Genomic DNA, 288,358 nt, shown 5'->3' with positions numbered 1-288,358 from the left:
ACAACATAACAAAACTTATGAGATGCAGCTAAAGCAGTGTTTAGGGGGAACTTTATTGCTGTAAATATCCCAAATCAATAACCTAAACTTCCACTTTAAAACACTTTAGAAAGAAAGGAAAACCAAATCTAAAGTAAGCAGACAAAGAAAATAGTAAATATTAGAGTGAAAATGAATAAAGTAGAGAATGGAATAAAATTAACGAAATAGAATCAACAAAACCAAAAGTTAGTTTTTTGAAAAGATCAACAAAATTGACAAAAGCTTTAGCCAGAATGACCAAGAAAAAAAAAAAGAGAAGACTTAAATTACTTACATCAGGAATGAAAAGGGAGCATTACTGCCAACCTCACAATAATTAAAAAGAATTATAGTGGAAAACTATGAACATCTGCATATTAACAATTAAATAATTTAGATGAAAGGAAGAAATTTCCTAAAAGATACAAACTACTGAAACTAACTGAAGAAGAAATAGAAAATCTGTATAGATCCAAAACAAGTGTTTGAATGAATCCCCTGAAAGATATGTTGATGTCCTAACTCCTAGTAACTCAGAATGTGACCTTATTTGGAAATGGGGTCATTATAGATGTAATTAATTAAATTAAGGTAAGGTCATACTGAAATAGGGTGAGCTTTACTCCAATATGACTGGTGTTTTAAGCTACCCAATTTGTGGTACTTTGTTATGGTAGCTCTAGGAACTAATGTAATAAATAAAGAGATTGAGTCAATAATCAAAAAACTTCCCACAAAGAAAAGCCCAGGCCCACATGGCTTCACTGGTGTATTCTACCAAATGTTTAAAGAATAATTAAAACCAGTCCTTCCAAAACTTCTCTAAAAAATAGAAGAGGAGAGAATTCTTCATGTCTCATTCTATGAGGCCAGTCAAAACATCACAATAAATCTACAGACCAGTATCTTTTATGATCATAGATAAAAAATCCTCAGTAAAATACTAGAAAATTGAATTCTTCAACTAAAAAGAATTATACACCATGATCAAGTGGGCTTTGTCCCAGAAGTGCAAGGTTAGTTTAACATTTGATGATCAATGAATGCATTGCACCAAATTGATAGAATAAAGGGCAAAAACCACATTATAATCTCAATAGACACAGAGGAGCATTTGAAAAAGTCCAACACCTTTTCATGATAAAAACACTGAACACACTAGAAATGGAAGAGAGCTTCCTCAACTTAATAAGGAACATCTATGAAAAACCCACAACTAGCATCATACTTAATGGTGAGAGACTGAATGCTTTCTCCCTAGGATAAGGAATAATACAAGGATTCACTATTGCTACTTCTATTCAACATTGTACTGGAGATTCTAGCCAGGACAATTGACAATAAAAAGCTATAAAAGACATCCAGATTGGAAAGGAAGGAATAAAATGATTTCTATTTGCAGACGACATTATCTAATACATAAAAAAGTCTAAGAAAACCAGTAAAAATTAACTAGAACTAGTAAATGAGTTACACAAGGCATAAAATATATATAAAAATCAATTGCATTTCCATAGACTAGCAGTGAAAAATTTAAAAATGAAATTAAGAAAACAAATCCATTTTTAATGGCATTGGAGGGAAAACGGTACTTAGGACTAAATTTAACAAAAATGCAAAACTCATACTCTAAAAACTACAAAACATTTTTGAAATAAATTAAAGAAATAAATGGAAATAGATATCCTACGCTCATAGATGGATAGATTAAATATTGTTAAGATGACAGTACTTTCAAACACAATTTGATCTAAAGAGTCAACACAATCCTTATCAAAATACCAGCTGACTTTTTCTTGTTACAGAAATTGACACGATGATTATAAAATTGCTGTGGAAATACAAGGAACCCAGGATAGAAACAATCTCAAAACCAGAAAAACAAATTTGGAGTACTCACGCTGTCTTACTTCAAAACTTATTACAAAGCTACAGTAATCAAGACAATATGGTACTGGAAAAAAGATAGACATGTGGATCAATGGAACATTAGGAGTTCCAAAATTCTTAGATTTACGGTCAATTGATTTTGACAGGGATGTCAAGAAAATTCAATGGAGGAAAATAATCTCTCAAATGCTGGAATAACTGGATATATACTTGCAAAAGAACAAAGGCAGATCTCTTCCTTATACAATGCACAAAAATTAACTCAAGATGAATCACAGACTAAATGTAAAGGCTAAACTGTAAAACACTTTAAAAGAAAGTACAGGAGTAAATCTTCACGGTCTTGGGTTAGGCAAAGCCTTCTTAAATATGACACCAACAGTACACACAGCAAAAGAAAAAGAAGATAAATTGGATTTCATCAAAATTAAAAACTTTGGTGCTTCAAAATATACCATGAAGAAAGTGAAAAGAAAACCTGCAGAATAGGAGAAAATAATTGAAAATCATATATCTGATATATGAGAGCTGTATATAGAATATGTAAAGAGCTCTTACAATTCAAAAATAAAAAGATGAGAAACTAAATTTAAAAATGGGTAAAGGATCTAAATAGACATTTACCCAAAGAAGGTATATAAATGACTAATAAATCCATGAAAAAATGCCCAACATCATTACTTGTTAGAAAAGTGCAAATCAAAACCACATGAAATACAACTTTTCACTCACTAGAATGGTAATAATAAAAAAGACAGATAGTAAATGTTGTGTTGAAAAGAATGTAGAAAAATTTGAACACTTGTACTCTTTTGATAGGAATGTAAAATAGTACAGCTGTTTTTAAAAACAGTGACTGTTCCTAAAAAAGTTAAAATAAGAGTTATATGTCCTAGCTATTCCACTCTTAAGTATATACCCAAGAGAAATGAACACTATGTTCATACAAAATCTTGTACATGAATGTTCAGAGTAGCATTGTTCATACTAGCCAAAGTGTTGAAATAACTCAGTGTGCATCAACTAATGAATGGATAAACAAAATGTGATATATCCATACAATCGAATATTATTGGGTAATAAAAAGTAACGAAGTACTGATACATGCTTCCACTTGGATGAACCTTGAAACATTATGGTAAATGAAAGAAACTAGTTAGAAAAGACCACATATTGTATGATTCCATATAAGAATGTTCATAATAGGTAAATCTATAGAGATGGAAAGTAGATTAATGGTTGTCTAGGAAAAGGAGACTGAGGAAGAAATGAGGAATGACTGATAAAGGTTTCTTTTTGAAGCGATACAAATATTCAAAAATTGACTACTGTGATGGTTGCACATGTCTTCGAATATGCTAGAAAACATTGAATGGTACATGTTAAATGGTTGAATTGTATGGTATGTGAATCATATCTCAATCAAGCTGTTACATATATTTTAAAAAAGATTAGAATATAGAAGGGACTGACCTAGGCTCCAAGAAGAAAAGGAGAAGATCTAAAAGGAGGATATAGAAAAATACAGGCTACTGGGTGAACCTAATTCATAGTGAAGAGGGCTCCTGATGCCCAAAGAAGCTACTGGTATCAGTAGAAAGAAGTGGGGGATAAAAGGGAAGAAAACTGTCCAAGAACCTACTATAAGCTCAGCACTGTGATAACTGCTTCAAGTGTATTAACTCACGGGGTCATCTTAGCATCTTATGAGATGGGCATTGTTATCCATAGTTTACAAATAAGGACAGTGAGTCTCAGAGAGGTCAGTTGGCTCATCCAGAATTATACAGCCACCAATAAATAAGAACTAGAATTCAAGACAAGCTGGGTCACTCCAAACCCTAGTTCTTTTTCCTGTACCTGTGTGCCCCGGAAGCCCCGCGGGGACCAGACTCCAGTGACTGCTGTCAGACCTGCTCTTGGCCCCTCCTTATTAAGGGGGTAAATCTCTAGGAAAGAGGGGAAGCAGTGAGAGGGTGGGATTTCATCAGGTGACTGAGGTGTGGAGGGGAGGAAATCAACAATGAGGCTCAAATACCACCCGGAGTCCCCAAGTCGGCTTTCATTTCCTGCACCTCTTTTCTGGGCTCAGTCTCATAACCAAAGGAGAGTGCTTAAAGATGGGCACAGTGGATACTAATTAGAAAGCAGAGTATCTGTGGGAGTTACATGCAGAACATGTCTAAAGTCAGTTTGACAAAGAGTTAAATGTCACAATTTGGAATTTACTACAGGAGAAACTGAGATTAAGATCAAAAGAACTTCAAGAGCTAGAAGAGCTCATTAGTGTCTAAGAGCCTTGTTTTTCCTACTGTGACATCACCAAGCTGCTTACTTTGTATGGCTAGAGTTTATACAACTACTGCAAAGAAAGACATGGCAGAATGTAAATGTTTGTTAAATCTCTTCATTATGGGTCTTTTGACCTGTTTTCTTGTGTAGATTCAGTGTTTATCACATTGCCCAGAAACTAACACAATGCCTGGTGCCTAATATAGTGACTGGATCTTGGTAGAAGCTTAATAAATATTTACAGATTGAATGTGTTGGAAAAAAATTTGTATTCACCTGTTAAAGTCTTTCTCTCACTGCCTTTGAAATTCCACTTAGCCTTTTTATGTTCAAAATGATTTTGTAAGGCCTCAAATTGAAATCATTCATCTTTTATTTTGCTGATTAAAATTCATTTCTTTAGAAAGTCCCAACAACAAGAACAGAAAGATGCAGAGTTGTGAAATGAGTACGAAAACTGTAATTGGATGGCTGCCTCTGGAAACTGAAGTTAGTAGACAGATTGTTTTGGCTTCCTAATGTTCAAACTTTCTTAGGAGCTGTTTTTATTACTTTTAAGCATTTCCATCAGCGTGGCAGTGACTTTCAAAAAGTATACCTCCTCCAGTACTTTTCACCAGCCAGTTCTGTCAGCAAATCCAACTTGCAGAGTTTTCTGGCATTTCAGCCAGCCGGGAAGGACAGTTGCCTACCCTAGTGGTTAACATTAATGGCACTATGCAAGGCCCAGAGACATACAAAGATTAAAAAAGGGGGTGATTTCTATCCTCAGTGTGGCATGACCTGGAATGGGGAGACCCTCATTTTTATATTTATTTTCTACTCTATCCAGTTGAATTTATATTCATCTAAAATTTTAACTGAGAATTGTGACAAAGGTCAATTACAAAGCTATTTTCCTATCTAATTCAATTAACGTCATGAAGATTTGTAACAGACTGAACTCAACTTCCTGTCCTTTGGGATGGTGAAGTGTTTTCAAATTAAAGGAGGGGTCAGGGGTTTTTCCCAAGGGGACACAGTGTCTCCGGACAGCTCCCTCAGATGGGTTGATCTACTCAGGGGCCCCTTGACTGATGGTAACCCGTCCTTCTTCTGCAAAGAGGGGCTTTGTCAGTACATGGAGGGGCATGCTTTGGGACATTTCCTGCTGCCTAGATTGGCCAAGTAACAAAGTTCTAGCTAGCACCCTTCTCCCAGCTGACATTTTTGTTTTGTTGGCAGAAGGATGTGGACTGATTGTACTGGAGAATCTGGGAGAGAGTGGCCTCGGTGCGTGAGCCAGGACTTTTATTCCCAGTGCTCAAAAAATCAGATTTGTTTCCTGATCACAAATATTTGATTTCTGCTTATACTAATTAATGAAGTTCTCAAAATCTCTGAATAGGATAGGCTTAGGGGCAAAGTTTTTGAAAGAAAGGAGTAGAGGACTTGTCTTGAAGGTATAGACTGCGTAGATTTTAAGGTTTGTTTGCAGATGGTTATTCGAATGTTTATCTAGGATGACTTGGAGAGAGTCTGTGGTGAAGGGGCTTAAGCCTCAGTCCCCACCAGCCCACTCTGTGATGTAACCCTCGTTATAACATTGCACAAGGGTCAGTCGACACAAAACCAGTCTCAGAAGAGAGAGGAGAATTCTAATTGTAAGGTTTCCTTTTATGCGCTGCTCAAGACCTCCATTCCCTCTTTCTTCACTTTAATCCCCGTCATCATATTCACATGGGGATTCCTTCGACTTCTGCCATCTAAGCCGCCTCCACATCCAGCCACCTCCATTTTCATTCGTTACCATTAAAGTTGTGCTCATTTTTTTTTTTGTCAAAAGCAAACCTTCTGCCTATGCCCTCTCCTTCATCTCCTCTGACACCTCTTTTTACTTTTTCCTTGACCTAGAGCCCCTGGTGCTCCATGTGATCTATGAATGTGTTTTAGGTTCTTTGTAAACCCCTTAAAATTATATGCAGAGCTTCCTTGATATGCGTTTTTGTTTTAATTAATTTTAACTTACTTAATTTGTATACAAGTGATATCTGCACATAGTTAAATAATGAAATAATGCTAGCAAACTCAAGTGCTTCACTAAGATGTTTTTTCTCACCTAACTTAACTTTTTGAGTTCCTGCAGTTCCACTCTGACATTTGATCAATAGTTGAAATATAGAATTTTAATTGAAAATCATTTGAAGGCCTAGTTCAATTATTTTTCAGCAAGCAGTTTTGTTGTTGAGAATTTCAACTCTATTTTGAATTTTGTTCTGTGTTACCCATCTTTCCTTTCTGGACATTTAAGTATTTTTATTTTTAGAGTACTTGAATTTCACAGTGTTTAGCGTGGATTTTTTCATTCATTTTTTTCTGGACCTGCACTGAACCTGCTTACTTTGAAAATCCATGTCCTTCCGTTCTAGAAGTTTCTTTGTTTTTTGTATTATCTATTTGATAACTTCTTCCTCTTGATTTCTCTCTGCTTCCTGTCTCAAATTCCTATTAGTTAGATGTTGGGTTTGTCCGTACTTTTAATTTTTTACACTTTAAAATTTTCATTATCCTTATTTTTCTTCTTTATGAAAGATTATATTTACCTTATATTCCAATCCTTCTATTTAATTTAAAATGTTGTCTACTACATTTTTTAAATTTCTGGATTTTTTATTTTGTAATTATTTATTAAAAAAAATCTCTGACACACAAGAGGTACAGAGAAAAACATAATGAATACGACATGCCACCTGATTTTAAAAAAATCACTACAAATATAGTCGTAGCCCCTTGTGAATAATTTCCCTATTACAGTGCCTCCTTTTCCTTTCCAGAGGTATCTGTATTGGTGTTTATCACTGCTATGTAGATTTTTATGGTTTTACTACAATTTTCCCTTACATATTGTTTTATATTCTTAAACGTTTTATATAAATGGCATCATACTGTAAGAATTGTCACATAACTTGCTTTTTTTTGCTCAAAATTGTGTTTGTGAGGCTAAGTCACAGTGATATATGGAACTCATTTATTCATTTTCATAGTTCCCATTGTATGACTATACTACATTTTACTAATCCACATTCCTCTTAATGGATATTTTGTTTGTTTCCAGTTTTTCTTTTCTGTTATTTCAAACAATTCTACCATGAACATTCTTGCACAAGGCTCCTTGTGTACATGTTTAAGAGTTTTTCTGGGATTCATACCTAAGAGTAGAATTGCTAGTCATAAGATATGCTTAGCTGCAACTTGGCAAGATACTGCTTTCAAAGACAGTTTACATATTTACTCTCCCTCTTCCAGAGCTTCTGTTACTTCACATCCTTGTCAACACTTAATATTGTCAGAATTTAAAAATTTCCCCAATTTAATGATTGTCACATTGTATTACAGAGTGGTTTTAATTCTCATTTCTCTCACTACTAATGATATTAGCTGTTTATATAGTCCTCTTTTTATAATTTGCTAATTTATCATCTTTGCTTTCTCTTCTGCTGGGTTGAATATATTTTTCATATTATTTGGTATGATTATTCCTTTTATATAGCACCCTGGTTTTGCTTTATGGATGCAATGTCTTCTGTTATCACTCTCTACTTTTGAAGTGCTCTTCTAGTTGGAATACTGACTTTGTTTTTTCCAGGTCTTTATATTTTTCTTATGGTGCATTTCAAATACTTGGTAATCTGTGATTTTTCACATTTAAGAGTGAGGCCTACCACACTGATTTGTAGCTCTGTACACTTGAGTGATGTTAGCTGACTGCAAGGTTCTTCATTGTCCAGTTTTCCCTTGTACAGGGGACTTTTATTTAGGGCCATTCAGGTTTTCCAGAGAAGAGTCACCCATTATGTGCCTTGGGTATTCTGGGATATACTGGGAACAGGGTGATTATCCTGGTATATACTAGGAGCAGGGTAGAGAGAACAGTTCCTCCACTCAGTGTGTAGAGTTATGCTTAGTTCTTAATGGTACAGTCTCCAGAGTTTGCCTGGACTTGCAAGCCTATCACTATTATTTGTGGGGCCATGGGAAAGTGAATTAACTCTATGTGTCTCAGTCTCCTCAACTGTAAAATGGGAAGGACTACCTGGAAAGTTGTTATGAGAAGTAACAGATATTCAGGAGAAGTTGTAAAACGTAAGCATTGAGGACCATTGGGGGGAAAAATCTCAGGTTTTCAGAAAAATCCCCCAAGAGCTAAAGACCAAATCCTCACACTTTATAGAAGGCACCTGCCTCAGTCCCTCCGCAGGACCACAATCATGAAAATGTAACTATGGTACACACACACACACACACACACACACTCCTGGCAAACTGGAAAGTGAGTGCTCAAACATACCCCAGAAAATTCCATAGTTTGTGTCTATACTTAAAATCACCCCTGTACCAAGCTCTCATGAGCACAAATTTCTCTCCTCTGGGTTGGCAAGGAGTCATTGATCAGATTGCCTCAGTATCAGATTAAGTTCTCAGGGCATTATCTCTAACGTCTCTTGAGTCCTGAGCAGGGCTCTTCTAGAAATAATGACAAGTGGGGGCTGTCCACCTATAGTAAATGGACCAAAAATTTCTTTCCAGAAAAAGTCTATTTACTGAAATTAACTCCTTCACTTTCCTATCCTTAACCTTTGAGCGGTTGGAAATTAGATCAAAATGGAGTAACTCTTCACAGTAAGCTTAGATTACAAAGAGCCCAGAGGTGGAAGAATTATTGCTGTTTTAAACAAAGAACCTTAATTTAGCAAGAGACCTTGAATAGATGCTGAAATTTAGGCAGCTCCATTTTAACTTGTACTGGTTTGCCAGGTGAAAGGATTTTATTATCTGAAAAGTAAAAGCTAGCTTGGAGTGCCTCAAATGTATAATCTTCAAACCTATGGCTTTGAAAATGTGCCTTCCAAACAAGCAATAAAGATACGTATGGCAAAAAAAAAAAATATGAGATGTGACTAATTTGCATTTGGAGATTTTGATGGTTTGTTTATTTATTTATTTATTTGCCAGAAGACAGGGTGACACCATTCGGTTCGTGTCTAAACGGAATAACGAAAAATGCATCAAAATGTTTTAACGCAATTCTTCTTCTCCTTATTCTTCCACCCAGCTGTACATTAAGCTCAGACAGAAATTTAACTTAGGGTAAGACGCCACACCCCAAGTAAGTGGAAAGAGGCTTGTGCCAGAGGTTGGATTAAATTTTTTAAAAAAGGTTAAAATCTTGTATAATATCAAAACTCCAGGTTCTAGAAAGACGGGGGGTTGAACACTTTTTTTTTTTTTCTGTCAAAACGTATTCTAGATTGGTGGATTTCTGGAGTGAGTGGGTGGGTGGGTAGAAGCATGTATCTAAATTTCAAAAGCTAATAGTAAAAAAATACAGCAAAAGAGAACTGGAATATTAGTGTTTACTAATATCAACTGAAGAATGTATTTGTGTGTGTGTATGTGTCTGTGTGTGTTTTATTCTGAGTGGCAATTACAGTTACTATGATATAAAAAATTGAGCTTTATGGGCATGACATATTTAATTCCATGTCAGATTTTGGATTTCTGCACTGAAACTAGTTAATGGAAATGTTTTGCAAAACAGGATTTCAAAGAAAATATATTACAATTAAAATGTTAGAGTTGAAATAAACTAGTATCTTTTATGATACGGTCCTAGAAGTATTCAATCTGGAAATTGTATGAATCTATAGAAAGGTTTCCACTTATACATTCTGGGTATGGTGTAAAAGAATGACATCTGATGTACTTTCCAGCTTTTTAAAAATGTAACTATTCTATTTTCATATACTGAATCACAATTCATAAGCATTCTATTTTGAAAAGTTCTGATTATATTTTCAGACAATTTAATTGTCTTTATTTTTTATTTATTTATATTTTTTAACATCTTTATTGGAGTATAACTGCTTTACAATGCTGTGTTAGTTGCTGCTGTATAACAAAGTGAATCAGCTATACATATACATATATCCCCATATCTCCTCCCTCTTGCGTCTCCCTCCCACCCTCTCTATCCCACCCCTTTAGGTGGTCACAGAACACCGAGCTAATCTCCCTGTGCTATGCGGCTGCTTTCCACTAGTTATCTGTTTTACATTTGGTAGTGTATATATATGTCAATGCTACTCTCTCACTTTGTCCCAGTTTACCCTTCCCCCTCCCCATGTCCTCAAGGCCATTCTCTACGTCTGTGCATTTATTCCTGTCCTGTCCCTAGGTTCTTTAGAACCATTTTTTTTTAGATTCCATATACATGTGTTAGCATATGGTATTTGTTTTTCTCTTTCTGACTTACTTCACTCTGTATGACAGACTCTAGGTCCATCCACCTCACTAAGAATAACTCAATTTCATTTCTTTTTATGGCTGAGTAATATTCCATTGTATATATGTGCCACATCTTCTTTATCCATTCATCTGTCGATGGACACTTAGGTTGCTTCCATGTCCTGGCTATTGTAAATAGTGCTGCAATGAACATTGTGGTACATGACATTTTGAATTATGGTTTTCTCAGGGTATATGCCCAGTAGTGGGATTGCTGAGTCGTATGGTAGTTCTATTTGTGTTTTTTTAAGGAACCTCCATACTGTTCTTCATAGTGGCTGTATCAATTTACATTCCCACCAACAGTGCAAGAGGGTTCCCTTTCCTCCACACCCTCTCCAGCATTTATTGTTTATAGAGTTTTTGATGATGGCCATTCTGACTGGTGTGAGGTGACACCTCATTGTAGTTTTGATTTGCATTTCTCTAATGATTAGTGAGGTTGAGCATCCTTTCATGTGTTTGTTGGCAATCTGTATATCTTCTTTGGAGAAATGTCTATTTAGGTCTTCTGCCCATTTTTGGATTGGGTTGTTTGTTTTTTAGATATTGAGCTGCATGAGCTGCTTGTAGATTTTGGAGATTAATCCTTTGTCAGTTGCTTCATTTGCAAATATTTTCTCTCATTCTGAGGGTTGTCTTTTCGTCTTGTTTATGGTTTCCTTTGCTGTGCAAAAGTTTTTAAGTTTCATTAGGTCCCATTTGTTTATTTTTGTTTTTATTTCCAATTCTCTAGGAGGTGGGTCAAAAAGGATATTGCTGTGATTTATGTCATAGAGTGTTCTGCCTGTGTTTTCCTCTAAGAGTTTTATAGTGTCTGGCCTTACATTTAGGTCTTTAATCCACTTTGACTTAATTTTTGTGTATGGAGTTAAGGAGTGTTCTAATTTCATTCTTTTACATGTAGCTGTCCAGTTTTCCCAGCACCACTTATTGAAGAGGCTGTCTTTTCTTCATTGTATATTCTTGCCACCTTTATCAAAGATAAGGTGACCATATGAGCATGGGTTTATCTCTGGGCTTTCTATACTGTTCCATTGATCTATATTTCTGTTTTTGTGCCAGTACCATACTGTCTTGATTACTGTAGCTTTGTAGTACAGTCTGAAGTCTAGGAGCCTGATTCCTCCAACTCCGCTTTTCTTTCTCAAGATTGCTTTGGCTATTCGGGATCTTTTGTGTTTCCATACAAATTGTGAAATTTTTTGTTCTAGATCTGTGAAAAATGCCATTGGTAGCTTAATAGGGATTGCACTGAATCTGTAGATTGTTTTGGGTAGTATAGTCATTTTGACAATGTTGATTCTTCCAATCCAAGAGCATGGTATATCTCTCCATCTGTTTGTATCATCTTAAATTTCTTTCATCAGTGTCTTATAGTTTTTTGCCTCCTTAGAGAGGTTTATTCCAAGGTGTTTTATTCTTTTTGTTTCAATGGTATATGGGAGTGTTTCCTTAATTTCTCTTTCAGATTTTTCATCATTAGTGTATAGGAATGCAAGAGACTTCTGTGCATTAATTTTGTATCCTGCTACTTTACCAAATTCATTGATTAGCTCTAGTAGTTTTCTGGCAGCATCTTTAGGATTCTCTATATATAGTATCATGTCATCTGCAAAGAGTGAGAGCTTTACTTCTTCTTGTCCGATTTGGATTCTTCTTATTTCTTTTTCTTCTCTGATTGCTGTGACTAAAACTTCCAAAACTATGTTGAATAATAGTGGTGAGAGTGGACAACCTTGCCTTGTTCGTGATCTTAGAGCAAATGGTTTCAGTTTTTAACCATTGAGAATGATGTTGGCTGTGGGTTTGTCATATATGGCCCTTATTATGTTGAGGTAAGTTCCCTCTATGCCTACCTTCTGGAGAGTTTTTATCATAAATGGGTGTTGAATTTTGTCAAAAGCTTTTTCTGCATGTATTGAGATAATCATATGGTTTTTCTCCTTCAATTTGTTAATATGGTGTATCACATTGATTGATTTGCATATATTGTAGAATCCTTGCATTCCTGGGGTAAACCCCACTTGATCGTGGTGTATGATCCTTTGAATGTGCTGTTGGATTGTCTTTGCTAGTATTCTGTTGAGGATATTTGCACCTATGTTCATCAGTGATATTGGCCTGTAGTTTTCTTTCTTTGTGACATCTTTGTCTGGTTTTGGTGTCAGGGTGATGGTGGCCTCATAGAATGCGTTGAGGAGTGTTCCTCCCTCTGCTCTATTTTGGAAGAGTTTGAGAAGGATAGGTGTTAGCTCTTCTCTAAATGTTTGATAGAATTCGCCTGTGAAGTGAGACTAGCCAAGACCAGATGGTCTTGGGCTTTTGTTTGTTGGAAGATTTTTAATCACAGTCTCAATTTCAGTGCTTGTGATTGTCTTTTCATATTTTCTATTTCTTACTGGTTCAGTCTCGGAAGGTTGTGCTTTTCTAAGAATTTGTCCATTTCTTCCAGGGTGTCCATTTTATTGGCATAGAGTGGCTTGTAGTAACCTCTCATGGTCCTTTGTATTTCTGCAGTGCCAGTTTTTACTTCTCCTTTTTCATTTCTAATTGTATTGACTTGAGTCTTCTCCCTTTTTTTCTTGATGAGTCTGGCTAATGGTTTATCAATTTTGTTTATCTTCTCAAAGAACCAGCTTTTAGTTTTATTGATCTTTGCTATCATTTCCTTCATTTCTTTTTCATTTATTTCAGATCTGATCTTTATGATTTCTTTCCTTCTGCTAACGTTGGGATATTTTTATTCTTCTTTCTCTAATTGCTTTAGGTGTAAAGTTAGGTTGTTTATTTGAGATGTTTCTTGTTTCTTAAGATAGGCTTGTATAGCTATAAACTTCCCTCGTAGAACTGCTTTTGCTGCATCCCATAGGTTTTGGGTCGTCGTGTTTTCATTGTCATTTGTTTCTAGGTATTTTTTGATTTCCTCTTGATTTCTTCACTGATCTCTTGGTTATTTAGTAGTATATTGTTTATCCTCCATTTGTCTGTATTTTTTACAGATTTTTCTCTGTAATTGATATCTAGTCTCATAGAGTTGTGGTCAGAAAAGACACTTGATGCTATATCAATTTTCTTAAATTTACCAAGGCTTGATTTGTGACCCAAGATGTGATCTATCCTGAAGAATGTTCCATGAGCCCTTGAGAAGAAAGTGTATTCTGTTGTTTTTGGATGGAATGTATATAAATATCAATTAAGTCCATCTTGTTTAATGTATCATTTATAGCTTGTGTTTCCTTATTTATTTTCATTTTGGATGATCTGTCCATTGGTGAAAGTGGGGTGTTAAATTCCCCTAGTATGATTGTGTTACTGTCAATTTCCTCTTTTATGGCTGTTAGCATTTGCCTTATGTATTGAGGTGCTCCTGTGTTGGGTGCATAAATATTTACAATTCTTATGTCTTCCTCTTGGATTTATCCCTTGATCATTATGTCATGTCCTTCTTTGTCTCTTGAATAGTCTTTATTTTAAAGTCTATTTTGTCTGATATGAGAATTGCTACTCCAGCTTTCTTTTTATTTCCTTTTGCATGGAATATCTTTTTCTGTCCCCCACTTTAAATCCGTATGTGTCCCTACGTCTTAAGTGTGTCTCTTGTAGACAGCACATATACAGGTCTTGCTTTTGTATCTATTCAGCCAGTCTATGTCTTTTGGTTGGAGCATTTAATCCATTTACATTTAAGGTAGTTATCGATATGTGTGTTCCTGTTACCATTTTCTTAATTGTTTTGGGTTTGTTATTGTAGGTCTTTTCCTTCTCTTGTGCTTCCTGCCTAGAGAAGCTCCTTTAGCACTTGTTGTAAAGCTGGTTTGGTGTTGCTGAATTCTCTTAGCTTGTCTGTAAAGGTTTTAATTTCTCTGTCGTATCTGAATGAAATCCTTGCTGGGTAGAGTAATCTTGGTTGTTGTTGTTTCCTTTTCATCACTTCAAATATGACCTGCCACTCCCTTCTGGCTTGCAGAGTTTCTGCTGAAAGATCAGCTGTTAACCTAATGGGGATTCCCTTGTATTTTATTTGTTGCTTTTCCCTTGCTGCTTTTAATATGTTTTCTTTGTATTTAATTTTTGATAGTTTGATTAATATGTGTCTTTGAATGTTTATCCTTGGATTTATCCTGTATGGGACTCTCTGCGCTTCCTGGGCTTGATTGACTATTTCCTTTCCCATATTAGGGAAGTTTTCAAGTATAATCTCTTCAAATATTTTCTCAGTCCCTTTCTTTTTCTCTTCTTCTTCTGGGACTCCTGTAATTCGAATGTTGATGCATTTAATATTGTCCTAGAGGTCTCTGAGACTGCCCTCAAGTTTTTTCTTTTCTTTTTTTTATTCTGCTCTGCAGTAGTTATTTCCACTATTTTATCTTCCAGGTCACTTATCCATTCTTCTGCCTCAGTGATTCTCCTATTGTTTCCTTCTAGAGAATTTTTAATTTAATTTATTGTGTTGTGCATCAGTGTTTGTTTGCTCTTTAGTTCTTCTAGGTCCTTGTTAATTGATTCTTGTATTTTCTCCATTCTATTTCCAAGATTTTGTATCATCTTTACTATCATTACTCTGAATTCATTTTCAGGTAGACTGCCTATTTCCTCTTCATTTGGTCTGGTGGGTTTCTACCTTGCTCCTTCATCTGCTGTGTGTTTCTGTGTCTTCTCATTTTGCTTCACTTACTGCGTTTGGGGTCTCTTTTTCTCAAGCTGCAGGTTTGTGGTTCTTGTTGATTTCGGTGTCTGCCCTCAGTGGGTAAATTTATTTCTACAGGTTGTGTAGATTTCCTGGTGGAGGGGTCTGGTGCGTGTGTTCTGGTGGATGAGGCTGGATCTTGTCTTTCTGGTGGGCAGGACTGTGTCTGGTGGTGTGTTTTGGGTTGTCTGTGGCCTTATTATGATTTTAGGCAGCCTCTCTGCTAATGGGTCGGGTTGTGTTCCTGTCTTGCTAGTTGTTTGGTATAGGGTGTCCAGCACTGTAGCTTGCTGGTCATTGAGTGGAGCTGGGCCTTAGCATTGAGATGGAGATCTCTGGGAGAGGTTTCACTGTTTGATATTACATGGGGCCTGGAGGTCTCTGGTGGTCCAATGTCCTGAACTCAGCTCTCCCACCTTAGAGGCACTGGCCTGACACCCGGCTGGAGCGACAAGCCCCTGTCAGCCACACGGCTCAGAAGAAAAGGGAGAAAAAAAGAAAGAAAGAAAAAAGTAAACTAAAATAAAATAAAGTTATTAAAATAAAAAATAAAAAAATTATTAAAAATTAAAAGATTTAAAAGTAATAAAAAAAGAAAAAGAAAGAAGGAAAGAAGAGAGCCACCGAACCAAAAAGCAAATCCACCAATGATAACAAGTGCTAAAAACTATCCAAAAAAAAAAGAAAAAGGACAGACAGATCCCTAGGACAAATGGTAAAAGCAAAGCTATATAGACAAAATCACCCAAAGAAGCATATACATACACACTCAGAAAAAAAAAAAATCTATATATATAATAAAAAGGAAGAGAGCAAAGAAATCAATAAACAAATCTACCCATGATAATAAACTCTGAATTCTAAACTAAGATAAACATAAGACCAGAAATAAATTAGATGCAGAAAGCCAACCCAAGTCTACATTTGCTCCCAAAGTCCACTGCCTCAGTTTTGGGATGATTCATTTTGTATTCAGTTATTCCAGAGATGCAGGGTACATCAAGTTGATTGTGGAGATTTAATCCGCTGCTTCTGAGGCTGCTGGGAGAAATTTCCCTTTCTCTTCTTTGTTCGCACAGCTCCTGGGTTCAGCTTCGGATTTGGACCCGCCTCTGCATGTAGGTCGCCTGAGGGCATCTGTTCTTCGCTCACACAGGACGGGGTTAAAGGAGCCGCTGCTTCGGGGGCTCTGGCTCACTCAGGCCGGGGGGGAGGGAGGGGTACGGAGGAGGCGGGGCGAGCCTGCGGCGGCAGAGGCCCGTGTGACGTTGCAGCAGCCTGAGACGCGCCGTGCGTTCTCCCGGGAAAGTTGTTCCTGGGTCACGGGCCCCTGGCCGTGGCGCGCTGCACAGGCTCCCGGGAGGGGCGGTGTGGAGAGTGACCTGTGCTCGCACACAGGCTTCTTGGTGGCGGCAGCAGCAGCCTTAGCGTCTCCTGCCCGTCTCTGGGGTCCGCGCTGATCGCCGCGGCTCGCGCCCATCTCTGGAGCTCGTTTAGGCGGCGCTCTGAATCCCCTCTCCTCGCGCACCAGGAAACAAAGAGGTAAGAAATAGTCTCTTGCCTGTTCGGCAGCTCCAGACCTTTTCCCGGGCTCCCTCCTGGCTAGCTGTGGTGCACTAGCCCCTTCAGGCTGTGTTCACGCCGCCAACCCCAGTCCTCACCCTGCGATCCGACCGCAGCCCGAGCCTCAGCTCCCAGCCCCGCCCGCCCCGGCGGGTGAGCAGACAAGCCTCTCGGGCTGGTGAGCGCTGCTCGGCGCCGAGCCTCCGTGCGGGAATCTCTCCGCTTTGCCCTCCGCACCCCTGTGGCTGCGCTCTCCTCCATGGCTCCGAAGCTCCCCCCTCCGCCACCCGCAGTCTCCGCCCGCGAAGGGGCTCCTAGTGTGTGGAAACCTTTCCTCCTTCACGGCTCCCTCCCACTGGTGCAGGTCCCGTCCCTATTCTTTTGTCTCTGTTTTTTCTTTTTTCTTTTGCCCTACCCAGGTACGTGGGGAGTTTCTTGCTTTCTGGGGAGTCTGAGGTCTTCTGCCAGCGTTCAGTAGGTGTTCTGTAGGTGTTGTTCCACATGTAGATGTATTTCTGATGTATTTTTGGTGAGGAAGGTGATCTCCATGTCTTACTCTTCCGCCATCTTGAAGGTCTCCCTTAACTGTCTTTAGAAAGTTTGATTTTGAAAGCACTGCTTAACCATCAGTGTCTACAAACTTGGGATTCTACACTAGGATTATCTTTAATTGAAATAAAGATATCAATACCACGTGTGAACTTTTATTTATATGTTAATGTAAATTTTAATAATATATGATGCCTATCACCCAGTACTCTATGGTAAACTTTATCATAGCACTTATGCCTCTATATGACAGGTATCTGCTTACTTACCTGCTCCTGTGGGAATATAGGCTCTTTGAGGTCGGCACTGAATGTATTTTCTCAGTCAGGATGTTTGCATCATGCCTGACATGAAACAGAGATTCAATAAACATTTGTTTGATAGAGTGAAAGCCAGAATGGACTCCCCCATTTTATGTTAAAGAACTTGAAGCCAGCAGGTTAGAACACAATCAGGGCTAGAATTTCTGGATTTCTGTTCTAGATCTCTTGCCATCACTGTTTCATGTTGTTTTATGTTTCAACAGTATTACAGTGTAAGGGAAAAATCCTATCTTGGATAACAACAAAAAGCTTTTTCCCCCTCCCTCTCCCCCTCAGATGTTGGTAACTATTACAGAAAGCAAAGGACTTTGTCAGAGCCTTTGCAGGCATACAGATGGGGTGTTTCCAACATGTCTCTGCTCACCTTTCCTCCATGACTACTATTTTCTCCCCCATAGCAGTAAAAAGGATTTATCGCTTGTCTCATAAAGATCTGAGGGAAGGTTAGAGGTTGCAGAGAGACTGAGAAAAATGCCCATTACTGAGACCTGCTGGATGACCAGTTAGTGGCTGTGTTCAAAGAAAAATTTGTGTTATTGAAAATAGAACTGAACAAACCAAAGCCTTGTTTCAAAGCTTTGTGATCAGGGGTAAGAAAACTTGTATTCATTAGAGATGAACAGATTGAATTATATACACCTTGAACTCTAAAAGCAGCTGTGGCACAGTGGGACTCACACAGGGTCGGGGGTTGTCACCTCCCACGAAAGCGAGACAACACGCTTGCCCTCCTTAGGATGAGGAACTGACAAGCCTCAGTGTCCTTCCATTCTGGGATCTCATTCTGAGTCCTCATTTGGATAATGCAAGCATTCAGGAAAGGGATGAAAAACTTTTTATAATTCCTCATATTTTAAAGTCCAACAAGAACTCCAGGCAGTCCTCAGTAACATCCTTTGTTAATGTAGAAATGAAAGAGCTTTCCTGGTAAGTGGACCAGAGCCAAGGTTAGATGAGAATTCCACTTGACACAAGAGTTGTTCTGAAAAGGTTTTATGAGCTGTATGGGTCAAAGAAATGTATTTTCTCCCATACATAACTGACCAAAGCACTTTATTCTCCCTCATGTTAGTGGAAAGAAAGGAGGATGGAGAAAACACAAAGAGAACGCTGTACTGATCTCAGAACCACTCATGAACATTACTTCCTCAGATGACAGTTTAAAAGATGCTTCATGTCTTGTTGCATAGTATAGAGCTTTTTTTTTAAAAAAAAAAAAGGGGGAAAAATTTCCCTTAATTGTGCTTTATGGGTGAGATTACTTTTTTTCTTCTAACATTTTATATGGCTTAAAAAAATTTTTTTTGGCACTGCTGGGGTAAACAGTCCTCCTCTCTCCAGTCATAAGCCTGTTTCTTTCCGAGCTTCTGAAACTGGGAAAAGAAGTAGAAGATGCTTCTCCACACTGGAGAGGTGGTGCAAGGTGTGGAGGACACTAGACTATGGAGTGAAGCAAACCTGGGTTGAAAAACTGTTGCTGACTCATATGGGTCTGGGAAAGATACTCAGTCTTGAAGAGCTGCAGTGCTCAGCATCTGTGTCTCCTCTTTCTGGGAACTGTACCCAGTGTAAATTTCACTGGGGAACCACTCAAGGGAAACCATTCTTATGCTTTGATCTGGGTGAAATTGACTTTACTTGTGCTCTAGAAGTGGGCCTTGAGTACCCAAGGCAAATGGATCTATTCCATCCCTTAAATAACTAATCAGAACTAATATAATATAATGGAGATGTTTGCTGTTCTTCTTGGGAAAAGATATTTCTTTACTTTTGCAGCAGCTACAAGAAAAGTCTCTCTGTTGCTTTGTGTATTAGATTGCTAGGGCTGCCATAACACAATACCACAGCCCAGGTGGCTTAAGTAACAGGAATTTATTTTCTCACAGTTCTGGAGGCTAGAAGTTCCAGATCATGTGTCAGCAGGTTTGGTTTCTCCTGAGGCCTCTTACCTTGGCTTGCAGATGGCCGCCTTCTTGCTATGTCCCCACGTGGTCTTTCCTCTTTGCACACTAACCCCTGGCATCTCTTGTGTGTCCAACTTTCCTCTTCTTTTAAGGACAACAGTCAGTTTGGATAAGGGCTCACCATAAACAGCTTTATTTTAACCTAATTACCTCTTTAAAGGACCTATCTCACACTCTGAGGTACTGGGAGTTAGGGCTTTGAAATATGAATTTTGGAGAGACACCATTCACCCCATAACACTTTGATTAGTGCCTATGAAGATGTAAAGTCTGGTATTAATTCATCCATTTCATTACTGTGAGGAGAGCCAAGCTGAGGATGAAACTCACCCCACAGCTGATACAGTAGAATGATGGGAGGAAATCAGATCTGTGAATTACATTAACTGCTGGATTAAACCTTGGGAGAAGCCCAGGACTTCTTCTGGACTTTTGAGTTTGGGAGACTAATCTTTCTGAAAGAAGAAACTTTTTGGTGACTGTCCTTTAATTTTTGGCACTTAAAGATCATCACTTTAAAAGAGCAAATTATCATTTGGCTTGAAAAGGTCAACATTTAAGATAGAACTCTTCATTCACGTTAAGCTTCACTTATAGTTGGAGCTGGAGTTTAGCTACACATTTGAGAAATGTCAGGGAAAGTTCTTCTGCTCCGAATGTCACCACCATGTATTTGCTTCAAGCCTGAAATTTCATCATTAGACTCATTCCTTTGGGCTAAAGTCTAATCCCTCTTTTGTATCTTTCATTAGAATGTTCTTGGTATCAGATGATTAGGCCAAGAAGGCAAATTTTGTGGGTTTTCCAGATCTCATAATATAGGTTTTAGGAAAATTTTGAGAAAATATTTTTAAACTTAAAAAATTTATTCTTGGTTACGCACATATTCTGAGTGTATTTGTAGATACAGTGAATGACAAATTAGAAGGTTAGAGAGGGATTGAGGCAAATGTCAGCCAGAAACAACATTATTAAGTAATATTTCTAATCTCATATACAATGTTGCATATGTAAATCATGCATAAAATATTAACCCAATGCATTCAACCAAGTATAAATTGAGGCATGGCGGAAGCAGGTGGGCTCAGCTGGATACTGTTGTAACACTGGGGTTAGACGAGGGCAAACTGACTGCTGAGCATCCCCAAACCTGGAAGGACAGGAAAGGACTCATGCTCAGGGAGTCAAGTAGCACAAGCTCAGCCCTGGAACAGCTCCTTAGTCATCATAGAACCAGTCTAGTAGCTTTCCCTTCCTCTCAGTACCCTGTGGACTCCCGTCTGGGTCCTGGGGAATGAGAAAACTGAGAGTAAATACCCAGAGAAGTATTTCTAGTAACTACTCCATGCAAGATATTGGCAAACAGGGCAGTGCTACCTCTGTCCTCTCCTGCTTCCACACAAACACCATGCAGCTTGGTACTGTGGGGCTGCCACGCATTAGCAGTGGTGCCTGGTGGAAATATGGGAAATGCCTGGAAGAAGTAATGGTGCCCAGTGGATGTGGAGGATCCACACGCAGATGAAGATATGGGCAGAAGGAAAAACAGTCTGTGGATGGGATGGTCTGGGAGTCCATGTAAGACATTTCCTTGAGCCTTTTAGTAATGCTTGAGGGTTCTTCATAGAAAGCTGTGGACCTGCAAATGGGAGGAATGGTCAGCATAATATGCCTAAATAATGGAATTTATGTGACTCTTTTTCAATAGGAAGCTAGGAGGATTCTTTGAAAATAAGTGTATGAACACATGTATTTATGGCTAACCTTATAGACTTATTCATTCATTTATTCGTCATTAATTCAGTACTTACTAAGTGCCAGAAAATTGTGCTAGGAAAAAAACTTAGTATTTTCATAATGGAAGGTGTTGAAAGTAAATCTCTATCAGATCTTCTTGGCTGGTGAAAACAGGATATAGGCATATTTTTCCTTGGGGAATTTGTGGAGTTATCTTTTTAGACAGTAACTTTTGGAAGAGTACAGAGTAATGTCTAAGATTACAGACTCTGGAGTCAGATTACCTACTTTGAAGCAAGCTCTGCCTTTTATTTGCTGTGTGGCCACAGGTAAGTCACTCAATGTCTCTGAGCCCCAATGTCCTCATCTTTAAAATGGGGATAATGATACCATCAAACTCATAGTTATTGAGATTATTCTAAGAAGTTAAATTAGATCATCTGTAGCAAACGTGTATGTTTACTGCCTAAAGTTCTTGAGGCTCCTAATTTCATGCTTGCAGGTCACCTTCCATTGGTCTCTCTCTGCACCTCTTTGCCAGAGGCTTTCTCTGAAGCTGTGGAAGCATGCAGCTCTGAGGTGCTAGGGGAATTCATGCCCAAGGAGCATCTCACAAATAATGACTGAAGGGAATTGGTGTGTAAATATCTCAGCTCCCTCACCCTTCAGGCAGGATAAATGCGAGGCATGTGTTTTTTAATGCTTTTCCTGCAGGATTAAACTTCCATCTCTGCTATGGTAACTGGCTTGATAATGCACACTTTATTGTCTGCTTTCCTTTCCATTCTCATTGCTCTACCCCCTTTCCAGTTTTTCCTACACCTTGCAAATGAACCACATACATTTGAGTCTTTGTTTTAGAGTCTGCTTCTGGGGAACCCAAATTAATAATAACTCATGTAAAGGGCTTAGTACATGGCAAACTCTCAAAAATAAAACAAAGCCAGCAAAAATTATTACTATTGGATAACCTCTTACTTCTATTTCATCTCAAAAGTTCCTAATTGTTGAATATCATGAAGCAATTCACTCTTCTTTTAAACTCTTTATTTTTCTTTTTAGTCTCTTAATTTCATGGTCTACCTAAGAAAAAGAAAATTAAACTTGAGATAAAATGATAGCAACTGAGAAAGTTTACTCCTCAAGCCACAGTTTTTGTAACATAATTTTCTCCCCATGGATCTCGATATTTTGGTGAATAACCAATGAACTCCATCCTATTTATATTTCTGTATAAATTTAGCTGTTTACAGGATGTTTGCCTGATTAATGAACAGAGAAGGATGAACAACGGAAATATACCAATAATGTGATAATGATACCCAAAGTACATTTGTGTTATGACATAAGTATTAAAGGTCAGGCTGTTCTAGGAATTCTAAATTTGTCTTAGAGGATATTTTAGTCTTTCATTAATAGAAAGGTGAACTTCAAACAAAATGACATTAGGCCTTTGTTTTGACTGATAGCGTTGATATGAATTCATATGCACAAAGTTTTTTCTTTGTCATTGACTAGTGATTTCCAAATGGATAAGCACTATCATTTGGATAGATTTTATTTGTGTTTCTTCCTTGAAAGAAATGTAAAGAAAGAAGTATCATGCACGAGTATTTGAAATATAAGGTATGTGACTTATGTCAATTTTATTTAACAGAGTGGCTAAGATCATGGACTCCTGGCATGCCTGGGATCGATTTCTGGTTCCATGGCTAACAAAATATTTGATCTTGGTCAAGTTGTCCAACGTCTCTAGTAAGACTCATTTTCTATATCTATAAAGTGAGAGTAAAATAATGCCAATCTCATGAGGCTATTGTGAAGGTCAAATGGGATGATGTGTGTAAAGCAAGTGGCACAGCACTTAGCACATAGTAAGTGCTCAATGTGTTAGCTATTGCTACTGTTTTTAAAGGAACTCATTTTCTTCTACCATTTCACCTTTGAGATGGAGAAAAACATAATATTATGAAAAGTTTACAAACCTTCTAAACTTTTGTGTATGTGGGCTATGGTCTGAATATTTATGGCCCCCACCAGTAAAAAAAAAAACAAAAAACTCATATATTGAAAACCTAATGCACGAGATGGAGGTGGGGCCTTTGGGAGGTGATTAGGTCATGAGGTTAGAGTGCCCATGAATGGGATCAGTGTTCTTATAAAAGAGACCCCAGAGAGCTGGCTTGTCCCTTCCACCATGTAAGGATACAGCAAGAAGTCTTCAGCCCAGAAGAAGGCCCTTACCTGACCATGCTGGCACCCTGATCTCAGAATTTCAGCTTCCGGAACTGTGAACAATTAATTTTTGTCATTTATAAGCTACCCAATCTGTGATATTTTGTTATAGCAGCCTGAATGGACCAAGGCAGTATGAAATCATTTGTTAGTGTCTGTCTTCAAATTTAAGTCGTCATATTTTTGTGGAAATGTTGATTCAAGACCTACAACATTATATTTTCTCATAGAAGAGTTTTTTTGTAATTAGAAGCCACATTTAGAACCTAGCTCCTCCAATTAGAGGCTTCTATTATACCTTTTCTAGTGTTGCAGTGTCTTATACACTCACATTCATTTCATAAGAAACTTAAAGATGTCGTAGCCATTAGCCTTGTTCAAAGTCAAAAAGGCAAATGAATATCTCTAGCAAGAATATAGGTATAATTTGGCAGTCTACACTTATTTTTCTGTTGAAATATTTTACTCAAGATTTCTCCCCAAATCCACGCTTCTCACACAATTAACATGGGGATTTTGATCTTTCTTTCTTCCTTTCTTCCTCCTTTTCTCCCTCCCTCCTGCTTTACCTGCTTCCCTGTCTCCCTCTCTCTTGATATGTAATCTCTGTCTTCCTACGTTTTCCCAATTGTCTCACTCATACTAGAGAACCAAAAAGACTTCAGAGAAACATTATCCAAGAACGTGTATTGGGAAATATATATTCAATGTCTTTCATGGGTCACGGAAACTGTGCTATTTTAGGAGTGCTCCAGCTAAACAGGAGATCATTTGGTAAGGGACATCAAAGACTCACAAAGTTATTTAGACTGTTAAATAGAAGAGAGTAATTATGTAAAAATTTACATCTCTCACATTGAGGAAGGGGAGTCTAATTATAGAAAGTGATTTAAAGGCAGACAAATTTAATATCTTCTTTATCCTCTGCAGAAAGATCAATGATGAGTTATTGTTCAGGGACTGATTTGGTTTTGTAAGAATGACAAATTAGAAAAAGGAATGACTTTCTTTCAGAATATCTGGAAAACCTGGGGCATTCAAACCAGTAGGGTCTGGTGACCTGTTTCCTGGATTTTTCCAAGAACTTTGAAACAAGCAAATATTTCTGAGAAATTGTGGAAAGGGCTTGACATCATTCCAGACAACAAAGGGAAAATGATGAGCCTATATTTAAGATTAAAAAAAAAAAAATTAATAGTGAATGGTGTACTATCAACTCCTGAAAGTTTTTGAAAGAATATATCAAATAATAAATAAGCCATCACCTCAGAGGTATAGATGATTAGAAATCAAAAAACATAACTTTGGCATTCATAAATCTTTCCAAAGTTATTTATGCAGCACTAATGGGCCATGCAGACAAGGGTGAATCACAGGATACAATTTACCTCAATTTCCCCATAGCTCAGAACTCATCAACTAGTTAAGAGATTCTGAGATATTGACTGTACTTGTGAAGTAGCGGCACGGCAGATTTTCATGGTGCATGCTTACTTACTGCTTATGTGCAATTTTTTTTTTCCTCCATATTTGGAATATGAACTCCTAAAGTTTGATTAAGTCATATCAACTAAATCAGAATCTCTGTGGGTGGGGCTCAGCTATCTGTATTCTGTAAGCTGCCCACAAGGTTCTGGTGCCCAGTGAGCATTGAGAGCTACTGTCTGAGATGGAAAATACTGCTGCTCTACACCCCACAGAGGGTTCAGGAGTACAGGCTTTGTCAACCAACTGAGTGTTTCCTGATTGTCTCACTTGTCTTCCTGCCTTTCCATCTTTCTATCGTGGCATTCCCATGCCTAGGTCACCTATCTCTTTTTGAGGTGTCCATGCCGCATTTATCTTTCAAGCCTTAGCTCAGTTTCCATCCCTCTTCCAAAGCTTACTGCCCCAGCCCTTACTTGACAGCCTCCTCCCACCTCTGGACATCCACAGCCTCACTATTCAAAGTGTGATCCATGAACGAGTAACACGGGCATCACATGAGAACTTGTAAGAAATGTGGACGTTCAGGCTCCACCCCAGACCCACTGAAACAGCAACTGCATTTTAACAAGATCCCTGGGGATCAGTGTGTACATGAAGGTCTCCGAAGTGTTGGTGCACAGTAGTTACACTGTTTAGCACTTCCCTTGGGTTGTCTTGTATGGTTCACACCCTGATTTGTCTGTCAGTCTCATCTTATCGAATAGAGGATAGGTTCCTTGATGGAAAGGACCACCTCTTACAGTTTATTGCATCACTCTATAACATTTCGTACATGACCATGCAATGACTAATAATAATAACACTAATTGAATGCAGATTAGGTGTCAATTCTTTATATAAACGATTCCTTTAATCCCCACAGCACTCCTGAGATGTAGGGTTGAATACTCACTCATTCTAGATGAGAAAACAGGTGCAGAGTATTTAACTAAGTCACAGCACACCACACAGATGGCAAGTGGCAGAGCTGGAATCTACAGCCACGGCTCTTAACCACCATGTGAACTATAATATGCATTCAGTGAATTGTGGTTTAATAATTCAAAGCTTAGAAAAAGATGGCATTAATTTTAAAGCCCTATGGCTTTTACTTACAAACATGGACCTAATACACAGAGGTTCAGTGCTCCATTTAGAATATTGGGCAGGTTTATGAAAGTCGTTATGGGCAACAGCTGTTCTCCCATGTTTCTTAACCTTCATAGTAGCATATTATCATAATCTTCATCTAGTTTCTCTTCAGTCTAAACAGTTCCTAGAATTAATCTCCTCTGTGTTGTTTAGTGTGGTGAGACTAGACCTGACTTCTATTATTGTTCATCTCTTAGTTGGTTTTGGCTAAGAGAGAGCTAGTCTGATTTTGATACAGGAGCTGGGAGTAAAGGTGGAGTACATCTCTATTCTTATTTCTGTTGTCTTTCTTGTTGGGACCACAGCAGCAGTAGATAAGAGCATGGACTTTTGTAGCAGACAGGCTTAGGTTTGAATCCTGGCTCTGCACTAGGGTGAGTTATTTCACCTATGTACCTCAGTTTCCCCATTTATGAAATGGTGTCAGTAATACCTACCTCATAGGGTTGTGAAAATAATAATAAAAAATCTATTTAAATTCCTAGGACACAGCAACCATTTAGTAACTATGAGCTTCCATCATGAGTGCAAGCCACCTGCCTTGTTATCTTTTTTTATTAAAAAAAATGTTTTCAAACTTGCCGTAAGTAAACTCCCAGTAGAAGGCAGGTCACCAAGCTGTCAGCCATCTGGAAGGTACTGCTTAATCCCTAGTACCTTGCATAGGGTAATGCACTTAGTAGGTGGGTCGGAAATCTTGGTTGGAAGTTTTATGGTCATGATTAGAGATAAAAATAGATCATAAAAACATATTTCCCACTTTTGCATCTCTCTTAGTCATAAGTTAGTGCTAAGAAAAGTTTGACAAACGGTGGAGGCAGGGCCCTATGGGAAGCTCCAGGCAGGCAGGGCTCTCTGTTTGTCTGGTTCCCTCTTAGATGACCAGCCTCTACACAGTGTGGCATCAGCAGGGGATGGATAGATACCTGTTGATTGACTGGTTTTGCAGGCAATGAGCTGGACATGACTGCTAGCCTAAAGTTAATTGTGAACAAGCACTGTGGCATCAGCATAAACTGAAAACCAGATTTGGAAATTAGTGCTCTTAGACTCCCACCACTTTCCTAGGCATGATTGGATTTGGGGCACATCTCTGAGTTTTAGTAGCTAGGGCTCTTGACAACAAACACATAAAATGTATAGCTGGATCCCTCATCTGTTCTGCAAAGTTAATAATGCTTAGCTTACCTCAAAGGGATATTGTGTAGGACTGCTGATTAATGTCAGTAATGAGCTTTAGAGCTACTAAGGAGTACTAAATTGATGTTAATTTTTTTGTTAAGAATAGTTTGATTCAGATGCATTCTGACTCTTAGTGTTTAGACATCTAATATCCTCAGAATTTCAATTCTAGTTTTTTTCTAGGTCGATCAAGTTAGGCCTTTAAGGAAATGGTAGTCTTTAGCAATGGACACATCTCTGAGGTTCTCGCATTACATATTCTACATGGAGAAGGGGCAGGGGTACTGGTTTGGGAGCCCAGAAACCTGTCTTTGGTTTCAGTTCTTCCATCTATCATGGGCAACACTCAGCCTCATAGAGCTTCAGTTTCCTTATCTGTAATACAAGAGAAGTGGACAAGCTCTTTTAGTCGCTTGTAGCTTTGAAGTCCATGACCAAACTCATCTTAGCTTTCCTCTGGGCTTCCTCTGGGCTTCTCTAGTTCAGGAGAGTTTAAAATTCTTATCCATAGGAAAAAGGAAACTACTGTGCAATATTTTCAGAATCTAATATTGTGCACTGTAACTATTAAATATTCAATATATAAAAGTATGTGTGGGTTTATTAGGCCTGGTAATTACCACCACCCGAGTTTCATTTTCTATGCAATTCTAATATTCCTTTGCTGTTTTGGTTAATGACATAGTAATATGGTTCATTGGTGCTCCCAATGAACAGCAACAAACAAAACCATTTTCATGCGCTGAGAGGGTGTGGAGAGATTAACGAGAAAATGTAAGATGCCTATAATGATTGGAGCACAAGGATAAGCCTTGTATCGGCAGAATACTCCTTTAATCCCATGCGGTATTACCATTTTGTTTGATACTTGGTACTGTTCATAATTAACACGTTTGAGGGAGGAAATCCTCAAATATTATTGTTCATCTAAATACCAGTACATTTTGTGCCAAGCTGAGTGGAAAGAAATATGGGTTTTGTTTCATTTACTATGTGCTTGGTCCTTTGCGGAAGGAGTAAGCACATACTAAAAATTATGGGTTTGTAAATATTTTCCATTTGTTTCCAAGAACTCCAATAAGTGGTACAATACTTCAGGTCTCAAGGAAAATTATCCACTTGAATAACATGTCCTTTGCCCCCAAATTCCATTTGCTAATTCAGTTGAGGTCAATAATTGTGGTAAAAATGTTGGTACTTATTTACTAAAACTGATCACATTTAACAGAAGAGCAGGTTGGGTTTTAGGAATGCAAAATATAATCTTAAACTTCTGAAGAATGTTATGAAGAAATGTGATAAGCCTTTTAATTTATTTAAAATTTATCCCCATGTACTTCTAAAATGGATTTGAGGTGACTAAGTTATTAAGAAATTTGAGCTGCAGTTGAAATTCATTGTTATTGCTATGCTGGAGGTGATGTGGTTAATGAAGGCTTAATGGTCTAAGACTCTCATTATTTGGTAAGGATTCGTAAGTTCTTTTATTGCTCCTTCATTTTTACATACTTTTCATCAACACTGATGGTTCAGAAAATGAATGCAAGTGTTTTTGAGACCTGCAGTTTTGAGAAAGCAGATTCTAAAGCATTAGTATTGAATTTGTACACAATGAAGTATGTGCTTGGGTGAATATGGCCATGCTAGGTTATTTAAATTTTAAAAATTCAGCAAATATTTCCTAGAATGTTTTTTTCCCAGGATCTTTTCTTCCCATCTTGTCATTTAAATGGTTAGGATAGTACAGAATGATAGAAGAATTATTGTATTTCATTAATTCAAACATACACTTCTTTTTTTACATTTCAACATCTTTGAATACAGGATGCATCTTATAGTTGATAGTGTCTTACAATTGCTGTCAATCAAAAGATATAGTTTTTACTACTTGCATATAAGCAAACTTGGTTATAGTGCCTATTGGGGTGAAAAAACAATGGCAGTCCCTGGAAGCTGCCATCAACAAACTGTATGTAGACCATTTGACAAAGGACCTGAGTTTTATTTGTCTGAAAACTTTCAGTTGATAACTTGGTAACATGAAGAAAGTGACAATAACAAAACTTTCAGAATAGATGTCAGAGGATTAGCAGAAAATCCAGAGATAGTAGTGAACTCTTTGAGAGTGTCACATCACCAAAACTCTATGCTGAAAATTTATTCAAAAGATTGAACTCTGAATGAGAACATCTTTTAGAAATATCTTAACCAATTTATCTTGCTCACATTTTATTTCACTTATATACATATATGTGCATAAGAATGACATATGATAAATTCTTAGACTTAGAAGTATAAATATCCTAAGTAATGAGAAAACACTGGTTAGAGTTTAATTAGTTTTTCTTTCTTAAAAGTATACACATGGAAGCAACCTAAGTGTCCATCGACAGATGAATGGATAAAGAAGATGTGGCACATATATACAATGGAATATTACTCAACCATAAAAAGAAACGAAATGGAGTTATTTGTAGTGAGGTGGATGGACCTAGAGACTGTCATACAGAGTGAAGTAAGTCAGAAAGAGAAAAACAAATACTGTGTGCTAACACATATATATGTAATCTAAAATAAAAAAGAAGGTTCTGAAGAACCTAGGGGCAGGACAGGAATAAAGATGCAGATGTAGAGAATGGACTTGAGGACATGGGGAGGGGGAAGGGTAAGCTGGGATGAAGTGAGAGAGTGGCATGGACATATATACACTACCAAACGTAAAATAGATGGCTAGTGGGAAGCAGCCACATAGCAGAGGGAGAGCAGCTTGGTGCTCTGTGACCACCTAGAGGGGTGGGATAGGGAGGGTGGGAGGGAGACGCAAGAGGGAGGGGATATGGGGATATATATATATATATATGTATAGCTGATTCACTTTGTTATACAGCAGAAACTAACACACCATTGTAAAGCAATTATACTCCAATAAAGATGTTAAAAATAAATAAATAAATGCTGTGTAAATAGTTGCCAACACAGCAAAAAAAAAAAAAAAGTATACAAAATATAATTTATGGTGTAGTATTTTAAAAGAAATATGTTACTTTTTAATTGATTTAATCTCTATAATCAAAATAATTGGGGCCACTGATGATGGATAATTAGTCCTATATCCCAAAAGATAAAAATATACCTAGGACATCCTAAATTCAGGACATCCTACATTATTGTTTCAAAGAGCCTGGTATGCTTTCAAAACACCCCACTGTTTCAGGAGCTGCCCCTTTGATTATGGGAAAAAGTGAGAACTTGGACAGCACAGATGTTTCCAATCTGGAGAATGAGGAAGCCCTGTGCCTGTATTTTATTCTGGTTCTTAAGGATCTTGGGAATCGGTTTTCCCCCTTCCCCCTTGTGATCAACATACACACAGCAGTAACATTTTATAAATTTATTTTATGCTAACCCTTGCCCTAACCTCAGTACACATAAAAAATATCTGTAGAATTTTCTTCTTGGCTTCCTCAGGGAATTTTGTGTAAAATGTTATCAAGACTGATCTTAATGTTAGATCTTATAATAATGAAGCATCCACCCTTCTGACTTACCCTACCCCATTGTTGTGATGGGCAGATAAAAAAAAGTCTTATTCCTGTAGGAAATACATATCCTGTAAGTTAGAAAAAATCAAAGAAAGAAGCCACATGGAGCTATAAGAAGGAATGAACCCAACTATGGCCTGTTTTTAAACTGAAGACTTCAGTGTTCAGGTTTTGTATAAATTTTGACAGATACTATGATCTGTGCTAGGATGCTAGGAATAGCTCTCCCAAAGTAAAATTTTTAAATTAAAAAAAAAAAAACTATCTAAAATTCTCTCACATTCAATATTATCACAACGAAACATCCCAGCTTAACAATACCAACAACTAAAATATTTCCAATCCTTGGCCCGTGGCCTACCTTTTTCTGGTAGCATTCTGCATATTACAATTCTAGGGCAGTAAAAGAAATGGAACAGTTCCTGAAAGTGGTTATAATGGGATTTGGCCTCTTCTCAGGGCAATCTATTGCAATTATATTCAAGTCTAATATTCAGAGCATAAGGCTTTAAAATACATACCAGACTTCAGAGATTGGAGGCAGAAGTGGGGCTGCAGAACGAAAACGTATACTATAGTTTCATGGTAAGAAAACAACATTGGGAAGACAAATCTTTGTTCTCCTTCTCCTTCCTCTCTTTCATTAAAAAATTTATTTAAAAAAAAATTTATTTATTTGAGCAGTTATTATTTACCAGGTAGAGTCCTGGATACTTGGGATACGTCAGTGAACAAAACAAAAATCTTCTCTCGTGGAGCTTCTACCCTGTTGGAGGAAGAGGGAATAAACAATAAATATATGTCATATTGTGTATTAGAATGAGATAAGTGGAAAGGAAAAAATAGAGCAGGAAAAGGCTACTGAGGGCGTGGAGGGGAGCTGGTGGGAGAGAGAGTGTGATGTAATTTTAAGCAGGGGAGTCAGGTGAAATTTGAGCAAAGACTTGAAGGAATGAGGGAGTTGGACAGGCAAATATGAACAGAAGAGCATTCCAGGCAGAGAGAAGAGCCAGCAGAATGTTCCTGAGGCTGAAGCATGCCTGAAGTAATAGGAAAACTGCGACGAGGCAAGACCTGCATGGAAGATGCAGGGCAGAATAGCAAGTGATGAGTCCAAGAGTGAAGAGGGTCAGACCAGCCAGGACCATGTAGCGCTCAGTGAGGTCTCCTTTGACTGGTGCCCCAGGCATGTGCCTTCTTTCTGACACCAAATATCCCAGGGTCATCTCAGACTTTGGACCTGACATTTCTGAACTTGGAGTGCTCTTCCCCCACATCACGGTGTGGTTCGCCCTTGTCTTCATACAAGTCTCAACTCTAATGCCACCTCCTCAGAGGCCTTTTCTCATCGCCCTAGCGTACTCCCACTTTACTGCACTTTAGATTATGAAATTATCATTATCAACAATAAGAAAATCCATGTATTGAGCAAAAAACCCAGGGACTTCCATTTAAAGAAATCCACTCCCTCTAACAAGGGACTTATTTATATTCTTTCCCACCAGGTGGAAACTCCAAGATGCACAGATGCTCCCTTTCAGTGATAGAGTTACAGTGGCCAAGAACTTTGACGTTGAGTGATTTTACTAAGGAAGGTAGGTCTGAGCTGACAGAGGCTACAGAGAACAGCCCGTCTTACCCTTAGTTGAAACCATTGCAAGTTCTGTTTTCTCGTAGGTAATATTTCTTCTCTGATTTTCTAAAGCAGAACTCCTGTTTCCTCTGCTGGCTATCCCAGTGGTAGGTTTGGGGATAAACACGTGGCCCAAGTTATACTAACTAGAGCTGTTGTTGGAGCTTTTATGCTAGAGCTGTCAGGGAAGGTGCTTCCTTTCTGGTGGAGCTGCCAAGTGTGTGTTGAGATTTTAGTGGCATAGTGCTTGCCATGTGGAAAAGCTTCTCTAAGAGGTAGTGAGAGAGACTGAGACCTGGTGACATCATGAGACCTCAGTCCTGCTGTGCCAAGCCTCTTGTGCATTTGGACGTTTTTGGTTATAGGAGTCATGATGACACTGGTTTGAGTTGGGTTGCTCTCCCTCACAATAGGAAGAGTCAACGCAAGTATCATTCTAGTTTCTACTCTCTTTTTCAAAAATAGTAGTGATTCTCATTGCTCCCTAACCACTCTGGGATTCAGAGGCAATATAGGTAGGCTCTTGGTTAACAGGCCTTCCATAGTTATTAGATGAGGCCTTTTCATACACCTCACACTGTACACCATTGCTGGCTGGAATGCTATTTGTTTCAGTTTCTCATCCAGCAAGTGGAAACTCTTATTTTCTTCTTCAACTTATGTACCCTTAGTTCCAGTTTAATTATTGGAAAGATCCCCAAAGACCTTGGAAAATTAAATTAGTCCTCTATGCAAAATTTCAAGCTCAACTAAGAAGGTCCTAGAAATCCAATTCCTTCACAGTCTCTTCTTTTCCCTAAAATATTTTTCTACTCAAGAGGGAAATTTTCTCCACATCTCAGGGCTGTTAATGTTAATGGGCCTTTAGAAGAAGTCAAGAGGAAAAACGAGTTTCTAGGAGGATATTTCTCTTTGCTTGTTTCCTGCTTTGCCCTCTGTTTCCCAGCATCCCATGTCATCAAGGCCACAAGGTCTATTACTCAAGAGTGTACAGAAACAAGCCCATTGTCAAAATGGCAGTATGAAGACATCTTTCCTTGCTGATAAAAATCAGGCATATCTGAAAAGCAACACTTTCCCACTTCTTGGTATATACCCAAAACAATTGAAAACAAGATCTGAAAGGGATATTTGCACATTCATGGTCATTGCAGCATTATTCACAGTAGCCAAGAGGTGGAAGTAACCCAACTGCTTATCAACAGATAAATGGATAAAGCAATGTGATATGTACATATAGTGGAATATCATTCTGCCCTAAAAAAAGAAGGCAATCCTATCGTATACTACAACCTGGATGAACCTTGAGGACATTAGGCTAGGTGAAATAAGCCAGTCATAAAAAGACAAATGCTGTATGATTCTACTTACATGAAGTCTCTAAAGTAGTCAAACTCATAGAGACAGAAAGTAGAATGGTGGTTGCCAGGAGCTGGGAGAGGGGAAGATGGGGGGTTGTTGGTTAATTGGCACAGAGTTTCAGTTTTGCCAGATTAAAAGTTCTAGAGATCCGATGCATAACAATATGCATATGGTTATCACTAATTTACTGTACACTTAAAAATGGTTAAGGTGGTAAATTTTATGTTGTGGGTTTCATAACACAGTACAGAAAGTTTTTAAAAAAAGAAAAGATAAAATAAAACAAACCAAGACTACCCTGGAGCACTCACGTCATTGTCTTCATGAAGCACCTGTGCCTGGGAACTCAGTGTCCCTGAGACTACGAAATCCTCTCTCAGGTGTGGAATACAGAAGCTCGAAGGTCACTCAATTACCTTTCTTTCTTGAACCTCATCCTCTCAATTTTTGCTTTGCTTGTTTTGTTGGAACACAACCGTACACATTTGTTTATATTGTCTCTGGCTGCTTTCACACTAATGGTGGAGTTGAGCAGTTGTGACAAAGATCAAATGACATGCAGAGCTGAAAATATTTACTATCTGGCTCTTTAAGAAAAATATTTGCTGACTGTTATGGGCTGAGTTGTGTTCCCCTATAATCTGTATGTCGAAGTACTAACACTCAGTACCTCAGACTATGATTTTAAAGAGGTAAATAAGCTAAAAGAGGTCATTAGGGTGGGCCCTAATGCCATATGGCTGGTGTCCTTTTTAGAAGAGGAAATTTGGACACAGATTCAGGAGGGAAGACCACGTGAAGATACAGGGAGAAGATGGCTACTGACAAGCCAAGGGGAGAGGCCTCAGAGGAAACCGACTGTGCTGACACCTTTATCTTGGACTTCTGGCCTCCAGAACTGTGAGAAAATGAATTTATGGTGTTTAAGCCCCCTAGTCTGTGTACTTTGTTATGACATCCCTAGCAAACCAATACACTGGCACACAGAAAGACCTTTGTTTTCCAATGTTTTTCCATGCCTGCTTTGTGGTTAATATTTCCTCACTCATTTTCTGATAACAGAATTGTTTCCTGTTTGTTTTGTCTTACAAGGAGACGTAGTTACATCTGACCTTAACAGAGTAGAACAAGGTAAAGTCTGAGTGTATTGTGGCTATTTGATATCTTAAGATGATGATACCTAAACAGTTTAATACTTTTAAACATGTAATTGAACCTAGTAGTAGGTTGAATGGTGGCCTCCAAAAAGATAGGTTTAAGTTCTAATTCACAGAACAAGTAAATATGAGCTTATTTGGAAAAAGGGCCTTTGCAAATGTAATTAATTTAAGGATTTTGAGATGAGATCATCCTGGGTTATCTGTGTGGATCCTAAATCCAATGACAATTGCTCTCTTAAGAGACACTCAGAGGAGACAGTCAGAAGAAGAGGCAATGTGACCATACGATCAGTGATTTGGAGTCATGTGGCCACAAGCCAAGAACACCTGGAGCCATCACAATTTGGAAAAGCTGAGACATGTATTCTTCTTAAGGGCCTTTGGAGAGAGTACAACCCTCCTGACACCTTGATCTTAGATTTCTGGGCTCCTAGATTGTAAGAGAATAAGTATCTGTTGCTTTAAGCCATTTGTTATGGCAGCCATAGGAAACTAATTTAAGCCTTAATGACAGTCAAGGTGTGCCTCTAAATGTTGTCAATCGCAGTGCATTCTACATTTATTATGATCTGGGTTAAATAGGGAGACAATGTTATAGTTAGGGGATTGGTTTGGTCTTGAATTGATCTCTCCTTTGTCTGAATTTTTTTTGCATGGATGATAAGGTCTTACATTATCAATATGCATTGCAATTTCCAAAGGGCTTTCCTATTTATTCATTTTCTTCCAGTTTTATTGAGATATAACTGGCATACAGCACTGTATAACTTGAAGGTATACAGCATAATGATTTGTCTTATATGCATCATGAAGTGATTATCACAATAAGTTTAGTGACCATTGATCATCTCATAATAGATACAAAATTAAAGAAATAGAAAAAATTTTTTCCTTGTGATGAGAACTCTTAGGATTTACCCTTTTAACAACTTTCCTATATAACATACAGCAGTTTTAATTATACTTATCATGTTGTACATGACACTTCTAGCACTTATTTCTCCCAAAGGGCTTTCAATTATATGATTTCTCACTGAGAATGATGCACACAGTCTCTAGGAGATAGAAAAGGGGAAGCATGATTATTACAATCCACTGATGGAAGGACTGACGTTGGGGTTAATACTTATCCAAATGATTCAGATCCAGGCTTACTGATTACCAATGGATGTCCTTTCAACTCCATGCAGTGCCTGTAAACCAGCATTAATGATGACAGCAACTGACCAAGGACCTGATCTCTGGACTGCAGTGCTATCTACTCATGTTCCCTTGATTAATCTCAAATATAGTGCTATACTTCCCATTCATTTAGGTGGGATTTTTTTCCTTATGGAAAAGCAAACATAAATGAAAATACTTTTATAATGCAACATTTCAGACCCACAGGCCATTAAGTGGAATGCTTTGTCTCTGTGAGACTAAGTGAACTGATTCATCTCTATGGCTTGGACCTCAAAAGTTGAAGGAAGTGCTACTGTTTCACCTCTAGCTTTCCTTCATTGTTGCCATAAGCCTGGCAAGGAAACTTTATATAAAACGTTTAGATTCATTTTTATTTGAAACACAGTAATAAACATTTTTGATATTTCTTTTGTGCACATATTTTCTCATGTAGCTTTCGGAATAATTCTACAGGTAAGCACTGATATTCCTTTGAATGAAAAAAATGAAAGCTTAGAAAGGTTAAGTCACTTTTTCAGGGTCACAAAGCTGCAGGTGTTGGAGCCAGGATCCAAAGCCCAGTTCATTTGATTCCAGAGCCCGTGGTAATAAGCTTCCTGCATGTGGCAGGACCTAAGTGCCATCGACCCATCCCAAGTGGTCACGGCCATCATCAGACCTGTATGGACTTGGCTCTAACACCAGGAGATGAAGCCAGAAAATTGGCACCTCCCCTCGGCCTACCATATAACACAAAGAAAAGCAGATGTGTTTTGGGAGCTCTGGGCTGCTGGGCTGCTGGATCCCTGATACAACACTGACTGTCATATTTTCCTATCTGATTTCACTGCTTTTCACAAGGCTATTATTTAGTGTGCAGCAATAAGGGAGCATAAACACAGCTATGACTTTTTGAAGGTAAATATCAGCTAGAGTAAGCATTCAGTCTCCCTTAAGGCTTTTAAATCTACTGAAATGTCAGGTGCAAGGAGATTCTGGGCAAAGGACAGATGAACAAATCTCTGGATTTTATAAACATCCCCTGAATAATCAGTGCCTTAAATGAGCTAATCAAGTCCTGCTTGGCTAGCCTCTCCCTGAATCTTTTGCGCAACTCTAAAATCATCTGCTTGGAGGACAAAGTGTGAGGAGTTAACTTAGCTTTCAATTCAGTAGTTATTTGAGCTTCAAGCACAGATCACTGGCCCACTGCTCCTTCACCACACCTGGAACACCACGTGGAACAGAGGATTGACTGGGTCTTGCTCAGTCTGAGGGATGAAGCATTTGAAGGAAGAACACATCTGTAATTCAATGAATTTAACCTTCCTGGGGGCTCTTGGTAGAGAAAACTTTTCATATCTGGGGTTCCAGGAAAAACATTGTTTTGGTTTATATTGACATTCAATATAAATATAAATCCTCCAAACGAATGTACAGTATTAGCTTGAATGTACAGTAGTACTGAGAGAATTCTTAGAATTCCACCCATATCTTTCCATCCATAGCACCTCTGGATTTCCAAGCAAAATTATTTACACAAGGGTCTCCTTATATTTCCCTATCAGAATCTTAAGACTTTCTACATGAACATTTTACATACTTTTTGGATATTATTAAACGATGCATTTTCCCATGTCTACTAGGATCTCCTGTGTAAATATTTTAGATGGGCCAAGAATTACTGGTAACTTTTATAGGCCATTTGAGTGAAGAGATTATACTTACTCCTTAAAATATTTTTTCCCATCATTTGTATGTCTCTAGATTTGGAGGCAACTATTCCCAGAGCTAATTCCCAAAATTACAGAGCTGTGACAAAGCAGCAACAACAACAGAAACAGTAACAGTAACAATGAAACAAGAGCAACACAACAAAAAACAATAACAATAACTTATAGTATAAATCTTGGCACTGGGGAGGGGCAAGTATAATAAGGATAGGTATAATTCAACAGACTCACTTAAATAACTTTCTTATTCTTTATGTTAAAACTATTGTCAGGCTTTTCTCCCTAAAATAATGATCAAATCTGTGAAGGAAAAATTTCTGTTGAGTATTTTTAATTAGCTATTATTGCTCTTCAAGAATCTATGGAAACACAAAGAAATCCTTAAGTAACCACACTTTTAAAAGACTTGTAATTAATTTATTATCTCTCAGAAGTTAACTCTTCTTTAACAGGAACTGAAAAGGCCATGTTGAGAGCTCATAAAACTCTGAGAAAGCCTATTAATTATAGGAGACTTAGGTAATTTATAGTAGTTTTGAGAAATTCTAAGCAGCAAAAAAAAATTTCTCTCAAATTCATGTTCCCCTCACTCTGACCTCTGGAAAAATCTTAAGATTTATTATTCTGTGCTTGGGTGGTTGATATATTCTGCAGATAACAATTCAGATAAGGCATTCAGGATTCAGGAACTCTGTAGTTTTATGACTCTGTTTATGTAGGGGTAAGGCAGTGATTCTTTGGAGTGTTCAAAATCCTTGCTGGTAAGTCCTTTAGACTCTGGTTGTAGGTATTTCAAAGTCAGTGAAACCCCTAGCACTTGCAGTGACTTCTAGAGTACATTGTTTCCAGCAGACTTGATGCCAATATGTCTATCTTAGTCTTCACTTTTGATTGTGGTCATGGATTAAAATCATTCTTGGCATTTCTGCTTTCTTTAAACATCAGGCTGGAGGCCTATGTAGACTCTTTTTGCCTGAGAGAGTTAATGATACCCTGCCAGACTGAGTGATTATCCTAACTGGTGTTATGTGCCTGACCCCGTGGCTGCCCACTCTCATGGCCTTTCCCTGAGTTGTTAGGCAGGAAAGGTGAGGAACATTGTCTCCAGAAGACCATGGTCAAAAGTACAAATGCCATCTGGAAGCACAGAGAAAATTTCAGGAATCTGTTTTTTCCCATGAACCCTACTGAGATGATCACCTTGTTTATGGCTTGGGGAGGCACAGAGGTGCACCACAGTGATAGGAGTCAGTGATGGGGCAGGAAAGCAAGAGACAAGCAGCCTTTGGTGACCTCCTGGCCACCTGTGCAGACCGACTCTGAGAAGGGTGTTCCATGGTGGTATTTTCGGTAGAGAGACAACTGGAACATAGGCTCAAGGTCAGCCGTGATTTAGGGATGGCGGGTGTGATGGTACAATGTCCCAGAGGAAAGATGAAGGTAGAACAAGAAAGTCACTACATGTACTACACCATTTTGCCTGAAACACAATTACAAATTGGATTACTGGATTATAAAGCCTCTGGACCTCTAGCCAGCTCTGATTTTTTTTTTTTTCCTCTTTTTTTTTTTCTTTTTTTTTTTTCATTTTTTCAGCATGTATGAGACCAAGCGTCCCTGGCTGCTACAGGAGTACAGCAGACAGGTATAGTTAAGAAACAACTTTATTTTGAGCAGGGGGAACGACAACACAGCACTTAGCAGCTATATTGTAGTCTCCAGCTCTGATTTTAAGCATGTTTTCCAAGCTTTGTTTGAGGACATTTGTGTATTAAGCCAACAGCTCACAGCAGCTCTGTTATTTGTAAAAGTCCATTTTAAGTCTCATTGCTCTGTGAAGCAAATCATGTTTTACTGTTGGCATATAAAGAATAAACACTGGAATCTGTGTTGGCTTAACAGACTTCGCTGTTTCTGAAACTCTGGTGTTTCCTCAACTCCACTGACATTGTGAACAAGCTTAGTCTTTGGATACCGGAAAATCATCTCCAGTTATGAATCATATATCTAACAAGAGTTTGGTTGACATGTTAAGCTTGTCTATTAGACATCCAAGAAGAGATGGTTGGTGGTCAGTAGGATGTGTTACTCTGAAGTTTAGAGAAGTAGTGGCTCATATAAATTTCTGGCGTTATCAGCATGTAGATAATATTTAAAACTGTGGGGCAGGATGAGATCATTTAAGGAGAGCATGTAGATGAGGGATAAAGAAGACTGGGGCTGAGTCTAGGGGCCCTTCAACATTTACAGCTGAGCGAAGGAGGAAGATCCAAAAGAGGAGATGGAGAAAGAATGGTCAAATTATAGGAACACATCAAGAGAGTATAGCCTTCCTAAAGCCAAAGGACTAACTTGTTTCAAAAAAGAGGATATCAGATATATAGATGCTGCTGAGAGGTCTAGAAAGATGAGATTCATTGAATCTGACGATCGGGAGTAATTGGGACAAAAGTCTTATTGAACAGGATTAAGGAGAGAATAAAAGGTAAAAAATAAATAGATAAATCAAGTGTAGATAACTGTTTAAGGAGTTCTGATAGAAAAATCAGAGAAATGGAGCAGGATTGAAGGAGAATTGTGAAGGGTTTAAAAAATATATATATATTTAACATGGGAGATATTTCAGCTTGTTTGTATGGATATGGAAGTATCCAGTGGAGAGAGAGAGAGAAACAATGGTAATGCATAAGAGAAGGTAATAATGACAGACAAAAATCTTTGAGTAAACAAGAGGGTGGTGTTCAAGGTAAAGTAAGTGGGTGTCTTAGAGCAGAAGGAGATCATTTCATAACTTTAACAGGAAGGAGAGCCAAGAGTGAGGGTGCAGATGCAGTGGATGGCTAGATTTGGTGGTCAAAGATTGTCATTCTTTTCTGAGATCATCTGTTTCCTCAATGAAATAAGAAGCAAGCAAACAAAACAAAACATAATGGCTTGTATAACTTTCATTGTTTGATAAATGAAGCATGACATTTTCTAGGCAAGTCAAAAAAATTTTAGCACATTATTCTAAGAGAAATTTATTTTGTGGGTCTGTTTACAATTAGAAGCTTAATTGGAAATCTCTTCAATGGCAATTTTACACAAGTTTTAAATGCATTTTTCCCATGACTACTTCATATTCTAAATCTACTTAGAAGCATATGGTATTAGGTTAATTTTTGTTCTGGGAGACATTTATATGGTATGTAAAAAATAATGTAGTCTAGTAGCTTTCTGGTGTTCAATTTATACTGGGAGAGAACTAAGCAATTTCAGAGAAGAAATAAATGGTTATTACGTCCTTTAGCATTCAAAAATAAATTATCTCAATGAGGTTTTTAGAAGGAACTGAATAACAATTTTAGATTAAAGTCTCTGCAAAGTATGGAGAGTTTTGTATATTGTGCTATTAGTAAACACAGGATAGGCATGGGGACAAAGGGCATTTTGTTATTTATTTATGTAAAGTGGTTACTGAGTACCTATAGGATGTCTGGTACCATTCTAGACATTTGGGATACATCAGTGAACAAAATATACAAAGATTCCTGCCCGCATGGGTCTATGTTTTGAAAATTAAAGATCCTAACTTGCTTCATGCCCAGATGGATGACAGCTAAAGGCTTTGGTAGGGAGATGGACTAATTATCCAAGAGAGAAAAAGCCTTTGAAATTCATTTATTTGTCTCTTCATTCATTCAGGAACATTTAGTAAGTGATTGCTAATCAATCAGGCACTGACCCAGACCAAGATGAATGAGTCAAGCCACAAGCCAGTCATCAGAAAGAGAGGCTGATGGGACAATCTGCATAAGTACAGAGGCCAACCATTGGAGGTTAATGTGGACAAATATTGGTGTAAAATTAAGGAATATCCTGCCATTTTGAGTCCTTCAAAAATGCAGGTTTCTGGATGTGATGCTGTCCTTATTGGGACTATTCAAATAGAGGTTGAATTTTGATACATCTGATAAGAGTTTATTGGAAATTCCCCAAAATCAGTTCCAACTTTGAGTCTATTCATTCTTGTGGTCCTGCCTCCAACTAAATGCCCAATGTATGTGTGGACGTGTGACACTCTGGGCTCTGAGTTTGGACTTCAGCCTCATAGTACATCCTGAAGGAAAGGCCCTAGAAATGAAGAGAGGATCCTAGGGTAGTTGTTTGAGCTGACACTATTAAGCTTTCATTCCCACGATGCCCAACTGAACTGGCTATTTCTGGAAGTCACTTTTATAGTAGTGAAAGTGAAGATGAGCAGATATCTGAAGCAGATTTACAGTATTTGTGCTTCTCTGGTCTATGTCAGGGCCACTTTCCTTTTGTCTTCAGAGTGAAAAATGATTTATTAAAAATGTTAAATACATCAGTTTTCAAAGACCTTTACTGGCCCGTGTTGATTTGATATGATCTGATAGGTTGTTCATGGTGATGTGTAGTGGCATTAAAGTGTTTGAAGCCTAAAGGCCAGTAAAAAAAAAAAAACAAAACAACTCTTCTGAGAGTGTGGCCATTCCCTGAGATTTATTTATCTTGTAGGTTGGTGTGGACGCTAAATCTCTCAACTTACCAACATTTTCCCTCACTTCAGAATGGCAGCAGTCACAGAAGTCATACAGGAGAGACCTGTGACTCTCAATCTATGGCCCCTTGGAACATGGAACCTGGGTATCCTAATTTTGACACTTAGAATTGGAGCCACTTCCTGACCAGAGAAAGATGAAGTTACGGGAAAAAATTTTCTCCATTAACATTTTCTATCATAATTTTTCCCCTTTAAATATCTCTGCTTCTTTTACTCAAGGATCTCAAGCTAATAATTTCTATTTATCATAATTGTAGGCCTTCCTTTGATTTATCTATTCAGTGACCATTCATTAAGTGCCTACTATGAGTATATACAGAGTTAGTAACATAAGGAATGGATACATAAATTCCAAATATTCTAGCAATTCTAAGGTAAAAATTCTGAAATAGCTTGGAAATAAAATGGAGAAATATTGAACAAATAAGGGTAACATAAGATGTGATATAATAACATAGGTTAGTTTAAAAGTCCAAAGAGAGTTTAAATAGTAAAGCAATGGTTAATCTCTACAGGGGAACTGGGGATGAATTGGTGGACCATACAGTGTAGTCTTGAAGACTGAGTAGTTGGAAATGCTAGGTTAGGTTAGGACTTTCTGGGTATGAGCAACAAAAACATACATGAAAATGCATGAATTGTTTAGGGAAGAATGAGTTTTCTTTCAATGATGGTACTTGGCAGGGTGAAGTAGGAGAGATGAGGAAGGCGAGCTGAAGCTAGTCGTTCAACAGATATGTATCGAATTCCTCCTATCAGCCACATTCCTATCACAGTTTATGAGGGTCTTGAGTGCCCTGCTGAGCATTTGAAGGATATTCCCATTGCTTTCAAGTTAAAGTCCAAAAACAGTGACCCGATCCTATCTGGGTAATAGAAAATGGACTCAGAAGAACTCTGGTGGATAGATTTGGAGAGAAGCAAGACTATAGGCATAGAGACAAGTTAACTGGAGAATATTGCAATAATCCAGATAAGAGATAAAGAGAGTTGGAAATAACGCAGAGGCTGTGAAAACAGAAAGGTGGGGTTGGTTTGTTTTCCTTACCATAGCTAATTTGCTATTAGGTAGCAACAGCTATATTTCTCATTGCTGACCGTCTTTGATATCTCATAGAAAGCGTTATAAATGTATATCTTAAAAAGATTATACTTAATTCTTGGCTATGTAACATTATAGAAGACATAGAGGCTATTTTTTTAAATTCATTAATTAAACAAATATTTGTTGTGTACCTAAAGGGTGTTGGGAATAGAGTGGTAAACAAGACTGACAAGGTACATGTTCTATCCATGTAGGAAAACATAGATGAAGAATATGTAAACACATAAATATCTACATGCATTGTTTTATCTTGTAATTATGTCATGACATGCTACCTATGTAATAGTCCAAATATGAATTTTTATAGTCATAATGTAATCATCTGAATCTATATGCCTCAACTCTTACCCCAAGGCTCCATGCCTTATTAATATTAAGAGAAGAGTTTAAGGTCTGATTGATGAAGGAGATCATTGAGGACCTATTTTTAAGCAATAGTGGATTGGACATATATATTTATATAAAATGTTAAATTTGCATTTGCAAACAGGCTCTTGGCTAGACAAGTAGAACAAAGCAAAATATTTCTTTTTAAAGTATCTGGTTGAAAGTACAGGAGATGGTCCAAGGAAGTGAAGAGCCAAGATGTGAGAAAGTAAGAAATCCCAGAGAGTTGAGACAAAGAGCTTATTTTTTCTCTTCCTAAAGGTACCTGACAAATCCAATGAAGATGATAGAAAGATTGGGAAACTAAGAATTACTTTTGAAATATTCAAAAGAATGAGGGGCAAAAATTGAAGTCCAGGGCCTGACAAGGAGAAAAATCCCTAACAAATTACCAAAGTTTTGTTGGGACTTTAAAGGGATATATGCTGAGGGAAAGAATGAGCTGGAATAAACCAGTTCTCATAGTGGCTGGAGTATGTTTTACATCATCCTAACCTCTGATTAGATGAAGGTGATTTGGAATTTCTAATAATTTCTAACTCTGGTGGACAATAACATCTAGAGCCTCAAATTATCTCTTCAATTTTTCATACATAACATCAACTATACAAGTAAAAATAACCAATCATATGAACAGAAAATAAAATGGGCTTATATGCAAATAAAAAGTTGTTTCACAGGAAACAATAGGTAGCAGAAAATGACTCACAGGACATTCAGATAATGGACACATACACAAACTTTAAAATAGCTATGTTTAATGTATCAAGGATATAAAAGATAGAGAATCTTGGCAAAGGACAGGAAACTGTATGCAAAAAAGAACAAAATGAAAGTCTTAGAACCAAAAAATATGAAACATAAATTAATAATTCAATGGATGGATTTAATAGCAGATTAATCACAGCTAAAAACTGAATGAGTGAACTAGAAGATAAATCAAAATATAATATGTAGACTACAGTATAGAGAGACAAAGCGATAGAAAATATAGAATACCAAGGAAGAGATATATGGGCTATAGTGAAAACATCTAATATATGCATAACTAATATTGTAAAAAGGAGATGAGAGAGAGAATAGAGCAAAATAAATTTTTGTAGAGATAATAGTTGAGAGCATTAACTGATAAAAAATATCAAGACATATTCAAAAGGCACTCCCCAAAAAGGAAGTAAGAAGAAATCCTCACATAAGCACTTTTCAGTAAAACTGCTTTTAACCAGATTTAAAGAGAAAATCTCAAAAGAAATCAGAGGAAATGAAGATATATTTCTGCTAAAGGGAAAACAAAACAAAACAAAACTTCCATTGCATGAACTAAGAAAACACCAGCAAATTAAACCAATAGTAAAGAAAAGGAAGGAAATAATAATGATGAGATCAGAATTTAATGAATTTTAAAACAATCATATAAGAGAGAAGATCAACAAAGCACTGAGTTAATTCTTTCAAAAGAATAAATTGATTAATATCTGATGAGACTGATAAGTAAAATGAGAGAAGGTACAGAAAACCAACTTTAGGAATTAATTGGGGGGCATCACTTCAGATTCTACAGACATTTAAAAGACTTAAGAGGATATTATATCAAAATTTTAGATGAAATTGATAAATCCTAGAAAACGCCACTTACCAAAGCTGACACAGGCGAAAAGGAAACTCAATTTATTATAGCATTTGTACTTAGAAACTTTCCCACAAAGAAAACTCCAGGTACAAAAACAAATAGCATCGATTTTACATGAACTCTTATAGAGAACAGAAAACAAATACTTCCCAATGTGTTTTGTGAGACCAATATAACTGATACTAGTACGTGACAAAGACATGGTTAAGAGAGGAAAATTATAAACCAATATCTCTCATGAATATAGATTACAAATGTCCCATAATTTAGCCATCCAAATTCCATGATATAAAAAATTAACATTGCAACCAAGTGTTGTTTATTCCAAGAACACAAATTATTTTATCATTCGAACATTAATCAATGTATTTCACTACATTTGCAGAATAAAATAGCTATCTTTGTTCAATAAGTATAGAAAAAGCATTTGAAAAGAATTCAACACCCATTTGTTATGTAAAAAAACACCCTCAGAGAACCAGTAATGAAAGAATATTCCCTATTTTGATAAAGAATATCTACCAAAAAAAAAAAAAAAAAAGCAGACATCATACTTACTGCTGAAATATTGATAACTTTCCTTCTGAGACAGTAATGAGGAATAGATGATCACTATCAACACTTCTATTTAACATTGTCCTGAAGGTCCAAGACAGGGCAATAAGGCAAGAAAATGAAGCAAAAGTCATAAGAAGTGGAAAAAAAGAAGTACGACCATCAGAGTTTGCATACTGAATGATTGTGTAAGTAGAACATCTAAAAGACTCTACAGATAAATTATTAGAGTTAATAAGTGATTTTAACAATTTTTTTGGATATAAGAATAATACAATGTTATATTTATATATACTAGCCACAAAAAGTTAGAAAGTAAAATTTTAAAAACTATGTGCAGTAGAATATAAACATCAATCATAAAAATGTCAATTCTCTCTAAATCTATATAGTCAGTGCAATCAGAATCAAAATCCCAACAGATGGTATGTATGTATGTTTGTAACGTGTGCATATATGTTTATATACCTACATGGAAATTGAAAGAACCAAGAATATAAGATAAACTTGAAGAAGAAGAAAAAATTGATAGACATATTCTACGGAACTTGACTTAATATAAGCTAGAATAACTAAGACTAATCCACATTTAATTTATGACAAATGTGGCACGGCAGAATGGTGGGAAAAAGATGGTCTTTTCAATAAATTGTACTGCGTTAATTGGATATCTTTACGTAAAAAAAGAAAATGTGAACCCTACATCACATACAAAATCAATTCCAGATGCATTTAAATCTAATTATGAATGAAAAAACAATAAAGATTGTAAAGGATAATATAGGAGAATATTTTCATAATTTTTAGAGAGGAAAATATTTCTTAAACAGGATATAAAACCACAAATATAAAGAAAAATTTAATAAATTAGTTTACTATAAAATTAAGATGATTTTTGTTCTTTTAAAAACTGAGAGAGTGAGAAGGTAAACTACAGTGTGGGAAAAGATAATTGCTACACATAAAACTGACAATGGGCTTTTATAGAGAATGTGTAAAGACTTCCTACAAATTCATAAAAAAGAGACAACCTGAGTTTAAAAAGGGGGGCCTGGTGACAGATGCGAAAAGTTACTTAACAAAAGGGGATGTCAAAATGCCAAAACCCATTTGAAAAGGTGCTCAATGTCATTAAAAATCAGGAAAATACAATGGCAACCATGATGAGATACCTTTGTAGAACTACCAGAATAGGTAAAATTAATCAGAATGACTATACCAAGTGTGAAAAAATGGAACACTCACACTTCTTGTAGAACCACACTGGAAAACTGAGCATTGTCTATTGTCACTGAACAAATACAGATGTTATGACAAAGCAAATCTACTCTCAACAGATACTCATGTACATGTGAAGCAGGAGACTTGCCTAAGGATTTTCGTTATAGTATTACTTCATAACATCCCCAAACTGGGAAAGGTCCAAAGGTCCATCAATATTAAAATGAATAACAAAGCTGTGGTATAGTCACACAGTGGTGTACTATACAGTAGTGAAAATTAATACACGGGTACACATAACAATACAGATAAATCTGTCAAAGATAATATTAAGCAAAAGAAGCAATTCACAAAGGAACACATTCTATGTGACTTCATTTGAACTTCAAAAACCAGGCAAGAGAAATCTAAGGAGTTACAAGTCAGGTAAATAGTTACTTTTGGGGCGCAGGAAGGAGTCAGTGTTCTATTTCTTGGTCCATGTGGTGGTTACATGGGTATGTTGACTGTGTAGTAATTTATTGAGCTGTAGACTTATGACTTGTGTATTTTTTCTGAATGTATGTTATAGTTTACTTTTTAAAAATTTAAGGGATTATCAATTTCCCAGGGGAAGATTTATTTTGACGCACCCTGAGAATTGTCAAAATTTAACTACCTAGTTCCCCCAAATTTTTTGTCTCACACTCAGCCTTGGGGATGAGAAGGAGAGGTGTAGAATTTGAATTTTTGCCACCATCTGTAGTTTTTAGATTTAATAATTATCCCAGATTTTTCTTTTCTTTCAGATATTCTTTGCTTATTTTTTCTGATAATACTCTATAAATTATAGACAAATAAAAGCTCATTTTCTCTATTTACACTTATTTCTTTATTGCCAATCACTTCTGAACCAGCCCACTGTGGTAGAACTCATTAAAACAATATCTTATTTATAATATATATGTGTTTATCATTAAAGACAACCAAACAAGCTTTTTTTCTTCCCTGAAAACTGATATTATTTGTTTCCTCATGAAGTCAGAAAACATACTTTCTTTGCTACAGAGCCAATTCCATAATAAAAAAGTAGAAAAAATTATTTAGCCAAACTTTCACAGGACATTTTTCTTACCAGGGCATATGTAGAACAAACTGAATCTTCAGCTATTTTCTTAGATCATCTTAATCCAGTATACGGAGGGATCAGTGGGGTGGGTCTCATGATGGTGGGAGGAGGTGATCCATGATTGTTTAGGTCTTTGATTAGAAACTCAAGTCAGGAGACTTGAAAGGAAAAGATGCCTGAATCCAAGTTTTTCTTTTCATGGCGGTGGCTGACTTTGACTTCTTTCTAGCGATACTGTTTCCTTGGAACTTTTGATTTCCCAAACTGATAGTGATAAATAGACCATAAAAGTATTTGAGGCCAGATTGGTCATGTTCAGCTTTCAGTAGTTTTAATTTTTCCACTTTTGGTAGAGACATAGGTAGAAGAAATATACACTTTCATGTGGTTTAAGAAAAATAACAGCGCTAACATGATAAAAAGAGCAGAGTTACTCAGCCTTAGTATGTGGGACACCCCAAGGAGTGCTGAGCACTGGGATGGACCAGGGAACTCACATCTATGCTTAGGAGCTTCAGCTCATTGTCACGTGTGAGAGTGGGCCCAGCTTTGCCAGCACTTTCCATTTTAAAGAAAAGCTGAAAGCCCTGATATTCACTTGGAATTTATGAATTTTTAAATGTTGGCAACTAATTCAAATTATTAAAAAAAACACTTTGGGGGCAAAATTATCTAAGGATGCCAGTTTGAGACTGATACCATATATAATTTTCATTTCATTAAAACTTTGACATGCTGATTTCAAATGATTATTTTTCCACTCCTTAAAGCTTTCTTTCTGGGACTCCACCATGAAATATTTTGTTAACTTATTCTTGTAAAACAATAAATGCTTTATACTTAAGCACAATAGCATGGCATTTCTTCAAGGAACATGTTATGTTCAGGCATCTTAGTAATCCAGGGTGGCGTCAGTTTTGCCCACGAGTCAGAAGTAGGGGTGTTGGACTCTACTTCCAGAGGCATTGGGTGATAAAGGCTGCTGGGAGAACGTGGATGGGTCATCTGTGGGCTTGGCCAGCGAAAGCTCCCCTGGGGTCAACAGCTTCTTGTTCTGATATTATTTTCCTGGGGGCAGGACATTTCACACAGCCTCCCGCTGCTGCATGGAATCTGGGACACCAGTTTTCTTGAAGGAATGCCTTGTTATGTAAGGGAAACCACAGGGAGGCAGAGACAGGAAGCATTCTTCACAGGAGGTTACTTTGAGGACCCAAAGCTGGTCTCTAGGAAGGGTCATGACAAACCTTGAGTTCATCTATGATGTTTTATCAGGAGCAGGGTTTCAGTGACCTTGGGAAACTCCATTATTTCTGTCTTCTGGAGTCTGTACTCTCAACCACCATGAGTCTCTTGCCCCTTTACCAGACACTTCTCTGGCTCCCCTTTCCTTCCTCTTCCAGTCTCCTCTCAGTCAATGGCATCACTCTCTACCCGATTCCATCAAGAAACCTGTAACCTAGAAGCCCCTGACATCCCATAGCCAACCCTCCTCAAGTCCCAGGGTTTTGACCCCCAGCTAGCTCTTGGATCTCTCTCTTTCATACCCACTGCCACTGCCCTATGCAGGTGATGATTACGTCGTGTTAAAAGGTTTTCCATACCCATGCTGGCCCAACCCAGGCTGCTATAACAAATACCACAGACTGGATCATTTAAGCAACATTTATTTCTCGCAGTTCTGGAGGCTAAGCCAAAGGTCAAGGTGAATACTCGCAGTGGCCTCACACAGTGGAGAGAGAGCTCTGGTGTCTCTTCCTTTTCTTATAAGCCCCCCATGATGGGGGGGGGCACCTTGTGACCTCATCTAAATCTAATTACTTTACAAAGACCCCACCTCCTAATACTATTCCACTGAGGGTTAGAACTGCATCAGAGGACTTTTGGGGGGTCACAGACATCCAGTCCATAACGGTGATGTTTAAAATGCAAATTTGATTATATCATTTGCTTTTCACCTCACTATCCTATATGACCCGTGGACAGGCCCCTCTCCAGCCTCGAGACCCTCTCCTATACTATGCTCTGAACTCATTGACCTTCTCTCATTTTCTCTAAGTTCCATATGTGCTATCCATTGGGCTTTTCCTACAGCTACACTGCTATTTCTCCACCCTTCTGCTAAATAAACTCTTGGTAATCCTTCACAGTTTAACTCAAAAGTTTCTTCCTCAGGGAAGGCTTCCCCACCCCCAGGCCAGGCCTGGTTCCCTTCCACAAATAATGACGTTGTTGTTGATGACGATAGTATTAGTCATGACTAAAATTGATTGACCACCAACCAGGGCTCTCTTCGAAGTACTTCATATTTAATCTCCACAGCCACATTCTGAGGTATAGAGTTCGATTTTACAAATGAGGAAGCCAAGGCAAAGGGAGTTCAGTAACTTAGTCAAGAAACCATGGCAACTTTGTTTACACATTTTTATTACACCATGACGCTTTTCTTTATAAATTTTCTTTTCTTTATGTTCCTTAGGGTTTATAATTACATATTTATTTTTATAAAATAAAAAAAATAAAGTTTATCTTTCCACTGGACCTTGTGGTCAGAAAGGGCAGGGACATTTTGCCACTTTTCTGTGTGTGTGTGTGTTTGCTTAGCCCTAAATTGCAGGTCTATACCCTGCCTGGAGTATAGTGGGTACTCCATAATAGAATGCTTTCAGAATTTTTTTACTCAAATGACTGTGCAAAATATCCTGCAACAGGGACTAGATTCCTGCTGTTTCTTAAGGAATCCTTCACAAAAAGAACAACAACAGAAAAAACAGTACAGAGGTGTAGAGGATATTACCAAGTGTTTCTGAAGAACCATGTTCCTTAATGCTATTATATTAAAAGATTTTAAGGATGACTCAGAGTGGGGAGGAAGTGAGGAGAGCAACAATTAATTATTCCCAAGAAGAGAGGTCTTTGCTCCTAGCCTTGGTGAGGACATCCTGGAAATGAATGCTGATTGGCTAGATTTGGGTCATGTGCCCACCCCTGAACTGATTCCTTTGGCTCAGGGGATGGAAGTGCCCTGATTAGCTATGCATGGTTATGCCCATCCTTATGACAGGGCAGTGTTTTCTGTCACAAGAGTGGAGATGGGCTAATTGCAGAAGCATCAGCAATGACCCAAACCAAGAGCTACCACATAATCTCATAGGCAAGAGTGGCCTTGTAGTAAGGAAGTTGCGTGCATGCTATCTTAATGGAGAATGCTGCCTAAAATCACCTTTTTGTTCATAGTTTGGTTCCTCATGTGGCTCTACCTGCTGCAAGATAATACTTTATTTGTGTTGGTTTATCTAATAGTTATATTCCTTAGTGTAAATTAACAAATTGGTATCCTGGTTTGTACACCAGCCTTGTGACCTGTCCTTAGAGACAGATTTCCGTCTCAGAGTGTGTCTTGGGGTGGGGTTCATGTCCAGAAGGCCAGAGGGCTATACTCAAGGACATCATGACCTTACCTCATTACTTCCATTCACCCTTCAGTACATGGTAAATATGTGTAAAGAATTAAAGGGGAATTAGAAATGTGTCCTAAACAGTCAGGTCCAGATATCATCCACAGCTAGTGTCAGAGTTTTGAAAATTCTCTTCTAGGTGTTTTCCTCTTGCTTTCTCACTCTTGTGTCCTTTCGTGTATATAAAGAGGGTAGGGACCATGTCTGTCTTATATATCGCTGTATCCTAAGTGCTGAGCCCAGTGGCTGCACATAGATAGAAGCTCAGTAAATATTTTTGAATGAATGAATAATTCCTGACATTTTCCATTCTGACTTTCCTTCTACCCTCCCTTCTACTCAGGCAACAGTAATTTAAAAATTTCAGATTTCTTAGATTCTAGATACATATTTCTTCTACATTTTTGTTGATGTTGTTGTGTCTCACTGCTGATGTCTTGGAATGGAAATCAATTGTTTCTTCCGGTTGTGCTGCTGAGCCTTGCACTGTAGCAGCACAGAAATAACCACATTGATCTTTCCATGCCCTTAGCAGAAGCCTTTCATTCCTTCTAAAAGCCAATCAAATGGCTGAATTACCTGGCTTACTTAAAGACTTGTCTTTTATCAGGCTTCCCCTTTGGAAGCAAAGGGTTCATTAAAACTGGATGAAGAGCGCACAGCCTCCTGTCGCTAAACCCTCAGCCCTGGAAAAAACAGAGGTGAAGGTAAAACCAAGCTTTCAAGAGAGCACGTTCTCACTGGCTGAGCTGACAAGATTCAGACACCCTGCTGAAACTTCAAGTATGTTGCTAATTTACACAAATGAGTCGAAAAATACCATTCAACTTTAATAGTGATGTTTCTTTTGCTAAGTAGTTCCTTTCCCAATTTTTAAAAATCTTTTTTTAAAATTCTTGACAAATAAAAAGGGAAATAACAGGAACATTCTTTAAATAGCCCAATTAATCATTTTGAGGATGCACTGACACCTGAAAGCTTTTCTTTATAAATTTTCTTTTCTTTATGCTTGATGGGGGTGGCTGGAAGGCTGGGACCTCTCTCTTCACATGGTCTCTCATCATTCCGTAGATTAGCCCATTTTTATTTACATGGCTTCTACGACCCAAGAAAGAAATCATTTTTTTAAAATGTCCAATCAGGCTCCTTCAGTTTTTGAACAAAATCAACAACAAAGAGAAACCAGTTTCTGTGTGTTCAGTAGTTTCAAAAATGAATTCCAAAGAATAGCAGAGTGCCATAGAGGTTCTTCAAAAGCTTCACAAACATTTGATTTAAATTTTATTTTTACATAGGTTTTATACTCTTTCAAGATAGTAATGTTTACATCACCAAATGTCATATATTTTAAATATAAACTCATGGAGGCTAACAATCAATTATTCGCTTGTACTCATGGGTTCGTATTTTTCTGAGTAGAAATAAATTATAATACTTCTCCTGACCACTTGGTATCCTGAGCCTTCAAGGCAAATAGTGAAATAACCTTTAATATCTACAGCTACTTGTCTGTCTTGAATAAGGATTTCCATTATATCATTTTGCCAAAAGAAAATATATTGATTAATTGTAAGCTTAAACTGCAAGAGTTGTTTCATCGCCATCTAAGAGCCTGGGTTTACAGTTTTGTATTAAAAAAGGAAATTGTGTTTTCATTAAATGACTTTATAAGCAAATGCTATAAATCTGGACCAAAAAAATGAATTTATCCTAACAAGGTATCTCTTTTTTTAAAATACCCAAGTAAGAAGTTTTCAAAAAGAGTTCTATAGCTAAAAGATATTTTGAAGACCACTAGATTATATTATCTCTAAATTTTTCAAGTGCTGAAATTATGCGATTCTGTGATATGTTTAAAAACATGAAATGAGTTAGTGATTGATAGCGAGGCTGGTATTTACTAGTGATTATAGGTTACCCTTTGGCTAGAATATTTGTGGACTGGGTTTCATTTATCTGTTGTTGTGCTACAAGATATACCCAAACTCAGTGGCTTAAAAGAAGTATATTTTATTAGTTTTATGATTACATGGGTTGACTCGGTGGTCCTTCTGCTTGTCTTATCTTGACTTACTCATGCAGCTGCTTCCAGCTGATGAAGCTTCTGCAGCTGGGGTTAGGGTGAAATCTTCTTGCTACTTGGTCTTTGATTCCAGGTTTCTTTATGGCATGACAGTCTCAAGGTGGAGTTCCAAGAGAACAAGACTCAATGCACAAGCTTTTATCAAGCTTCTGCTGTGTTCTACTTGCTGATGTCCCATGGGCCAAAGCAAGTCTCATGGCCAAGTCCAGAGTCAGTGTGGAAGGGGGATACACAAAGGCATGGGTCCAGAGAGGTGTGATACATTGGGTGCCATAACTGTAATAATTTACCACAGTTTCCAGTCAACAGGATTATAAAAGACTCCGCTAAACTTTACACAATTTGAAATCAGGGCTTCTAGACTACAAGGCAGAAGGGAGGTCATTATAATAATGGCTCCAATGAATAACACTTCCCTATGTTCACACTCTTTGCAGTGTGATCTTACCATTCTTCCCTTCTAGAGGTAGACCTTTTTCTCTGCCTTGAATCTTAGCTGGCCTTGTAATAACTTGCTTTGACAAATAGAATGTGGGCCTTGTAATAACTTGCTTTGACAAATAGAATGTGGCTGACAAGCTCTAGAGCATAAGCTTCAAGATGCTTTGAAGCTTCTGCCTTCACTTTCTTGGGTCGTAGAAGCCATGTAAATAAAAATGGGCTAATCTACTGAATGATGAGAGACCATGTGAAGAGAGAGGTCCCAGCTTTCCAGCCACCCCCATCAAGCCTTGGACATGAGGATGAGGACGTCACAGACTCTCTGGCTCTAGTGGACCCACTAGATGGATACAGCCATAGGAGCAAACCCATGTGAGACCACCCAGCCATCCCAAAGACTTGTGAGAAATGGTGTTGGGATGATTTGTTATATAGTGATAGAAAACTGATACAGGGAGTAAATACTAATTCTTATTTAATGCTTATACTAACCCTGTAGAGTAGTTATTAATTTTCCTCTTTTACAAAGAAGAAAACTGAGACAGGTTGAATTTCTTGCTGCAGGTCCTACAACTAAAAAACTGAGCGGACACAGTTCTGCTAACTTGCAAACTCATAGTCTTTCTGTTACACATTAAATCTAATTTTGGAAGATTTAAAATTCCTTTTTTCTTTCTGAGTAAAGATTAATTATTTTAATTCAAGTTTTACTTACTTTCTTTTTGGACAAATCTAGCCTGAAAACTGATCCTTGGCATTATCTCCTTTGGCTGAATGTTTTCTCTTTCCTTGACTGATTTTTTTTTTGGATTAAATTTCTAGAAAATCCCACGGTCTTCATAAATGGGAGGGCAAAGTTGAACTTAGCCCTGAGAAATAAGGGAGCAGTCAGGTGGTTAAATTATTCTTATCAATAAAGAGTTGTGAAATTTTTCCTCAAGAAAACCAGCAAGAAAGTTTCAGTAACCAGGATATTCTTCCCTAGACTATTTCTACTTTACTTTTCTTCTGTGTTTTGGTTTTGATAGAATGCCTGTGTGTCTCTATAAGTTTTCTTTTTCAGTTTTTGGAGTTAATATGGGACAGAGATATGTCATAGGCTAGGCAAATCCAGTGACAGACATGTGTATAACTCTATTTGGAAAATGTTAATTGCTTTCCAATGGTTCGGCTATTGCAACAATGCAAATAGTGTTTTGGAGACTCTGAATAATGTAGAAAGTGTGAATAAGGATGAAGATATGGTGACAGACCATCAACCTTCAGCAAATGAGTGTCCCTGAAAGTGAAAGCAACACTTTTTCCTTCCCCTTTTTAAACATATGTATCTAGTTAACTGACTATTTTAGGACTTTGTACAACTCAGAAGGTGTTTAAAGTGTTCAGAACAAAAGAGTCTCTAAAACCTGTTACCCACTGCCCCCGTTGGAAACAGAAAACAGGCTATAAGTGCAAACCGCTCCTAATGACTGTACTATCATTTTCCATAAATAACAAATTGAAAGACTGTTTAAGCTTGAATAGAACTAATTTAAATGGTGGGTCAATCAAATAGCTCTGATTTATAAAGGGGTTCAAAAGTCCCCAGAGAAAATAGTGTTTAGAACTTCTCTCAGACAGAGTAGTTTACATACTTGACTCCCCAGAGGGCAAATGGAATAAATTGTCATCCAGAGAGGCTGGATACAGTTAACTGCACTGGTTTATGCAAGCATGGGGCTAGATTGGAATTGTTCTGGATAGTAGAGGAGGGTGGAAAAAGCAGGGCTGCCTCCTGTGATTCTCTTTCTCTGCCCTTACCTGAAACATCACTCAATCTCCTTCCCTAAATGCTGAACATATATTTTAAACATTTCAATTAAACTTCCTGTGGCACACATATAACTCAGTCTAACTGTGAGTTGAGGATTGATAAATAAACTCAGGCCCAATTTACATGTGGATCACAGATAAATATTTTGAAGTTAGTGGACATAACCTACAATGTTGATAAAGTGCCAAGAGGCAGAATAAAATAGAAAACAATTAAACATCTAAATATATTGAAAATAACATTCGAATAGTTGAAAATATTAGGGTTTTTAACTAAATGTTTTAGCATCACTCTTGATGCTTGGTATCACACGTGATGCAGCGTGTAATTGTACATCAGTTATTTTTCACTCATTTTCTGGCCTTTGTTTGTATTTCTTAACTCCAGCTTACTTCATTCCTGGCTTTCAGTCTCCAATCCCCCCACAATCACTAGACTGGCAAGTTTTTACTTTATAGTTGCAAAACTATTGATCATTCCCATTTTAAGATCAAGGCCATTGCTACATCTGAACTTCAAATTGTCCGAGGGATTCTGATTGGCATTAATGATAATATCAGAAAATGAAAAAGAAGCGTAGAGTTGAATGTAAAGTAGACTGACACTTTTTCTAAGAGTAAATGGCCCTGAGAAAACAGGCAGAAACCTTAAAGGAAAATAATGAGATATCTTACTACATAAAAATAAAGTAAAGCAAAGACCATAAACAAAATAAGAAGCTAAACAGCAAACTGGGAAAAACGTTTGTAGCATGAACAAGAGTGACTCTCATTAGATGTAAAGAGCTCTTATAAGTTAAAACCAAAAAGGTGAACTTCTCAATAGTAAAATTGCCAAAGTTAAAAGTAGATGGAACATAATCCTGTTTTTCTTAAATAAATATGTATACTTTAATACATAGAACAAAAAGCTCAAATGGGATCTCGGGTGGTTTTCATGTTTGTTTGTTTGTTTGTTTTGCATTTTTGTTGTTTTTTTTTAACATTAAGGCAGCTACTTTATTTTGAACAAGAAAGTGTTGTAAGCAAGTGAGTGTCCCCCTAATATGCCAGCTCGTCCCCAATAGCACTCCTCACCCAGTTTTCCCCTGTGGTTTGGGAGAAAAGCGTCTTCTCTCTGGCCAGTCCTGTCATCCACTGTCACACATCCTCACAAGGCAGGCATGGCCTTGACTGATATTTTTGCCTGAAGTCCAAGAATCAGGTCCAGACGGGGCAGCAAAACAGTTACATTTGGGGAAATGAAATTCACTTGGTTAGAGCTGAAACCCCGTGCTGACCGAGGGCCACTGACCACTGATCCTGAATCAGAGAAAATGAATGTGATTGTATTATGTTTAAAAATATTGCTCCGGGAAAGGTCCGTAAGCTTCACAAAACTGCCAGGAGTCCACAGCAGGAAAAAAGGTCAACAATGCCTTTATCTGGTGTATTCCAGACCGGCCGCGCCACCAGCCGGGTCCTGGAGAGAAGACCACAAGGAGTGGAGCTGCCACTGAGTCTGGGGACACAGGGGTGAGCAAAGCAGTCTTCAGTGGCCACTGAGATGGACACTGTCATCCAGCCTAATCTACGCCCTCTCCAGCTTCTGTGTGGATTCTTCGATGGCATTCCAAATCTTTCATTCCATGAACAGTTTTAAAGTGGTCACCTGGGGCTTCCCTGGTGGCGCAGTGGTTGGGGGTCTGCCTGCCAATGCAGGGGACACGGGTTCGAGCCCTGGTCTGGGAAGATCCCACATGCCACGGAGCAACTAAGCCTGTGCACCACAACTACTGAGCCTGCGCGTCTGGAGCCTGTGCTCCGCAACGAGAGGCTGCGACAGTGAGAGGCCCACGCTCCGCGTGAAGAGTGGCCCCTGCTCGCCGCAAATAGAGAGAGCCCTCGCACAGCAACGAAGACCCAACACAGCCAAAAATAAATAAATAAATAAATAAATAAATAAATAAAGTGGTCACCTGGACCGCAGCAGGTGAAGGTCCTCTCCCCAAGGGTCGCTGTTTTTCCCTTTGACTCGGAGGAAAGAGCTGTGACAGGGGCTTTCTGGGTATCACTGCTGTCAGTGGACGGGCAAGTTCGTTTTGGGGTTTAGCTGTATTTTCTAAACCCTATACAGCGAGGGTATATTCTTTTTGTAACTTACCTTTTATTCCTGAAAAAAAGTTATTTTAAAAAATAAAACAAACAAACAAAAATATATATATAGCTAAAATGACACAGAGGTGAGCAGAAACTGATGCTGTTAATGACAGCTTAACTGCTTTTTCATTGCATACCTATTCAATTGTTGCTCTGAATAGTTCTCATATGAATATTTCTTTTAACATTGGGTATATTTTATTAAATATATACATGAACTGCTTTGGTCTGTAGGGCTATGGCTGAAAGAACTTGGACAGTTTCGACTCCAGTCAAGACTGGAGCCAGCTTCAGGTTTGTGATGGTTTAACTAGCTTTGTGATTGTTTCAAGGCCATGGAGCCTTCTCCTTACATCTGTAAAATCAGAGTCAGGCTAAAAAATGTTTAAGCTCTAGCTAGTTTTTAAAAAGCTTCTTTAATTTATTTTGTAATGAGATTAATTTTCAAAAGAAATCTCATGAAACTTTTAGTAAAAACTGAGGATTTATTTTTGCTGCTGATATTCTGTGTGGTACCTTTGAGGGGGCCTCAGAAAATCCTCAACATTTTGGGGCTGAAAAATTGTTAAAGAATCTTTTGTGCTGCTCCTACTTCCAAATCGGAATTTGCTTTCTTTTTAAAAAAACTGAATTTATTTTATTATATAAATAATACGTTTTGGTTTAGAAAAATTAGAAGAGTCATAAACAAGAGGTGACTGTAACTCTAGCCCCCCAGAAATAATCACTGTTAACAGTAGACTGTATATCATCACACACATTTACAAATATCTTATCAAAGCACTCATGATATTGTAAATCCGCTTCCTGTTATTTAATAATGCATCATAAACACTTTCCATCGAGTAAATATATCTTTCCACAGTAACTTTTAATGGAAATAAGGTCCATGTCATCAGTCACCTTTAAATGAACATTTAAATGGCTTTCCATTTTTCACCATTTCCGTTTTTCACTCATAAATTATACTGCGGTAAACAACTTTATACACATCTTTGTGCATTTGCCTGATTAATGCCTTAGGATACATTCCCCCAAAGTGGAATTTCTACATTAAATGAAACATGCATTTTTGGAGGCATTTATTTGGATGTCCAAGTTGCCCGTCATTGAGGTGATACCTATTTACACCCTCCTTAATCATGATCCTTAGCACTCTTTTAAACCTTTGCCAATCTGAGAGAATAAATAATGGTGTCTCAATATTATTTTAATATGCGCTACTCGGAGCACTAGTGAGGAACAATACATTTTCATACAATTGTCAGTGCTTTGCATTTGTTCTCTTGTGACTTCCCCATTTAGTTACTTCCCAATTCTAGGGGAGAATCCAGACTACTTTTGGCTATGTGATTCAATCTGAAGTTTTCCCCAACTCTCATCTTTTCACCTCATTTAAACCTTTTCTTTCTTGTCTAATCCTTAGAAAAATGACTGGGATTCTAAAACCCACCAAAACAAATTCTTTTATATGCTGATAATTTTTCCAACCTGCATTGACCTCTTCTCTTTCAATCTTTTAATAGAGCACAAAGCAGTAGCATCTCTCAAAATGTGACAGAACAATAAGGTTCTGAGGGTGGGGCGGGCCTATGGCAGAAGAGAGGGAAGGCTCCTGGTGAAAGAAATTGAGGGAAGTGGAATTTGAGGATTTCTTTACTGTAGCTTTTTTTTTTTTTAAATTTAATTTTATTTATTTATTTATGGCTGTGCTGGGTCTTCGTTTCTGTGCGAGGGTTTTCTCTAGTTGCGGCAAGTGGGGACCACTCTTCATCGTGGTGCGCGGGCCTCTCACTGTCGCGGCCTTTCTTGTTGCGGAGCACAGGCTCCAGACGCGCAGGCTCAGTAGTTGTGGCCCACGGGCCTAGTTGCTCCGCGGCATGTGAGATCCTCCCAGACCAGGGCTCGAACCCGTTTCCCCCGCATTGGCAGGCAGATTCTCAACCACTGTGCCACCAGGGAAGTCCTTTACTGTAGCATTTTTGAGAGCTTTTACTACATGAATAATAAGAAGCAGAAAATAATACACACGTTTCCCCAAGCATTTTTATCACACGGTCATTTGTTCACCTCTTTACATTGATTCCCAGGTGAATGGTGGCACAGAATACGGCTGGACCATGCAAACCTTTTATGCACTGTTGGAAAAAGCAGCTCCAAATGCATGTCTTGCTAACGTGTCAGAAACGTCATCATCCTACATGAAATATGAGATGAGGATGATAATTATGATGACTCAAAAACATATCTCCACAAGATTTATGCTTGCTGAGTACAAGGGGTGACCCACGAGATGTCCATTTCCTCATCCTCTGTACCAGAAGGTCTAGACTGAAATACTAGAGCTGAAACGTTCTTTGGAGCGTCTCCTGCACCTCAGTTCCTTACCTGTACAATGAAGGTTGCAGGTAAGTGAAACATCTTGCCTCAGGTCATATAATCCAGAGTGGGAAAAACCCAGAGTTCCTAAGTCTAAATTCTGTAGGTACTGCCTCCTAGTCATTACCTGGGGCTGCTCTGGACCCCGGTTCTAATCCCCAGCCTGCGTGTGAGGCAGCACCTTGCTCTGTGTGTACCCCAAATCAGTGCTTCACTGTACTGCTTGCTCCTCAACATGGATGCATTGATGAGATGTGTTCTTGTCAGCGCACGGGGTTTAGTACTGTCCTTATTTGTTATATTTTTAAGTTTGCACTTCATGGAGATGACAAAGCTGATTACGACTCTTAGAGCCCATAAGAGTAATTATTGCGGGGAGATTAAGATTTCTGTTTACACCATGAAGCACACTCCTAACGAGAGATGCAGAATTTTGCAGCACGTCTGCTTTTGCAAAATGCACATTTGATGAGAAGATATTTCACGGTCTAAAGCCTCATATATTTCTGACTAGCTTTAAACTTAATTAGTCGCTTCTAAATCAATGTCAGCTGCGTTACGGGAGGGGGGCTCTTCTTGGAGAACTTTCCCATTCGGATGAAATATGAGATGTTCACGGACTGTAGAAAAAGGGAACACAAAGACTAAATTTCTTGTCTGGAGGCAAAGTTCCTGGAACATGTGAGTCAGGCAGCGGCAGTTTGTACTTCATTTTGAAAACATTCCCGCTCATGAAGGACAAGAGTGCAAACTGCAATCAACGTCTGCGACTTTGCAGAAAACCCTTCTGATAAAGAGGAAGGTGATAAGCTGACTAGGCCCCCGCTTGCTATGGAACTTTCAGAGGCTTCCTTTGAGCTGCTGTCCAGTGATAAACTACTTCATGTTTTTCGAGTTCCCATAGTGAGGAAAACATTCAAGTGTGTAGTCTACAAAATTAACTGTCTGACTACAGTCCACGAAGATGGGATCTGTAACTCAACTTTACGCCTCCCTAGCCCCATGTCTGGCCTCACCCCTCCCTTCTCACTTTTATCCTTTGCTGCTACCCTATAAGGATCTTCTTGAGTCAGTTTGTTCTCTTTATTTTGTGAACATTACTTCTTCTTGCCTGTCTTTTCTCTTTATCACATTGTTTCCCCTGCCAGGAGTCTACCCTGTGATTTCTCCTTAGAGAATTCTGTTCCTCAGGTACAGACATAGCCCACGCTCATGGAATGAGTTTTGGGGCCAGGTACTTTTTTCAGGTGATGGACGTGTCAATGTGAATGAGATATCATTCTCTCCTTCAAGGTATTCACAATCCAATGAAATCCAAAGGCTTTGCATTTGCTTGAGCCCCTTGTAATCCTTTTGTTTGCTAAATTCCCATAGTATTTATTCTCTAAACCTTTTCATTTCTAGCTACCAATTATTATTGTCCTGGAACACTTCTTCAAACTTTGGTCTTTTGGCTGTTTCCTTTGTGAACTTGAACAAATATATTCCTTAATCTCTAAATATTTATGTAATATTTTTCTATAGATTAAATCTTTTTTCAGATTAATTAAATTTAACAGGAAAAGTTTATTACTATTTCAAACAGAAAACTAGTATTACTTTCCTTAATAAAAAGTAACGATAAAGAATAAAATGAAACCACAACATTATTATTAAATTCTAGTGAGATGCAAAACAATGTTCATCGTAGCCTAATTCATTAAAGCAGAAAATTGAAAACAACCCAAATGTCCATAAAAGTACACTAGATAAATTGTTGTGTATTCACACAATAAGAAACTACACAGCATTAAAAAGAGCAAACTATTGTAACATTCATCAGATGACTGTCAAATGATGAATGAAAGATGCTAGAGTATGTACTAAATGGTTTCATTTCTATGAAAATCAAGAAAAGGAATTGAAGCCCCTAGAGTCTGCCTTGTCAGGAGAGAGCAGAGAGGGAAGAACAATACAAATTTAAAGATTCTTCATCACATCACATTTCCTAGTAAATGTAAGTGCCATAGAGAGGCATCCTAACTGCTTTGTTCAGTGCTGTATCCCCAGTGCTTAGACTGGTACCCAGCACACAAGAAATAGTCATTAAACATTTGAGTAAATGAATAGATTTCCTTTGTGCAGAAGTCTGTGAGGTGATTTCTGCAGAGTCCTCATTCTTGAATCTATGTCAGCTGGGAAAAGATTGTGAATCCTTATGTCACATTTACTGAGTTCTGAACTACAGGACCTTCAAGAACCTTTGGTTTTCTGAGTGTCTGCACCTCTCTACAGCCCTTTGACTGCAGCCTGCACAGGCTCTTGCTCCATCATTAGAAAGTTTTTGTCTCCAAACTTCTCTCCCTGAGTGGGCACTTGGACAGAAGGACAGTCTGGCTTTCACCACCAGCCCCTTCTTCCATGCTGAATATACAAAGCTCTTGTGTTGAGACATCTCCAAGTTTTGCTGAAGTCCTTGCCTTTTTCAAGTGTCTTCTCTCAAGAAAGAGCCACATTGTCGGATGCATTTCCAGGTTGGAAGACACATGGTATTGCTTTGGCTTTGCTGGCTTTATGTATTCTAGGAAGGTAAGACCCTTTCCACAACGAGAAAACACTCATGACTTTTCAGAATGAAAATAGAACCTTAGTATGCACAAGCTTTGTAGTACTCATTTTTCTTTTACATTTTCTAGCATAAGAATCTTGAGTCAAACAGACACATGCTATAATCAAAATGAGGAGGTTTTTAAAAACTTCTTTCACTTCCTACTCTGATCAATGCGGTTATGGAACTGATGGAAACTGTACATTTCCTCATTCTGTACAGTAGCGTCATATATCACATTTTACTTCTTATTAGGAAATAATAACATAATTGCAAAAAGTGACAGTAAGTTCTCTTGCCTATGAAGATAATTTCCAAAATAATAGAAAGAAAAAATTTAAAAACCTATTTATGAGTGTTTCTTGGTTCATAAACCTTCTGGAAGCTCCTCCTCTCTCTCTCTTAAACTAATTTCCAACCTATTTTAAATTTTATATTTCCTCGATACTAAGATGTCATTAATTATAAGCAGTGTCCCCGATTTTATAGCTTTTTGTTGAGGGCAGAGAGATTATTCCTAAGTTAAATGTACACATTGACATTGATTGTAAAATACATTCAGATTTTAGAAATGGGAAAATATAAAAGTATCCTAGAATGGATACAATATGTTGTTGCTCCTGTTAGGGAAATTGCATTTTAATGGGGGAATTCAAGCCCCTGATGGGTATATGAGAATATTTTCATGTGGGGTGGGGAACCTTCTTTTTGCTTTTCCTCATCTGTTCTCTCCCACTTTCATTTCTTCTAAGACTGGTCTGGGGTACATTACTCATTTACTATCTTAGGACATTGACAGATTGTCAAACTCTTTAAACCCCTTGGAGCAAAAGCACTTAAAGAAACGTGACAAAGCCGGATTTAAGTCTCAATCTTTTATTTTCTAATTCTAGCAAAAATATATCCTGTTAAATTCCTCTGTTTTCCCAAAACAAGTCTCGGCGAAAAGCAGTACATGGTGATTGCAATATTTGCAAAGACTGTGTGTCACAAAACATCAGCAGAGAAAAGTTTATGGGAAGATATTATCGAAGCATTCTTTAAACTAATCAGTGTTCATCAAATTACCTACTCTTTGTTTTTATACAGTACAATAAATGAATGATTTGCTAAAAGTAATGTCAGCGCAGAAACAAACTCTAAAATTTAGATACAAATATAAGTACAATAGCTTCTTTGTAAAGGATGTCAGTCAGTGGCATTTGGAGTCAAAAGATAATTAAGTGAGACAATACATTTTAAGCACTTAGTCTGTGATAGAGGTGAGTGCTTGGTGAATGAGTCCAATGAGTATTATTACGTATGAAGTCAGAGTTGTTCTGATGTCAATAACATTCAGAGAAATACTGGAAATGTTCATCCTTTCAGCCATTTGGTCTAGAAGACATAGATTTATTGACATTCCTCTGCTTTAACCAGACAACGTAGCTGGATTAAAAATAATGTTGTCATTTAAAAATGAATCTCCATATTGTGTGTGTGTGTGTGCGTGTGTGTGTGTGTGTGTGTGTGTGTGAATTCAGAGATAAGAGTTAATCATAACTCTGGTAATGGCGTAACACTTTCAGGAGGAATTTGACATTTTTTTCACCAGAAGATCCTTTACAGAGTAAACACAAGAATCAGAAAAAAATATTGGTAAATCCAGCTCTTTTGATTTTTCAAAGTGATTACCTTTCCACTATGGAGCAAATTATATAAGAAAAGCTTTCTTCTGTTGGTTAGATAACGGTGTGATTTTAGAAGGAATGTACTACTTCAGGAAAGGAGGAGTATAACTTACTGAGTTCTCATCAGATCCGTTTGAGGTAGGAAGTTTATTTAATGGAGTTACTGCAAGGAAGTGCTGTGGTGAAGTATGGAGAGAGAGAGGGGGCTTCTGAGTCAGGGCGGGCAGGGACACTGGGTTCCAGAGGTAGGGATGAAGCATCCCAGTGGGGAGAAGGGTACTGGGGGGGGTGGTAGGAGAAAGTTGATGACCACCTTTTTGCCCAAATCCGTCCTGTTTGCACCTCTTTATACATTTTAAATATATATAATGTATATACACACACACACACACACACACACACACATTGTATACATAAAGAGGTAAATATGACAAAGATTACCCTTCTATAATTGTTCTTCAGTACTGCCATTTTGTAACCTTGGAGGTGGCTTATTTTGGGCTTATAGATTTTAAGATCTGCCCTCAACATAATCCCATGCTGGTGTGCTCTGAGCCTGGCCTTCGGAGGCGTTGGCTTTGCTGACTGGATTACTCTATATCTGTTAGAAAACTCCACACTCCTCGTTAACGACAACTTGTTTCTAGCTGTCTGTAGTGTGATAATTCTTTTCAGCTATCTCTCATTTCAGCTTCATGAGAGCACCAACTATCCCTCAACATACACAGTAAAGCTACACTTGTAGTTAGAAAATGAGAAACAGAATCTCCATTTGGGTCACAGAGACCTTAGACTACGGAAATAGATTCCCCCGCACAGTGGCTCATCCTCAGAACTGTTTGATGTAACATTATCGTTCTTATTTAATTTATTTATTTATTTTTATTTTTTGGCTGTGTTGGGTCTTCGTTGCTGCGCGCGGGCTTTCTCTAGTTGTGTTGAGCGGGGGCTACTCTTTGTTGCGGTGCACGGGCTTCTCATTACGGTGTCTTCTCGTTGCAGGGCATGGGCTCTAGGTGCATGGGCTTCCGTAGTTGTGGCACGCAGACTCAGTAGTTGTGGCTGGTGGGCTCTAGAGCGCAGGCTCAGCAGTTGTGGCGCACAGGCTTAGTTGCTCTGAGGCATGTAGGATCTTCCCGGACCAGGGCTTGAACCCGTGTCCCCTGCATTGGCAGGCAGATTCTTAACCACTGTGCCACCAGGGAAGTCCCATCATTCTTATTTTAAAGATAGAGAAAATGTCCAAGTGACCAGCTGGCAAACACCAGCACAGTGGTTGCCAATGGGGGAAGGGAGCAATTTTGCTCCCAAGAGACATTTGGGAATTATGGAGACATAGTTGATTGTCACAGCTTCAGGGGTGGTGTTACTGGCATCTTGTGGGTAGAGGCCAGGGATGCTGCTAAAAATTCTGCAATGTCAAGATAGTCCCCCCACAGCAAAAAATTAACTGTCCCCAAATGTCAATATTGCCAAGGATGAGAAACCCTACACTAGAGCCTTTACTAGGATACAGTTTCTCTTACTTTGGAGCCCAGCCTTCCCACTATATGGTGCAGAAAAGATGGTTCCTCCCAGTATATCTTCTATTTCCAAGGGTCCTGGGAAGTGGAAAAGGTGAGGGAAGAACTTGATATGTTCCAGAAAGAAAAAGGGAGGAAAAAAATAATTATTGATGGTTTCCTCTGCCAGGAAGTGTTCAAAGTACTTTACATGGTTTAATTCATTTAACTTTAAATACAACTCTGTGAAGGAGTTTCCATAATTTATATAACAGGAAAAAAAAAAAGAACGATAAAGTTAAAAAACTTTCTAAGGTCATGGTGCTAGTATAGATCCAGAGCTTGGACTCATGCAGATGTGTTGTTTCACAGAAGAAAGCAGAAAAGCTAAGGAAGCCTATTGGAATACTTTATGTCCACATTCAGGTGCAGAGAGCAGAACTAACCATACCGAGAGATGTCTCATGTACACTTTCCTTCTCCTTACCCCAAGGGTGTCATCTACTCACTCTATTAGCATGTGGGTTGCCAGAACTTTTGAAATGCAAATCACTCAGCATTATTATAGCATTTTGTTGAATCTAAGACATTATTGGTTGTAAGATGCACTATTTCTTTCATGTGCCACTAAGAAAGGAAAAACACAATTTACAGTTGTAAGACACCATCAATTTGAAGAGATATATTCCTATTAACGATACTAATGTGTTTTTAAAATATGCTTCTAACAATTCAGCGCAAATGGATTAAGCGACTCCACATGACACTAGGCTGTGCTGTACAGAATATAGTAGAGTATGAGAAGTATCCTTGTCCTCAGGAAATAAAACAAAAGCCTTTTTAAAGTAATTAAATCTTTCATTCTCATTTCTTAACCCACAGTGCATGTCTAATGAGTACAGTAGGGAGTCAATGACAGTTTTAGGTCTTGTTGACTCAGTAGGACAAGTGTTATCAACTATGGGAAGAGGAAGTCCTTTTCTGTTGGAAGGAACTACATAATTTAAGTTGAAAAGGCACGATTTGTCAAAATCCAGTTTTCTTCACTGTCAAGTTCTAGACCAGTGCCTGACACAGGGTAGGTTCTCAGAAATGTTAGTTGAATGAGTGAAAGAATGTGGTAGAATTTTTCTCCTTTCCTTTCGAAATTAAAAAAAAAAATGTAAGAGTACTTCTAACTTCTTATGTTTACTTTCATTTTCTGTGCTTACGAGGGAGCAAAGCATTGAGTTTAATGCAGGGGCATGGAAAAGGATACTGAAGAGCAAGATGGAAGGAATCTTCTCTGGACATTTTAAAGCAAGTGTTTTGGGTCCCATCAATCTTCTAGACAAAAGTCAGGTGTAGGGATTAGAAGTGAAAGAGCTTGTGCTCAGGTAACGGGATGCCATGGTAGTATTTTGTGTGTCAGGGACAGGCATCACCATCTTCCTGCTTTGTGTTGCCCAACACTGCAGTTGGAAGTTCAGACAAAGTTCTGGTTTGCTGAGAGTGACCAGATTCTCTGAAATAAAGGTTTCTAAAGAGGCATTGTTGTATTATTTGACCTTGTAATTCCCTTTCTTGAGAAAGATTCTTGCGAAGATGATCATTTATTCAGTAGATACTTATTGAATCCTTTTTCTGTGCCAGATACTGCTCTGGGCACTGGGGACAGAGTGGTAAGCAAGACAAGCAAGGGCCTCCTCTCATGGTGCTTATATTCTACAGGGACAAAAAATAAGGCAAAATAAATCAGCAAAAAAGAAAAAAGAAAAAAATATCTGATAATGATCCATGCTATGCAGTAATGTAAATAGTTTGGTTGGAAGGGGCTGCTAAGAGGCTACTTTAGATGGGATATATTAGGGAATCCTTTTGGATGAGATCACATCCGAAATGCCTCAGCTGAAAGCAGAGATCTGAATGAACAGAGGGCACTGGCCTTTTGCACATATGGAAGGAGCATTTCAGGAGGAGGAAACAGCTAATAAAAAGGTTCAAATGTAGGAATAAGAATGGTCAATGTGTGGTGAACAAGGAGAAGAGCGTCGTTAAATGAGTGTGGGGAGGTAGGTAGGGCCCAGATCATGTAGGGCTTTATAAACCAGGGTCAGAAGCCTGAAGTTTATTAAAAATACATTAGAAAACCATTGGTAATTTTTAAACATGGAAAGGACATTATCTGGCTTTCACTTTTAAAGTCTTATTTTTGATGTTGTATGAAGAATGCATTATACAGGGAGCAAGAGAGGCAGTAGAGACACCAAATAGGAAGGTGTTACAGAGTCCAGTGGAGAGGTGATGATGACCTAGACAAGTGTGGGGGGTGATGAAAATAGAGAAAAAATGGATACAGGTTATATTTCAAAGTTGTTTAGACATGACATGCTGATGGATTTGACATGAGGAAACTTAAAGGAATTTAGGACAACACTTAAATATTTAACATGAGCAGCTGTATGATGGCAATTCCAGAAGAAGAGTGGGTTGCAGGGGCAACAGAGAGGGGATTAAGAGTTTTACTCTGGCCCTGTTACATTTGTGATGCCTATTAGACATACATGCATTGAAGAGACAGTTGAATATATGATGCAGGAATTATAGGAAGAAACCAGGCCCGAAGATAAAAAGTTGGAAATCATTGCTATATAAATGTTAAAGATATTAACAAAATATCTCTTTTTTACATATCTACAAAGAAACGTATAATATGTAGATAGAAGAAAGGAAAGTGACAGGGTCAGATCCTTGGAGACAGGTTTTATTTTTTTAAGTTAATTAGTTCTATAGACTAAATGTTTGTGTTGAGCACTCAACATTTGTATATTGAAACCTAATCCCTAATGCGATGGTGTCTGGAGGTGGGGCCTTTGGAAGGTGATTAGGTCATGAGGCCAAGCCCTCATAGATGGGATTAGTGCTTTTGTAAGAGACTCCAGAGAGCTCCATCATCTCTTCCACCATCTGAAGATACAGAGAGAAGAGGGCCATCTATGAACAATGAAGAGGGCTCTAACCAGACATTGAATCTGCTAGCACCTTGATCTTTAACTTCCCAGCCTTCCAAACTGTGAGAAATGTTTGCTGTTTAAGCCACCAATGTATGGTAATTTGTTATAGCAAACTAAACTGACTAAGACAGCAGCCAATTTTTATGTTGATAGTAATGATTCAGTAGTGGGGCAGTCATTGATGATATAAGAGAGAGAAGGAGTAATTACAGAAGGTGAATTTTTGGAAATGTGGAGAAAGATGGTATTCAGAGCATTACTGGAGGTGTGGGCCATTGTTGAGAGCAGTGACATTTTGTTCGATGTAACAGGAGAAATTATGAGAAAAGATGTGAGATGAGTTTTGCTGGTGGGAAGATGAAGGCACTGCTTTTTTTTCCTTTAAATCAATAGAGTATGAGGCAAGGCTATTGGCTGTGAGTGAGATGGTTGGACAGAGTGCAGGTGTTGGAGAAGGGAGTGCAAGATGTGAAATAGTTTGAGTGAGTAAGAAAGTAAATGAATTAAAGCAGTATAATATGATCATTGGGCTGTGTTGGTTGATCTTTTGAGGTTTATGATCATAAATTATAAGGGATAACAGCACTGCTGTGTAATTTTCTCACCAATGATCAGCTACTTGGGTGCATCACAGATATATAGCCTGGTCTAAACAAGATTGGGGCTTTCCTTAGCGTGCCAGTACTGGAAGAAAGGGGCAGGCCAGGACAAGATGGATGGAGCAGTGCAATCTTATCCGTGTGAGGCCTCAGAAGAAATAGCTGATGATTGTATGTGGTAAGACCTTCTGTAATGGCTCCTAATTATCCAAACTTCCTGGTATTTACACCCTTGTGCAATTCCCTTACCTTGTGTGTAGACTGAACCTAGGGACTTTCTCCTCGTAAATAGAGTATAGCTAAGAAGATTGAGTGTCATTTCTGAGATTAGGTTACGGAAGACTGTGATTTCTATCTTAGTAGTACCGTCTCTCTTCTCATTTTCCTGCTCTGATAAGGTAAGCTGCCCTGTTGTGAGATGCCCTATGGAGAGGTCCACATGGCCAGGAACTTAGACTGGCCTCTCACCAACAGCCAGTGAGAAAGTGAGGTCCTCAGTCCAACAGCCTTCAAGGAAGTGAATCCTGCCAACAATTTAGAAGCAGATCCTCCACCAGTCAAGCCTTTAGATGAGACCATGGCAGTGACCAATCTCTTGATTGAAGCCTTTGTGAAAAACCCTAACCTGGAGGTCCCAGCTAAGCCACGTCCAGATTCCTTACCCACAGAAACTATGACATAACAAACCTTTTCTCTTTTAAGCCATTAAATTTTGGAGTGATTTGTTATGCAGCATTAGATAACTGGTACATGACATAATGAATGAGTCAGAGGACTTGAGGGGAGCTAAAGAACAGGTGGAATGGTTATACTAGAGCAGATAAAGACAGGAAATGGTGGTCATGGTACTTGAACTCAAGATTTCAGGGATGGTGCAGATAACAATAATGACAAGGTCAAGGAGGTGACTACAGAGATGGTGGCTAAGGTGAGGTGAAGGAATAGATCTTTGGAAGTTAGAAGACCAGGAAACCTAGAAGTCAAGGTGTTAGATCCGCACGGATGCTGATAACATCAAACTACTGACAGGAACAGAAATGGAAAAGAAGACTGTGTGAAATATGAGCCCCTTGTTTTCCTGAGGGTTCTCTGACCTTATAAGGTAGGTCTATCTCCAAGATACATCATGGCTATGAATATGACGCCATAGCCTCTGCTCTGATAATCAGACACACCTGCTAGAGTTTGCAGTATAAGTTGGGGAAATGAAGAAACATGGGGATGCTGCATCCATTCTAGAAATGATGATGGCAGCAGCTCCTTCTGGTCTCCAGCAACACCATTATCCAGTATCCAGTATCCAGTCTCAGTGAGACTGGGGTGGAAGCTGTGGATTCTCTGTATAGCAGTGGGGACAGAAGTAGGTTCATGGGGCCAGAATTGTGCCTCCGGTGAATCCTCTAGTCTTCCTAGGGGTTCTGTAAACTACCTGTAACTTCACTTTTTGGCATAAGTTAGCCAGAATTTACTCCCTCTCTTTCAGCTAAGAGTCCTGACTGACAATGGTGTGGTAAAATCTGATGGCATGAACATCAAAGAAACTGAGGAATGTGTGATGTGAAGACCATGTAGAGGGACTGAAAGGGGAAGTGGTTTTGTCAAATAACAAAGAGTTATTCATGAATATACCATGAAATGTACCTACGAAGATGTTCATTTTAGTCTTGTTTATAATAGCAAAATAAAGAGTTGCTTAAAAAATATGCTCTGTAGAGAGTTGCTCTAAAAATTTAGCCAAAAATTATGCTCCTTTAAGTTCTTATAGGAAATTACAATGCTGTGTTCTTGAAAAATTAATGACATGGAAGAATGTTTAAGATTTATTGCCAAATAAGAGAAACAAGATTATAGGATAATATATACAGTGTGAGCTCAATTTTATTAATAAAACTGTAGAAGTCTGTATAAAAATACTAGAGGTATATATTACTAACATGTTAAACGTGATTGTCTTTGGAGAATAGGATTATAAATCATATACATTTTCTTCTTTGTGCTTTTAAATATTTTCAAATCTTCCATAAGGAGTGGTTTAAATGTTGTAATTTTAAAAAAAAAGTTAAAACAGAAGTGAAATTTTGATGATAAGTATTTCCTCCAAAAATACATTGGGGAGTTGGAGAGGGCTTTCTTACTTGTAGTCCAGCCATGGTGATAGGATCCCCAGCCCCCAGATTCTCCATCATGAATTCTGCAGCTTTAGTGCTGAATTGTGTCGTGGGGTGCCTCCCTGGGGATGCAGAAGAAACTACCGTGGTCCCTAGTATACCTAGTTTGACTGAAAGTGGAGCTTTGGAATGTTTTCCTTGGGTGACAAGGAAAAGCATAGAGGTAATCTGGAATAGTTGCCTTTCAAAACCAGGTAAGGAAACACTAATTGTGCTGAAAAATTCACTAGGTCTGGGAACCTTTAACTAGTCCTAATTCTAAGCTCTGATTCATAGGGCAGTTTTTAAATTTTAAAAAATGTCTATATTTTCTTCCTGTTTAAAGGTTAGTAAAGATTTATTTTGTTGAAACATGTGGTTTAGTTTCCATAACGTTAGTTTCCAAAAGCATTTTGGAAGTCTTTTTCTTTCCATAGATGGAAAGTTTCATGAAACCCTGTTTATCTTGAAAAAGTCTCTTTCCACTATAATACAGAACACAGAGAAAAGAAACACTCCCTCAAAAACCAGAGCAGCGTTCACTCAAGAAAAATAATCCACTTGTTTAATCTTTACGCAGCATCAATACACTAAGGTTTTTTTAGATGTAGCCAGGTCAAACTTAATATACTCTAAACTGCTTTATAGAAGAAGATAAACTCTATTTTCTCTATGTATTTCAACAATTTTATTTAAAAAACTCTATATTAGATAAGACATATGTGCTGTAAACAATACAAAATAGCTAAAATACATTGCTTTTATAAATTTAACATCATAATCAGTTGCAGCTGTGTAGTACCCAAACACTGGAAGAGTGAACACAGAGAACTACATAAACTTTGAACGTGAATACCACACTTTTTCTTTCAAATTTGGCTAACTTAATACTGCAGAATCCTTATAAGAAGTTGGCTCTCGTTGGCTTTGCCTTTTTTGGACCACTGAGAAACTTTGAGGTCATTGTTAGGATGGGGCCTGGGCTACTTTCTGATCTTCAGATCGGGTGCCCTTGGATTTTCACCAAACCTAATGAATCCCTATTATCAACACCCTGACTTCAGTAGTTTCTTGGGGGAAGAATATTGGCCATAGCCTCCTTAGAGGTTAACGCAGAACTAAAATCACTGCCTTTATTTTTGAGGTTTAAAAAAATTTTAATTTTTTGGTGAATCAGAGAGTGGGTAACTTTCCAGCCATCTGAGACCATATCCAGATAAAGAATTCCATATAGAGTTGCTCAGAAGCAGGTTATCTATGTAGAATTCTTAATTTCCCAGAAGTTTTAGGAATTGTACATGTGGTCTCTGTGTTGTGTACGAATTACCTCTGAGGAAGACGGCTCTACCGTGTTCCACATAAATAATTAATGTATGTCCAGAACTAGCACCTGCACTGCTAGTTTCCATTTAAGAGCTCCTGTTTTAAAACCTGCAAGTTGTACTGAAGACCAGGATCATTTCATGTATGAGAAAATGAAAGAAATTGTGTCTTTCTTCAGATGTGAGAATGTGCTTCTATTATTAATTATTGTGCTTCCTCTGTTTCTTTTTCTCCTTCTGATATTTGTGTTGCTTAGGTGTCTTGGATCTCTCCTTCAGGTCTCTTAAATCTTCCTTAATTATTTCTACCTGTGTCTTTCTTTCATTTGAGTTTTTTACAGACAACTTCTTAAAAGCAATTTTAGGTTTAAAACAAAATTGAGAGGACAGTACACAGATTTCCACTATACTCGCTGCCTTGCCTCCCATGTGAAGAGCCTTCCCCATTACCAGCGTCACTCTTCAGAACATTATATTTTGTAAGCAAGGATGAACCTACACTGATGCATCATAATCACCCAAAGCCCATAGTTTACCTTACGGTTGGTTCACTCTTGGTGTTATACATTCTATGGGTCGGGACCAATGTATAATGGCATATATCCATAATTATAAAGTTATACAGCATATTTGCATTGCCCTAAAAATCCTCTGTGCTATGCTTGTTTATCTCCCCACCCTCCCAGAAAATGTTGATCTTTTATTGTCCCCAGAGTTATACCCCACTTGATTTCTTTTTTAACATCTTTATTGGAGTATAATTGCTTTACAATTGTGTGTTAGTTTCTGCTGTATAACAAAGTGAATCAGCTATATGTATATATATATATCCCCATATACCCTCCCTCTTGCGTCTCCCTCCCACTGTCCCAATCCCACTCCTCTAGGTGGTCACAAAGCACCGAGCTGATCTCCCTATGCTATGTGGCTGCTTCCCACTACCTATCTATTTTACATTTGGTAGTGTATATATGCCAATGCTACTCTCTCACTTCGTCCCACCTTACCCCTTCCCCTCCCCGTGTCCTCAGGTCCATTCTCTATGTCTGCATCTTTATTCCTGTCCTGCCCCTAGGTTCATCAGAACTTTTTTTTTTTAGATTCCATATATGTGTGTTGGCATATGATTTTTTTTTTTCTCTTTCCGACTTACTTCACTCTGTATGACAGCCTCTAGGTCCATCCACCTCACTATAAGTAACTCAATTTTGTTTCTTCTTATGGCCGAGTAATATTCCATGGTATACATGTGTCACATCTTTTTTATCCATTCATCTGTCGATGGACACTTAGGTTGCTTCCATGTCCTGGCTATTGTAAATAGTGCTGTAATGAACATTGTGGTACATGTCTCTTTTTGAATTATGGTTTTCTCAGGGAATGTGCCCAGTAATGGGATTGCTGATTTTTTTTTTTTTTAATATATATTTATTGACTTGGCTGCACTGGGTCTTAGTTGTGGCATGCGGGATCTATTTCCCTGACCAGGGATCGAACCCAGGCTTCCTGAATTGGGAGCACGGAGTCTTAACCACTGGACCACCAGGGAAGTCCCTGGGACTGCTGATTTTTGAGACAAAAAGTTCAAATCTTAACAGTTACCATCTACCTTAATTTATTTACTAATATTTTTTAAAAATTCCAAATTTCAAAATCACTCTTTTTTTGTTTTTTTATTCCAGAAAACCTCTTTTTCTTATCTTGATTTGCCCTGAGCATTCTTATTATGTTGTTATTCAAGTTATTTTCTCTCTCCACCAGCAACTCTGTTTCATTAGGGTCAAATCCAGGCATTCTCTTTGTTCTTCTTCACAGCTGCCAACCCCCCTTATGTGAATTACTCTTACCTGGTAATCCAGGTTCACTTCTAACTAAAAAGACCCCATGTATCATGTATAAGAAAAGAGATGCCTCTAGAGTGGCAGCCAGCTGTCCCTGTAGAGGCACCAAAGAGAGCCTGTTTTCTCTGTTTCCCAGACTCCTCTCCCTTTTCCACTACTGGGAATATAGAAAATTCAGACCAGTTTTTTAACAGATAGAAAGACCTGGTACCCTTATCCTGTGAATGTTCACCTCCTCTGCAGAGTACAGGGATCTTCTGGGGCCAAGTTCTTTAAATACCATGGCATTCAGATCCTTGGAGCCTCTTCAGTTTCTTCCATCAGGTTCCCACCTAGCCCACAGAGGAAAGACTCCTGCAATAGCTCTATTACTGGTACCCGTAGACCCCATCTATTTGTTGGCCCCTGCAGGAGAGGTGGATGGGTTGGAGCTGGAGTTAGGCTAAAGAAGCATGGGAAGTAGTCATCTGCTCTTTCTAGAATCTGTTTTAGGAAAGAAACAAAAACGAAAACAAAAAGCAAACCTCTTTCAGTGAGAGGATTCATTTTAAGATCATGATGTGTATCTTACACAATACGCAGAAAGCTCTATTGGATTGGCATCCTCTGAATTATAATCATTATCTGTTTCCATATTTTATTAATGCAATAACATATTCACAGTGGTAACACTTGAGCCACTATAAGATACTAAAGGAATGAAACATAACTAAAGAAAGTCAAATTACACTTAGCCTAAGCTTTAGTGTTCTCTGACTTTATTCTATTCAGATACTTTGAAATGTAAACTCATGAATGATTTCCATAGTAACATTATAAAAAAACAGATTATTCTATTAATCAGAATAGTTGACAAGACTAGTTGAAAGAGTTTACTGGTTATTTCTACGTTAGGTCAAGTGGAGTTATTCTAAACCTTATATAATAGCATAGAATATATTTTAAAGTATTTTTATGAATAACATTATAAAAGTTTCACATTTTGCAAAATTCAGCATGTTATACTTCAAGCTGATAATAATTGGGTTTATTTTACTTGTCATACAAATTTGTTTTTCCTCTTTTATTCTGTGACTGTTTTCCTATTGAAGAGAGGTTTTATTTTTCAACTTCTTAAGATATTCCTAGTAGAGACAATTTTCGTGCCTGAAGGGCTGAGGTTTGAAACTCTCTCAGCTTTAATTTGTTTCTCTTTAGAGATCAGTGTACAGGAGATGAAATGTGAACAATATGAATCTAGAACAAAACTTTATGGCAGTGGAATATCAGAGAATTTATTGTGCTATGTAATATGCAATTCTTGGCACAAGAGTGTGTACACTGCTGATTTTACATTGTCCTTTTCCTTATTTAATGGCTCCTGAAAAGACAAAGATTCTAGTTTCACAAAGTGTTATCCTCAAGTACAGAGGTTTTTAAATATTGTGTATCTTATTTATTATGAATTTGCTTTGCTTCTATTCTTCAGGCCCTTTCTAAGAAAATATTTTTATATTGAGAAGTTAGAAAAATGGATTCCTGACTTATGTTTCAGCCTGAAAAATAGATGTCTTAGTTATTTTGGTAACTATCATAATAGAAACATACCCCTTATACGCTGGTGACTCCTAATTTTTTTTTCCAATTCTAGACCTTTCTCTTGAACTGGAAATGAAATTCAACAGCCCACCTGGCATCTCTACTAGAATATCTAAGAGGTATGTTAAATGTTGCATGCCCAAGTAGAACTCTTTATTTCCTACCTGTAGGAGTTTAATGATGTTTCCCCTAAAGTTACATCTACCTAGCATCTCAGAAAGTGACCTCTTTTGAAATAAAAGACTTTGAAAATATATTTAAGGTAAAGACTTCAAGATGAGATCACCCTGGATTAGGGTGGGCCCTGCAGCCAGTGACAAATGTCCTTGGAGACAGAAGAGAAGAATACAGAGACACAAGGAAAAAGGCCATGGGAAGATGAGAGAAGGTATCAAAATTATGCTGCCACTAGTCAAGGACCATCAGGAGCCATCAGAAGCTGGAAGAAGCCAAGATGTATTTTCCTAGAGTCTCTGGAGGGAATGTGGCCCTACCAATGCTTCAGTTTCAGACTTCTGGCCCCCAAAACTGTGAAAGAATAAATTTCTGATGTTTTAAAAGACACCTAGTTTCTGACAATTTGTTATGGTTGTCACAGGAAACTAATACACCACCTCTTCCAAAACCTGTTATTCCTCAGCCTTCCAAATTCAAGTCAATGACAACTCCATTCTCAAAATGTTGAAGGCATCCATGACTTGTCTTTTTATCTCACATTTAAAATCCAGTTTATTAGCTAATCCTGTTGGTTTTACCTTCCAACTATAACTGAAATTCAACTACTTCTCACCACCGCCACTACTATAGCCCTGGTCCAGGACACCTTCATCCTTTGCCCATCTCAGCAGCAGCCTGCTAGCTGGTCTTCCTAGTTCCACCTTTGGCCCTCCCTTTTACAGAGTGGATTCTTCATGTAGCAGCCAGGGTTATCCTTTTAAAGCTAAGTCAAGCCACTCCTCTGCTCAAAATTCTTTATGGGTTGGTTGTCTGTCTCACCGAGGGTTAAAGCCGAAGATTCTGCCAACTTCCCCATGATCTGCCACCTCCCAGTGTCACTCAGCTCATTCTCTACCATTCCCCTGACCCCACCTCTGCCCTGATTCCCACACATACAGCTACACTGGCGTCTCTGCTCATCATCTCGGGGCTTTTGTACCAGATATGCTTTCTGCCTGGAATGTTTTGCATGGTTTGCCCACCTCTTCACTCTCCTCCTGTCTTTGCTCAAATGTCACCTGAGGCTTTCTCTGATTCCCCTATAAAAATAGCCCCTTTCACTCTCTGTCTCCTTCACTCAGTCTTTTTCATAGTAGTAATCATGACTTGGCATGTTATTCGTTTATTGTTTGTTGTTATTTGTTTATCCACAGCTGTCCTCACCCCTGCCTTGAGTCCAAACCTCACTAGAGTAAGACCTGTGTTTTATTCAGTAGTTCAGTATTATAACCCCAGTGCCTGGTACACAGCAAGCTCTCAGTAATTATTTATTGAATGAAAGGGCAGCTCAGACTGTACCATGAGACTTGTTTGTTAATACTTACTTTTAATACATCACAAAAAATCAGACATGCTCTCTATACCTCCTTTATAACCTGTTTGAGAATTTATCAGTAACTGAATATTATTTTAAAGGAATTAAAAACTTATTTTAACATAGTGGGTTTACAGATGACTATTTAAATCAATCCACATATGCTGTGTCTAAAAAATAATCAGAACACCCAAAAGAAGAGATAAAAAGACCTTTCCATCTCTCTAGGATTCTCCATTTGTGACTCAACCTCACCACTATTCTCTTATGCAGCTTTCATTTGCTTTTAAAGTTTTTGTTGGCAATTAAGCTGACCCAGTTAAAATGTAGCAGGTCTGATCTTTGCTCTACATCTTTTACTTCAATGACATTAAAAATTTTTACAAGTCTGGGAGCCAGAGGAGATGTCAGCTCCCTTCTTCCCTCCCCCCATCACCCCGTTCCTCCCTGTTTTGCTCTGATGGCTACACCCCCTATTAAAGCTGTTTTTGCAAAGCATACCAGTGACATATGGATGGCTCAACTGAGGACCCTCTGCCTTGATTTCTCAGCACATTTCACACTTGCACTTTCTCCTCTTGGTTGTTCTATGGTTTTCCCCCTACTCAGAGGCTGACCTTCTCCCCCCTCTCCATAGTGTCTGTTCCTCCCGCTCTCTAAGAATGACATCTCTAGTCCCAGCCTCTCTTGACATCTGTTCCCACAGCCCTGTGTGTCTGGTGGGCATTTTCATTTGAGTGCTTTGTCATTAAATGTATCTAAAAATAAACTTTCTCTATTCTCCATCAGTTTTCCTCTCTGTCTTTCTTTTCTTCTGTCAGTGGTGTTCTTAATCTCTCAGCCCTACAGGTTCTAAACCATGGGCTCATTAAAAAATTTTTTTCTTCTTGAATTTGTTTTGTTCACCCAGAGTTTTCCAAGCAGTTTTCTTCCTCAAGCTGCTACTCATTCACCAATTCATTTTCATGCCTATACCCTCCATTAAAACATGCTTATCACCATGAGCTTAAGTGTTGAGGACACTTACATAGGCGATTTGACTCCAGGTTTTCCTCATTTGTCAGATGTATGAATTTTTTTTTTTATAAAACATCTGATTATTTTATTCTTTCTACCGCTAAACAAGGCTGAAAGTCTTTAGGATCTCCCTAGCCCTATAGATAAAATTTAAACATCTTGGCCTTGAATAACACGTTTTGGCCCAGTCTTTTGTCCAATACTGTCCTAATGCCATTTCTTTCCCCAAACTCACTGCTTCAGCCAGTCTGATTTCTCATTGTCCCCTGAACCTGCCATGCGCATTTCCACCTTCATGCTTTCAATCTACTATCCTTTCATTTTCTCTGACTTCATCCTATCTGTTTTTTAAAATCTAGATCAATCCACCTTTGCAAGTCCCATCAGCCTCCATTTATTTCTCTCTCCTCAGAGCTCTTTTCTAGCACTTATTGTCCATGAATTTCAAATGTATTGTAGATATCTTTTTATATTCTTCCCAAGTTTTTTTTTTTTTTTAACATCTTTATTGGAGTATAATTGCTTTAAAATGGTGTGTTAGTTTCTGCTTATAACAAAGTGAATCAGCTATACATATACATATATCCCCATATTCCCTCCCTCTTGCGTCTCCCTCCCACCCTCCCTATCCCACCCCTCTAGGTGGTCACAAAGCACCGAGCTGATCTCCCTGTGCTATGCGGCTGCTTCCCACTAGCTATCTATTTTACATTTGGTAGTGGATATATGTCCATGCCACTCTCTCACTTCGTCTCAGCTTACCCTTCCCCCTCCCCGTGTCCTCAAGTGCATTCTCTACGTCTGGGTCTTTATTCCTGTCCTGCCCCTAGGTTCTTCAGAACCTTTTTTTTTAGATTCCATATATATGTGTTAGCATATGATATTTGTTTTTCTCTTTCTGACTTTCTTCACTCTGTATGACAGACTCTAGGTCCGTCCACCTTACTACAGATAACTCAGTATCATTTCTTTTTATGGCTGAGTAATATTCCATTGTATATATGTGCCACATCTTCTTTACCCATTCATCTGTTGAAGGACACTTAGGTTGTTTCCATGTCCTGGCTATTGTAAATAGTGCTGCAAAGAACATTGTGGTACATGACTCTTTTTTGAATTATGGTTTTCTCAGGGTATATGCCCAGTAGTGGGATTGCTGGGTCATATGGTAGTTCTATTTTTAGTTCTTTAAGGAACCTCCATACTGTTCTCCATAGTGGCTGTACCAATTTACATTCCCACCAATGGTGCAAGAGGGTTCCCTTTTCTCTACATCCTCTCCATTTATTGTTTGTAGAGTTTTTGATGATGGCCATTCTGACCGGTGTGAAGTGATACCTCATTGTAGTTTTGATTTGCATTTCTCTAATGATTAGTGATGTTGAGTATCCTTTCATGTGTTTGTTGGCAATCTGTATATCTTTGGGGAACTGTCTATTTAGGTCATCTGCCCATTTTTGGACTGGGTTGTTTGTTTTTTTGATATTGAGCTGCATGAGCTGCTTGTATATTTTGGAGATTACTCCTTTGTCAGTTGCTACGTTTCCAAAATTTTCTCCCATTCTGAGGGTTGTCTTTTCATCTTGCTTATAGTTTCTTTTGCTGTGCAAAAGCTTTTAAGTTTCATTAGGTCCCATTTGTTTATTTTTGTTTTTATTTCCATTTCTCTAGGAGGTGGGTCAAAAAGGATCTTGCTGTGATTTATGTCATAGAGTTTTCTGCCTATGTTTTCCTCTAAGAGTTTCATAATGTCTGGCCTTACATTTAGGTCCTTAATCCATTTTGAGCTTATTTTTGTGTATAGTGTTAGGAAGTGTTCTAATTTCATTCTTTTACATGTAGCTGTCCAGTTTTTCCAGCACCACTTATTGAAGAGGCTGTCTTTTCTCCATTGTATATTCTTGCCTACTTTATCGAAGATAAGGTGACCATATGTGCATGGGTTTATCTCTGGGCTTTCTATCCTGTTCCATTGATCTATATTTCTGTTTTTGTGCCAGTACTGTACTGTCTTGATTACTGTAGGTTTGTAGTATAGTCTGAAGTCAGAGAGCCTGTTTCCTCCAGCTCCGTTTTTCTTTCTCAAGATTGTTTTGGCTATTCGGGGTCTTTTGTGTTTCCATACAAACTGTGAAATTTTTTGTTCTAGTTCTGTGAAAAATGCCATTGGCAGTTTGATAGGGATTGCATTGAATCTGTAGATTGCTTTGGGTGGTATAGTCATTTTGACAATGTTGATTCTTCCAGTCCAAGAACATGGTATATCTCTCCATCTGTTTGTATCATCCTTAATTTCTTTCATAGTTTTCTTCATACAGGTCTTTTGTCTCCTTAGGTAGGTTTATTCCTAGGTATTTTATTCTTTTTGTTGCAATGGTAAATGGGAGTGCTTCCTTAATTTCTCTTTCAGATTTTTTCATCATTAGTGTATAGGAATGCAAGAGATTTCTGTGCATTAATTTTGTACCCTGCTACTTTACCAAATTCATTGATTAGTTCCAGTAGTTTTCTGGTAGTATCTTTAAGATTCTCTATGTATAGTATCATGTCATCTGCAAACAGTGACAATTTTACTTCTTCTTTTCTGATTTGGATTCCTTTTATTTCTTCTTCTTCTCTGATTGCTGTGGCTAAAACTTCCAAAACTATGTTGAATAATATTGGTGAGAGTGGACACCCTTGTCTTGTTCCTGATCTTAGTGGAAATGGTTTCAGTTTTTCACCATTGAAAACGATGTTGGCTGTGGGTATATATGGCCTTTATTATGTTGAGGTAAGTTCCCTCTATGCCTACTTTCTGGAGAGTTTTTATCATAAATGGGTGTTGAATATTGTCAGAAGCTTTTTCTGCATCTATTGAGATGATCATATGGTTTTTCTCCTTCAGTTTGTTAATGTGGTTTATCACATTTATTGATTTGCATATATTGCAGAATACTTTCATTCCTGGAATAAGCCCCACTTGATCATCGTGTATGATCCTTTGAATGTGCTGCTGGGTTCTGTTTGCTAGTATTTTGTTGAGGATTTTTGCATCTATCTTCATCAGTCATATTGGCCTGTAGTTTTCTTTTTTTGTAACATCTTTGTCTGGTTTAGGTATCAGGGTGATGGTGGCCTCGTAGAATGAGTTTGGGAGTGTTCCTCCCTCTGCTATATTTTGGAAGATTTTGAGAAGGATATGTATTAGCTGTTCTCTAAATGTTTGGTATAATTTGCCTGTGAAGCCATCTGGTCCCGGGCTTTTGTTTGTTGGAAGATTTTTAATCACAGTTTCAATTTCAGTGCTTGTGATTGGTCTGTTTATATTTTCTATTTCTTCCTGGTTCAGTCTCTGAAGGTTGTGCTTTTCTAAGAAATTGTCCGTTTCTTCCAGGTTGTCCATTTTATTGGCATATAGTTGCTTGTAGTAATCTCTCATGATCCTTTGTATTTCTGCAGTGTCAGTTGTTACTTCTCCTTTTTCATTTCTAATTCTGTTGATTTGAGTCTTTTCTATTTTTTTCTTGATGAGTCTGGCTAATGGTTTATCAATTTTGTTTATTTTCTCAAAGAACCAGCTTTTAGTTTTATTCTTCTTTGCTACTGTTTACTTCATTTCTTTTTTCATTTATTTCTGATCTGATCTTTATGATTTCTTTCCTTCTGCTAACTTTGGGGATTTTTTGTTCTTCTTTCTCTGCTTTAGATTGTTTATTTGAGATGTTTCTTGTTTCTTTGGGTAGGATTGTATTGCTGTAAACTTCCCTGTTAGAACTTCTTTTGCTGTATCCCATAGGTTTTGGGCCATCGTGTTTTCATTGTGATTTGTTTCTAGGTATTCTTTGATTTCCTCTTTGATTTCTTCAGTGATCTCTTGGCTTTTTTGTAGTGTGTTGTTTAGCCTCCATGTGTTTGCATTTTTTACAGTTTTCTTCCTGTTATTGATATCTAGTCTCATAGCATTGTGGTCGGAAAAGATACTTGACATGATTTCAATTTTCTTAAATTTACCAAGGCTTGATTTGTGACCCAAGATATGATGTAGCCTGCAGAATGTTCCATGAGCACTTGAGAAGAAAGTGTATTCTGTTTTTGGATGGAATGTCCTATAAATATCAATTAAGTCCATCGTGTTTAATGTATCATTTAAAGCTTGTGTTTCCTTATTTATTTTCATTTTGGTTGATCTGTCCATTGGTGAAAGTTGTGTGTTAAAGTCCACTACTCTTATTGTGTTACTGTCAATTTCCCCTTTTATGGCTGTTAGCATTTGCCTTATGTATTGAGGTGCTCCTATGTTGGGTGCATAAATAATTACAATTGTTATATCTTCTTCTTGGCTTGATCACTTCATCATTATGTAGTGTCCTTCTTTGTCTCTTGTAATAGCCTTTGTTTTAAAGTCTATTTTTTTCTGATATGAGAATTGCTAGTCCAGCTTTCTTTTGATTTCCATTTGCATGGAATATCTTTTTCCATCCCCTCACTTTCAGTCTGTATGTGTCCCTAGGTCTGAAGTGGGTCTCTTGTAGACAGCATATATACAGATCTTGTTTTTGTATGCATTCAGGCAGTCTAGGTCTTTTGGTTGGAACATTCAATCTATTTACTTTTAAGGTAATTATAGATATGTATGTTCCAATTACCATTTCTTAATTTTTGGGGGTTTGTTACCGTAGGTCTTTTCCTTCTCTTGTGCTTCTTGCCTAGAGAAGTTCCTTTAGCATTTTTGTAAAGCTGGTTTGTTGGTGCTGAATTCTCTTAGCTTTTGCTTGTCTGTAAAGTTTTTAATTTGTCAGTCGAATCTAAATGAGATCCTTGATGGGTAGAGTAATCTTGGTTGTAGGTTTTTCCCTTTCATCACTTTAAATATGTCCTGCCACTCCCTTCTGAGTTGCAGAGTTTCTAAATGAGATCCTTGATGGGTAGAGTAATCTTGGTTGTAGGTTTTTCCCTTTCATCACTTTAAATATGTCCTGCCACTCCCTTCTGACTTGCAGAGTTTCTGCTGAATTATCAGCTGTTAACCTCATGGGGATTCCCTTGTATGTTATTTGTTGCTTTTCCCTTGCTGCTTTCAATATTTTTTCTTTGTATTTAATTTTTGATAGTTTGATTTATATGTGTCTTGGTGTGTTTCTCCTTGGATTTATTCTGTATGGGACTCTCTGCCCGTCCTGGGCTTGATTGACTATTTCCTTTCCCATATTAGGGAAGTTTTCAAGTATAATCTCTTCAAATATTTTCTCAGTCCCTTTCTTTTTCTCTTCCTCTTCTGGGACCCCTATCATTCGATTGTTGGTGCATTTACTGTTGTCCCAGAGGTCTCTGAGACTGTCATCAATTCTTTTCATTCTTTTTTCTTTATTCTGCTCTGTGGTAGTTACTTCCACTCTTTTATCTTCCAGATCACTTATCTGTTCTTCTGCCTCAGTTATTCTGCTATTGATCCCTTCTAGAGAATTTTAAATTTCATTTATTGTGTTGTCATCATTGTTTGCTCTTTAGTTCTTCTACGTCCTTGTTAAACGTCTCTTGTATTTTCTCTATTCTATTTCCAAGATTTGGGGTCATCTTTCCTATCATTACTCTGAATTCTTTTTCAGGTAGACTGCCTATTTCCTCTTCATTTGTTTGGTCTGGTGGGTTTTTACCTTGCTCCTTCATCTGCAGCATATTTCTGTGTTTTCTCATTTTGCTTAACCTACTGTATTTGGGGTCTCCTGTTCACAAGCTTCAGGTTCATAGTTCCCGTTGTTTTTGGTGTCTACCCCCGGTGTGTAAGGTTGGTTCAGTGACTTGTGTAGGCTTCCTGGTGGAGGGGCCTGGTGCTTGTGTTTTGGTGGATGAAGCTGGATCTTGTCTTTCTGGTGGGCAGGACTGCCTCGGTGGTATGTTTTGGTGTGTCTGTGAACTTATTATGATTTTAGGCAGCCTCTCTGTTAATGGGTGGGTTTTGTGTTCCTGTCTTGCTAGTTGTTTGGCATGGGGTGTCCAGCTGTGGAGCTTGCTGGTCATTGAGTGGAGGTCTGTTTTAGCATTGAGACGGAGGTCTCTGGGAGAGCTCTCGCCAATTGATATTACGTGTTGCCAGGCGGTCTCTGTTGGTCCAATGTCCTGAACTCGGCTCTCCCACCTCAGAGGCTCAGGCCTGACACCTGGCTGGAGCACCAAGACCCTGTCAGCCACACAGCTGGAGTGCCTTCAGATTTGGAGAAGCTGGCCTGCAGTGGCTGTCCTTCTGCACTGCCCATTAAAGTCGCCCGCTTCTTCCTTGTTTTGCCCCAAAGGCAGTGTTCCACAGAGAAAAACAGTAGCCTTCAAAATAGTCACAGCTCTGAGATGCCTTTTGTTTCTCCGTTGTGCTTAGTCGGATTTCACTTGCTCACAGGGGGCTACATGCAGAGGACTCTCACCCAGCTCTTCCGACCAGAGCTCCTAGTGAGGAATTGCCACCAGCACCTCAGCTCAGGCGGGTGTGTGCAGAAGTGGGGTGAAGGACACTGCATCCAAGATGGCAGTTGCCCAACTAAGTTTTAAAAGTCTTGTGTATATAGACTGTTTCTACTGTTTTAAAATTCTTCACTTCTCTAGTAAAGGACCTTGCCTGTTTAAATTGTCATCTCTGTTTGTCTGTCTGTTTCTCTCTCTCGCACACACATGCACACACATATATGCACACCCTTTTAATTTCTCTGCTTTAAGCCAACTTTATTAATATTATTTTATAATTTAGGCAATGACATTTAATTTAAGTACTCAAATTTTTTTTTTTCCCAAGCTGATAGTAGGAGCAACATACATTGTCACTCTAGAGAACTTAGAAAAAATGCAAAAATTATGAGAAATAGGTCATCATATCTTTCCATAAGATTTGTTTTAAATATTTTTCTATACTGAAACATACACATATATAATTATTATTCATTATCTATAATTTTGCCTCCCTTTTTAATGTTGTATCATGAACATTTTTTCATGTCAATGAGTACACTTTTAATTTTTCCTAAATTCTTGTTAGTGGCTGTGCAAAGTGGGCTTGCTATCACTGAGCTCAAGGCAATCCTCAAATACAGAAAGTCCTGGGTAATTTCACTGTGAACATACATAGAAAAGATGTGTATTTTCCTTTCATTTCCACTTCATCCTAGCAGTCCTTAGTCCCTCTTACTTTAGCGAAAGCGAAACTAGAGATCAGGAAATATTAGGTGCATTACTGGGACCTGACTTCTCCTAAGTCAATTACCTTTCATGTTAACTCAGCTCTTAATAACTATGTTAAGAGTAAAACAGTAAGAGTGATGAGGGGCCTGGCAACCAAATCACATGAGGAGTAGCTGAAGAAATTAAGGATGTTTAGCTTAGAGAGAAGATATAGAATGGCCATTACAGCTACATTCAGACACTGGAAGAGCAGTTGTATGGAAAGTCATGGTTTGCTCTTTTCACCTCTAGAGGAAATATATAAGACCAACAAAAAGACAGATTTCAATTGAACAAAGGCAAGACATTTCTAGCAAGACTTCTCTAACAATTAAACTAAAGAAAAACCCTGGATGGCAATTGCCCTGGCCCTGGATATACTCTGATGGAGTACTGCAGAGGAGATACCAGAATCTCATAGGTGAATTGATGCCAAATTTGATCCCCATCCCTTTTTGGATTTGGAGCTATGATTCTACAATCACTTTTTCTAACTTTCACTCCCATCCAAATAAAGTCTCATTTGGCAACTAAAAGAGCAAATGTCTGGCTTTGGATTACCCCAGGCATGTTCTTGAAGTTACATCATACTTCATTCTAAAAAATTCTCCAATATCCTTAATTATAACTATTATCTTGGGTATTTTTCTCTTTTATGAAGAGAGATCTCAACAATCGTCCTTCATAGATGATGATGATGATGTGAATGAAAGCACAGTCATAGTGGAACAGGAGACACCCTGCAGTGATGAAGACTGTGAGCTCTGAACTCCAAATCTGCCACTTTACCACTTGTGTGGGTTCTTGAGCCATTGCCAAAGTCCTCTGTGTCTTTGGAGGTAATAACTTCACAATAACTTTGTGAAGATTAATTCTCTTAAGGTTTATTAAGTGCACTGAACAGTGCTTGACACATAGTCAGTGCTCAGTAAATATCAAGCGTGATTATGTACTATTTTATATGAGATGCCATGCTGAGTGCTCTGACTATTCGTGAACACATTGCATGCCCTGCGTTCAGGGAACCCTTAGCCTAGCAGAAGATTCTCTCAGGTAAACAAAACATTTCCGTGTGGTCTATTTATGTTCTGATAAGGTGTGTACAGATGCTAGAAAAGCCGAAGTGTCTTGCTCCATCTTGGGTGATAAAGGAAGGTTTATGAGGGCAAATAGCTAAGCTTAAACTGTAGAATGAACTACACTTAGTAGGTAAAAGTTAGGAGCAGCAGTGTTTCAGGCACATGGACAATATGCACAAAACACTGGAGATGAGAGAGAAGAAGATATGTTAGAGGAGACCAAACGTAAGCGAGAACATGCGGTATTTGTTAGAAGAGACCCTAAATACCAGCTTATGGTGGGTAGGTGTGAGAGGGACTTAACTTTTTATTAACATTATTCTTTGCAGATTTCTATTATACTCACCTTGAAGTCTGATTCAGTTTCTATACTTCATTTTCAGAAATTCTCATATTTGATCTTCTAGTATATCTACAAAATTTCATGGTTCCTTTCATCATGGTTCCAACCCCCAGCCCACTTTTGTCCTGTTTTGTAGGCTGCTGACCCTAATCCTCATGTGTATAGACCCAAAACACCTTATTATTATTATGTCCCCAGCAACAAGGCATCTATGATTTTGGAAGGATTTTATAGGTCACAGAATACTACCATATTTCTACTTATTTTTTGACAATTAACTGAGATAACCCTAAATGAATAGTAGTTGGCTTGAACTAATTTAACTAGAGGTTGTTCATTTGGCACTTTAGAAATAATTAATTATAAGAGAGCTGAGGCATTTCTTTCCCAGTCTGCATTCATTTAAAATAAAATATTTTTTCAAACTGGGCATTTTTATTTTTGCCACAGTTTGTTTTTTGTTTTTTCTTTCATTTCCTTTTTACTGTGTGTACAACATAAGCATCAAAATGGCCAGCTCAATTTCATATTTGAATCTTGATTCCATGTAAAGAATTTATGCTTAATGATTAGAATTGGACATAACACTATGAATAATCTTTGCAGTGATTCAGCTGCATAGTTTTACATATTTTCTTAATAATATTTTCTTTAGATGTGGTCCAAATTAAGTTGATAAACTTGTTTTTACTAAAGTGAAACAGGCTGCATTTATTTATTTTAATGGACTTTGTTAGTTTCTTAAAAAGTTTTATGTCAAAATATGATATTTTAAACTGTGGCAAGTCCTTAGTGTCCTAACTAATAACAAAAGGACCGGTATTTCACAAGTTTATCACCAAATGTAGTTTTAAGAAATCTTTTTCTTCCCTGCTGTGTATGTATGCTGCTGCCAGATGGGGGCAGAATGATGCAGTGAGAGTGAGGAAGAGCACTGTTTAGAAGCAATATGGTGGAAATCCAGTTGACTAAAGAGTTTATAACTGCAAGATGTTTTGTTTTGTAAGTTTCTTTTTAAATAATGGAACTCAAATATAATAAAAAGTAACTACCTAGAGCAAAGAAAAAAAGATTCTCTTACTCAGAGGCTATGTCTGTTTTGGCCAACTTGGTGACTTCATGTCAGTAGTAATTACAGTCCAAGGTCCTCAGAAGGGCTGCAGGCATTGAAACCTAAGCTTTGCCACTTCCAGATATAATGTCTCTTGCTATTTAATAGTCTGAGCCTCAGTTTTCCTAATAAATCATATGGTTTGATAATGGTTCCTATCTCACAGTATTGTGGCAAGAGTAAAATGAAATACTACTTGTGAAGCATAGAACACAGAGTAAATACTCAATATATGCCAGTTATTATTGTTCTAATGGATTCTGTGGTCAACTACCATCTCTTCCCCCCTTAAACTCCTAAATTCTTCTTGGAAAACTAACTTTTATAATTCAATCAAATTAGGTCCTTTACAGCTTTGTAGTAATTAATGATCTTTAACTCTATACAAAGAAAATTAGTTTTCATCTTTCAGTCTGTTATATAACTAAATATGAGCTCGTAAAAAAAAGATAACTGTAGGTATTGATTTGCTATCAACTGCTTCTAACATGGGCAACTTTATGTAATAAACTGCAAAAGGAACTTATTCATTAATGTTAGTTAGTGATTGTCCACAGCAGTCTAGAGAAAGGCAGGTAGAGAATAAATTAAAGTACCATGTACAGAGCCTATTAGGAGACAATGTGGTATTAATTGTTTTATCCTGCAACTTCACTGAATTCATTTGTTAGTTCTAATAGTTTTTTTGGTAACATTTTTAGGATTTTCTCTATGTAGTATCATGCTATCTGCAAACAGTGACAGTTTTACCTTTTCCTTTCAAATTTGGATTCCTTTTATTTCTTTTTCTTATCTAATTGCTGAGGCTTGGACTTCTAATACTATGTTGAATAAAAGTGGTGAGAATGGGCATCTTGTTCCTGATCTTAGAGGAAATGCTTTCAGTTTTTCACCATTGAGTATGTTGTTGGTTGTGGGTTTGTCATATATGACCTTTATTATGTTGAGATATGTTCCCTTTATACACACTTTGTTGAGAGCTTTTATCATAAATGAATGTTGAATTTTGTCAAAAGCTTTTTCTACAACTATCGAGATGATCATATGATCATCTTTCTTCAATTTCTTAATGTGGTGTATCACATTGATTGATTTCTGGATATTGAACTATCCTTGCATCCCTTGGATAAATCCCCCTTGATCATGGTGTACGATCCTCTTAATGTATTATTAAATTCACTTTGCTAATATTTTGTTAAGGATTTTGTATCTATGTTCATCAGTGATATTAGTCTGTAATTTTCTTCTTTTTGTGATGTCTTTGTCTCATGTTGGTATCAGGGTTTTTGTACTTTTTTTGTTCCTTTCTTCTTTTGTTCTCTTCCCTTGTGATTTGATGACTACAATTACTGTTATGTTTGAATTCCTTTCTCTTTTTGGTGGGGTGTATCTATTATAGATTTTGGTTTGTGGTTACCATAAGGTTTATATCTATCTATCTATTTATCTCTCTCTCTCTCTCTCTCTCTCTCTCTATCAATCATCTATCTACACATAATTATTTTTAGTTGCTGATCCCTTAAGTGGAAACTCATTCTAACACCCTTACATTTCCACTTCCCCCGCTCAAGGTTAATGTTTCTGACATCATATTTTATACGTTTTTGTTTTGTCTATTTTTCATTTACTTATCATGGATAGACAATTTTACAACTTTTGTCTTTTAACATTCTTACTAGCTTTTTAAGTGGTTGACCTTTACTTCATGTTTGCCTTTACCAGTGAGTTTTTCTTTTCATAATTTTTATGATTCTAGTTGTGGCTTTTCTTTTCTACTTAGAGAAGTCCCTTTAACATTTCTTGTAAAAACCAGGTTAGTGGTGAAATCTTTTAGCTTTTGCTTGTCTTTAAAATTTATCTCTCCTGCACTCCCTCTTGCAAGAGCACCAGAATCACTACTAACTGCTGAACAATCATCAACAGGAAGACACTGGAACTCACCAAAAAAGATACCCCACATCCAAAGACAAAGGAGAAGCTGCAACGAGATGGTAAGAGGGGGCACAATCACGATAACCTCAAATCCAATAACCAGTGGGTGGGCGACTTACAAACTGGAAAACAGTTATACCACAGAAGTCCACCCACTGGAATGAAGGTTCTGAGACACACATCAGGCTTCCCAACCTGGGGGTCCTGCAATGGGAGGAGGAATCCCCAGAGAATCAGATTTTTAAGGCCAGCAAGATTTGACTGCAAGACTTTGACAGCACTGGGGGAAACAGAGACTCCATTCTTGGAGGGCACACACAAAGTAGTGTGTGTACCAGGACCCAGGGGAAGGAGCAGTGACCCCATAAGAGACTGAACCAGACCTACCTGCTAGTGTTTGAGGGTCTCCTGCAGAGGCAGTGTGCAGCTGTGGCTCACCACAGGGACAAGGACACTGGCAGCAGAAGTTCTGGGAAGTACTTCTTAGCATGAACCCTCCCAGAGTCTGCCATTAACCCCACAAAAGAGCCTGTAGCCTCCAGTGCTGACTCACCTCAGACCAAACAACCAACAGGAAGGGAACTCAGCCCAACCCATCAACAGACAAGTGGAATAAAGTTTTACTGAGCTCTGCCTACCAGAGCAACACCCAGCTCTACCACCACCTGCCCCTCCCATCAGGAAGCTTGCACAAGCCTGCTACATAGCCTCATCCACCAGAGGACAGACAGCAGAAGCAAGAAGAACTACAATCCTGCAGCCTGTGGAACAAAAAGCACATTCACAGAAAGATAGACAAAATGAAAAGGCAGAGGACTATGTACCAGGTGAAGGAACAAGATAAAACCCCAGAAAGACAATTAAATGAAGTGGAGATAGGCAACCTTCCAGAAAAAGAATTCAGAATAATGATAGTGAAGATGATCAAGGACCTCAGAAAGAGAATGGAGGCAAAGATCGAAAAGATGCAAGAAATGTTTAACAAAGACCTAGAAGAATTAAAGAACAAACACCTAGAAGAATGAAAGAACAAACAAACAGAGATGAACAATACAATAACTGAAATGAAAAACACACTAGAAGGAATCAATAGCAGAATAACTGAGGCAGAAGAATGGATAAGTGACCTCGAAGACAGAATGGTGGAATTCACTGACACGGAAAAGAATAAAGAAAAAAGAATGAAAAGAAGTGAAGACAGCCTAAGAGACCTCTGGGACAACATTAAATACACCAACATGCACATCATAGAGGTCCCAGAAGGCGAAGAGAGAGAGAAAGGACCCAAGAAAATATTTGAAGAGATTATAGTCGAAAACTTCGCTAACATTGGAAAGGAAATAGCCACCCAAGTCCAGGAAGTGCCGAGAGTCCCAAGCAGGATAAACCCAAGGAGAAACACACCAAGACACATAGTAATCAAATTGCCAAAAATTAAAGGCAAAGAAAAATTATTAAAAGCAACAAGGGAAAAATGACAAATAACATACAAGGGAACTCCCATAGGTTAACAGTTGATTTCTCAGCAGAAACTTTACAAGCCAGAAGGGAGTGGCATGATCTATTTAAAGTGATGAAAGGGAAAAACCTACAATCAAGATTACTCTACCCAGCAAGGATCTCATTCAGATTCAATGGAGAAATCAAAAGCTTTACAGACAAGCAAAAACTAAGAGAATTCAGCACCACCAAACCAGCTCTACAACAAACACTAACGGAACTTCTTTAAGTGGGAAACACAAGAGCAGAAAAGGACCTATAAAAACAAATGCAAAACAATTAAGAAAATGGTAATAGGAACATACCTATTGATAATTACCTTAAATGTAAATGGATTAAATGCTCCAACCGAAAGACGTAGACTGGCTGAATGGATACAAAAACAAGACCCGTATATATGCTGTCTACAAGAGACCCACTTCAGACCTAGGGACACATACAGACTGAAAGTGAGGGGATGGAAAAAGATATTCCATGCAAATGGAAATCAAAAGAAAGCTGGAGTAGCAATACTCATCTCAGATAAAATAGACTTTAAAGAATGTTACAAGAGACAAGGAAAGACACTACATAATGATCAAGGGATCAATCCAAGGAGAAGATATATCAATTATAAATATATATGCACCCAACATAGGAGCACCTCAATACATAAGGTAAATTCTAAGAGCTATAAAAGGGGAAATTGACAGTAACACAGTAATAGTTGGGAGCTTTAACACCTCACTTACACCAATGAACAGATAATCCAGAGAGAAAATTAATATGGAAACACAAGCTTTAAATGACACAATAGACCAGATTGATTTAATTGCTATTTATAGGACATTCCATCTGAAAACAGCAGATTACACTTTCTTCTCAAGTGCACATGGAACATTCTCCAGGATAGATCACATCTTGGGTCACAAATCAAGCCTTGGTAAATTTATGAAAATTGAAATCATATCAAGCATATTTTCTGACCTCCACACTATGAGATTAGATATCAATTACAGGGAAAAAACGTAAAAAACACAAACACATGGAGGCTAAGCAATACGTTACTAAATAACCAAGAGATCACTGAGGAAGTCATACCTAGAGACGAATGACAATGAAAACATGACAATTCAAATCCTATGAGATGCAGAAAAAATAGTTCTAAGAGGGAAGTTTATAGCAATACGATCCTACCTTAAGAAACAAGAAAAACCTCAAATAAACAATCTAACCTTACACCTAAAAGAACTAGAGAAAGAAGAACAAACAAAACCCAAGGTTAGTAGAAGGAAAGAAATCATAAAGATCAGAGCAGAAATAAATGAAATAGAAACAAAGAAAATAGCAAAAATCAATGAATCTAAAAGCTTGTTCTCTGAGAAGATAAACAAAATTGATAAACCTTTAGCCAGACTCATCAAGAAAAAGAGGGAAGGACTCATCATTATTTTGCTTATAAAATAATGGTAAGTTATTACATTTACTTTTTAGTTCCATCAAAGTTAGGAATAATTAGAATGAAATTATCTTGTGAACCTTTGATCATCTATAATGGGAATCAAAACTTCAAGTTACTATATTGTTCCAGATCCAGTTGTCAGACTTCCTGCCTTCTGGATCATACATATATTTTGAAGTATTAAACCCTACAGAAGAGGGGGGAAAATGACAATCGTAAAATCCATGCAGTTTGCTTCAGAGAACAGGAATGTCTAGTCCCTCAATTTTACACAGAGTTCCATGACCTGTTCTTTTGGTGGTTAGTCTTTGCGAGTTTCAGCTTTTCTGTTTTAAATACAAAAATAAATGAAAACTGTTCAGAGAAGTGTCCAGACCTATATCATAGTCCATAAACTTTTCTTCTAGGGAGGTATAAAATCCTCTTTATATCCATAGTATTGACTTAGAATTTGTATGATATTAGCTACTAACTGCATAAACTGAGATGTCTAGTTTCTCCTTAGGGAACTTCTGATCTTCTTAGGTTGCAATGAATTGAAAATTAGAGAGAGGACAATGGAAAATGGGAGGAAGGTTTGTAGAAACAACATAGAGAGAGAAGATAGCTGATCTCATGAAAGAACCCACAATAAGCACCAGCAAATTGGGGAACTGCTCCCCTTATAAAAAGCATAATAAATGTTTTAAGAGAATAATAAATGGTATAAATGAATAATAAGTGTTTTTCCTGATTATATCCTTATAGCTTCAAAAAAACAGTTAAATTATGTTTTATAGGCTCCATTTACTAAGAAATATTTTATAATTTTATATGTATTTATACCAATTCGTGTATCCTGAATTTCTCTTTTCAGCATGAGATGAATTTAATTAGATGTTGCTTAATTACTTGTTTGGGGCCAGTGTGTAAGGAGGAAACAGGAGGAGATAAGGCAAAGTGCTTGAGTTCAACGACCAGGACTGCTCAGTTTGAATAGGTCCCTCATCTCAGTATTTAGTTAATTTTTTACTATAACTGTAAAAAACGTTATAAAAGTTTTGTGTTTTGTTTTTTGCTTTCATAGATTTTAAATCAATATGGTCTATTTAAAGACTTCTCTTTTTTTGCTTTGTTATCATCAAGGTGATGTTTCCACAAATGAGAATGTTAGAAATGATCGCTTTTTAGTTCCCTTTCCTTCTGAAAGGACAGTTGATTACCATTAAGGAGATGATATATACTCTGCACATTTCTAAAAGGATCTCATCTGATGTAAAATACAATGTTCCCCATACCCTTTGTTCTCTGAATAACTGTATGATGTAAGTGAGTGACTCAGAGGAAGACAGAAAGGGAGGAAAGAGAAGACACAATTTAAAAAATAACTACTTAACTCCTACTCCAGCTTCAGTTCCTAGTTAATTGTTTTATTTGCAGAAAAAGCTTCTTTCCTATTGATTCACACCCCCCTGCAAGAAAACACCAAAGCACCATGGACTTCTCCTTCATCGGCTTTGTCACATCTGCAGTTTCACCTTATTTGAGTGTCTTGTTGAGTAGTGTCGGTCTCTATCTCACTCTAGACTCTATGGTAGATAGATTCTATGATGGACCCTTGCCTCCTGGTATTCATGGTCTTGTACAGCCGTTTTCCCTGGATGGGGAGAGCTGGATATGTGACTTGCCTGTAATCCATAGAATATGGCAAAGGTGACAAGATGTCATTTCCATGATTACATTACATACCATTGTAATTTCTGTCTTGTTAGCAAACTCTCTCCTTCACTGGCCTTGATGAAGTAATTTGCCATGATATGAGCTACCCTATGGACAGACCCCACACAGCTGAGCTTGGTCTCCACCTGACAGCCAGCAAGGAACTGAAACCCTCAGTCCAAAAACGTATAGGAAACTTCATCCTACCAACAACCACTTCAATAAGCTCAGAAGTGAATCCTTCCCCAGTTGAGTCTTAAGATGAGACCTCAGTGCTGACTGACATCTTAGTTGTAGCCTCATGAGAGGCTGGGGCGGTGTATGAGAGAAATAAAAGTGAAATTTTAAAAAATGTCCCAAGTTTGATATAAATATGAGTGTAAATCATAATAGAGCTTATGTTGGAAAAAAAAGATGGAATAATAAATTGTTCTCCTCTCCCCAGATGTCTTGGTGCCCCCAGAGAGCCTCAACAATGCTCATTCTTTTCTTTGCCACTTTAAGCTTATGACAAGGGGAGTTTAAAGGGAGGTGAGGAGATAAAAGGGAAAAGAAGGAAGTTAGCCTAATGCTTGCTATGTCTTGTGAGGGGCCTCTTCTGGGTAGACTCTGAGGGTCTTCAGGAGTCTGCACTACTCTAAAAGCAAAGCCCTGGAAAGGGCATTCATCCACCAGCTGAGATCTCCCTTAATGTCCAGCCAGCACTCTGTGAAGGGGATGGGACAGACTCAGCACAGGAGACCCATTGTTTGGACTGTGGAATGTGCCTGCTCAGGAGGGAGCCTAGGGATTTTCAAACTCTCTCCTTCTGTCTTATAGTCCAATGTTATAGCCTTCTGGCACCTCTCACCAGGAATGGGGCCTTGCAGAGGTCAGCTAGGACAAATTAGCTCTGCACTTAGGTGGCCTAGAGCCTTCTCCATGGCTCCATCCTTTCGGACACAGTGGCCTTTCTTAAACTCACGCTGAAATTCAATTTAGTCCAATTTCATGAATGTTTATTGAGCATTCATTCCCTATCAGGCTATTTTCTAGGAAGTTTTTATATCTGAGAGTAAAGCAAAAAACAAAAATGCCCCGCCTTAATGTAGACTATCCAGCCAATAAATATAATCAATAACTTTAACATAGAGAAAGGACATGAGCAATAGGGACTGCAGGGCATTGGGTAGTTTGCAGTATTAAAATAAGGTGGTCCCGATAAGCCTCTTTGAGTGGATGACATACAGCTAATATTTTACACAGGTGAGAATGTTAGGCAAGCAGTTTTCTGGGACACGAACATTCCAGGCACTTAGCATTCCCTAAGGTGGGCTGTGTCTGGCATGTTTGAGGAAGAGAAAAGAGACTTGTGTGCCAGGAACAAAGTGAGAGGGATGGTGGCAGGTGAGGAGGGGGCAGACATGAGAGAATCTCATAGATGATTTATGCTCTCGACTCTCACTTTAATGAAATGTGGAGTCAGCAAGGGTTCTGAAAGAGAAGGGTGATATGCCCTAAGGAGTGTGACATTCTCTGACTCACTATCTCAAAGGATGACTCTGGCTGTTGTGTGAACAGATGGCAATCAGAACGTGTCCATCAGTGCTATATGGCCCAGTGATGGGCAGCTTGTTCCTGCAGAAGTTTCCTTCACTATCCCACACACAGGGGCTGCATGCACATCAGCCTGGGCCCTGCCCACCTAAGTCTCTCTTCCCCCAAATAACAGACGTGTTCAGCCCCACCAGGCACTCACAGCCACCACCTTTGGATTCTTCAAGGTGGCTGTTTCTCATTAACTCCTAACCCAACCATGTCCTTCTCTTGGGCCAGGTTACTTGTCTTGGGCATGACCCATTCATTGCTCCTCACCCCTTAGCTTCAGAAGGTTCCCCACCTCCCTTTCACCCATCCACATTTCCCCCACTCCTTTCAGGTGTAGCATCTTCAAACACCCAAGGTCAGAAATCAGCATAGAATTATTTCCAAATTGCTTCATATATTTTAGTAGCATTGTCTCAGCTAGATTGTAACTTTCCTTGATCCCAGGACATCATATGCCCTCCCTTGCTTCCTTTCCACCAATACTTACTGTGTGCCAAATATTAGGCTATGTACTGAAGATAAAAGGTGAGAAAAAAACACACGTAGCCATCCCTCTCAAAAGACTGACTGCCTGTGCTAATTATCTATTGCTGTATAACCAATTACCATAAACATAGTCATTTTTTTGAGAAAAATATTATCTCACAGTTTCTCTCGTCAGAAATCTGAGCATTGCTAGGTGGCCTCATTATCCCTCCCTCCTGCATTTTATTTTTCCTGTGTAAGACCTTATGAAACAATTCTCTTTAATATATATATATATATATATAAAAAAATATATATATATATATATATATATACACATATATACATATAAAATCAAGAGGACTCTAAGTCCGGGAAACACATTAACTCCAAAGTTCTTGAAAAACAAATTGGTTTTCTTGGCAAGAAATTGGGATTAATTTTTTACTCCTGCCATTGGTAAGGAGAAAAATGGTTCACATCACATTTCTTTCGTAGAAGTATTAATTGATACTGTCTCAAATGAATATGCATATGTATATATTTCCCTAACTTGATTACCTTTCAGACAGTGTAAGACACCAACTCAATTTTGGGGTTTGTTGACTTTAGCAAGTCCCTTGGTCTGTTCCATGTATTGTTTAACTTCTAGTCAAGTACAAGTTTAAATATTTGAAAATTCAATGTTTAGAATATTGAAAATATTTGCATGCATATGCATGTATAGATACACATGTATATGTATGTATATACATAAATACATGAATATACTACACACACATATACATGTATACACACACACACACACACAAGATAACTGACTTTACCTTGGACACATTTGCTCATATCCCTTGCTGGGAGAGGTGATTTGGTCAATCCTAGCACAGTCCAAGGAAGATTGGCAGGGCATGTGCCTCCTGAGTGGTTTCTCTGAGTTGGATAGTATATTAATTTGCTAGGGCTGCCATAGCAAAGTACCACAAACTGGGTGGCTTGAGCAACAGAAATTTGTTGTTTCACCGATCTAGAGGCTGAAATTTTGAGATCAAGGTGTCAGTGGGTTGGTTCTTTCTGAAGACCATGAGAGAGAGTCTGTTGCATGTCTCCCTCCAGCATCTGGTTGTTTGCTGGCAATCGTTGGCATTTCTTGACTTGTAGATGCATCTCTGATCTCTGTCTTCATGTCCACATGGCATTCTCCCCGTGTGCCTGTCCACATGTCACCTGTTTATAAGCACACCTATCATATTGGAATAAGGGCTCACCCTACTCCAGTATGAACTAATTTTAGTTTAGCTAATTATATCTGCAATGACCCTATTTCAAAGTCACATTTTGAGGCACTGAGCGTTAGGACTTTAACATGTGATTTTTTTGAGGACACAATTCAAACCATTCCAGATGGGTTCATGGGAAAATTAAGTGCTTGAGCAAACTGATTTCTTGGGTACATTGAAATGAGTGTGAATAAAACAAACACATTCCATTTTAAAAAATCTTCCCAGATGAAATACTAAGTGGCAAACTATGGATGTCAGATTTCAAAATTCTAACCAAATTGTGGCAAGAAAATGTTTATGCATTTTCTTGTTCATTCCCATTAAATGTTAATAATTTCAAAGAAACTTGAGGACTTAACACTACTTCATATGAAGATTAACCTCTGGTCTCATTCTATCATGTTTCTCTGTGGAAAGCAGAATAGTTACCCTCTAGAGACGTCTACACCCTAATTATGGGAACCTGAGAATAAGGTATCTTATATGGCAAAAGGGGGTTTGTAGATGTGATTAAGGTTAAGGACCTTGAAATGGGGAGAGTACCTTGGATTATTCAAGTGAGTTCAACCTAATCACATAAATCCTTAAAAGTGGAAAACCTTTTCTAGCTGAGGTCAAAGGGATATATAACTAAGGAAGAGGGATATGCAATATTGCTGACTTTGAAGATAAAGGAAGAGGGCTCAGAGCCAAGGAGTGTAGGCAGCCTCTAGGAGCTGGAAAAGACAAGAGAACAGATTTTTTTCTAGAGCATCCAGAAAGCAGCATAGTCCTCCTGATGACACTTTTATTTTAGCCCAGCAAAACCTGTGTTCTGATTTCCAGAGTTGTAGAATAATACATTCAAATTGTTTTGAGCCACTATATTTACGGTAAGTTGTTATAGCAGCAATAGAAAATTGATACACTCCCTCACTAGACTGCATAAATCTACCCACATAATGTCAGGTACATCTCTCTGTACAAAGCATTTGTTGTATAAATGATTTTATAATATTGCAAAGTATGGATCTTAAAGCTGTTTTAGTAAAATAGAAATTGTACCAATCTATGTTTTTGTGCATTGGTAGGTCTCAAAATAAAATAAACATGTTTGGAAATCTGAGTTTAAATCCTCCCTTTCTTCTAAATGAATTGCCTGGCTCTCCATTTTGTTTGAATTAATGCTATCAATAAAAATATACATGTCTGACTTAACAGAAAATGTATTTCTGTTAAACTAGTCAAATTTCATAGCTATCCTTATGTCCTTGGTACTTCTTTCACTGAGGGCTGAGTTGGGAGAATAGATTTTATTTTGAGGATGGAAGCAAGGCATGTGGGGGTCAGCAAGGCATATGGTGGCAGTTTGGCTGATCTGTTCAAATATTGTGCCAGGCTCCCCACTGAGACAGTCTCAGCCTGAATATTAGAAGCAGGTGGTAAAAATTATAATGGGAGAACTTTCTACAATGAGAGAGTACAGGGCTTAAAAGCAGACCTGTGAAGTAGCCAGCATCTCCTTGGGGGAGTGACCACTGCTGATATCCAAGAAAGCAAGCAGTGCTGTTCCCACTGTGAAAATGACAGTGCTGAGCCTTCGCCAAGGTTTACCAGGGTATTTCTCAGCAGCTGAGGAATACTGGAAGAAAGGGATAATATGTTATTACCTCCATGAGAGCCTTATAGGAACTCTTGCCAATTTTCCTCCCTCAGTTCTTTCTCAAGGACCACAGGCAATATGCTGTAGCCTTATGAAATGAGACCAAGGTGATCAGGTGCTTTTAGTGCTACTTTCCTGGTCTTTTCTCCTGCTAATAATTTTTGTCTCCTGTTATTTTAATAGCATCTTATCATATTAAATTTGGTGAAGGAATGCAAATCCACAAAACAAAAAACAAGGTGGTTGAAATCACTGACGCTAAAGAAGCAATGTTAATTTTCAGAAGAGTGTTACCCTAGTGACTGCCAGATTAGAGTCCCCTTTGTTTTATCCTGGTCATATATCAAGATTTATTTTACACATTAATGAATTGGTCAGTGATAAGCTAAGTATCATTAAATAAAACAACAAATTATAACTCAACTACAGAGTTGAGTTATAACAGAACTACACATTAATTTTTTTTTCTCTGTTCTCTATTTCAAGGGGAAAAAATAATGACCTCCAAACAAGCTTGCAAAAGCTTATTAGTTTTTAGAATTCTCTTTAAAGCCACTCTTGAGGTCTGCTATGTTGTCATTACAGACTCAAGAATAACTCACAAGGCATCACTTTCTGTAAACATTGGTGATACGTATTTAAAATAATGGTCCTGAGCCTCTTGTAGGATCAGGTAAACAGCAGAGATTGACATTTTCTCTGTACTCATAGTTAATAAAGTAGTAATGAAGTGTAGTACATTTTAGGGAGGTACTTTCCAAAAAAAGTGAAATTAAAGATGGTGCCCATCTCAGTAAATTGCACATCACCTGCTCCGTTTCTCAGACTGACAACTCTGGAGACATGCTTGCTTTCTCTCTTTTTCATTCACTCCACATTCAATCCATTAGCCTATCCCATTGGATCTACCTTCAAAATAGACTTGGAATCTAACCATGTCCTACTATCTGTAATAGTAAATCCCCACACCCAGTCCATATCATGTCTCACTTGTACTACTGCAGTATCCTCCCAACAGATCCCCCACTCCCCCCTTGACCTGCTATTCTCCACACAGCAGCCAACACGGTCCTTTTAAAATGTAAGTCAGATCATTTTACACCTCTTCTCAAGGCCTGCAGTGGCTCCCTACTTCACTCAGAGTAAAATCCTGTCTTTGCCCTGTCCTGCAAGGCCTACATGGTCTGGCCCTCTGTTACCTCTTTGGTCCCATCCCTCTCCCTTCATACACTGCTCCAGCCACACTAGCTCCTGCCTTAAGACCGTTACACCTGCTATTTCATCTGTCCCAAATTATTCCAATCTCCCAAGAAACACACAGGGATCATTCTCTCACTTCTTTTATGGTTTCTGCTCAGATGCAGCTTTTCAGGAGAGTTTTTCCTTAATCATTCTTCCTAAAAATATACTGCTAGTCTTCTCCTATCCCCTTACCCCGTATATCTTTCTTCATGGTACTTATTGCTACTTGACATATCATATATATATCTAATTACTGGTTTATTATTTTACTTCTCTTCCAGAATATAAGACCCTTGAGGGTAGAATGTTTGTCTGTTTTTTTACTGTTGCATTTCCAGCATTTGGAACAGTTCCTACTTAGCACTGAAGAGATGCTCAATAAGCTTTCGTTGCATGAGTATATGAATAATGGTGAATGGAAGAGGACTGAGAAGCTAATAAACACAACCTGAACAACAGATAACAGAAATAAATTCAGTTAGCTTTCAGTTAACAAGAAAGGTCAACTGAATAGAAAATATCATTCCCCAAATTCATTGAGGTTTTATGCTACTAGAAAATTTCTTGAATCATTTTGTATTTTCCTTAGAATTATCAACCCTGATATGACAGATAAATTTTAGCTCCTTTGGAGAAAAATGTCATGCTAGTAAGATCTTGGGGGTGGGTAGTTTCCAAAGACGACCACCAACAATGCCTTGCATCCCTCAAACTTGGCTGATGTTGTGACTCATTTGGCCAATAGATTATGTTGCATATGATATATTACCAGTTCCAGATCTAGGCCTTAAGAGACCTTGTGCAAACTTCCATTTTGTCCTTTTAGAAGCCAGTCATCATGTACAAACTTTAGGCTAGATTATTGAATGATGACTGTCCACAAAAGGAGAGAGCGTGTGGAAGAGAACTGAGTTATCTCATGTGACAGTCAACACTCAAGCACCTGTGCATCTGTGAGGGGAACTGTCGTGGGTCCTCCAGCACCAGTTAAGTCGCCCCAGCCAGTACCACAAGAAAAGAGAGGTGCAGCTGTGCCCGCCAGCTCTCAACCATCATAGGTATACCGGGGGAGGCCAGAGATTGTGTAACACACGCAAGCTTCCCTGCAGAGCCCTGCCCAAATGTCTGATCCACACGATCATCACCAAATAACACAGCTATAATGTTGTGCTGCTGAATTCTGGGTGTGCTTTACTATATAATAACAGATATCTGAAACCATCCTGATATAACACTATAGGAGGATAACTGAGAACACTGAACATCTGAAGTTTACTCTTTGCAAACTATGATCAGGCTTAGTAAAATGATGTGTGTGTGTGTGTATGTAAATATATATATATAAAACTTTGCATATACACTTTGTAAATATATCTACACGTTTTTGTCTTTGTTTTATTAAAAGGACTGATATAAATACCTCACTGATAAAGATTTGGCAATAATGTTCTATTACATTTAAATAATAGCCTAGGAGACTCCCAGTTTTCAAATACCACCCATTTAATTGTCTTTACTTCTTTATTTATTTTCAGTGAAGTAGGAAATTCCTTATTTTCCAAAGAAAAGTGTGAAAAGTCCTTCAATATTCCTCTGAAATCCCGGAACTCCAGAGCATATAAAATTCCTCTGTCCACTCCTTCCATCTTCTGCTCCTATTTTGAAGAGTTGACAAACCACAAGCAAATGTGATATCAGGGTATATATATATCCCCATATCCCCTCCCTCTTGTGTCTCTCTCCCACCCTCCCTATCCACATTTGGCAGTGAATATATGTCAATGTCACTCTCACTTCTTTCCAGCTTATCCTTCCCCCTCCCCGTGTCCTTAAGTGCATTCTCTACATCTGCGCCTTTATTCCTGTTCTGCCCCCAGGTTTTTCAGAACCTTTTTTTTTTTTTTTAATTCCGTATATATGTGTTAGCATACGGTATTTGTTTTTCTCTTTCTGACTTACTTCACTCTGTATAACAGACTCTAGGTCCATCCACCTCACTACAAATAACTCCATTTCGTTTTTTTTATGGCTGAGTAATATTCCATTGTATATATGTGCCACATCTTCTTTATCCATTCATCTGTCGATGGACACTTAGGTTGCTTCCATGTCCTGGCTATTGTAAATAGGGCTGCAATGAACATTGTGGTACATGACTCTTTTTGAATTATGGTTTTCTCAGGGTATATGCCCAGTAGTGGGATTGCTGGGTCATATGGTAGTTCTATTTTTAGTTCTTTAAGGAACCTCCATACTGTTCTCCATAGTGGCTGTACCAATTTACATTCCCACCAACGGTGCAAGAGGGTTCCCTTTTCTCCACACCCTCTCCAGCATTTATTGTTTGTAGATTTTTTGATGATGGCCATTCTGACTGGTGTGAGATATCTCATTATAGTGTTGATTTGCATTTCTCTAATGATTAATGATGTTGAGCATTCTTTCATGTGTTTGTTGGCAATCTGTATGTCTTCTTTGGAGAAATGTCTATTTAGGTCTTCTGCCCATTTTTGGATTGGGTTGTTTGTTTTTTGATATTGAGCTGCATGAGCTGCTTGTAAATCTTGGAGATTAATCCTTTGTCAGTTGCTTGGTTTACAAATATTTTCTCCCATTCTGAGGGTTGTCTTTTCGTCTTGTTTATGTTTTCCTTTGCTGTGCAAAAGCTTTTAAGTTTCATTAGGTCCCATTTGTTTATTTTTGTTTTTATTTCCATTTCTCTAGGAGGTGGTTCAAAAAGGATCTTGCTGTGATTAATGTCATAGAGTGTTCTGCCTTTGTTTTCCTCTAAGAGTTTGATAGTGTCTGGCCTTACATTTAGGTCTTTAATCCATTTTGAGTTTATTTTTGTGTATGGTGTTAGGGAGTTTTCTAATTTCATTCTTTTACATGTAGCTGTCCAGTTTTCCCAGCACCACTTATTGAAGAGGCTGTCTTTTCTCCACTGTATATTCTTGCCTCCACTTCTTTTTAACCATACCTTTATTTTTGAGATTCTGCAAAATGCACTTTGGCTAACTGTTGGAATTAAATTGGATCCAGACAGGTAAAAAAGCTCTTCACGTCTTAGAGAGATTACTGGGCTGTACGAAGGTTTACTTTATTGATCCTGTTTTATTACTTTGAAAATGGAAAATCATGCTTTTGTCAATCATGTGAAAGAAAGGTAAACAATATCCAAACAGTTGCTTTAGTTTGCTCAGAGTAAGGAAAATAACCCATGATGAAAAGAAAATGAAAATAACTTTTTAAGTAAGTTTTGTTATCAGTTAGCAGTGTGTTTTTCTGTTGTTGTTGTTATTTTTTTCTCAAAAGGAGAAAGACTAGCAATTGGTCATATGAGCAAATACGAATTTTCTCAATAAATACACACAAAAATTAAATGTGCTTACCTGTGAATAATGATTTATTATGCATTATTAATGTCAAACACTGTTGTATAAGCTTAAACTCAAAGACTTGCTTTTAATTTATAAGGCAATATTTTTGTCATTCTTCAGGTACGATTAAACATTTATTCTTTAGTCTGTGAGCTTTTTTGAATTTACTGGTGTTATAAAACCTAAGAAAAGTCTCTTCCTCTACTCCACACCTCCAATACTTTAGGTGCTATCATAGTTTATTCTTTAGTCTGAGAATGTTTTTCGATATTTTTTCCTTTTCCTATTGAAGAGAATATTCTCCTCTCTATAAAAATGAATTTTGCTAAGGTTTATGGTGAATGCTATTACTGGCATGTTGTTGTGATCACTAGCAGAAAGTTTTATTAAGAGGTTTTGAAAATAATATTTAGCTTGGCTATTTTTTCTGATTATAAACTAGAATATGTTTATGGGAGAAAAATTGAAAAATAGAAAAAAAAATAGAAAAAATAAAGCAGGGACACCCATGCTTTCTACTTTCCCAGGAAGATGCAAATCTTTTCAGTTGTTGTATATATATATGTATATTCATAGATATGGATACTTAGGTACTTTAAAATTGAGCCACCTAAGTCATGGAGTGTTTAAAATTTATGTTTTTATTTAATATAAACAGTTTTCTAAGACATTATCCTTTTTAAATTTCATATTTGTTGGCTACATATATTTCCACTTCATTGTTGGCCAGTTATTTATTTATTTAATCAATCTACTTTTATTGAAACTTTAGATTATTCCACAATTTTGTTATTACAATTAACACTGTGATGAGTGGGCCTTGTGTACAAATCTTCTTGTACATTTTTTATTGTGTCCATGGGATAAATTTCTTAAAGGATCATTGGATCAAATCATATGAATTAGAAAAATAATTTTTTAGACTTACTATGCAAACTTTACAAAAACAAACTCACGGAAGGTTATGACAAAATCACTTACTCTGACTCATTAAAAATGTTCTTATATTCTCTGACAGGTGGATGGATGTGGGGATTTTAGGTAGGAGAAAACCCACATTCCATGTCCAGAGGCATGAAATGACAGGAAACAGAAATTCAGTCTGACTGGAGTTAAGATGCCAACAGTGGTGAGGGGGGCAGGGCCAGGTGAAAAGGGGACTAGGATGTCATTCAAGGTCTTTAGTCTTATCCTGCAGAAGATGAGAAGTCATCAACGGGGCTTACAAATTACTGCAATAGAATCAGTTTTTCATTTGAAAAAGGTAACTGGCCAGAGAGGAGGGACACAGTGGCCGAAGACCAGGCAGGTCTATTACGATCGTGCAGTCTCAACTGGAGCAATTGAAATGGAGTTATAAAGAAGAACACAGTTGAACTGAAAGACTTAGAGCTCAATCAGTGGAAGAAATGAAGAGGGGGGAGGGCAATGGGGAAGGGCAGGGAATGGGACAGGGAGAGGGGGAAAGGGAGGTAAAAAGGGGGGTTGAGGAGGAGAGAGAGATCGAGAGACAGATATTGAGAGAGAAAAAGTATTGGTTCAGGTCCTCTGAGAAGCAGCCTCTATGATGGGATTAAATGCCAAGGGATTTGTTAGGAGAAATGACTAACAAATGGGATAGAGGGTGAAGGAGCAGGAGTAGGCAGACGGTGGTGAAGTTCTGTGAAAGGGGAGAAGAGAGGATGAGGTGGGAGGAGCTCCAGACTGCAGCACAGGTTTGAAGAAGTTTTGGTCACGCTGACATGTGGTCCCTGAGCAAACATTGCCCATTGGAAGAGTCCCACTTCAGGCAGGAATGGGCTGGCACTAATATCCCCATCACATTCAGTCATTGGCTGGGCACAGCTTCGGGGAAGCATGACCTTGGTGCAAAGTAACTGGTGGATACAGTTGAGTGGCAGCTGGGGCTCAGTTAATAACACGCTCTCTCAACAGTAAGGTCTCTTGAAATGTCTGAGCTTCTCATGTCCATGGTATCGCAGGTGGTAACTGCTTTCTGGATTTCATAATGAGTGGATGGTACACAGAAAATACTAGGTGTAAAATCAATCCTAGACGTAAGCCTAGGCTTCCAAGGGAATAATTAAGGGGAAAAAAAACATTTCTTGTTTGGGGAGAAAACAGTGTTATAGAAAAAGAAGAAATATCTAAATCAAGCACTACTCTTTTGCTTTCTTACTCTACCAACCTCTAAGTATGGAACCTTGAAGGAGCGATAAAGTCTCTGATTTTCAATTTTCTTTCATTCATAAAGTGGGAATTAAGAATATATTATATTCTTTATACAATGGAGAAAAGACAGCCTCTTCAATAAGTGGTGCTGGGAAAACTGGACAGCTACACGTAAAAGAATAAAATTAGAACACTCCCTAACACCATGCACAAAAATAAACTCAAAATGAATTAAAGACCTAAATGTAAGGCCAGACACTATCAAACTCTTAGAGGAAAACAAAGGCAGAACACTCTATGACATAAATCACAGCAAGATCCTTTTTGAACCACCTCCTAGAGAAATGGAAATAAAAACAAAAATAAACAAATGGGACCTAATGAAACTTAAAAGCTTTTGCACAGCAAAGGAAAACATAAACAAGACGAAAAGACAACCCTCAGAATGGGAGAAAATATTTGTAAACCAAGCAACTGACAAAGGATTAATCTCCAAGATTTACAAGCAGCTCATGCAGCTCAATATCAAAAAACAAACAACCCAATCCAAAAATGGGCAGAAGACCTAAATAGACATTTCTCCAAAGAAGACATACAGATTGCCAACAAACACATGAAAGAATGCTCAACATCATTAATCATTAGAGAAATGCAAATCAACACTATAATGAGATATCTCACACCAGTCAGAATGGCCATCATCAAAAAATCTACAAACAATAAATGCTGGAGAGGGTGTGGAGAAAAGGGAACCCTCTTGCACCGTTGGTGGGAATGTAAATTGGTACAGCCACTATGGAGAACAGTATGGAGGTTCCTTAAAGAACTAAAAATAGAACTACCATATGACCCAGCAATCCCACTACTGGGCATATACCCTGAGAAAACCATAATTCAAAAAGAGTCATGTACCACAATGTTCATTGCAGCCCTATTTACAATAGCCAGGACATGGAAGCAACCTAAGTGTCCATCGACAGATGAATGGATAAAGAAGATGTGGCACATATATACAATGGAATATTACTCAGCCATAAAAAGAAACAAAATGGAGTTATTTGTAGTGAGGTGGATGGACCTAGAGTCTGTCATACAGAGTGAAGTAAGTCAGAAAGAGAAAAACAAATACCGTATGCTAACACATATATATGGAATCTAAAAATCAAACAAAAAAAAATGGTCATGAAGAACCTCAGGAGCAAGACGGGAATAAAGACGCAGACCTACTGGAGAATGGACTTGAGGATACGGGCAGGGGGAAGGGTAAGATGGGACCAAGTGAGAGAGTGGCATGGACATATATACACTACCAAATGTAAAATAGATGGCTAGTGGGAAGCAGCCACATAGCACAGGGAGATCAGCTCTGTGCTTTGTGACCACATAGAGGGGTCTGATAGGGAGGGTGGGAGGGAGGGAGATGCAAGAGGGAAGAGATATGGGGATATATGTGTATGTATAACTGATTCACTTTGTTATAAAGCAGAAACTAACACACCATTGTAAAGCAGTTATACTCCAATAAAGATGTTAAAAAAAAGAATATATTTTATTCTTAATATATAATATCTTAATATATAACCCTCACATAGCTTTTTTGAAGATTATTTGAGATTTTGTATATATGTCATTGTATGACCCATGGTAAACATTTGGTGGTTATTAGTTTCCTAATAATTGGGAAAAAAGGTCTTTTTGTTTCAGACTTGTGACATGTCCGGAGTGTGTAAGCATAACCTATTCTTCTTTTTACTTTGTCCATCACAAACACTCTTTCACTCTCGGAGCTTATAGAGAAACGAAGCCTTTGTTCTAGCACACCGATTTTTCTTCTAAGTCTGGCATGATTAATAGATAAAACCTCAGTAGCTAAGAAGATGCTGGTCAGAGAGGCCATGGGCAATGATTGTGTTGCCAAAATGGCCAGAAGTACTGGCACACTCTGCAGCCATTACAATTCCAGATTAAGAAATTCTGGGTGTGGTTAATTCTACATCATTCAAGTAAAAGCCAGGGGTCTTTTAAACTATGATTTTTAACTGACGAGACTGGTAGTAAAGTTACTGTAGGTAAGCTCAGGGTTTAATTTATTTTTCTTATAGTATCTAGATCAGAGATCGTGTACATATGGGTCCCAAACACTGAAGTTTTTATAAAACTTCCAGATGATTCTATTGTGCAGTTTAATTTTATTTTTTGTGGCTATTATTGTGGTTTCGAGAACCATGGATCTAGATCGCTAAGTATTGCCTTCTTAAGCATCCTCAGTGCCACTGTTAAATATTTAGGCATATTTGTTTAGGTTCAGCATTTTTTTTGTAAAGCATAATTGAGGTGGAAAGTGTAGTCTTCTCAACACCACAGAGCCCCTCTTCTGGGAGCCTAAGAGGATTTGGCAAAATGCACCCCATTTTGGAAGCACAGCTGTTTAATTGCATGTAAACAACCAGGAGGCAGTAGAGAATCCATAGCTTCTCTAGGTTTGTGAACCTAATCCCAGGAGCTCACCTCATAGCCCTCAGAGGTGTAAGGAGGAGATAATGACTTCAGCTTCTTCTTCTGCTAGCTGTCAGGAACTCAGGGTTTCCATTGCATACATAGCAGTGAAATATCTAAGCCCAAAGAATTTGACAAATTGCTTTAGAAAAAGATAATTTCCACTCACAGCAATATGTAAACTTTTGAGAACAACACTGAAAAATGATAATTTTCTAAGACTGAATTTAGAATTGCTGTGTAGAAGACATAGTTTGGCTTGATTATCTTTTTAAGTATTTTAGGTATCTATGTGTCTGTCTGCCTATAGTGAGGGTTCTGGGGACTGGACTGAAACAGTCTGTAGAGGTGAAGACTGAACTCAAACATGTTCTAATACATTCCATCTCTCAGCTTTCCCTTCACATATTCTCTTGGGAGTGTAAGCAACTTGGCTTCACCCAGACCAGTAAGACTGGCTGATTCCACTCCAGACCACTAGGCAGTCTTAGAGAAAAATTCAGAATCTTGACCTTGAAATAAGAAAGCAGAGGACTGAAAATGATGAGCATTTACAGCATCCACCGTTCCCTTAGGAAAAGTGGACCTTGCACCACGCAGGGGGCTGCAAGAAGAGGCAGTTGCACAGTGAGTTCTAGAGTGAAACAATCCTGGCTTTGAACCCTGTCTCTATGATGTATCATAGAGGTCAATCCCTGGGCAAGTTACTTAACTTGGAGAAAAGTTCAGAAACTTGATCTTGAAATAAAGAAGTAAACAGGATTAGAAATGATGAGCTAAGTATTGACTCCAAATGTAACCTAAACTGGTGTGAATGAGATAATTCTCACTTTTCAAACAATCATTTCTCCACCAGGATTTTTAGCCATCATTAGTCCCCACTACCTGTTTAGTTTTGTGTCAAACATGGAATCCTAAAATGCAGAGAGAGAGTGTTTTCTCTTAAGGAGCTTACATTGTAACTGGAAAAACACATTATACCACCTTATTTTGCTTCTCTCTTTTATGTGTGTGTTCCGAAGGTCAACATGTTCAGATACTAGAAGCAAGTAGATTTTAAAGTAGAGAATAAAGTGATTTTCAGGCCTGAGAATTTTCATGGAGGAGGTTTCAGAAAAGTTAGATGAGGAAAAAGTAAAAAAAAATGCACAGCTAATCAGAATGAAAATATTATAGACTTGGCTATAGCAATTTTTGCCCAAAAAAGTGGTAAAAATCATTAAAGCAGTGATGGAGCTCTAATGGAGCTTTGGATTGAGGAATCAGAAGGTTAGACTTGATGTTGGAAACCATGAACAACTTCTAGATGTTTCTTCAGAGTGAGGAAGAGTGTTACTAATTTAACAAAATAATATTTTTATATGTTTAGATATATTTTATACATAATATTTTTAAACAAAGTAATAATATGTAAATAGCGTTTCTCATGTGCCTACTAGGTCCTGGGCATTGCTTTCACTGCTTCATGTGTGTTCATTTATTTAATCATATAACAATTCTAGTAATAGTTACTTGCAATATCCAGTTTCATGGATGGGAAATAGGAACCTGCAGGGAGATTTCTCTGATGGGGATACACATAAAAGATCAGATGGGGTAAAGATGCCGAGGAAAGGATACTGAGGCAGGAGACTGTAAGACAGCCAAAGGCAGCAAGCCACTGAATTTAGATGAAGACTGTGGTATTGACAAGTTTTGTTCACTGTCAAGGGAAATTTCCAAGCTAAATAAAGTATATAGAAACATATAATGTACCTCCTGCCCTTGACGAAAAGAAGCAAAGATTCTCCTCTGTAGAGTAAAATAGAACCTCAAATAACATTGAATCACAAACACCACATTTCTTGAGGTTCCCCTGAAGTTGTGTCTCAGTTTTAATTCTAGATACTGCACTTTTGTTTGCCATCACCCACCACATACAAATTTTGTAAAGTGGTACTTCTTTTAGATTAAAAAAATAAAGAATAAGCCTGTATCATTTTATATTTATTTCTGCTCTCCAGACAAAATAGCATTTTCTTTCTATTTATTTATAAAATATTTAAGGCATACCAAGAAGAATTGAAAAAGATATTACAGACAACCATGTACCACAATTCAGATCTATTATATTATCTTTTACCATGTTTTCTTTATGTCACTTTTTGCTTTTGCTTTTTAACAGCTTTATTGAGTTACATTTGACATATATTACATATAACTGTGTATATTTAAAATGTATCATTTGTTAAGTTTTGGTATACACAGACACCAGTGAACTATTTACCACTACCAAGATAGTATTTCCATCACATGCCTGTATCACTTTTTAAAGAGGTGAAATTTTCCCAATACAGTTCACACCCCAACCCTCCATTCTCATCTCCTCTTTCCCAAAGATCCTCACTATCTTGAAGTATCTTTCCTACGTGGTTGTCTTTTTTTTTTTTTTTTTTACCTATTAAGTATTCACAGATGACATACAGAGACATTAATACCCTGTTTTAAAAGGTACAGAAATGGCCTCAGACCAAATATATTTTTTGAACTTGTTTTATTCCCCACAACACAATGCTTTTTGATATATCTCTGATTTTACTTGTAGATTAGACTCATTTATTTATCTACTTTATGAAAGTATCTTATTGTATGGAGAAATGAGACAAATTTAGAGTCCAAGTCAAGCTTTCTACATTATATCATGGCTGCCTTCTAAGGTGGCTGAAAAATATAATTTTAAACTCATCAATTTTTAATAGTATATGGTAGGATTATGGGTGATTTTTATTTATCCTTTGTACCTTTTCCTAATTTCTACATTCTACATAATTAATATGTGTTATTTTTGTAATAAGAAAAAGTAAAATATCAAGTTGAATAATTGGAGTGCTTTACTCTGTGGCTAAAATGTTTATAGGAAAACATGAGCATGAAAAATGATTCTGAAAGTATGTATATGCAGCTGAGACAAAGTGAGAATTGAGGACAATTTGGGAGGTGTAGATATCTTCTTACTGCTTTTAAAGTTGTGTCTATTTCAGAGAAGGGAATATTCAGTGGGACTCCTCTATTAGAACTGAAGGAATCCCATTAGATTTTTATGGGAGACTCCTAATAGGCGGTGGTGGATATACTGTGTCATTTTTCTCTAGGCAGATTATTACATCTATTTATTCTGTGAATGAAAAGTCTCATTTCATCCACAAGGGAGCTGATGGAGTTTGTGGAACCAATTTCCTCTACTTTTTTTCCAAGTTGAGAATATCTCTCTCTCTCTCTCTATCTATCTATCTATCTATCTATCTATCTATCTATCTATCTATCTATCTATCTATATCATCTTTTTCACTTTTTTGATTTGACTCATTTCTCATTGATTTTTTTTTATTTTTTAATAATTTTTTTCTAAGCAATCCCAAGTGAGATTATTAAATACTTTCCTGAGTGTCTATAACTAAACTAAAAATGGAGGAACAGAATATTTCCCAACATTTTTCCTTATTCTTGAAAAATGTTGAGTTGTATAATTCTGAAATACCTATCTTGGAGGAAACTTAGGATGCATGATATGGTGGGCAAATTTCCCTGCTCTATTGTTAAAGTTTTTATCAATAATGTTGATGAATTATTTTCTTACTTTGTACATTTATTTAACTGGAGGTTGTAATGCTTTTGCAACTTACCACAATATGGTATTGTGAGGACCGAATGTTATTGCTGAAAGGTTGTGTGTCTCAGTTGTCTATGAAAAATACCACTGTGGATGAATGAACTCATTCTTCTCTCTTTAAGTTACTCTAAGGTAATATTAACCCTCTTTAAAAGGATGTAAAATTTTGATATAGACAACTAGAATAGGTTTATATAGACATCCAAATTCAACATTGTATCTCCTTCCATTTGAGATGTTTCCTTTCCCCATCTATCTACTTGCCTTCTGCATTATTCATCCTCAAAGTATGCATAAACATACTGTCTTACTTGTGGCAAATGTGTAACTGCATTTGCCCTCACCCAGAATTGCATATAATATTTACATACTAATATTCCAATTATTTGTAAAATGTGTATGAATTGTAGGTGTACTTCAAGCTGTAATTAAGTAACATTAAATGGTGAAAATTGGCTTACTGAAAAGGAGCAAATTTTCAAAAAACTCCATTCTATAGAAACATTTTGTATATGTTCTTGGGAGTGAGTGAATAGTCAATACCTCATGTTCAGAAGTCTCAAAATACTGATTGTAAAAATGCACAAATGTGTGTTATTGACAAATGTGTGACAGTGCAAATGATCATTGAATACTATTAATGTTGACTAGTATATAAAGAAAGGGGAAATTTAATTAACTGATAGCATTGTAGTCTGATTATATACATCCCGTTTTGTTTCTCAAAGGATAATACTAACAATTAACTTAGAATAGTTAAGTAGTAATATATCCAAAACATCTTCTATGATAATCTATTTTTGTAAGTGCTAACAAAAAAAGAAAAAATCCCGAGGATTAATATCTTTATAAACTATGGGTAAATCATTGACATTGTTCATTGTGAATTTCAAAATTATTTTATTTTAAAACATTTTTGTCCTTTTTTTAGGACATTATTGAATACCTAATTATGTAATTACATAATTATGTAATATAGCATCAAATGTTTTATCAGATTTACTCTCTAGTCTTATTATGTTGTCGTGTACCATTCTTTCATGTTTTACCCATAAGATACTGCTTATAAAGAAAGTGGAGACGTTATAATCATATAACCTCTGTAATATAGATGATTATCTTTACTATAGATTATATTTTTCAATAACACTCCACTTGACCAGAAAACACTCAGAATCATACTTGGTACAAAGTCAACTGTCATTTATTGTAGTTTCTAAAGATGTCTTTACCCATGTTATTTTAGGTTAGCTTTTTTTTTTTTTTTTTAATATTTATTTATTTATTTTTGGCTGCATTGGGTCTTCGTTGCAGTGGCGTCTCTTGTTGTGGAGCATGGACTCTAGGCGCACAGGCTTCAGTAGTTGTGGCACGTGGGCTCAGTAGTTGTAGTACGTGGGCTCTAGAGCGCAGGCTCAGTAGTTGTGGCGCATGGGCTTAGTTGCTCCGCGGCATGTGGGAACTTCCCAGACCAGGGATTGAACTGTGCCCTCTGCACTGGCAGGCGGATTCTTAACCACTGTGCCTCCAGGGAAGTCCCTGGTTAGCTGTTTTTATCATCATTATATAGGTGAGGAAACAGCTCAGGAAGGGTAAATAGCTTGTCCAAGGTCACTTATCAGGCAAGCAGTGGAGATAGAATTCAAATACTGTTGTTCTGGCTTCACTATCTGTGTCCTTTAATCTTCAACATGCTCCCTTTTAAGAAAGAATTACGGGAGATGGGACGGGGAAGGAATAGAGATGAGAATAAAGCCAGTATTGTGATAGAAAAGCGACCACTCATTCCAACAACTTGACTTTGGTCCAGGTAAGCTGATGAAATAATTAGAGAACGACAAATAGACCAGACAATCTTCAAGGGGAGAGTAACATCTCTGTGCTCTCAGAGATTGATAAGTGGGACCATGGAGACCTGGGCACCAAGATTTTTGTTCCCTGCCTTATTTTGTGCTTACGTAGCAGAAAAGTTCAAAAAGGAGTACAATGTACCAAGAGGAGCTCTAAGACAGGTGAAAAAGCAGATACTCAGAACAGATGATTATTTTGGCAGAGGAATTATCACTGGTTTGAAGGGATAAAACAAAAGAATTCTATCGTTTTTTTCTGTTACAAGGAAGAGACAATTGACTAGTTTATAGACCACTGTGGAGAAAAAAAAATGAAGATTTTTATTCCCTGAATATTTAATATTCCCGGTGGAGAAAAAAATGAAGAGACAATTTTAAATATAAACATGAAATAGTAGGATGTCCTGAAAAGAGTAGAAAGGAAAAGTAGAGGAGAGGTCAAGAAAATAAAATTAAGGATATCCCTGGTGGTGCAGTGGTTAAAAATCTGCCTGCCAATGCAAGGGACACAGGTTCGATCCCTGGTCCGGGAAGATCCCACATGCCGCAGGACAACTAAGCCCGTGTGCCACAACTACTGAGTCTGTGCTCTAGAGCTCGTGAGCCACAGCTACTGGTCCCATGTGCCACAACTACTGAAGCCCGTGCTCCCAGAGCCCGTGCTCCGCAACAAGAGAAGCCACCGCGTTGAGAAGCCCGTGCACCTCAACGAAGAGTAGCCCCCACTTGTCCCAACTAGAGAAAGCCTGCGTGCAGCAGGGAAGACCCAACACAGCCAAAAATAAATAAATAAATAAATAAATAAATTTATTTAAAAAAAAAGAAAATAAAATTAGTTGGCCATTCTTTATGTGTGACTTTGTCTTATATTATTCATATTATTATAGGTATCAGGGATGTAATATTCACGTGTAGCCAGTACATAGCAGCTGCTATCCTCTTATTATGAAAAATGTATAAAACTAAAGTTCAGAGAAGTCAGGGAGACACAGTTTGTCAGCAGTAAAACTAGGGCATGGGCCCAGACTTCCAGATTCACTTACATTTCTTTTTACAGAGGCAGATTGGGAAAAAGCTCCAATAATATCTCTTCATTAAAAGAAAAAATAATGATAATATGGTATAGAGTGAGGGAGATTATGATATGTATTACTCTGGTGAGAAGTACTGACTTTCGAAATGGAGTCTTCAGAGAGATACCTGGAAAGATGGTTACCTGAGCCAACTGGTCTGCAGCTGTCAAAGCTTTTTATAGAATTCTTTTATTTTCCTATAGAAAAGTTCACTAAAGATATAGAACTCTTGAAGTTTGGGTTTACCCCTTGGCTTGGTTGAAAACCTAACCTTCCTTTTTAGAAGCTTTTTAGAAGAGAGAAAAACAAAATGAATTTTATTGTCAATTCTTTACTTGGGAAAAGGAGGAGGAGCTGTCCATGGTATCAGATGAATAAGCATCTCTTCACTAGCATGCAGGTTCTCCACCCCAGGTTACAGGAGTCCAGGAACCCAGTGAGCCAAGGTTAAAACAGATGGGAGGAAATCAGAGTGGATGGACCAGTATGGATTAGAGGCATCTGAAGTTTCAAAGGGTCAGGGTTTCTGTGTGGACTTCTATCACCTTGAAATATATCATCTAGATATTTATCTCACTTTGTTGTTTACTAGAGAAAACATAACAATTTCTTACCAAAAAAGTTCAAGAGAATTTTCCAGTATAAAAATGAAAAAAAGAATTTCTAAAAGTCCTCTGGAAATAAATGGCATTGACAGTCCTCTTTCTATTTAATTTCTGCTGCTTATTTCAAGAGGCATCCAGATGCCTTCCTTAATTGGATCCAGTTAAGATAACCCTGATGGAAAATTCAGTATATTGGCCATAATTATTGAATAAGTGCGTCACAGACATGATTAGAAAGCCATTAACACAGCTGTCCAACTCTTGTTAAGGTTATAATTTATTCTAATTATTGAAGTTTTCCCAATTAAGTTAGTGATGTCCACCTCAAACTCAACATTCCCTAACAATATTAGAGTGACTTTTATTTAACACAAAAACTATTCTTGTTAATGTTGGGCAAAGAAAACAACCTCTATCTCTTAAAAGTATGTATGTAAAAAGTGCAATTATTTTTTTCTGGTAATGATTTTGTGTCCTAATATAGAGTTCTTCCTGATGTAAAAGAAATCATGTCATGAATCCCAGAAGAGGAAAGTTGGAGGTGACCCTATAAATCTATCTCAGCCAACAGCACTCTATTGTGTTAATCCCCTTTAAACTTAAAATTGAACACCTCCCCTGAAGTGAACTCTTGTGGAAGTCCATTTAATCTTTGGGAAAATTTAATCATAGGAAATTGTTTCTCATACTACGTTCACTCATTCTTTTAACAAATATTTGTGTGCCTATTATTTGCCAAGGATTGCACCACAGCACTGTGTATATAGTGGTAAATGAAAGGCCCTCTACCCTGAAGGAAATTAAAATAAGAGCTGAAATATCTGAAATATTTTTCACCCATTAGTCCTTCACCTGCCCTGTAAGCTATAAACACAGATCCTCAAGAAGTTAAAGATCACTGTTATGTGCCTATAAATTATTTTCCTCTCCTAGATAAGTACTCATTGTTTTGACTCTTTTTTTTTTTTTTTAAGAATTCTCATATGCAATGATTTCAAGTCCTTTTTCCACCCTGTGATTCTTTCTTGAACATCTTTTAGTTTCTTTCTACATCCCTTTGAAGTGTTATGCTCAGTATTAAATATGATTCACCAGGGCAAAGGAGAGTTTTGCTCGTGTGCTCCCTAAAAGAACTTTGAAAAATTATGTACTCCTTTGAACATTTTTAGGTAGGCATTTGAAACTTTTTCATCATAAGTATAAATAGTTGTAGTGGACGTAATTTCCAGTATATTAGAGGCATTGATTTTAAAGATAAAATTGTTACATCATTCTTTTTAATGTATCAAAAGGAATGTAAACATCAAGGTGATTTAATACACACCATTATTCATTTTGAACATACACACATACATTTGTATTTTGTTGATAATTTAGACTCACACTTATTTCTCCTTGAAGTCATAATTTTATTTTATTTCCTCCACAGAATTTTATCCTAATGTAATATACTTTTTAACTTAATGTCATATGTTAATAACACTAATTCTTCTCTGCAATAATGAAATCTATTTAATTTTTTATTTCTTGTGATAAGGATTTATGTATTAAAAATTTATATGAGTATATAACACAATAATATCAGTATACCACTTGTAAAAGCATAAATGTAGTACAAATTTTAATACATGATTAGTAAACAAAAAGGTAAATATTTATTGTAAGTACTTTTTAAGATAGATGGGGATGATATTTTAATGAATTACCTACCCTTGAATAAAGGATTTGTCTAATTTTTTTTTTGATTTTTTTAACTGTATTTTTTAAATTCTTTTTTTAAATTGGAGTACAGTTGATTTACAATGTTGTGTTAGTTTCAGGTGTACAGCAAAGTGATTTAGTTATACACATACATATATTCATTCTTTTTTAGATTCTTTTCTCATATAGGTTATCACAGAATAATGAGTAGGGTTCCCTGTGCTATACAATAGGTTCTTGTTGGTTATCTATCTTATATCAATATATAGTAGTGTATTTGTTCATCCCAAGATTCTGATTTATCCCTTCCCCCACCCCCACCCACATTTCCCCTTTGGTAACTGTAAGTCTGTTTTCAATATCTGTAAGTCTGTTTCTGTTTTGTAAATAAGTTCATTTGTTTCTTTTCTTTTCTTTTTTAAAATTAGATCCCACATATGAGTGATATCATATGATATTTATCTTTGTCTGGCTTACTTCACTTAGTGTGATAATCTCTAGGTCCATCCATGTTGCTGCAAATGGCATTATTTCATTCTTTTTTATGGCTGAGTAATATTCCATTGTATATATGTACCACATCTTCTTCACCCATTCCTCTGTTGATGGACATTTAGGTTGCTTTCATGTCTTGGCTATTGTAAATAGTGTTGCAATGAACACTGGGGTGCATGTATCCTTTCAGATTATGGCTTTCTCCAGATATATGCCCAGGAGTGGGACTGCTGAGTCATATGGTAGTTCTAATTTTAGTTTTTTAAGGAACCTCCATACTGTTCTCCATAGTGGTTGTACTAATTTACATTCTCACCAGAAAGGAATCCAAATTGGAAAAGAAGAAGTAAAACTGTCACTGTTTGCAGATGACATGATATTATACATAGAAAATCCTAAAGATGTTACCAGAAAACTACTAGAGCTCATTAATGAATTCAGTAAAGTTGAAGGATGCAAAATTAATGCACAGAAATTTCTTGCATTCCTGTACACGAACAACAAAAGATCAGAAAGAGAGATTAAGAAAACAAACCCATTTACCATGACATCAAAACAAATAAAATACCTAGGAATAAACCTACCTAAAGAGACAAAAGATCTCTACTCTGAAAACTATAAGATGCTGATGAAAGAAATTGGAGATGACACAAACAGATGGAAGGATATACCATGTTCTTGGATTGGAAGAGTCAATATTGTTAAAATGACTATACTACCCAAGGCAATCTACAAATTCAATTCAATCTCTATCAAATTACCAATGGCATTTTTCACAGAACTAAAACAAAAGATCATAAAATTTATATGGAAACACAAAAGACCCTAAATAGCTAAAGCAAACCTGAGAAAGAAAAACAGAGCTGGAGTAATCAGACTCCTTGACTTCAGACTATACTACAAAGCTACAGTCATCAAAACAGTATGGTACTGGCACAAAAACAGAAATACAGATCAGTGGAATAGGATAGAAAGCCCAGAAGTAAACTCACCTATGGTCAACTAATCTACAACAAAGGAGGCAAGAATGTACAATGGATAAAAGACAGTCTCTTCAATAAGTGGTGCTGGGAAAACTGGACAGCTACATGTAAAAGAATGAAATTAGAACACTCTCTAACACCATACAAAAATGAAACCTTGAAATGGATTAAAGACCTAAATGTAGGGCCAGACACTATAAAACTCTTAGAGGGAAACATAGGAAGAACACTCTTTGACATAAATCACAGCAAGATGTTTTTTGATCCACCTCCTAGAGTAATGAAAATAAAAACAAAAATAAACAAATGGGACCTAATTAACTGTCCTTTTTCTCTATTTCTTTTTTCTTTCTCTGAAGTGTTTTAAACCTTTGAGCAACACAACAAGACTGTGGTTGAGTGAGAGCTATGTCTTTCTTTTATAACATGGGAAAATGATGATAGGTTGTGGGGGTATAGAGGAATCTTGACCATAGTCACTTTCTCAGAAAGATTAGTTGTGAAAAGCATAAATATGGATGGTGATGATCTGGAAATTGATTCCACTTAAAATATTCATGCGCTTGTTCCCTTTCAAGTCTTTGTATATTCCCAGAGGTAATTTATATTCCAGTCTAAGGACCATTACTTCAGAGTGTAGTCTAATCAGAATACAGTAGAATAGGATTTTTATCTTCCTCATTTTAGAAACAATATTTTTATTAGTATAACTGAAGACCGTGTTAGCTTTTTCACGGGACAAATCATACTCCAGATTTATACAAAGCCCACAGTTACCTTTAAATTAACTTTTAAGTCTTTTTCAGCTATTCTCCTGCTGAGTTTTGTCCCTTCCAAATCATGTAGTTGTACAGAAGTTTAAATTTATCTCTGTCAGATTTCAACATCTTACGTTCAATCTTTACTCCAGCTCATTGAGATCTTTTTGGACTATGAGTCTATGTTCAGTCTACAGAGAGAGCACTTGAAGAGCATGAGTATATATTCCTAGGAACTAAAAAATACAGCACTTTCAATAATCAAGATATACTTTGATTACACTGGTACTTAAGAAAACAAGTAATTTTTGAGATAGTTTATCATAAAGGAACTAAAAGAGCGTTGGATTTGTGGGAAGTGTTGGATTTTGATTTCATTTCTTTCACATCATTTATCCATCAACAAACATGAGTTACCTTTTGTGTGCTGGGCCCTGTGATAATCACTATGGAATCAGGGATGAAGATGATTATACCTGAGCAGAACAAGCATAAAGGAGTTAGACAAACCGTTGGTAATAGTAAAGAGTGATAAGTGCTATGAAAGTTATATGTACAAGGTGGTCTGGGGTACCCAGGAGAAGCATCAAATTCTTACGGAAGGGAAGTGGTAAAGGAAAGCTTCTTAGAATAGGAATCTTTATAGGAAATCTACAACGATAAATAGAAGCAAAATGTACAAAGAACAGGAAGTATGTGATGAGTGAAAGAAAGGGTATTTCAAGAAAAATGAATAACACATTTGAAGACATGGAAGTACGGAAAGTACCTACTAAATTGTTAAACCTATGGAACATAAAATATCTGGCTGAAATAAAGTGAGACTTCCTACAAGTAAAGCAAGGAGAATAAGTAATGTATTCATTTTTCTGGCAGAGGGCAACAATAATTGAAGATGATAAAGTTCCCTGAATTATGTGAAAATGAGAATTCTCATTAGTAAAATGTGTGCCTGACAAAGAGGCAGTTGAAATCTTATCTCGTGACATCAACATTTTAAGTGTTGGATTTCTAAGCAATTTTACCACTGAGTATATATGTTATCTCTCCCAGGATATCCTTTCCCTCATCTGTTTGCAGAAATTCTGCTTTTCTTCAAATGTCAGATTTGAAGGCCACAACATGCCTACTCTCAGAATCCTCACCACACTTTAAACCTAGTGCCCCATGAATATACCTGCATATCATGTTATAGTACATGGAGTATTTGTTTCCTCAAATGATCATGAGTTCCTTGAAAGCAGGGACCATGTCTTTGTCAATTTTGTATCCCCATCACCTAGAACTTTCACTGCTCAAACAATATTTTTTGATTAAATAAAGTAGGACCATTTTAGAGATTGTAAATGGATGTATCTGATGAAGTAATGTCCATATTAAGTACCATTACTATCCCTAGGGAGGGAAAATACTGAAAACAGTGAACTACTAACTCTGAGGAAGTAGGATTAGCTACTCACAGATAAAACGACCTAGTCTCTAAAAATGTACCACAGGAATTTTAACTACCTACACCTTGGTTTGGTAGGGTTCTCTGGACAATCTTCCTTTTTTGAATTCTAGGTCTCTAAGAAAATACTACTTTGGAATGAGACTTTCTTCCTTTAGTTACCAGGTTGTCCCCTAACTTCCATGAAACATGTAAACTTCATATTATCAGGAATAAGATAAAACTTTGTTATAGCGCAGTAACTGGGATAGGGATGAAAATGTCATGATTGGATTGTAAGGGCATAGTTGATTACAGTGATACAAAATAAAGGGGCTGCATTTCTTGGCTCATGCAAGTATAATTGCCCTTGATAAGAGGGAAGGCTAAACTCAGTTACCCCAGAAACAACAGATAAACTGGCTTCTCACTCAAGCAGCAACCCAGAGTTATAGAACTAATGTTGCAGTCTTTGACTTGCCCTTGCCTCTGTTGAAACCATAGGCTTCAGGGGTGATACTTAGTAGCATCTACTCTTCCTCATTACCCCGTGTCTTTCCTGCCTGGAGTGGTGAGAACTTTAATTCTGCCTCTCCCTGGATTCCGGAGTGATGGAAGTAGACTTTGAGATTGTTCTCTTTTATTCTCTTATCTGCTATCTATGCATTCTGTATAAGAGCTCAGAGAGAACAATGTCACTTAGTTTTACCTTTTAAAACTTGGAAGCTAGTTTTGAAACAGATTAAAATGTGTATTCTGTTATACACTCTTCACAATATTTATCCCATTAGATCCTCACAAGAACCCTGAAATGTAAGTAGAAATGTGTAGAAGAAAAATTTTAGGGTGAATTTCCAACTCACAATTCTCTTTCTATAAGAATGGCATACCTTGCCCAAAGGCAAAGCCATGTCTGTAACAGGATACTAAAATGAGACTCTTTTGGTCTTAGAGTTCAGCTGTGGACCCAAAGCTGAGAATAACAATAACAGCTAATACTTACATCCTAAAATAAGGTACTAGGTCATCAGTGCAACACTTGTCAAGGGGGTCACCTAAAACTAGTTCTGCAACCATTAGCCCATCTTCAAGAACCAGGACCTTTTTTTTAAGTGGAAGATTCATTTCAAGAAGATTGATGGTGGAAACACCTTTGAAGAGAGTTCTTATTGAAGTGCTGTGCGTTTCTTTTCTCCTCTCCAGAGGAAAGTTACATTTATGGAACTACTTGGAAAGCATGTGTCCCCAAGGGTAGATGCAGGCACAGGTGCCTGATCTCTCCTGGAGACATCAGCATGAGAGGCTGTCTGGAACTGAACCCAAAAACAGGGCATGTGGAAAGGGGTTCAGTGGGTGCAAGTTACACATTCATCAATGGCAAATCAAGGACAAGAGTTTTCCTTAAAACACAAAGACCAATGATAAGAGCAAGACGTTTGTCATGGTAAAGGAGTCTCAGCCTAAGAGGCTGTGAAGGTTAATTTTGTGTGTCAACTTGACTGTGTCATGGGGTGCCTAGACATTTGGTCAAACATTAATCTGGGTGTTTCTGGGTGAGATCACCATTTGAATCAACAGATGAAGTAAAGCAGATTGCTCTACCCAATGTGAGTGGGCCTCATCCAAACTAATTGAAGGCCTAAATAGAACAACCATATCAAAAAATACTAAGACTGACTGAGCTGGACATTGGTGTTTTCCTGCCTTTGGACTTGAATTGAAAAATTGGCTCTTCTTGGGTCTCAAGAATGCTGGAGTCCAGACTGGAAGTTATACCATAGCCTCTCCTAGTTCTCAGGCCTTCACACTCAGATTGGAACTACACCTTCAGCTCTCCTGGGTCTCCAGCTTGCTGACTGAAGATCCTGGGACTTCTCAGCCTTCATAATTGCACAAGCCAATTCCTTATAAGAAATACAAATATCTATATGTCTATGTATCTATGAATTTATGTATCACCTTTTTCTATGTATCTTATTGGTTTTGTTTTTCTGGAGAACACTGACTAATACAGAGGCCCATGTGGATAGCTGGACCACTGGAATCCAGGACCTGAGAAGAAGTTTATAAGTACTTCCTATACTGGGGATAGGGCCCCTGAGAGGTCAGATCATCCAAGAACCCAGAAAACACCCTATGAGAGAAAGAGGTACCCAGGACCTTCAAAGTCAGATTGAAATCTCAAGACTGTTCTCTTTCCCACTAATTCTTCTTTACTTCTGGACCTGATTCCAGAGGAACAGCAGCTAAGAGACTAGAGAGGAAGGGAAACTAGGAAGACAGAAGAAGCCAACCAGCTCCCTACCCACAACCTAGAGCAGCTTTTCAAGCCTGAGTCAATTCTAAGCAAGAGCAGAGAGAAACGTTAACTCAGAGGTGATATACGAATTTTGATATTAGATTGGGTTGAGCTTTTTAATATCGGAAAATGACCAGAAAATCCATGAGATCTATTTCTGTTTTCTTGCAGGGGGTGGGAAAGAATGATTCATAGAGTAAACTGAAGGTAGCAGTCAGTAGTGAGATAGAATAAAGATAGAATAAAGTTTCTTTCTGCCTGTAGCTTTGAAGTCCAACTCATTCAGTACCATAGCTATATTTGTCTTATATGAAGCTCTTCCTTTGGTTCAACTGACTGAATAAAAGATGGATATCAACTAGAATGGATTACAATTAGATTTGATATTCTACTAATTTATTTTATGACTGAGCCTCATGTTTGATGGCCACCTTATAAAAAACTGGTACTTCAATTCCTTCTAAGTGTATTATTTTTCTTTCTAGTCTTCCTTCCCTAGTATAAAATTAACTGATGTTTTTATACCAAGAATTACAGTGCAAAAAGTGCCAATATTAATTAAGCTAGAATCTGGTTTCAATGGTAAACTATCCTTAACTCACTCCATGTTTTAAATAATCTTGGGCTTCTAAAACGCCATATTAATATGAGAGCAAATATCTTAATGTAGCTTTCGCATATCCCGATTCAGTGGTCTCAAGCTGGCTCCCTTCAGCTTTACATTCTTTTAGAAAAAAAAATTGAATATGAATGGATTAAAGGGAATATACTATTTTTATAAAACTTACCATTGTTTTACATTATCCTTGGCTATTTCACATAATTGTAATTCCTGCTTGGTCCACAATGTAATTTTATTTAATGATCCTTCATTGAAATGAAAGAATCTATTGAATAAAGTAAAAAAGATTCCTGGCAGGAAAAATAATTCCATTCAGATAGTTCAATTGAAGAGACTTACACTCAGGTATTACTTAAGAGGTGAGGGTAAGGTTAAGTAAATAAGCAAAGGATGATGAAGTTCTCAGAGGCTAGCAAAAGGGGGAGGTCATTATCATCCCTAGGCTTGAGGTCCAGGGGAGCAAATAGTATCACCGGAGCCCAGTCGTTGTGGAGGAGGAGCAGCTCTACAACCCTAACCAGAACCACAGTGAGTGCTGAAACAGGGGCGCAGGGGGGAGGAGAATACTCCAAGCCCCTTTTTCTTGCTTTAACATCTCCATCCCATTGGGGGTCAAGCCTAGTTGGAAGCCAGTCCAACAAGGGAATAGGGATGCAGCTCATACGGGTCAGCTGCTTGAGACCAAATGAGGAAGGAGAAGTGATCTTAAGAGACTGGATCTTAAGCAAGTGATAAATGGGGAAAAACAGTCTTACTGACACCTAGGCTGAGGGCACATGTTCACAGATATTCACAGGTGCGTGTGAAAGCTGATTAGCTGATTTTGTCACTGAGGATGAATCTGTGTTTCCTCAGTTGAGTAGCCCTGTGTATGTTTTAAATGTTAGAGATTTTAAACAATTAAGAGCCAGAAGGTGTCTGCTATGCACAGTGCCTGAATTATGAACTGTCACTGAGAATTCAGAAGAGCTGAAATTCTGCTTTACTTACATGGATGGTTAAATTCTGAGCCAACTCCTGAGATTCTAACCCAGATCAAACCCAAGGGAGTTCAGTCTTATTCTGGCTGATGACGCTGGACTGGGTGGCTGGATTTTCTCTCCTGAATGGGGCCCATGGGTTCACACTGAGCTGGAAGTTCCAAGGCATCTGATTCATGCTGTTGCTTGACCCCATAATTCTTTCCAGGTCTGAAGGCCCAGGGATTGCCCAGGACAGGACTAAGACCATTTAGGAGCATCTCTTCATTTGACTGAATTCTTACTTCTTATACTTAGGCACATACACAATTAAATGAAAAATTATAAATTATAATTTTGCTTTCCTACAATTCTGTTTCAGAACTATTGGGATTGAGGAACTAAATTTGATATCTTGATCAAAACTTCTCTAATCAAGAATTTTTATACCAACCCATATAAAGTTCTAGATTTCTGAAATAAACTTTAACATTATGTTTAAACAACCAAAGGAATTGATCATAACTATTTACGAGATTCTAACAGACATGGAGGAAAAATATTTTATCAGAAACAAAAGGTTTTCCACTAGCCCTTAGACGTAAGAGGCTTCTTTTGGACACCAGCATTTCCCTTAAATAACCTTGAGTTTTCAACTGTCTCCAACAAGTATAATTGTCTGGCCACGTCTGAGAGTTTTGGCCAAAAATACTAACTTGAATGGATATTTCTTACATATTTCACAAAATCCAATTAATTCTTTATTGCCATCTTGTTTTGAAGAGTAGGGATTGTCTTAGAGCTATTATGCCTACTGGTTACATTGGGTAATAAAGTAGTTTCTCTGATCCAACATCCTAAATGCATTCCCTTGGCAATGAATGCACAGCCAAAGTTCCATGGTGAGTTAATAACTGTTATGTTTTATCAATTAGTCTTGCTCTATGTGTCCCTCCCATGGGCATGGAAAATATTTTCAAAATTCATTGGTAACTTCTTAAGACAGCACTGTCCCCATCTTGGCAGAGCAGACTGTTTTTATGTATTAAAGATCCCAGTGGTGTGAAAGGGGAAAATTATATCTCTGCTTAATTCTGTAAAGATTTTATTTCATTAATCCGATCATTAAAGGAATCATTAAAAATACCATAATGCACTAGCTTGAAAGTCTATACTAAATACTATTGTTCCAATATGAGCCTTAGATGCATTTGCCAAAATGAAGAATTTGATTTTCTACATTTGTAAATATGTTAAAAGTAGGCAAATTAAACTATCCCTCTCTTATACAAACGTTCAGCAGTAAGTGTGATGGGCTAGGGATCTGTACACATCTGGTCCAGAGCTGACTGGTTTCTGGTATGTATTCATAGTATCTGAATCTCAAATGCAGTGTTGAAGGAGAACATTAAATGCTGCTTCTGAACACTTTTAAAGAAATCTGAGATATTTTAAAGAAAATATGCATTCATTTTGGAAAATAATAAAAATATCATTCATACTCATAGCCAATCAGCTGAGCTTGGTGTAATTTTGCTGAGAGTAATTAGGCTCCAGGTAAGGATATTTTTATAGAGACCTAGATTCAAATCAAATTCAGTATGTGGATATAGGAATGAATTCTAGGGTTAACTTAAGGTAAAACTACCTTTCCCAACTTCCAGAAAAGGTCCATGAGATATTACAGTAAGCAGCTGTCCATTTTATCCAAGTGAGGGATCCAAGTGAGGGATTTTTACTGTTAACGAGCTTTGCCATCAGCTACTCCGTCTTCACCCTTCCCTTCACACTTACCTGAAGTTTCTCTCATTAACTTTCTTCCTTTAGGTTAAGACCTTGAGCTTCTAGAATACTCATGTGCAATGCAGATATGTCCTGAGAGGGTGGCATGCAGAGCCTTTAGCTCCTGTCACACAATTAACCCAGAGTAGTACATCAGCTTGAACAGTTATCACCCAACAGAGTCCAGAGAAAACGAGATGCCTCATGTGTAAATTTGGTGTGAGGAATGGGAGAGAGGATAAAGGAGGAGGAAAAGTTTGAAATCTGAGAATAAAGTTCTTTATGGGGAAGGTGGGCTTTGGTGGAGAGCTCCTCAGAAGCCAAGAAAACAAATTAGGCAACAAAGACTCTTATATAACATCAGGTGAAGACTTAATTAAGATTTCTACCTGTCTCTGCCTTGCTCTTCTTGTAATTTCTTTCTTCCAGGGAAATTTGCCTCCAGAATTTTAGCAAAGGAGATTTCTTATCAGTCAGCCTGACAGTTTCCCCAAATATTCTGGGGAAATTCATAATTGATTATCTCCTTGGTGTATGGCATAGGATTTTTTAACACATTAATTGCAGGTTTAAATATTCTTATCTTTTTATGACTCTTTGCAATTTAACTGATTTCAATTATCATCTGCATTTTTATTTCCAACCGTTTTTTTCATAACCTTTTTCTTTTTTTAACATCTTTATTGGCGTATAATTGCTTTACAATGGTGTGTTAGTTTCTGCTTTATAACAAAGTGAATCAGTTATACATATACATATGTCCCCATATCTCTTCCCTCTTGCCTCTCCCTCCCTCCCATCCTCCCTATCCCACCCCTCTACGTGGTCACAAAGCACCGAGCTGATCTCCTTGTGCTATGCGGCTGCTTCCCACTAGCTATCTATTTTACATTCGGTAGTGTATATATGTCCATGCCACTCTCTCACTTGGTCCCAGATTACCCTTCCCCCTCCCTATATCCTCAAGTCCATTCTCTAGTAGGTCTGCATCTTTATTCCTATCTTGCCCCTAGGTTCTTCTGATCATTTGTTTTCTTTTTTTTAAGATTCCATATATATGTGTTAGCATACAGTATTTGTTTTTCTCTTTCTGACTTACTTCACTCTGTATGACAGTCTCTAGGTCCATCCACCTCACTACAAATAACTCAGTTTTGCTCCTTTTTATGGCTGAGTAATATTCCATTGTATATATGTGCCACACCTTCTTTATCCATTCATCTGTTGATGGACACTTAGGTTGCTTCCATGTCCTGGCTATTGTAAATAGAGCTTCAATGAACATTTTGGTACGTGACTCTTTTTGAATTATGGTTTTCTCAGGGTATATGCCCAGTAGTGGGAATTATGGTTTTCTCAGGGTATAAGAATGATGTTGAGCATTCTTTCATGTGTTTGGTGGCAATCTGTATATCTTCTTTGGAGAAATGTCTATTTAGTCTTCTGTCCATTTTTGGACTGGGTTGTTTGTTTTTTTGATATTGAGCTGCAAGAGTTGCTTGTATGTTTTGGATATTAACCATTTGTCAGTTGCTTCGTTTGCAAATATTTTCTCCCATTCTGAGGGTTGTCTTTTCATCTTGTTTAAGGTTTCCTTTGCTGTGCAAAAGCTTTTAAGTTTCATTAGGTCCCATTTGTTTATTTTTGTCTTTATTTCCATTTCTCTAGGAGGTGGGTCAAAAAGGATCTTGCTGTGGTTTATGTCATAGAGTGTTCTGCCTGTGTTTTCCTCTAAGAGTTTGATAGTGTCTGGCCTTACATTTAGGTCTTTAATTCATTTTAAGTTTATTTTTGTGTATGGTGTTAAGAAGTGTTCTAATTTCATTCTTTTACATGTAGCTGTCCAGTTTTCCCAGCACCATTTATTGAAGAGGCGGTCTTTTCTCCACTGTATATTCTTGCCTACTTTATCAAAGATAAGGTGACCATATGTGCATGGATTTATCTCTGGGCTTTCTATCCTGCTCCATTGATCTATATTTCTGTTTTTGTGCCAGTACTATATTGTCTTGATTACTGTAGGTTTGTAGTATAGTCTGAAGTCAGAGAGCCTGTTTCCTCCAGCTCCGTTTTTCTTTCTCAAGATTGCTTTGGCTATTTGGGGTCTTTTGTGTTTCCATACAAACTGTGAAATTTTTTGTTCTAGTTCTGTGAAAAATGCCGTTGGCAGCTTGATTGGGATTGCATTGAATCTGTAGATGGCTTTGGGTGGTATAGTCATTTTGACAATGTTGATTCTTCCAGTCCAAGAACATGGTATATCTCTCCATCTGTTTGTATCATCCTTAATTTCTTTCATAGTTTTCTTCATACAGGTCTTTTGTCTCCTTTGGTAGGTTTATTCCTAGATATTTTATTCTTTTGGTGGCAATGGTAAATGGGAGTGTTTTCTTAATTTCACTTTCAGATGTTTCATCATTAGTATACAAGAATGCAAGAGATTTCTGTGCATTAATTTTGTATCCTGCTACTTTACCAAATTCATTGATTAGCTCTAGCAGCTTTCTGGTAGCATCTTTAGGATTCTCTATGTATAGTATCATGTCATCTGCAAACAGTGACAGCTTTACTTCTTTTCTGATTTGGATTCCTTTTATTTCTTTTTCTTCTCTGATTGCTATGGCTAAAACTTCCAAAACTATGTTGAATAATAGTGGTGAGAGTGGGCAACCTTGTCTTGTTCCTGATCTTAGTGGCAATGGCTTCAGTTTTTCACCATTGAGAATGATGTTGGCTGTGGGTTTGTCATATATGGCCTTTATTATGTTGAGGAAAGTTCCCTCTATGCCTACATTCTGCAGGGTTTTTATCATAAACAGGTGTTGAATTTTGTCAAAAGCTTTCTCTGCATCTATTGAGATGATCATATGGTTTTTATTCTTCAACTTGTTAATATGGTGTATCACGTTGATTGATTTGCATATGTTGAAGAACCCTTGCATTCCTGGGATAAACCCCACTTGATCATAGTGTATGATCCTTTTAATGTGCTATTGGATTCTGTTTGCTAGTATTTTGTTGAGGATTTTTGCATCTATGTTCATCAGTGATATTGGCCTGTAGTTTTCTTTCTTTGTGACGTCTTTGTCTGGTTTTGGTATCAGAGTGATGGTGGCCTCGTAGAATGAGTTTGGGAGTGTTCCTCTCTCTGCTATATTTTGGAAGAGTTTGAGAAGGATAGGTGTTAACTCTTCTCTAAAGGTTTGATAGAATTCGCCTGTGAAGTCATCTGGTCCTGGGCTTTTGTTTGTTGGAAGATTTTTAATCACAGTTTCAATTTCAGTGCTTGTGATTGGTCTGTTCATATTTTCTATTTCTTCCTGGTTCAGTCTTGGAAGGTTGTGCATTTCTAAGAATTTGTCCATTTCTTCCAGGTTGCCCATTTTATTGGCATATAGTTGCTTGTAGTAATCTCTCAAGATCCTTTGTATTTTTGCAGTGTCAGTTGTTACTTCTCGTTTTTTATTTCTAATTCTATTGATTTGAGTCTTCTCCCTTTTTTTCTTGATAAGTCTGGCTAATGGTTTATCAATTTTGTTTATCTTCTCAAAGAACCAGCTTTTAGTTTTATTGATCTTTGCTATCATTTCCTTCATTTCTTTTTCATTTATTTCAGATCTGATCTTTATGATTTCTTTCCTTCTGCTAACATTGGGATATTTTTATTCTTCTTTCTCTAATTGCTTTAGGTGTAAAGTTAGGTTGTTTATTTGAGATGTTTCTTGTTTCTTAAGGTAGGCTTGTATAGCTATAAACTTCCCTCTTAGAACTGCTTTTGCTGCATCCCATAGGTTTTGGGTAGTCGTGTTTTCATTGTCATTTGTTTCTAGATATTTTTTGATTTCCTCTTTGATTTCTTCAGTGATCTCTTGGTTATTAAGTAGTGTGTTGTTTAGCCTCCATGTGTTTGTGTTTCTTACAGATTTTTTCCTGTAATTGATATCTAGTCTCATAGTGTTGTTGTTGGGAAAGATACTTGATACGATTTCAAGTTTCTTAAATTTACTAAGGCTTGATTTGTGACCCAAGATATGATCTATACTGGAGAATGTTCCATGAGCACTTGAGAAGAATGTGTATTCTGTTGTTTTTGGATGGAATGTCCTATAAATATCAATTAAGTCCATCTTGTTTAATGTATCATTTAAAGCTTGTGTTTCCTTATTTATTTTCATTTTGGATGATCTGTCCATTGGTGAAAGTGGGGTGTTAAAGTCCCCTGCTATGATTGTGTTACTGTTGATTTCCCCTTTTATGGCTGTTAGTATTTGCCTTATGTATTGAGGTGCTCCTATGTTGGGTGCATAAATATTTACAATTGTTATATCTTCTTCTTGGATTGATCACTTCATCATTATGTAGTGTCCTTTGTCTCTTGTAATAGTGTTTGTTTTAATGTCTATTTTGTCTGATATGAGAATTGATACTCCAGCTTTCTTTTAATTCCATTTGCATGGAATATCTTTTTCCATTCCCTCACTTTCAGTCTGTATGTGTCCCTAGGTCTGAGGTGGGTCTCTTGTAGGCAGCATATATACGGGTCTTGTTTTTGTATCCGTTCAGCCAGTCTATGTCTTTTCGTTGGAGCATTTAATCCATTTACATTTAAGGTAATTATCGATACGTATGTTCCTATTACCATTTTCTTAGTTGTTTTGGGTTTATTATTGTAGGTCTTTCCCTTTTCTTGTGTTTCCTGCCTAGAGAAGTTCCTTTAGCATTTGTTGTAAAGCTGGTTTGTTGGTGCTGAATTCTCTTAGCTTTTACTTGTCTCTAAAGCTTTTAATTTCTCCATCAAATCTGAATGAGATCCTTGCTGGGTAGAGTAATCTTGGTTGTAGGTTTTTCCCTTTCATCACTTTAAATATGTCCTGCCTCTCCCTTCTGGCTTGCAGAGTTTCTGCTGAAAGATCAGCTGTTAACCTTATGGGGATTCCCTTATGTGTTACTTGTTGCTTTTCCCTTGCTGCTTTTAATATTTGTTCTTTGTACTTAATTTTTGATCATTTGATTAATATGTGTCTTGGCGTGTTTCTCCTTAGATTTGTCCTGTATGGGACTCTCTGTGCTTCCTGGACTTGATTAACTCTTTCCTTTCCCATATTAGGGACGTTTTCAACTACAATCTCTTCAAATATTTTCTCAGTCCCTTTCTTTTTCTCTTCTTTTTCTGGGACCCCTATAGTTCGAATGTTGGTGCGTTTAATGTTGTCCCAGAGGTCTCTGAGACTGTCTTCAGTGCTTTTCATTCTTTTTTCTTTATTCTGCTCTGCAGTAGTTATTTCCACAATTTTATCTTCCAGGTCACTTATCTGTTCTTCTGCCTCAGTTATTCTGCTATTAATCCCTTCTAGAGAATTTTTAATTTCATTTATTGCATTGTTCATCTCTGTTTGCTCTTTAGTTCTAGGTGCTTGTTAAACGTTTCTTGTACTTTGTCTATTCTATTTCCAAGATTTTGGATCATCTTTACTATCATTATTCTCATTTCTTTTTCAGGTAGACTGCCTATTTCCTCTTCATTTGTTAGGTCTGGTTGGTTTTTGCCTTGCTCCTTCATCTGCTGTGTGTTTCTCTGTCTTCTCATTTTGCTTAACTTACTGTGTTTGAGGTCTCCTTTTCGCACGCTACAGGTTCGTAGTTTCTGTTGTTTTTGTTGTCTGTCCCCAGTGGCTAAGGTTGGTTCTGTGGGTTGTGTAGACTTCCTCGTGGAGGGGACTAGTGCCTGTCTTCTGGTGGATGAAGCTGGATCTTGTCTTTCTGGTGTGCAGGTCCACATCTGGTGGTGTGTTTTGGGGTGTCTGTGGTCTTATTATGATTTTAGGCAGCCTGTGTGTTAATGGATGGGGTTGTTTTCTTGTCTTGCTAGTTGTTTGGCATAGGGTGTCCTGCACTGTAGCTTGCTTGTCATTGGGTGGAGCTGGGTCTTGGCATTGAGATGGAGATCTCTGGGAGATTTTCACCATTTGATATTATGTGGAGCTGGGAGGTCTCTTGTGGACTAGTGTCCTGAACTTGGCTCTCCCACCTCAGTGGCACAGCCTTGATTCCTGGCTGGAGCACTAAGAACCTGTCCTCCACACGGCTCAGAATAAAAGGGAGAAAAAAAAGAAAGAAAGAAAGAAGAAGATAAAATAAAATAAGGTTATTAAAATAAAAAATAATTACTAAGAAAAATAAAATTTTTTAAGTAATAAAAAAAAAGGACAGACAGAACCTTAGGACAAATGGTAAAAGCAAAGCTATACAGACAAAATCACACACAGAAGCATACACATACACACTCACAGAAAGAGAGAAAGGGGAAAAAATAATATATCTTTGCTCCCAAAGTCCACCTCCTCAATTTGGGATGATTCGTTGTCTATTCAGGTTTTCCACAGATGCAGGCACATCAAGTTGATTGTGGAGATTTAATCCGCTGCTCCTGAGGCTGCTGGGAGAGATTTCCCTTTCTCTTCTTTGTTCGCACAGCTCCTGGGGTTCAGCTTTGGATTTGGCCCCACCTCTGAGTGTAGGTCGCCTGAGGGCGTCTGTTCTTTGCTCAGACAGGACGGGGTTAAAGGCGCAGCTGCTTCGGGGGCTCTGGCTCACTCAGGCGGGGGGAGGGAGGCGAACGGAGGAGGCGGGGCGAGCCTGCGGCGGCAGAGGCCAGCGTGACGTTGCAGCAGCCTGAGGCGCGCCGTGCGTTCTCCCGGGGAAGTTGTCCCCGGATCACGGGACGCTGGCAGTGGCGGGCTGCACAGGCTCCCGGGAGGGGCGGTGTGGAGAGTGACCTGTGCTCGCACACAGGCTTCTTGGTGGCGGCAGCAGCAGGCTTAGCGTCTCACGCCCGTCTCTGGGGTCCGTGCTGATCGCCGTGGCTCGCGCCCGTCTCTGGAGCTCGTTTAGGCGGCGCTCTGAATCCCCTCTCCTCGCGCACCAGGAAACAAAGAGGTAAGAAAAAGTCTCTTGTCTCTTCGGCAGCTGCAGACTTTTTCCCGGACTCCCTCCCGGCTAGCTGTGGTGCGCTAACCCCTTCAGGCTGTGTTCACACCGCCAACCCCAGTCCTCTCCCTGGGATCCAACCGAAGCCAAGCCGGAGCCTCAGCTCCCAGCCCCGCCCGCCCCGGCGGGTGAGCAGACAAGCCTCTCGGGCTGGTGAGTGCTGCTCGGCGCCGAGCCTCTGTGTGGGAATCTCTCTGCTTTGCCCTCTGCACCCCTGTGGCTGCGCTCTCCTCCGTGGCTCCACCATCAGCAGTCTCCGCCCGTGAAGGGGCTCCTAGTGTGTGGAAATCTTTCCTCCTTCACAGCTCCGTCCCACCGGTGCAGGTCCCGTCCCTATTCTTTTGTCCCTGTTGTTTCTTTTTTCTTTCGCCCTACCCAGGTACGTGGGGAGTTTCTTGCCGTTTGGGAGGTCTGAGGTCTTCTGCCAGCGTTCAGTGGGTGTTCTGTAGGAGCAGTTCCACGTGTAGATGTATTTCTGATGTATCTGTGGGGAGGAAGGTGATCTCCGCGTCTTACTCTTCCGCCATCTTGAAGCTCCTCCATAACCTGTTTTTTTAACGGAAATATCTGGAGTTTCCCAACTGTAGTTAAAAATATGATGCAAATAGAATATTTTGAAGGTGGGGATTAAATGCACAGATCTTTGAATCTAGAAACCTGAGTTCTAGACCTGGACCCACAACTCATCTGAGTAATTCTGGGCTAAGACCCTTAAACCACTGTGGAATATCAGCTCCTACCTGAGCGATTCGAGCTGCTAACAGTAGTAAGAATAGTAATGAGAAATATTTATTGAGTCCTTAAAAAATTCCATGTTTTATATGTAGTACTTATTTAAATCCCCTATACACTGGTGTGGCTGGTAATGTTTCCCACTGCATAAATGAAGAAACTAAGGCTCAGAAAAGTTAAGGCACTTGTGTAAATCCACACAAATGGTCATTAGCTGAGCCAAGATCAGTTAATCTACCTCCAGAATTCACACTTTACTGCTTCCTCAGTGATCCCAGTGGTCTTACCTTTAATTCTATGTTGATCAAATGCTAAAACAAGATAAATTGAAGAAAACAAAAATAGAAAACATTCCAATATCCTTTTATTTGTCTACAAGCAGAGAGTTGATAACATAGGAAGATATAGATTTGTAACTGTTGGTCCTCCAGTGCATCAGAATGGATGTTTCCATTCCATTATGGTTATTCTCATCCTCTTGATAAAAATCAGTCCTTTAAAAAAATGTATTTACATGGAACTCTTTTCAGTCAGACCCATAATTAACAGCTGTAGGACAATGCATTCTTTATCACACATTTCTAATTTTCTTCCATGCTTTTAAAGATTTCCCCAAATACCAGATACCTTGATAGACAGTGATGGTGTTATTTCTTTCTCTTCAGGATAGAGTTTGTCAATGAAAAGATGGGATATAAAATTTAATCAGAAAGACAGAATATAGTAAGGAGTGATTTGCAGAGTAGTTAACTGTTTTGTGCTGCTCCAAAGAATGGAAAGAAAATCACAGGTGACTTTCCTGAATTAGGCTTGATGTCTCTGTGTCAGTAGTTAGACTTTCCTGCTTTAGGGTAGACCACTCTTTGTGGCATTTAGGCATTTTCATCTGCTTGTCCACCTCTTCACGACTCTAAATCTTATTCAGGACCAGAACAATTGGCTGTTGCCTAAGGAGAAAGTTCAGGGCCATTGGGAATGCTCCCATCTCTCAAATTTTGAAATCTAAAAATTTTTAACCAAGAAACAAAGACTTTCAACTTGTTACCTAGAGTAAGCAGATACAAATGCTCCTGGCAAAAATAACCTGAATTGTTTAGAAAGTTCTTTCAAATTAATTTAAATATAAAGGGTGTTTAGTTCAAGTTCTACGTTAACTCCAAGGGTTCAGTCCAGGTATTTAGAGGTTGCCATTAGAGCTTCTTTATTTCACCCAAACTTTGGGCTCTCCTTGCGGTGGCAGAATGTTTGCCGGTGATGCTAGGCTGACGTCCTATCCACTCAGTAACCCTAGTGGAATGAAGACTCCCCTCCTACTGTTCTATAAAAAGGACTCAAGGTTGAGTCTTATTGACTCTTATTTATCTCACTTGACTCATGTGCCCATCTCTATAGCAATCACCGTGTCCAAGTGGATGCAATATTTTGCTGAACATGGCCTGAGTCATATGCCCATCTTTGGAGTCAGGAGATGGAGAAATTTGGACTTGAAAGTAGGAGAGGTTTAGTCCCCAAGGAAAATTAGGTGCCTTTACCAGAAGAATGGGTAACAAATGCTAGGTATGCAAAAATAGTGGATGTCCACTATATAACTTTGTGGCCCAAAAGATTCCTCCTCTATCTTCTGCAACCTGGTGGCTCAATTGAAATGACTTTTCTCTAGGCTGACTGGTCAGTAGTTGAGCAGAAAATTTCCTGTCTCACCATTTCTCCAGTGTCTCAAGAAGACAACATGCTTTTAATCATCCACTGGGAGAAATGTGACATTTTAATGACAATTTTAGTGTATCATTCTACCATGGTTGGTAATTTTTAACCCCTGTGTCATTTGTCACTTTTCTACATCAGCTTTTCTGAAAACACTAGCCTCAAATGACAGCCTAAAAGGGAAGCTGCTTGTTAATTTTACAACTTTCAGTAAATAGATGGAAACCCCAGAGCTTAAGACAAAAGAATTTGTCTGAGGAGGACAGGTTGTCACTTGTTTCTCATCATCATGTGGGGTCAGACGGGTCTTTTTCCTAGTGCATCTCCGTGAAACTCATGACCTAATGAGCTCAGTGGGAGGCAGCTCAGGCTAAACAGAACCCCTGAGAGAATGAGTTATCGCTGTTACAGCCCACAGACGTGCATAGAGCTGAAGTAGGATGCAGTGGGTCCACGTACTGTTGCCAGTTTCCTACAGTGGCATCATTTTACTGCTTCTTTTTTTATTGCTAAGTACACTATCGAATATAGAGTTAAACAAGAACATCCTAAACATTATTTGTTATGGTAATGCACAATGCCTAGATATAAAGCGCAGTCCTTTTGAAAATTCCCCCCACCACACACACACACTTGGTACAATACATTGCACACAGTAGTAACTCAGTAAGTATTCTCTATCTTGAATGAATGCATATTACATGAGCTCTTAGAGTATGTCCTTGGGGTGCCCTCCTAAATGATGGCCCCCCCCCCTTCTTAGTACTGGTGCTCAGTCAGAATGTACCATTGTAGCCCTACCAGCTGTTGAGGGCCTGTACATATTCTGATTAGGTTGAGGTGTCCTTTCAGTGCCCATACTATATTATTGTAAAATACTGTGTACATCACTCCTGCCTCTTCTTCACCAGGCATTCAGAGTAAGCTCATTAAACACTGCTTTTCTCATGTACTGATTCTCTCTTAAGCCTCTTTTCTATCAGTTTTATATGTATCTTTTTCCCCATGATGACTCTGAGGGGTTTATGATTCATGCTAAGATGCCACTGTACCTTGTGATACTTTTCAAAGGATACAAACAGTGGAGATATAATGCCTGAATCCAAAGACTTCAGTCCCTAGTGATAGGTGATGTCAGGAAAACCAAATCTCTGGTTTCAAAGACTTCCTCTTGCCCTTCTCATAACACAGTTAGCAAGGTCCTACTTTTCCAGGACACTAAGCCAGCTGAGCTCCCATTTTTTCCCTGCTGGGATTCTCATGATCCCCCTCCTTAGCATTAAGAAATAAAGTAGCCGTGTCTCTGGTGATCAGAAGGACTGCAGGTGTCTTTGCAGGTGGAGAGAGGCGGTACGATCATTAATGTTTTAGGCTAAAAATATCAATCTTGAGGTCTAACACTTGCATTCTTTATACTTTAAAGACATATACTCTTTAAACAAACGAATTTAAAATATATGAAATTTAAAATCCTAAAAATGCCAGCTGCATCCATGTTTCTACCTCAGGAAATTCAGCCCTTCCATTACTATTAAGTACAGGCAGAGGGGGATACATGATTAATTTTAGAATGGCTATTGGGAGATTCCTAGATATAAAACAGGACTTTTTTAGCTCACACATTCTAAACAAACCATGAGTATTCATGTTGAACTCAGTGGCATCTCCTAGAGTTGCAGACTCTTGAAAGTGAGGGAGATACCGGTTAGCTCCACATTGCAAATAGTCCAGATGGTATATAAATAAAGTGAATATTGGTATTAACACATCAGAGGGCTCTATAGCCTTTGCTGACGGGCTGTGAAGCAGAAGGTTTGAGGTGTGTGAAAGAGCCACCAGCAACTCCATCAACCACAGCAGTGCAGTGACACAGGATCCCAAAGTATAGGAGGGGCCTCCTTACATTGCACCATCATCGGGCACCTGGGAGCTAGTTCTGGGTCAGCTCCTGGAGAGAAGAAGCAAACAATTTTTAGTTGAGGCAATGGAGGAGCGCTTGTAATGAAAGGTTTTCTACAACCTCATTAAGGTTCATCTGTCACAACTTACCCCCCACACACCTGTACCTTAGTGGAAATGCTCTGCTTACTGCCATCTAAGGCCATTCCTGCTTTGGTTCAGACTTCCCACTCCTGCATCTATACAACCATATCCTCAGCCATGGCAAACCCAGCACCAGACTCCACTTCTTTCCATCATGGCCTCTCAGAACGTGACCGACCAAGTTGAATATAGTGACTCCCTCCTCTCAGATATTATATCTATGCCTCTACCACACACTCCATTTTGTTATCCCAAAGTTTAGTTATTCTTATAACACTTTTATAATTGTTGCCATGTCAATGAACCATCTGGGGCAGTATTCACTTTAAACAAATTGAAATTAGACTCACTTTTTAAAACTTTAAGTGAAGTAATTTTAAAAGAAAACATTATACCACTACTAAAAATAGAAAAGCGTTTCACTTGCCATAAACAGAAGGTATCTATGGAAATAAATACAGCAAGGGCCAAAAAATGTAATTAAATTTTAGCTATACTGGGCCAGCTTGGGTCTCTCAGCCTGAGGCTTCTTCTCTGGGCGGCGTAGACGGAGACAAACCAAGTATGAGAAGAATTTAGAGGGCACCCTAGCATGAAAGTGAGGATTTCTTCTGAAAGTAGTCAGAAGGATGGGAAGCAAAGTGGCTTTCTTGATTCAGTGTGATTTAGTGCTCTGTTCTTGCATAGCCTGAGATTACCCTGCAGGCCACAGAGTAAATACCCCATACGTTGAGACCACCATCTTATGATGCATTGCCCTGTATTGCCAGTTATTCTTTGGCATGCATTTTAATCTCTCCACAAGTTTATAAACTCCCTGATGATAGGACTGGTCCTAAAGATCTTGGTTTCCCTTTCTACCTGCAAGATTCTTGATCCTGACGATTTGTTAGTAACTGAGCTAGTTACTAACTGATTTGTTAGTTAGGAGCTGAGCAGAAAGATAAGTAGGGTTAAAAAAAATACCCTAATATTTCTTGCAGTGATTCTACCTCATTCAGCTAGCAACTCTTTGGTTGGTGTTGGCAATGTAAGTGCTGGGCATATGGTGGTGAACAAGGTGGTGAATAAACAGAAAAAAAGGAGAAAAAAATATATTCTGGCAATAATAAGATGAACACATATCACGAAATAGATTTGTTTTTAGGTTTGACAGATGGTTCAAGTCTTATTTCAATGCTAAATGTATTACTCTAAATCCAGAGAAAATTACTTTACCAGAATGAAAAAAATAGAATGTTAGATCATGAAAAGGCCAGTGGGCCCTTTATTCAGTTTACTGGGTAGTACTAAAAATATTGTTCACTGATCACCTTCCTTTCAGGCTCTGGCATCAGGAACCTGCAGCTTATTCCATGACACATGTGATCATTAAAGGAGATTTATTTGGAAATAGACAGTATGTGGAGACATTCCTTAAGCCTTTTTTTTTTTCCAGCTGGGCCATGTTTTTCCATCTATCAGCTCAGAACTCCCAGGTTGCAGGGTCACAATAATGGGAAACATGTGCACAGCGCTTGCTAACTGTGTGCCAGATGCATTTCCAGTACTCTCAACATATATTAATGATTTGAGTCCTTAAAAGAATCCAATGAGTAAGGATATTAGTTTTCTTTTGCCATCATGATGAATTACCACAAACTTAGCTTAAAATGACACAGATTTATTATCTTACAGTTCTGTAGGTCAGAAGTCTGAGTTGGATCTCATGGGGCTAAAATCAGTGCCTGCAGGGCTGCATTCCTTCTGGAGGCTCTAGGGGAGAATCCATTTCCCTGCTCATTCGGGTTGTGGCAGAATTGAGTGTCTTCAGTGGTAGGACTGAGGTCTCCATGTCCTTGTTGTCTAATGGCTTAAGACTGTTCCCAGCTCCCAGAGGCCACCCACATTCCCTGATTCTTGCCCTCTTCCTCCATCTTCATGCTTTGAATTTCTCCTGCCTCTTCTCTCTTTGCATCTCCCTCTCCTGCTCTTCTGCCTTCCTCTTCCACTTTAAGGACTCCCGTGATTAAATTGTATCCACATAAATAATCCAGGATAATCGTCCTATCTCAAGGTTCCTAATCTTACTCACATCTGAAAAGTCCCTTTTGCCATGTAAAGTAATATAGTCACAAAGTCTGGGGATTAGGGTGTGCACATCTTTGGGAGGGGTCATTATTCCACCTGTCACATAAAGTACTACTGTGACCCCTATTTTGCAAGCAGAGGCTACTCTCTGAAATAATGAGAAAAATAGCAACCCACCAAGTTCCCCTTGTTCTTGCGATTCCCCACCATGGCAGGGGCCTCCCCTACCAACTTTGCTTTCATGAAGAATCTGACATCCAGGTATTTGCACTTTTAGTTTGACCATGTGACAAGCTATGACCGGTTCCAGAGCTATTTGCATTAGAACACATTTTTAATTAAGACATGAAAGGCATTCTCTTCTTGTAAAGAGATTTTAAGCAGCAGTTTTATTGAGAAGTTATTTTGCGCCTTTTTAATTACTTCCTGTTAGCATTCATATACTCCATCTATACTGGAAATTGCCCTAGTGAGTTCTAAAGGAATTTTCAGAGACCCACTGCTCATTCATCCACCTGACCTCTAAGGACCTCTAAGAAAGCATGGCTGAATCTCTCTACCCTCCTGCTTTTTCCCTTGTCTCTGTATTACAGATATCTACTGGAGTTTCATGATTCAGTATCTCAAACCCAGACAGTGAGCTTCAGGAGGGAGACAGCCTTATTTTTCTGGTTCATCACCATATTTTCATCACAAAGCACAGAGCCTGCCATAGAGAAGTGTGGTTGGTGACTTCTGACCTGGCTTCCAGTGATACCCCTGACTTAGTATTCACCTCCTTGTGTAATAATCCCCTACCCTTGAATGTAGGAAGGACCTAGTTAGTACCTTGCTTCTGACAATAGCATATGGACAGAAAAATGGGGTGTCACATTTATGATTACGTTACTAAAGATTTTGACCCCTCTCTTGCTAGCAGACTCTCACTCTTGTTTTCTTGGCTTACATGTTCAATGAACAGGCTACCATATTGGAGAAGCCCATGGAGCAAGAAACTGAGGGTGGCTTCTCGACAACAGCTTACAAGGAACTTGGGGATGCCAAAAACCATATGAGCTTGGAGGTACATCCTTCCCCAGTCAAGCCTTGAGATGACTATAGCCACAGATGCCTTCTTTACAGTCTGCGAGAGATTCTGAAGCAGAGGACCCAGATAAGCTGTGCCCAGATATCTGACCCAAAGAAAATGTGAGATAATCAATGTTTATTGCTTTAAGCCACCCAGGTTTGGATTTTTTTTTTTTTTTTTTTGACAGGAAAGTAGGATTTATTGGTGAGCATGCGTGAGGAGGGGACGGCGTCAAGACCCTTAGTGCAGGGCCTGCCGTGTGTCCAGGGGCCACAATTAGGGATGTGTTTGACCCCACAGCCATGTGGGATGAGCCGCTTTTCTGCCACAATGTTTTCAAATTCATCTATATTAAACTTAGTGAATCCCCACTTCTTGGAAATGTGGCTCTTCTGGCGGCCAGGGAACTTGACCTTGGCCCTGTGTAGGGTCTCAATCATATGTTCCTTGTTCTGCAGCTTGGTGCGGATTCACATTATGATTTGGCCAATATGGACCCTTGCCACTGTGTCCCGGGGCTTTCCAAAGGCATCACGCATACCTGTCTGGAGCCTAGATTGGGGACAGCACGCCAGTCACAAATGACTACTGGAAAAGGCCGTTTCCAAGGTCCATTAGGGCAACCCTTACAGGCAACAGGCTGCACACACTACCGAGGAGACTGCTCTTTGCAGCCATTACATGCCAGACCCCCATGTAGAAAAGAGCACGGCCGGCTTAATTGGCTGCAAATGGATCATTTTTTATGGGGCAATAGATTACTAAAACAAGTAGGTACTCAATGGGTATTAGAGGAATGACGGTATGAAGAAGACTAGGCACAAGTATTTACTTATTTTTTTCAGTTGATGGAGGGTTCATAATGACAGTGAGAAGTCTGGAGTTGAAGATGTTTGGATAACACTGTAGTTGGCTGTAGCTAAGGTGTTAGAGCAGTTCAAATTTAGACACCTTGGGAATCCTAGAAGATGTTCCATTGCTTAATCCCTTTCTCCTATGCTAAAGCAGAACATTTTTCATCAAGGAGCTTAGAATCAGATGCTTAGAATCTGCTGCCTCAATCTCTGTTTGTCCTCATGTATGCATATTTCAGGAAAAACTCTGTAGCCAGGAGAACCCTGCAAACTCCATGTAGTTGGCCCTGGGCAGAGCTGCTTACTTGTTTATCTGATATCTTTATTTATCCTGTCATGAATAAGTTCATTAGCCTCCTCCCCATTTTCTGTTGTGATTAACTATATAATATTAGTGAAGACTGATCCTGAAGCACTTCCTGGGGATGGAGAGAGGTATGACTTATTTTTCTAACAATATGTATATTGACTATCCATAGGAAAAATCAGTGCATTAAAAACAAAATGCTTCATTCCTAACAGGAGCACAGACTCGACGTCAGGTCTGCGGGATACAGCTGAAATACAGAAATATCAGCTGTAGCATTTACGAATGCAGTCCTTGAAACAGAGGAATACAGCGTATGAAAATTCAGTTGGTGAAAGTGAGGGGATGGAAAAAGATATTCCATGCAAATGGAAATCAAAAGAAGGCTGGAGTAGCAATACTCATATCAGATAAAATAGACTTTAAAATAAAGAATGTTACAAGAGACAAGGAAGGACACTACATAATGATCAAGGGGTCAATCCAAGAAGAAGATATAACAATTATAAATATATATGCACCCAACATAGGAGCACCTCAATATATAAGGGAACTGCTAACAGCTATAAAAGAGGAAATTGACAGTAACACAATAACAGTGAGGAATTTTAACACCTCACTTACACCAATGGACAGATCATCCAAAATGAAAATAAATAAAGAAACAGAAACTTTAAATGACACAATAGACCAGACAGATTTAATTGATATTTATAGGACATTCCATCCAAAAACAGCAGATTACACTTTCTTCTCAAGTGCTCACAGAACATTCTCCAGGATAGATCACATCTTGGGTCACAAATCAGGCCTCAGTAAATTTAAGAAAATTGAAATCATATCAAGCATCTTTTCTGACCACAACGCTATGAGATTAGAAATGAATTACAGGGGAAAAAACGTAAAAAACACAAACACGTGGGGGCTAAACAATACGTTACTAAATAACCAAGAGATCACTGAAGAAATCAAAGAGGAAATCAAAAAATACCTAGAGACAAATGACAATGAAAACATGACGATCCAAAACCTATGGCATGCAGCAAAAGTGGTTCTAAGAGGGAAGTTTATAGCCATACAAGCCTACCTCAAGAAACAAGAAAAATCTCAAATAAACAATCTAACCTTACACCTAAAGGAACTAGAGAAAGAAGAACAAACAAAACCCAAAGTTAGAAGAAGGAAAGAAATCATAAAGATCAGGGCAGAAATAAATGAAATAGAAACAAAGAAAACAATAGCAAAGATCAATAAAACTAAAATCTGGTTCTTTGAGAAGATAAACAAAATTGATAAACCATTAGCCAGACTCATCAAGAAAAAGAGGGAGAGGACTCAAATCAATAAAATTAGAAATGAAAAAGGAAAAGTTACAACAGACACCGCAGAAATACAAAGCATCCTAAGAGACTACTACAAGCAACTCTATGCCGACAAAATGGACAACTTGGAAGAAATGGACAAATTCTTAGAAAGGTATAACCTTCCAAGACTGAACCAGGAAGAAATAGAAAATATGAACAGACCAATCGCAAGTAATGAAATTGAAACTGTGATTAAAAATATTCTAACAAACAAGAGTCCAGGACCAGATGTCTTCACAGGTGAATTCTATCAAACATTTAGAGAAGAGCTAACACCCATCCTTCTCAAACTCTTCCAAAAAATTGCATAGGGAGGAACACTCCCAAACTCATTCTATGAGCCCACCATCACCCTGATACCAAAACCAGACAAAGATACTACAAAAACAGAAAATTACAGACCAATATCACTGATGATTATAGATGGAAAAATCCTCAACAAAATACTAACAAACAGAATCCAACAACACATTAAAAGGATCATACACCATGATCAAGTGGGATTTATCCCAGGGATGCAAGGATTCTTCAATATACACAAATCAATCAATATGATACACCATATTAACAAACTGAAGAATAAAAACCATATGATCATCTCAATAGATGCAGAAAAAGCTTTTGACAAAATTCAACACCCATTTATGATAAAAACTCCCCAGAAAGTGGGCATAGTAGAAACCTACCTCAACATAATGAAGGGCATATACGACAAACCCACAGCAAACATCATTATCAATGGTGAAAAACTGAAAGCATTTCCTCTAAGATCAGGAACGAGACAAGGATGCCCACTCTCACCACTGTTATTCAACATAGTTTTGGAAGTCCTAGCCATGGCAATCAGAGAAGAAAAAGAAATAAAAGGAATACAAATTGGAAAAGAAGAAGTAAAACTGTCACTGTTTGCAGATGACATGATACTGTACATAGAGAATCCTAAAAATGCTACCAGAAAACTACTAGAGCTAATCAATGAATCTGGTAAAGTTGCAGGATACAAAATTAATGCACAGAAATCTCTTGCATTCCTATACACTAATGATGAAAAATCTGAGAGAGAAATTAAGGAAACACTCGCATTTACCATTACAACCAAAAGAATAAAATATCTAGGAATAAACCTACCTAGGGAGACAAAAGACCTGTATGCAGAAAACTATGACACTGATGAAAGAAATTAAAGATGATACCAACAGATGGAGAGACATACCATGTTCTTGGATTGGAAGAACCAATATTGTGAAAATGACTATAATACCCAAAGCAATCTACAGATTCAATGCAATCCCTATCAAATTACCAATGGCATTTTTTATGGAACTAGAACAAAAAATCTTAAAATTTGTATGGAGACACAAAAGACCCCGAGTAGACAAAGCAGTCTTGAGGGAAAAAAGTGGAGCTGAAGGAATCAGACTCCCTGTCTTCAGACTATACTACAAAGCTACAGTCATCAATACAATATGGTACTGGCACAAAAACAGAAACATAGATCAATGGAACAAGATAGAAAGCCCAGAGATAAACCCACGCACCTATGGTCAACTAATCTATGACAAAGGAGGCAAGGATATACAATGGAGAAAAGACAGCCTCTTCAATAAGTGGTGCTGGGAAAACTGGACAGCTACATGTAAAAGGATGAAATTAAAACACTCCTTAACACCATACACAAAAATACACTCAAAATGGATTTGAGACCTAAATGTAAGACCGGACACTATAAAACTCTTAGAGGAAAACATAGGAAGAACACTCTTTGACATAAATCACAGCAAGATCTTTTTTGATCCACCTCCTAGAGTAAAGGAAATAAAAACAAAAATAAACAAATGGGACCTAATGAAACTTCAAAGCTTTTGCACAGCAAAGGAAACCATAAACAAGAGGAAAAGACAACCCTCAGAACAGGAGAAAATATTTGCAAACCAAGCAACTGACAAAGGATTAATCTCCAAAATTTACAAGCAGCTCATGCAGTTCAATATCAAAAAAACAAACAACCCAATCCAAAAATGGGCAGAAGACCTAAATAGACATTTCTCCAAAGAAGACATACAGATGGCCAAAAAGCACATGAAAAGTTGCTCAACATCATTAATTATTAGAGAAATGCAAATCAAAACTACAGTGAGGTATCACCTCACACCAGTTAGAATGGGCATCATGAGAAAATCTACAAACAACAAATGCTGGAGAGAATGTGGAGAAAGGGAACCCTCTTGCACTCTTGGTGGGAATGTAAATTGATACAGCCACTATGGAGAACAGTGTGGAGGTTCCTTAAAAAACTAAAAATAGAATTACCATATGATCCAGCAATCCCACTATTGAGCATATACCCAGAAAAAAACATAATTCAAAAAGACACATGCACCCCAATGTTCATTGCAGCACTATTTACAATAGCCAGGTCATTGAAGCAACCTAAATGCCCATCGACAGACAAATGGATAAAGAAGATGTGGTACATATATATAATGGAATATTCCTCAGCCATAAAAAGGAACGAAATTGAGTCATTTGTTGAGACGTGGATGGATCTAGAGACTGTCATACAGAGTGAAGTAAGTCAGAAAGAGAAAAACAAATATCGTATATTAACGCATGTATGTGAAACCTAGAAAGATGGTATAGATGAACCGGTTTGCAGGGCAGAAGTAGGGACTCAGATGTAGAGAACAAACGTATGGACACCAAGGGGGGAAAGCCACGGGGGGGTGGGGATGGTGGTGTGATGAATTGGGCGATTGGGATTGACATGTATACACTGATGTGTATAAAATTTATGACTAATAAGAACGTGCTGTATAAAAAAATAAAATTCAAAAATTAAAAAAGGTTAATGTAGACAAAAAGGTGAAAAAAAAAAAAGAAAAAGAAAATTCAGTTGGAAGTCTAACTTAGGATTTCTTTCCAACTTGGCTTAGTCTTGAATGGTTAAACGAATTGACACAATAAAGTGGGTGAAGGACTAATCTGAGGACACATTCTCAATAATTTATAGCACCCAATCAAGTCGTTCCACTGGCTGTAAACGTAGCAGCAGAAGCAAGCGTCCAAGTGAAGATCTGCTTAGTAGACTCTGCCTTCAGCCACCCGTCAAGTCGCCAGTTTGTTCTGAGATCCTTGACTCTCGTGCACAAGCTTTTTTTCTCCAGCAATCTGAAACTCATCGACCCTTCCTCTGGCCTCCATTTCAGCATCTTAGCTATAGGGAAGGGGACTAGATTACTCAAATTTGGGAGACATTCATTCAAAAACTAAAAATAGGACAAATACACCAAAATGGATGTGGTGTTATGTGATTTTTTAAAATTGTGCTTTTTGCACAAGTCATCTTGGAATAATTTAGAAACAATATGATGATGGTAGACATTGTTTTGACCCTTCTGAAAATTTTTTACCTTGTTTATTCATTTACACCCTCATCCACAAACTCTTTCTTGTAGTTTACCAGGAAGGTATGCATTAAGTCCCTGTAGTAAAAGGAGATTGAGGTCCCCCCCGACAGTCCTGAGAGGCTGGGTTGAAATGGGTAAGAAGAAACATCTGGTGACCCTTTCAGCCATTAGTGCATCAACACAAGGACAGTGGGTCAGGACTTAGATCTTTGTCAATATTTTCACTTGGTATAGTCTAACTCCTTTAAGGCTGGGGATTAGAGGCCCTAGAAAAGTGCCTGGAGAATAAACTAGAACTATAAGGAAGTGAGAGAAGGAATATGTAACTGCTAAAGCAGAAGCCCCTGCTCCAGGGTCTCTACTTTCACCAGGGCAGATGGAAGGGGCAGGAGGTCTTCCTTCTAGACCCTCCTCACCTGAGGGTCTGGTCTCTTTCCATCAGAGTATTTCACTCTCCCTCTCTGTCACCAGTGGTCCATTTGGGACACCACTAATTTCTAGTCTAACTGTACAGGGAATAATGAATTTCTGCTTTATTTCCCTCTCACCCACATCTATATAGCCCAAAGCACTTCTGCCACATCAGCTCCTTTGATTATCACTAAAGCCTTCTGTAGTGGAGGGGGTTTATGTCCATTCCATAGGTGAGAACACAAGTCAAGGAGTTTGCTCAAGTACATGAAGCTATGTTGAAGGGTCAGCAGGAAACCCAGGTCATCCGGCAATGAGAGCAGAGTCAAGGCTGGGACTAGGGTGAGGCAAGTGAGGTATTCACATTGCACCGAAAAACTCGGTGATCAAGACAACTAAAATTTTAATGCAAAATTTCTAAAAATCAAAAATAGCACAATTTTAAATAAAGAGAGGTTCACTGCTAGTGATTTTTTTTTTTTTTTTTTGCCTCAACTCCAGTATGGCTGGTAAGGCACTATCTTTTCACCTCCTGTTGTTTCCCAGCTTCTCAGTGCTCCCAGTGACCTGCTGTTCTGCTCTGTCCTGAAGCATGTCCTGCTGCTCTGCTCCATATCGGCATGGGCAGCCTCAGGAAACGGCCGCTTGTTCCTGCTACTGCTATTCTGGCCAGCTCTCTTCTCCTGCCTTAGCAGCCCTTGTCCAGGTGGAGAATAGCTTAGTAAAATCTCTTCCTTCAGAATGGGGTTCAGATCTATGAAAATCAGAGGTGAAATAACATTTGTTCTTTAAGATGCTGTTGTCACCACCTAAAGACTGGCATCTGCAAAGCTGCTGTCACAGTTCTACAAATAGGGAGGAAAGGAGCCAATGTCCCGAAGTACATCCTGTCTGAAGGACACCATGCGACATAGCAGAGTTGTCAAAGGGCACAAATTCTGAAGCCAGACTGTCTGCTCCAAATTCTGGTCCAAACACTTGCTAGCTGTGTGGTTTTGGGTGAACTATTTACCCTCAAACCGGGATATTAATAGGGTCCACCTAGTGAGGTTGATATGAAGAATAATACATGCAAAGTGCTTAGAACTGTGCCTGACATATAACGGGCATTCGGTACATGTCAACAATTGTTATAGTTATTTAATTTTATGCTCACAATAACTCAGTGAGCTGGTCATATTATGACCATGAATAGTAAATTTAAGTAACCCATTCAAGAAATTCTGGTAAAATGGAAGGAGATGACACCTGAACTACCATTTTCATAGAAAACCATAGAACACATTTGATTCTTTTAAGAGAAGAAAAATGTGTTTTTTACTCAGAATGGTTCCAGTTTTCTGTTTTATTGGAAATTAAGTAAGGAGCAAGAGCTTGTGATAAGGCCAAGACATTTTTTGTTTTGTTTTGCTTTTATTTGATGACTGGTCAGGCTTGTATTTTATTTCATGAGCTTTTAAAAAAAAATCATCCTTAACTAGTAATTTGGAACAAAAGTTACTTTACCTTCAACAATCTAAATTGCTCCTGTTTCTCACCTGCCTGTTGAAGAGTATTGTTTTCAGTCTTCTACAGACCTTCGTGCCTTTAAAATTGCTGGTATGTAAGCAGCACACTTTCTCTCTGTCTCTTGTTGGAACCCTGCACTAACATTGATGTAATGTACACACACTTACCACCTGCTCCACAAACCATCCCCAAATACTGTCAAATCGTGCAGGACACGGTCAAGAGGCTCTACACAGCAACAGAGAAGTGTTGATCTTGTTTTTTTATTTCCCTTGATAGATTCTGCTCTGCCTAAAAGCCAAGCAAATTAAAAACATACATTGAAGAGCTTGAAGAATTACATAAATCAAAATAATATTATCTAAGTGAAACCCCCCAAAAAGAATCACATCAGAAACCAGGGTAATCAGAGCTATATGGAGGAGAGAGTTTAAAAGGGGGGGATGTATCCTGCTTTTAACAGACGAGTTTTGCTAACGTCATCATCCCCTTGAGAGGGAGAGAGATCAATTCTATCAACCCCTGGTAATAGGCATTTATATATCCATCCAGCTTATGATATTCTATTATTTCCTATAGACTTGTGTGGTTTTTTGTTTTTTTTTTTGGCTGTGCCACGTGGCATGTGGGATCTTAGTTCCCCGACCAGGGATGGAACCTGTGCCTTCTGCACTGGAAGCACGTAGTCCTAACCACGGGACCGCCAGGGAAGTCCCTCCTATAGAGGTTAAATGTGGGCAATTCAGGTCTTTTTGTTTTGTCCCTTGTTAAGTAAGAAGTAATGCTGCTCTTAAACACAAATGCCATTTTAAAAGTAACGTAGAGTTTGGTAATTTGTTGCTGAGTGGGAGAAAGAAGGGTTGAGATATCTAGCAAGTGTTTTTTTTAATGTGTGATTTTTAAAAATTGTGGTAAACTCCACATAATATAAAATCTACCATTTTAACCAGGTTAAAGTGTAAAATTCAGTGACATTTAGTACATTCATAATGTTGAGCAACCATCACCGCTATTGAGTTTCAGAATATTTCATCACTCCAAAGGAAATCCATGCCCATTAAGCAGTCACTGCCCATTCTTCTCTCCCCCAGGCCCTGTTAACCTCCAACCTGCATTATGTCTCTTTGGACTTGTCTGGATATTTCAAGTAAATGGAATCATACAACATGTGACCTTTTGTGCCTAGCTTCTTTCAGTTAGTGTAACGTTCTCAAGGTTCATCCATTTTGTAGCCTGTACTAGCACTTTATTCCTCTCTATGACTGAATAATATTCCATCGTATGGGTACACCACATTTTGTTTACCCATTAATCAGTTGATGGACATTTGGGTTGTTGTCACCTTTGGTTATTGTGAATAGTGCTGCTATATATACTTGTGCTCAAGTTTTTGTCTGAACACCTGTTTTCAATTCTTCTGGGTATAGACCCAGGCGTGGAATTTCTGGGTCATAAGGCAATTTATTGTTTAACTTACTGAGGAAACTGCTTTCCTTACTTTCCTTACTTACTTACTTAACTTACTGAGGAAACTGCTTTTTTTTTTTAACTTACTGTCAAACTGCTTTCCATAGTGACTGCACCATTTTACGTTGCCATCTAGCAAGCTTTAGAAAAAAACTTAATAACACGATTTATGAAAATTAAGGATATGCCTATTCAAAAATGCATCCATATTTTCCAAGGACATATACATGTCTAATATTTATCAAAAAGCATGAATCAGTCAGATATAGACATTCCAGCTGTTAGAATGAGGTCTCCAGGAGTGAAGTAAAACTAACCCATCAAACTTTGTTTTATCCATTGTTGAAGATGCAAACTATGGTCAAGATCAACTGAATCCCTTTGCTCTGATTTTCAATCACTTAGCAATCTTCAGATGCCTGATAGAGTTTCCCAGGTATTTACTTATCAAGAAAGATAGCAAGGAGGGTCCTTCTGGGACATGGACACGAACATGCCATTCCTAGAAAAGTCTCCGTATTTCCCATCTGATTTATATCTCAGTCATGTGATGGGTTGTTATAAATCAGACAGCCAGAACTTAGTCAACCATCCCCAAGTGAACTGCCAAATCATACATGGTTTCTTCTTTTTTTCGTCATGTCTTAACATGTCTGAAATCAATTACTTCTTAGATTCCATGAAATGAAATGATTTTGATGAAGCAAGGCTCAGATTTTTGACCCAGGACCTTAGTGACCCCATAGAGGTTTATTGAATTTGAGAGGCCAGGAATAAAATAGACCTACCCTGGCCTTATCTAGCATATCATGTGGATTATTTGCATACTGTTGCATACTATTACCTACTCCCCCCTCCACCACCCCACAGACTCCTATCTCCAGCCACCCCCATCTCTGTCACCTGGGTAACTCTTTTACTCATCCTTCAAGACTTAGCCCAGTCTCTTTCTCTGACATCTCCTACTGGGCTAAGTACACAGCCTTGTAACCTCACAGCATCCTCTACTTGTTTTTGTGTCTGATCCAGAATATCAGGAGGCCCATCTTATTACTATAGTTGCCATAGAGCTTTGTTCTGTTGTATTCCAGAGGCTATGGTTCCTTTTACCAGCACCTGACAAATTTGTTCCTGTGGGAGAGTGGGAATGACCCACGGGAAAACTTGTTTCCACCACTGAAAGCAATTCACAGCAGCAGCCCAAGTGTCTATGTGCAGGATAGCCTATTTTGGCCAACATAGTCCTTGATGGGATTTTTGCTTCAAATTTTCGGTTATGATTACATTAGAGAAAATGATTAAGATCTTGTCTAAAACATGATCCCCAAAAGGAATATTCTAAAGACCATCTAGTCCAGTAGCCTTCAGACTGGAGCCCACATACCTCAAGAGGTACACTGAAACTTCATAAGAGTTACCTAAGAATGAATAAGGAATTTCCAGATCCCTAACTTGTATCCTAAAATAGGAGAACAAGCTTGTGGTGATCAAAACATCTGGTTGTTTCTCCCTTCTTACCTTCCCTTTTCACAGTCTCCTTCCTGCCACTTAGCAAAAGAAAGGCATACCTCCCATTCATCTAGCATGTTTTTGACTGTTACATTGTACTTTTGGATGTACAAACCTCCAGACCAAAAACAAATGGACAATTTGAAATACTGAAGTCCAGCTTTGTGTTTTTCCTTGTCTTATACGTGATTCTTTTAAGTGTAAAGCATGGAATTAGATATGGGATAACCTGATTCATGTGGACATAGCCAGAATTCACATACACTTAAGAAAGAGAAGGCAGGAATGCTGATATTTTCTTCTAATAACCTCTCTTCTCCCATCCCTTGGCTATTGCTACAGAATGTGTCCTTCTGGGGAGGGGTTCCCTTTAGAGTGAAGCAAAGACAAAGATGACTGGTGAAAAGCACTGAAGGGCACTGTGCCTTATTTCAACATGGCCAAGTGCCATGTTTTATCCATTAGTGTTAAAATTAGTGTCAAGAAATGAGATGGCCATCATGGGAAGGCATCTCAATGCAGTCATTTAAATCGAAGAGAGAAGGTTAGACTTTTCCTGCCAAAAAGTTAGTCTGGTTTTGCTGATAATTAGGACTGGCTTTTTCAATAAGATTAGATGTGGATATTGTCTACAAAGTGATTGAGCTAAATCAGCAGCTCCAAAGTTATGGTGAAAATATCTAAAACAGAATAAGACAAAAGTGTTTTATCAAAAATATACACACTATATAAAATAGATAACTAATAAGAACCTACTACCTATTGTACAGCACAGGTAACTCTACTCAATACTCTGTAATGACCTATATGAGAAAAGAGTCCAAAAAATTGTGAATATATGTATATGTATAACTGATTCACTTTGCTATACAGCAGAAACTAACACAACACTGTAAATCAACTATACTCCAATAAAAATTAATTTTTAAAAAGTTAAGTTGCAATGTGGATCTGAAACTATACTAAGTAACATTTTGTAACATTAAAATCAGTTGGTATATCTTGCAAAAAAATATTGTACTGGCAAAGGTGAAATGTAACATTTCAATTTTCTCCACCCTTTCTGAGTAATAAACAGTTGTTTGAGTAATAAACTATTACTCAAATTGTAATAAACAGTTTGTTCTTGAAGGAAAGCATAACAGGAAGTCATTCTTTTGTTAAAATATTGATATACTTTCAAATTGGTTGATAAATATTTACCTCTCTGAATCCTAGAGTGGACCTACGCCAGCCCTCCCCTGGGACCTGGGACCTGTAAGACTTCTTCATGATCCAGCAACCGTAAGGTTAGTACCCTGCACAATTAGGTGTCTGTAAGACCCTGCTCTAGCACTGAGGCCTGCATCTAGTCCAATTGGACTGGTTGACTACATATCTTACTATAAGCTAATATTTGGGTATCACTCCTAGTCATGAGTACATTTAATAGTCATTTTACAGAGCTTAGTAAAGCTTCTGTGGTAAACTGAGAAATTACTCCAAAGATGGATAACAAATAATTTTGTAAGTAAGATTGTTCCCAATTTTTAAACTATTTCAACAAACTTGAAGGAGGGGATCTGAGTTGCCAACTAATTGAACATAAAAGCAATTTTTGATGAGATATCACTGTGTGATTTTTAGCATGGAACTATAATGGGGTTTAAAGAGTTGGATGAAATTGTTCTAATGAAACTTCCATTCTCAGCTACATATTTCTGAGAACAATATTTCTCAGGGCTTGCATTCCTAAAAATGAAAAATAGAAATAATATTGATGCTGGGCTACAATTTATTCTATAATTAAGCAATTCTCTTTCACAGACACATGAACTAATTAGGAAAAACCCTCACATATATGTATCATTCATGTAAATGCATTCTGAGTAAAAATTTATGTTTAAAAAATATCAGATTTTATGATGTGATCATGTTGTTTTGGTTAATTGTGTATTTCTAGTAGTTGTAATGACAATTCAATCCAGAAGAAAAAATTTAACACACAGAACCTTAGAAAGAACCATTGGAAAAAATAAATTTCACTTATATACATATTGTTATTACAGAGGAAATTTATATAATGATCAATAAAATATTTCTAAGCACAAAATATATTTATTTGGGATCAAATTCTTTATGGGAAGTAGAATGGGAGTAGGAGTCAAAGCTATAAAGGGACCATTCCATATTTCTGCCTTTCAATGAAAAACTTTTTCATGTATTTAAAAACAGATGATGATATACATCAAATTAATATGGGATTTATATTCTACTAGATACATTTAAAAGACTAGCAAAATAAATTAATTTTTGTCCATACACCATTGCATTGGCCTTTCTGATGTTATCCTAAACAAGCATTGGATTTTTTGAAAGTCATTTACTGGATTTCTGAAGCAGTGCTGTGGCTCCCACTTCTCATACAGCCATGAATCAGGGTCAATCAGCTTCAAGAAATTCTTCTAGTGTGGTCCAACTCCTCATTTTTCATACACAAAACTAAGGTTTAGGGAAGCTAGTTACTTATCTGATATCATACAACCTGCACATGATAGACTGAGATCCAGGATCCAGATCTGACTCTTGACCTGGCACCCTGTTTCTTAAACTACAACCAACAGATTGAGTTCTAAATTAAAGTATTATTTTTTGAAAGAATTAATTATAAGCCAAAGTGAACTGAGTTTTTATAAAGTCTTATACAAATAAACTAAAAATTTTCACTTTAATTAACTATTTAATGAATCAATAAGAATATTCTCTGACCTGAAACTAGTATTTGATTTTTTTTTTTTTTTTTAATCTCCAGAAGTAATAGCAAAGTCTTTGGGAAACTGGAGGGCTCTATGGAAAAAACAGAGTCTTTGGGATATAGACCTGGGCTCAATTTCTTGTGTTTAGTTACCAGCTGTAGCCTTTTGGGTTATTTACCCAAATCTCCTGAGTTTGTTTCCTTTACCTGGAAAATGAAGATAAAAATCCCTGCCTGATGAGGTTAAGAATAAATGAGATTATGTATATAAAGTGAGTAACATGATACTTGGCATGTATTAGGAAAGCAAAAACATTAGTTTTATTTTCTTCTGGAAATTTCTCCCTATTTTTCTATCTCTAATTCCTAATGCATTTATCTGTTGTATTTTAGCTTCATGTTTTTGGACAATGTGAGAAATCAATACTTTAGTGGCTTAGAGAAGTGATCTTCAAGCTGTAAGCCCTAGGAGCTCTGAGTAAGTAAGGCAGTAGAGATGCCTTAGGCAATTGAATTGAGAACTCCTGAAGGTACAGTCCTTAGCCCAAGGTATCAGTGCTTGAAGGTGGAATTTATGGTACCGAGACTTTCTATTTAGGGATGTGTTGAGATGGGCTTAGAGGTAAGGATGTTTGGCTGAAGTCAACAGCAAGTAGTGACAAGTGATTCAACTCTCATCAGAGTACAATACACAATATAGAGTATCCATGTAGATAGAGTGAAGCAATGTGGGATGCACATGAGCTGAAGAAACTCAAGTATTTTGAGAACATTATGATGAGTTTAGTAACTGGCTTTAAATTCTGAGTATGGAAGCAGATGCTTTCGCTCATTCTCACTCACCCTGACATTTTATATGATGTCCATTTATTTGTTGGGGCTTTTTCCTATTTTGGTAGTTGGAACATCATTTCAGTTTTTTATCCCCATTTACCAGGTAGGAGAGAGATTGATGGTGATCAGTCTTCTATTCGTCTGTTAACTGAGAAAATTATGTCCTGGAGTTTTAGTAGAACAATTTGAAATCTTTGTTAACTTACTTTCTCTCTATGGCTTTAAAAATATTACCACTTTGTCCTTTTCATAATTGTGTTGTAGACATTCTGTGCACCCTTGGCCTTTTAAAAAAGATGAACTTTTGTACTCCTTGAAAATGTAATGAAAACATTAAATAGCAATAGACTCATCATTAAATCAGCCAGAGAGTCTGACCAGGGTATCCTAAACCTAAACATGATTCATTAGCAAGCTTTGGAGAAAACATGTGCCCTTCTCTCCTACCATATCATACTCTGGAGAGGGTCCTGACCATTTCAGTAACTATCATAGAACAGTTTTCCCCACTTCCTTTCTGAAGGTTAGTTGGTATTGAGGGATTATGCTATTCTTCTTTTGTTCTCATTATTTTTCCTCTGCCATCTCAAAGTTATATAACTTTTGTTTTCCCAGTTCTTTGGAAAGGTGATATTTTTTAGTGTTAATGCTCTTCTACTTTTGCAGACAATCCAGAACCCTAAAAACAAAATCATTCTGTCTAGCTATTTCTGGAAATTTCTGGGAGGTGTTCCATGTATAGCCACAAACAAGTGGTATCCACCACTTTCTTCCTATCTTGTACCCTCCTCTCTGCATACTTCTGACTGTGTATTTGCATACTAGATTGGAAGGGTTCTTCTCCTTGTTTACTGAGCACTTGGAAGAGTTGGGTAGGCAGCAGACATATCTATTCCTTAAAAACCAAGGTTGAAACTTAGTGAGGCCACTGTTCTGGGCCTGTCACCTACTTCGAATCAGGTGTGTGTGTGTGTGTGTGTGTGTGAGTGTGTGTGTGTGTGTGTGATTGTACTAGTGAGAGTGGATATGGAGAAGTAAAAGGGATATGGTTATATGTTTTGGGGGAGAATGTCAATCACTTGCATTTGTGTAATGTTTCATATTTGAGATTCTACCTTTATAGCTTTTCACTTGTATACTTCTGTGTAATACAGAAGAAAAGCATAAACTTCCCCATGACAAAATAAAATTGTCTTTTTTGGAAACTAAAACCGGAACACTGGCTGGAAAACAATATAAACTCTAGTTGGAGGAATTGATGATGAAAGATTAAGGGAGAAAAACAGGTGAAGATATAAATATATTTGGTGGTGAGACCTGTACCAGTTGGGGTTTGGGAAGAAACACAGATGGCACATTTAAATGGAGTAATTTGAAGAGATTTAATAAAGGGACTATTTACAAAGGCATGGACAAGCTTTAAGGAAACAAGGTACAGTGAAGTGCCCCGGGGCTGGTAAGAGTGAGGAGCAGCAAACACCACTAGGTCTGAAGGGGCAAATGGAGGAAGCAGTGACCGGACCCTGGAAAGAGCAGTTGTATGGAGAGGCCCCCAGACAAGACCTGTTCTCTGAAGAAGAGACACAGTCAGCCCACAATAACCAGCCAGAGGAAAGCAGGGAATGAATACTGTCCCCTCATTCTCCTTCCACCTTCTGGTCTTCTGCCGGTGCCTCCAGAAAGCAGAGAAGTTGAAGAGAAGACAGGGACCCCATTGATACAGTCCATTTGGGTCAACCTCCCTGGGCACTGGGCATGGAGTAGGGTGGAGATGGACAGAGTGTGAATGAGGAGAAACAGGGTTGCCAACAGAGGATATTTATTCAAGACATCTCTGGTCCAATTTATGAGCAGCAGACTTTAAAAGAGATATTAGTGATAGACTATCAGAGAAGCCAAGGGATCCCAACTGGGAAATACTAACAACAAATAGTCTTCATTATAAACAGTTATAAACATTTACACTATGAGGCACTCGCTAGTCTACAAAGCAATTAAAAATATTCTCCCATTGAGTACTCACAAAAAAATCAAGGTAAAGTAAGTTTCAAAGATTATTTCCCCCATTTTACAGATAATAAATCTGAAGCAAAGAGTTTAAGTGATGTGCCCAGACAAAGACACTGGCTTTTCAATTTTCTAACTGCTCATTCTGTGATTTTTACTTCTGTTTTCTGTTTATACTTTACTGCACCATTCCTCGGGGACAGAATTACACATTTACTGGAAATTCTCAACCATCCAAATTTCAAAAAAGTATTGTAGGCAGAGATCACTTACTCTTGCATCAGGGTCGATTCAGTACATCAGTGCATCCCTAAGAAAAACTACCGGAATCCAAAAGCTTTTAGTTATAATGTAGATCTTTACTAAAGATCTGGTTTAGGTGGGAAGCAAAGGTAGAAGAAAATTACAGCACACAATCCAAAGTAAAACCTCACCAAAATCCTATTTTCCAACCACTTCTTCAAAACTCTGCCCAAATCTCTCATTTATCCTTGTAGCCAAATAAAGGAACCAATAACCCTTTTCAGAAGTAGGAGGAGGAGGTGAAGACTTTAAAGATGTCTATAGTAAAAGATTAATAATTAGTCTGTTAATACAAATATCACTCATGGCTTTAGTACATACCCCTGGACAGAAATAATCACATATTGATCTTCATTCCTTGAAGGTCTTTGAGGTAATTCTGTTGCTAATGTGTGTGTGTGCGTGTGTTGCATGTGTGTGTTTGTGCACTTCTCCTAATTCTCAGGATCAGAAATTATTTTTCCTTTTCCTTTTTGTCTCTTATATAAGCATCTGTAAGTAGTTTAAGCTTGATGTGAAATGGTAGATATACTAGCATTTTTAGTTCTAATCAGATCATTGTATAAAACCCATTTAAAATGTTAACTTATCATCCAATGGCAGCTGACTAAATAAATTACAAGAAATACTTATGTTTTCCTTTTCTTTTGTTTTTTACAGTAAGAGTTGGCCAATCTTCAGCATAGATTTTATCAGCAGAAAAGACATTGAGTCTTTTTAGGCAGAGACTGAAAAACTGAGGAGTATGGAAAGATTTTAATAAGCTGATTTATTAATTTCAATATGTATTCAGCTCATGTTTTAGGAATAATGCTTGTTTTTATCAATTTTTTACTGTCGAGAAGAGTCTTCCAAAACAGTTTGAAAACTAGTAAATAATCCCTAGGAAGGAGTACCATACAGCCATTAAAAACATAAAGACTACTTTCTATATGATTCAACTTTAAAATGTTACACACCACACACACATACACATTCATTAGTAGAAGAGAATATCTTTATAAATAATATTTAATACTGGAGATGATCTTTTTTTCCTTACTTTCCCAATTTCCTATGAGTATGTGCTTTGCAATCACAAAAATGAACATCATCTATTATCTTAAAAAAAAAAAGTATAAAGCACTATTCTGAAGGCTAATTTCAAACCCAGTAGATGATCCTTGGGTACACAAGCAGCCAGATAATTTCACACTGAAAGACAGAGCCTAAAATAGGCCTGGCAGAATTGAGGGGAGGAACAATCCCTGCTTCTGGAAGGAACATTATAATTGAGATTGTTTGAAGAGGAAAGGTGAGTGAACACAGCATGAAAACATCAAAATGTTGTGTTTTATGGTTGTTTGATGTAGAACAGATGGCATTTTTCAGTTCAAAACATATTCTGATGTTTTACCTCCAAACATCAAACCTCTACCCTTGTGCACTTAATGCTATTTTTAGCTGTCATATACTTAAGGCTGCATGGTCTATCTAGAGCTGTGTTCTCATAAAAACCATTTGAATTTAAAACCTCTGCTTGTGTGGATTATAGCTCTTGCCTGCAGAAGGAATTAATCCCTCATTTTATTAGAAAAAGTGATCTTATTTTAGAGAGTTTTTACCAATAGTTTAAATAGAAGTGCTTAAAATCTGGGATCAAAACAGAAAATAACTTAGGATGCAAAATGTTTATTCTAGACTACCCTATAGGAAGTCAGGTACTTATGGTTAAGGCTATATCGATTTGATGTAGAACCTTAGATGAGTAATGGGCTTCATATCAATCTATTTAGGATATTCATACTTTAGTTGAACACTGAAATTCTTAAGGGGTTTACCCATGATCACACAACTAATTAGTGACAAACAAATTACTATGTGTAGTATGTGTCTTTTTGGTTCTTTCATATCTGGGTATTTCTTTCAATTGCCATTGATTAATGTACCTCCTAAAATAGATCTTAGGTGTATGGGACTTTTTGTCTTTAATGAAAGAAATCAAGTAATATGAGAGTTTTAAGGGATCCAAGAGCTCTTCTAGTCTAGACTCATTGCTTTAAAGGAGATGAGAAAATTGGGGCTCAGTATGGTTTTAGGGAGCCCAATATTCCCCTTTTGTCCTTCTTTGGTAACCAGAGTATCCAGAGGAATGTCAAATGGGTACCTTACCAGCTCAAACCTGACCCAAGTGAGGCTGAAAAGGGTCTCCATTCCAGGGTGACAGGAGGATGGAAGCTGGTTGTTACCAAGCCCTTCCATGTCAGAGTTCTAGAGACACTGCCCCTGAGTTCCTGCTCCTGTGACCCTGGCAGTTACCCCCAAGTCCTCTTCCTCTTAAACCCTGTTGGCTCAATATTTTTCTTGATTCTAGAGGTAGTCAGTATCCTTCCACTAAATTTATTTTTTTCCTTAAGAGACTCCAGAGTTTGTTTCCGTGCCTTTCAACAGAGAACATAATACACCCAGAATCGGCAAATTGAGTTGCCCAGGGTCCCACAGTGAGTCAGCAGGTGGAAAAAACCTGCCTCCTGATTCTCAAGGACCTGAATTAAACACTCTACTTCTACTTCTTTTATTTTTTAAAAAAGAGCTTTATAGACATACATTATATTTAATCATTTATGGTCTTTGCCTTATCCTAGTATCTTAAAATTTCTGATTCATTCCTGGGGTAACAGATCATCTTGACACTTCAGTGTGAAGAGTTTTTTTCTTAACAGAAGATATATCTCAATTAACTTCTATGGACACTGTGTTCTCATCTCTCAACAGAGTTTTCTTTTCCCCTCGAAAATTGTCTATCAGGTTATTTCAATATTTTATGGCCTTTTCTTCAAGGACTAGTAATTCACCAATTCCTTTTAATTGCCTAGAGTCAATGTTCCTGTACAGATTTGACATAGCAAGTGCTCAATAAATATTTATTGGTTTATTGATCTCTTATTAACAGCTAAATAAATTCTGGGCAATTCAAAATGGATGAATGTTTACAACTACAGCAGTAGGTGATTGAATTGGCATGTCACAAATTCTATTAGATTCTGCCCTGAACCATACCCAATACACCTAACTCTGGGAAAAGGCAGAAATGAGTGAAATCAATCTCACTCAAGCCATTTAAGAGAACATCACATATACATTTTGCTCACATAGGGATCTCAATCAAATTTTGTTCCTTTTATTATCTCTTGTTCATTGTCTAATTCTGCTTTTGCTATCTAATTATGTACATGTCACCTGAGATGATAATTATACTGAGGATTATGAGTTAAATTCTAGAGAGTAAAAGAAAGATTTTTACATTGTAGAGTTCCATGAGTTTGATAGTATGCAAAATCTGTAGTGTCAAATATTTTTATATCTAAAATTGTGATACATCTGTAATTCAGTTTTGTTGAATGTAAATAACAACCTTAAGAAGAAATAGGCAATGTTTCTTTTAATTTGCTGAGATTATGACTTTACCTGAATGAATTATGGATCCTCTTTCTCTTATTCCAAATATCATATTATTTTCAATTTAAGAAGCATTCATTAAGTGTGTACTATTCATTCATATAATGATCACTGAATCACTGACACCATAGCTTAGTGCCTCTCAAATAGTAGGAATTCAATAAAAAGTGATTAAGAGACAGCCCTTTCACCAATAGGGACTTACTTATTCATACAGAGGATTAGACAACTAAACAAATAACTATCGTACATGGCATAAGACTTGCCGTGAGAAAACTTTAAGTTAATTTCTGGATTTAAAGGAGAGAAAATTATACTTGGAAAAGGGGAATTTAGAAAGTTGTGTTTACTTATGGCCACATGGCTTGTGGGATCTTAGTTCTCCGACCAGGCATCGAACCTGGGCCCTCGGCAGTGAAAGCCCGGAATCTTAACCACAGACTGCCAGGGAAGTCCTTTTAGTCAGACTTTTAAAAGAGAAGTATGATTCATTACATCTGCCTTGATTTTTTTTAAATTTATTTTATTTTATTGTTATTTAAAAAAAATTTTTTTGGCAGCACCGCACACCATGTGGGATCTTATTTCCACCTACATTTCGCTGGCTGGAACTAGTCGTGTGGCTGTTTAACTGCAAAGGGCTGGTGAATATAGTGTTTCTGTGTGTCCAGGAAAGAAAGGAGCACTGGACATAGGCGAGCACCAGCAATCTCTTCCAAAAACTTTTTTCTGAAGTAAGTTATGGGGATTTAATATGATCCTTGGAGAGAGAATGGATATTTGAGTATTTCAGAGAGAGAAAATAACATGTACACAAGCAAAGAATGTAGAGGGGCTGAAGATTATACTCAGGAAATTGTTAATAGCCAACATTCACTGTGACATGAAATAAGTGGGTAGAGGATAATGCAAGAGATCAGAATGGAAAAGCAGGCTCAGAAGTACTGCAGAGGACTTGATATCTAGAACAAAACATGTAGAACAAGTTTAGTTGACAATGGGGTAGTAACCGGATGTGTGTCTTAATGAGGATTCCTTTGCACAGTATGTAGGATGAACTAGAGAAAGGAGAGATGAGAAACCCAGAAAGCATTTGGAAGATATTAGAACAGTTGAATAAATATATCATAAGAATCTGAAAAAAATGGAGAAAAGGAAAAATTGAAGAGATATGGTTCAGGTAGCACTTCTAAGACTTATCAGGTGGCTGAATCTGGATGGAGCAAGAGAAGTCAAACATAATTTCAGAGTGGGAACTCCAAGAACCTAGAATTGGTGGTATCAATAACAGAAACAGGGAAACAGGAAAAAGAATTGTTTTCAGGTCAATTCTGGACATGCATTAAAATATATGTAACATATGAAGGAGAAGGGCAATATTGCATGGTGGTTAAGAGTTAAGAGAGCTGTTGCTGGTGTTAATCATCTTGAATTTAAAATCCTAACTCTGCTACTTACTGCTTTTGTACGTGGCTTAGTCTTTCTAAACTTAAGTGTCCCCATCTCAAAATAAGGATAATAATAGCGATTCTGACATAAGGTTGTTGCAGGCATGAAATTAGTTTCTTCTTATAAAATTTTTAACACACAGGAGATGCACAATAAATGTTAGCTGAAAAAAAATGATGATGTAAAAGGATAGAAGTATGTCTATGTTACAGAAGAGGGGTGTGATGAATAAATTAGATATCTGGCACATAGTGAATTGTCTATAAATGCTTATGGTAGGAGAAGTCATCAAGAAATCACTCTATAATTTGTTGAGATCTTAATCTATAAGTGCCCACCGTGTATTTTCCTCACTTTCTTGTTCTAGCAAACAGACAAACTTCAGCATTTCCTTGCCCCAGAAATTTTTTTTTGTCCAGCAGAAATCAAATACTGCTCAAAAACTGTTACATGTTCTTTATTGTACAAAGCCCAAGTTTATTGAAGAGGTAATGCTGACTGTCCCAGAGAAAGAACAAATAGAGGGATTAAGTGTTTTCGAGGTCAAGAAAAGAAGATAAATGATTTTGTTCCTCACACTTGGAAGAAGTTGAAGGTTTATGGATCGTGCAGAGAGTTGGAGATCTAGAGCTGCTATCTGTCAGCACTTTGGGGTGGAGGACAAGATTTGCCTGAGGAAGTAGGACCTAGACTGGGGGAGGGGGTATCTAGATTTACTAAATATTATTCTGCCCCAAGTGTATGTAGACTGGAAACAGTAATGCAGCTCTACTTGATGAAACCTCTGATCTGAGACAGGGGGCATTCAAAAGGCATCTCGCATTCAAATGGCATTCACAAGCCTTATGAGAGATGACTGGAAAGGCTTCCAGATGATTTGGGACTGTGCCTTATCTTCGTGGAGCAAGAAATGGCAATAATGACTGAGATTGATTTCCCACAGGCCTGGGTACTCCGAGTAAGCTTCAGGCAACTTAACGAAGAGAAATCTAGAAATATAATTATTTCTTCCACATATGGAATTATAGTGTAGAGTGTATATGCACAACACAGCCACATGGGGGTTATGAACTTGAAGCTCAAGAAGAAGATTGGAACTAAATGTAAAAAATGAAATTGATCTGCATAAATGAGGTGGAAGGTACAGGGATGATGAGATCCTTTTGGGGAAATACACAGGGAGAAGAGTTCCAAGGAGAGAATCAGGGGGTGGGGATCCATGATGTAGAGAGGGAAGGTTGGTTAAAGACCATAGGTAACACTGTGTTATGAAAGCCATGGTCAAGGGTAAGAGTGTCCAAGAAAACGATGCTTCCATGTACCAAATGCTGCAGAGAGTTTGATGTGGTCCGAGACAGGACATTGGAGCTGCAATTTAAGAGACTGTTGGTGTTTTCTTTTATGCCAGTTCATGCACATTGACTGTGCACTATCAAGCAAGTTGTGTTCTTTAATTTATAAAGAACATTCAAATAGAAGGCAGTGTCCCATAGGAAGATACCTGAAAGTATTAATGAGCCTGGGTTCATTGAAGAAATGCCCAAATAAGCAGGATGGTTGTACCCAGAGGAAAGTGTAAACTGTGTTAATAAAAGTGGGAAAATGTGAATGATAACCAAAATCTCTGAAAGACAATGTCTATGCATGTTAACTTAATCATGCTGTCAGAGGATAATCTCTACATGATTTCAATTCTTTTAAATTTATTGAGACTGATTTTATGACCCAACATATGGTCTACACTGGTGAAAGTACAAAGGATGTGTATTCTTCTATGGTTGAGTGTAGTGTTCTGTAAATATCAATAAGGTCAAGATTGTTGACAGTGTTGTTTAGATCCTCTATATTTTTACAGGATTTTTTTTGGTCTACTAATCCTATAAATTGTTGAACAATGGATGTTAAAGTTTCCTACTATCATCACAGAATTGTCTACTTATCTCTTTAATTTGTCAATTTTTGATTCATATATAGGAAGGGTGTTTTTAAGTGCTAACACATTTAAATTTTTTAGGTCTTAAGAAGAATTTATCCTTTTATCATTGTGAAATATTCCTCTTTATAGCTTGTATATTTGTCCTGAAGACTTTTTTCTGATATTAAAATAGCCCCTCCAGCCTTCTTATGCTTTCTCTTTTCATGTTGTATAGCATGTATAGTATAGACTATATATAGTCTTTCCATCCATTTATTCAACTTACCAATATCTTTATATTAAAGAGTATCTCTTATAGACATCATCTAGTTGAGTCTTGCTTTATGATTCATTCTGAGTGTCTCTACCTTTTAATTGGAGTGTTAGTCTATTAATATTTATGTAATTATTGCTGTGGTTGGATTTATACCTTCTTTTATCTTATTATTTTAGGTGGCTTATTATTTATTTTCAGTCATTACTTCTGTCTTTTGTTCCCCTGTTTCTCTTTTACTGACTTCTTTTGTATTATTTGACTTTTATAGAATTCCACTTTAGTTTATCTATTGGCTTTTAGCTATGTTTGGTCAATGCATTTTAAATATAATTTATGCATTTAAAATAGTATACTTAAAGATCAGAATTACACAAGCAAAGCAATATGTATGGTTATATTTACTACTAAGGTCTTATTAAAATATAAAATCTCATTTCAATCTGTATAGTTTTAGAAATGTGGAAAATTTACAGGGTGCCAGAAGAGAAAAACAGAAATGATAAAAGGGTTGGAACTAGAACCAAAGAAGATAAATGAGCAGACATAATTTGGCCCGAAAAAGAGAAAGCTCAGAGATAACATTTGCCTTTAAATAGATGAAGTATTTTCATGTGGTGACCAGCTGTTTTCATCTCTACCCAAAAGAGAAGAAAATAACATTAATTGTAACAAGGTGGAATTTATGGTTGCCAAGGGGAAAAAAGTCTTTACTAATTCTGCAAATGTGTCATGATGCTAAAGTTACTGGGAAATGTTAAATAACATTTATCTCAATGTCTTTAAGAAAGCGTTCTTTGTATCCTTGATATCTATCTGCCCGGCCTCATTTCTACAGAAAGCTCATAATCAATTTGCCCTTGATTATTTTTAGTTAGGTATAGATTACCTAGATGCAGGGAAGGATTAAATTATATTGGGGATTTAGTAAAATACTGTAAATTTGAAACTAAATGCAAAAGTTATTCTTCACTTGATATACTTGAGGAAAATGTCTGAAAAAAACATAATATTATTTGGGGATAGTGTTGCAGATTTAGCAAATACAATTACAGGATACCCAGTTAAATTTGAATTTCAGAAAAACAGTAAATTATTTTTAGCATAAGCACGTTCCATGCAATAACTGGAATACATTTATTCTAAAACAATATTTGTTGTTTATTTGAAATTCAAATTTAAGTGGACATAGTGCATTCTATCTGGCAATGTTACTAAGGGATACATACATTTAAAATTATAAAAGCATCTGATGCTTAATTCTATGTAGGGGCAAGGAATGAGATGTCTTTGACATGTATTTGGGTGTTTCTCTGAACTAACTAGATATATTTCAAACTTTGGTCAGAGATGTGGGAGGTATGTTTCTGATGTGGTGAGCAGCTTTATCATATTTTCAACTTTGTTTAGCTCTCATTGGAACATCCATACCCATTTACCAAAAGAAACATGATCTTTAGAATACTTCCTTTTAAGTTGTATGGATATAGATGAACTGTTTGAGTTTCCCTTCTGTTTCTGAAGTTTCAGACACTACGGTATAGAAGTCACTGGACAGTGTACAAGCTGAAGTATGGATATCGTGATAGTCTCCAAAGATGACTGGCATTAGTTCTTTCCCTCTGTTCCTCACTTCAAGAAGTGAAGAGGATAATTTCCTTCCTCTTGAATCTAGGCTGATCCTAGTGACTTGTTGACCAGTAACATGCATTAGATATGACTTTCTAAGACTTCTGAGGCCAGGTCATAAGAAGACTTGCAGCTTCTGCCCAAGTCTCTTGGAATGATTGGTCTTGGGACACTCTCTCTTAGAACCCAGACAGCATGCTGTGAGAAGCTCAAGTCACCTGGAGAAACCACTTTTGGTGATTTAACTGCCCCTGTTGGACTCCCAGCCTACAGTCATCACAAACTGACAGTCATTCAAGTGACCCATCTGGGACATTGGCAAAGACTCTCCTTAACCAAACATTAGTCAAGTTCTTCAGCGTCCTCTTCTAGGTCAGCCTTCAGCCTTGGCCTCATCCTTGCCCGACCTGCATAACCCAGTTTTAGCAAGAATACTGCTAAGTCAGTTTGGAGAGAATCCTCCTCCCCCTGCCTTGATACCTGATCACTCTTGATATCTAATCAAATTCCTCATTCCCTACTCTTGATATCTGATCGCTCTGGTCTGCCCTCAGAAAGAATCCTGTTTGGTCAGTTTAGCAAGAATTCCTTCTATTCTTGATGTCCTCTCTTAGTAATTTTCCAGTAACCTCCCAGCAATTTCCCCTCACTCAGGTCCCACAATTTACTACAAATCCACACTTGTTCTTGTAGTGTTCGGAATTGAATCTAATTCTCTACCAAGGTTTCTTTTCCCTATTGCAATAGTTTCTTAATAAAAAATCTGGTTTTACTTCTTTTACTGCTATCAGGCTCTGGTCTTTTTTAATAACATTTCAACCAAGTTGAACTTTCAGATGACTATAATCACAGCTGACTGCAACACAATGAGCGACCCAAAGTGGGAACTTTCCAGTTGAGATAACTAACATATATAATGGTGATAAATAATAATAAATTGTTGTTTTAAGCTACTAAGTTTGTGGATGGTTTATTTTGCAATTGATAACTGAAATATTTATCTGAGAAATTTTTAGAAGATGACAAATTTTCATCAACAGAGTACATTAGTGGATAAACAAAGAGATACTGTGTACCTTTCTGGTCAATATTAAGTACAATATTTTAAAAATATAAAAGTGTTTTCCTAATTAGATAGTAAATAATACTTGATATTGGGCAGCACTTATAGCTGAGTTGAAATTAATGGAATCAATACTATTTTATCTTTTTTTCCTATTGCACAAAAAGAGGAAAAATCATTATCAATAACATATTCTATTTATTAATATTTTCTACTGCTTTATTCCCATTAGCATTCTCACCATATTACCTAATTTAATCATCTTAATAAAAATATGATACTGCTGTTATTACCTCTGTTTTACTAAAGAGGAAACTGAAGTCTAAAGTGGTTAAGTAATTGTATTTAATATTTTACAGTCAGGTTTAAATCAATGTCTTCATATTTCAATTCCAGGCTCTTTTCCAGGACACTCAGGCCAGACTGAAATAATAAACCAAAATCCAAACCTGGAAGTATCAGGCCCAGTTTTTGAATTCTGAGGCCATTACTGTTCCGAGGAGTGAATATTGCTTTACTTTTGGGAAATTCACACTGGGAGAGACTTGGTGTTTTCAGAGGTAATCACACAATGAACAAATCACTTAGATTGAATTTCACTCTGGAGATGATAATAGTAGTTTTTTTCAAGTTTCAGTTTTGAGTTTTATTTTAATGAGAACAAAATGTGCCTTTATGGAAGGAAATATAAAACCCAGAGAGGGAAGTGCCTTGATCCAGGTTTCAGGATGGACAATGGCAGAGAAGCTACTAGAACCCTCACCTCTTGATTCCCACCCCGGAGACCTTTCCACCTCTCCAGAAGTCTCAGACCAAGAACTGTAATTTGGTAATATATGTGTGAGTTCCCAAGGAAACCTCAGTGAAAAATGCTTCTAATATATGTTAAATCTAGACACAGTTTTGCCACTGCAGACAATAAAAGAAAGCCCCAAGAAAAGATGCCAGGTGAAGCTAGGTGCTGCTCAATGGGAAGACCTCTTCCCTGGGCAGCCTCAAAAACACAGTGCTTGACACCCCACTTGTCACTTCTGTCTCCATAATCAGGTGCTAATAAGATAGATAATCTAGAGTAGTGCTGTCCAATAGTATGTCCTGCATTAATAGAAATGTTTTCTAATTAACACTGTCTAATAGGGTAGCATTAGACACATGTGGCTACTGAGTGCTTGAAATGTAGTTGGTGAGACTAAGGACTTTTTAATTTAGTTGAACCTTAATTAATTTAAATTTAAATAGCCACAAGTGGCTAGTGGTTACTATATTTGACAACTCAGGCCAGACCACAAGGGGATCTTGTCCATCTTTGAAAAAAGGAGAAAAATACAAGCAGGCCTCTCTACTTTTGGGGTTAGAGAATTTCTGCTATGTTGGATCATAATGCTAATGGAAGCACATGTCACTGGTTTTGAATCTTAAAATCGTATTCACATTTTCTTGCATGTTCGTTAAAACTAATGTTTAATTCAATATAGCAGAAAGAGAAAAAAAAAAAAAACAGTTTAAGTGGTGTGTGCTTCCTTTAGCAGATGCTTTATTGTTTCTCCCTCTTAGCCTCACCTCCCTCCATCCAAAGAGCAAAGGAAATGGGCTGGGAGTAGGGTTGTCAGAGAAAATACAGGATGCCCAGTTAAATTTAAGATAAATAATTTTTTTTTTTTTGGCATAGATATGTCCCCTATGTAAATTTGGGGCACATTATACTAAAGGCATTATTAGTTGTTTATCTGAAATTTAAATTTAATTGTGCATCTTAGATTTTTAGTTGCTGAATATAGCAGCCCTAGCTGGGAGACGGGCACAGGTAGAGCTTCGGGGAGTTGGTTTGTACTCTTTGCGTAACAGAGAAAGGAATAGCGCCTCTTGGTGTCAGGGGAAGTCTGAGAAGCTCTAAGCTCATGGGCAAGGCAGATAGACTGCTCACCTTCACAGGACAGCAAGGTGGAAACTGCACAAAGCTACTCTAAGTAGGAGTAGTTGCAGGGAACTTCATCTACTCGACTGGATAGACTCATCGTGGTGTCAGTGAGGTCTGGAAGCTTGGAGAATTATCACAAACTTCTTAGTCTCATGTAAGCACCATCCAAATCAAGAATAGAAACTAATCATCTCCGCAGAAGTGCCTCAATTCCTCTTCCAATCACCACCCTTGATCGTCCTCCAAGACAATCGTGCTGACTTCCTATACCATACATGAGTTTTGCCTGTTTGGGACTTCATATAAATGGAACCCTGCACTGTGTCTTCTGTAGTATGAGTTTGTTTCTGGAAGGAGAAGAAAGGCATTGGCAATCTCTCACATTACCTCATGCAATCAGAGATGGAACACATTCCATTCTGGTCTTTACTCTCTATGGACTATGGACTTCTATTTATGGTTCTGTCTTGGGTGATAACCCTTCATGGTCCCAACCATGATTCTGGGTGTTTCTCTCAGGCCTCCACTCCTCTGTGGAAACTGAAATTCACTTCTGATCCACCTGCCCTGTGTGATTCTGCACGATGCTCTTATCCACGTCTCAGTCTCCCAGGGACTCATACACATCTCTAGGCACAAGCTGCCTCCTGCCTGGCTCACCTCTCTGGGTTTTCTTCTTCTCTGGGCTCTTGGCTCTTAGTTCTTCACTGTTTTAGTAGCTGTTTAATACATTCAAGTGGATTTTTGTTGTTCAACTTTGCTAGTTGTTCTCAGCAGGAAAGTCAGTCTGGATTACCCAGTCTGCCATTTCTAGAATTGGATTCCTCCATACGTGTGATCTTGATGCATTCCACTAATCACGGACAGGACTGGAAACCCAGTCAGCCTCAGATCTAGCTGAGCTTCTGCCAGAGAAGGACACATTTCTGGGCTAGAATCAAGTTCTTCAGGGCCCAGAGGATGAGATGAGTTTCACTGGGACATGAACCAAGGAAGCAGCAGCAACATTTGGGCAGAGTTCATGCTGTCTCCTCTGCTCCAACTAGGAAAACAAAAACTCAATAAGATGTTGAAATATGCTAGAATCATTTTCCTAAATCTGGTTCATAACTTGAGGTCATGAGCTTTTATCTTTTTTTTGAAAAAAAGGAGTTTATTATCGTTGAATCACACATTACAATCATGCTGTCAAAAACCCATTTGTTAATTTAACATACATTTAAGTTAAGTGATTAAATCCTAATAAATCAAGACCCCTCTTCCCTCAAAAAATATTCTTGGCTTTACCTAACTTTTTAATCAACTAGCTAGCACAAATAGGATTGTTGGTCTAATTTAAAAGGAATATGCAGTAGTTAAAATCACAGGTTCATGGAATGTTTTCTACCCACCCACCCCCCATCACAACAGCAGAAATGAAAAATGTAATATTGAGGCACACATGAGATAAAGTGAAATATTCTTCACTTGTTGCCATATATTGTGTTATGATTGTGGTTTTAATAACTTTCTGGATGAATCACTGAGAAGAACATTGACATGTTTTCAGTCCAAATTTCTGAAAATATATTTTATTTTCTTCCCTCTGGACCTTAATTTTCTTCCTGGCCTTTGCCAGCAAAGAAAGATTGTCAATAATTTTATTAGCTCTCATAGAAAAAAGGTGGAAAGAATATCTTACTGATTGAACAGCGTGTGGAAGCTATGATATGACCCAGTAAATAAGTTGTTAAATTACTTTTAGAATATAATATATTTTCCCTGGCACCTTAATACAAAATTCCTCTGCTTTGAAGCAGTATTATGGAATGTTATAGTGATTTAACTAAAGAATTTTAGTTCTTACCTCATTGCTTTCTCTCATAATGAAGAGAACTTTAAAACCATTAGGATATCCACTCAACCAGGGCACAGAGCTTTGTCAATGGTCTTCACTGGTATGCCACATGCCCAGAAGTGGCTGGCACAGTATAGGAGCCTTCAGTAAATGCATGTTGAATAAACAAATGAATAAAACCATAGAACTGTAGAATATTAGGGACTAAATGAAATTCAGAGATCATGGAGGCCAAATCCCTATAGATAGGGAAACTGTTAAGGATTACATCTTCAAGTGACACATTCAAGGTCAGAGATGGTAGAATGATGGAGAAGCATCTAAAACTCATATCTAATCTCATGATCCCAAATTAGTGCTCTTGGCCTCCTGGTCTCATAAGTCTAGAACTAAATATGGTCTTGAGTTTGAAACTGAGCTATGCCACCCAGGTCCCACTCCAAGGAAGGATTTGCTGTGATAGCAGGCAGATTAACTTTTTAGTGTCTGTAAATAAGCACCTCAAATGAGATACAGTTTTCCTAGGGATGCTTCTACATGGTGGGATGTAGAAAGGCCGGGCCATTTCTGCTCCACGTGGGGCAATCTGACAAGCAACACTTGTTGGATTTGCCAATATTTTGAACCCAGTTGAACCCAGTTTAATTTCATCCTCTGCTCATTTCTGCTTATTCTCTTTTCCTTTCACTGGTGTTGATCCCTAATAAATAGCTTGCATCCCAAACTCCATCTAAATGCCTGCTTCTGGAGATCCCAAGCTTTGATTGGCCCCTTAATCCATTAAGTCTGCCTCCTCTAAACAATATTATAAAGTTAGTATTTCTTTATACTGTCTTTCAGAACTACTTTCTCCTTAAATCCCGGGTCACCATTTCTATATTGCCACCAGGTGCCCCACCACCCTATGAACTTCATACTGAAGTTCATATCCTAAGTTCAAATCCTGGTTCCCCCACCCACTAATTCTAAAGGTTATGATTTTTCTATTATACCACACTGTCCCAATAAAACTCATTTCTCCAAAATCCCATTCCTTTAGACCTCACTGATATCATAAAGACAGTTAAGAAGTTAGCCAAATAAATTAGCCTCCACTATGTTGACTTTCTTAATAAGTTATATAAATGTAAGTCATTTAATTATAAACTCTGTAAATTTTGGTTCTATCTCTTTACCTCTCTTTTTCCCCTGCAGTGATAAGTATGTGATTCAAACAATATTTATTGGCTCAATTGGCTCCTTCTCTAAGTCTGGTGCTTTTTTAATGCTCTAAAAGAGAAACAACAAATACTCAGACAATCTGTTGGCTGAAGGCCTCTCACAGGACAAGTGAATAAGGCAGAAAAGTGTCCTGGAAAGACAGGCTATGCTTTGGAGACTCATGCACATAAGTTTGAATCATGGCATTGGGCAAGTTACATGACTTTTCTGATTTTAGTTTCCTTAACCATAAAATGGAAATTATGTCTCTGCCATACATGTGCCATGTGGGTTAGAGATAATGAATTAACATTCCTCTCACAATGCGTGGCACATCAAAATGAAAGATGGTTACAATCACTAGTACCAATAGCGTCAGTAATGCATTACCTAAATGCATTACTTAAATTAGATGTAGATTATAAGGGGTTTGTTTACGTGTGGGAGCAAGAGGTCCAGGAACCATACTTCATTGCTCTCTTCCTCAACTTCACTTTTATTCCAACTGAAGCATGACAAGTGTATTTTAACAATGGGTTCCACATACCAAGTCCCTTTTTAGTTAAAACAACTCTACTTAAAAATCTTTAGTTAAGTGTTGAAATGGCACGAGCCCATGACTGCAGCTTTTAGCTAATCTACTTGATGCTTTATAACCAAGTAATTACTCCACTTTCACAGAAAGGTCAGGTAATGTCCTTGTTTTAGTGGATACATTTGAAGGGAATGGTGCTAGCTTAACCTCAAAGAAATGCAGTGCCTAAAACAGTATTTCTGTTTTAATGATATGATACACATTACTCAAAACAGACTAATAAAATGCCTTTATATTCCCTTTAAATATGTAATTTAAATATTTACATGCTTAATAATAACTTTGGTTTAATAGCTGCAGTTTCCCTTAAATAATATAACTCTAAATGTAAAAACAATAAATGAGCTGTGAAAAATAATTTGGTTACTTTAGTTTCTAGATTGTAAATATTAAGTGATAGCCATCCCGTTTCTGGTCATTCATAAATTCATGCAATTCCATTAGTTTAGCTGGAGTTGCCTACAGATCTTGATGATAGAATTATAACTACAATAGTAGATTAGCAGTATCTCATTGACATTGTAAAAACAGATTTCAAAAAGGCATTTGACAAAGAGAGATTTCATGGGGAGGAACAGGGTCACAGTTTTAAGAGAGACAGTCCACTTTGGATAGCTGAATACCCAATATCTAATTCCCCCTTCTTTCTCAATGATATAATTAATTATTGGGAGTGGTGGTGGTGATGATAGCAATGTGTCTTCTAAAAAAAATGGTATCTCCCAGGCTTTTTGCAGGTAAAATCCATTAAACAACTAAATTCTGCTCAATGAGATGTAAGTGAAATTTGTTGGGTAAGGCATGAGGAAAAAAAAAATCCTTAATAGGAATGCTCTTTGGCTGGCATGCTCTAACTGTCCCTTGCTCTATTCTTTCTTCCTACCTAAAACAAAAACATGGATCACCCCCTTTATAACCACGAGAAGAAAAACACAAACAAAGATGTCTGGGTTGAAAGAGAGAAAGAGACTGGACCCCTGATTCCATCATGGAACTATTATAAGAGCCCTAAGCAACCTCTTCCAGATTTCTAGTTACATGAGAAAAAGACAACTTTTCACTATTTTGAAGTTTCTTGTTACTGCAACTAGGAGCTGAATATAATTCCCAAGTGGTAAGTGGGTATACTTTGAAAAGGAAAAACCTGGACATATCTATTTTTTTCTTAACATAAACTACAGAGAGTAAAACTCAATCAGTCTTCTTGGCTGTCAGGGAAAAGTAGAACATAAAAGGAAATTTTAAGAAAGTTTGGGGAAAACTGGATTCTAGCTTGTGAGATTCTTGACAGCAGAGACTGCACTTTATTTTGGGTTCTTTTTCTAGTGTCCAACACAAAGTGAGGCACACTGAAATGTAAGGTGGCCAAGGACCTCTGTTTGCCCAAGATTGTCCCAGTTTTAACACTGAAAATCCCTAATCCCAGAAAACTCCTCCACCTCAAGCAAGTCGGGACAACTGGTCACCCAACTTCAGGTACTCAATCTATTTCGAGGAATGAGTAAATGAAGCCAGAGGGGAGTCTGAAGGTCGTGTCACAGAACCCTGTCCTCATGCCTGCCCTCTTCCAGGGCTTTGTGAATTACCTGGATGAGGATATGAATAGGACAAAAGTCAAGTTTGTAGAAAACACAAAGTTGAAAGAGAGAGCAGATACCTTGGAATCCAAATCCCATAATAGTTTTACACACTAGACGATGGACAAAATATTACTAGAGAATTGGGGCAGGTGTTGTTTTACTTGTGAAATAAGAGTGTGTGAGGGTGGGGGAGTTGGTTAACTGAAAGCTCTGTTTATTCAATAATGTGTCTCCCCCCAAAGCTAAGATATTCTTAGTCTGTATAGATAGAAATAAGGTCTAGGTAGTGTGTATAGTCCCCACAGATGGACCTTTGTGTCCCATGCTGGGTGACATGCTGTAAGTGCCATGTCAGCCAAGCAGATTTCTGTCCAAAGGACACCGATCAGAATGGTTTGGGGAGATGGACCCATGACATTTGAGCAGTTGTCGGAGAACGCAGGGACGTTTGAAGTGAGAAGAAAACTCTCAGGGAAACAGAATAATGCTGTCCAGATTCATCAAAGATTTCCCTCTGGATAAGAGGCTACATTTGCTATGTACTTCATTTTCCATTGCAGCCCTAACATATTACCTACAACTTAGCAGCTTAGAACAATACAAATTTATTAACTTACAGTGCTGGACGTTAGAAGTCTGACATGGGTATTAATGGGTCAAAATCAAAGTGTCAGCCGGGCTGCATTCCTGCTGGATGCTCTAGGTAAGACTCCATTTCCTTGCTTTTTCTGGTTTCTAAAGGCTGCTCACATTCCTTGGCTCATGTCCCCTTTTCTCCATGTTCAAAGTCAGTAATGTAGCATTTCTCTGACCCTACTGCCATCCTCTGACCATCCTCTTCCTCTTTTCTCCTCTTTAACGGCCCTTGTGATTATATTGGGACAGCATATATAATCCAGGATAATCTTCTTATCTGCTGATTAGCAATTTTAATTCCATTTTCAACCTTAATTTCCCTTCGCTGCATAATATAACATATTGATACATCCTGGGATTTAGAAAGTGGCTATTTTGCAGGGGTGAGAGGTGATTATTCTGCCTACAATGCCTGTTCTCTGTAGTTACAGATAAGATTTACTACCAGTTGGGTTAAAATTATAATGCTGTGAGTGGAGTGAGCTGAGTCAGGCAGAAAGTTCCTTATCACTTTAGGTACCAAGCTGTGAACTTGATTAGCAATCAAGTTCTAGAATTGTGCTACCAATATAGTAGCTACTTGCCACATATGGCTATTTAAATTTTAATTTTAATTAACTGGTTAGTCCCTCAGTTGCACTGGCCACATTTTAAGGACTCATAGCCAAGTGTGGCCAGTGGCTACTGAACTGAACAGTGCAGATAAAGAATATTTCTACTATCTTTGCGGAAAATCAATTGCACAGTGCTGTTTTAGCCTTTCCACTCAATGTATGGTTCAGGGACCAGCACATCAGCATTACCTGGGATCTGTACCCACAATAAAGTCTTCACCTCATAACCTAGAGAACATCCAACCATCACATGAAATGTCATGGAATTCTAAAGAGTCTTTCCGGGGTTCTTTCTTTGGAAAATTGTTTTTCCTTTTGGTTATAATGTCAAAGTAAATTTGGTTATATCAATCTGTTGATGATTTTTTTCATTTCCTCATTTGCTTTATTGTGAATGGAAGGTGTGGTATGTAGAGAATTTATTTTTAATGACAAAAGGTGGTCTAAGAGAGGAGCAGATGAAAACACGGATGGAATATTCTAGATCAGTGATCATCCTTCTTATGTTCATAAGGACAGAGAGACTTAAGAATATTAATGTACACAACCCAAGGAAACATATCTGTTTCAGTTACTACTATTATGTAACAAATAACCCCAAAACATAGTAGTATAAACAACTGTTTTTTTCTGTTTATGATTTTGTATGTCAGGAATGCAGGAAGGATGCAGCTTAGCAGTTCTCACTTGGGGTCTTTTATGTTGTTGGAGTTACATATCAGCTGGCATTGTGGTCATCTGAAGTCTTCACTAAGCTGGGCATCCAAGATGGTGCACTCATGTGGCAGGCAATTGATGCTGGCTGTAGGCTGGAAGCTGGGGCACCTGCACATGATCTCATCAGTATTTAGTCTTGGTGAAGAGGGATTTCTTACATAGTGGCTGATATCACTTAAAGCAAATGTCTGGAAAGAATCAAATGGAGGCTGCACAACACATTCTGACCCAGCCCCAGAAGTGACACACAGCCAATGCCACCACAGTCTATTTTTCACAAAGGAGTCACTGAAGGCAGCAGAGATTGACCAAGATGGGGGCATAAACCTTGCCTCTTAATGGGAGACATATCAAACAAGTTTCAGACATGTTTCAAAGCGACCACAATATCTAATAGGTGGAATTTGAGCTCAGGCAATACCAGCACTTTTGAACCACGGTGCATTTTATGTTTTACCCTGTTTTAGAAAAAGCAAAGATATGCTTCTGCATTTTCTTTAGTCAGTGTTAAGAAAAAGGTAAATCAGTCAGACTTTTAGATGACATAGAAAAATGTTAGGAAGTCCTTAGAAAAATCAGTATCAATCATCACAGTCATCCCGGAGAACTTACAAAGAAGATATGGGGTTTCTGGCTTCTTCCTTGATTGTGCTTCTGCCCACATTCAGATGTCTGTCTGTTTCTTTTCCCCATCACTATTCTCTCCAGTTTTGCACGTCCCTTTGCCACAAATGGTCTGTGGCTCATTCCACACAGCCTATTCTCTTTCCTGGAGGTTTCATTGAATACTTACTCTTCAGTTATGCAAATTGCAGATATCATGCCTCCTGGGCATACCTGCATTTTAATAAGGCCTAAAGGAAAGATTCTAAAGGTGAATTGCCAAACATTGATGGGGGTAATCGTGGAGACATTTTGGAGTTAATTATGTGACCTTGGGCAATTTTCTTAACTTTTTATTTCTTTCATCTATGAAATGAGAAAACTGGACTAGAATATCTTTCTTGACTCAAGTATGATGATTCCACCCTGGAACTTTTTGTGTGAATAGAGAAAACAGCCTCTAAGGACATCCGAAAATGTTATAAAGTTCCTTAGACGCTCTCACAGCATCATGCCGATCTATGCTCAACTGCAAGCAGCCACATGGGCACTTTTCTCAGTACCCATTTTTGAGCCAAGTTCTTAGTGACAGTTCAGATCAGGATCCTCTTTTCTGTCTAATGAGCAGCTACTCTGTGGTCCTAATAACTACTGCTGTTTAGAACAAGATAAGAGAAAAATTGCCCCATCAAATTGGATATCCATTTTTCCAATGTTCTTTCTAGTTTAGATGAAAGGCACCTTATCTTCTATTATAATTTGGAAGGGGAGGGAGTTGAAGTCTGATCCAATGTGATTTTTCATTTAATGGAAGAAAGAACACACTAGTAAATTTCCTTTCATTTTTTATAAAATAGAGTTTTGAGTCACATGACCATTTCAAACGGACATTTATGCTGCAGAGCTTAGCTTTCTCTGTGGTATATTTTATGTATGCAGGCCACCAACATGTTAATGTTAGAATAAAGACAATCATACTTACTATTTATTTAGCACCTGAAAGGGCCATATACTGAGCTATGTACTTTTCATTCAAACCTTTGAAAAGCAAATAGTAAGTAGTGAGGCCAGAATTTGCAGTCAGATCTGTCTGACTCTACAGCTCAACGTTGCACAGAGAGATATCCTTTTCAAGTTGCCACTGGAGATAATATTACACATGAGGATAGTGTTGTGGGTTGCTTTGTGAATTACTTATATTTCAGAGGCACTGGTCACATGGCCATTTGTCAAAACACTGATTGCTCTCACATGATGGGTAATAAAATGCCTTCTCTTTGGTCTGTCTTTTGATCATTATTTTTAAATATGTGCCCAAGGAATCTTGGTTCTGTAGAATTCTAATGAAAGAATCCAGATTCCCTGAGGATAGGAGATATGATAAGAACAGGTAACCTGAGCCTAGTAATGGTTAATGAATTCATGCCAGTCTTAGCTTCCTCTGTAAATGAGCTAATATTTCTCAGGCATTCTGCAGAGAAGAAACAGTTATTTCAGTGGGCAAGCTGGAAGAGAAGGAAAGATTGAAAGTGGAAGAAAATGGGAGGTAGCAAGAGAAGCAGACATCATCCCCAAAACCTTCTGGGAAAACCAGTGAGCACTCCAGGGTCTGCATGGCAATTGGAGAAACCCAGCCTAGACACTTGCTTAGAACAATTGCGGACAATAAAAATAAAAGCACCATCACAGCAAAAGCTGTAAGATATGATTGAGGTAGCAATCTGGTAAAAGCATACTTTCAGTAACTTTAGTACAAAAGAGAAAATATATATGAATTAAGCTTTTAATGTAAGATTTGACAGGCATCTACAAGTTAACATATACCTTCACAGAGTCTGAGCCCTAACCAATAGCAAATAGTAAGTCAGACATAGGTATAATTCCTTAGAGAATTAAATAATCCTTAAGCAAGTGTTATTCAATGTTTTGCTATGATATTAGAAAGATATCTGGTCATCCTTTGCCTCATGCCAGATTTTGGATCATAATATTAGGAAACAAAACAATCAAAAAGGACATGGAAATTATGAAATAATGGTCTTTCACCCCCTTCTCAGGACACAGGGAAGATTTGGCTGTGTCTCTTTACGTTTCTGAGGCTGAGGATACCTGCCTCTGGCCTTTCTGCAGCCAAAGTGGCTCTGGGAATTCCATCCGCTAGTGTTGCTACTTCTAAATTCTAGACTGAGAGAGGAGCACAGACTCTTCAATTTTCAGATTCACAAGCTTTGCTAGATTCGGTTGCCTCCCTTGCTTGAGGCTAACTACAGGCTGTGAGATGGGGGCAGGGGGCAGAGCCCCTTTTCCACTCTCACCAGCATCTAACGCTTCCCATCCTTCTCTGGTCTAAAAGAGTATTTTGCTTTTGTGGGCTGAGAGGTAGGGGTGAGGGTACAGGAGTGAAAGTAAAAACTGGCTTGGCAAGTAATCATTCAATATCTTTCTTCCATATACTCTATATAACTAGGCGGAGGCTTTTGAACTGTCATCTCAAACACAATACCTTTATTCTCATATCTGAAAAATCCTTGTAGGGAAAGTCATAGGGTTAAAATGGCATCCTGCCATTCCAGCCAAATGCCTTACACAAGGTAGCTTTGTTACATGAACTATTTGTGTTTCCTATATAGTGCAATACTATATACCACTAAAATTCATGTTATAGAAGAATACTATTGAATGATAGGTGAGGTGAATTTCAATTCTGAAAAAAAACCCTTACATATTATACACACTAAAAATATAAACATCCATCAACAAACTCTCAGTAATTATCTCTAGGTGGTGAGATTATGCATGGTTTTAATTTTATTCCTATTTTAATCTTTACTATTTCCAAAATGTTCTCATGAATATGCATTACTTCTATAATAAAAAAAAAAAAATTAACAGAAAATAGCACTAAATGAGCTACGGCATTTCCTGACCCCAAGCGGCTCATGACTAGGAGGTATTATTCTCTTGGGATCCTGTGGGACTCCACTTTGGGGCTGATTCAGGAGCCCTTGGGCCTCCTCTAGGCTCAAAGCTGAGTAAACCTGAGAGTATTTCTGACTAGAGCATTCTCTGAGCAGCAGCTGGTGGTGGGGTTTAGCTCTGAACAGGAAGGGAAACCCCAATGCAATATCGTGAGTTTTAAGTAAATAATAGAACATCTATTGGCTGTATTACATTAGGTTTTATAATGCCATCCGTCAGGATTTTCCAAATATAACAAAAATGAAGGCTTTGGAAGACAAAGACTAGAAGATTTCAAAAAGGAAACACTAAAGATAGACTATAAATATGGAAAATAATACGATTCCAAATTGCATGGCCTCAGGAGGCTCTAGAATATACAACAGAAATGGTAGCAAAAATGCAGAATCTAGAAGCCTAGTATAGATATTAAGAAGTAATAACACCCGTGTTGCCTGAAGAACAAACACGATGGACATCTAGCAGAGAGGGTCCCTCCAATTTTATGCCTTTCCTTTCCACGTCCTTCCTCACTTTGTCACCTCCCTGCCCTCTGTTCTGATAATTAGACTTATGCTTGGAATTTGTCTCAGGTGATACTGAAGTGATTTCTGACTTCATCTAGAAAAAGTTCTGAAGCTCATTCTTATGATCCTTTCGAAGAACCTTAGAAATGTCATCCTGTGTTGGGCAACTGATGCCATGGTACTCAGTCTTTCTCAGTAGCACCAAGGCATGCTTTATGGGAATTTATGGCTTTCCTCTGTGACATCGTAAGAGTATATATTAACACTGTATTCCTAAATTTCCTTAAGTATCCATTTGGGAATTATCTTTCAGAAAATTTTCCAAAACCTCTTTGCACGTAATTATGTTGTAAGGGTGAACCATCTTTTGAGATAATGAGTTTTTGGTAGCCGTGCATGTCACAAAACAAATTAGACTTGGGATCACTAAATCAGGGTTCAAAATTATTCTTCACTACCAGCTTGGACAAGCCTTTTAATCTCTGTGAATCTCTGTTGTCTCATTCCTAAGAGAAAAAAATAATTTCTGCACTCTTAGGGTTGTTGTGAAATTAAATGAGAAATTTTATGAAGCATTTCACAAATATCAAACCCTCCTTTCCATTTATCCACTCTGCAAAGTAATATTTCTCTATATTTTTTCCTGAAACTCTATTTTTTTCTAACTTAATGAAAGTATATCGTCAAATTCTGTTCCTCCAAGATCTGATGAAGTTACTCTGTGCATTTAAACTTCATAATTACATGATTTAGATAAGGTCTTCTATAAATATTTATCTTTCCAAGTGGTCATTCTATTTTAATAGTTTAACTTCATGTAGGGATCCTTCTATTCTCTGTGATAACGCCAGAGCCACAATGGAGAAGATTTTTCTACTACAATGGCCATTTCCTATATATGGGTCCACATCAAAATTTAAACATTCCCAAAATTGTACTGTAGAATATAAAAAAACTTAAAATGAGGACTTGGAGATCAGATTAAAATTTTGTTGTTGTTAAGAATTTCTCATCCCATTCTTTATCACCTTCAGTCATCTGTTGGCCGTCTAACCATATTTCCTGAACTCTGCTAAAGATAGGACCTTATTAAAATGACAGAGATAGTATCGCTATCCTTAAAGCCTGTGATCACAATAGGAAGGTGTATCATACATAAGAAACACAATAGGAACATTTATAAATTGCTGAAAAATGCTATTAACCACAGGAGTCATCATTCCCAGCTCTGTACCCAGTGGTGGTAATCTTCTAGTTATAATATTAAGATAATGAAGTATACAAAATCTCCAAGATTTATAAACTTCAGAATTTTCATATAAGATAAGATTTCCTTTCTATCATAACTGTCTTCATACTCCCCTTCCAATTCAATAACTCCCCTTGCCCATTATATAATGATGCTTAGCCCATAAAAAGCAATAGAGGCCATTGCCAGAAGGGAAAAGGAAACATTGTTTTTGGCTTTGTTGAAATAATCTGGGACCTCAAGTCCTCCTGAGAAGTGAAGACCTGTTTTCTAGCCAACCAAGCTTGCCACCAACAAGTTGGTGCCAATGATCCTATTCAGTAGACGTGTCTTCCTCCCCCAAACCTAGCATTAATACACAGGACAAGCATCTTAGATGCATAGTCCTGACCAAGCAAAGGTCAGAAATTAGGTCTCTGGCTCTATGCTTATCATGCATAAGAGACTTTGACACTTTCTAATTTCAAACAGGATGCAGACTTTCACCAAGAATATAAGATGTTGGAAAGTGTCTTAATGATTTGGAAAGATATTTTTCTTGGGACAAAAGCGGTGGGGAGAAGAATGTAGGCCAGACTGAGAATCAGGGGTGGGAGGGTTGAAATTTCCTCTGAATCCTTTTACTCCCAGAAACCAGTTGCCCTCATTCCACTTCTTTGCAGACCTCTCCAATCCAAAGTGTAGTATAATTAATGTTTCATGGGTAGAATGGACTGTGTGTACTACGTGTGTTTAGAGAGAGGAGACCTCAGGTGGGCTGGTGAATTGGGGAAAGTTTCATGGAAGAGGTAGAATATCTGCCAACAAAAGAGAGTGAAAGATTACAAAAGGCACAGAGAAGTAAGCAAGACCTTCTTCAGCATAGAAAACATAAAGTTGATTCACATGAAAGTAACTTAATATTTACAATTTCTCCTTCATTCTAATCTTTCCATAACATATGTTTCCCTTCATCCTCCAATCTGGAAGAACACAGAGATGATGAACTCATTAAACTGAGTTCTTAATTCCTAATTGCAGCCTCTTTATTTAGCTGAGAAAATAATTGACACCAGAATCTCATGCTAAGAGCATAATTTAGAATAATTTTTTTTTTTCTCTCCACTGTAATCAGCTGCTGCTGGTTTATCTGTTTTGCAGAATTTATGGCTTGTATGTTTCAATGTTGCTATGGTTATCCCAGCTTCTTCCCTTTGGTCTGTTAACAATGAATATTTTAAAGATCATGTACCTGATACTCTTATTGATGTTTTTTCTACTTCATGACATGAAGCTAGAATCAATATCTCTTTCTTTCTACTTCAGTTATTTATGAGACTATAAACTCTCACTGATTCAAAGCCTGAAAGAAGTCTTACTGTGGAGAAGTCAGAATTTTAATGCAGATGAAAACGAGACCCTCACAAACAGTCCCTCTCATGAGGCAAGAGATGCTGACCTTTGGTTTTCCCCCATTACCCATTGGTGATAATCTGCCCTTTAACTCTTCCCACTGTGATTCCTACTCATCTCTGTTTTCACGTATCTCAGGCTAGAAACCTGTGACTCTCATTTTCTGCAGGGTTTCACCTTAAATAGAAGAAAATGAAAAACTCAGACTGGTGTCTGAAAGGGGGGGAACCTCAAGAGGAGAGAGCTCAGTGCCCCGGGAATGGGTCACACATTACGAATTATCAGGAATTATAGAAGGATAAGGAAAAAAGTACATGAAATTCTTCCTCCTATTGCTGAATCACACTGACTCTCTAAATCTAATCCTAGTGAAACACTGCTCTGAATTACTGTTACAACAATCAGTGTTTAGACAAAAGTGGGTGGTGCAAGGAATTAAACATTGGAAGCTAGGCTAGATGTTGTGGATCTCTGACCTCTGGTGTGATTTTGCAGTATGTTTTCAAGGCTGTATTTTACATAATTTCTTCCTAGACGCTCTGGGGCCCAGAATATGTGTGATTTTGTGGTTTGAAAAGAAAGTTCTCCCAAAGGCATAGATAACTGAGTTAAGGAAGTTACAATCCTTGTTAACCTGCATTTGAGGTTTGCTTATAAAAATAGAACTACAAATGGATGCTCTTTCTCCAGCTATTCGTTTTAAAATGTACTAACAAGTTTAGGTTTCCAAAGGAAATGCCGATTGTTTTTTTCATGGGCAATAAAGTGCTTTGGAACTATCTTGAGCTAACTTTCCATTTCTCGAGGACTTTACTCTTTGTACTGACTATCGTTGCCAGCTACTGGGCTGAGGTGGCTTTGACTGGCACACATCTTCTTTCCCACTGCGTGTGACTCTGCTCTGGGCAGGAGCAGCAACTTAGATCGGTGTTGCCAGTGCTTAGCAGAGTACCTGCCAAATCACAGGTGCTCAGTAAATGCTTATTGCATTGAAAATTTTACCCTCTTGGATGGCTCAACAGATACACAGACGTAATCTGATTACATACCCTGAGTGAGGCTCCTGTGGTCCAGGGGTGAAGCATCAGTGTGAGGCTGTCCTCCTACCTCTTAATTCCCAGGATGGGACTTTCCTATTGATTAATTTATAAATCAGAAGCATTATGTTTTCTAGTCAATATTCATGGCTACTATCAGCTGTCCGTTTCTCTTGGCATAGTACCTGGGAAGCATTAGTAATAAATTAGAGCTTGTGTGCTTATTACTTGTAATCAATCTTGTTCCCAAGATGACAAGGAGTGACTTACAGAAATATTTATACTAAATATGTGTATTTAAAAGAAAGAATCATGAGTGGCAAAATGGGAAGCACATGGAGGAAAGAAGGCCTTGCCAAGGGACAAAATGAGCAAAACAAGAGGCTCGCTTGGCCTGGTCTCTAATAGGAGTTGTTAGTGGATTAGCATAATTGGTAGCAGAGTTCATATGGGGTCACTGCACAAGTAGAGGTGATGAGAGGAAGGGCAGTGCACAGATTTCTTAGAAATGAGGCCTGAGATGAAGGCATGGCTAATGCTGAGGAAATTAGACTCAACCAGTAGAGAGAGAGATTCAAGGAGTTACTGAAGGGTTTTAAGTAAGAGAATGAGTGAGATAATCAGATTTGTGTCTTTAGAAAGCTTCATTCTAGCAATTTTTATAAAAAGAATATTGTAGAGAGATAAAATTGGCTGCAGGAAGACACCAAAACTGGAAACTTATACAGGGATGAACTAAGGGTGAAAATGAGAGAATGGATATAAGCATTTTAAAGGAAGATGAATCAACAAGACTTGTCCACCAGTGTAGAACATGTTGGGGAAGGGAAAGCATAGGTGAGCACAGGGCTTCCAGCTTCAAAGGTGGATGGTGGTGTCATTCACCAAGATTAGGAATACAGAAGAAAAAGTAAGACAGTTTTGAGCATATTGAATTTCCTGAGATGAGGGAGAAGGGGATGAGAGTAGAGTACTTAAAAATATTTTAAGTCAGTAGGATAGAAGAAGGACCAGAAGTCATCACTTCTACTCTGTACTGTTCAATGGTGTGATGCACCTTGTTACTCGGGGTGGGTTTAAGGAGAAGTTTCTATAAACTCTCATCAGTTAAATGTCTGTAATTGATCATATTCACCTGTTATTCACAAAGGCAGGAAAAGAGCAATAAATGCTGTAAACGTTATTTTTGTGGTTCTCAGGTCTGTCAGAGGTGGGGGTCCCGAGGTGCTGCATCAAACACACAGGGACACTGGGGGATTTTTTACGTTTTCAAGAGAAACACCCAACATCTGTCAAATGCTGATGGATAGCTATTATCAAGTCATCTGGACCTAACTACTTTATAAACAGAAATGTTATGTACTACTTTTGACCCAGGAACACTATGAAAGAATTACTGAGACACGAAGGGCATGCTGAACTGAGAAAGTTTTGGGAACCTCTGTATTATTATAATATTCTTGACAGAGTTCTCGTTAAATAACCTTAAACTCCACTCTCCAGAATCACAAATGGGTAAACACCTCTCAGAATTTGTCTCATTACTCGTTCTGATAGTCAAGACATGTTCTCCCACAATATTTTTTCTTAATGGAGTTTGAGTACCCAATAATGAGTTTACAATAAGATTTAAATTTGGTAATTTCCCATTCGGACTTTGGAGTTTTGATTCACAAGTGTTTTTCACCTTGCCGAGATTTCATGTTAGCTGCTCAATGGTTCTTATCAACTAGGTGACCTCCACATTTGCCCAAACATGGAATGCACAAAAATGATTTTATTTTACAACAATCCATGGATAAGACATATAAGAGGGGAAATTTTTTCTTACTATACCAAGTTTAAAAGTTTCCTCAGGCAGGAAATCAATCAGTAGAGTTAAAAACCTGACTTTGGTACCTCATTCCTCTCAGCTCCTTCTCACCATCAATACTAACAATTGCCAACTATTAAAGCAAGAATTAAGGTCTAGAGAAAATAATCACTTTCTAACTAAGCCAAAATATCTACCTTAACCATGGACTATGACATTAGGCTGAGGCTTAGAGAAATAAGCACAGTTCCTTCCAGATTTTCCCCTGGACACACTTCCATTCATTACCACATTTTCCTAAGTAGTACATAGAGTGAGGGATTTTCCATTAAGTTGACACCACTATCCCTCCAAAAAAAAAAAAAAAAAAAGAAAGAAAAGGTTTCTCAAATTTTAATGTGCAGAAGAATCACCTAAGGAACTTTTGCTAAAAATGTAGATTCTTAAGATCCACTCCCAGAGATTGTGTTTCAAGAGATGTGGGCAGGGGTCCAAGGATCTATGTTTGAAACCAGACCCTCATGTGATCCTAAGATGGGTGTTTATTGGATCGCACTTTGAATAACTTTGTTGGAGGAATTTTCCTTGGAAAATCAAATATCCATTGTGTAGGTACTTCAAGTTAGTCCTCAAAACATCTGCTAAGATCTTAAGTTTCAGGGTTCTAGAGATAGTTTCACCATGATACTTTCCCAAGAGGACTCATCAAATTTCTAGTCACAAGCATGAAGACCCCTTGCCACTTGCCCTATACTTAATGATTTTTACAGTTTCCCTTCAAGAAAAAAAAAAAAAGAGAGAGAGAGAGAGATGGAAATAACAAATTGTTATAGTTAGGTACTATTCTCAATTTATTCACACCAAGAACTGTGAGTTCTTATTTCAATGAATGAAATGTCAGTACTTTAAGTTCCTGTGAGTAATCTTTATCCAAAAACCATGCCAGCTTGCTTTTAAAATGTTGGTATTAAGTAACCAGAGAGGGATCTGCTGAAAGAACCCTTCTCAAAAGAGCTAATGGAATTGTGATTTGGTCTCATTACTGCCAATTATTTCTGCTGGAATTGGGGTTATTAAAGGGGCCAGAATATGTCCCGTTGTGGAATAAAATACCCAGCTAAGAGCAAAATCTTGTGTTCCTCCTCTAAAAGTTGGGATGTGAAGTGGTGTCCCATCTCTTCTCAGGTAAGAAAAAACTTTTTCAAAAGAAAGCCAAGTCCTAAAGTCTATAAAGTGGTAACGAAATGTCATGTAATGCTGCTTTAAACAGAGAATAAAGAGACAACAGACCACTTGGTCTCTAGGTCTCTTGTTGCCCTGAAACTTCTACTTCATTGATTACCTCAAAATAACCGAAATTAAGTCCAACCTGGAGAATAAAACGTCACTGAAATATTACTGTATACCTAAGGAGACAGAATGTGCGTGCATATGGAGTATTGAGGAAAATAGTATCCAATTTAAGAAAGAAATCAGGGTTAGAAGGAATGGAATGGATTCCAGCTTAGGAGCTTGGAGGTAACCTCTTGGACTATGAGAGATCAGAATTGTTACCCTGTTCAGTGTAGGTTGTTGGTAAGAATGTTGCCTCTGAGTCAGACTGCTGAGGTTTTAATATCTCCTCTGCCACCTGTAACTTGTAACCTTTGACAAGTTATTCTGTCTCTCTAGCCCTCCATATTCTTATCTGAAAATGAAAATGATGAAAATACATTTCCAATAACCTCAGTGGTTGGGATAACCCAGCAAGATATTCCATTTGAAATGCCCTTACTCTGCCTCAAACGGGAAAAGCCGTTGTACATTTAGGGTTCAATTAACCACATTTGGGGAGAGGTCTTGGTCCTTGGGAAGGATTCACCAGAGAATCTATCAGACCAGATATATTACAATCATGGCCTTCTCATGATTTAGTACATTCTAGTTAATATAGCATACATTCCACTGTATCATAGCATAAGCTACACCCGTCCTTGCCAGTTGAGTGGCCAAATTAATCTTAGCACATAGCACAGTCACCAGCTTCTCAAAATAGAGTAGGTTCTAGATCAAGTCACCCTCACAGGGCAAGGCTCTTTGGTTAGTCAGCCAGGTGAAGAGAGTTCTCATAGACTGCCCTTGCAAAATGAAAGGGGGCAGGTGAGGACTTCAATAGGAAGGAACCGAGAAGGAGTCGCTTTATGAGACAGGGTGGGAAATCTCATCCCTTGTATTGTGTGGTTGAGGAGAAAATGTCACCAAAGGGGAAAGAAAAAACAGACTCGTGTGTATTTGCAAATATAGAACAAACAAGCTCTCCCCAATTAAAAGCGTTGTGACAAGATAAAAACAACTCATTGTTGAGTGTTCATAAATTTTCTCTCCTATGCCTCTTTCAACTTTCCAAGAAGAGTCATAATTGCTAGACTAGTGCTACCGCCTCCTTAAAATGGAGGCTATGCCTTTCCACATAATAAAGGCAAGGGGATGAGGAGTTGGGGGAGAGGGGAGAAATGAACATCTTCATTCATTAAGTAACAAGGAGGTAACACTCATTAGGTAGCAAGGCAGTTGAAACCATGAGAGAGAGTTGGTCCAAGCAGTTGCGGGATGTGATATGTATGAAAAAGGGGAGAAAGTAAGAGTGTTGCTGTTAATCATGTGTCTTGTGTTCCTTTGTGGTTTATATTAAGTGTGAGCAAATGATTTCAGCTACTTTAAAATTATTTTTGGTTGCTGGGCTGTGTGCTCTTGATTGTAACATACCTCTTGAACTAAAGCAATGTGTTGTTAGCAATAAGATTTCCACAACACAGGCTATAATGACCCAAAGGCTGAAGAATGACTAAGTCTACATTTAAAGACTTTAATGTTTCCCCCAATACTATTTCTCCACCTTGGGAAGATGGACAATAGATAGGAGAAGCCCATCTCAGCCACTTCCCAATGTCTTGAGATGTTTTCCAAAGGAGGAAAAGACCCAGGGCCAAAGGCTAGGATGATCATTCCCTTCTCCCTGGACTCCAGCAGTCTCATCAGTCATGGAATCTCCACTAAGGAGAAAGTGGAACAATGAGAATCACTTTGCAAAAGTCCAGATGGCTCCATCTAAAACCACAACGTACTGGCAATGATGTCAGCTCTGACAAGCATTCCCACCACATCAGTACTGGAGGATGGAAATGAGAAGACTCACAAACCAGAAAGCTTCTCCTATAATTTTATAAAGGAAAAAAAAAACAATAACCAAATTAGATATATAGTAAAGGCCAGTGAATGTATAACAGAGACTAGGAAGCTGATACTAAGAAGCGGATACTGTTGTTCTCTTGGGGAAATGTACCAGCAGGGAATCTTCATGGAAGCCAGGAGAAATTTTGCCTTGGGTTTCTTACTGTCATGTAATCAAACTGCAGCCTCTTCCACCTCCTTTTGGGTGGCATGCCTTCTCCTAAGTTCAATAGTTCCATATGTTAAGACCATTGGTTCCAAAATTTAGTACTATGTGAAAAGACTGGTAAATATAAGATGTCAAGGAAAGCACTGTTCCAGTATTTTTTGACACATCAAATGGGTAGAATCACAGTTGTCCTGAGTAACTGGCTTGTCATGAGTATCCTGAGAAATGAGGAGTAAGATATTTTGTAGAGCCAACATTGGACCAGGTGGGAAGTCTTTTTTTTTTATTTTTTTATTTTTTTATTTTTTTATTTTTTTTAGGTGGGAAGTCTTTAAAGGGGAAATGAAGGGATAGCCACAATGAAGATATTTGCTATCCTTCCTTGGGTAAGGGGTGAAAAAGTAAGAAAAAATAAAGATTGACACTTAAAATGAATAGAACAAAATGAAACTTAAATGGAAAAGGACATAGAAAGCTAAAACCAGAGCTATTAAAAACTAAGGGGCCCAAGACACATAATGAAAGTATCAACTTTTGAGTTATGAAAAGAAAATAAAAAACTAGATTGTAAGAAACCAGAAGGTTGTAAAATAATTTAAAACAAGACACAATAAACAGTATAAGTACCATGAAACAAATAAATATTAAAAATGAGGAGTTTCAAATCAAGAAACTTGGGACATTAAAATGAAGACAGATGATAAAATATAGGAGAAACAATGAAAGAAAAACCAAAGCAAAATAAATCTGCACACCAAAATGTACTAAAAGAATGCAGAGGTAACTTAATGCTATTTGTTTTATGGCTTTACTTCTCTTTTAAATTAAGACAGAAACTCTTGATAGAACTAAGGAACAAAAACATTAGCACTGGAAACCCAGTGAATGCAGGCAAGTGGCAGAAGACCTTATTAATAAGAACTTCTCACCATGTCCCCATAGCATAAGTCTTCCTGGGGGAGATGAGGCAAAAGGAGAACAGCACCCTTAGACCAGTTTTATACCAAATCACCTGGGAGCTTCTAAAAACTACTGTTTGTCTCACCCCATACCAAGCAATTCGTTCAGAATTTCCAACAATGAGGTCCAAGATGATTTTAATAGGCAGCCATCCAACTACTGTCTTAAACTCTTGCCCATCACCATGTGCCCAGGTGCTCAAGCGTCCAGCTTTGAACATGTTCTTCAAGCTTCATACACAATTAAAAGGGGTCAACAAGTGAGTATTTCAAGTTCAATGATATGCTTGTAGGTCATACAAACTCCGTAAAATCATCCTCTCTTATTTCTCTTATACTATTCGATTGTGTGTGTATACCACATTTCATTATCCATTCATCAGTCAATGGACACTTGGGTTTTTTCCATGCTAAATGTTTTTAAGTCTTGGCTATTGCAAATAATGCTGCAATGAACATTGAAATGCAAATGTCTCTTCAAGATCCTGATTTCAATCCCTGTGGATTTATACCCAGAAGTAAGATTTGTGGATCATATGGTAGTTCTATTTTTAGTTTCTTGAGGAACCTCCAAGAAAACCTCCTGTTCTCCATAATGGCTTCACCAATTTACATTCCTACCAACACTGAACAAGGGTTCCCTTTTCTTCATATCCTGACCAATATTTATCTTTTGGTTTTTGATAAATCCATTCTAACAGGTGTGAGGTGATACCTCATGGTTTTGATTTGGATTTCCTTGATGATTAATGACGTTTTTAGCACCTTTTCATATACCTGCTGGCCATTTGTATGCCTTTTTCAGAGAAATGTCTATTCAGTTTCTTTGCCCATTTTAAAATTGGGTTATTTGTTTTCCTGCTATTAAATTGTAGGAGTTCCTTATTTTTTTTAATATTAACCCTTTATCACATGTAAGGTTTGCAAATATTTCCCCCCATGCTATAAATTGCCTTTTCATTTTATTTGTTTCCTTTACTATGTAGAAGTTTTTTTTCCCCTTTACTGTGTAGAAGTCTATTCTTGGTTTAGTTACCTGGGCTTTTAGTCTCATATCCAAGGAATCATTGTTAAAACCAATGTCCAGAAGGTTTTCTCCTTTTTTTTTCTAGTAGTTTTACAGGTTCAAGTCTTATGTTTCAGTATTTAATTCATTTTGAGTTGATTGTTGTGTATACTGTGAGATAATGGTCCAATTTCATTCTTTTGTGCATGAATATCCAGTTTTCCCAACATCATTTATAGAAGAAACTAACATTTCCCCATTGTGTATTCTTGGCATTCTTTTCAAAGATCAGTTGACTATATATAGGCATGGGGTTATTTCTGAGCTTTCTATTCTCTTTCATTGGTCTTTATGTCTGTTTTATGCCAGTGTCATGCTGTTTTGATTATTGAATCTTTGTGATATATTTTGAAGTCAGAAGTTTGATGCCCCTGGCTCTGTTCTTCTTGTTCAATATTGCTTTGGCTATTCAGGGTCTCTTGTGGTTCCATATAAATTTTTAGCATTGCTTTTTCTATTTCTGTGAAAAAAATGCCAGTGAAATGTTGATAGGATTGCACTGAATCTGTAGATTTCTTTGGATAATATGGATATTTTAACATATTAATTCTTCCATCCATGAGGTATTTTTCCATATATTTGTGTGCATTTTAATTTCTTTCATCAATGTTTTACAGTTTCAGTATACATTCTTTCACCTTTGTTAAGTTTATTCCTAAGTAATTATTATTTTTGATGCTATTACAAATGAAATTGTTTTCTCGATTTTCTTTCAAATAATTCATTGTTAGTGTTGTAGTTTTTTTTTTTTTTATCTAGGTTTTCTTTATCAGATTTAAAAAGTTTCCTTCCCTGTTTATGCATGTTTTAAAAATTATAAATCAGTGTTGAATTTTGCAAGTGCTTTTTCTGCCTTAATTGAAATTATTATATGATTTTCTCCTTTCATTTGATTTTAATGTGGTAAAATATATTGATACACTTTAAAATATTAAGCCAACTGTGGCTAACAAATTATCCCAACTTGGTGATGATTTTATAAATTATTGTACTTTATTTGATAATACTTTGTTTAGAATTTTTGCATCTATATTCATTTAAGATCTTTGTTTTTAATTTTCATTTCTGGTAAAGTCTTTTCAAGTTTTGGCATCAAGGTTATGCTGACCTCATAAAATTAGTTGAGAAATGTTTCTTCTTTTCTTAATTCCCTGATGTGTTTGAGTTATTTTTTTCCCTAAATGTTTTGTTGAAATTATCAGGGAGGCCATCTGGGCCTGCTGATTTGTTGTGGGAAAGTTTTAATTACAAATTCAATTTCTTTAATAGCTATAGGACAGATCAGATTTTCTTTTTCTTGTGCTTCAGTTTTAGAAACTTGTGCTTTTCTAGGTATTTGTCTACTTCATCTACATTTTAAATGTTATTGGCATGAAGTTGTTCAGAATAATCCCTTATTATATTTCTAATGTCTAGGATTTCTGTGATATCCATTTTTTACTCCTGATTTTTGTTATTTGTCTCTTCTTTGTTCTTGATCAGATTTGTTAAGGGTTTATAAATTGTATTAATTTTTTCAAAACCAAATTTTTGGTTCTATTGAGCCTCTAATATATGCTAATTTTCTATTTCACAAATTCTGCCATGGTTATTTATTATTCTCTCCCTTTTACTCAGAATTTGTTTTTCTATTTTTCTTTTCACATTTTTTTTTTTTTTTGGATGGATATTTAGATCATGGATATTTAGATTATGCACTTGTTCTCAGACTTTCTTGTCAACATCATAAAACAAAGCTTTATTTACATCCTACGATGTTAGTTATGTAGTTATGTTCATTATTAGTCGTTTTGAAATATGTTCTAATTTCCATTGTGATTTCTTATTTTATCCATGAGTTATTTAGCAGTATGTTGCTTAATTTTCAAAAGTATTTTTCTACTTATTATTTTTATTAGCTCTTTTTAAAAGTTTTTAAAATAAACTTTGTATTTAAAAATAGTTTAGATTTACAGAAAAATTGCAAAGACAGTACAAAAAGTTTCCACATACCCTGCACCAACTTTCCCCTATTATTAATATCTAGTGTTATTGTGGTACATTTGTCACAATTTATGAAATTATTTTGTAACCCTACTATTAATTGAAGTCCACACTTTATTCAGATTTGCTTAGTTTTTACCTAATGTCTTTTTTCTACTTCAGGATCCCATCTAGGATACCATATTATTTTTAGTCAACAAGTCTCCTCAGGCTCCTCTTATCTGTGACAGTTTCTCAGATTTCCATGTATACATCACTCTGACAGTTAGGAGTACTGGTCATGTATTTGGTAGAATGTACCTCAATCAGGAGTTGTCTGATGTTTCTCTCAGGATTAGACAGGGTCTATTTGGGGGTGAGGGGGAAGACCACAGAATTAAAGTACCATTCTTATCACAGCATATCAAGGATGCATACCATCAATATGACTTATTGTTGATGTTGACCTCATCACTGGCTGAGGTAGTGTTTGTCAGATTTCTTCTTTGTAAAGTTACCCTCCTCCCCATTTCCAAATGTCATCTTTAGAAGGAAGTCAGTATATGCAGTGTACACTTAAGAAGTGGAGCTTTATGCTCCGTTTCCCTGAGGGTGACCCATCTACATAAATTATTTGTAATTCCTCTGCATGAGAGATCTATATTTTCTTCCCATTTGACATTTAGATCTATGAAGCATCCTGTGTAAGATGTACAACTTTTGTGTAAGATACAAGGTAAGTGTTGAGGTTTATATTTTTGGATATGGGCATTCAATTATTCCAGTATCATTTATCAAAAATACTATTCTGTCTCTACTGGATTGCCTTTGCACTTTGCCAAAATTAGTTAATTATATTCGTGTGGGTCTATTTTTAGCCTCTCAATTATCTTCCATTGATCGATGCACTTGTTCTTTTGCCAGGATCACACTGTCATTAATACATAATCTTTGTGCTGTCTTGAAGTCAGGTTGTGAGTCCTTTGATTTTGTTCTTTTTCAGTATTGTGTTGGATATTCTTGGTGCTTTGCCTTTCCATATAACTTTAGAATCATTTTGATGATATATACAAAATTGCTTGCTGAAATTTGATTGGGATTGCTTTGGATCTATAGATTGAGTTGGAAAAGAATACACCTAAGATATTTAGTCTTCTACTAACTATTCCATGTCCCAACTCAAGTGAACATGTAATCTCTGTGCATTTATTTAGATCTAGTTTTATTTCTTCCATCATTTTTTGTAGTTTTCTTGCATTCAGGTCCTGTACATATTTCACTTTCACTCTTTCTCTTTCCCTGCCTCCCTCCACCACTCTCCCTCTCTTTCTTTCTTTCTTTTCTTCTTTCTTTCTTTCTTTCTTTCTTTTTTCTTTTTTCTTTTCTTTTCTTTCTTTCTTTCTTTCTCTTTCTTTTCTTTTCTTTTCTTTTCTTTTCTTTCTTTCTTTCTTTCTTTCTTTCTTTCTTTCTTTCTTTCTTTCTTTCATTTCTTTCTTTCTTCTTCCTTTCTTTTTGGTGCTACTGAATTTTTTATTTATTTCCAATTGTAATTGCCCATTGCTGGTATATAAAAAAACAACTAACCTTTTTTTTTTTTAAACATCTTTATTGAAGTATAATTGCTTCACAATGGTGTGTTAGTTTCTGCTTTATAACAAAGTGAATCAGCTACACATATACACACGTTCCCATATCTCCTCCCTCCCGCATCTCCCTCCCTCCCACCCTCCCCATCCCACCCCCCCAGGCGGTCACAAAGCACCGAGCTGATCTCCCTGTGCTATGTGGCTGCTTCCCACTAGCTATCTATTTTACATTTGGTAGTGTATATATGTCCATGACACTCTCTCACCCTGTCACATCTCACCTCTCCCCCTCCCCATATCCTCAAGTCCATTTTTTAGTAGGTCTGTGTCTTTATTCCCATCTTGCCACTAGGTTCTTCATGACCTTTTTTTTTTTTTTCCTTAGATTCCATATATATGTGTTAGCATACTGTATTTGTTTTTCTCTTTCTGACTTACTTCACTCTGTATGACAGACTCTAACTCCATCCACCTCATTACAAATACCTCCATTTCATTTCTTTTTATGGCTGAGTAATATTCCATTGTATATATGTGCCACATCTTCTTTATCCATTCATCCGATGATGGACACTTAGGTTGCTTCCATGTCCTGGCTATTGTAAATAGAGCTGCAATGAACATTTTGGTACATGACTCTTTTTGAACTATGGTTTGCTCAGGGTATATGCCCAGTAGTGGGATTGCTGGGTCGTATGGTAGTTTTATTTTTAGTTTTTTAAGGAACCTCCATACTGTTCTCCATAGTGGCTGTATCAATTTACATTCCCACCAACAGTGCAAGAGTGTTCCCTTTTCTCCACACCCTCTCCAGCATTTATTGTTTGTAGATTTTTTGATGATGGCCATTCTGACCGGTGTGAGATGATACCTCATTGTAGTTTTGATTTGCATTTCTCTAATGATTAATGATGTTGAGCATTCTTTCATGTGTCTGTAGACCATCTGTATATCTTCTTTGGAGAAATGTCTGTTTAGGTCTTCTGCCCATTTTTGGATTGGGTTGTTCGTTTTTTTGTTATTGAGCTGCATGAGCTGCTTGTAAATCTTGGAGATTAATCCTTTGTCAGTTGCTTCATTTGCAAATATTTTCTCCCATTCTGAGGGTTGTCTTTTTGTCTTGTTTATGGTTTCCTTTGCTGTGCAAAGGCTTTTAAGTTTCATTAGGGCCCATTTGTTTATTTGTGTTTTTATTTCCATTTCTCTAGGAGGTGGGTCAAAAAGGATCTTGCTGGGATGTATGTCATAGAGTGTTCTGCCTATGTTTTCCTCTAAGAGTTTGATAGTGTCTGGCTTTACACTTAGGTCTTTAATCCATTTTGAGTTTATTTTTGTGCATGGTGTCAGGGAGTGTTCTAATTTCATACTTTTACATGTACCTGTCCAATTTTCCCAGCACCACTTATTGAAGAGGCTGTCTTTTCTCTATTGTATATTCTTGCCTCCTTTATCAAAGATAAGGTGACCATATGTGCGTGGGTTTATCTCTGGGCTTTCTATCCTGTTCCATTGATCTATATTTCTGTTTTTGTGCCAGTACCAAACTGTCTTGATTATTGTAGCTTTGTAATATAGTCTGAAGTCAGGGAGCCTGATTCCCCCAGCTCCATTTTTCATTCTCAAGAGTGCTTTGGCTATTCGGGGTCTTTTGTGTTTCCATACAAATTGTGAAATTTTTTGTTCTAGTTCTGTGAAAAATGCCAGTGGTAGTTTGATAGGGATTGCATTGAATCTGTAGATTGCTTTGGGTAGTAGAGTCATTTTCACAATGTTGATTCTTCCAATCCAGGAACATGGTATATCTCTCCATCTGTTTGTATCATCCTTAATTTCTTTCATAGTTTTCTTCATACAGGTCTTTTGTCTCCTTAGGTAGGTTTATTCCTAGATATTTTATTCTTTTTGTTGCAATGGTAAACGGGAGTGTTTTCTTAATTTCACTTTCAGATTTTTCGTCATTAGTGTATAGAAATGCAAGAGATTTCTGTGCATTAATTTCGTATCCTGCTACTTTACCAAATTCATTGATTAGCTCTAGGAGTTTTCTGGTAGCATCTTTAGGATTCTCTATGTATAGTATCATGTCATCTGCAAACAGTGACAGCTTTACTTCTTCTTTTCCGATTTGGATTCCTTTTATTTCTTTTTCTTCTCTGATTGCTGTGGCTAACACTTCCTAAACTATGTTGAATGATAGTGGTGAGAGTGGGCAACCTTGTCTTGTTCCTGATTTTAGTGGAAATGGTTTCAGTTTTTCACCATTGAGGACAATGTTGGCTGTGGGTTTGTCATATATGGCCTTTATTATGTTGAGGAAATTTCCCTCTATGCCTACTTTCTGCAGGGCTTTTATCATAAATGGGTGTTGAATTTTGTCGAAAGCTTTCTCTGCACCTTTTGAGATGATCATATGGTTTTTCTCCTTCAGTTTGTTAATATGATGTATCACATTGATTGATTTGCGTATATTGAAGAATCCTTGCATTCCTGGGATAAACCCCACTTGATCATGGTGTATGATCCTTTTAATGTGCTTTTGGATTCTGTTTGCTAGTATTTTGTTGAGGATTTTTGCATCTATGTTCATCAGTGATATTGGCCTGTAGTTTTCTTTCTTTGGGACATCTTTGTCTGGGTTTGGTATCAGGGTGATGGTGGCCTCGTAGAATGAGTTTGGGAGTGTTCCTCCCTCTGCAATATTTTGGAAGAGTTTGAGAAGGATGGGTGTTAGCTCTTCTCTAAATGTTTGATAGAATTCGCCTGTGAAGCCATCTGGTCCTGGGCTTTTGTTTGTTGGAAGATTTTTAATCACAGTTTCAATTTCAGTGCTTGTGATTGGTCTGTTCATATTTTCTATTTCTTCCTGGTTCAGTCTCGGCAGTTTGTGCATTTCTAAGAATCTGTCCATTTCTTCCAGGTTGTCCATTTTATTGGCATAGAGTTGCTTGTAGTAATCTCTCATGATCTTTTGTATTTCTGCAGTGTCAGTGGTTACTTCTCCTTTTTCATTTCTAATTCTATTGATTTGAGTCTTCTCCCTTTTTCTCTTGATGCATCTGGCTAATGGTTTATCAATTTTGTTTATCTTCTCAAAGAACCAGCTTTTAGTTTCATTGATTTTTGCTATTGTTTCCTTCATTTCTTTTTCATTTATTTCTGACCTGATCTTTATGATTTCTTTCCTTCTGCTAGCTTTGGGGTTTTTTTGCTCTTCTTTCTCTAATTGCTTCAGGTGCAAGGTTAGGTTGTTTATTCGAGATGTTTTCTGTTTCTTGAGGTAGGCTTGTATTGCTATAAACTTCCCTCTTAGCACTGCTTTTGCTGCATCCCATAGGTTTTGGGTCATCGTATCTCCATTGTCATTTGTTTCTAGGTATTTTTTGATTTCCCCTTTGATTTCTTCAGTGATCACTTCGTTATTAAGTAGTGTATTGTGTAGCCTCCATGTGTTTGTATTTTTTACAGATCTTTTCCTGTAATTGATATCTAGTCTCATAGCGTTGTGGTCGGAAAAGATACTTGATACGATTTCAATTTTCTTAAATTTACCAAGGCTTGATTTGTGACCCAAGGTATGATCTATCCTGGAGAATGTTCCATGAGCACTTGAGAAAAATGTGTATTCTGTTGTTTTTGGGTGGAATGTCCTATAAATATCAATTAAGTCCATCTTGTTTAATGTATCATTTAAAGCTTGTGTTTCCTTATTTATTTTCATTTTGGATGATCTGTCCATTGGTGAAAGTGGGGTGTTAAAGTCCCCTACTATGATTGTGTTGCTGTTGATTTCCCCTTTTATGGCTGTTAGTATTTGCCTTATGTACTGAGGTGCTCCTATGTTGGGTGCATAAATATTTACAATTGTTATAGCTTCCTCTTGGATCGATCCCTTGATCATTATATAGTGTCCTTCTTTGTCTCTTGTAATAGTCTTTATTTTAAAGTCTATTTTGTCTGATATGAGAATTGCTACTCCAGCTTTCTTTTGATTTCCATTTGCATGGAATATCTTTTTCCATCCCCTCACTTTCAGTCTGTATGTGTCTCTAGGTCTGAAGTGGGTCTCTTGTAGACAGCATATATATGGGTCTTGTTTTTGTATCCATTCAGCCAGTCTATGTCTTTTCGTTGGAGCATTTAATCCATTTACATTCAAGGTAATTATCAATATGTATGTTCCTATTCCCATTTTATTAAATGTTTTGGGTTTGTTATTGTAGGTGTTTTCCTTCTCTTGTGTTTCTTGCCTAGAGAAGTTCCTTTAGCATTTGTTGTAAAGCTAGTTTGGTGGTGCTGAACTCTCTCAGCTTTTGCTTGTCTGTAAAGGTTTTAATTTCTCCATCACATCTGAATGAGATCCTTGCTGGGTAGAGTAATCTTGGTTGTAGGTTTTTCTCTTTCATCACTTTAAGTATATCCTGCCACTCCCTTCTGGCTTGCAGAGTTTCTGCTGAAAGATCAGATGTTAACCTTATGGGGATTCCCTTGTGTGTTATTTGTTGTTTTTCCCTTGCTGCTTTTAATATGTTTTCTTTATATTTAATTTTTGACAGTTTGATTAATATGTGTCTTGGCGTGTTTCTCCTTGGGTTTATCCTGTATGGGACTCTCTGTGCTTCCAGGACTTGATTATTTCCTTTCCCATTTTAGGGAAGTTTTCAACTATAATCTCTTCAAATATTTTCTGAGTCCCTTTCTTTTTCTCTTCTTCTTCTGGGACCCCTATAATTTGAATGTTGGTGCGTTTAATGTTGTCCCAGAGGTCTCTGAGACTGTCCTCAGTTCTTTTCATTCTTTTTTCTTTATCCTGCTCTGCAGTAGTTATTTCCACCATTTTATCTTCCAGGTCACTTATCCTTTCTTCTGCCTCAGTTATTCTGCTATTGATCCCATCTAGAGTATTTTTAATTTCATTTATTGTGTTTTTCATCATTGCTTGGTTCCTCTTTAATTCTTCTACATCCTTGTTATATGTTTCTTGCATTTTGTCTATTCTATTTCCAAGATTTTGGATCATCCTTACTATCATTATTCTGAATTCTTTTTCAGGTAGACTATCTATTTCCTCTTCATTTGTTAGGTCTGGTGTGTTTTGACCCTGCTCCTTCACCTGCTGTGTGTTTTTCTGTCATCTCATTTTGCTTATCTTACTGTGTTTGGGGTCTCCTTTTCACAGGCTGCAGGTTCGTAGTTCCCATTGTTTTTGGTATCTGTCCTCAGTGGCTAAGTTTGGTTCAGTGGGTTGTGTAGGCTTCTTGGTGGAGGGAACTAGTGCCTGAGTTCTGGTGGATGAGGCTGTATCTTGTCTTTCTGGTGGGCACGTCCACGTCTGGTGGTGTGTTTTGGGGTGTCTGTGGTCTTATTATGATTTTAGGCAGCCTCTCTGCTAATGGATGGGGCTGTGTTCCTGTCTTGCTAGTTGTTTGGCATAGGGTGTCCAGCACTGTAGCTTGCTGGTCGTTGAGTGAAGCTGGTCTTGATGTTGAGATGGAGATCTCTGAGAGATTTTCGCCGTTTGTTATTATGTGGAGCTGGGAGGTCTCTTGTGGACCAGTGTCCTGAAGTTGGCTCTCCCACCTCAGAGGCACAGCCCTGATGCCTGGCTGGAGCACCAAGAGCCTTTCATCCACACGGCCAAGTACGTGGGGAGTTTCTTGCCTTTTGGGAGGTCTGACATTTTCTGCCAGCGTTCAGTGGGTGTTCTGTGGGAGCAGTTCCACGCGTAGATGTATTTCTACTGTATCTGTGGGAAGGAAGGTGATCTCCACGACTTACTCTTCCACCATCTTCTCTCCTCCCCTCGCAACTAACTTTTATCAACCTTATATCCCGTGACCTTGCTTTGTATGTTGTGTCACTTATTATTTCCAGGATTTTGTTATTGATTGTTTAAGAGAGATCCTAGTCTGTGTTCCTGTCTTGTAATTTCTTTATCTGGTTTTGGTAATAGAGTAATGCTGGCTCATAAAATGAATTATAAAATGTTTCCCCTGCTTCTATTTTCTGGAATGAATTGTAGAGAATAGGTATTATTTCTTTCTTAAAAGTTTAATAGAATGCACCAGTGAAATAATCTGGGCCTGGAGCATTCTTTTTTGGAAGATTATTAATTATTGATTCAATTTATTTAATAGATAAAGAACTTATTCTGGTAATCTATGCCTCCTTGTGTGCATTTTGGTAGTTTGTGTAGGAATTGGCTCATTTCATTTAAGTTATCAAATTTATGGGCATAGACTTATTCACATTATTCCTTTATTATACGTTTAATGTTCATAAGATCAGTTGTGATGACCCATCTTTAATTTATGATATTGGTAATTTATGGCTCCTTTCTCTTTTCTTGGTTAGTCTAACTAGAAGTTTATGAAATTTGTTTATCTTTTCAAAGAACCAAGTATTGATTTCACTGATTTTCTTTATTGTTTACTTATTATAAATTTCATTTATTTCTGATCTAGCTTTATTATATCTTTTCTTCTACGTATGTTATGCTTTAAGGGTTCTTCCTCTACTTTTCCAAGGTATAAGATTATTATTGATCTTAGATATTTCTTCTTTTATAGTATATTAATTGCATGCTATAAATTTCCCTTTAAGAAGTGCTTTCACTGCACCCCACCAATTTTGGTAATTTGTATTTTCATTTTTACTAAGTTCAAAATATTTAGAAATTTATCTTGAGACTTCTTCTTTGACCCATGAATTATTTAGGAGAGTTTTGTTTCATTTCCAAACAGTTAGGGATTTTTCCAACTATTTTTTTTTTTTATTCTTGATTTCTAGTTTAATTCCACTTTGGCCAGAGAATCTATTTTATATGATTTCTAGTGTTTTAAATTTGTCAAGGTGTGTTTTATGGCCCAGAATGCAGTCTATCTCAGTGAATGTTCCAAAAAATTTTGAGAAGATTGTGTGTTCTGCTATAATTGATTAGAGTAGACTATAAATATCAGTTAGATCAAGTTGGTTGATAGTGATAGTCAAGTCACCTATATATACTGATTCTCTGCCCGTTTGATCTTTCAATTACTGACAAATGGTTGAAGTCTCCAACTACTATAGTCTCCACTTTAACAGTGGATTTGTCTATTTTTCCTTTCAGTTCAATCAGTTTTGCTTAATATATTTTGATGCTTTGTTGTTAGGTGTATATAAAGTTATAATTCTTATATACTCTAGAAAAATTGACTCCTTTATCATTATGTAATAGTCCTCTTACTCCTGATGACTTTCTTTGTTCTAAAGTTAGCTTTGACTAAAATTAATATAATTCATCTAGATTTCTTTTGGTTAGTTTTACCATGGTACATCTTTCTCCATTGCTTTACTTTTAAACTATGTAAGTCTTTATATTTAAAGCAGATTTGCTGTAGACAATTGTCTTATGATCCACTCTGACAATTGTTTTTTCACTGGGGTGTTTAGGTCATTCTTTTGGATCTTTAGAATCTTAGAAACAGCTTAGTCCACCAAACTTTTGATCACACAAACTTTCGAGGAATAAAAAAATCTTTCTCTCTTTTTCTTTATCTATTTAACTATGTCTCTATATAAATAATTGGCAAATCTTATTTATATAGCTATATTAAAATTATAAGCCATATACAACAATTAAATTTAGTAAGAACTGGATAAAGATTAAATAAACAATATCATAATATAGTAAATTATATTTTATATTATAAAATAATTTTTGCTCTCACTAAAATATGATTAAGTATGTTTAAGTGGAATAAATAGGATTAAATATGTCTTAAAATCTTGGATTAATACTTTTGATATAACAATTTGAAGTTCTAGAAGTTTAATAATTGTTTTAATAAGTGTTATAGATTAAAAATTATATCTCATGGAGAAATTTAGATACAAATGAAAAAAATCACATTACTGATTGTGCTTGCTGAATAATAATGCTCATTTTAATTCCCACATTAAATTAGACAAAGGTTTTTTTTTTTTTTTAATTTTGGAGTAACTTTCCTTCATTCATGATGTAAATGTTGTCCTTGAGCACTAATCAGAAGGAATTACATTTTTCATATTGTTAAAATTAAATGAAGAAATCATTGAAACTCTTCTGAAAATTGTTAAATTGAAAACTCTGTTCCAAGTTTGTAAATATTCAGATGTGACATTTTTATGAGTGATACTTTACTTTCAGTATAGTGATAAAAATATTTTAAATATTCTTTTTCAAAATGATCTTTCTGTTAAATAAGTTTTCCCCTTTCTATTAAAATGTCTTTACCTTGAAAAGACAGATAGAATGTGTTTATATTTTTCAGAAATATCTGCAAGGTAACATAGTGCTAGAAGCCATTTGCTATTATAGGAAAGGTCAGAAAGTTTGGAATACTAATCATTTTGAGCAAAAGAAAATCATGACTCATATTTAAGTTCAATAACCTTTAAAAGCTTTGCCATAAAATTGATAGTTAACATTTTGTGAGTGCTCACCATGTACCAGGCCGTGCAGTGTGTTCTTTATACACTTCATGTCATATTATTCTTCATAATTACCCTATCATCATCCCTCTTATTTTCCAAGTGAGGAAACTGGATTTAGCAGAGTGGTTAAGTTGCTTGCCCAAGATCACCTAGAGAGTGTTTTAGGTCAGATTTTTCAGTTGAAAAGCCCCAAGATGAAGATTTGTTTATGCAAATGACTTATTAAGAAAGTGTTCCCAGGATTCATGGGTAAGGGAGTGGGGGAAGCAGGAAAAATAAGCCAAGAAGCCAAGAAGGGTACAGTTTCAACAAAATCTCAGCCCTTGTCTGATTATGAAGGTATCTCTTGAGTATAAATTGCACAGAGTTTGCTCAACTTCAAGGCGTAGATGTGGGTTTTCATAATCTAGTCCACTCAGTAAGTCCACCACCTAGAAGGATGAATTCTTAAGCAAACTTTCTAACAGGTCTGGTAAGAAGGAGGCTTTTGTAGCCCCCTTGGGCCCTTTTCTCTAAAGGGAGTCACAAGCACATGTCTTTAAAAGAAAAGCACATAGAAGCTGGAGGCTATGCACAAAGAACCTTTCAAATGTATGTAAGAGGATCTAAGTGAATTGCTGTTAGCATTTGCTGTAGCTAGTAAATGACATAACCAAGATTAAACCCAAGCAGTGTGGCTACGGACCCCATGCTCTTAATCATTATACTAAACTACCTGGAATAACCAGCAAATCTCTGGTCATTTCCCAATTATTTACAAACACTATTAATACTTTAGTCTCTTTTTAAAATATTTTTCTGATAAAATTTACAAATCAGTGGTGACCTGTAACATTTTGGACCTTCTGACTCAAATGTAATGGTTCACTCATGAATTACACATTAAATGAATTTTACATGTGATACTATCTCTGTAGCACCAGAGTTATTTTAAAATTCTAATCAAAAGAGATATTTTTGTTTCCCAGTGTGGATTTAGATGTAGTTCAGAAATTGACTCTCTATATCAAATGTATAAGTATGCTAAGCTAACCAGTCCACTACTTTATATAACAGATATACCTACAAGCCAGAGTGATGTGGATATTGAAAAGAAAAAATAATCTAGGGACTCCCTTGTCATCCTTGGCCTTGAGACCCGGAGTGCTTTTTCCCCACTGATTGCTCTATGATGTAGTCAACACTGAGTGGACATCTAAGTGAATTATGGAGGTGCTGCTCTAGATTAATTGCATGGAGATGAAAGGAAGGTGATGGCCTTAGGGAGTAAGTTCTCTGTTAGGAGGAAGGATGAGTCATCCTCACGGGATGGGTAGAGTCATGGGTATATTCACTTTGAGTTGTCAGGGTAAGTACAAGTTAGTGAGAGTTCTAATTTTCCCCTTCTATACAAAGAATTACTTCTGAAATGACTCTAACCATTCAGTGAGACAATTAGCATGTATTGGCAGACCATGAAGTGTAAGACTGGGAAGAGTGGGTGGTAAAGGACTGGTAGACTTGCTCCATTCCAACTCCTCACTGGCTATTTCAGAAAGGGATTCTTATCTCACTAACAGGTCCAGTTAGAAGCTTTTAGTTGTCCTAAGCACTGAACAATAATACTAACTTATACTTATATGGTACTTTCTGAGTGCCAATGCAATACCATATATATAGTGTATACAGTAAATATTATTACTTCCATGTTACATCTGAGGGAACTGAGGCACAAGGAGGTTAAGTATTTTGTGCAAGACTACACAGCTTGGAAAAGGTAAATATGGAAAGTAATCATTCTATGTTTTTAACTACTAAGCTATATGGTGCCTAAGGAGGGAGAAGGAAACAAGAAATTAGAGTGGGAAAAGGTAAACAGGGTAAATATAGATGAGTGGCCTCATCTATATTTGTATAAATATTTTATTTATTAAAATGATTAGCAAATAAGCATTAATATCCTTTATATTTTTGATTATCTAAAGAATTCATAATTTATAGAAGTAAATTATTTTGTCTTCCCTTTTGTATGAAATACAAATTATAAATAACACTAAACTTTGAAGGAGGTGCTTGGAGATCTAAGATACTTTTCTCCATGCTAATTTAATATGTTTTTTGAAAATATCTTATTTTTTAACCTACCTTTTTTTTTGGCACTATCAGCTTGGACTGACAAGGGCAAAAAGAGTCTGAGATGAAAAGAGGCTTCAGTGCCCCAACCCTTTTATGGACAGGCAGTAGGCTGAGAAAACTACTCTGTTAAAAACACAGACCTTTCTTATAAAAAAATGGAGGATGACTCAGCAAAGCCAAGAGCCAAGAGACCAGAGGGCAAAGGGAAGAGATACAAAGAACCACTCTGAGGGAGAACTGAGCGCTAATCAAACACACAGTAACGTGCACCTGGCTAGATTTTAGAATTACTATGGGCCAGTGACTACAACATGCCCCTTGTCTTCCTCCTCTCTTTTGAGTAGGAATGTCCATTGCAGTTCCGGCATGTTTCAGCATTGCATGTTGAGGGTGTGGAGAGCAGATAACCTGTCTCTAACATCTCAGGGATGCAGATGTAGAAGAACTTTACTGGAGGAGGTGTATATGGGTTTTTTTGGCCACGCCCCCAGAATGTAGGATCTCCTTGACCAGGGGTGGAACCCGTTCCCCCTGCAGTGGAAGCATGGGAATCCTAACCACTGGACCAACAGGGAATTTCCAGGAGGAGCTGTATTTGATGAGTTGCATTGAAGAGTCTCATCGACACCTGGGCTGATTTAGGTAGTGAGATCCTGAATATTAAGCATGAGCCAGACACTATAACAGGATGAGATTTTGGTGATTTTTGAGAGCACTATGATGATATTTTACATATGGGAGAGATGTGAATCTCTGGGGTCAGAGAGTGTACTGTGATTTCCAGCTGAGACTCTTGAATATATTCACTGTTGGACACTTGCTGTTGCTGTACACTGGCCAGAGGAAGTTTATACCTAAGATAAACAATGTCAGATGACATGCCTGGAAACGTAATTAGGATTTTATCAGGAGCTCCAACAATTGTTTGTATCTCCAACAATTGTATGTATCTACAGGCTGCTGGTTTTGAATTGAAAGTTTCCTGAAGTCAGATTGATTTAGAAATGGATATCTATGCCCTTCAATATGATGATTGTACATTTATTTTCCAAGGATGCAAAAATAATGTTTTCTTGGAGATAGATAATACTTCACCAGATTTGTGCTCTCCTATAATGAAAGAGGCTTCCTAGCCACTTTTTCAACCAGATGGGGCATTGTGACTCAGTTTTGGTCGGTGGACTTGGGGTGGAAGTGATATGTGCCCTTCTCAAGCCTGGCACATAAACCTTTCAATCAATCTTTTCTTTCTCACTTCTTTCATTCTTTAGGCCATCCTTGTTCAGGCCCATCTTGAAATCTATGTGTGGAAGACAGCAGAGGCCCCATTAGTTTGAGCAATTCTGCTGGAATATCATGCATAGCATTAAAAAAAACCCACCAAGATATGGCACATGATTAAAAATGATAAAATTTTGGGATAAGATATTTTTATATGTTTGGTATGATTCAGTAATTTCCCAAAGAACATATTGCCAGTTTTCTTTGGTTCAACATGGTAGTAGTCTGTCTGGCAAGATTTTTTTCCCCATTCCCCACTTAGATGAAGATAGACAATAAGCAGTAGCTTTAATAATTCAGGTGACCATCTATCAGATCTATCCTTTATCTCTATCTCTGTGGTCATCAATCTAACACAAACTATAATTATCTCTTGCCTGGATGATTACAATAGCCTTACATCTGTCCCTGTACCCTCCAAACTCTCTCCAAGCTGTAGTCAGAGTGATCGTTTCACTTTGGTCATGGTTCTCATCTATAGCTTCCTAAGATAAAGTCCTTAATGGGTCAAGGTCCTATGAGGCCCTGCCTTGTCTGACTCATGTATACCTCAGCAGTTTCATCACAGATCACTCTTGCTCTCACTGCTTTTGCTGGAGCAAAAGTACATCTCAGTTCCTGGATGTACTTTCCCTCCATAGAAACTCAGCTTACAAATCATTTCCTTAGGGAAGACTTTGATGATCCCAAATTGATTAAGGTTCCTTCATTTTATGTTACAGCATTATATTACTTTCTTTCATAGTATTTTTTCTAACTTTGAAAAAAATTTAAAATGTTGGATTATTTTGTTTAATTTTTAACCAGATATTATATCCATGTGGTTTAAAAATTATTTTTAAAATACAGTGAAATGATGTATAACATCAGAGTGAAACCTAAACTTTTGCCAGTGATCTGAGGGTCCAGTTTTACCACTGAATTCTGGCATGTATTTGGGTCTATTTCTGAGCTTTCTATTCTGGTCCATAGGTCAGCTGTCTGTTCATGTATGAGTGCCATCCTGTTTTAATCAATAACGTTTTTCTTACTCTTTGATTTTGCACTATTAAATATTCTTGTAGCTTAATTACTTGATTTACTGGCTTTAAATAAGATCCTTTTGCACACAACTCTTACAAATAATACATCGGCAAATTTATTCTGCCTTCAATGTCTTTCCCCCTTTCCCTCCATTTTTTTTAGTTGTTATCATTTCTATATTGTCAGGGCATATAATACATTTATTCTTGTCAGTCACTTTAAATCCCATATTTAAAAAAATTTAGTTCCATCGTTAAATAATTTAACCTTATCACCAGTCTTTTTACCAGTTTCCTTGGACATCCCTTATTTGGCTGATACAGCTTGAGGAATAGAAAAAGATGGAGAAGCATAGAAGATGAATCTGGAGCTGTAAAATGAATGCATCCAATACCATAATTGGCACAGTGATCTTGCCTTCTAAACCACAGAGGAAAGAAAGTGAAAGCAGAAATAAGATAAAGTATATGAAAGAATAACAAATGTCTATGTGTTAGAGGTTCTGATAAGAAGCAAGGTCTTTGGAGTAGTTGAATGAGAAAGCTGAGTAGAGTGGTGACTATTGTCAGAGAAGAAAGTAACTAATTTTTGTCTTTTTTTTCTAATCTCAGAGTGAGGAAACTTCTGGATGATGACAGGATCCAGGTTATGACCATGAGAGTAAATGGTTGACATGGAATTGCGGAGAAAGTCATTAGATATGAAGAAGTCAAGTAACTAAAAGTTCAGAGTCTTGGAAGTTCAGATCAAATCATCTAGAATGATAACTTATACTTATCATACAATGATAACATAGCTTCATGTAAGAAGTCCCTAGCAGAGCATCCTGAATAAAAAGTAGGCAGTTGGGTCAAGAAGAAGAAGAAATGTAGTTCAAACTTCTACAATGAACTCAGCAATAATAAACAGAAAAAACAAATGTGTCTCCAGTGATAGAGTTCCTGCCCCCTTTAGGTTTATCGAGGTGAGGATACTTAGTGTATCCTTTAGGTTGGAATACCAGAAAATAAATGATTAAAGGAAAAAATAAATAGTTCTTTCAATAAGTGCTATGATAGTTCTGAAAAGGAAGCAGGGCAGTATGATCTGGACAAACTATATGAACATGAAGAACACTTTTACCACTTCCTTGCATGTTGTGTTGAGGCAAGCAAAGAGCTTCATGACTTTCAGGTCCAAAAAGATTTGATGAGGTAATATTTGTGAAAATGTAAATTGCAAGTCCCCATATAAATGTCTAGTGTTATTTCTTTATTATTATTAACAGTGTTCATCACAATTAAATGAGTGTTTAAGGACACCATCAGAACCAGCATAGAGAATTGCAGAGGCTAAATGATATGGTGAAACAAATTCAAAAGCTGAAAGGGAATTCTTAGGTGTCCAAAGGCTGTGATCTCAGGGATATTTGCTTTAATGATTAATTCCTTTTTTTTTAATGAAATGGACAATCCATGGCTTTGAAACTGTTTTTTCTTGCTTAGAATTTTTTTTTTTTTGCTGTAGTTATGATTATTGTGATGGGTTCTGCTTATATTACCTAGTGATGGGCCAAATTGTTCAGCTTTAACATAATTGCTTCTGCATTCATTACTAAAACTGGAAAAGTTGCATTAGTCTCCTAGCAGAAATAATATGTTGCTCCAGGGTGATATTTGGAAAAAGATTATTACAGAAATATGTGTGCTGTAAAAAAAGACATTTTTTTCACACAAAAAATGATATTTGTGCTTTTCTTTGCAGTTATGGCTCTTAAAACATTTGACTGAAATATCATATGTTGATTATGGTGATGATGAATCTGTGTTTCTAATTGTCGCTAAAAAGATACAGCCATGGCTTGAATATTATTTTGTTTCGCATTATACAATATGCAAATACAAGTGTCAGTTGTGTTATCCCTACACTGAAAAGTTAGAATTGACTTACTGAGCAGAAACCGTACTACCAAATATGGATAAAATTTCCATATAGCAAATGTTATAGGATTTACTAAACTACTCTTTTTAGAAAATAATGGAATTTCATTAAACTTATCTGTTATTGGAAATTACAGGGATTATTTGATGTGATGTTTTGGTCAGGTGGTTAAAAGGGCTGAGGTTTGTGGCAGTTGGACTCAACAGAAACAGACACTGAGGTGAGTAAGGGGTGAAAAATTAGACATCAAAACCTGAGAAGGGAAGCAAGAGGAAGAAGAAATGGGCAGAGAATGAAGCTGAACATTGATACAGGCCTGACAAGGTCTTGGCAATCGGAGGGGGAGCTCTGGAGCAAGTATTAACTATCAGTGTGCCCTGCACTGGGCCAGATGCAGGTGACTCTGGGAAAGTCTGTCTTTGGGCAAAGAGGCTCTCTGAAGTCAGGACAGACTCTAAAAGTGCTGACAGCTAGAGACTGTCTGCTGAGTACACTTCCCACAGCTAAAGGGGGCTCTGAGACAGGGTGGCATATCTCCCTACCAACCACAAACCTGAACAGACTGAAGGGGCACTGAAGAATATGTGGATTGCCTCCAGCTTCCTATACCTAATGCTAGGTGTGCGTTGTATTAATTTTTTCTAGTGGATAGAGGTATACTGCTGACAAGTTGATCGGTGGTAAAAACTGGATATAATTTTCTATTTCTGAGAATTGGAGAACAATGGGATCCAGAGTGAATCAGGAATCTGGGCTAACAGGTAGAGAGACAATTGAACAAGGGATTGCAAGAAGAGTGCCTGAAAACAGGTAAATATTTGTGGTTTTTGGTTTTTTTTTTTTTCCTTGACCATGCCGCAAGACTTGGTTCCCCGACCAGAGATTGAACCGTGCCCTCAGCAGTGAAAGCACAGAGTCTTAACCACTGGACCACCAAGGAATTCCCAGTTAGGTATTTAGGAAATGCACTAAAGGGCAAGTCCAGTATGGAACTAGGTAATTATATAAGTGAATTGCATCCTGAAAACATATCCAAATTGATGGTAGATTTTAAGAATGTCTGTCCAGGCCTGGGATCTAGATATAATCTTATGCACTTGTCTTCTTTTTTTTAAAGATATTTTCATTTATTTTATTTTTTTTAACAACCTAATTGGTATACAAGCACATATTTAATGTATATGATTTAATGAGTTTGGACATCTATATACATTCATGAAATTATAAGCACAATTAAGGTAATAGACATATCCAACGCCTCTAAACGTTTTGAGTCCCTTTGTGGTTTTTTGTTTTGTGTGTTAGTATGTTTGTTTTGAGGAGGGGACATAAGAACACTTAATGTGAGATCTCTACCATCTTAATTTTTTAAGTGCACAATATAATAGTATTGATAGGCGCTATCCTCTACAGCAGATCTCTAAACTTATTCATCTTGCATAACTGAAAGTTTATGCCAATTGAACGATTCCCCATTTTCCCCTCTTCTCAGCCCCTGGTAATCACCATTCTATTCTTTGCTTCTATGAGTTTTACTATTTTAGGTAACTCATGAGTGGAATCATGCAGTATTTGTCCTTATTTGACCGGTTTACATATTTTTTAAACTTTGCAAAACGCTATCAAGAGAAAAAAAGACTAAAAATGTAAAAACGAAAAATGTATTCTTGCTATAATGACTGATTGGGTGGGTGGGTGGATGCAGCAGCACCAAATTAAGAATTTGTGACGAGAGCTCTGTTCCCAGGACCATCTCTACCAGAACAATGCCTTACACTCACAGATGGTGGTAGCAAAGGCACAGTTTATAGCCTGCTCTGATTATGACGTCATAGAGGCTAACTTCCCACCAAGAGTACATGATGATAATTTCATAGCTTTGTGGAATAAGGAGATAAAGGTTATTGAGCTCTTAACTCTATGCCAGGCACTAAGCTTAGCCTTTTGTGAGGAGAGAGTAGACAAAATTGGGTTATGTAATTTGCCTAATATTTCACGGTTTAACTCAGATTTTCTTAGCCTGAGCTTTCTACTGCTATGAAACACGACCAAAATGACATCACAGTGTTAAGTCCTTTAGGGAAGGAGCTTGCATCAGAGAAGGCTGTTGCTGAGAACTGGATGTAACCTGATCTGTTAAGAGTTCATCAGGGCTTGACTCTTCACAGGACCTGGTCCTTATATCAAAAGAGAGCTGGGACTCTAGGGATAAGAACACTAGCCCTGCTGTTCCTGTCAAGTTCACATCACCCTTCTTCTACTAGGGTCTCACTTCACTGGAACTACAGTGTGCTTTTGGGTTCTGAGGACTTCATTTACTTATTCAAATATTAATTGATTATATCGAAGGTAAAGTTTTAAAAAATCTAAGATATTCAAGAGTTATTGATTTTCTTCTTTTTCTGAAAGTAACCCAAATTCCTCCAAATCAGAGATATACAGGGAACCCCTTGAAGCGGCCATTGGTTGTTCCTACCTACTTAGCATCCCTTCCCTCTTTTTCTAGTAACTGAGTCCCCCCTCACATTTTTTCTTTGTGGTACTACCACAAAGGAATAAGCACTCCCATAAAAAACAGATTTCTTGGTAAAAACAGTTTTACCACTGGTGGATGATGAGTAAAGGAAAGACGATTAATCAGCAACTTCTCCAAGGCTTGGGAATGCAGAAAGCAAAGGGATCCCCATTACAATCCTGCCTTTTCTGCTGGAGCAATCATGAAAGATTTCTCATGTGGAATGACCCTAGTTGAGAGATGGAGAGCACAAGAGCCATGTACCCCTAGACTGAGCTATGCCTGAAGGAAAATATTCCCTTTTGATTTTTCAAGTACATGAACCAATGAAGTTCCTTATTTTGCTTAATCTAGTTTCAACTATCTTTCTGTTTTTCTGTCACTTGTAACCAAATGAAGCCTGACTACTGCATAAACTTTTCCTTGAAAAGGGGACGTGAGGGAGGGGAAGAGAAAGTAATATTGCTCTAAGTACCTATTGCAATGTGCTGGGCCTAAAATTAGACTCTATTATTTCATTAATTAATATATGTTCTTTATTTATGAGGATAAAGGAGACAAAATTATGTTATGTGATTTGCTTAATATCTCACTATAACTTACAAATTCAAGCCCAAACCCAAACTCCATATCCAATATACCATGTTGCCTCCCCATGTTGCAATTATATTGCATATGCAAATACAATTGTATATATATGCAAATAATATTAGAATTTAAGCAATACTGAGAATTATTGCTATAAAAAGAACAAAACAGATTGTGTTGGAGAGGAGTCAGAAAGGAACTTCCAAAGCAGTCTAGAGCTGTCCAGAGTTCTGACCTCTGCCTAGCTATCTCTGGCCATTAGTCCTTAGGTAAATTCCCATTTTTCCTACACCATAGCCTTTTTCACTCTCACACATTTAACCTTTACTTCCCTACCTCTTCTAATGAAAGTTGTGAGCTCTGTTAGACTGGCTTATACAAAATGATTTGAAGTCATCCGTACCTCAGTTCAATTTTTAGTACTTCTGCTGATGAATCATATAACTTTGAACAAGTCACATAACCAAAGACTCAGTTTTCTTATCTATAAAAGGGGAATAAACGAGGAGTTCCAGTAACTGGAATATAGAAGGAACTCAAAAAAAATGGTAACTCTCTTCTCACCTTCCTCACTTACGGAATAAATCTTGAAAAAAGGGAAAAAATGTTTATGGGCAGAATTATTTTTTGAAATGGTACTTGCTGTGACAAAATTTTACCTATAGGTATTTTCCACCCCATGTTAGAAGTTTCCATTTTCACTTACAAAAGCTTTGTCTTCATGAGGTGAAGATTTGGGCAGCCTCCTACATAGATTGTGCTTTAGACACCCACGGATTTGTAGAAGGAATTATTCTATCCCAACTGAATCAAACTGATTTCGGATAGCAATTAGCAAATCTCCCTTCCTATCCTGTCTCTTACTTGATAATGTTTTCATTTACAAAAATAGGAGCAAAACAAATTGGATTATTTCTGATTATATATATATATATATATATTTTTTTTTTTTTTCCAGCAGGAATGGCAGCACTTGGCAGCTGGGATAAATGGACAAAATATTCCCTCTGATTTAAACCACAAATATAGTCAGGTAGAGAATGTTGATGGTAATTTTAGCTTTCAAAATACACATTCAAAGCAGGCATTAAGTTGACAATGTGATTTGCACATTTCAAGTTTTACATTAAAAAGCTAAATGCAAACCCCATTTTCTATATACCAGAGAAAAATGCATATCCTTAGAGGACACAAAACACATGGAATAAATATGTACTTGCTCTTTCACTTACAAGTTTACTTTTTCTTTTAAATCTCCACGTTAATTATCATTATTACTTTTTAGCAATGTATGCTTTGCAAGGAGTTGTCCATCGGTTCTAAACACAGATGCTATTTTTCAGCTCTTCTTATTACACAGGTTTATTAGCAATGTGTCTTTCCTCTAAGATTTTACGATGGAATAAAACTGGTAAAACAGAAGCCATCAAAGTTACCTTGTTAACCTCACTGAGGGCTTTTCAGGATGTCATTATACATTGTACTTAATGTATATATGTCTGTCCTTAGGCCAGACAAAAAAAATCATATACTCTTATGATTATACCTTCAAATGGTCTCCATACACTATGGTATAAAGTAATTTGCTTCTGTTTTTTAACTTACTTGATCTAGAATTTTTTTAAGCTATTTATACAGTGTGGTAGCATGTGGGCCTTAGGGTTGAGGAGTACAAAGTTTGAACCCCAGCTTTATGACTTATTTTGCTGATTAATTTCAAGTAAAATACTTAAAGTCTCTAAACTTCTGTCTCCCAATATGTACTGGGGTAATATAAAGATTAAATTAACTAAAATATGCAAAAGAGCTGTGGCAGGAACTGTTGGTTGGCTAATCCACTGCTGTTCCAAATCCTCTTCTTTCTAACCACCTTTCACCTTTCAATGGGTTGTACATGGAAGTCTCTCTTTCCTTCTCATAAAATAACAAAAATTTGGTCCTACCTTTTTCTTCCTGTTTGGGAGGATGATTTTATGCCTGGAGGTGGAGCAACCATTTCAGAACCATGAGTGTAAAACCACACACTAAGGCTGGCACAGAAGGAAACAAGCAAAGGTCTGGTTCCTTCATGATACTCTTGAGCAGCTAGAGCTGACCTAGAGTAGTTTTCTCAAGATATATCATGTGAAATCTATAGCCCCTTATCTGATAAAGCTACTGTTTCTCACATTTTTTGTTACTCAAAGTTGCAGCATTCCTGTGTGTTACAAGAGCCAACATGGTCCCTGGCCATAGTACGGAGGTTCAAATAGTGTTAATCACCTACTCCCTTTCACCACTAGTAAAGGCTACACAATGGATGAGACATAGTCTCAGCATATACCTTTTAAAAATAAATAATAGAATAAAAATCTCAGGCATCACCTTTCATGTTTTAGTGAATGCTATCACCAGTCAACATGGTTTATATTCCAGAGTCTTACAAAAAGTCCTGATACTTCTTTCTCCCGGTATATCTTATTCAATCCAAGCCCCAGAGATTTTACCTCTAAGTATCTGTCCCATTATTGACTTCTTTCCATCTCCTTTGCCATCAACCTTAATCCATTATGGTTCACCTGAGCTAGCACATTCTCACATTCTTACAAGTGAACTTGTGCACAGGCTTTTCCCTTTGCCTAGAATATTCTCTCCTCCTATCTCCTACTTATCTTTCATATCTTAGCCAAGCCAGCACATACTCAGGAAACATTTCTCCAACTTCCTGGTTCTGACTATCTCCCTTTTATATTTCATTATATCTCTCTTTTTAACACATATTAAACATTCTATATATGTGTTTTAATGTCTGTATTCCAGACCTGTAAGTACCAGAAGAGCTGAGCCTATTGTTTTGTTTTATCTTCCATCATTTATATCTATTGACTCAATTTTGTAGTCATAGCAATCCTATTTTACAGGTAAGATAGCCCTATTTTTGCAGGTAAAGCTGAGACACAAAAAGGTTAAGGAATTGCCTGAGGTCATATAGGTAGTAACCCAGAATTTGTCAGGCGGTTCTCTTTTTTTCTTATACATTTGTTTATTTATTTATTTTTGGCTGTGTTGGCTCTTTGTTGCTGCGCGTGGGCTTTTCTCTAGTTGTGGAGAGCGGGGGCAACTCTTCACTGCGGTGCATGGGCTTCTCATTGCGGTGGCTTCTCTTGTTGTGGACCATGGGGTCTAGGCATGAGAGCTTCAGTAGTTGTGGCTCACAGGTTCTAGAGCACAGACTCAGTAGCTGTGACACACGGGTTTAGTTGCTCTGCGGCATGTGGGATCTTCCCAGACCAGGGATCGAACCCGTGTCCCCTGCATTGACAGGCGGATTCTTAACTACTGCACCATCAGGGAAGTCCCAGGCAGTTCTTCTTTAGAGCCTGTGTTATTAACCACTACCCAAAGCTGGATAAAAGAATTAATCTTGCCACCAACTGGTCAATGATAATCACTTTGTTTCCTAGCTCTGATGGTCTACAAGAAATAAATAGAAGTTGTTTTGCGCAAGGTATTTATTCTCTGGGTTCAGTGGATATGATGGAGTTTACAAGCACCCAATCTATATTTTAAAGGCTCGGTAGAGCTAAACACTGATTGGTCTGTGGATATAAAGCAAATTTCTCATATATTTATGTTTTCCTTAAAACATAATACCAGTGCATTATATAACTATTGGCTTTCCTCCTCAATTTGCTTGACCCTCATTACTTCATGTGAGAAAGCACATGAATCTTACTAGATTTCTTTATTGTGCCATGTTGGGTAATGCTATATTGTTTTTTGTTTTTTTTTTTTTACTCCAAAACCAAAATTATTTTGAAAGAGTGAAGAAAACACCATCTGTAACAACTGAAATCATAATAACATTTTTTTCTATTCTCCAAGCACATCAATGTTATATAATGAAGGGAAAAATGATTAGTCCCAGGCTGAGCTTAACTGTGCCAAACAAGTATGCTAATTTCATTGGCTCGATTAGAAAACCCTGAAATCAGAGATTTGTGTGGGGATTTGCAAATTACAGACTGTTTCAGTACATCCATATCTTTGTACTTTAACCACTAGCACATTTAAAATGGGGTTGGATTTTAGGGAAGAAACAAGAATGACGGAAGTCAGTAAAGAGGTAGAGAGAGGTTTGGGGGCAAATATCGGATCTATATTTGATTAAAAATTAGCTGAATTTTTGGATGACTCTACAATGAGAAATAATTAATGTTATAGTAATAATTGAAATGTGTCTAGCAGGTTATGCTTTTCAAAGCACTGACACATTATTAATCTTATATAATCCTCAGAACACTCCTGAAAGTTTGATGATATGATTGTCTCCATTTTATAAACTAAAACCCAAAGCTCAGATGAGTTAAGGAAAAGAGGTGGAAGTGGCCTGCAATGAGGACTTTATAGAGAAGGCCTTTGTTGTGCTGTGCAACCTCACACTAAAGAGATGAGGGAGTGCATCTCTTTCACTTTAAGCTCAGTGAGAGAAAAAACATCAAGAGAACTGCTCAGAGAGTTTGACATTGAATTTGGGCATTCAGGTAGTGGTGAATCTACTCTAGGTAGGAGGCTGGTTGCAGATGGCAGAGCAAAGAGAGAGAAGGTTGCATTGGGAGCGAGCTGTACTTCTACTGAATGTGGACTAGAGATGTATGATTCCCTCTCACCAGATATGGAACCTTAGAATAGAGCCTGCTTAGGGTCATCATAAGTTGAACCTCTGCCAAGAAGATGACCTGGAAGGGTGTGACTCCAGCAAAAGAGTGAGTTGTTGGAAGTCCTGGATGATAAGGGAGAAGTTGAAAGTAGCACCTGGAGAAGGCGTTGCTTATAGTAAGGGAACAACAATCAGAGGTCCCCTAGTTAAAGTGCCACATTGTTAGAGTAGGGAGGGTATGAGCAGCAAGCAACAACAAAAAAAGAGTCAATAATGTTGCCCTACTAATATCCTTTTTTTACTGTTAGACATTTTTTTCTTCATTTTTATCGATGCAAAGTAACTTACAACTTCCTCTTGGTTGATGTCAAGAGTTGACTGTGGCCATTGTAATCCCCAACCCATCTTGGAACTATCCGTGGAAATATTTTTCTCTCACTAGTAATAAGGAACCTCTTTCAATGAGACAGGATAATTTAAAGAAAAGAGGTTTCAAATTCTGACCCTTCCATATATTATTCATATAACTGAAAGCAATTAACTTGATTTTATGAATTAAAATTTTTCTATTTGTGAAATAAAAATTTGAGGAAAATATTCTCTAAGATCTCTTCCTGTTCTAATTACAGGATTTGGTGAGAAATCTTAGAAATTCAGACTCCACATTCAAATTTTGTGATAATTTGCCCAAACTATTGCCTGATATTCTTCTGCTGCTTTCACTCCACTCTGGAGAAAAAAAAAAAGATTTACTAAGTAAAGTTACCATGTAAAGAAGGATTTAAAGAAAACCAACTCAGTTTAAATACTTTAGAAGCACCATTATATGTACAAAATCGTTATGTCAATTGAATATTGTACTGGGCAATTCCTACTTACAGTGAAATATAAAAAGAAAGAAGCCAATTTTCTCTCTCTGAATTCTATAATGTAACCATTGTATCAATTCTGATTAGCTTCTCTCCTGAAGACCAAGTAAAGTTTCAAGGTTTTTTTTTTCCAATTCCTATGCAGTAAGATCTCTCCTTATATTATTGAAATGTATTTGATTTTCTTCAAATTGAATTGGAAATGACATATCAAGGTAAAGCAATTTTCAAGCCTTTCAAAAGTTAGCAGAAAATATTTCTTATTTGGTGGAGAATATCAGGAAGGAGAAAGTCATAGGTACTAAGACAATGCATATTTCTAAGGAGATTGATGGAAACTTGCAACATCCTTGAGGAAATAAGTCCTGATATTTTTCCATCTTTTTGTATGGAAACTAATGTTCAGAGAGTTTGACTTTCTCAAGATCAAACAATAACTTTACGTCAAAGCATGGGAGGGACGCAGGTCTTGGCTCCCCCATCATATTTCAATTTCCTTGCCAACTGCTCCTTTGACAGATGCCAGCATATCTTGTTTTCAGCTGAATTTCTTGCTTATAGAAAGTGCAGCAGGAAGTACTCTGTCAATAGCACCAGGTTTCCTTGAAATCGATTGTGGCTCTGGGCTTCCAGCTAAAACACCGCTCTTGTGCCAAACCACATGAAATAAGACTTTTCTTAAATAAATGTGAACTCTGCCTTTTGTAGCAGCAAGGACTATTCAAGATACCAAATGAAAACAGCAAATTCTCTTGGGAGGGAGAAGGGAAGTTGGCATTATCTTCAAAAGCAAAATTGGTCCATTTCACTGAAAAGAACATCAGATATAGGAAGCCAATTTCGTCTTCATTAAGCAACGTCATTGCTTGGGTCACTGTTTTCTAACAAAGCTTGTGTTTTGGGTTTTGAGGTGTATGTCTACTGCAGAGGTAGAAATGAGGATGGGATAAATTAAATGACTACTCCCTTTACTTGACACCTACTTGGACTCTGTCTTTCCCTCCCTCCTCTCTGACACTTTGGTTCTTTCTTTCCCCCCTCCCTCCCTTCCTCTCTTCTTTCCTTCCTTCACTCTCTCCTTCCTTCCCCCCTTCCTTCCTTCTTTCCTTCCTTCCTTCCTTCCTTCCTTCCTTCCTTCCTTCCTTCATTCCTTCCCTTCGTCCTTCTCTCCTTCCCTCCTTCCATCCTTCTTTCCTTCCTCCTAATGGTAATCTTTCTCCCCTGATCAGGGCCATACTTCTCTGGAACATTCTGACTACTCTTTCTTTCCAGTTCTCTCTCTCTTTCTTCTCCTCATTTTGTTCTCCAAATGCTGATTCTCTCTTTTTTCCCCCCAAACCCAACAGATTCCCTCACTTCTTCCTTGCAGCAGGAGCTACTGTCTTCTAACAAGCTAAAACGACAAAGAACTGTGGTGACGCTCTGTGTGCTGAATGCTCTGAGCAGAAAATGAGCAAACGTGGACAACAGGTGTGGTTCATTAGCAAGAAGAAGTGGCTCTGAAGCCTGGGGCACCTTGCAAGGAGGATGACTGAAATCTTTAAATCAGAGAACCTTAGAATTGGAGCAGTTGTGGAGACCAACTTGTCAAACTGTCATATTTAAGAGATGAGAACACTGAGACACAAAGAGGTTAAATGCCAGGTGACGGCAGAGCCATGAATAACTTAGGTTCTCCTGAGTCCCAGACCAGTGCTCTTTGCATATCAGACTGCAATGTTTAGTTTTAGTTGTACTTTAAAGGTATAAGGGGGGAAATTCAGCATAGATAGAGTGTAGGATTTGGTGAATTTGTCTGTGGACCTGTCATTCATTGCACTCTATTGCTGAGAGTAACTTTCAGATATTCTTTTTTAAGGTACCCCAAATGCAATCCCATCCATGGGGCAATTTCACCTCCAAGAAATATCTTGTGGTTTTTCCTTTTGTTCTGATTTATACCATTGTCCACCAGGAAACAGAATTTGTTTCTTTTTCCTAAGAAACTGTGCTCTCTGGAGCTTCTCCAGGGTCTTGGATGATCTCAAAACCCTCTCCCATGTTGCATATTTATTTCTATGGCTCCTTTTTTACTTGTTAATCTCCTTATCCCACTGTACTTTCTTAATGATATGAACTGATATTTCTGTTTTTTGGCTATATTTTAACTTTTGAAACTCTGTGTATATTTGATTCGAGGCTTCCCTGCCCCGTTGAGGGGCTCTGGGAGACAGAATTGAGTGCTCCAAATAAGACTGCATTGTGTAACTCTACCATGAGATCTGGCACTGTATCCCAAGGCCGGCCCCTAGAACAACCTCTCAGGAATGTGGCCAGGCAGAACCAAGACAGATGGAGCAGAAGATGGAACTATTAGTTAAGATTAAAGGCATTTTTGTAGCATAAAAAACTTGGAAAATGTTGAGACACAAAACATATACACAGATCATTTTTTCCAAACATGAGACCAGAACGCTTGGTCTGACTCGCTCGAAGTCTGTCAAAAGAAGTATTTGAAATTAGTACTTTCCTGGAGAATCCTGCTTGAGAGGACTTTGTACATATAGGTTACAGAGAAACAGGCAAACAAACTGGCAGGCAGTGAACCACGTGTGTATCGTGTTGTGCTTCTCAAATGTTAATATGCACACAAATTACTGGGGATGGTGTTAAAGATGTAGATTTTGCTTTTGTGGGTCTGGAGCCGTGCCTGAGATTGTGCATTTCTGACAAGAATCCTGGTGACTGTGCATTTCTGACATCACCCAAGCCAGTGGTGATGGCCTGAGGACTACCATTTGGAACCAATAACCTATGGGCCATGTCTTACTCATATTTGTCTCCCCGGCATCTGGTAAAGTTACAACAAACGTAAAGATTTGCTAAACTAAATTTTAGGCACTTTACATGTACCCTAAATTATTTAATCTTCTCAGTAATATTAAAGTTTAGGTGTTGTTATCCTGTTTTACTAATGGGCAAATATGAGTTCAAGCATTTAGTAATCCAGAGCTGTATGAGTGATTCTAAAAATAAGCAGGCATCACTGGCGTTCAAGGTTCAAAACTTGTCAATGCAAGGAACATCTTTCTTTCCAACCTAATTTTCTAATCTGTCAAGATGACATTGGGAAGGTATTATGTTTAAGAACATGGACTCTGGAGCCAGTCAATCTGGTCTGAATCTCAATTTCAATCCTTACCAGCTGTGCAATTTGAGCTAGTTCATTATCCACAGCAAGGCTCAGTGCACTCTGTGAAATGGGGATAACATCAGTTCTTGCCTCATGGAGATGTTATGAAGATTAAATGACTTACTATTTGTAAAGCCCTCAAAACAGTTCCTGTCATACATCATATGACACAGCATGGGTTACATGGTGGGCCCAATAAGGAGCTAATGACTTCTTACCCAGAGACTGACATATGCAATGTTTTGAAGAGAATAATTTTTCTTGGAGATGTGTCCTGGAATTTCTTGTGGCTTACAGTTACTGGGTGACTTTGTTCTATAAGAAAATTGTACCTTTCTATTCCAGTGCCCCAAATCAAAGTGAAAGCATCTCCATTTGAAAAATAAACTAGTTTTCTTTCACTGGATATTTGTAAATGCACTCAGAACATGATTAGAAGTATTGTCAAAGATGAGATGAAAATTCTCACAGAAACTCTTTTTGAGAACATAGCATATACATGCTTAAGGATCTAATACTTTCTTCCCCTTTCTTTTTAGAACAAGTGGGACATACCAAGTTCTCCCTCCTAAGACTTTAGTCTCTGGCAAGAGGCACATTGTATATTTCCACTCACTGCCTTTTAATGACATGCAGAGAACAATGATTCACCTCAGTCAACATTAATATTATTGAAATATCTCCCTTAGTCCCCAACACAATTTTCAAAACATGAGTCAATGAGAGCAAAGGGCATCAAACTGTCTTTGCTAAAGCATTTTCTGTTCCTCTTCCTCTGCCCGAATTTCCTCTGATCTGTAGTTTACCAGCCCGCAAGGAGACAAATGATATTCCTAGTTAATTATCAAAATCAACACACTGTCATTTAGTAGTATCTACCACTGGTTGCAGAGTGGCCACATTTGAGCCTATTTCGTTGGTCTTTTATGGATTCAATCGTACTTTAGCTACATGCAAAGAATGGCATTAAATCTATTTCACCCCCAGTTTTCACTTAAATCTAATGAATTTTGGCCTCATTTGGAAATGATCACATCATTCTCAAGGCACCGTAAGTATGTATGATAGGGAGCTGGATGATCCAAAATGGTGCTGACGAGAGGGCCCTGATTCTTTGATGTCCAGCCTTTGAAAATGGAAACAAGTCAGAAGGAGCACTTCAAAAGGAGTGTAACAAACTCCTTAAGTTTCCTTAATTTAGCCACTCTGTACCAGGGGAAATAGTCTTTCTGCCTCCTGCTGCTAATCAGCGTGTACCCCAGGCTTAAGGGCTATTTAATATTTTAACACTCCTCTTTTGGCTTCCAGCCCTGCAGCTTTTTAATAGAAGGCTAAAGTTAACAATTAATTAGCACAGTCACACAGCACTGGAAGGGATTTGGACTAGTCTGAAAGAACAGCGTCTGGAAGCAAGCAAAACATTGGAGAACTAGGCTCTGAAGCGACTGCTGTATTCCTACTCCCTGGGCCTTTCATTCTTCCTATCTTTGTAATAGGGCTTTGGCAAGCCAAGGAAGGACTTGCTTGCTTTCTTCCCTCTCTCCCTCCCTCCATCTCTCCCTCCCTCTCTTCCTTTCCTTCCTTCCTTCCTTCCTTCCTTCCCCCCTTTCTCTCTCTTTCTCTCTTTCTCAACGATGGTAAGAGATTCTTTTTTTCTCTAATAGTGAGCGTTTGATGCCAGTAAAAATACCAAACTAGGACTTTAATAGAATTGGATTTTCTATCAACACTCTGTGTAATCCCAAACAATTCACTTTCTGAGGCCAAGGGTTTTAATCTGAAAATGAAGGAGTCAAATTAATCTCTGCGGTCTGTTCTACTCTGAAAGATTATTCAGAGCAAGCTGAGCACAAGGACAAATGTGATATTTGTTGACATTTGACAAATATTCAGTGGGGACCATATTAAATAGGACATGAAAATCTACCCAAAAAATGTAGGCCTGTTTCCCTTGCTTATGTCGTCATAGACAAGAGTAGTGAGGAGTATAGCCAAATTGATTAAACCCTTGAGCACATGTGCCAACAGTGTTTGAGAATTCAGCCTAACTACTACAAAGTAGTAGTTAATATTAGCTATATGGACTGTCATTCACTCATTCATTCATTCATTCATTCACTTTGATTCATCAACCTGGTTACATGCTGGCTTCTCTAACATGTGTCAGGTATATAGAGGTGAATGAAACATTATTATTAATGCTTTGGTGGTGTTTCTCAGGGAAATTTGGGCTAGAGTTGTTCTAGCAACTTCCCTGACTCTTCTGTTTCTGTCTGTATAACTCTCTATATTGTGAGTGTAACAAAGTTATGTGGGGTAGTATTTTGCACCTAAAATTTTGAGCACTGAAAAGACTTGAAAGATAGAACAAGGAAAATTGGTCTTTCCATCTTCTTATCTCAAAGCACCTAGCAAAAGCTAAGTTATTTGTTAAACTAATAAATATTTATTAACGCTGTATGCTAGCTACTGTGCTATTTGATTAATTTTTATTTTTTCATTCGGTAAACTACACTGAGGTAGAATTTACATATAATACATAGATTAAATTGTAGATAGTTTAAGTATAAAGTTTGCTGATATTTGAGAAATGTATATACCATGTAGCCCCTAATGCAGCAACATACAGACCATTTATTTAACCAAGAAAGTCCACTCATGACTCTTTGCAGTTAATTGCTACTTCCTCACCCCCATTCCCTGCTCCAAGAATCACTAACATAATTTCTATCACTATAGATGACTTTCACCTTTCCTGATATTTCCTAACCATGAAAGCATACAGTGTGTACTATTTTGTGTTTGGTTTCTTTAACTCAACATAATGTCCATGAAATGCATCCATCTTGCTTAATGTATCAGCAATTTGTTCATATTTGTTGCTGAGAAGTAATATGAATATACCACAATTTGTCTATCCATTCATCTGTTGATAGACATTTAGATTGTTTTCATTTCAGAGTAAGAGTAAAGTAAAGGCATGTACTAGCCTTCTTGTGGACATATATTTTCATTTCTCTTGGGTAAATTCATACCTAGAGGTGGAAATGCTGAGTCATAGGATGACACGTTTAACTTAAAAAAAAAAGTAGATGACAGTTCTTCAACAATGGTTTTATCATCTACACTCTAGCCAGCAATGATAAGATTTCAAGATTTCCAGATGTTACACATCTTCACCAACATTTGAGGTTGTTACTCTTTTAAATTTTAGTCATTCTAATATGTGTAATGTGCTTATTGTAGTTTTAATACACACTTTTCCAATGGCTAGTGATAGTGAACCTTTTCATGTCCTTAATAACCATTTATATAATTTAGTTTGTGAAGAGTCTGTTTACAAAACAAACTTTTGAGTTGTAAGAGTTCTTAATATATTCTGGATACAAGGTCTTCATGAGATATATACTACGAATATTTTCTTCTAATTTTGTCCTGCCTTTCTGTTTTCTTAATGATCTTTTGATGAGCAGGAGATTTTTACTTTTGACAAAGTCCAATTTATGAATTTTTCTTTTATGTTTAATGCGTTTATTGTCTATTTATATCTGCCTTTATCAAGATTGCAGGGTTTTATGGTTGTCGTTTTCTTTTAGAAGCATTATAGTTTTCACTTTACCTTTAGGTCTATGATTCACCTTGAATTAACTTTTGTGTGTGAGTGAGGCTCTTGTTCTCCTTGATAATATTCAGTTGTATCATCATTTGTTGAAGAGATTCTTCTTACCGCATTGAATTGCTTTGACATTTTTGTCAAAATCAATTCATCATTTACTTGTGGGTCTATTTCTGGACTCTTGATTTTGTTCCATTGATTTAATTATATAACCTCATATAAATACCAAACTGTCTTGACTACTGAAGTTTTACACTAAGTCTTGAAATCATGAAGTATCATTCCTGCAATTTTGATTTTTCTTTCAAAATTGTTTTGGCTATACTAGGGTCTTTGTATTTCCATATTTCAATAAAGCCCACTAAGTCACTGATTAGATTGCTGCTTATAGAGATCAATTTAGATAGAAAGAACATCTTAGCAGTATTGAGTGTTCAAATATATGAACTTGGTATAGCTCTTCATTTATTAGTTTTAATTTATCTCAGCAGTGTAGAAGAGTGGCATACCTTTTGTTAAATTTATTCTTGATATTTAAATTTTTATGCTATTTTAAATAGAATGAGTCTTTAATTTTATTTTCCAAGGTTTCTTCTCTAATATACACAAATACAGTTGATGTTTGCATATAAACTGTATATATTACTTCTTAGCTAAGTAAAATCTACTTATTAATTCTAATAATATTTTTTAGATTCCTTAGGACATTCTGTGAGGACAATATGTGGTTTGTGAATAAAGACAGTTTTGATTATTGTTTAACAAGTGTTATGCCTTTTGTTTCATTTTCTTGCCTTATTACACTTGCTAAGACCTCCAATACAATGCTTACTAAAGGTGGTAAGGGCAGGTATTCTTGTTCTTTTCTCAAATTTAGTAATAAAGTGTTCAATGTAGCATGATTAGGTAAGATGTTAGCTGTAAATATTTCTTATATGCACTTTATCAAATTGTGAAAGTTCCTTTTCTTATTTTGCTGAGAATTTTTATTATCAATTGATGATTTATCAATTTTGCTAGGGGGTGATCAACTTTATTGTTCCTTTTAAAGAACCAGTGTTTGTTTTGATTGATTTTTCTCTATTTTGTTATTTATTGCTCTTATATTTATTACTTCTTTCTTTCTATGTACAAGTTTAAATAATTTGCTCTTCTTTTTCCAGCTTCTTGAGATAGAAACAGATCATTGTTTTTAAACAATTTTTTTCCAGTTTTGGCAATTAAAGCTATATATTTTCATCTAAGCATGGCTTTAGTGAATTCCCACACATTTTTAAATAGTGTGATTTATTTTATTTTAATTAAAATATTTTTAAAGTTCCATTGTGATTTCTACTTTGAACCATGAGTTATTACAAGTTTGTTAATTTTCAATTATTTCAAGATTTTCTAGATTACTTTTTTGTTTCTAATATAATTTCATTGTTGTCAGAGGATAATTCATTTTGTTATATATACGTAGACTTATTTTATGACTCATCAGATGTTATGAAGGTTTCATATGCACTTGGAAATATGTTTATTCTGAAGTTTCAGGTATAGTGTTCTGTAAATGTCAATTAGGTCAAGTTGGTTAAATCTGTATTCATAACTTCTTTATCATGAACCTATTTTCAAAAAATATTTACTGAGAGAGGATTGTTTTTCTTTATGTATTTTAAATCTCCATCATCATAGGCTTCCACATTTAAAATTGTTATATTTTTCCTTATCATTATGAAATGTCCCTCCTGGTAATACTACTTTTCTTAAAGGCTATTTTGTCTGATACTAGTATACTCATTTCTCTTTGCTTTCTAATGCTGACTGTATGCATGGTCTATCTTTTTTCAACTTTGAACTTGAAGTTTTACTTTCAAATCTTCAGTGTCATTATATTTAAGGAGCATCTTGTGCAGCTCAACATATTTGGGTCCTGTTTTTATTCCAATATGCCCATCTCCTCCTTTTAATTGGAATATATAATCCATTTACATTTAATATAATTTTTGTTATGGTGGGTTTTAATCTACCCTATTGCTATTTGTCTTCTATTTGTCCCATCTGTTTTTTTGTTTGCTTTGTTGCTGTTGTTCCTTTGCTATCCTTTTCTTGCCTTTATTTGGGTGACTCAACTTTTTAATTATTCCATTTGTTTCCTTTATTAGTTTTAAAACTCACTTCATGTATTACATTTTTAAATGGTAGCTCTGAGGACTATAACATGCATACTTACTTAACAAAATATACTTAGATTTAATATTTTTCTACTTTAAGTATCACTCCACACTTCACAGTTTACTCTTACCACTTCTCAACGTAAGAACCTTATCATAGGGACTTCACTGGTGGTCCAGTGGTTAGGACTCTGCACCTCCAATGCAGGGGGTGCAGGTTTGACCCCTGGGCAGGGAACTAAGATGCCACATGCTGTGCAGCAAAAAACAAACAAAAACCTTATCATAATATAATTCTATTTACCCCTTCATTCCTGCTATTTTGGCATTACATTTACTCCTATATACATTTAAAAATCACTCCCTGCAGTGACATTATTTTTTTGTTTTAGATAGACATTTTCTTTTAAGGAAATTAAGAGGATAAGGATAGACTAGCTTTTTATATTAGTCCACTTATTTTCTGTTTCTTGTGTTCATTATTTCTTGTATATTTGATTTTCCATATAGTATGATTTCTTACAACTTGAAGAATTTTCTTAACTATTAATTGCAATGCAGGTGTGTTGGTGACAAATTCTCTCAGCTTTTGTTTATCTGAGAACTAAGTGTTTCACCCTCATGTATGAACGATATTATTCCTGGACATAGAATTCTGGGTTGATTTTTTTTTTCTTTCAGCATTTTAAAGTTGTCATTCTACAATTTTCTCTCCTTCTATATTTCTGATGAGAAGTTGGCCTTAATTCAAATACTCTGCACTGTAAGTAATGTGTCATGTTTTTCCTGACTGATTTCAGGATTTTTGTTTTGTTTCATTTTCAGCAGTTTGACTATGATGTAATTTAGCTGTGGATTCTTTTTATTTAACCAGCTGGGATCTGTTAAGCTTCTTTGGTCTGTAGGTTGATGTTTTTCCCTATATTAGGGAAATTAGACTACTCTACCTTCAAGATTTTTTTCATACCATTCTCTTACCCTCTTTGTCTGAGATTCCATTTACAAATATATGAGACAAATTGATATTTCCCACAGGTCATTGAGGCTTGAGCATCTTTATTTCAATTATTTTATCTCTGTTTTTCAAACTGAAAAGTTTTCAAGTTTATCAATCCTTTCTTCTGTCCTCTCCAATTTTCTATTAAGCCTATTTATTGAATTTTTCATTTCAGATGTTAAACTTTTCAGTTCTAGAATTTTTATTTGGTTCTTTACTAGTTTCTATTTCTGTATGCAGATTCCAAATTTGTTCTTACTAAAATTATATTTTTCTTTTAATTTGTTGAACATATTTATAATAACTGCTGTAAATACCTTGTCTGCTAATTCCAACAACTATGTAATCCTGGGGTCTACTCTTAACTGACTACTTTTGATTATGCTACATAACCTTTGATTTCTTTGCATCTCTAGTAAATTTTTATTGTATTCTTATTATTACAGGTAATATGTTCTAAGACATATGGATTGTGTCTTCTTCCTTTAAAAGATTGAATTTTATTTTGCTAGGAAGTTTATTTAATTCTGGAACTATGATCCTGACAAGGCTTGGTGTTAGGTTTTGTTTGTTTACTAATGTTTATTGAATGGATCTGATTTCCCCCTCACCATACCTAATTATTTCAAACTGAGGAAACTGAGGACCCAGAAATTTCAGATACTTATTGAAGACCACATCTAAAAATCTTCGTGCATTTACTTAGTCCAGTGTTCTTTATATCATGCCACTATTGTTGTCATGGCCTCATGTACATTCTTAATGAAACTTTTCCAGGCAACTCTGTCTAAAATTTCACCACCACATCATCATTCTCACATTTCATATCCCCTTCCCCCTTTATTTTTTTCTTTAACACTTACCATGATCTGACATGCTACATGTTTTATGATATATGCTGAAAACATATACTGCTGAAAACAAAAACAAAATCCTGACATCAACCAAGAAAAACATGACACTTTACATACAGAGCAGAGTATTTGAATCAAGGCCAACTTCTCATGAGAAACATTAAAAGAGAGAAAATCATAGAATGACAACTTTAAAATAGTGAAAGGAAAAATTCAACCCAGAATCATATATCCAAAAATAATATCATTTGTATATGAGGGTAAAGTACTTATGTCTCAGATAAACAACAGCTGAGAGATTCTATTACCAACACACCTGCATGGCACAAAATAGTTAAGAAAATTCTTCAAGTTGTAAGAAATTATACCATATGAAAAATCATATATACAAGAAATAATGAAGAACAGAAGAAACAGTAAATAAGTGGTCTAATATGAGATTAGTTTTTTATTCTACTCTTAATTTCCTTAAAAGAAAAATGTCCTGCTAAATTATAAGCTCCATGAAGACATCGATTTTATCTATGTTGTTCTCAAATATCTTCAGCACTTAAAAAATGCCAGGCTGATACTAGGCATTTAATAAATATTTGTGCTTGAGTAAGTGAACTAATAGAATTAGCTTTGATCTTTGGCTCTTCCTAAGTTAAAATGACTGATAGCTGAATTTCCTATACCTTTCCTTTGACCATTATTTCCAAGAGATATAGTTATTCAAGGAGAAAAAAAATTCAATGAACAAACATTTGTGGAAATACTATGTACTACCTACCTCCTATTGGACATTAATAATATAAATGAACATATAAAAAAAAGTTTTGAAAACTTTGCAGTAAAGAAACCTTTTACAGTAAATGGGAATAGGTCAAATTCTTTATCTCTATGGAAATATTCTTTGAAAAGGGGATAGAAAAAAATAGAAATGACTATTTAAAGCACAGTAGAGCAAGGGGCAAGGAGCAGTGTTAAAAGAGGTGTATGGAAGTTTCAAGAAGGCTGAAATCACTTCTGGTTGAAATAGGATAGCGGGACTTCATAAACAAAATGATCTTTCAGCTGGCCCTTGAAGATGGGTAAGAAGGAATGGGATTTTTCTGAGGACATACTAGGTGGAAGGAGTAACAAGAGTGATGCCATGAAGTCAGGAACGTGTAAGTTCAACAAGAGAATAAGGCAGGAGTGGGAAATGGAGCTGGGCAAATGTCTTGGAGACATCTTGTGGAGCCTTTGAACATAAGTTATGATGCATCCGTACATTCCTGGGGTAAATCCCTTGGACCACTAGCAGTTTCTGAAAATGGGAGTTTTTAAGATTAGAACTGTGTGCTATTGAGCTTTCTACAAACAATCCTGTCTCTCTGGAAGATTAATTTACCTCATTTACCAGTGTCCGTTTTTCATATTGCTAGCAAAACTCTCCATTATATCACCCTGGGGGATAATGGTAAAGCATATAAGCACATTCCTAAAGTTTAATCTCCTCACAAGTACAGTATACATTCTCTTCATTGTGTGTGTGTTCACTGGAAACATTTAGTCTGTATTTTATTATTTTCATTTCTATACCCCCTCCATCAGCTTTCTTCATTCAAATATACATACTAGTTTGCTATTGTTTTTAAACTAAAGAAAATGTGCCATCCTTTTGCTTGCAGTAGTTTTTTCCAAACCATTAATTACATTTTCGTTTAGAGAAAACAAATACAGATCTAACCTTACCCATAATACAAGTCATGGATAAAATGGTGCATTTCACTTGTTTCTCTGAGTCGATCAAATACTGTACAAAGGTGTTTCCATAACACTGTTTACTTCCTTCATAGATTTAACATAATCATTCAAGTTTAGACACTATGTTGCCTTTAGAAACACATCATTTCAGGGCTTCCCTGGTGGCGCAGTGGTTGAGAATCTGCCTGCCAATGCAGGGGACACGGGTTCGACCCCTGGTCTGGGAAGATCCCACATGCCGCAGAGCAACTGGACCCATGAGCCGCAATTACTGAGCCTGTGCGTCTGGAGCCTGTGCTCCGCAACAAGAGAGGCCGCGATAGTGAGAGGCCCGCGCACCGCGATGAAGAGTGGCCCCCGCTTGCCACAACTAGAGAAAGCCCTCGCACAGAAACGAAGACCCAACACAGCCATAAATAAAATAAATAAATTAATTAAAAAAAAAAAAAGTTAAGGATGTACCTCACATATCTTATAAAAAAAAAAAAAAGAAACACATCATTTCAGATAGTTTCAACCTAATATTTAAAAGCATGAATTTAAACAAACAATCGTGTATGTTCTAATGAAAATAATTTCCTTCTATCCTTATCTCTATCTCTATCCATACAGCACTCATTAATTTCTTTGTAATAGGGTCACTAAAGAGATAAATACATAAATAAGTAAATAAATAAATATTACTGAGTCGCTGAAGAGAAAAATAAATATTTTATATATTTATATTTTATGTATATATTTTGTTTATGATATATCTATATATACTAAAATATATTTATTTTTTAAAACTATATTACTTATTTATGTTGTTCTCTTTTGTGCCTCAATTACAGAGAAAATATTGAATGCAGTTTAACGTTACTTTAAAGATGTTGACTTCCTGATTATTTGAGAAATTCACTCAATAAAAATATGATACTAAAATTGACAGATAGTCTCAAAAATATCACTGAAATGTCTTGTAAGATTGTGGCTGTTTTGATAGACTGGTATCCACTGAAATGCCTAAGTTGTGTAAAAGAATAGTGTTGAAAACAATTTTTGGAGAAGATTTGAAATTTAGATTTTTAAAATGTAGCAGCAAGTATGTTAGTATTTATTTGAATCAATTTCTGTATCTAAATAAATTAGACTAGAAAATTATAATCATAACATTTTAAACTATTTAGTGAATATCAGATATTCTTGATGTTACATAATTTTTCTCATTCTCCCAAATTAACTGCCTTCATTTAGTGGACTACTTAATGTTTACAAATGAATGTTTTTCCTAAATACATAAGAATATATTTACTCAAGTTTTACACTACGTATTTTATTTTTATTATAATAATATTAAAATGTATTTTTTATTTCCTGTCATTTTTTATAAGGAAAAATTAGTGTCAAGTTTCCTAGAAGTAGCCATAGATATTTTTATTTAGTTTTTTTTTGGTTCTTCAAAGATAATTTAGATTTTAATTAATTGAATCATTTAATAATAGTGGTACATTTTCTAATTGGATTAATCATTGTCATCATCATTTTGAAAATATCCCTGAAAGCAATACTATTCAACTGGAATCACTTTTACAGAATCCTCTAACAAAGATCCACACAAAAATCATGAAGTATGGTAAACTCACTGAATGGCTTAAAGCTCTGGTTCAAATGAATCAGGGAGAGTTTTCTGTTCAAAGATTTGGTTGATAAAGGGGGATCACTGTGTTTAGTGACATCAGTAGTCAATCATATACAGTCAGCTTTTTATGGAAATAAAATCTATTTCATCATTCATGTAAACAATGGACCTAGGACAAGTAAATCAAAGCTCATGTCTCAGTATTGACTACATTATTCCCTCACTAACAATGGAAGGAAGGTACGTGAGGAAGGCAGGATGCTTAGTTAGTTATTGGACATAGAGTTTGCAAAAAATGATATCGTAAGTCCTTGTACATAACCTTTTATACACCTATCTGATTCTTACTTTATAATAAATTATTAGGATGAAAAATTTTAAGAATCTTGATATGTATTTCCAAGTTGTACTTCATAAAATTATGAGGATACTCTTTTACAATACCCACACCAAAAATTGGGTATTATAAATTCCAAAAATTAGTTGATTTGATAGGTAAAAATGCTATTTCATTATTTAAAACTTGCATTTATTTTATTTTTAGTGAATTTGAACATGATTAAATAAATTACAATATAATCATATGATGAGATATTATATTTCCATCCTAAATTATGGTTTGAAAACTATATAAATGCCACAAGCTAAGGGATCTCACCAGGGTCTAAATGAGGCCTACTAAATGTTGACAACAGAACTTTATGTAACATAAGAATATATTTAAAATATATTTTAAAAACAATGTCGGTGTAAGTTAATTTTATATTTTACAACTGTATCAGCATACATATTTGCACATGTATGTGTATATATATATATATATATATATATATATATATATATATATCTCAATAATAATAATGATATAGGTATATGGATATGTTTCTTATTCCAGAGCGTGGGTTTGACCTTCCCAAATTTAACATTTTTGGTTCTTCCCTTCCTCCCTCTTGAAATTTCCATTCAGCCTTAATTTCATGCAAATACCTAAAGATCTTGTGTCGTTAAGTGAACAAAACCAGCTAAGCAGTAATGTTAATGGAATGCTGTCATACTCTTCACATTGATAAGAGAGAGATCAATATGTAATAGATACTGTTCTGAACACTACACATAACAATTCCTTCCATTCTTACAATTCTGTAAGTTGGGTATTATTATCCTTCCATTTGAAAATGAGGAAGCTGAGAAACAAAGAAGTTTAATATGGTGACTTGGGTCCATGCAGCCAGCAAATAAGCAGGCTGAGATTCAAATTCAGGTAATATTGCTCCAAAGGCTATGGTCTTCCTGTTTATATTACACTCCAAGGCTTAATTGAGTCTGGAGATACTACACAGTACCTATGGACTCAACCAGACCTGCACAACTAAAAGAATCAATAAAAATTGCATTGGAAGAGGGTTACATTCACAAGTGACTTCACAACTAAATTGAAATTTTTAATTTTACAATGCCACAAGTTAAAGCCCTTCTTAACCGAGCTCCTTTGTCCTTTCTCAGGGAAAAGACAATGCTTCAACTGGATTATGAAGCATAGCCCAATACATGCTCTATTTCTCTGCAGCTCTTTCAAGCTAGCTCCTAGTTCTAGGACCCCAGAAAGCTCTAGAATGTCTTTAGAGTCTTCAGATCATATCTATACCGAACAGTCATTTGTATTATAAGCACTTCCGGAACATGCTGCATCTGGTAAGATGGTGATGTGAAAAACAAACAAACAAAAATCTCTTTATAATAAAATGATGGTCTCATGAAAATCAACTTTTCTGGTCACAGCTTATATTCCTCATCTGATTCCTTAAGCTACGTCTTTACCATACAACTTTACCAGATGAAGAGACAAGTCACTCTTTTAAGTGAAGATAACAACCAAATCCAATGTCTGTAGAACCAACAGCTATCCCAAGATTATCATGAAGTCTTAGTGCTCATAACACTAAAGAAAAGACTCACAAATTTCATTGGTGATGATATAATTGAAGGTGAATGCTTTTTTTAAAGCAAGACACCCCCAAATGATAGACATAGTGAAAATGTGGATACAGGGGTGATAGTGGATTATTACAGCTCTTACATGATATCAGGGTTTCTTAGGCAATGAAAGAAGGGATATATTTACACAACTGAGATAGAGGGTGCCTCAGTTTCACCTGGTATTTTGTAGCTAACATGCTAAGGTGAAGAAGCAACAAGAATCAGAATAGCTCATGTCTATTGCAATGTAATAGTGAGTATTTGGAAGGCAATAACTCTTTTGCCTTCTAAGAAAGAAGTCAATAAATTAGATGTTTGTAGAAAATATCTCCAGGGTTATGAAGTAGCATTTTTTAGGAAATGAGGTTGTATTTGAGTAAACGTTATTTTGGGGGTGGGGTGGGGAGGTGGAGAACAAAAATATAGGGCACATTGAGTATCCCTAGGAAGGTCTGATGCTCTTTTTCTTTTTGGAAGAACTTTGCTCAAGCATCACTGAAAAAGCTGAAAATGTTGACACTGAAAGTTTTGATTTCACATTTACTTTTTTCTTATAGAAGCCTGATGTACAAAAATGATGTGAACTATTTTTGAAGGACTTTCTCAATTCTGATAGCTGTTACTACATTTAGGTCCTTGAATTCAGGATGTCTGGAAACTTGAGAGGTAAACATGCTTTACTTTTATTGTCGCTTGATGAGTGGCTTTTGTGTGGATGTAGAGAGCAGTAACCTCACACCTCGGCCACTGTCAAGCTTGGGCAAGGTTAAGCTTTCTGAGACCTTCTTCCCAGCACAGTATTGATTGCCTATGGACACTTGATATGAGGGTTGCTTTTAATTCCCACAAAGTTTCTGTTTAAAATTAAGCTTCAGCACCAGCATGATTTGGATAGCAACCTAGGTCTGTGTAAGAACTCAAGGGTAACTTACATGATAAATGTGCCTATATTTTTCTTTAATATTTTCACTTCTAAGAAAAATTTTGGTTCTAGCTTTCAAATAAATTGATTCATTGGCTGGATACAGGTGGAATTTTACTTACTTCTCTTAGTTAGAGATGAGATTCTTTGACAGTTTCCTTGGGAAATGGACGGAGAGCCTCCTATAATGGTGTAAATATGTCTTGAGACAGCCAGATCTTTAACAAGGGGCTTTTTTATTACCTCCTATATTAACTAGTGGAAACTTTCTGAAAAGAAGCTGAATGGAGCACTCACAAAACAGCTTCTGTTTTACCTATTTTGTCCGCCCCTCCACCACCCAGCCACCTTCTGGCAATCACCAGTTTCTAAATAGGTAAAGGGGGTTAAGAGGTACCAAACTTCTAGCTATAAAATAGTAAAAGTCTCAGGAATGTAATGTACAGATAAGGACACCTGTAATGTACATATAGAAATGCAATGTACACATAATTAAAAATATTATAACAACTTTTTATTGGTGATGAAAGGTAACTGCTCTTATTGTGGTGATTATTTCATAATGTATAAAAATATTGAATCACTATGCTGTACACCTGAAACTAATATAATATTGTATATTAATTATAATTTTTTAAAAAGCTTCTAATACTAGTATCCCTGTGACAAGTGTAATCTAGAGGAGGCATAGAGATCTAAACAACTTTTCCTGAGAAAATATTGTAAAAGATATCTTTACCCATTTGAGATCTGTCTTCAATCTGGTAATTGTGGCCATTTCTCAGGGGTTATTGTAAATCATGGAGAATCCTTGACTAAATATGATATAAATTTGGATTTCACAGCCACATGAATGGATTAGAAAGGTGGACTTTCTCAAGGTTTACTTGAGTTTTAGAATCCACATACTGCATTCCTAAATCTATAATCCATGCAGAGGCTGATAGTCCAAATCAATATACAGATATTCTTGAAAATGCTATTTGAACATGAGACACTTGCTATGTGGACAAGAGTTTTATGCTCATGTGTTGTTGATAAGTTGCTATTAAAGACAATCTTTTATTTCTGTGAAATATATTCATGTGCAATTTGAGCCTTTTCTTGGAGCAATATAAAAAACAAATGTTGCTATCAATATCTAAAAACCATTGGAGGGAGGGGGTCCTTCATAAATCTTTAAAAATTGTTTCAAGGGCTTTATTTTTACCTTTATTTTATTTTTTAAAGTATACCTTATTTTTTAGAGTAGTTTTAGATTCACAGAAAAAACGACCAGAATTACAATGAGTTCTCATATAGCTCCTGACCTTCATGAACTTTTAAAAAGGTAACTTCTACTTTTAAATATTTTAAGATTCATAAGAAGTGGTACCATTTTTTTAAGACTCCACATATAAGCAATATCATATGCTATTTGTCTTTCTCTGTCTGACTTACTTCACTCAGTATGATAATCTTTAGGTCCATCCGTGTTGCTGCAAATGGCATTATTTTGTTCTTTTTATGACTGAGTAATATTTCATTGTATATATGTACCACATCTTCTTTATCCATTCCTCTGTCAATGGACATTTAGATTGCTTCCATGTCCTGGCTATTGTAAATAGTGTTGCAATGAACATTGGGGTGCATGTATCTTTTCGAATTATGTTTTTCTCCAGATATATGCCCAGGATTGGGATTGCTGGATCATATGGTAGCTCTATTTTTAGTTTTTTAAGGAAACTTCATACTGTTCTCCATAGTGACAGTACCAATTTACATTCCCACCAACAGTGTAGGAGGGTTCCCTTTTCTCCACATCCTCTCTAGGATTTATTGCTTGCAGATTTTTTGATGATGGCCATTCTGACCAGTGGGAGGTGATACCTCATTGTAGTTTAGATTTGCATGTCTCTAATAATTAGTGATGTTGTAAAAATAGTAGAGATTTCCTATGTACCTTTCATCCAACTTCTTCAACTGCTAATATCTTACATAACCATAACCATAGTACATTATTAAAACCAGGAAATTTAATTTGGTACAGTAATACTAACTCAGGTACCGACCTTATTTCATCAGTTTTCACATGCATTTTTAAAAACTTGGTGTATACGGAATTTTATTGTATGTATGGATTCAAGGAACCTCAACATGGCCAAGTATAGAACTGTTCCATCACCCCCAACACACACAAACACACACACAAACTCCCTCTTATTACCCCTTAATAGTCACAGTTTTTTCTCATCCCTAAGACTTGGCAAACTCTGGTCTCTTCTCCATCACTACAATTTTGTCAATTTGAGAATGTTTTATAAATAGAATCATACAATACATAACCCTTTGAGACTGGCTTTTTTTGAGACTTGAGATCCATCCAAGTGTAGAGTATATCAGTAGTTTTTCCTTTTTATTACCGAGTAGTATTTTATTGTGTAGATGTACCATAATTTGTTTAGTTATTCACCCAGTGAAGAACATTTGACTGATTTGCAATTTTTGGCTATTACAAATAATGCTGCTATGAACATTCATGTACACTTTTTGTATAAATCTACGTATTTATTTCTTTAAGATAAATGCCCAAGAGTGTGATTTCTGGGTTATAAGGTAATTGTAGTTTTAGTTTTTTCTTAAGAAACTTACAAACTAGTTTCTTCGGTGGCAGTACCATTTTACAGGCCCACGAGCAAAGTATGAGTGATGCAGTCTCTTGCCAGTATTTGGTATGTTTTAATTTTACTTTTTATTCAAAATTTTTTATTTTAGTCATTCTGGCAGGTGTGTACTGGTATCTCATTGGGGTTTTAATCTGCATTTCCCCAGTGGCTAATGATGTTGAATAAATTTTTATGCACTTATTTTGCAATCTGTATATTTTCTTTGTGAAGTTTTGTGGGTTTTGCCCTTTACCTAACCAAATTTTTTGTTTTCTTATTTTTGTGTTTAGAGTTTTTAAAGTATATTATGGATAGAAATACTTTGCCACATACATGATCTGCAAATAGTTTCTCCCACTTTCTGGTTTGTTTTCAGCCTCTTAATAGGTCTTTCACAGACTGAAAGTTTTTAATCTTGATGAAAGCTAATTTGTCAAATTTTCCTTCATGAATTGTGCCTTTGGTGTCGTTCTAAGATGTCTTTGCTTAACCCTTCATACTGAGGGTTTTTCTTAAAAGTTTTATACTTTTGTGTTTTCATTTACATCTATGATTCACTTTGAGATAATTTTTACATAAGGTTGAGGTTTAAATCAAGATTCATTATTTTGCCTCTCAATGTCCAATTGTTCCAATTCTGTTTGTTGAAAAGATTATCTTTCTTCCATTAAATTGCTTTTGCATCTTTGTCAAATACCAGTTGGTTGTACTTTCCTGGTGCTCTGGAATCTCTACTCTGTCTATTGATTTATGTGTCCATTCCTCTGCCACACTGTTTTGATTACTATAGCTATATAAGTCTTAAAATCAGGTAATGTAATTTCTCAAACTTTATGCTTCTATTTCAAATGTGTTTTGTCTATGATTCTTCCTTTTCATTTCTATATAAATTTTATAATAATTTTGTCTATATCTATAAGGAATCTTGATAGAAATTGCATTAAGCCTATAGATCAATTTGGGGAAAATTGACATCTTTACTATGCTGAGTCTCCCAATTTATGAACATGGTATGTTTCTCCATTTATTTAGGTCTTCTTTGATTTCTTTGATTAGCATTTTGTAGTTTCAAGCATACAAATCCTGTACACGTTTTGATAGATTATACTCAAGTATTTTATTTTTAGAGTGATTATATATTGCATCATGTTTTAAATTTCAGTCCAATTGTTAATTGATTGCATACAGAAATGTAATTGAATTTTTGTGTTGGCCTTATCCATAGCCATCTTGCTGAACTCACTTACTAGAATTTTTTCTGGAGCTTTCTTATGATTTCCTATGAATAAAATTAAGTCATCTGAAAACAGGAAAAGTTTAATTTTTGTTTTCCAACCTGTATGACTTTTATTTCCTTGCTTTGCATACATGAACTTTTAATTAAATAAACAACAAACATGTTTATTGAACCTTGAAATGAGCAAGACACTAACCTATATAATAGGGTTAGAAAAATGAAAAATACTTGACTGCTGTTCTAAAGTAACATAATGTTAGTAGAGGTCATAAATATGTGCATAACTTAATACAATATGTTCTCTATAAAAGTGCTAAAATAGAAGCGTAAATAAAAATGCTTGAAGACAATTATTTTGAGAGAACTAGAAAGGCTTTACTGAGGAGAAAACATTCAAAGAGTATACAGGAAATACAGATGTGTGAAAGTGAATTATGCATTAAAGGGAAGGGAAGTATAGAGTTGGGGTGGGGAGGGGAATGGGGAAAGGAAATGGTGATAAACAGATCTAAAGAAATAAGATTTCAACAAAACTTTGAGGGGCCTTTCCTGGAGGCTAAACGCACTTTAGTACATAGCACCAGGCTGCAAACATGCCACATTATTTTATTTCTGTAAAAAAACAAAATCAGTTCTGTATCTTCAAGCCCTAACTTGGTCAAAGGGAAGTTGAATCTCAGACAAGTTTGTGGTCTTCTACCTACCCTTAAGGCAAGACACAAGCCGAGGCGTCCAGTGCAATTTAGAGAAACAGGCTCTCTTGGCTTTAGGCCACACAGCTCACCCCTGATGTGCCCTGAGCCCATGTTCACATGCACATGCTCAAACATACTTATAAAGAATCCTGCTGGAGTTTTGATAGAAATTACATCAAACCTATAGATTAATTTGGGGAGAACTGACATCTTTACTATGTTGAGTCTCCCAACTCATGAATACAGTATATGTCTCCATTTATTTAGGTCCTTAATTTCTGTGACTAACATTCTGATAATTCTAACATACAATCTAATATACATTCTTCTTATGATAAGAACAGTGGTGGCTCTGCTGCTTTTGTGCCAGTCTCAGGCTTAAGCAATTCTTCTTCTGGCCTTTGTATTAGTGTGCAGGACCACACCTCCCAGGCCATTCTTTCTAGTGTTCTGTAATAGCTAGGGAACTCAGAGGTCCTGGTATAAAAGCAGAAATTGCAGAACCCTGGCTGTCTTCTCCATCTTGTGGCAATTAACCTTTCTTAGATTCAGTCACTCTCCAATCCAAACACTGTGCTATTTTCTCTCTTCCTTTGGCATGATCCTGCAGGATATCCTTTTCCTAGCCCTGAGAAACCGTTACTGGTCTCTCTATCTTGAAAGTTGGGGTGGGAAAGCAGCTGCCAATACCAGTTAACTTTTTTCTTCCCTCTTACCTTGTAATAAAAATAAATTTTGACTATGTCCTATATAGTATAAGGGGAGCTAGGGGAGATTTTTCCCCACAATGCAACCAGATGGCTATACCCTATTCAATAAATAGAGATGTCTTCACCAGGATGGGGACTCTGAATAATGCCTGATGGTTCTTTTGAGATGTGTCTCTTAGATATTTCCACAAGTTCATCAGTGCCTGGTTTTAAGTAAAGCAGGACAACGACATATCTCCTTATGCCTGCAGACTGGTAGCAGAATGGGTGGCTTCTGTGTGGGCCTCTTTAGATTTTTGTTTTAAGATTAAAAACTATAAATCAAAATATGAATTCCAAGAAGCAGGCTGACTGACCCTAAACTCTTTACTATTCTGAAACAGCTAATTTAAGCAAACTCAAAGTTCATGGTGAAAGCGCATTTAATTGCTCATCAGTAGGGTTTTAGAGCAAGTATAATTCCTGCTGTTATACTGCTTTCTTTTAACAGGTTTTCATTTTCTTCATCAGAAGATACTGATGGGATGAGGGGAGGGGGTAATTAATAGCCGAATATTTAATAAACCCTTCAGTTTGAATTATTTATAAGTTGGAAAAAAATGATTATGAAGTATAGGAGACTAAAGATAACCAAGCACAATTTAAATCCTCATTCTCTTTACTAAATAGTGAGTGACAAAACATCAATATGTCCCTCAAATTTGACCCTTCAATTTCTATCTCTAGTCCAGACCTCAATGCCCAATTCTAGACTCACATATACAATTTCCAACCTTCATTCCCATTTGCATATCCCGGAGGAATCTCAATTTTACATGTCTAAAACTGAGCTTATCTTTCCCAGAAAACCAATCTTGATGGAAGGCAACACTGTCCTTCCAGTTGACTGGCCAAAATAGTTTTGTCATTCCTAATTCCTCCCACTGCTTCATACACCACACACACTCCGCCAGAAATTCCTGTTGTTCCAACTTCAAAATAGAGCCAACACCTATTGACGCAACACCTCCATGACCCAAGCCAATAACATGTCTCAACTGGACTAGTTAGGAAGAGCAGCAGCCTCCTAACTGGTCTCCCCACTTTACCTTGCTTTCCTACAATCTATTCTCAACCAGCAGCCTAGAATGATCTAAAATTGTAAGTCAGATCACGCCATGCTTTCCTTTGCTCAAAACCCTCCGAGGCTCCTGATTTCATTCAGAGTTAAAGCCAGAGTCCTTACAATGGCCTAGAAAGCTGGGGTTTTTGGTTTGTTTGTTTGTTTGTTTGTGTAATGTTTTCTAGGTACTCTTGCATTACTCTTTAATTAATTAATTTATTTTTTAAAAATTCTTTTGGCCACACCGCATGGCTTGTGGGATCTAAGTTCCCCGACCAGGGATTGAACCCAGGCCCTCCGCAGTGAGAGTGCAGAGTCCTAACTACTGGACAACCAGGGAATTCCCTAGAAAGCTTCATTGACACAGCCCATTACCTTTCTGACCTCAACCCTACCATTCCTCCACCTTGCTGACAATATATGCCAACCAAAGCTCCCTTGCTTTTCAGAATATTCAAGACACATTCCAGTGTTACGTGTTTGTTCCTTCAACCTATAACTGTCTTCCTCTACAACTTCACGTGACCAACTCCTTCATGAGTTTCAAGTCTGCCCAAATGTCACTTTTACCCCTGAGGCCCACACTGAATAATCCGTTTAAAATCACAACCTGCCTTAACACACATGACCTCCTGCTTATCTTGCTCTTTTCCTTTTTCTATATAACTTACCACCTTCTAACATACCAAATATTTTATTACAGTCTTACTTATCCTATGTTTTACCTAAATTGTAAGCTCCATGACAGCAGGGATTTTTGTCTACTTTGCGCACTGATTCAGCCCAAGCACCCAGAAGAGTATCTGACATGAAAGAAATGCTCAATACATATCTGACTGAATGACTTTGGGCAATTTACCAGCTCTCTAAGCTCAGTTTACCAACTTTGAGCAGATTAAAGATGGAAAATCATCATCATCATCATCATCATCATTTTGCTGTTATTATTAACTCAACTCTAAATTAAGTAATTAAATTTAACCACTGAAATTCCTATGGTGCATAATTTGTAGATTGTAGGAATTTCACTCAAATTGAAAATAAAGAAATAGGTTCTGAGGGACTTTATTTATAGTAAAATGAGTAAATTTTATTGAGAGGACTTTGTGACTTCTGTTTTATTTTAATTTCTTATCCTAAGCATTTTTAAAATGCATCTTTGAGTTCACTTACTAAATAAGTGACATATGGTGAGATGCCGCTGTATCCACTTTTAGATCCTCCCTGAACATGGCTGAGTCTGGTAGATTAAATAGACCTTGATTAATGAATCCATCCTTGCCTCCTCTGACTAGAGATAAAAAATGGTTTCAATAAGATACTCTTGGTTCTAATAAAACTTCCATTTCTATTTTGTAAATTATTCTTTTCCTAAATATCTTCCATGAAGAGTTAAAAGTTTACTGAAGTGCGCTATGGTGATTCTGTATACTTTAACAACATGTTCATTTAGCCATAGATAGAAATGTTGCTGGTTCATATAAATCCTTATGATTCACACACACACACACACACACAAAAGCCAGTATTTCTAAACTTTAAAAAAAGTGACTCTTTTAAAAATTAGTTGTGTCACAGAGACACAGATGTAGAGAACAAACATATGGACACCAAGGGGGGAAAGTGTCGGGGTGAGTGGTGTGATGAATTGGGAGATTGGGATTGACATGTATACACTAATATGTATAAAATGGATAACTAATAAGAACCTGCTGTATAAAAAATAAATAAAATTCTAAAATTCAAAAATAAAATTAGTTGCATTGTCTATACTTCCTTAGATGTGTGTGTGTGTGTGTGTGTGTGTGTGTGTGTGAGAATGTTTAAATTAGGAATCTACTCTGCCAATGACTTCAAATTCTAAGGGAGTGTTTATCAATACTATTCAGACAATTTGATCAGTTCTAGTTAATGCTCATTTTGTATTTACATGTGAGTTCTACCATAGGTTAAGTCAATAACATGATATGTAAACTGAATAAACACTATTCTTTTTATACCAAAGTTGGTTTCTTTTTCAGAAATTAGAGTCAATACTTAATAAATATTTTTGATGACCAAAACCAAGTTTATTTTAGGTTTAATTAGCACTGTCTACTCTTGTTGCCATACCTACAAATGAAACAGATAATTTGCTATCAAGATATAGTAAAACATCAATTAACTAAAAATCAATTATAGCCTTCAATTCATTAAATTTATTTTTAATGCATTATAATTTTTAGAACAAAGAAGAAAACCACAGGATATTGACTATTTTTAAAAAATCTTATTGGTTAGATTTAGGTTATTTTCTGACTTTAGTGCACGTTTATCCCCATCTTTCATATTTCTACCTTAACAGGTATTGCTGTAAGGATTGAAATGATGACCTGTGGCCTGAAAAATCCTCCATTATCAAAATTCAATTCCATTTTAAAACTCAATTAAGTTCATGCTACTGTTTTACTAAGATGTTGACATAGATCCTTTAGAAAGAAGTTCATGGGGAAATGTTAATCCTTAGGCAACCAACTAAAATATGTGTTCAGAACTTTGGACTCCTTAACTTTCAATTGGAATTCAGAAATTCCATTCTGAAAAATGTAAACTATAAAACTATAAATAGGAAGGATAAAGAGTCTCAGTAAAGGAAATAATATTTTCAAATACCTAAGAAGTGTTAGTCATTATCTTAGGTACATAAAATATGCCTGGGACTGCATGTTCCTATCAATATTTATTTAAACTTTTTGAAAGAATGAATATGTATCTCACAAAAAATCCTTGAATCAGAGGAAATTAATTATGATGAATGGTAAGTTCTCTGAAAGTCTCATTTCAACCTTTGTAATTTCACTCTTTTGGTTTCTCTACTTTTTAAAAAATTCTTATAGGCAAAGGCCAAAAGATGAACACAGTCTGTTTCATCTTTGCCAATGAATATTTGATATTTTGAATCATTTCCTGTCTTTTCTGAGGAACAGTTGGAGGAGAGTGTGCTCTTCTGAAAGAAATAAGACTTTTAAAAAAATACTTTTGCTCAAAGGACTTTCAGACGTCAACTTGAAGTATTCAAAGTAAAGTGTAACTATGTCGAAGTGTTTTGCTAACATAATTGTGTTTGTGGACCTTGGTACAGATTTGCCCTTGGAATTACTATAGCAACAGGAAGGCTTATGCTTTTAACTATGCAAGTATGTGATTCTGTTTATATATTTTCACAGCTAACCATAATAAACATACATAACTACTTTACTTATTCCTCTTGACAACATTACAAGGTAGTTGTTATTATTCCTGTTTTATACAATTGGGGAAATTGAGAGTTGAACAATTAGTAAGCAACAAAGTCAGAATTTGAACTTAGAGTTGTCTGATTCCAAGAGCCATGCTCTTCTCTTTTTCACTATGTATCCCTTCTATTCAATTCAAAGAACACTTCAGATGCCTATAATTTAAGGAATGACAGTATGGAGATTCAAGGGATAGGAGGAAGGACAGTAAGAGAGGTATTTTGAGTCAGGGATTTTTTAACGAACATCTAAAGTAAACTACCCACATTAATCACATGTAAAACTAGCCCACTGTCCCAGTGGGAATCCTGATTTCCAAGTTTGTGATTAGTCATCACTGGCAGGTCAACCTTAATGAATTCTGTCTCTCAGTAACTCTGCAAAATGACATCCAACATGCCCAGAGGCAGATGTGCATTGAGAAAGAGAGATGTGGTTTTGGTATTTTTTGTAATTATTTAGGATAAACCTAATAGTCCTAACCAAGGGCCTGGTGAAGCACAAGCAGAGTCATGGTTGATATTCTTTTCAAACCTTTGTGCAAACCCAATAGGAGTTTGGAAAAGTTTATATGTGTGACAAGCAACCTTTATGACACCTGCTTCGAGATTATGAACCTATTTCTTTGGCATGCGATGCTCATGCCTACAAAAGAATAAAGTTCATTCCCCCCACAGTCTCCACTCAGCACTTTACCAGCAGGCACATGACCTTTGGATGCTTCTGTGTTTTGATATGCTTGCTTTAATGTCAAGGATATTATGCTGAGGCTGTTTTGACCCAGCTATGAGAACATTTTGATCTGGCTTAAGATCACTTTTTAAAAATTGGTAGTGACATACACCCAGCCCGAACTCATATTTTGTTCTACTTCTTAAATAAATTCCCTAAATTAAATAAAAGGTAAAATTTCTTACACCGTCTCCCTGGGACATATTACTTAGGTGTGGATCTGTGAGATAGAAAATCCTTATGCCTTACAGTCCTAGGTCACTACGACAATGATGGGTCTCCCAGTTTTAGGTGGTGGTATAAGCATATCTCTTCTTCCCTCTCCTCCCTGAATCCAACAAAAGGAACCAAGAGAATAGAAAACAAAGAAATTTCTTCTTCATTAAAAATATGAAACACTGTAACCCCAAGCCACACAAATGAAGATAAGCAGCTTAATGGGTCAAAGTGACGAAGCACGCCACCTGCCACTGCAGATGTGGAGCAGATATCCTGATTTTTCGGGGACCAGGGACAGGCTGTGTGAATTTCCCTTCACTCTTTTGACATCTTGGAGGGGCAGGAGGGGCGGGCTGCAAGAAGAGAGAAGACAGGGCATTGTTGCAATAAGGCTGATGGCGTGGCAAAAGCATGGAGAAATGGTAGGTGTTGTGCAACCCACCAAGGCTGGTCACACGTGGGACTTGAATCTAAGCTAGGAAGATCACCTGCTCTGAGTAGAATTAAACTCCCTGGTGAGGAATGTTGATGAGAAAATATTCAAGGACAACAGACCAAGGAACCAAAGTCTAAGCTGTCAGCACCATTTGGTTCCTTCCCAACTCTCCTCTCTTGGAAATAGCTGATCCAGGAAGAAACCTTCATTCAAACATGAAAAGCAACAATTTAAAACAAAACAAAACAAGCCAGCTTAGGACTTAAGGGGAAAATATTTCAAGAAAAAAGAAGAGAAACGATAAGCAAAGACAGACTAAGATACACATTAGTATTATCTGAAATGATTAAAAATTTTCAATAAATAATTCTCTATGAAACCACATACATTAAATAAATTATGGCTTCTCTAAAACAAGAGTTCACAGATAGGCTCAAAGAAGAAATGATAACAGAAGGAGATGAGGTATGACCTTTGCAGGTATCAGCAACAATGTGTATAAAGATTATTAGTTCCAGAAGGTTTGGTAAAATTTATCTGTAAAAAACCCTAACTACTTGGCATTGCTCCCTAAATGAAGCAGGAGTTTTGTTATGTTTACCACTTCATCCATTCAGATTGTTCAGGGTTTCTTGAGCTAATTATAAGAACAGTTTTGGCTACATCTCCTATCATTTGATATATGCTAATTTCGATGTTATTCATTTAGTGCTATATATTTTATAATTTTATGATTATTTTTTGTTTAACTCATAGATTATTTAGGAGTGTGAGGATTTTTAAATGTAGAAATGTATGAGGGGGCCTTCCTGGAGGCGCAGTGGTTAAGAATCCGCCTGCCACTGCAGGGGACATGGGTTCGAGCCCTGGTCCGGGAAGATTCCACATGCCACGGAGCAACTCAGCCCGTGCACCACAACTACTGAGACTGTGCTCTAGAGCCTGCAAGCCACAATTACTGAGCCCGTGTGCCACAGCTACTGAAGCCCATGTACCTAGAGCTCGTCCTCTGCAACAGAGAAGCCATCGCAATGAGAAGCCCACGCACCGCATCGAAGAGTAGCCCCCGCTCTCCGCAACTAGAGAAAGCCTGTGCACAGCAACGAAGACCCAATGCGGCCAAAAATTAATTAATTACTTAATTAATTTTAAAAAAATGTATGGTTTTTTCTTTTTGCAATTTCTTTGTACTTCTGATTTCTAAATGTGTTTTATCAAACTAAGAGAATGGGGTCCATGTAATATTGGGCTCTTTGTTGTTGTTAAGAATATTTTTATGGCATAGCATGTAATCTAGGGATAATCTTTTTAAGGCTTCGTGTGTGTGTGTGTGTGTGTGTGTTTTGTTTTGGTGGGGAATAGAGTGGTGGCATGCATCTCTCTCTCTCTGTCTCTCTCTCAATCTCTCTCACTCTCTCTCCCCCAGCCCTCTTTCTCTCTATCCCTCCCCTCTCTCTTTCCCTCCCAAGCCTTCAGGAAGTCTAGTTAAAAGTTTCACCTGGGTTTAACTGTGGTGTGAAGAATGAGAAGGGCCAGCACTGTAATTTGGAAGCCACAGCGGAGGAATCAGTACCATTACCTTCCGCGGCAGTGGTCCCCACCAGACAAGGTTCGTACAAGGGTCATATAGCACAGGGGCAGCTGTGGAGTGGGTGGCAGGACAAGCAGATAGGAGCAGAGAAAAGAGACAATAGACAAAGGTCCTGGGGCAGACCTTTGGCCAAGAAAATAGGAGATACATTTGAGAGGAACATTTTTGTGTCCATTGAAGTTAGGTCTGGAGGGGCTTAGGGTGTAGCAATTTAAGAATCAGAAGTGAACGTTATCTGATTTCACAGTTACAGGATGATGCCCTCTTTCTTTAGGCCACAGACTTTTTGGTGGCCATGCAGACTGTGAACTGTACCACTTGGCCACCCCCCTCCCTCCCCCACCGGTGGGCTTTGAGCAAGGCTGGGCCATTTCAGCACAAGGGGACAATCGTGTTTCTGCTTGCTTTTTTTTTTTTTTTTTTTTTTTTGAGTGCTTTTTGTTTGCTCTCTTGAAGCAGAGACAAATGTTCTGAGGTGTGTTAAAACTTTTAAAGACATTATGGCTGAACGTTGCCATAAAATTTGCCCTGGAATCAACAGGTTTTAAAAATGGGCTATTAAGTAACATTGGCTTAGCATTCTTAATTTTTAAAAAAATTCCCATTTCGTTAAACACATAAAGGAAAAATTTAGGCACATGAATTTACAAGCACCTTCTCAGATTTGTCCACCTCAAAACCAATACTGAGAAGGGAGAGAGAAGTTAAATGGGGAAGAAGAAGGTCTGCAGACCCACACTTCAAACATCTAGTAATAGGGCTATTGTGTAGAAATCATGCATTAGGGCCACTGCAGTACACAACTCCAAAAATGCCATCCTCTATGTATGCAATTCACATTGTAGTCTATAAGGTTCACTCATAGGAGTGATATGACAGCTTTCCCACAGATCAATCATTAAATTCTCTCCATCAATTTTTGTCCAATGGCTAACGAGTACTATTTTCTGAAGTTGTGTTTTATTATATTTTTTTGCAGACAGAATAATGATTTAATGATTTTGCTAGTGCCAATTTTAATTGACAATTTGCTATGAAATGTATCACAGTTGTCTTTGGTTTTGATTTATGGCTAGATCTAGAATTAATCTTTGGTTCAGAGCTTTATTGCATTTGAACTGAGCTACAGCTCACCCCAGAGCAGCTTCCTTGAGATACCTTGTTTGAAAGTTTTTCAGATAATCAGGGGGGACCACTGTATACATCTAGTAATGCTTCGGCTCCAAAGTATACTGTGAGAAAACACAGTGAAAAAGCCCACCAAGAATCTTTAAAATGTCTTTCTGTTTTTATTGCAATGGCAAAAATACTTATTATCAGTTAAATTGGGAAGAATAAAAAATATGCACAACACAAAAATTCACATCCAAGGAAGGTAGGAAGGTATCACAGGATATACTGCTCAAAGGTGAGGAAGATTCAGGGATGTCTGGTCTGCACACCTTATTTGGTAATAAAACACTGATTTTACATTTTGAAGCACTTGCTTTATGTGGTCAAGATAAAATGATCACATTAAAATGTCATTGCTGTCAAAATGTCATGTCAAAATGACTTAGTCAAAATGTTCTACTGTATGTCAGACTGCTCTGGTTTCAATATTTCTCTACTTTACCCTCAAAATATCACCATATTCCTGATAAAAGCAAACTATACTTTGTAGAGTTTGATCCCTTTTACACAGATTTTTTTAAAGACAACATTCTACATAGATATATACCTGCTGAAAGATGCGTATGATTTTGTATGTTTGCTTTTCCTGAAATTGATTAGGAGACTTTAATAGGAATTAAATTGAAGGTAGAGAGAAGGGAGGCTTTCTGTCTTAGTTTTGCGTCTTCCCATTGTCTTTGAATTTCTAACCACGTGCATAAATTGTATACAGTTAATGGACTAATAAGCCATTGTGCACATTTCTTTTCAGATTTTTTTGTGTGTTTGAAAAAATATTAAAAACTGAGAGTAGAACTTAAATGTTCTCACCAAAAAAAAAAAAAAAAAGGTAAAAAGGGAAATATGTGAGGTGATGGATGTGTTGATTCACTTGACAGAAAGAATCCTTTCACAATGTGTACATATACCGAATCAAGTTGTACACTTTAAATGTCTTACAGTTTTATTTGTCAGTTATACCTCAATAAAGCTGAAAAAAAAGAAAAATATCTTAGAAATATAATTTTAACACATAACTATTTTACAATTAAAATACTTCTCTCCTCTTCAAAATCACATTCAAAATGTTTCATTTGCTTCTTTCAAATTGATGGTTGTGTTCTCTACCACTATCAATGAACTTTATTCTTTTTAGACACTAGAGGGAGTTTCCAAATGAGATGAAATATGCTGGAGAACCAAAATGGCTCCTAAAGTTCTATGATTGCATTTCCTTTCTCTTGTTGAGAACCTCTATAGAATCAAAGCATTATTACAACTATGGTTGACTTTGTAGATATATTCCTAAGAGCTCATGTGTAAATTGAACCATATTTTAAGTTTTCCTGGGGAGACTGCTGTTAAGAAGAGTCTTGAGAATTGTCTTGAAAAAAAAAAAAGAAGCTTTCATAGAGCAGATAATCACTGCCAGTTTATCATTAAGTGACAAGATTTTAGTATTTTATTTTCTTCTTTACTGACACATACTCTAAATTTGGGTTGTGATTATATTGGTTCAATCAGTTTTGCAATCCTTAGAAAATACAGGTACTCAATAAATGTTTAATTGTCTAATTCTCCCAGGCTAAAGGAATAAACAGTTACTGTCTCTGAGTTGTTTTTTTTTTTTCCCCTACTAACCTAGTTTAAATAACTCACAGAATCCTACTAGACAGCTCTCTGTCTTCATCTATTCATTCATTCAACAATTTCTTTGAGTGTTTACTATGTGCCAGGCAGAGTAACAGTCACTGGTGGTAAAACAAAATAAAGATCCTGACCTAGAAAATTTTACCATTTTGTGAGAACCGAAAATAAGCAAATAAGCAAGTAGATATATGATATTATCAAAAAATGTGGGCTTCCCTGGTGGTGCAGTGGTTGAGAATCTGCCTGCCAATGCAGGGGCAACGGGTTTGAGCCCTGGTCTAGGAAGATCCCACATGCCGCGGAGCGACTAGACCCGTGAGCCACAATTGCTGAGCCTGTGCGTCTGGAGCCTGTGCTCCGCAACAAGAGAGGCCGCGATAGTGAGAGACCCGCACACCGCAATGAAGAGTGGCCCCCACTTGCCGCAACTAGAGAAAGCCCTCGCACAGAAACGAAGACCCAACACAGCCATAAATAAGTTAATTAATTAATTAATTTAAAAAAATGTTTGACAGGCAAAAATTAAGTATCATATGATAAAAGTTACTAATGAATATCTGGTTCTCTTGTAGTTCTAAGTACACATAGGTTTACTTCTTAACCCTCATGCATGGCCATTTGACTAATTCTGGATGATAAAATGTAAGTAGAATAGTTATGTGACTGCCAGGCTGCACTCTTGGATTGCTATTATTTGACTCTCCAGCATTTCTCCCTTTTATGTGGCAATCAGGAAAGCACATGTTGATATGGAGACAGGAGACTGGAGTGCTGGGTCACCACATAGAAGGTGGCTTGGGTGAAAATTACCTGGACTTTAAGTTTATGAAAAGTTTATGTGAGTAAAAAATAACTTTTGTTGTTTACAACTAATAAAAATGTGGAGCTGTTTGTTACCACAACACAACCAAGCCTGTCCTGACTGATACACTGGAGAGTGATAGGGGAGTTTTCCTCATTTAGGATAGTCAAGGAAGGACTTTCTGACAAAGTGGTAATGCAATACAGTTATCGTTATTTGGAGGTGACATTGAGTCAAGCGGGGGGAGCCATGAAGAGGAATGGTACTTAAATATTGCCCAGTGGACCCACTGCTTCAGAATCGTTGGAGGACACTTGTCAAATGCATAGATGTCTTGGCCTCATTCTGACTTGTTGAATTAAAATCTCCAGGGTGGCAGGGAAGGGAGGATTCTCAGGAGTCTATAATTTTAATAAGTTCCCAGGTTATTTTCATGCACAGCCAGCTCTTGGAACCACTGTATTCAGCTTCAAGTCCTGATTGTCTACATTTCTGATATATATGATATGATACATAAAATTTTAAATTATATACCTCTCAACCTTTACCCTACTCTGACAAGGGAGAAAATGAAAGGAAGACTACTTTTCAATTCTCACCAAAACAACTTTCTTTTCTTTCCACAGTTCTGACAGCATATGAGTCCATATGTGTCTTTCTTGGTTTTATGGACTCTACTTTGCCTTCACATCATTATCCTATCAAAGACAGATCCTTTTTTGTTAGACATATTGACAGGATCCAGTTGTAACTTTTAAAATGTCATTTGAGGAAGAGAAACATCAAGGTAGTCCAGCATGTTTTTGCTGTTTGAATCTAAAAACAATAAAGACTGTTTTCTGAGTGTTTACCAAGTGCACACAATTACCCTGAAAGACAATATATGCTTCTCAATGACATTTTGTTTTCAGAAAAATCTTGGTATTTTAAAATGTTTGCTCTTTTCCTTTCAGTAATATCCTAGAATTATTTTTCATTTTAATAAGTATATTTATAGGGTAAATTAAATAATTTAACCAAAGGGCTATAAATTGATTGATTCTTGAGTAATTTTTAATTTAGAGTTTTCATTCGAGTTTTTTTGTTTGTTTGTTTGTTTTTTGTACATATGTAAACTGAATGACTGAGCCTGCATTCAAGGCTCTAAATTTGGGGCTAGAAAAGGGAAGCTGCTGCTGTGGGGAACCCTTACCATACCATACTTTGTAAGGCTGCCTATATTAGATGTTTCAATTTTATGCTTTTCAAGGCCAAATGTAAGATTTGTATTGTCTCTTCGTAATATTGTATAAAAATACATTTTTAATTAAAATGGTAAGAGAAGATATACAAGGCAGTCTGATCATGTGTATTTACCTCATTCCAGAAGTCTTTTCAATAACAATAAAGGAAATAAGGTTTACAATTTTATGTCTTTATACAAAGACAAGGGAACAGGATAAAATCTTATTGGCTGTAAATAAAAGAAGAGAAGTTGAGGGCTTTAAATCCTGCCCCCAGCTACCACAAAGACAATATGTATGTGTAGGTTTATGCCCATGAACTATGGCAATGATGCAGAAATATCAATTCCTCAGCACCGCAGCCCCACACCACAAGAATTCCAATGTTCCTGCATAAAAGACACTCAGTACCTGAGTGCGTGATTGAATGAATGATTCTACAAATTTTCAGAGACGCTCTAGATGAGAAAACAGTATCACTGGATTTCTGAGCCAGCTTTTTACTTTAAGTGTCAGATGACTCTAGCAAAATAAATGAATAAATATTCAATGTTGATCTATTTCCCTAGTCTAGAGCCTGAGAAAGAATCTAAATGGTAATTTGGATGGCACAACTGTTGACAGTTCAAAGATCCTTTAAATTCCATCAGTTTTAGGGTTAAACAATAGCATTTGTTCAATTATTATTATTGCAAAGTTCACCACCAGAGGGAACTCATCATTCCGTTCATCTAGAGACCAACAGGTTCCAAAGTAAAAATGACTTGTTTTCTGAGTTCCGTATTATATAATTTTTGCCTGGGATAAATGTTGGAATATTTATTTAGATTTATGCTATTCTATATGTCTCAGAAATTGGGGGAAGTTGTGAGTAGGTGATAAATTGGAGAACAAATTTTTGATTGATTAAAGCTCCTTTGGTGAATAAGGGTCCTAAGATCTTTTCTCTGCTCATTAGCATTTAATATTAATGACTGTTAACATCAAAGGTAGACTTATGTTATGTCACACAGATGGTAACTTCAATTTGGGATATCCAATTCCCCCAGTTGAAAACAGAAACAGAAGCTAATCTAACTGGAGAATTCTATTTTCCTCATGTACCTCTCTAGAAGCCTACGATGCATTCTGTTGCATATGCTCTGATTTAAATTTTACTACGTTTTTCTAAAGCATCACATCAGAATTTTCTAGGTTCTCTGAGTCAAAGTACAGAGGAAGGATCTTTGGAGACAAATGATTGGTTGGCTGGTGACTGATGAGTCATTTGAAAGTCATTTGAAAGAAATGGGGAGTTGTTAATCACTAAGTATACAGTTTCTGTAATGCAAAATGAGTAATTTCTAGAGATCTGCTCTACAACATTGTTTCCATAATGAAGAATATTACATTGTACACTTAAAATTCTGCTGAGGAAGTAGATCTTATTTAAGTGTTTTTATCAAAATGTAATAAAAACTAAAATTAAAAAAAAAAAAGTCTTGGATATCCCAAATTGAAGTTACCATCTGTGTGACATAACATAAATCTACCTTTGATGTTAATAGTCATTACTATTAAGTGCAAATGAGCAGAGAAAAGATCTTAGGACCCTTATTCACCAAAGGACTTATCTATAGCTAATTTAAAAATGAAGTCAGTCTCTTTTGTAGAGAAATAAATAGTCTCTGAAAGTCAACTAAAATCAAGTCCTAAAAGATTATATTTTAGTTTTCTTTTAGTACCTGCTTGTCAAAAGCAAGAATTTGATTTATTTATGTCCCTTTAACTGCCAATAGCAAAAGTGTGCCCTTTAAGAAGCAGGCCCATTTTGATATTGTTTGCTCCATTTATATAGAGCCTGTGACCATGGCAACCAGGTTCTACAATCTGACCCACTCAGCGCACTCTTGCCACTTTATCTAAACTGCTACTGGAATCACACAAGCTTTATAGATTTCTTGAATTGCATTCGATTATGGGCATTCTTGAAGGAGTTCAAAATGGGAGAAATGGCTTGTTTTTATCAAAGAAGTAGAATTGCTATGTCTGCACCATTTCCTGCAGGTAATATTCATACACGACTTAAGAAGGATTTAAAGAAACAAAGACAGACTTGCAGATGCATAAGGCAGATGGATCACATATGCTTATCTCTGCTCCATCCCAGAACCATATCAATAACAGTAAAAGGATATAAGGCATACAATTTTGTGTCTTTATACAAAGACAAGAGATCAGGAGAAGAGATGACAGCAGGCAAGATTGTCAACAGAATCTTGAAGGTTGGAAAATAGATGGATGAGTCATAACTGATTTAGCAGAGAAGAGATGCTTAAAATCAAACTGTCTGTTGGGGGAAGAGAGAATGACAATAATAGGCAAGCTGATTCATGCTATAGAATCCTCAAAGGCTCAGTGATAGAAGGGACTAGAATCTTCCAAATCAAGTCTAGGACATAGAGTGGAGCTGAAAACATTGGGCATGGTTCATTGAGCTCTCACATCCCCAAACTCACATACCACACCCTGAGTTAGGTAACGCTCCAAGGCAAGCTGAGGGAGCAATTGGTCACTGAGCTAAAAACAGGGTAATGAATGAAAATCTGAATACTGGAAGCCAGACATCCAGCCCCCTGAGCTGTCCAGCTTTCAGCATGTACCAATCAGGCTGGATATTGGATGAGTCTTCTTGGGAAATAGGCAAGGTTCTTCTATTTTATATATTTTATATTAAGGTATAGTTGATTCACAATATTATATTAATTTCAGGTGTACAACATAGTGATTCAATATTTTATAGATTATACTCCATTTAAAATTATTATAAAATATTGGCTATATTCCCAGTGCTGTATAATATATCCTCATAGCTTATTTACTTTATACAAAGTAGTTCATATCTCTTAATCCTTTATCCTTATCTTGCCCCCGCTTCCCTCTCCACACTGGTAATCACTAGTTCTCTGTATCTGTGAGCCTGTTTCTATTTTGTTATATTTATTTGTTTTTTTTAATTATTTTTTAGATTCCACATGTAAGTGATAACATACAGTATTCATCTTTCTCTGACTTATTTCACTAAGCATACCCTCCAGGTCCATCCATGTTGTTGCAAATGGCAAAATTTCATTCTCTTTTATGGCTGAGTAATATTCCATTGTATATATACCATATCTTCTTTATCCATTCATCTGTTGATGGACACTTAGGTTGATATTAAGCATCATATCTCAGCTATTGCAAATAATGCTGCTATGAACATTGGGGTGCATGTATCTTTTTGAATTAGTGTTTTTATTTTCTTTGGATGTATACCCAGGTGCAGCCTCTAAGGTACTTCTATTTTAAATGATCAGCATCTAATAATATTAGACTTTTAACCTATGTATGTATATTCATCACTAAAATATAAAAGTAAATTATTAATGTCAGGAAAGAACTGCTTTGAATCTGTGCCTCAAACAGTGTAGCTTGTGTATGCAGTATGTGGTCAAAATTTTTTAGAGTACATCTCACCCATCAGTATGCAAATCTGACAGCATGTTGTTGGACTTACTTACACTGTTGCCCCAGAATTAGAGACAGTGAGCCAAAGCAAGGTTTGAGAGCCTGGAAGTGACTCTGCATCCTAAAAAGACCTGCAGGTGAGGACCAGACATCCTCTCTAGAACCTGCCAAGATGTAGCAAGACAGACCCTGCCACCCCCAATCACTGCCTCAATACCTACCCCCTCTCTCCCTATTCCCTCCAGGAGATAAAAGGAAAGGGGACTTAGGAGCAGAGATGGAGGAAGAGAAAAACTTTGACCCTATCTACAGAAAGTACATAACTTTGGGGAGGGGATGATTTCCATCCTCCCTTCAAGCTAAGAGACAGGTTGCATTAGATTCCTACTGCTGCTGTAACTAACTTCCACAAACCTAGTGATTTAAAACAACACAAATTTATTATCTTATAGTTCTGGAGGTCAGAAGTCGGAAATGGGTTTCACCATGCTAAAATTAAGGTGTTGGCAGAGCTGCAGTCCTTTCTGGAGGCTCTAGGAGGAAAATCTGTTTTCTTGCCTTTTCTAGCTTCTAGAGGCTGCCTGTATTCCTTGGATTGTGGACCCCTTCCAGCTCACAGCCACCAATGGCTGATCAAGTTGTTTTAGCATTGCACCACTCTAACACTGACTGCGGCCACCCTCTTTTCCATTTAAGGACCCTTGTGATTACACTGGACACACTGGGATAATCCGGAACAATCTCTTTATCTAAAGTTCAGCTGATTAACAATCATATTTCCATCTGCAATGTTAATCCCCCATGCCTTGTAACATACTATAGACATAGGTTCTAGGGATTAATACGTGGATGAATTTGTGGGGCCGCTATTCTGTCTACCACTGAAAGGTTCAAGAAAGCCATTCATAAATCTGGAGTGACTATGAGACTGGGTGGCATTTTCAAATTGGACATAAATTTGGACTATTCTGACCCAATCTAATCTACCAGGGGTGGAGATAGTGGGAGATAAATGGCAAGCTGGAGAGAAGGAGCGGTCTGCACTGTGCAATTTGGTATGGAGAGGATGCTTTTTTCCTATGGGTTAAGCAGAACTGCCAAAGGCAACCAGGCTTGAGGAATCTTTCCGCAGGCCAGGAACCCTGGGAGAAGAGGGTAGAGGCTGTGGGGTGTGACTCCGGGGGTAAATGTCGGGAGTAGTGATGAAAGGGGCAAAACTATATCTCCTGTGCCAGGGAACTTATCCACTGGGAAACCCCACATGTTCAGCACCTCAAATTGACTCACATGTGTGTCCATGAGAGCCAGTGTTTTGCCTGCTGCACCAAGGGTATCAGAGATGATCATAAGGGCCAGAAAAGCAATGGCTGTCAACAATAGTGCAATCATATGGTCAGCTAAGGAAAAAAAAATGTTGTCTGCTTTTCTTTCATCTTATCTTCCATCTCTCCAAATCCAGAGAGTTAGAACTAGAACGGGAGGCACAGGTGCCTTGAGAAAGTAGACCATATCTCCATCTCTACTCAGGACCTTCTAACCTCAGGTTAAAATACACTGGGCTGGGACTTCCCTGGTGGTGCAGTGGTTGAGAATCTGCCTGCCAATGCAGGGCACACGGGTTTGAGCCCTGGTCTGGGGAGATCCCACATGCTGCAGCGCCACTAAGCCCCTGTGCCACAAATACTGAGCCTGTGTTCTAGAGCCCACGCTTTAGAGCCCGCGAGCCACAAGTACTGAAGCCCACACGCCTAGAGCCCGTGCTCCGTAACGGGAGAAGCCACCGCAATGAGAAGCCCACGCACCACAACGAAGAGTAGTCCCCACTCGCCGCAACTAGAGAAAGCCCGCGCGCAGCAACAAAGACCCAACGCAGCCAAAAATAAATAAATTAAATAAATAAATTAAAAAAAAAAAAAGACACTGGGCTGGAGGAAAGATGAGGAAGTATGAGATTGCAGTTTTCAAATGGCCTAGATCAGATTTTGAGAAGCTTTCTACTGAAATGTAATAAACACACTGAAAAGTTCACTTGTGTCCAGATTGCTGAATTTTCACAAACTGAACACACTGGTGTTCAGATCAGAAACAGAATATTTCCAGTTTCCCAGACACCCCTTGCTCCCTTCCACTCTCCAAGCCTGCTCCCCAAAGAGTAACCAATATCCTGACTTCAAACAACATACATTCGTTTTACTTGTTTTTGTACTTGATACAAATGGAATAATACATTTTATTGGGGGTCTTGCTTCGTCCACTCAATATGACGTGTGTGAGAATCATTCATGCTTTTATAGATATTGGTAATTCTCATCACTGGAAAATATTCTTTTGTGTGACTATACCACAATGTATTCTATTGTTTATGGGCATAAGAATAACTTCCTGTTTGGAGATATCGAAAATAATGCTTCAAAGTATATTCCAGTATATGTGTTTTGGTGAAAATATATTTACTTTTCTGGTGAATATGTACTCAGTATTAGGATGTTTGGGTGATATATTTGGTTTTGAGCTAAGTAATCAACGAGGCTTCCTAGAGAGCAGTAGCTGTTTGTGAGCAGTTCTGTGGTTCCACATCTTCATTTTACACTTGATAGTTTCCATTTTATTTTAGCTATTCCACTGGATTGGTAATACTATTCATGGTCATTTAAATTTGCATTTTCCTGATGAATAATGAAAGTAAGCAAATTTGCATGTGTTTATTGGCCATTTGAATATTATCTTTTGTGAAGTGTCTATTTAATCTTTTGTCCATTTTTTTATTGTTTTCTTGTTCTTATCAATTTACATGAATTCTTTATATACTCAAGTATGGATTCCACTATTCCATTTAGTAAACAACTTCTCCCCTCTGTCAGTTATCGTTTCATTTCCTTTTAATAGTGTCTCTTGATGAACTTGATAAAGTTCTTAATTTTAATAGAGTCCAATTTATTAATATTTTTCTTTTATAGTTAATATGTTTTATGTCCCAGTTCAGAAATTTTGGCCATCTCCAAGACCATGAAGTTATTTGGATTAGACTAGTTATTAGTTGAAAGTGACAAGAAATCTATGGGTTCTACCTGAAAGGTTGATTTAACTGAATGTGGTAGAAGTCAGTGATTGAAGACAAATCAAATATTGTCACATTTGTACCTCACTCAGCGGACTGTTCTATAAACTAATTACACAAAGAAAATATAGTTTTCAAAACTTTTTTTTTTGACATAGTCTTCCTCTGCAGCTTCTTCTGAGTGGGGCAAGAAAGAAATTTAAACCTAACAAAATCTCAGTCTCTTTTGGTTTAAGCACTGACTTTGAGACAAATGGCCAGTCTTCCTTCCCACTCCCCTAAAGATGCATGGGTAGGGAGTCTACTGTGTCCTTTGGTGGTGGGGCCCACTGTAACCTCACGAGGTAGAAGGGACAAGGGAGGTTTCTCAGGCCTCTTTTATAAGGACACTAATCTCATAAGGGCTCCTCCCTCATGAACTAATCACCTCCCAAAGGCCCTGCCTCTGAATACCATCATCTTGGGGGTTACGATGTCAACATACGAATTTTGAGGGGATACATTCAGACCATACCCCTCAATAGCAATGGAATCTTCCCACATCTACTGGTCACTGCTCACCTTGGTGGAATTGTCTACTATACTCTGCAGCCTGATGGTTTGTGGTTTATCTTCTCTCAGTATGGTCAGGTACCATGGTCTTATCTGCTGACCCAACCCACCTGGATTCTTGCTGGTGATGGTACCACCCTGAGGTCTGGGGGTGGTGCTCACCTGATGCCTGGCCTAGCTCATGATCCCACAGCCTTCGGCAAAGACTCATTTTGACTCCAGCATAATGACCTGTCTGGGAGGTTACTGCCCAGCACCATCTGCTATCTTTAGTATACCTCAACAGGGCACATTGAAACTCTTGGATACCTTCCACTATTATCACCAAGGACTCAAGAGAGAATTCAGGGGGTTAAACCCAGAACTTCCTTCTGACTCAGCATCTCATGCTGCTAATCTTATCCTCCCCAAGTCAGTGCTGAGGTCTCCTCTTAGAGACGCAAACATGAATCAGGACAAGGCTCTGCGGTTTTCATTGTCCTTTCATCCTATTTATCCACACCCTCCGATAGCAGGAAGAAGAGGCACAGAGTAGTAGAGGGGAATGTGACCATCGTGGAAAATTGTCTATAAAAATGGCCACTATTATTCTCCTTCATGCTCCTTTGCAATGTGACTTTGAAGTCCTTCCCATCAAAAGGTGAGGTCTCTTTCTCTACCTCTTGAACCTGGGCTGGCCTTGTGATTTGCTTTGACCAATAAAATGTAGCAGAAGTGATGTCATTTCTGACTGTAGGCCACAAAAGCCTTTAGTGCCTCAGCCCATTTTCTTGGAACACTGCCACCGCAATATGAACAAGCCAGGTTGGCTGGCTGGAACAGGGAAGAAGTTGGAAAATGGAGAGAAGGTGGCCCATCTGAGGCCATTCTAGACCCGCCACTCAACCTAGTAACTAATCACAGACTTAAGAGTAAGTGCAGCCAAGACTAGAACTACGTAGTTGAGCTCAACCAAATTTGTAACCTGCAGACTCATGTACTAAATAAATGATTTTGGTTTTATGACAGTAAATTTTGAGGCAGCTTATTTTGTAGCAAAAGCTAATTCATCTCTCACTGTCTTCTTCTCCTTTCCACACTTCACCAGAACATAGAGGCAGCTTTCCATCTCCTCTCCCTTTCTGTCATGGACTATACTCAAATATATCACTGATCACCATTCATCTTCCTGGGAACACCAGGCCTCACAGTGCAGTCTTAATGGCAGAATCAATCTTGTCTCTACATTATGGAAGAAATTCTGTGATCTAATCTGTCAGACCTAGCTCATAATATGTTAATGATCTCTAAAGGAATTTTTTAAATTACTTTCTCTTTCTATGAAGCCTGGCTTCTAAGATAATTTTATTGCTGCAGACTCAAAAATTCTAATTTGTATGCAAGAGCTGAATGACTCCTCTCTCTCTTTGTATCCCAGCTTTAACAATCTTAATCCTCCCAAGGCAAGTTGATATCTCCGAAAGAATGGGGATGGAGGAGGGGAAGGTCACATTGATACAAATACAAAAACAAAAATACCAAAAAAAACCCACTGAAATATGTTTTAATACATTATCTTCCTAACATATATGAACTATGTTTCCTTGTAGCAATGAGGCACATCATAGATACTTCATAAATAGGAGAAGAGGATTGGAATTCGCTATTTGTGTCTGGAGGGAACATTCTATGACTTTTGTATTTACTGTGTAACCAATTGGGGCTGAGTGCAAGAAGTAAGTCACAGACTTCACCAACCATTTATTTATTTATTTCATATGCTATCATGTCCAATGTAATGCTGAAAAGGAGGTGTGACAGTTGATATCCTTGCCTAGTTCCAGTCTTAATGGGGGAAAGTATAAAGTCCTTCATCATTAAGTATGATGTTAGCTATAGACTTTTCATAATGCCCTATAACAGGTTGAGGAAGTTAACTTTTATTACTAATTTGCTGAGATATTTTATCATGCATGCTGAACTTAGTCAAATGTTTTTTAATATGGTGAATTTTACATTTCAGATACTGTGACTTTCATCTTTAGAATTTCTGTTTGGTGTTCATATCCTCCATTTGTCTTTTCATTATCATCATGTTTTTTTGTGATTCTTTGGGCATATTTATAGTAGCCATTTAAGAATCTCTGTCTTATAATTCTATTATATATATATATTCAGTTTATTTTACTTTATTCTTTTAATAGACCTTATTTTTTAGAGCAATTTTAGGTTCATAGCAAAATTGAGCAGAAGATACAGGGATTACCCATACACTCCCTGCCTCCACACGTGCATAGCCTGCCCCATTATCAGCATCCCACACCAGAGCAGAACATTTGTTACTACTGATGAACCTACACTGACACATCATATCTTCTTTAGTGAGATTTCTTTTTTTGGTGGGGGGGGTGGCTGTGCTGCACCATTTACAAGATCTTAGTTTCCTGACTAGGGACTGAACCCTGGGACCACGGCAGTGAAAGTGCTGAGTCCTAACCACAGGACAGCCAGGGAATTCCCTTTAGTGAGATTTCTGTTTAGATCTTTGGCCATTTTTAAAATTGGGTTGTTTGTTTTTTTATTTCTGAGTTTTAAAAGTTCTTGTATGTTTTGGATAATAGTCCTTTCTCATATGTGTGTTTGCAAATACTTTTTACCACACTGAGGCTTTTCTTTTCATTCCCTTAACGATATATTTTGCAGAGCAGAATTTTTAAATTTTAAGAAAAGTACATTCATCAGTTTTTCTTTCATGGATCATGCTTTTGGTGTTTATTTAAAAAATCAAGGTCATATAGATTTTCTATTAATGTTTTTCAAGTAGTTTTATAGTTTTGTATTTTGCATTGAATTTTCTTATACATTTTGAGATGACATGTAAAATGTCTAAAATACACATCTAGGTTAATTTTATTTGTATATAGACATCAACTCTTCCAGCACTATTTGTTGAGAAAGACTATCTTTTTTCCATTGAATTGCTTTGTTTCTTTTCAAAAATCAGTTGAGTATAATTGTATAGATCTTCTGGGCTCTCTATTCTGTCCCACTGTTCTATGTGCTTATTCTTCTGCTAATACCATGCTGTTTTGTTTACTGTAACTTTATAGTAAGTCCTGAATTTTGGTAGTGAGTATCCTCCAATTTTGTTTTACTTCATATTGTTTAGTATTGTGTTGGCTATTCTAGATATTTTGTCTTTCCACATAAATTTTAGAATCAGCTTGTCAATATCTAAATGAAATGCCCCTCTTTATCTCTGCTGATAGTCCTTGCTTTAAAGTCTACTTTGTTTGATATTAATATAACCATTTCATTACTTTTGTGACTATTAATTGCATAAAATATCAATTTTTACTCATTTAGTTTTAATATATCTGTGTGCTTATATTTAAGGTGAATTATTTAAAGACAGTATATATTGCGTCTTGTTTTTTAATTTGGTCTGAAAATCTCTGTATTTTAAGTGGAAAAGTTACATTGTATCTATGTAATGAAAGTATCAGTATTGTTGGATTTAAATCTAATATGTAGCTCTTTGTTGTCTATCAGTCTAATCTGCTTTTTTACTTCTATTACTCTTTTGCTACCTTTTTCTGAATTGATTGTATATTTTTAGTATTCCATTTTAATTTTTCTACTGGCTTTTTAACAGTAACTTTTATTTATTTAGTGGTTGCTCCAGGGATTAAAATATGTATCCTTAATTTATCACATTAATTTATCACACTACTTAGAATTAATATTGTAGCACCTCACATAAAATATAAAAACCTTGCAGCAGTATAATTAATTCCATTTACTCTTCCATAATTTAAGCTGTAATTGTCATATATTTTGTGTCAATATTTGTTAAAATCCTCAAACATAATGTTATAATTTTTGTAATAAACATTGTTTCTTTTTGAAAAATATTCTTTGATTATTCCACATATGATTTGCTGTGTTCTTCATTTCTTTCTGTATATCTGAGTTTCTATTTGGTGTTATTTCCACTCAGGCTAAAGAATTTTCCTTAGCATTTCTTGTAATGTTAATCTGTGTGTTGGTAATTAATTCTCTCAGCTTCTGAAAATATCTTTATCAGAATTTTAATCAAAATTTTACCTGAAAATATCTTTATCAACATTCATTCCTGAAGGCTATCTTTGCTGGATATTAAACTCTGGGTTGATGTCATTTTTTTACACCTCTTGTTCCAATGTCTTCTGGCTATTATTCTTTCTAATGAGATATCAGCCATATTATCATTGTTCTCCTTGCGCTTGTGATGCGCCTTTTTTCCTATATATAATATAGAACGTTATATAATCATTATATAACCAGAATTAAATAAATGGTAGTAGAAAGGTATAAAGATACAAAGACAAGATGATCTATATTGTTTAAATACAAATAGTTCCAAAGAACCATGATGATGTAGTCAGAATTCTGGCTGGCCCCCAAGATTCCTGCCCCTTGGTGTACATAATCTGCATAATCATTAGGACTGTAAATGTGATCAATTTTGCCCCTGTGATAAGGTTATGCTATATGACAAAGCTGATTTTAAGAAAGGGAGATTATCTTCTGTGAGCCAGACCTAATCAGGTGACATCTTAAAAGTGACTGGTCTCTTCTTGACAAAAACGTTTCAAAGTGTTGAGAGGACTTATAGAAGGAGCCATGTAACAAGGAATTGGTGGCTACTAGGAGCTGAGACCAGCCCCTGACTGAGAGTCAGCATGCAAATAATGATCTTAGTCCAGCAGCTGCAAGGAACACTCATTGGGGTGACCCTCACAACTACCTGAAGGAGCTCAGAAACAGATTTGGCCCATATCCTTCAGAAAGGAATACAGCACAGCCAACACTCTGATTTCAGCCTGTGATACCTGAGCAAAGGACTCAGCCATGACTTAACTGTACTTCTGACCTAGAGAACCATGAGCTTATAAATGAGTGTTGTTTTAAGCCACTAAGTTTGAGGTAAGTTTTTATGCAGCATGGAAAACTAACACAGATGGCAGGGTTATCTTTTTCCTGTGCTGGGAGATATTAAACTGCCAGAAGTTGTACATTTAACAATAAAGGACATGAAGAAAAGATTTCTGGACCTGAACAGGAAGAGAAAGTGCCTAGATGGTACAAAAAAATCTCCACATGCTCTGACTGGGCAATAAACAATACATAAGTTCCTATTCTCTACCCCTTATTCTGAATCTTCAATTGCATTCTTTGTGAACTTCATAATGCATTTTAAAATCAAATTGTTAATATTTACAGGTGCCCTGCATACCCTCGGGGAGGCTACAATAATAGTAGTATTTAATTCATTGGGTTATTGTGAAGATTAAGTGAATTAATTTATTTAAAGGGCTTATCACAGTGACTGACAAATACTAAGCACACAATTAATGTTAGCCACTACCATTTGATCTTAAAAACTATCCCAGATGTAGGAAGATAGGTTATTCTACACATTTTACAACTACAGAAACTGAGTCTCAGCAAGGTTAAATGACTCATTTGGGGTCACACAATTAATAAGTGTAAAGCTTAGAATCAATCCCAGATTTTACAGCCGCCAAGTCCCTTGTACTTTTTGCTATTGACTTCTTGCAGATATTCCTATTAGCACAATGATGTCAAAGTTCTTTATCTGCACAAAGTCACATTCTCAGAGTGGCACAGCACTGAAAGTCCATGGTGGAGGGTCATAGACCAGCTCTCGCCTTAGACCCTTACTACTTAAAATATGACCCCCTTACCAATATCATCTGCCTGTTAGAGATGTTAGAAATCCACCATATTAGAAATACAGATCCTTGTGCTTTACCCAAGACCTACTGCATTTAGTATCTGCATTTAGCAAGATGCCTAGGTATTTCATATACACATAAAATATAAGAAGCACATTTAAAACTTTTGGCCTCCTTAACCGTCTATGTGGATCTTCAAGTGAATTCAGCTGAGTTTAAATTTTTCTCCAAGCCTACTTTAGTGCCTCTGTATATATAGTCTATTGTTGAATAATAGAATTCCTTTATTCTAACCACAAATAGTGCATTTCAATTTCTTTTGAACATTTTCCAGAGAAGGCAAAAGTTGACTTCATTCATGATTTTTTTCATATTTAAACAAATTTTAAACAATTACATTTATACAAGTTTTTTTTTTTTTTTTTCTAAATCCTTATTTAGGGCATCCCAGACCACGATATCCAAAAATAAAGTGCAGTCAAAATACAGCTCTAAGTTGACTGGGGGTAAATTACCATAAGATGGAGCTTATCAAATTAGTTTGATGCTATCCTTAAGTTAATATCGTTAGCTGTCTCCCTGTTCTAGTCCCATCTCAGCTCTTCCTAATGTACAGCCATAGTTCCTCGGGCTGCTCTGACTCCCAATGTCAAAGAGAGAGTGGGGCTGGGTGTTACACGCCTCCACCCAGAATTCCAGGGGACTTTTGACATACTTGTGTCTGCCCCCATGTAATAGCTGATAGCATCAGAATGCACTTAAGCTGCAGCCAGGCTGTTTCCTGGTCCCTTAATAATGGATTTGTTGTATCCTGGTTGAAGAAACTGTCTCAGTACTCCAGCCAGCTGACTGGAATACACCCTAACATCCGTTAGATGATGCAATTTATTAAAGTGCGCACCATTGTGTCCCTTCTACTGTTTACAGCAAAAAGAACTGCCCTTACATCTCTCTGATTAGGAGCAGTGAGCTTGGCTAAACAAAGTTTGTTGTCCTTTGAGTGCAAGTGAAGTTTTTAGTGAAAGAGACATCGATAGGTAATCTCTCCAGATGCTGCACACATACACACACACAACAGGTTCACTCAAGATACAGATGTTTCTCCCAAACGTCCCTTCTCATCCTGAGTCCACATCCCTGGGTCACAAAGGGGTAGTATACCAGTATTCCCAAAGCTTTGGAGCTCTTTTTCTTTTAAATTTATTTTATTGATTTATTTTTGGCTGTGTTGGGTCTTCGTTGCTGCGCAGTTGCTTTCTCTAGTTGTGGCGAGCGGGGGCTACTCTTTGTTGTGGTGTGCGGGCTTCTCATCGTGGTGGCTTCTCTTGTTGTGGAACATAGGCTCTAGGCACGTGGGCTTCAGTAGTTGTGGTACGCAGGCTCAGTAGTTGTGGTGCACAGGCTTAGTTGCTCCGTGTCATGTGGGATCTTCCCGGACCAGGGATCGAACCCGTGTCCCCTGCATTGGCAGGTAGATTCCTAACTGCCACTGCTATACCAGGGAAGTCCCAAAGCTTTGAAGCTTTTAATATTTAATATATTAAATATGAAAAAAATCAATAATGAGTGAAGGCAACTCTGCCTTTCACTGGAAAATGTTGAAACAATTTTTGAAACATACTATTAGAAGCTAGAGTAAAGACATTTTATTATTGAGCAGTGGACTTATTTTACATCCATGGGACGTGATACCGTATGTTGGCTTATTTAGCTTTGTTTGCCACTGTGCTGGTGTCTCACTTCCAAGAAGGCTATATCTTGTCCTTGTTCTCATCTTCCCTATAAAGGGGGAATATTTAATAGAGCACCATGCATTTGATACCCTCTCTATTTCCAAGCTTATCCATCCAGCCCATATCCCCACTTAAGTATTTTTTTATTGAAGTATGGTGGATTTACAATGTTGTGTTAGTTTCAGGGGGTACAGCAAAGTGATTAGTATTTATGTTGAGTCTACTTCTAATATCCAATAAGGCATTAACAACAAGAGGGTGCTTTCCCAGACCTCTCATGGCCCTAATTAACTGTTCCTCCTCTGTTATATCAAAGTATTCTCTTTTTAACAGTACTATGGCATTTATCAGAGGGGATTAGAATTGTCTACTTACATATCTGCCTCCCCTACTAGAACACGAGCTTCTTAAGATCAAGGACCATGTCTTCTTCATTTTCTGTAGAGTCAGTGAATGAATTGGACTGCCGGTTCATTCCACAGGACCTATATTTCTCCCTTAATTGTCCTATTAACTACTTCTCAATCCCCCACACTGGGTCTTCCCTTTATGTCCAGTTTGCTGGAAGACTAGCATAATGGGTATTAATTTGAAACTCCTGCTGGAAAAAGTCCTGGCAAATTGCTTTCAACCTTTATCCTGAGAGGTAACACAGGGTTTGTCAGACTTCAAGAGCCATTGTTTCAGCATGTTCACCTGCCTGATTGCAAATATTTATTGCCTTTTGGCCATTGCATTATTTGGAAAGTGAATTTGTTGCTTGTTGGTTATACTATTACCAGAGAGCCTGTTTTCCAGGTTCTTCAGGTCCCTGAATTCCATTTGCCTCTGGGTTCTTAAACCATGTTTCTTTCTCTTTTTCTCCTACCATCTCTCTGCTGTCATTCTCTTCTTCATGACACCCTTGTCTAATGCTTCAGAGTCTTGTGTCTTTGGCTGGGGCACACAGCTGGGGGCAAGCAGCAGCAGGTCTATTTGCTTAACTGTTTGTTCTTAACAGCTAGAATAACTTGTTAAATGGTCCCTCTGTGCATCTACGTCTCATGTAACTCCAAAATGTGGTGTGATTTCTGCTGAGTCTGTGCAAAGCATATGCCATTAGAAATCTGGGCTACTCAAATGAAGGAAATGTAGAATTACTGAAATTTGGTAACCCTTTCCTTCCAGAGTAAGCCTGACACTTTCCTATTACATTAGGTTGTCATGTAATAGCTATAGCGGAAACTGTGAATGTCCCCTCTGCTCACGCTTTGGTCACTGGCCTGTTGCTATTCTAAGTATGGGAGCTTCCTCAAAGTGAGTATGGAGAAGAACAAAAGTCAGGAGAACGAATGGCCCTGGGGTGACCCTGAAGCAGTGACATAAATTCTCTAGATCCCTCACCTCCTAGAAAGATATTCTGAGGTATTTAAATAGTCTTGAGGAAGGGCTCCAGTAGGATTGAGACCCAAACGCCCAAAGCAGTGACTCACTTATTAATATACCCTTTGTTGAAGTTTCCCCTTTTCCTTTATTACTTCTCCAGTCCTCCAAATTAACTACTTGCTTCCAAATCCTTGTCTCAGGATCTGCTTTCAGTAAAATGAAAATTATTCAAATTTGTCCAAGCAGGTAGAAAACAGCAAAAGCTATGCACTCTAACAAACCACTCACTCTTCATGTAGTGGTGGGCTGTGGGCCAGGATTGTGTTACTGTTAAGGGAAAGGGATCACATTTATGATGTCCCTTTATATGTGCTGTGGAATGTGCCAGCTGCCTTATAGACATGGCTTTATTTATCCATAATGGTACTTTCCTCATGGAGTCAACATAAGAATTAAATGAGTCAATGCATATAAAGTATTTGGCACTGTGCCTTGTCAATATTACTATTATTTGCTTTTATAGACAAATTGATGCTCAAAGGTATGAAATATGTTTATGAAGGCAATAGATAAGGGATTCAAAGCCAGCTCCGCCTAATTCCAATGTCCACCACACTCTGCATGCTGCCTCCCATTTCATTGATGGCCCAGCCCATCTATGAGTATTGAAAAGAATAATTTCACCTACAAATGTAAACACTTTTCCTCTGAAATATTGGATATACTCCTAGGCTCCTTTCAGCATTAAAATACTACCTTGTCTTCATTTAAATAGGCTGGCACTCTCACATGAATCATCATGCAACATGTTTTTCTCTAAAATTTTCACTGTAAAAGAGCAGCCTTCACCAAATTCTCCACTGGCAGAGATATCTTCTAAAATGTCAAATCTCTTAAGGAAGAAAATAGATCTATCCCTGTTTCTGTCTCCTATCCTAACAAATCCAATTATGGTAGCAATAACTGTTCATCTGCTTACTATCAAGATCAGCTTAGTATTGGCCTTCCAAGCTGACAGATGATTCAAGTGTCCCCACATTACCCTTAGAATAGGACCTATTTTTCTGGATAACTTATAGGCAAATTTTGAATAATTATTCTGAAGATATTGCAACTCCCACCAAAACTCGACTACATTTACATTTTTTTTTGCCTGACAGAACACAATTAATTGATCTGATACAACAATCCTAATGTGTTCTTTTTCCATGTGTTAGTAGTAATTTTTAAATTCTTTTTTAGAAACTCTACTAGGAGAGTTAATCTTATATTCTTGATCCAAGGGATCTCTTTTCCCTCTGGGATTGTTGTCATTGATTAAACTCAAGTCTTTTGGAGCAAAGGAATGCCTGTTTAGCCAGCCTTGGGGTCTAGCCTTGGGATCGTAGTGATGTTGATACTTAAATTATTTCCATTACAAAAATAATACTGGCTTATTAAGGAGCATTTGAAAAATATAGATTGTCAAAAGAAATAATGATGGGGGGGTTAATCATTTATAACTCACTTCACCAAAACACACTCACTTAAAAGCCTGATTTGCCCCAGTCAATATGTTAATGCATTTTTATTATAACAATTACTCTATGTATTCAATTTTGTATTTTACTTATTTAACTCAACCTTATACATATTTTTGTTGTATATTCTTTGAAACATAGCTTTCAAAGTATTTGCAAGATTTAATTGAGTACATAAACACAGTTCATTCAATGATCAACCCATGGTTGGACATTTTGCTGGTTGCCAAGTGTTTGGTATCATAAATAATAATGTGAATTTTCTATATTTAGGAGCATTTTACTAGACCCAAATCTTCAAAATAGAATTACTAGATCAACGGTATGAACAAGTTTAAGCCTCTTGATAAAATTGCCAACTCGACAACTCTATGTATTCAAGCTTAACTCTTGACAAAATTTTGGATTTGCCAGTTTGTCTAGTGTTTCTTCCCAAACTCTTACCCTCTGCCTGTCTCTCCCTCTGTTGTCCCTTCTCTCTTTATTTCCCACTCGACCCAGTCCCTCACCTTGCCCCCAGTTTCCCAAGGATCTCAGGCCAGTCTCTGATTTCTCCTCCATCCCCATTTCCCTGTGTGGTACTTCTCCTGATTCTCTTTCCAGTCTCAGATCTCCTTCCCTTGAAAACTTGCACTGCCTAGGTATTTGTCATTGCATGAACTCAGGTATTACCCCTATCAGATATTTCCATTTTAATAAATACCTTCTATATCTTAATCCAAAGAACTAAGAAATGTGGGAGTTGTAACTTTGTGGGCAAAACCATGGAGAAGAATTTCAGGTGAGAATCTCTCTGATGGTGTCATGTATATTATACTGCATAGGAAGTTGCCTGATCTGCCTATTGGTTTTAACACATAGCCTTCTTTTCAATAGCCTAGTTTGATGTATATTGACATTTTCTCAGAGGTTCTCTTCTTATGGGTGCAAGTCAGTAGCATGTAAGCTAATAGAAATTCTGATTCTCCAGGTGGGAGCCTGGGAGGTATACTGTAGAATATTATGAATATTTTTCCCTTTGCAGTTTTTCAAGAACAGTGAGTGATTGACGCGGCTGTGAAATTATCTGAAACAGCTTTGATTCATAATATACTATTGATGGACTTCTAAGCTTGCTCAAATGTCAGGAAACCAGTTGGTGGCTATTAGTATTTTCCTAGCAACAACAACTCCTTTCTTGTTTCTCTAACATGAAGAAGAAAATAAGAACAGGAAAATATTGAGTCAACCTTTGAAATTTGTGATTATGATGTAGCAAAAGTCACTTCCAATACCAGGAAGGGAAAAAAAAAAAACATGAAAATGTTGGGGTAAATTTCAGACCATATCATTTGTCAGTTAGACTATGATTAGAAATTATTTTCCTGTCTATTTCCTAGTCTGAACTGTTTTTAGATCAATTTAGAGTCTAAAATGTTAACAAATGATTTGGAAGGCCAATCATGCCATTAAAGATGGAACATCCTGTGCTTATCTGATCTGGTTGCTAAGTACCCACTTTTCATGACTCAGGGGCCCACATAGATCTGAGGCACCAGCTGCACTTTGATATAGCAGATTGGGGAAACAACAATACCAACCTGTTGAAAATGGATGAGGGGAAAATTGTCCCAGGATTTTAAGGTGGTTCAGACAAATAAAGCAAGGAAAACTTACTCAACATTGAAAGATTATGAGGTATTAGCCGAGTCAGGAAACATCTGGAACTTACTTCGAGCTGCCAAAGAATATTTCAGGCACAAAACATCATGCCCTCTCTGTGCTGCACAATTACATTTTTCCTCTTTTGAATCCCACCCAACATTTAAATAGAACCAAAAATGAGCAGATTGTTTAACTTGCCATATTTTGTCCTATGCAAGACTATATGCATGTAGCTACACAAAGTAAGAAATAATAGTGGTTTCAGTATGGGTCTGGAAACTGGACTCACAATTATAATCAGCTGTGTGATCTCAGGCTGATTGATGAGCTTTCTATGCCTCAGTTTCTTTCTCTTGTAAAATAGGATCCCTCATGAGTGAAGGTTAAATAAGATAAAGTATGAAAAGCCCTTCGCCCAGTTTTGGGGTCATAACATATAGACAACAAATATTAACTGTTACTACTATTTATTTTTGAAGGCACATAGCCAACTGATCTCAACTTAGAGCATTTTCTATTTAATTCAGTTTGTCTCCCTAAACTCAAGCACAAATATTATAAGGAAGATATTATACATATTTACTATATTGGGAAACCTGTACTTTAGAAGTGACATGCTACTCTCTAGGTATATAAGGGATCTTTGACTACAAGCAGTTAATATTCAGATACTAAAAAAGAAGGATAATGTGGTAGCTAAAAGCTGTGCTTCCCGAATTGCATAGAGTTGAATTAAAATTCCTACTTTGCCACTTACCACAATAGGCGAGTTACTAATTTCCTCATCTGAAAAACAGGGGTGATGATACTTCCCATATTATGTCTTGTGAAAATGTATGAAATAAGATATCCAAATTGTGTAAAGTATGGGACCTGAGATGTAACAAAAGTTACCTGTTTTTATATTAGGAATCCAAAGAGTGGAGGGAGGAAGTTCAAACAAATAAAACTATTTGAAAGAATTGCTTCCACTCTTCTTTTAAACAAAGACTGTCTCTCTTTAAACTGAAGATTTAGCAATGGTTGGTGAGGGCCTACTGTATTGCACAGGGGGGAAAAAAAGAAAAGATTGTCCTACAATTTGTTTGCAGGACATATATTAAGTTAACTTTAAAAATACATTCCAATATACATTAGGTGCAGACAAATACTCTTTGATTCCACTTATACAAGATACCTAGAATAGTCAAATTCATAGAGTCAGAAAGTACATTGGTGGATGCCAGGGGCCTGGGAATGGGGAAGAGAGGAGAGTGAATGGGGAGTTTTAGTGTTTAATGGGGACAGAGTTTCAGTTTAGGAAGGTGAAAAATTCAAGGGATGGATGACGGTGAGAGTTGCACAACAGTGTGAATGTACTTAGTGCCACTGAACTATACAGGTAAATAGGGTTAAAGTAGTATGTTTTATATTATGTGACTTTTACCACAATAAAAAAACCATTAAAAAATAAAAATAAAAAGTAAAAAAAATAAAGTCATCACATCTTTAATCTGTCTACAAACATTTTGTCATTTTATATTCTTGCATATCAGGCTTATTATAGAACAGTTCCATTCTGGGATTGTCTATTCCAACATAAAAAATGATAAATATTGGTTAAACTAAAAGCTTTCATATTTTTCCATGGAATTGTCATATAATTGCTATTATCTTAAATAGCACCAATATATAATCACCCAAACATTTATAAACTCACGTTTTTATTTTTTCTCCACCGTTGTCTGATGTTTTTTGAAGGGAATTGAGCTCATTGTCTACTAGTTCCTCCTGCTTCAAAGAGTCTTTGAATCGAACTTTCAAAGAAAGGAATAAACTATGACATTTTCAGGTGAATTCTACCTATAAACTAGCATCTACTCCAGTGTTTCTGGTTTGTTTATTGCTGAAGCCACTGAATTCCCTCTTCATTTTCTTCCATCCACTTTCACTTCATATTCTCTCTGTCTTTTTCAGCCTAAGCTGGTTTCTGCTATATAAAATTCTTAAGAAACTTGTGGGTTTCCTGTGCATGTCGCAAGTATTCACTCCATCAGACAAGATGCTCCTCAATATATCTTTTATAGATAATGCCATGTCAGTTTTCGGCTTATGCTGAGATGACTGGGGGTATATAATCTTAATCTCTTCAGAGAGCCTTTTGTGGTACTGGACACTCTGATTGTTTGCAATATATATAGGCTGAGAATTTATCATATCATCAAGTCCTGGCTACTATTATTTAACACCATTTTCCTCCATTTATCTTTTTTCTCTCAAATTTTACTACCAGCAGCAAGAAGACACAAGGCCATGCCTTCAACACATTGCTTGGAAATCTCCTCAATTTCATCATTTACAAGTTCTGCTTTCCACAAAACTGTAAGACACAATGCTACTAAGTTTTCTGCCACTATAAAACAAAGGTCTTCTTTTCTCCATTTTGCAGTAACGTGTTCATTTCCTTCCACACTTTCACGAGCAGAGTCATTAACATTCATATTTCTACTTACAGTCTGTGTAAGGCAATCTAGGAATTTTCTACAGTGCTCCTCAAAATTCTTTTAGCCTCTTCCCACAGCCCAGTTCCGAAACCTCATCCACATTTTTTTTGGTATTTGTTAGAGCAGCACACCCACACTTGATACCAAAATCTATTCGTTTTAATTTTCTAATATTACTATAACAAGTCACCATATACTTAGTAACTTGTACAAAGTACAAAGTACACAAAGTTAATATCTTCACAGTACAAAGTTAATATCTTACAGTTCTGTTTGTCTAAAGACTGACATGAGTCTCACTGGGATAAAATCAATGCATCAGCAAGGTTGTGTTTCTTTCTGGAGGCTTTGGTGGGGAATCTATTTTCTTACCTTTTCAGCTTCTAGAGGCTGCTCACATGCCTTAGCTCATGGCCCTTTTCCTCCATCCTCAATGCCAGCAATGCAGATCTAGTACTTCTCACACTGCATTACTCCAACCTTGTTTCTGTTATCACTTTACCTCTGACTCTGATTCTTCTGCCTCCCTCTCCTACATTTAACAACCCTTGTGATTTCATTGGGTCCACCTAGATAATCCAAGATACTCTCCCAATTTAAAGTCAGCTGATTAGCAATCCTAATTTCATCCACAACCTTATTTTCCCTTTGGCATTTAACCTGACATATTCACAGGTTCTGGAGATTAGGGCTTGGACATCTTTGGGGGGGCCATTACTCTGCCTACCATAGTCCCTATTCAAATTCCAAGTCATTACTGCCTTATAATTAATTGTTCCAAATAATTTAATTCCTTGTGGCTGCTACACTCTAGGTGAAGAACTAAGTAATATGGGATTGAAGAGGCAAATTTTGCCAAGCCCCAACTTTCTAGGCCTGCCTAGAGGTACCGTAGAATGTTTTCAATTGACAATTGAGGGCTCCAAAGAAATCTCCCATGCTTAAGTCTCTCCTTTTTAATCTTTGTTCTGGTTTCCTGAAACATATAGCCTTTGTCTGTTGAAATACTTATATCATCAACAACAGCTGTGTGTGTGTGTGTGTGTGTATGTGAGATGCAGAGTTCAGAGAAACTTTGAGAGAGGAATTAGAAAGCTAAATCTTGGTTAGCAATCAGAGTAAAAATTCTGATTCTTTGGAGAAGCACGTTTACTGGGTTTCTTTGTTTCTATTCTTGATTTTTTTTCATTGAAATATAGTTGATTTACAATGTTTCAGTAGTACAGAAAAGTGATTTGGTTAGATATATATATATTTAAATATATATATTCTTTTTCATATTCTTTTCCATTATAGGTTTTTTTAAAAATAAATTTATTTATTTATTTATTTATTTATTGCTGTGTTGAGTCCTTGTTGCTGCGCACGGGCCTTCTTTAGTTGCAGCGAGCGGGGGCTACTCTTTGTCGTGGTGCACGGGCTTCTCATTGCGGTGGCTTCTCTTGTTGCAGAGCACAGGCTCTAGGCGCGCGGGTTTCAGTAGTGGTGGCACACGGGCTCAGTAGTTGTGGCTTGCGGGCTCTAGAACACAGGCTCAGTAGTTGTGGCTCACAGGCTTAGTTGCTCCATGACATGTGGGATCTTCCTGGACCAGGGCTTGAACCCATGTCCCCTGCATTGGCAGGCGGATTCTTAACCACTGTGCCCCTAGGGAAGCCCTCCATTATAGGTTATTACAAGATATTGAGTATAGTTCCCTGTGCTATATAGTAAGTCATTGTTGTTTATCTATTTTATATATTTTACTGGGTTTCTTGAAAGGTCAATCCTAGGTGAATATTGTATCTAAGATAACTGAATCTAAATTATTTTTTATAATTATTCAAATCCTTTCTCTCTAAAGATAGTTTGGTAAACTTAGATTTATCTTTATCTATATGAAGTTTCCCACCCCTAGGGGAATGGTGGATACTTATTGTAATTTTTATGGGTTAAGAGAGAAGGAAGACTTTTTCCTACAGTATCCTTACTTTTTGGTTCTACCTTACTTGAGACACTTAAAAACAATGGACTGTTACAACAGCAGTAATGATATTAAAGAATCACTCGTAACGCAAAAGTCTGTAAACTCAGAATGTGTTAGGTTCACAATGTGTGATAGTCAACTGGAACCAAATTTGGCAAATAGGTGCTATTGATTTAGGGATGATTAGCCACTCATTTCCACCAAATACAATATCATTCACGTGTCCTGACACAGTATGTTATGAATAAGTTGTCTTGTTTTAATATGTTGATTAAATGAAAGAATCATAACATTATGATGTGTTTGAGTAATATAACGAATTCTTCATGTAAGCCAGCAGTTATTTCTTAATTACCAAAGCTTTAAGAAATAACTCAGTCTTTTAGTCTACGATTTCATGTTCATATATCCACAACAGGATACTATGGTTTGTATTGGTGTTTCTACAAGTTTTTACCTCCTTATCTAATTCTAAAAGCAAGTCAATTTACGTTCTATAGTCATGTCACATTCTCATTTTAGACATCTTTTAAAAATTTCACCAATGTGAGCCAATATATAAGCATTTATAATACAAACTTGGATTTATCTCACCACTCTCCTTGCAAGAGTTTTAAATATTAAAGCTTACCAAATTACAGGCATCTGCTATTGAAAGATTTTTACTGATGGGCCTAGATTAATAAAGTGCAATAGTATTTTGATGTTATGATTCCAGCCATTTACATTCCTGGGATGGAGTTTCTATCTATGTTTTCTACCCTTATTTTCATTAGCACTTTGATTTGTTTTGATTATTGAAGGCAACTAATTTCTCTCTTGCCTGTGTTTCTATTTGCATAGAAATTAAAAAAGAGAGCCTTAAGGGGTTTACAGTAAAGGCATTTAATCTTGGTGCTTATAGACTCATGGAAGTCACTTTGAGAAAATGATTGTAACTCTTATCCTTGAGTTTCCTCACTTTGGTCTTAAACTCCTACCAATCTTAAATTTATCACAAAATGACCCACAGCAGTTTTACATTCCTCATGGGCTGGAGGGAGTGGAAAATCCTTGTTCTATAAATTCTTTTTACTGCCATGTAACCATTGCTAAACTTGGAAATAAAAATACGCTAAATCCAACACTGGCTTTCAAACATGAATTTCTACTACCCAACACTTACAGAGTTTTTGAATATTGGATAAGAAAATTAGCCTGCTTACCCACTGAAAGTAGAGCCCCGAAGCTAATTATTTTGTACTAATGGGTATTGTGTAGGAGTTTTGCATTGCTTCATTGAGTTTAGCCAATATGAATTATCTTCAAAGAACTCAATAAGTGTCTAGAAAGAGATCTGAGTCAGGACAGGAAATTGCAATTTGATGTTCTTGAAAACAGAGCAGATTTTTGGATTTTTTCCCCTTGAATGAGAAATGCGTGTTGGGAGAATCTGGTTTGAGCTGCTTAAAATACAGTTCCATGTGGCCTGAAAAACACAGCCGCCACAATTTAGTTAACTCATTAATCTTTTTCACGTAGGGACTGGCAGACTTGAGTTGCTCAAAATAGAATTTACTTAGTTGCCAAACAAATATCACTAGATATTTACTCAGCTATGTGAATGGTATATTAATTACCACTAAGATATAAATCCCAGACCATAACTTTAGGATCATAAATTTATGGAAATATATTATGATAAATAAGTAAATAAATGGGAAAATCATATTCTTTGTGGCTTCTGTTTTGAACTCTTCAAGAACCAACAGTTGTCTGGTCTCAGGACCAAACATAGAAAACAAAATATATTAGCATCTAAGGACTTGTCCATTGAAATGGTTTACAGTTGCCTCTTCTGCATCTATAATGGAGAAAGACCAGTAGTTAGCTAATTGGATACTTTAATGATTTTCGCTAGTTCTTTGAATCACAAAGTGAGCAAGTTACATAGTTGCAAAGCTGATGAATGGTCACTGACAATGAATTATTTTACAAAGCATTTTTACTGCACACTTGTTATGTACAAGGGCTCATACCAGGTGCTGGGGAATATATAAAGATTAATAATATCAAGAAATTAACAAAGTCTCCATAAATGATTTTAATATAATGTAAAGGAAACTGCAGTAACCTGGCACTGATATACAGATTTTATGACATGGACCTACAGCAGAGTACTGAAAAACAGTGGAGGTAAGAAGTTTTCAGGAATCTGAGAAGAGAGGGTATAGTCAGATGAAAAGGTCGATTTTAGACTTCAACCCAGGAGTAACATTTTGGTGTTAAAGAACACTGCCCGAAGTGGAATTAAGTATAATAATAAATACTCAATTCTGGCAAGAGCACGGTGAGACCAATACTATCCTAAGTGGTAGTAGAAATGTAAATCTATTAAAAATATCAAAAATATTTCTGGAAAGCAATTGAGCAACATTTGTTGAGATTCTTGACAGGGTTCATATTCTTGGACTCAGTACTTCCTCTTCTGGGGATGTATCCTCACGAAATAAACTGAAATAGTCAAAGATTTATGTATAAAACTGAGGGGACTTCCCTGGCGGTCCAGTGGTTAGGACTCTGTGCTTCCACTGCAGGGGGCATGGGTTCAATCCCTGGTCGGGGAACTAAGATCCTGCTCACCAAGCGACGCAGCCAAAAAATAAAAACAAAACCCGTTTGATGTCATCATAGTATTATTTATAATATGGAATAATTGAGAACAACATAAATATTGAACAGACAAAGAGTGGTTGAATAAATAAACCACAAAGAGTGGTTGAATAATTGAGAACAACATAAACATTGAACAGAGTGGTTGAATAAATATGGCACATCCATTTATTGAAATATGATAGAATTACTAAATAACATATACTTAAAAAGGAGTCAACAAAATTAAATGCTCAAAATATGACATTAAAAAGAGAAACTGACAACAAGGACCTACTGTATAGCACAGGGAACTATACTCAATATCTTGTCATAACCTATAATGGAAAAGAATCTGAAAAGGAATATATATATGTGTGTATTTATATATATGTATAACTGAATCACTTTGCTGTATACTTGAAACTAACACAACATTGTAAATTAACTATGCTTCAATTAAAAAAAAAGAAACAGAATACAAAGTTATATATTCTCTATGATCCCGATTTTGTAAAATATACACTGGGAAAATATACCAAAATGTTGACACATGTTTTCTTAGACTGAGTTCCTATAGACAGACTTTGCCTGCACTAAGTTCACTGGGGAGAGCTCTCAGATACACCTGTATGGAAGTGAGGGAAGCAGGATTGGGCAGAGAGAGAAGCTGACCTGCAATGTGGTCACAATCGATGCTTCCAACAACCCCATAGGATATTCTGGAACTGGAAAGGCCCTTCAGAGTTATTCCAAATTTAGGCAATGGAACCAGAATTTTGTATAACTGCATCAACCGGTCACTGGCTAGAACTGCTCCCAGAAGGGGATGTAAGCTTGGTAAAGCAATTCCTGGAAGCTAAGTGCAATCTCCAGTGGGGGGCAAAACTACGAGCTGTCAACTGCACGTTCTCAATAATTGGGGCATAAGTGCATAGCCCGGAAGAAGGGATCTGGGCAGATTACCAAAGTATTTATTACAGAGGGTCATTTATAAGAGTGAGAGAAATGATTGTTTATTTCTATTGTTTTATTTCCAATGATTTCTATTTCACACCCCCCACCCTCTAGTTTTTTTTTGGTTTCTTTTGGCCACACAACATGCAGGATCTTACTTCCCCAACCAGGGACAGAACCTGTTCCCCCTGCAGTGGAAGCATGGAGTCTTAACCAATGGACCACCAGGGAGGTCCCTCTCTCTCCCTTTATTTAAGAATACTTTTTTTTTTAAACATCTTTATTGGAGTGTAATTGCTATACAATGGTGTGTTAGTTTCTGCTGTATAACAAAGTGAATCAGCTATACATATACATACATCCTCATATCTCCTCCCTCTTGCATCTCCCTCTCACCCTCCCTATCCCACCCCTCTAGGTGGACACAGAGCACCAAGCTGATCTCCCTGTGCTATGTGGCTGCTTCCCACTAGCTATCTATTTTACATTTGGTAGCGTATATATGTACATGCCACTCTCTCACTTCGTCCCAGCTTACCCTTCACCCTCCCCATGTCCGCAAGTCCATTCTCTATGTCTGTGTCTTTACTCCTGTCCTGCCCCTAGGTTCTTCAGAACTACATATATATTTTTAGGTTCCATATATATATATGTTAGCATACGGCATTTGCTTTTCTCTTTCTGACTTACTTCACTCTGTATGACAGACTCTAGGTCCATCCACCTCACTACAAATAACTCAATTTCATTTCTTTTTATGGCTGAGTAATATTCCATTGTATATATGTGCCACATCTTCTTTATCCATTCATTGGTCGATAGACACTTAGGTTGCTTCCATGTCCTGGCTATTGTAAATAGAGCTGCAATGAACATTGTGGTACATGACTCTTTTTGAATTATGGTTTTCTCAGGGTATATGCCCAGTAGTGGGATTGCTGGGTTGTATGGTAGTACTATTTTTAGTTTTTTAAGGAACCTCCATACTGTTCTCCATAGTGGCTGTATCAATTTACATTCCCACCAACAGTGCAAGAGGGTTCCCTTTTCTCCACACCCTCTCCAGCATTTACCGTTTGCAGATTTTTTGATAATGGCCATTCTGACCAGTGTGAGGTGATACCTCATTGTAGTTTTGATTTGCATTTCTCTAATGATTAGTGATGTTGAGCATCCTTTAATGTGTTTGTTGACAATCTGTATATCTTCTTTGGAGAAATGTCTATTTAGGTCTTCTGCCCATTTTTGGATTGGGTTGTTTGTTTTTTTGATATTGAACTGCATGAGCTGCTCGTATGTTTTGGAGATTAATCCTTTGTCAGTTGCTTCATTTGCAAATATTTTCCCCTATTCTGAGGGTTGTCTTTTGGTCTTGTTTATGGTTTCCTTTGCTGTGCAAAAGCTTTTAAGTTTCATTAGGTCCCATTTGTTTATTTTCGTTTTTATTACCATTTCTCTAGGAGGTGGGTCAAAAAGGATCTTGCAGTGGTTTATGTGATAGAGTGTTCTTCCTATGTTTTCCTCTAAGAGTTTTATAGTGTCTAGACTTACATTTAGGTCTTTAATCCATTTTGAGTTTATTTTTGTGTATGGTGTTAGGGAGTGTTCTAATTTCATTCTTTTACATGTAGCTGCCCAGTTTTCCCAGCACCACTTATCCCAGCTGTCTTTTCTCCATTGTATTAAGAATACTTTTTGATATATTGTTATTTCTCATATGACTTAGTTGTACAATCAGGAAATGATCATTAAATCTTAATTTGAAATACTAAAGTATCATGCCTTTGTATTTGGAGCTCTTATTTGGATCTCCTTAGTTCTATAAAACAGTGGTCCCCAAACTTTTTGGTACCATGGACCAGTTTCGTGGAAGACAATTTTTCCACTGATGGGGGTGGGGTAGGGGTAGGGGAATGGTTCAGGCGGTAACACAAGTGACGTGGAGTGATGGGGAGCGGCAGATGAAGTTTCACTTGCTCGTCCACCACTCACCTCCTCCTGTGTGGCCCGGTTCCTAACAGGCCTCAGACTGGTACCTGTCCTCAGCCCAGGGTTTGGGGACCCCTGCTATAAAACACTGAGGTAAAAGAGAATCAGAGCTTGGTTCAGTTGTCTTTACCAGACATTATTTGCATAATGACAAAAATTGCTTTCTTTTTCATAATAATAAGAATGACACTTTATGGAATATAAATGAGATTGTTTCACTGTGTTTTTAATGACTCAATATTTGTTTCAGATGTCGTTATAAAGATTTTCACCACTTTCATCTGAAAGTCAATCAGGTGGCTATCCATTCAAAATTATGGTTGATGGCCATGAAGAGTGAATGGATCTGAGATGTATTTGAAGGGTAAATTTGAGATGCCCACCCACTCCACTGTACCCACTCAAACATATTAGCCTCAAACCCTCCTGCCTGATGTTTTTCACAAATACTTGTGCCTTAATTAATACCTCCCTTCCCTGGATTTCTATGGCATTTAGGTCACATAATCCTGTAGGCAGAACTGAAAATAGACAGGTTGTTTTTCTGGCAAACCCGGCAGGGAACTGGGAAAGATGAATGAAAGAAAATTAACACATTTTTTTCATTCTACCTGATTTTGCTAAGTATGAGTCCTGGCCAAGAAGACACAATACTGTATGTTGCCTCCTAACATAAGCTATTGAAGAAGTTTATTATTCACGTAGGAAACAATGAAAAATTCTGAATTAGCAATGAGAATGAGAGCTACCTAAAGTGACTCTTATTTTTTTCTATTTTCCTGAGGAACAGTAACAATGACCTCGTTGAAGGGTATGGGAATGATGGTGATAAGGACAGGCAAGGAGAGCACAATTTGGGAGGGCATGTCAGAATCTCCAGGGTAGATGACAATGTGATTTATCCCCTCCTTCCAAAAGATCTCCACCAACCCCACTTTTGAATTTTTCCAAAAAGTACCACCAGTTGAAAATGAAAAAGAGGGCATATCTGAAAATTACCTTTGGTTCTCACATCGATTTTGTTCTCAACATTCCTAAAGGCAAACGTTCTATGTAAGAACAACTCTCTGTGGTTCTCATTTCCTACTGAGGGAAGGAAACCTCTCAGCCCAGCATAGATGATATTGGTTTGTTCCTCTTCCATTCCAGAGGAGGATGAACATCTTGTAGCAGCCAGGCCACACACTGAGGGTGAAGAGCTGGTCTGTTCTGCACTGGGAGATGGTCTCCCTGACCTCATGTGATTCCATCTCTTTCCTGAATGGAACTGCATGCTGCCTGATAGGTATTTCTTTTTCTAAAAATCCATCAGCCACAGTGGCCAGGATTAACCTTGTAAAACCACTCCTCTTGGTTTTCACTTTTACTCATTATTTAAGCCTGCTCTTCTTTGGAAGAATGTTATGCTGGTATTGTGATATATGGAGTAAACTTTTCCAAAATGTCACACCCTAGAAGAGGAGAAATTTTCACTATTTTCAAGCTCTCCTTTTATGTTGGATGGTAACCAACGGACATACTACTAAAAACAAAATATCAACCTGTTAGTCCTGATTCTTCACAAGATGATATAGAGCTAGAAGAATGAGATGACTGAAAATGGATCCACAAGACCCCAAATAATCTTGCAGAGCCTTGTTAAGTGTAACTCGTTTAGGTTAAGTTTGGCACTAGACACAGCTGGGTACTATGTTCTATTTGATTTCTGAAATGGTTTGCCCATGATATTTATAGACATTTTTGTATTCTCAAACTAGTGAATGCAGCCTGGGGCCAAAACAATTCCCAATAAGTGATTTCAATAGAAAGGCAATCTAATTCTGGGCAAACCTAAATGTCATGGGCTGGAAATACAACCTCTAAAATTCATAATCAAAAATTCAGTCCCTACTGGTTTTTGTTTGCTGTTTTTCAGTTAAAGCCCTTTCAAAAATAGAATTTTCGATGAGGTTGATTCAACGAATTTAGTATTTTGTAGACATAATCTGAAAATATAGAAATGCCCAGTAGATGGCAGATCCAAAGAGTGAATTCTGGTGAATGGAAAATGTTAATCTAAGACTAAGGAGCTTAAGAAGCCACATAGAGTACTTATGAATCAGATCATTAAAGTTGTTCTTTTATGATCCTGCTCTAGGAACATATTTTTAATTCAAATTATATTACAGTGGGGTCAGAGGATTCTGCTCTACGGAAGCTGAGCTAAGGATGGGGATGACAACTTGCCTTTTTATGATGTTTTATAACCTCCAAGTGCCTTTTTGGAAAAGGAGGAGACATAAAGACACAAAGAGAGTCAATTGCTTGGGGTCTGAATCCCTGGATTTGAGTCCCATCCCTGTCACCACGGCAGACATGGCTGGCTTATCACCAAACCCTATGCTTCTTTGGCACACAGCTAGACTATATATGCTGGTCTTCCCTGCAGTTAAGTGTGGCTATAGCTAAAGTCTAGCAACGAAGTATGAACATAAGTGCCATGTGCCTTGGGCTTTCCCTTAATCTTGTGTGATTTACCATGTCCTTTGCCCTTCGGCTTCCTTGAGGCAGACAAGCATAGTGACCTTGGAGGGCACGTGTAAAAGACTGAAAACACAGCACAGAAGGAACTTGGATCTCTGGACCACTGCTTGGAGGAGGGTTTCCCACCAAGGATCACCCATTCAGGATTTTACAGAAGAAATAACATCCTATTATGTTAAGCACTAAGAGCTATGGGTTTATTTTTTTATAGCCGCTCACATTATCTTAACTAAAAAATCCAGTTTTCCCCTGTCTTTCATCAAATTACTTAACTTACTATACCTCAATTATTTCCTCAGTAAAATAGGGGTGCTACCAATACCTACCTCAAAGGGTTGTTGGGAGGATGTATGTAAAGTACTTTTATGATGACTGACACCCAGTAAGCGCATAGCAAATGATAGCCATTATCAGTCATTCTTCTTGGGTACCTAGTTTATGTTTAGCAGCATGCTGAACATTTGACATACATTATCTCACTTAATCCTGAAAATGGCATGGCAATGCAGGCATTATCACTCTCACTCTGCCCATAATAATTAATATGATAATAAAAAAGATTAGACAATTTCCACATGCTCATTACTGTTCCAAGTACTTTACATGCACTAATCTCATAAACAACCCTGTGAGGTAGGTATTATTATCCCCATTTTACAGATGAGGAAATAGAGACACTGAGTTTACTTTTCATCCCCAAGCCCATACAACTAGTAACTGGCAGAGCCAGAATTCAACTCAGGAAATCTGGGTCCAAAGCCTTCAGTCTTAACTAGTGCTGGTCACTGAGGTGCTTGAAGCTTATCAAGGTCAAGGGAAATACTTGAGACTCTATGTTTGTGAACCCATGGCCTTAGAATCCAAGGGATCAGATGAGAGATGACTACAATTGCATCGGTCCATCCTAACAAAGGCCTCAGTAAAATGAATTTAAATCTCTTAAAGTAGAAGTAGATAATTGCTACAGATGAACCGGTTTGCAGGGCAGAAATGGAGACACAGATGTAGAGAACAAACGTATGGACACCAAGGGGGGAATGTGGCAGGGGGGTGGGGGTGGGATGAATTGGGAGATTGGGATTGACATGTATAAACTCATATGTATAAAATATAACTAATAAGAACCTGTTGTATAAAAAAAATAAATAAATAAAATAAAATTCAAAAAAAAAGAACTAGATAATTGCTATCTAGTGCTAGACCTGCCGACTGGGCTGGTATGGTAGTTAGACAGTTGGTGGCATTATGCAACTGCTATGTAATATCTCCACTCTAAAGAGTGATACCACATAGAGTCCTGTTTTAATCTGAGAACTTGTTCCAAATTCCCACAAACTCTTGCTGACCAGGAAACATGGATGGCATTTGCCAAGGCCTCCAGTTTTGGTGAGTTTTTGTTGTGGGTGCCACTTTTACCCCAGACTTTGCTAACAGACAGATCTCTCCAGCATCAGGACAGGAGCAGGTACAGTGAAACCAGATTTTTTGCCTTCTGTGTCTCTGTCATTAGGTCTAAGATGAGTCACCACTGAGAGCCTGCAAAGCAGCTTGGTTCCTAGCTTTCTGGGGGAGATTCTAGAATGTTAGTGATGCTTAATCATTTAAGTGCAGATGTTGCATGGGCTATAAAGGTGACCAGTTAACTGAATTCAGTTTTTCTCATGAGGAATGTTATAATGCTACCACAGT

At 37.2% G+C, this 288,358-nt stretch overlaps 1 long non-coding RNA gene and 2 other non-coding genes across 3 annotated transcripts; all 3 read right to left on the bottom strand.

The window, feature by feature from the left end:
- Positions 1 to 39,580: 39,580 nt before the first annotated feature.
- LOC137765517 (small nucleolar RNA SNORA63) lies at positions 39,581 to 39,708 on the bottom strand. Its single transcript, XR_011074171.1, has one exon. It is a non-coding gene; the product is annotated as a small nucleolar RNA SNORA63 (small nucleolar RNA).
- A 96,791-nt stretch (positions 39,709 to 136,499) lies between these two features.
- LOC137764720 (uncharacterized) lies at positions 136,500 to 276,724 on the bottom strand. The gene is made up of 3 exons (XR_011074051.1): positions 275,820 to 276,724; positions 151,038 to 151,161; positions 136,500 to 139,784 (listed from the first exon to the last, which is right to left on the bottom strand). It is a non-coding gene; the product is annotated as an uncharacterized lncRNA (long non-coding RNA).
- Positions 143,615 to 143,749, bottom strand: LOC137765521 (small nucleolar RNA SNORA70). The gene has a single exon (XR_011074174.1). It is a non-coding gene; the product is annotated as a small nucleolar RNA SNORA70 (small nucleolar RNA).
- Positions 276,725 to 288,358: the final 11,634 nt, after the last annotated feature.

Source organism: Eschrichtius robustus, chromosome 5 (genome assembly GCF_028021215.1).
Source record: "Eschrichtius robustus isolate mEscRob2 chromosome 5, mEscRob2.pri, whole genome shotgun sequence".
NCBI lineage: Eukaryota > Metazoa > Chordata > Mammalia > Artiodactyla > Eschrichtiidae > Eschrichtius > Eschrichtius robustus.
Note: the sequence above shows the minus strand (reverse complement) of the source record. Positions and strands in the feature narration are given on the sequence as shown.